We start from the raw sequence: 255,045 nt of genomic DNA, 5'->3' as shown, positions 1-255,045 counted from the left end.
GGCTTATCAAGTGTGTATAAATACGAGTCATCTGAAATTGGTAAATGGTTACGTAATATACTTGAATTATTATTTATAAATCCGGAAGATGTAAGTGATTGTTTCACCGACGACTTTATGAGCGAGCGTCCGATCGATGAAAGACTACAAAAATTTACTGATTATTTTGTAGAAACATATATTTCTGAAGATTGTATTTATCCCCCAAAACTTTGGGCACTTGTATCTTCAGAACTTACATGCACAACAAAAACGCCTGTTCATTTCATAAACATTTAAAAAATAGCTTTTATCGACATTCATCATCTACTTTACAATGGCTAAATATTTTAATCGATGAAGTCCAAACTGATGTTTATTGCAAAATAAGGAGCGTCAGTGAACTTTTCATCGCGAAATCAAATTTTAAGACTACAAAAAAAAACCAGAATTTAATTGACTTGCAGTATAAAAGGGGAGAAATATGCCGATAATCCATTTGTAAAATCAATAGCGTATAACTATAATAAAAATGTTTGACTGTGATATTGTATTTTATGTCGTAATATTGACTTTTTTTAATATGTTATACAATAGGTATTCTATGTAATTTTAATTTTATGGATCATTTAAATGTGTTTTTGTAAAATCATATATTTAATTAAAAATTGACCACATAATTATTTCTGTTATTTTAAAAATCATTACCAAGGGGTTACCAAAATATAGAAACTGAAATTTGTGGCGGCGGTAAAAGGAATATATATTTTTGTATTGGTGGTAAACGGAAAGGTCGATTTTGGCGGAAAAGTAGATCACCCTAGGTGTGCTATAAGTAAACCTCAAAGATTCGAAGATTTTTTTACAAAATTGGTGGTCCCGGGTCCGCACAACTAAAAAGGTTGGGAACCGCTGGTATAGGTACCTAAGAAATGAGATAAAATAAACATATCATAGAAAGACGAATGCCTGATTTGAACAACAGATCGTTTTTTGTACCTTTAAGATAGCTTACCTTACCTTTATATTATTAGCTGTGTGTGGTTCCAAGAAAAACGTATTAATGATCACAAGACACCAGTGGAATATCTAGAGTGATATTTGGGGCGTCAAATTATACCTATCTATTTATGCAAAAAATATATTATTATATGTTTAAAATGTCTACAATACCTATATATATACTTGCCATCTTCTATAGTATAGCATATTATAGTTATATTTTGTATATTTTAATATTATTATAATGAATATTGATTTTCATGGAAAGTGAAAAACCTTATAAGTTATAGTCGTTATCGAACCGTTGTCGTGTGCACACGTTTATACATAATCTAGTTGTATCGTCGCTTATCTTTGTTCCTAATATTAATAATGGTTTCGTGTGTTGTCTGTGCGATTACTTTAAAACGAGGTGAAATCGGGTCGATTACCTGTTTATCGTGTAATGGTATTTTTCACATGCAGTGCGTTAAAATTAATCAAGATGATATTGACTATTTAAATTCTATAAAAAAAAATTGGTCATGCTCAAACTGCACAAAAAAACCAGGAAAAGATTCTAAATCAGACACCCAATCTGACAATATTTCCTCACCTGATGTTAAGTTGATCTTAAAACAGTTAAACCTCTTAAAATTTGAACAATCTAAACTGATAAATCTCGTTAACAAACAAACTGCGAAATTAGACGCGTTTGAACAAAAATTCACCGAAGTTTTTTCCCAATTAGCCACAATCAAAGATGACAATATTCTTCTCCATAATAATTTAAATAGTTTAACAGCTCGACTTGAGGCCATTGAACTTAACCGCTCCATTCCAGATGAAGACTCATTCTCGGACTTCGTTGACCGCCAAGCCCGCTCTAAAAACGTAATTTTGTTTAATGTTCCTGACGCGCCCGATGATTCCAATAACTCGGACTCCTCAACAGTCGATCTTATTTTTACTAAACTCGCTTTGGACATTAAACCGATCACAATTCAGAGACTCGGAAAATTTGACGGTAAGATTCGCCCTTTGAAAATTTCCCTAGCTTCCGCCTCTGATGTTTTCAAGACCTTGGGTTCTTCGAGAAAACTTAAATCAGATCAAATTTTCAATGCGGTTAGAATAACAAGCGACAAGACTCCCAAACAACGTTTGTATTTTCAAAATCTGCGTAAAGAATTAGATAAGAGACGTTCGGATGGTGAGTCAAATCTAACAATAAAATACGTCAAGGGCATTCCATCAATTGTTAATTCCGCGGTCCAAAAAAACTAATAAGTTTTACCGAATTCCAACTTTACTATCAAAATGTTAGAAGTCTAGTGTCAAAATTAAATACTCTTACTCCACTTTTATGTACTTCTGGTCTGGATATCATCGCTTTCACGGAAACCTGGCTCTATCCATCTATATCTACGTCTGAACTCAACTTCTCTAATTACACAGTTTTTCGCTGTGATAGATCTTCACTCAACAGCTCAAGTGGTCGTGGTGGTGGTGTATTAATTGCAGTTAAATCAACCTTAATTTGTAAAGTCTTAAATGTTTCTGTTAAAAGTGTTGAACATGTATTTGTGTTAATTAATTTAGGTCCTAATATTTTGATTCTAGGTTGCGTTTATATTCCTCCTCTCTCTCCTCTAACATCTTATGAACAATTTTTTAAAGCAGTCAATGAACTTTTTATTTCAAACCCGAGAGCTAAATTTGTCTTGTTAGGTGATTTTAATCTCCCCTCTTTAAATTGGTCTCTTTATTCGTTGCCAATAATATGTAATTCTCCAATTGATTCTCATTTTATTAGTATGTTATCACAGTTTAATTTTAATCAATTTAATTTATTACGAAATAACAATAACGTTACTCTAGATTTAGTCTTATCTAATATCCACCTATCTGTCTCTAATGAACCTGATCCATTGTTACCTATTGATAAACACCACCCAGCACTTAATATCACGTTGAAATATGAACAATTTAATATCTTATCGACTACTTATGATATAATTTACGATTTTAAAAATTGTGATTATGTCAAAATCGTTAAATACATTGGCGACTCACTTAATATCATTAACCCTATCTCCTCCGATGTTAACGGCGTAGTTGATCGTCTCTATATGATCTTGCATGATTCTATAAATATTTTTGTTCCTAAAAGACGTATATATAATAATACTTACCCTATTTGGTATTCAAATTCTTTGAAATCGCTATTAAAAGAGAAAAAAATCTGTCACCTCGTCTATAAACAATACAATAATATCTCTGACTATATTACTTTTTCTAATTTAAGAGCTAAATGTAAAAGGCTCGCTAAGTCTGATTATAAAAATTATATAAATAATGTTCAACACTCTATAAAAAATAATCCAAAATATTTTTGGTCTTTTATTAAAAATGTTACCAATAATAATGCACTTCCTAAATCTTTATCTTTAGATACAACGGTAGTTAATAATGGTACTGATATTGTTAATGTTTTTGCTAAATATTTTTCAGATTCCTATAATTCTAATATACAACAGCCACCTAATTCTTCTTCTCTAAATATTAATAAAATTAATTTGAATTCCGATATAAATCTAAATTCTATCTCCTTCACTGAATTAGATGTCCTTAATTTAATATCTAATATCAAACTTAACTCTAATGTAGGCCCGGATGGTATACCCTCTATATTCCTCTATAACTGTAGATTTATCTTAACTCCAATATTAACAAATATCTTTAAGTTATCTCTCAAAAAAGGTATATTCCCTTCTATTTGGAAAACTTCTTTTATTTCTCCAATTTTAAAAAAAGGTGACCCTTCATTAATTTCGAACTATCGCCCTATCTCTAAGTTATCTATTATCCCGAAATTATTTTCACAGTTAGTCTCCTCAAAATTGTCAAGCTACTGTTCTTCCTTACTATCAAATCATCAATATGGATTTACTCCCAAGCGATCTTCCTGTAATAATTTAGCTGTGGTAAAAAACATAATCCTTAATTCTTTTAAATTAAATGCGCAAACTGATATTATTTATACCGATTTTTCTAAGGCATTTGACCAGGTAAATCATGCTATTCTTATTAAAAAATTACAAATATTTGGTTTTTCAGGTTCTCTACTAAATTGGTTTCAATCATTCTTATCTGGTCGGCACCAAATCGTTAAATATTTAAATTTTACCTCTACACAGTTTAATATACCATCTGGTGTTCCTCAAGGTGACCACTTGTCAACTCTTCTTTTTAATATATTCATAAATGATCTTCCTAATGTCATCACTAATTCTAATATTCTTCTATTTGCCGATGACGCAAAATTAGTAAAAATTATTAAATCAGAACAAGACGCTTTAAATTTGCAATTAGACATTAATAACCTTATTTTATGGTGTGATGAGAATAATCTATTTTTAAATATACAAAAATGTAAATTTATGAAATTTTACCTAACTAATAATCCCGTTAACTCTCAGTACTCAATTTCTGGCACAAATGTCGAGCATGTTAATCAATTTAAAGATTTGGGTATAATTTTTGATAGTAAATTAAATTTTTCTCTACATACTGAAATGATTAAAAATAAAGCTTTTCGTAACTTAGGGTTTATTAAACGTACTTGTGCTGCATTTTCAGATCCTATTCCCCTAAAAATCCTCTACTTCTCTCTTGTCCGTTCTAATTTAGAGTACTGCCCCCTTATCTGGATAAATAGTACGTCGAAACAGGCTCTTACGCTGGAATCTGTCCAAAATAATTTTTTACGTTTTATCTCTTTTAAATTTAACATAAACAGACCTGTCCACGGCTCATATAATAATGTTTTAAATTTTCTTAATATTTCTCTACTCTCTGACCGTCGTACACTCTTACTCTCTAAATTTTTACAAAAACTAATTTTAGGTTTAATAGATTGTCCTGAAATTCTCTCTTTAATCCGTTTTAAAATTAATTACCTTAATACTAGAGATCCAAAACCCTTTTATCCACTTTTTTCAACAAAAAATTATATCTTGAACTCTCCTGCTAACCTTCTTATGACTGCAGGTAATACTTTTGTCTTTGATTATATTTAAATAATAACTTCTATACTTTATTTGTATTCTATTTCTAATTTAGCTTTATTATTATTATTATTTTTTTTTTTTCTCTAATTTTAAGTAGAAACTATTAACTATTGTTTTACGTATTAATGTGTTTTTAACTCACAATGTAATATTATTATGTTTTAGGACTCGCGTCCGTTTATATAAATAAATAAATAAATAAATAAATATTTTAATATAAAATTCCGAGCAAATCTAAACTGGGCCCGCGATAACCTCTTTTGTTGTTAACTCGGCCTGATAATTTTAACTTAAAATAAAGATATATTGGGGAGTGAATATGTTAAACACATTAGGTACTTTTTAATTTTTTTTTTAAAAAAAAAAATGAATTTTACTTAAATGGTTTGCATTGAATACTCAAATGAAATCCAATATTGAAACTTATTATACAATTTTCATTTATAATACGAAGTTCTTTCTATGAAAATGAAAATAAAATAGAATAATTTTTGGATAATAATGAGAAATGCCTCTTCGTGGTATTCTCTGGGTAATACAAAATATTTACCAAAAATATTATAAGAAAATTATGAAAATCTTAGCATAATATTTTTCCACGGGTCGAGTACTCAACTTGTTACAATATCCCAAAATTCCTACATCCCCATACGAAGATAGTGACTTCCTACCGGGGGTATTCCCGCGTTGAAGTCGGTAAATAACGTTCCCCCAAAAAGGTGATAGTCAATAGTCATATACTATGTAAATTGCGGCCCCTGTATTTTTAAAACATACGTAAATTGCGTTCCGGTTATATTTGAAATGTACCTACGTAAATTGCTGCCGGTGATACTCCGATTTAAAGATATAAGTATTAATATTATCTTTAATATTGATCGATGCGATCCTCCGATGTGTTGCACAGTTAAAACGTGTAAGTGTTTGTATTCCCGCTTAACAATAGTGACAGTAGATCCACACCGACCCCACCCATTGTAATCGAAACAGGCTTTGACCGGTCCAAAATGTACGTGTACGAACTACGAGTATAATTGAGAATAGAAGACCCCTCTTCCGTATGGCCGACTAGTCTCATTATGCGATAATTACAATGAAAATGTAATAATACACAGACATCCGTTTCCGTTCGTGCCTTTCGTATCCGTACCATATCCGTATAAAGGGATTTTCAAATTCAGGCGGTCGATAAAGAAAACTGCACACTTCATTGATTCTCGCTGTATCGATGTATCATTGAAAACTTCATATATTTTAGTGTTTTTTCATAGTACAATAATCTAAATATCAAGTATTATTAAAATAAAAATCAACGAAAACGCATTTAATTGTGATTTGTAGTGAACTAGTGAGTAGTGATTAGTTGGTATGCGGAACGACATAAAAATGTAAAACTACACAAAAATGGTGTAAAGGGATGAATATTATAATTTTTTTAGTAACTTAACTGAATCATAGTAAGTATATACAAATCTGTATACGTGTGCCATTCTAACAAAACTAAAAATTAATTTTTCATATTTTTTTATTAATTTATTTTTTATAGGTATTTATATATTAATTTTTAATTTCAATAATATAAATTATAAATTATACTAAAAATATATTTATTTTAACAATTTATAAGGTACCTATGCGATTTTTGGATGTAGGTTTTGGTTTTAGTAAAACGGTTTAGTCTTGTATATTTAAGCCTACCATATTCAGCCGTACCAATGAGACCACTTGTTATTAGGTACCGACTAAAAATTACAAAGGAATACCAAACAATACGATTACAGTATAATATAATCAGATAAACGAGAGAGACCTACCTACCTACTTTTTGACCTTTCTATTTACACGTCCCTTAATGTTTTTGTGTATTGTCACTGCCTCACTAGTGTCAGTTGTCGTATTCTACAACGGTACATTTAGCTCTATTGACATTATATTGTGGACGTTCGGACTTCGGATGTATTCATTTCAGAGCTATTTATTAACCGAGTAATATGAATCACCAAAAAATCGATTAGATTTCACTGTTGCTGCTCACGGTTTCACACGCGGACCCCACTCGTCCGTTACTATACGTATCTTCGCGTTTTAGTATAAAACAGCTGATGTAATATTCATTAAAAACAAATTAACTATATAATTATTATAACTAATAATTGTAATCGTTTTTAATATTTTATGGCGTACCCGTACCTACTACTGAGTTCAGCTTCTCGTCTCTTTCCGTTGCATATATTATTATTATCGTTTTAAATAATAATAGTATACTATTTAAAGTTGTGTAAATACCTACTTGTACTTATATATATTACTATATATCAACGATTTAAGAATTGACAGAATATTAAATTGATTTGTTTGTTTTCATAATAATTTCCGACAAATTTAAATATATTTACAATTTACATAAATCGATATATACATTTCATCGATATGGCTGATCACTCTCATCATCAAACGTCGAACTTGAAGAGACTTCATGTCGAAGACATCAATGGTATGTATGCCTATTTGCATAACGAATAACGATGTTACGAATGTATACAGCTATACAAGTAGTTGCGATTTCAGCAAAAGATTTTTTTTATTGATGCACACGAATAATTTGTGTTGTATATTGACGCGTTTTCGCACAAGCATTAAATATGATATAGGTTTATCAAGGATATACAATTTCTATACATAAAAATCAATTGTTTATTAAAACATAAGGAATTAATTTTTGATGGTTAAAATGTAATAAAAAATCAATATTGATAATTTTGGATCTTTATTAATTTTAAAAGTTTAATTAAGGATCTTTTGGTTCATATAATAAGAATTTCATATGATATTTTTTCTGTATACATTTGACCTTGAATTTTATCACACTATTAATGATAAAAAAAAATAAAACAAAATCATTTTTGTTAGTATCAAAATATAACGAGTTTAATACTTATACAATATGAAGCGTTTTCATTAAAAATATATTTTACACTAATTTAACTGTTTTATGAAAATTATTTTAAGTTAAACAAAATTTTCTACTAAGACCATTTTACATTTTTGTATTGTCCTATAGTTTTTGAAGATTTTTAAATATATCTTGAATATGTTTAAAAGATAATTTACAAATTTCAGATAACATTTGTACACTATTTTTTGAAGTTCTAGGGAAATCTTAAGTATCAACAACATTATTCAAGAGTAAAATTTCACTAAAATCTACAATTGTTTGGTTAGTTGTTGAATATTTATCAAAGTATCAGGCTTTAGAATCAATACTTTTTATGAGTAACGCTGTTATTAGTAACAGTTAATTATTTGTATATTGTATGCATATGATTAATAGTCAATACTTCTTTATTTTTATGCTTGTGTAAAAGAACTGAAACCATACTATGATAGTTAAATTTTTTAGACATGTATAACTGGTTTGATGTTAATCCATACAAATAAATAATAAATAGCTGGCATGATTAATATTTTTGTCTTCGAAGAATGTCTATAAAAATTAAATATTAGGTAAAATTATTTTAGGAATCATACTATACAAATTATATAATCAAAATTATACAGTTATTAACCTTGACTACATATAATTTTTTTTTATACTAACATACGTACATCAGGTGACAGGTATAAAGTTTATTACATAATCACATTCAAAAGAATTTTCTCCATTGAAAAATATTTTTTATCATTAATACTATTGATGCATTAAAGTTTGATGATGATGTTCGAAGTCTAAAACTCAAAAGAATAAAATTGTTTTCCTACAAGAGCAAATTTTCAGTCTTAAAAAATAAACAGATATAAGTAAATTTTTTTCTATAGTATTTTTTAATACATTTAAAGTATCCGAAAGGGTTGGAAGCTAGGGGATTAGCGCTTAGGAAACAAATCACCTTCTCAGTAAATCTATATGGCTTTATGAAATAAATATTAATAGTATAAGTGATATTATTAAAATTTATCTACCTTCTAGATAATTTCTCAAATACATTACCATGTAATCATGGCATATATTTCTATAGTGTTATAATAAAGGTTGTAAGTTGTATATATTCTCCTTAACTTCTTTAGCGAGTTTTATTGATATTAACTAATATAAATATTTTGTTACCTATTTTGTTATAGAAAACTTAAATAATGAAGAATTTGACGTTACGTGGGGTGGAAAAAAGTCACGGTATTTATATACCTATAAGTTACTATCACCACTGCCGCAAACGTCTACAAGTGAGTCAGAGACTGATAGTGTAGGAAGCACTCAGACAAAATCAACAGGTACTTAATTAAAAATATATATATATAATTTATGGATTATAGTTTTGTTAATTTTAAATTTAAATTTGATATAACAATTAGTTAATACAATATAATTATTATACCAAAGTTAAATAGCGTTTTCAATATTTTAAAAATATATAAAACAATTATAAAAAATTGGTAAAATAAATTAATACTAATAAGGTAATAAATATAATGAATATAACTCCATTTAATATTCTGATGAGCAATGCGATGAATATAAAAAAATACATACAGCATTGTAAAATCAGTAAATGCTGTATGTGTCTGTATACACAATAATTAGTCAATAAAATGCTTTAAATAGATAATTGTATCTTTTTTAATTTAGAAAGTCAAAATTAATTCTTATGAACAAATAAAATATTAAGGAAAAGCTGGAATTTTTATACTAAACTAGGTTTTGATTAAATTATTTTTAAATTTTTTTATAGGTTAAAAATTAATATCTGCATAAATTTAAAATTTGACCGGATATCTTTGATTGATGTAACTATTTTCTATAAATGGTATAGTTTTCAAAATATTTTGAGCTGTTTATACACAATTGAAATTTTGAAGTTTAAATATTCTTTAATACAAAATTGTTTGAAAATGTAAAGTCATAATATTATTTTATAAGCAATTAAATTTGACAAAATTTTGAAAATTTAAAATTAATTTGTATTTAAAAATTCAATTTTGAGTTATATAAGATTATATTATTTGGTATAAATATGTACTATTATAATAATTAAATACTAATAATATAGTAATTTATATAATAAATACAATATTTTTGAGAAAAAATACAATTACCTACCACAGTACTAAAAATAAAAATAAGTAAAAATATTTAAAAATATATCATTAAATACCTACTTCTTGATATAGGCTGACAAACTACCTCTACTCAGAATCATTTTTCATGTACAATAATAAATCATTGAATTCAATTTAACATGTTCATAATAGTGACTTACTTGACACCTAAAGTACAGAAGAGCAGCAACTTTTTAATCTTATTTTTTTATTTATTTTTTATGTTATTGTTTTAAATAATCAATAAATTATTAAAATAAATATGAAAAAAAATTAGAAATTTTGTTTAATTTTTTTTTTTCTAGGATAAATTATTAAAAGTTCTATTCAAATTCAGATAATTACTTAAAACTACAGTTGTTATATTGTTGATAAATGTATAACCAACAATATTAATTGTCTGATTAACATTGACTGATATTAATTCAATGAATTTCAAGATTGTATTTAAGTACAGTTAATAATTAAAAATTAACATTTAAATGTTAAATTTTAACTTAACAATAACGTATTTATTTACATTTTATTAAACATAATTTGTATTTAATAAAAAAAAAAAATATATTTATAGTAACTATCACATGAAATACCAAAAAATTTCATATAGATTGATAATCAAACATATTACTTTTAAAATTTGTTTTATTTTATTTACTACGGTATTTTAATCTAATTAAGCACCCATTTAAATAAAAATCTTGGTTAATTTGATAAGTAAACTCTATTAAGTATAAATTTAGAATTTAAAAATTTGTTATAAAAGCCCAAAGATATATTAAAATTTGTAAGCTGTATCTCATTTATTTTTAGTTGAAGTTTTCAGTCAAAACGATTCATCTAATGAAAGTTGTGCAAGCGACTGTTTGTGTCATGTTTCTAAAATAACTAATGAAACTGAAGAGTTTGAAATCAGAAGTTCATCATCATTACATAACATTAATTCTGAGTCATCAGATTCTTCAATAATACTAACTAAAGAGGTAAAATTTAAACTTAGTTAAAATGCAGCATTAAATTAATTTTTATAAACTTACTAGTATTTACATGGTAAAACTGTATGTTAACTTAAATTAAACTAAACTTGGGTAAAATAAAATTTTACAATTTTAACAATTCATTAATCAATTAAATAACTTGTAGTTAATATTAACAAAACATAGAAGCTGCTTATTAGAAACTGAATTGGATTATAGTAAAATAATTTAATCAACTAATTGTTTTTAATGGATGATTAGTTACTGTTTTTATTCAATTATTATTTATACAATGTTATGTATATATTCTAAATTCTTTTAAATTAACAAAATTATTTAATTTTAAGATTTCTCATAACGATGAAATTTTCAATGACACATTACCTGATATTGACAATGGACACAATGAGGATACGGATTACCAATCAACCACACCAAATAAAAATTTGCCACCACCAGCTTGTTTTCAAAAATGTCTTCAGTGTTTAAAAGAAAATGAAAATCCTTATTTTCAATTTTGTTATAAATGTTTTAGAGTAAGTGATATTTTTATCGAGTGAATATTTTATTTTATTCATACAAAATTAAAATTATATTTTAAGCTACTTTTTAACAAAAAGCTTATGATTAATATATATAGATAGGTATTATTTTTAAATTATTAAGTTAAGTAAATAACAGAAGTTTTGTGTATCCTAATGAAATAATAGTTTGTTAATAATACCTAATATTACAATTAAATATTTTTTCTCATTATATAAGTTAGTATACTATTTATTTAATAATAAGTAATACTTAAAACTTAAATACTTTAATACATTAAGAATCAACAAATATTTATTTCATTACAATTTAATGTTGACAAAATTATTATCTTTAAGAGATTAATTTATAGTTAATTATATGATAATAATATCAATATTGAATATTGGCTATTTTTAAAATTGTTACGGAGATAGCTCAATCAAAGAGTTCTTGTTTTTATTAGCAGTGTCATACCTAGAAGGACTAAGAGGGCCTCTATTAGATGTTTTGTGGTATAAGTATAATAAAACTAATAAAATAAGTATATTTATTGCATCAAATTTGTATTTTAAAACAGTATCTATCATTAACATGTGCCTATATCATATGTATCTTTAAAAAGTATACAATAACAGAATATTACAGTAACCATATACATTTAAATTGAAATTAGTTTGTTAAGATATCACATTATGATACTGGTACTCTGGTTGGTACTCTTATTTATCCCAATCCCCATTAAAAAAATGTTGTACACTACTGTGTATACTAAGCAGAGAACGTTATAACTTTATAAGCTATAGAAACATAAGTATATGATAATATTTTAATTGTTAAAAAATTTTTTTGTATTTTTTTTAGCATCGTATGGAGTTTTTTGAAAAAAAACCAGAGCCAAAAAGAATTAAGAAATTGAATTTATTTTTGAAAAAAAAAGTAAACAGTAATATTAAAGATATAAATTCTGAGAAATCGGATTCAGAAGAAAATAAATCAAATAAAGATAATGGAAAAAATAAAGATAACTTATGCATTATTTGTTTTTTTAATACAAGAAATGGTATTATAAACCATGGAAAAATTGGACACATTGTAACTTGTTATTCTTGTGCAAAACATTTGTGGAGTACAACAAACAAATGTCCAGTTTGTAATGTAAAAATTAAATGTGTAACTAAAATGATTGTCGATTAATTTTAAATGTCTAAAACTATAATATTTAAATATTATGCTTAATGTTCATAGTGTTCATACATATAGTTTAGGTGAAATTTCTATGAAAATAGTTTTGGTATTCATTGTATTTAATATTATTTACTAGTTTAATGTTTTTTGATTAAAGCTATTTTATTTTTACCTTTTTATAAATTAGAACAACAATTGTGTAGATGGGTTTATAATATGCATTTGTTTTATGATTATGATTAAATATTTGCTTAACAATGTGTTATAATAATTATTTGAACTACCTTATAGATTATATCTTTTATTGCTTCTAATATATATTAATGAACTATTAACGTTAACATTTAGATATACCTAGTAAAATTATTTGTTTTGCTGATGAATTTATTATTTTGTTATTTAATGATAATTCCATAAATAAATTATATGATCTAGCAAACATAGGTTTAGCAGTTGATCACATAGGTACTAAAAAATCACTAAAATATTATAGTTGAACATTAATTTATTGCTAAATAATAATTCTTAGAATTAAATATTAAAATATCCTAATACTTACATTTTAGTACTACCACTTTATTTAAAATTGTTATAGGAAATGGTATATTAATTTACAAATAATAATATATTTGTTTTTAATATAAAATATATGATATCTAGATGTTTATACAGATTATCAGCTTAATGGAATATTTATATTTATTAAATAAATAATGTAATTCAGATTTTTTTTTATACCTATTTTAAGTAAACTAGAAAGTATTTTATCTTTAAAATTAAGTCATAACTTTTATTAACCTAGTTTAATCGATTATTATTATGTATTATTGATTGTTACTAGTCTATCCTTTAAGAAAAGTACTTATAATATATATAAACACAGGCACTCATAAATTAAATTTAATGTAACAGTCCTCTTTTAACATTTTTATTTTTTATTTTTTTTTAGGTAAGATAATTCTTTAGTAACAACATCTATAAAGATAATGGTCTAAAAAATTTAAATGTATTATATCAAAAATTTGTATGTTTATTTAAGTTTAAGTACTGAAGTTTATAGATACTAAAGTGAATAGACTAATGTGAAATAATATTTTATAGTTTAAATTGTATAAATCATTGTTATTGTTATTGAATAGATAAATAAGTTTTATAATAATGAACTGAATACTGAGATTAAGTTTTAAGGATTTGTAGTAACTTATAACTTTATATATTTTGTTAATTAATAATATGACATGTACTGAACTATTAGTAAATCATTTAGTTAGCATACTAGTTGGTTATCAATTACTATGTATAAAATTAAATTTTAAATTACCAGACTTAAATTAATAATATTAATTTAGAAATGTTATTTATTTAAAACTGATTATTAAAAATTATAGAATAAAATTATAAAGGGACCCTATAAATTTTTTTCTTGATTTTTTAGATCGCAAAATGTATTTCTAAGTAAATCATATTTATGTTATTCTTATAAATTTATAGCTTAAAATTTTCTTTTACCCAATTATATTTTTAATACCATATTGTACCCATATATTATTGTGTTCCTTCAGTTTTATTAATATAGGTACATAGCAATATCATAGAAAATGTTATGTTTAAAATAATCCGTTTTATTTTTTAATATTAACCGATTATAAAATTGTATGTAAACACACATATAAACTGAGCATCTGAGCCTCACGAGCTTGGAAAACAGTTAGGTACTTAGTGATTATCAATATATATTGAAATTTAGAATTAATTATACAATTTTATAGTTATTATATAATAACCACAAAGACTATGAGTCTATAATATTCTAATCTTCATGATAATAACCATTTAGACTAAACATTGATCTATTTATCTGGATACATCATAATTATTCTGGATAATTGATAATAAATAATAATATTACAAAGTAGTTATTCTCATTATTGTGCAATAATATAATATAAATGGAGTTTTAAGGTTTTGTTATAATATACACATAATGAATAATAATAATAGTAATTTGTAGGACGTAGGTAGGTAAAGAAAAATATAATTGTTTAAAACAAAATTAAATTTAAATGTTGAAGAAATTTTATTTATTGATGATTGAATGGCTACATACAGAGTCATGTAAAACTAAAAGTATAATACTAATTGAGTCCATTTTTAAATACTCGATTCAGTTAAATATTGAAAAAAAAAACATATTTTTCCCTATTTTTACAAACCTAGGATGGTGAGAAAGAAAAACTGTAAAGGAGTAGTTATTTGAATCTTGATATATATATATATTTTTATAATAGTTTGATATTTTCCACTATATATTTTTTTAGTAAGAATAAATATTTATATTCCTATCAAAACTTTCTAAGTACCTACACAATGTGACATGCACAAAATAAAAAAAAATCTATATCATAATAAATTGATATATTTTATTCCCAGTTGCAAATATATTTTGTTTCTCAATCGCACACTCTATTAGTATACTATATATTTCTTTTAAGCTGGTACTCAATTAGCATTCAAATATACTAGAACTCAGTACGCACTAAGCTGAACAGTTGATCCTTATTACCAAACATATGCGTAGACTCGTATAGTATAATACTATAATGTAGATAACATATCATTTTATACATCACCAATTATAACGAGTCGTGTAGTCGGATGCTAAAAGTTATTGATTTATACAATTTATAAGTAGTATTTGTTGTGGTATAGATTCTAGAAGTCCATGTATCCAATGTCAGTCATAATTCATAACCGCTAATGAATAATAAACAGAGAATAAATTATTTATTAACTGTAACAATTACGGCTGTTGAAGATAGAAAGTACACATATCACACGGCATAAATGGTCGTAACTTTTTAAATGATCTAACCAGTGTGGTAAGTGTAGTACTTTACAGGTGTAAAAATAAAAAGCACAAGAGCCATACCTAATCAAGAAATTCGATAATAGGTAATAATCTAAACCGTGGGTGTGCTTGAGCATCGATGCTGAGTACCGCTCCATCAAAACAATGCACCAATATCAATGATTTTAATAATAATATATGATTATAAACATTTTAACGGTACACTTCTTCTCGCCGGTTTCATCGAATAAATATTTCTAGATCGAACACCGGCACAGATAATATTATCGTATTATAAATATATATATATATTTAGCCATGATCGTATTATACTGTTTCCCGGAATGGATAACTGAGCAAATAACAGTTGTCTTAGATCATATTATAAAATATATTTAACCAAAGAACAAACTTACTCATCTAAGATAGTAAGTTGTACGCACGTTTATTGCGGAGGTACGGTCGGCTCACAGATATACTTGGGTATGTATTTTTATATAACTGTGGGCCGGCTACAATTTACTGTGATAAGAGAAATCAATCGTGTTATCAACAAGTTTGCGCCACTTTATCACTACTTTCACAACACAACGTGATATCAATAAGTAATTGTCGGCTTAAACCTCAATAGCGTGCGACTTTGAATTTTAATAATCTTAAGAGTTGTGCTAGTGGTTTGAGTTTAATGATCAAACGTTCAAAGCTCGAAATTTTAAGCAGCAAGCAGTATTTTTTGCTCACTCATCAAACATAATTATTGGTATTTGTCGTTGTGAGTTTAATTTTGTTTTCGTTATAGAGCCGGTAGTCTATTATTCAAGCTAATTTATTTATTAATTTAAAGTTAAATTTGAGAACAAATAAAAGAATTCTTGGAATTCTTTCTCTCCAATATAGGTAGTATACCTGAATTATTTAAATTTAAAATCCACGGCTAATCAATCATTGATGTTTTGTCGTTTAATAAAGTTAATATTTTTGTCTATTAGGTTTCAAAACTATAACATAAATTATTATTACCTATGTAATAATTCTACAACTCATCGCTTGTTAATGTTGATTATTGAATTTCTGTTTTGATTTACTCAGCTAAGTTATAATTTTTGAAGATTTATGTAATATTACGCCTTAAAAATGATAAAATATGCTCTATAAGAGCATTTACAAGGCATTTATACTAACACTTAAATATCAAGATAGCCATCTAACACAACTTAAATATTAAGAGATTCTCTAAAAGGAATTGTGCTACCCTAAAACATGTTATAGTTACATAAAAATGATTATAATAAAAATAACAAGGTAGATCTTTGAAATAAATAAAATTGTAATAATCTAATACTATAGTTCATGAATACCTAATGAAAACTAATAAATTGAATTATTTTAAACATTCAATTTAACAGGAATGTATTATAATTGTTATAATTGTTTGTTTATTTATAGTTGCAGATTAATAATTCAAGTTGGATAACCATTCAAAAATATTTAACGATGCTTCACAAAGTTATGCATTTTAATTTGAACAAAATGTGTTTTGTACAAAATATTTATCAAACATGTTGTTATTGTGCAACATCTAACATAAACAATGATGTAATACAATTTTTTCAACATAATTTAGGTATTTATTATTTTGTATTATAATATGTAGTGACAACGTAAACTTATTTTCTAACCTCTAATAAAAAAATTATGATAATAAATAAATAAATAAATAATTCAAATTTTATTACGAACTTATTTGCATAATATGCTTAACAAGGGTATCCTTAACTTAAAAATAAACCATGTTATGATTTTTAAGAAAGTGTGTTGTCATTGTTTTATTTAAAACTATGATTTCTTGATTAACGTTTTAATTATTATTATTATTACTTTTAGGTTTACCTGAAAATGAAGTACAGAGAATCGTTAAAAAGTATCCATCATTTCAAAATGATTCATATTCTACTCTGTCTGATAACTTATCTTTATTAATGGTATTTTAATTTGTAATAGAAAATATTATACAAGATATAACTCATCTATTTGACAAACGCAATTATAGTGCAAATGCAATAATTGAATAATGTCAAATAGACGAGTTACACCCTGTATATTTAAATCAATTTTTTTAAGAGATTTGTACTAATTTAAGATATCTATTAATTAGTCAACTTATCTATTTGACATTATTTTTATAATTATATCAAATAAATAAATACAATAATTCATAACAATTGTTTTAAGAAGTTAATTCAAAATATTTAATTTTAATTAAAGATTGAAGTACTTAAAAAATGTGTTATCGAATTGAACTATTATTGGTAACTTAATTATATTAAATCTGTGAATGTTTGTTAATTAAATTGTTATTGTTATGGTCCATGAGCTATTTTGTTTTTATTTATTTGTTTTAGGGTTTTGGATTTTCCAAAGACGATATTATCAAAAAAATTCAAATATTAACACTTCATTCAATTACTATTAAAAATTATGCTATGCTTTTAGAAGAAGGAGGTTTTACAAAACATAAAATTGATTCAAAAGCAATATTAAGGTACATAGCTTACTATATATATGTATTTTTAATTATAGCTATTTTATTATTTATCTCTTACATATCATTATTTTTTTGTCATCTATTAGAAATTTTTGTTATTTTGATGCTTATATTTTTAGACTTCTGTTATCATATTTTTGTTTTGTGTTCATCTTATTTTTTAAATACTCTTTGTACACAATGCTTTTTTTTATTGTTACACATAGGATTTTCGCAATTTAAATGTTGAATTTTCATATTTTTTTCTTGTAGCGTATTATTAAGAAAAGAGAAAAAATAGTTATTGGTTCAATGTTAAATATTATTTATTTTTATTATTTTTATTATTCATAGCTAACCTATTTTTTTTTTTTATCATAGATTTAAATTTATATCAAAAAAGTCTATTCAGTCATTAAAAAATGAAAACTTCATTCATAAACATATTGATGTTGGCCATCATATATTGTCATTTATTCAATTTCCAATTGAATTATATCCAGGAAATTGTGATGAGTCTCTTTCATGGATTCAAGTTCAGAAAAATATATTTAAATTATATGTTGGATGGAAAATAAAAATGAACATGGAAAACATAAAATATGCACAAACTATTTATCACAGACTATGTAATAAAAGTTACAGACTTATGGATAGAAGTATTGATATTTTACTTAATGAATTAAATTTTACTGAAGAAAAGGTAGGTTCTAAGTGATTTTAAAGCATATGCATCTTTTTTTTTTTGTATATGAGATAAAAATTTAATTTGTGTACATACGTTTTGTTTTATGTTATTCTGATTCTAAATAAGCCAATATATTTTTGCTTTTTTTATGTAAGTGTCTTTGTTGCTTTTTTCAGTTATTCCAGTTATAGAATTTTTATATGTTAATTATGCTATAGTAATAAAAAAAATTGAATTAATAAAAAATGTAAAATCTGGAATACGAACTAAATAATTATTATTTTCACTGTATGCTTGATGATAATTAAATGTATTAAATGTATAGATAATCCATCTACAGACAGCCTACAGGTTGATAGCTTCTATCGGATAATGTAGTCAGTTTCACTACTCTAAATCTAGGAAAATATATGGTAGATAATTCGTTTTTTTTTAATTTAAATTAATTTTTCAATTTTTTTTATTCAATTTTGTAACTAGTTCATGTTCATTTTTGGTTATGCTTAGTTTTGCTTTTTTTAAAAATAAATATACTTTTTTTTAAATTTAAAACTTGTGCTTTTTTGTTATTTATTATACTTTAAAATCCGATATCTACTAATAAGTTTATTTATTTTGTACAGATTAGAAGACATTCTTATTTAATACATAGTGATCCTGATAATACGCGGGCAATTTTAGATAACTTTAAAAATCTTTGTGGTATAGATACAAAATTAATTTTAAGCAAGCATCCCAAAATAATTATTACTCCGTGGAATACAATTGGACAGATTAGAAAACATTTTGAGGTACTTGAAACTTGTATATTTTAGAATAATATTTTAGTGCTTAAATATTTTATTACTTATGTCTACAATTGAATTAATAATTAACATAAAATATCATTGAATAAATAAATTAGTATGTTATTATGAATATACCTTGAATTATTAAGATGTGCTGTCTAGGATTAAAAAAATAAATTATTAATTCAATTCATTTGTATGATGAATAATGAACACTTACCAAACCAGAAAACTAACATAATATTTAATAACAAAAATAGTATAATCTCAATAAATAACTTACTATTTTTTTTTCAGTTATGAATTCAGAATCATTATATTAAGCATGTAGAACGCCACACCTACATTTTTTGTTTTTCTTGAATTAAGTATGAATTGTTTAGCTTAAATTTGATATATTATGCAATTGTAAGTCGGAGACAACAAATGTGGGTGTATCGTGCTCTTAATATACAATATGTATATCTGTTTAAAATATTATAAATGTAATATTTTTGTATTACAGGATTTTGGAATTCCCGAGTCTTCAATACTTAAAGCACCTGAAATTTATACATTAGGAAGTAATACTGTTTATGAAAGATTATGTAAATTAAAAGAAACACCAGAGTTGGCATCATTTATAAACAATCCACAAGTTGCTAGACTTATTTACTACCATACAAAAGTAAATTCACGTTTGAAGTACTTACAAAGCAAAAATTGTGTATCATTAAATTTATTAGTTACAAACAATTATTCATTTAACAGGTTCTTACATAAATCTTTATTTTTGTATGATTTTATTGTATTATATTTAATAATATACAGTTATTTAATTTTATTGTGTCTAATAGATTTAATTGCAATGGCAATGACAAAGGGAAGACTAACGATATAATGATATATTTGACAAAAGAATTGGGAGAAAGTAAAAACAAGTTACGTTCATTATTAGAACGTCATCCATATTGGCAATATATTTCTTTGTTAACAATACGAAAATCTTTTGAGTTTCTTAAAAAGAATAATTTCACTAAGGACCAATTATGCCATTGCTCACAGATTTTATTATACCCAGTGTAATATAACTATTTGAAAAGTTAAATATTTTTTTTATACATATTTATTTAATTTTTAGACATAAAATTAAAGATGCATTGGTAATCACTGAAAAAATGAAGAACGTCTCCTATTTACGAAATACGTCCGGATCTATTAAATCTGAATATTTATTACCATTAGTACTGTATAATTTAGAAAAGGATTATCATTTTTCTGGCGACGGTGTTTGGAATACCAACGAGAAAACTAAAAAAATACGGTTGTCAGATTCTCCTAAAGCCATATTTGAGGATACAGAAGAATTAGATCATGAACCATCAACTAAATTACTTTGATAGATTGTATGTTTATAGTAATCATGTTAAGTGTTAATAAATACGTATAAATAGGATTACACAAAAAATTGGCAATATAAAATGTGTTAATTTATTCTTTAAATTGTTGTAGTGTTAATTAATTGAAAACACTTAATGATGATTTGACTTAAAGTTTGACTAATTTTTATCATTTTACTCAATTGTTAACTGTTACAAGGTCAAGTATGAAATTGAAGTGCACCTAATTTCATATTATATTTAATTCGGAATTTATTAATTTCTTATAAACCATACTTTTTAAAATGAACTTTTGAACTAATTTTTTTTTTTAATTAAAAAATTTGACTAGAGAACATTGATAATGTTTTATTTTTTAAGTTTGATCATATTTAATCTGAATACATAAAATTGAAACTGCTGAACATTTATAATGGTATGGTTTTTAAGACAGAGATAACATGACATATTTTAATTTCTTAAATTTTTTATGGCTCAAAATAGCAATTTGTAGTATATTAATTTATCCTGTAAAATTTTTTAATTTTTATGATTTTCTGTTGTCAATCCCACTGAACAATATTTTAATTTACTCTGATAAAATTTAATCAATTGATTAAATTTTAGTTGAAAACATTTATCGTTTGTATACATATCTATCTAATCACCAATCTTAGTATTGTATATTTGCATTTATATATATAATATTATATATAAATTGGTATTTGATAATGTTCATGTATATTATAAACCATTTAGCTTATTGCCTTGTGGCAAGTTACCATAAATAATACATTTTTGCTTCTGGTGTTTATTTAATACCTATTAAACATTTGTGTCTTATTATCTTATTTACTAGTAATTCGTTTAAAATTATTTTTTGAGATATAAAAATTTAATAAAATGTTTACAAGTTCAGTATGAATGGTTAACTATATCAAATACTACTATTGATATAATACAGTCTTTCTTATATATTGTGCAGTTGTGGGACCTAGGATTTTGTTTTGGAAGCTTTAAATTTTCTTAAATTTGTTTCTTGTTCTATGCAAAATATAATAATAACTTAATATAATATATAATAATAGAAATTTAAACATAATTTTATATTAAAAAAGATTTATGTTAATTGTTGTTCTTTTAGTTTAAACAGTATTTTATATGTTCAAAATTATTCATCACAATACTTAAAACTTAGAGTTTTAATATATAATATGGTAAATTTCAGCCTTAAACCAATGAATGTATAGTTATTATATATTACCTACATGGTTTTAACCCAAATCAGTTTTAACGACTAAAAATAAACATCGACATCAATAAAATATCTACATAGTATAGCAAGTTAGATAATAATTAATATTTTTCTATTTTAATTTATACATAAATATAATAAATAGTTTTAAATTTAACTAAAATTGAATTTAAATTAATGAAATATTTTGATGTAGTTATCAACATTTTAAATTTTAATTGAATTAGTTGGAATTAATAAAATATAATAAATTTTATTTCAAATAGCAAATCTTTTGTTTAAATCAAGTACCTATTTTCTATAATGAAAAGTGAGTATACAAATAATTGTTTTTAAGTATTATTATAATGTTTTGAAAATAAGAAGAGGTTGTAAATGTATGATAAATAATATTGTAGATGTTGCTCAAGCTCTTCAAGTTCAAATGCACCTAGTTATGCATATTATGGGCTTTGTTAATGAAGTTAATAGCAAATTATAAATATATTATAGAATTATATATGTAGGTACTTGGAGAAATATATTTCATTCAATTGTACAAAGCAAATAAAGTTAACATATTATACTCACAATAATAATACTACTCTTATAAGTAATTAAATTTATTCATTACTTACCTATATAATACTAAAAGTTAAAATAGTTTTTATTAACCAGCTTTTATGTTTTAAACATGGTTTGAAAAAAAAAATATTCAATGTAATTTAATAGAATAGTTAAGTTATAAATTGTTAAATTTGTATACTGCCACAATACATATATGGTGTATACTGTATGTATTGTATTCTAAAATTATAACATACGAGTAGTAAGTACCTATGTTGGAAGTACAATGAAACATCATATGATTACATTGTAGGTAACAACAATATTATATTTTAAAGCAAAGGTGGAGTCGGAAATATTTTTCAGGATATTAATTGCCCCTCTCATCCCCTCATTTACCACGAGTAATAGGTACATATAATATATCATATGATAAGTACCATTATAGTCTATAGGCATTTATATTGTTTCTGCTGCAACCTATGAATAACAAAATAAAAAAAGTGGGCAAGTGGGTACCGTTCTGCTGTACATTAGGGGTTGGAGTTGACCTCGGACTAGGGTAGGTTAAATTTGAATGCAATGATAAGTATCATTGTATACGAAAAACGATTCTGAACGAAGATGATTTGTCAGCCTAGGATATAATTTCCAGTGGTTGGTGAAAAAGGTGGTTTATGTTTTAATGGCCTGAATACACCAAAATGTAAGTTCTTTTATAATTATTGTAAGCTAAACTTATGAAAAATCTTGTATTAAATTTTCAACTCTTAGCTACCTATACAAACATTTTTATGAATTATACCTACAAAATAATTTGCAAATATTCATAATTTTGACGAATTTTCGTCAAAATTTGAACTTCAAATACTTATAAAAAAAAATTATGCCTATGTATTCTTATAATTTTTTAATCACTATAAGAATAACATATGAGGAACTTTGTATAAAATTTTCAAGTATTTTGATAGGGCCAAAAAAATTTAATCGACATTTAAAAAAAAAATTTTCAGAAAAATTGAAAATTTCAGTTGTCTATAAATAGCTCAAAAAAACTCAAAATATTTTGAAAATTAAACCATGTAAGGAAAATGTCAATCTTAATAACTGGTAAAATTTTCAAGTATCTACGACTTATACTTTTTGAGTAATAACAAATATTTAAAATCGTTTGAGGATAAATCGTTATCGTTACGCGATTTCGTAAAAATTTAAAATTCAAACGCACTTAAAATTTTTCTTATAATGATGCTTCGAGTTTTCTCTATAGATACTTGAAGGAAAACTTATGGAAAACTTAGTGTTGTACTTTCAATTCTTAGTTATTAACAAAAAAATTTTTAAGATTTTTCAACTTCAAAATTACTTGCAAATTTTCGCGTTTTCGACAGATTTTGTAAAAATTTGAACTATAAACGCTTATAAAAAAAAATTGTGACCAACGATTTTTAATTTTTTTTAGCTACAATAAAAACAACTCATAAGGAACCTTGTATTACATTTTCAAGGTTTTTGGTCTTTCAACATTTTTTTACCGACACTTCAAAAAAAAAATTTGCATAAAAATCGAAAATTTCAGTGGTCTATAAATAACTCAAAAAAAGTCAAAATTTTTTGAAAATTTAACTGTATATAGATAACACTAACATAAACATTTGGTGAAAATTTCAAGTATTTACAGTGATTATTTTTTGAATTACAACCATATAAAAAAATCTATTCGGTCGAAAACTGGTTTTGCGTAAAAATTCCCGTTTTTCCGTCATTTTTTTTTGTTTTTCTCGATTTTTTTGAAAACTGTTGGAAAATGTTTACTTTTTACCTCTATAATGCACCAAGGATATTCACTTTTCCATCGAAAACCACCCCCGAAGTAATGAAATTATCTATTACTGCATCAGCAGTAACATTGACTGCCATTTCTTGTTTAATCTGTTTTGCTTCATTGTAGATCTCAATTTAGATTTAACTAAGCCAACTTGAGACAATTTAGAAAAAGACCTCACACAAGTACAGTTTGTTAGTGGGATCACTACAAACTTTTGAATACCTACCTAACATTAAAAAATTGGTTAAACTATTTATAATTAATTATTATTATTATTTTTGAGTTAATTTAACCATATTTTAGATTCTGAACGGAGTGATGAATGTATTGATTCTACAATGATGTGTATTTTTGTTTTTTTTGTTTTTTGTATCTGTGTACAGCATAAATAGTCGAAATAATGCTTAAATTTCAAACTTTGGGGTTGGTTTCCGATGACAAAGTGAATATCCTTGGTTCATTACAGAGGTCTAAACTAAACATTTTCCAATAGTTTTCAAAAAAATTGAGAAAAACCAAAAAAAAAAGACGGAAAAACGGGAATTTTTACGCAAATCGACCAAATCGATTTTATGGTTATAACTCAAAAACTGATCATTGTAAATACTTGAAATTTTCACTTTATGTTTATATTACTGTTATCAATACATGGCTAAATTTTTAAAATATTTTGACTTTTTTTGAGTTATTTATAGACAACTGAAATTTTCGATTTTTCTGAGCATTTTTTTATCAGCATTTAAAAAAAAAATTTAATACAAGGTTCCTTATGAGTTTTTCTTACTGTAGTTAAGAAAAATCAAAAATCGTTAGTCACAGTTTTTTTTATATGCGTTTATAGTTCAAATTTTTACGAAATATATCAAAATCGCGAAAATTCACAAGTAATGTTGTAGTTGAAAAATCATAAAAATTTTTATATTTATATTCAAGGTCAAAAAATTCAACACTAAGTTTTCAATAAGTTTTCCTTCAAATAGCTATAGAGAAAACTCGAAACATCATAATAGGAAAAATGTTATGTGCGTTTGAATTTTAAATGCTTACGAAATTGCGTAACGGTAACGAATTATCTTCAAACGAAATGAAATATTTGTTATAATTCAAAAAGTATAAGTCGTAGATGCTTAAAAATTTTTTAGATTAGCATTTTCTTTACACGATTTAATTTTCAAAATTAATTGTATGTATTTAATCATATCAATTTTATAAGCGATTATAGTTTAAATTTTTATGAAACATGTCAAAATCACAAAAATTTACAAGTAATTTTGTATTTGAAAAATCATAGCATTTTCCGTATTTATAACTAAGGTTAAAAAATTCAACACTAAATTGATCATAGGTTTCCCTTCAAATAGATATAGAGAAAATTCAAAGTATTAGTACAGGAAAAATTTTATGTAGGTACTATTATATGAGCATTTGAATTTTAAATTTTTACGAAATTGCGTAGCGATAATGATTTTAAATATTTGTTATTATTTAAAAAGTACGTCGTAGATACTTGAAAAATTAACCAGTTATTTAGATTGACATTTTCTTAACACAATTTAATTTTCAAAATATTTGCTTATTTTAATGCTATTTATAGGCATTTAAAATATTTGTGTTTGTTTAGTTTTTTTTTTATAAATATCGATAAAATTTTTTTGGCACAGTCAAAATACTTGAAAATGTAATAAAAAGTTCCTCATAAGTTAGTCTTATAGCGATTCAAAAATTATAAGAATATAATGGCACAATTTTTTTTATTAGCATTTGAAGTTCAAATATTGACAACACTTCGTCAAAATCATGAATATTTGTAAATTATTTTGTAGGTATAATTCATAAAAATTTTTGGATAAATAGCTTAGAGTTGAAAATTGAATACCAGATTTTCCATAAGTTTAGCTTACAATAATTATAAAAGAACTTAAATTTTGGTGTATTTAGGCCATTAAAACATAAACCACCTTTTTCACCAATCACTGGAAATTATATCCTAGGCTGACAAATCATCTTCGTTCAGAATCGTTTTATACCTACTTATCATTGGATTCAATTTTAACACTGCTATAGTAGGTATATAATAGTGATCCATACGGTATCTAATGTATAGCAAAGCGGTACCCACTTACCCACTTTTTGTTTGTTTGTTTGTACATTCTCTCATCTAATCACTCGTGCTAGTAGGAGAAATTATACAGCAGTCGGATCATTTCATTAAGTGACCGTTCACTTTAACTACGTATCCCGGCCTGTTGGTCTAGGGGTATGATTCTCGCTTTGGGTGCGAGAGGTCCCGGGTTCAAATCCCGGACAGGCCCAATAATAAATTTTTTCGAAATTTTTTTGTCATTTTCGAGTGTGGTTATATCGTCACAATGTAATACAAATAAATAAATTTTAGTTTTACATAATAATATCATTGCTCTATTCACTCTTTTTTGTTATTTAAACTGTCTTTATTAAGAATCTTAGTATTATTTTTTAATAGATTTTCTACTATTTTGAATAATATTAATAATATCTGCATGGTCCAAAAATCATTTTTCTTTCGAGAAAATTTAACATTATTTTTTTGTTTCCTTGAGAATTGAGATGCCACGTTTCTGAGCCATATAGTACCACAGTACCACCGGATTGTATTAATGTCATTTTATCTATACTTTTAAGTTTTTTATGTAGTTTTTGAACTTATTCTTAGAACATAATTATTTATTTAAGTAGTAGCAAATACCTAAGTTTAAGCCTGATAATAATCTCTACTTGTACTATTATGACATTATAGCCATGAGTTAATAATAACTCAGAATAATCAAAGTGTAATGATATTCTCTTAAAGCTGTGGGTTTTTACTTTCACTATTTCCCCTTGTTGGCAATTGACCTCTCTTTCAATATTATACACATTATACACATTTAAATTATAATGTAATAATACCTAACATATACCTAATAATAAATTGTTTATTTGTAGATCAACTGTCTTTTCACTCAATGTTTATGAGTTTCTGGCACTATGTAAGTTGTTGCCTCAACTTCTTCATTATTCCTTACTTCCTACAATCCTACATGTTGTTAGGTAGGTACCTACCTGATTGTTGTGTTTATAATAAACGTATAAGGTACTTTGTGAAATATGTATACTTACGTTGTATGTTGGTTATATAAAATAGTTAGGTACCTAGGCATGTGATTATCTTATGTGAAACTGAAATAGTTTGTGTATTATGGAGACAGATAGGCATAGGTACCGATCATCATTTATTAGTGTTAAGTCACTAAGTACTAAAGTAATGTATGGCTATTACACAGACTTGTAGCGAGGAGCTTTACCATTACTACTCACATACTTGCACTATTTCCACATACGCTTATTTAATTTAAAACATAATATGTTATGAATCGAGAGAAAGTTTATGTGTATTGTTGAAGAAATTTTTATTGTAATCAGTTAGTATACCGACTATAACCTACCTACTTGAAAAATGGAAGGTACATTAATTTAAACCCTGAAGACGTTTGGGTTTGAATTTTCATTTAAGTTTTTTTCTAATGTTAAAATGCATGCCTTATTGGCTGGTAAACTATTCTCCTGAGCACAATTACAAATTATTATGATTCATAAAACGTTCATTCGTTTATAAGAAAAAATCTGTTATATTTTGGACTATTTATACGAAGAAAACATTCAAATAGGTAAATATGTTTTATGTTGGTATTTTGAAAGCGAGTAAATATAAATGCCAAAATCTATTTTTAAGCAAAGATTTGTAATAATTTAATAATTTATAACTCAAACAACAATATACAATTTTTGAAGTTATAAATTATTTGGGTTAGCCGAGAGTGCTTATTTAAAACTCGAAGCCCCCAGTACCGGTCTATATGTGCTTATATTTAGATAGGTTCTTCATATTTTTTTTACTATTCATTTAAAATATTGATTTTATTAATTTGTATAATGCACGTTATTGCATTATATATAAGCATACAGAATTACAGCTGAGTAGATGAATACCTTTTAAAAACCTTGGCAGGAAGTAATATATGAATAATAACTGCCGAAATAGAATTTTCAGGGTTGATACGAATATTTTGCATAATAATGTAATGTGTATTTTCTAATGAAATGAAAATTAGGTCATCATTTCCGTTACAAAGTCTTTATAGGGATAATTTTATTACAAATTATTAGTTATTATATAATTTATAGTCATAATTATGAAGTACGGAAACCGGAAACCAGTAAGTCAGGAGTATCGGTGACGGGTGAATATATAACTGGAATATCTACCTTATTAGTAAGTTGCGCTCCGTAAAATATGTGTACACCGATTGCGTCTCATTATATTATTATTAGTCTGGTAATACAATTTTTTTTTCGTTTTTAGGTGTTCTCCATAGTGTATTTATAGTGGGGGTCTTGGGTTCTGATAAAATGTTGCGAAATATATTAGGTAATAACTTATGTTATAAATAACGATAAACACGGATGGATTTTTTTTCTTGAATAATTAATTATATTCAACTTGAAGTGAATAACTACCAAAATTGCCAACGAAATCGGATTAAAAAATTATAAATAAATGAAAATAAAATAACAATATAATATAAACCTAACTTTCGACAGACATGTTTGATTGATTTACGATTAAATATTTTATTATATTATAGGGCACATTGACTGTTGATTAGATTCAACACGTATATTTGCTTTTTCGTTACATTATAAAAATATATTATACATTCAACAAATGATCGTTATTTATTTAACTGTTATTGGTTGTTTTAAAACTCCCGATTAAAATCCACGGATTGCGTTTTTCGATGATAAGTATAGGTAGGTACTAAACTTTTTTACGGGATGCAACTCATGTACGCTCCCAATATAACAGAGATTGAATGGTATAATGTATATACGAACGCATCATACGTGCGTGACAACGCCACACGTTCTTATAGTTGTATGATGAGTTTTCTGTTATATACAACTATTATATTTGTAGATATTTTCACTTGGTCACGCTCGTAGTTTTAAAGCATCAATACACAATATACATTGGGTGGGAGTGTTGAGGTGATAAATAGTCAATAGTGCGCGTGAGGTCCTATTCGTAAGAAATTTCTATTAACGATCTCCCCGAAAGTCGCATAGGCGCACGACTATTTTTATTGTCCAAACTTTGGCCATTTGAGAACCATTTCTACAGTGAAAATCTGACGGGCAACTTTTCGAATTTCCATTTGGGATTCCCCTCGAGAGACATTTGCGAACCCCGTGCACACTTCCGCATTCTCGTTTGCAGTTAAATATCGTTTTAAATATTATTATCTGACCAGTGACCGGCCCCACAACAGTATAATATATTGTTATTGTTCACGTACAAGCCGTCGACCAGTTGTGTGCTTATTTTTTTGTTTATTTCTTCACTTAAATAAAATGGTTTTATTTGTTCCATCAATTTGACTTTGAGTGGACAGATAAAATAGTATTTTCATAATATTATATTTCACTATATTGTTGTGTCATACATTAATATGATCATTATTTAATATTTAGATAAGGGCCATACATAAAATAATAATAATAATATACATTTGTTCAGTGTTTATTAAAAAAGTAAAAAAACGAACCAAAAAAATCATTTGAGTATTCCATACTACTTACCTTGAATAGTGTTTTTTGGCCCACAAACAATCTCAACGTCAATAGAAAAAATAATAAATAAACATTAATAAGTAGTATAGTTGGTGTAATTAACACTAAATTTTAAAAACATATTTATCATACCTATCTACCGAATATTTTTATTATGTGGTTTTATTCATTTCAATCTCCAATTTATATGATTAGAAACAAATACATAATTTTTTATTTAAATATATATTTTTATTGTTAATTGCAATTGTAAAATTAATTGATTGATAATTTAGATTTTAGTGATTTGAAAATATGTATTAAATACCAATGCAGAGTTAGTTTTTTATGATTAATAGTATAATGGAAATTTCCAAACCAACTAAAAAAGGTACTAAATAAAATATTTTAAAGATAAAATCGTGTTAGGAATTTAAAAAAATAATATGTAATCAAACATGTTGATAAAAATATAATTAATAAATAAGCCAGTTTAAATATTCAAGGTGAGTCATATATTTTTCTTAATATAAATTCAAAAATTTTTTTTGATTTATTTACATCAAGATACAAATATTTTTTTTAAAAATTATTAACAATAATTATTTCTAAAATAATTTAAATTCAACATAGTCTAAAGTACTTATAATATATTATATTGTATTAAAAAGAAAATACATTCAATATTATAATGTTAAACTAGATAATAAGCTAAACCATAAAGATATTTTATAGAAAAGTACTCAAGGAAACTACTTACTTAAAAAATGTTTTTCAAACTTGTTGTATGTCAAAAATGTGTTAATATTTAGTATCTTACAAGTTACAATTTTTTAATATTTTCAATAGATAATAATGTTTATTAAAAAAAAAAAAAAACGTCCATTTATTACATGATAATTGCATAGGTATCATTATTAAATTATCATATTTACATATTATATTTTTGGTGTGTGTTTAAACAGTAAGCAGAATAAATCTTTTATTCAGATAAAAATCACAAATACACATTATTATGATTTCTGCAACACAAAAATTGTTGTAATCTGAAATTCGGAATTACAAAGACAGAAAGATATATTATTTGAATATGTTTAGATTACAATTGTTTTAAATGTTTAAAGTTAAGTTGTAAGTTCCTAGGTTTTGAGAACCATTAACTATATTTTGTCTTTGTCTATTTCCAAGAAAATACGTGTCACGTCATTATTATACTGTAATAATGAAAAAATGAAAATTTTTGAGTGTAAACATTTTTAGAATCTGTGTGTAATTAAATAAATTACATTTCATAAATTAATAGGTTATGACGCTATGTAGGGAGGTACCTAATTTATTATGGGTAGTAAAATTATTATTTTACTTGATTTTTTTTCTTTTACAATATTAGGTATAATATTATTATCATCATCGAAAGTTAATATATTTTTTTATACCAATAAAGTGGTTATAAATAAATTTGGTTAAATAATTAATGAATGAATAAGTTATATTCAAAAAACGCATTACCATTCACCATGTTAATAATATAATTATTCCAAGTTATTGAACATGTACTTTTTACAATTTTCTTTGTTTTAAAACAATTTAAATTAAATTCACACACTTTGTTTTATAAATATCTTTTATATTATAATATATAAATTAATTTTCTGTTTTCAGAAAATAAGTGGGTATACATTTCAATTTTGAAACTGAACTTTGATTGGAGAACTAAATAATAGGTATGTAACTCACGTATTAAAATAACACAATTTTTACGCTAATTTATGACTTAAACATTAAAAGTGGTTTGACTTAAAATTATATAAATTCAAATATTTACGTATACTATCTAATACCATAATAATTTATAACTTATACATTTTATGAAATAGAAATTACATGAAAACATGTGTTTTATAAATATCTTATCTTCAAGTTAAACTATATTATATGGGTATAGTAAAAATGTAAGTAGGTACTTACACAACATTTTTTAAAAATAATACTTTAATTGTTTACGAAAGTTATGTTATTCATACGAGTTTAATTTGACAGTTATTTAATAATAAATTAATATACATTTAATAGTTAATATGAAATTATATTTATCATTTTCATAGTTGTTGATTTCTACGATCGTCATTATTTTATGCAGCTCGCAGAAACGCAGTAATAGTTTTTGGGTCTGTTACAGCATCAATGAGGTCTAAATTATCCCTCTTTGAAAATAAGCTAAATTTATGTCAAAAGATATTAAATTAGTTTTCTCAGTGGTATTATTAATTTATAGTTTTTAGACATGTAATATAATTTTAATATTATTAGGTTAGAGTGACCCAACTATAATATCCAATTTTGATATCATAATTTGTCTAATATAATATTAGTAGAGTATCAAACGTTAATTATTATGAATTAATCAATACATATAATAATTTCTACTTTAGACGAATATAATGTATAATAAGTATTCAAAAATAATAAATATGGAGGTAAGTATTAAGTAACGTTTTTATCAAAATTGTATGATGTTTCTTAATGAATTGTTTTATTTTTTTTTTAGTAGGTGTAGAATGTAGATATCTATTTTACTTAAGTTATAAGTGCAGCGTCACAGTATAAACATAATTTGAATTTAATAAAATGTATAAAAAATGTCATGTGTTAATATAGTAGGAAGTTAAAATGTTTTAAAATCAAAAAAACGTAATTATACCACAATGTTGAAGAAATAACGAACGTGTTTTGAATTTATTTATACTACGAGTATGTTGATTATCATCTCTTAGCTAAATTAATGGGTTTTTTTTTCAAATGTTTTAAACGTCTAGTTATCATATTTAGTTTAAGATGGTTTAGATATGTAATATTTTTTAATATTATGTTATCTTTAATATTGTGAATTCTCCTAAAAATATGTATGAAGTATTTGATTTAAACAATTGACATGGAAACATTTGGAACACACTCAAAAACATTTAAAACTAATTTTACTAAATGCTCGACCTTTTATTATATGACGCAGAATTACTAATGTGAACAAATTATTCTTGTATGACAGTAAGGTCTTAGGTGGGGATCGGGGTAAGGGCTTACCCGAGGGACGTTTTCAAAGAGCTGGTGAAACAAAAATACTATTGTATTAAAATGTCGACACAAACAATAGTCACGTAATAACGTGGTAAACGATTGAAACCATTTCAGATGTCTGCCTTTATGAGAAGATTTATTTTGCAATATTACTTCTACAATAACATAAAATACACGTCTTATTATTCATTTCAATTTCTAATTGAATCGTTATGTTTTTAATTATTAGCTCACTCATACTGTCCATTATTGGCTTAAAGTTCGTCGCGCTCACTGTTTTATTATGTTCTAAAGTGTTTTATCATCATTAAGCACCTTTTAAATTTATTTCAAAGTTTTTAAGAAAACAGATATAGACATATTGTATTATAGCAATATAACTTATGGTTCAGCGTCTAAGAGAACATTATGTCTTCCAAAATGAGATTACAAACGTGGGTTGACGTATATATTATATATTTAATATTTATGTATCATTATGTACGTGAATGTGAGAGTTGTCATTGATCATATTATATACCATTAAATTCAAAAATTATTCTGTAGATAGTTCATCTGTCATTTCACAAAGTAGTACATGTCTGTAACTGACTTCACGTAGATTATAAAATAAACAAATAAACTGTAATTAAGATATATCTCAGTGTTTAGGAAAAAGGTAAAACAAAAAGAAAAATATTATTTTAATTGGTGTACTCAATTTTTATTTGTTAACCAAGGTTTAGGTTATTAGATAGTGTGTGTGATTTTTCAATTATATGATAAATCGTTAGGGTCAAATAAGTTCATTCTCTAAGTGAAAGTTTTTTGTGTTATTGCTGAGTAAAGAAATGACAATAGACTAGATTCATGTTAAAGCTACTGCGCTGGTAAAATGATACACAAAAAAATGTAGGACAAAATTTAGATCATGTATGATCATTGATTTTACAGACAAACTTCAAAGTTTAAAATTGATATATTTAGTTAATTTTTGGGAAAAGACATTCTCACCTTGGTATTATCTGAATGCCATCAAAACTTTAAATCTGGAAAATTTATTTCTTAATCTTAATGTGAATATCCTGATATTTCCACAATTTTTCTTATAGTAATAAGTATACAACGCTTTTTCTTAGTACTAAAAAGAGTCGAAAATTGTTTACGTGCGACTATGTGTCAAGAGTCAAGACAGACTATTAAGCTTAGGAATGTTAGCGGGGGAACAAGAGTTAGCCAATATACCACCAACTTGAACGGTGTCAGCAATGAATTTGATGAATTTGCTGTGGAAAAAGCCAAAAAGGAAAACACTCTAACCAAACCTAATCTTTTTTTAATGTTTGTTGTTGAATAATTAGTATTCTATTTATTTTTTTCTTCAATAAAAAAAAAAAATATATATATTTAAATATTTTAAATTAAATATTAAGTATGTTTTTGTTTTAAACATAGATATTATTAAACTTAAATATCTAACCAAATAAGTGTAAATAAAGCGGGCCCGGAATCGATCGGCCCTGGGGCATGAAAAAGTTCTCACCGACCTTTCTCTAAAAACTGTTGATGTTGCGTACTTCAAAAGTAGTCTTACAAAACTGTTATGTAGTTTGAGTAAATGTGAACAAAAAAATAAACCTCTCCCGTTACAGTTGTCCAGAGGAAATGTTATTATATATGTCTTGTGCGTTATGTAAATTCTCCGAGCCTACTTTTTGCATCACTGAATAATTATTACAACCCGTAGTTTTGTTATGTTGAATAATTCATGTGTATAAAAAATCTGGTGTTTAATATAGACCATAGTATATAATGTATATTATGTGATAGGCGTCTTTAATTTATATTAAACCACTCGACAAGTCTGACCAGACATAGTATTGTTAAGCTGTTGTACGGAATCATACGGTTAAACAAATATATCGTTTAAATTGCATTGTGCACAACGGTCAGACTACACAATTAAATATCCAAAATTTCAAAATTTAAGTAGATTCACAGTATTTTTATTGCACTATGACCAATGAGATGCTTCAAAATTAAATTAATTAGTAAATTTAGATAACTATCTACAATAATTTTCATAATTTGTTTGTGAAGTAAAGGTAAAATATTTTATATCAACAATGTTATTTTTAACACTTCTTTATTTAATAAAATTGTATATTATGTGTAATTGTTTTGATTAAAAACATGGGTTGTATGTTTTTTTTTAAATTGGCATATTATTTATAAGAATATGTACATTTAGACATTTAGTGTAATGGAACAACTTTTATTTATTAATCATGCAATGTAATTTTAAATGTAATAATATAGACAATACAATGAAATAATATATTTTATTAGTATCAACTGGCTACTTAACTAAATATTATGTTATATAATTATGACAAATAATATACTTGTTTAATAATGAACTATAAATATAACAATTAATTACTTAAAAATTGTTTTTGTAGTACTTATATACTTATCATGGTAATATACTAATATCAAATACTTTTTACTAATAGATGTAGTTAAAATAATTTTAACATTATACCTACTTAAATGTTGAATTTGTTTGGATATTTTCTCAGCTTGAATAATTTTTTATGATAGAATATATTTTCTTACTAAATATATCTTTATATTTAATATATGTGTTAGTGTAAATATTTCATTTTAAACCCATTTCGTTAAAAAAGTTGTTAATTACCATTTCAAATGACTAAAAACGTATTAAAAATAATACCCATTCATTTATAGAAAATCAATTAATATGTTATATGATTGATATTTGTTATGTACATTATTTTACAAAATTATCCAAACATATATTAGGTATATCATATTTTTACATAAAAAAAAAAGTATTTATAGTATGGACATAAAATAGTAAGTATGTTTTTTTATATTAAAATATTATCTTTGATTTTTTTTTTATTTCTACAAATGTGTATTTGACTAGGGTGATGAAATTTGAATTAAAATTGTTCAGCTTAAAAAAAAAAACTTTTAGGAGTGAATTTATGATCAAGAAATGGTTTCAGTTAAAATAAAATATTTTTTATGGCGTATTACAAAAAGTTGAAGATATGTTCTTATATGCTGTAATAAAGATAGTTTTTTGGTTCTAACATTTTTCAGACAAAAACAACTTCGATAAAAGCTAAAATAATAAAAAAGAGTATGAATTTAAGTTTAGAGGAAAATTCTCAAAAAATATAACATAGGTAATTCAACCAGTTTATATTACATACATACAAGTAGGAACACACATATTTTTTCTGAACTTATTTTAATATAGCAAATTTTTAAAATATTTCTTTTGTTATTTATTAGGAATATATATATCTGTATTTTTTTTTTTTTAATAAATACAGTACAGTTTTTATTTTAATGTAAATAAAAAATTTAGATACCTATTTACTATGATAAATCTCATTCTATTTTTTAAAAATGTTTGTTAGGTATACAATTATTTAACGTGCCTATAATTGATTTTTATGTCAAATTAATATTAATTAATCTAATTTAAATTATATTTTGCAATTAAAATAAATAATCGAATCATTAGATGTAATTTGAAACAACAAATCTATATAATATATATAACGATAAATTTATTGTTTGTTAGTTGAATTTCGGAATTTATGTAAGTGAGATTGTTAATTGTAAATACATATTTCTTTACATTTCTATACTTAATTAACGTTATTAGGTATTTTTAAAATGAGTATTTTATTATAGTGTAATTAAATATTTCAGCGATTGAGTATGCAAATATATTGTAATTTATACCCTTTTGGCCACACAATTGATTTATATAATTGAAAAGTAATCTAAAATATTCTATTTTTATATTGATATTATTGTTTGTAAAATAAAAAAATTACCAATGTACACTACCTGAATAAAATACTAGTAGTTGAGTAGGCAATTCTATATTTAGGAAGAAATACTTAAATATTTAGTATAATGTTTGTTATTTAGTTTGTATACGGCTATATTATTTTATTCTTAATATGTGTGTTATGATTTAGAATTTTAGATGCTTTAAATATAATGAGTAATTACATTACATACAAGATACTTTATGGTGTTTCTTGACCAGTAAATAAATTTAGTTAAATGGTGCATTTATATATACAAATCACAAATAATTAAATTAGAAGTGATTGAAAAAGATTATAGAAACCCAATCAAAATATTCTATGTACCAGGATTGATTAGTTTTTAAAATAATGTAAAACAGCACAATAATAGAACAAGTAAACGATGAACATAATATTATTAACCTAAACACCATTATTATAAGTAATACAATTTTTTTAAATCAATAATAATCCATAAAAATGTATCCACAGATATGTGGAAATTATAACTATGATAAAATGATAGTACATTTGTGTTTAGTAAAGTGTAGATTGAGTTAAATATTTTATTATAATATGGTTAAAGCCATTACTATTTACCATTCTCTTTTTCACATCAATCCTTTTTACCGAATGAATAAAAATCTTTGATTTTGTTTAATCAAATATTACGCTTTCCTAGGTATTTCATTAATAATATATTGTTATTCGTGTTATTGATAGATAAAAATCACCCTTATCCTGTGATGGCTAAACATTTGTTAAAATAAATAGTATTTATTTAAAGTAAATTTGAATGTGTACAGTAAACTTTGTAAATTTAATTAACTTTAATATTACAATATCAAACAATTGTATTTGATTTAAAGTGGTTAAAAATGTTTTTCAGTAAACATATTAATATGAGATAGGTATACCTAGAAATCTATATTATGTTCTAGCAAAAAAAAAAAAAAAAAACAAAAAAAAAAGAAGTAATAATAAATAAATAATGCTGTTTGACATAAATTGATTGCTTTAAGGAAAATTAATTGCACGTAATAATCCCTTCATCTGTTCTCGCTTCGAACAACAACAAAAATAAAAAAATCGAATGACAAATAACTTACATTGTGCCAATTGTTAATATCCCATAAAGATAATTAAAAAAAAAAAACATTTTATATGAAAAGGGTCTGTACAACAATTTATCTTACTAGAAAAAAAAATAATAATCAACGATTTTTCACGGTGTTTGATTATTTTTAATTTATTTAATATTGTGAATTTGTGATATAATAAAATTTAATTTAACACATTGCTATTCAAATAAAACAAAATAAACGTAGTCATTGCATTATCAGCTTAAAAATTAAATTGATTACATAAGTAGGTACTCGTTTAAAAAGTTAATGAACTGAAATCAAATTTAAAATTAATTTAAATATTAAAAAGTATTTTTATAGGTGCAGTTTTCGAAGTGATCAACCTAATTTAGGAAAAACTTTAATACAAAATAAAACACATGATTAAAAAGACTGAATAAAAAATGTACGCATCTTGTAGTGCAATGGTCGTTTAAACGTTATCAACATTTAATTTCTATCTATAGTGCTGTGAATGAAAGTTTTTTGAACGTTCTAAAAGGTTGGTTACAAGGTTTGTGAGTAGGTATTAACTATTTGATTTTGAAAACTTTTATTATTATGAATTGTGCGGATAAATTACTTTTGTCTTCTCCCCATTTTCTTCTACATCAATGGTATAATATAGGTAATATGTACAATTGTAAGTGGGTATTTGGTGGCTTTTTGGTTTTTTTTATGGATACGTACGTATATTGGCTGGTTATCGTTATAAGTACCTATTAATTGTCCGACGAGAGGTTGTGAAATTTCATTATGCGTATGCGCACGATAACAGATTATATAAGCGTTAGTAATGAATTTACAAAAGCGATTCGTTGGTACATGTCCTGGGTCCGTTGACTAATGAGTAACGGGAGCTGCCGCCGGCCCCATGTTTACGGTTTATCTGCACCGAGCCTCTGATGAATAGCTCTTTGAACGTTTCCCGGAACTGCCTGGACATTCCGCAATAAATGGCGAAGTTGATCGGATAGCTGACGATTATGAAGAAATTGGTGAACAACACCAACAGATTGGCTACCGAATAGTCAAGTATTTCTTTGATACTGCTTGATATTATGTGAAGCACCTATAGAACACAAAATTAAACGATATCATATTATATTATAAAATATATTATAAACCCTAGCTATAATATTACGGTATAGTCATAATGTTATTTTAATATTGATTTAAATGGTGGAACATGTATTGGAAATTTCGACAGATTGCGAAAATCCATTTTCACTCTCACCAATCTTGAAAACACTATGTATTGTATTCGGGAAATAATATTATTAAGACTTGTTATATATATCTGATGGCACGTATTTATGTTTAAATCAATTCTATCAGTGTAGAATTTAGATTGCGGTTTTAGTCATATTTAGAATCTATAGATTATCATTGAATCTCATGGGATTTTGGTCAATTATAATTGTAAGAACGAAATAGTTTTAATATATTAAAAAAATACCCTTAGGTATAATAAATAAAACAAGAACCATGATTGAGTTCTCACTAAGTATGAAACTTTAAAAAATACGATTTATGAAGAATCAGAAAAGGGTTTAGTCAGAAAAATAACTAACGGAAGGAATATATATATATTGATATAGGTATATGATTGAATATATGATATAGGTGTATATGATTGAAAAGTATACTTAATAGGCTGGTACTTGAAAGTTGACTAGAATTATTATTGTATTTGAAACAAATATGAATTTATATTCAAATAAATATAGTAATAAGATGTTTTCAAAAACTGTAATTAATAGAGTTATAAGGCATAATATTTAGCATTGTTCATTATTTAGTGTTTAGTATATTCAATAAAATGTTAAATGGTTGTAAAAATAGTTTTACCGTTATTAAGACTCTTAACTTTTAAATTTATGGATTCAATGATAATTTTTTAATAGAAATTTGCGTTATTATTTTATTGATTTTTAATATATAGTTTTTTATTATTTATACTTATTACAACCACTAAAAATTTCTCACGCCAAGATGAGTAAAACGAAATGCCAAACACGCTCAATTTTCATCTCATCCGGTTGTTTTTATTATTATAATATTTAGTTTAAAAACCATTTTCTAGTTTGAATCAATCTTTTGAAAAGACTCTTAGATTAAATTTAAAAAGTTTTGATATAATATGCTAAACTTAACATTTTTGATATTATACTTGGAGAAAGATAGAATATGCATTTATAAACTTTCAGTATTATAAGTGACGTTTACCGGAAGAAGGTACTTTTTTCAGTAGTGCTAATAACAAACCGGAAAGTATTCGATTACAAAAACGAAAAATACTTTGAAAAAATTGTAATAATATGTTTAGTTTCATTTTATTTTTACTCAATAAATTTTTAAAGATTGAACAAAAATTTGATTTACATAATGATTATGACGAGAAATGTATACAGTTAAATTATTTAATATTAAGAGATGGTATGATATTTTTTTCATGTAATTTCAATAAGTTTACTTGTTATATGAATAATAAATTGTAATTTATATTTATTGTATTTTAATAGATGCTGTCTGAACAATATTATTCTCTTTATAATTTTAAATTCAAATCCACGCAATATGTAATTTTATAAAAATCTCAAATACTCCGTATATAATTATACGATTAATTATGTACTCGATAAACAACTGTTCGAGAAGTTTTCAGTATTTATTTTGACTATTCTACCTTGATTTTCGTACTTTAATTTTTGTTCTCGTTTAATATATGACACACAAAAAAAAGACAAGAGTATTTATCAAAAAAATAAAAATACCATGTTTAAAATGCGGTCTGTAATATAATTATTTAGTTCTTATATAACACAAATATAAATATATTGTTAAGTAGATAAATACATCTCTGTTTGTAATAAATACTAATTACCAATAATCATGATCCGTGATAACATTTTACATGCGGCTATCAGTTTTAATAACAATGTTTTAGTCAGTTTCTCTTTGACATAGTTATTATTCGAGCATATTGTACTATCGCCTACCTATACATCACCTCTAGATAAAATACTTTTGTCAAATTAAAATAAAATACAGTCCACTTTTAACTATCAAATATAGATATTAATTATAAAGATATATGCACAGTACCTATCATAATATCTAGCGATATGAATGAAAATACATTTTTTTTTTTTTTTAAAACAAATAAATTTTAAAAAGTTTCTTTGTACCTATTTAATCACAATTATACACATTCTGTTTTTTAAATTCAAGCAAATAAAATACTAAAAAAAATCAAAATCAAAATATAAAACAAAATAAATTCAATCATTATTGATTTAAATATATGTTCTTCTATTATTTTAATAAAATTTATTAATTTAACTAATATTCATTTTAATTCAGTTTGCAGCTAATAATATATTATTTGAATTCACGTGTTTTTATACATTTGTAGTTTACAAATAATGCAATAAAAATATCGGTCTAAACTAGAGTTCAATATGAAATTGTATTGGCAGAAGATTAAGATCATCAAAAAATAAGTTTTTACATCCATGGAATATTATTAAATCAGAACACTAACTATTTTAAAAGTTTAAAATTGTCTATAGAAATATCGAGTTATACGTAGATTTTCTAAAAGTTTATAATAATTTTAGCCTGATATAGCTATAATCGATGGTATGTATTTTTTCCTCTTTTTATACCTTTAATAACAGTATTATTGTGTTAGGACGTCTCAAACGTGCCCAAGTACACAATTTCTAAAAGAACATAGGTAGAAGAACAATATTGATTTCAAATGATATAATATTGTATTATTTTTGATAATATAATAATATAATATATTTGATTTAATACAGATGTTTATTTTATGGCTAAATTGCTTTAGTAAAATATCTGTAGATATCTATAATTTATTTTGAGTTGGTTTATTGATTATTAATTGATGATAATTGCAAAATATGTTTAAACATATTTGATTATACTTATTATGAATTTATTGTATTATTTTGTCTTCAGATAGTAATAATTGTACAACTTAATTGATAAATAATTATAAATGGGTAATAAACAGTATTGGTCGGCCAATACAATTTAAATAAATATATATATAACGTATTTTTGTTTTGCTTACAAAATGAATTGTTTTTTAAATTAAAATTAAAACTTCAAATTTTGATGACTGATAAATATATATTTATATGACGTTATCATTATTATTTTTAACATATACTCGTATATTATTATTATTATCTTAGAATGATGTGGTTTAAAATTTCTACTAAAATGGTACACCTAATATACGTAAAATTAATAGTAAGGATCATACAATAATAATATTATATTAAAAAAAAAAAAATTGTTATTATTGCCATAGGTGAACGAAATTGTATCGAATTATGAAATAATATGATGTATTAAACGTTATTGAAACCAGATTAAACCGAATAATTTGACTATGGTACTTGGAGAATAAATAAATCAATGATAGTTATACAAAATAAAATAAAAATATGTTGCGTAAAGGCGAATGTAGTAGGTATTTACTTAGATATTTGATACCTATTTGATACTTGATACCCATATCATTATAAAATAGTAAATTGATTCCTATTTATAGTTGATACATTGTATATTGTCTTGTAACAAGGACAATATGATGCATTAGTAAGTACATAAAATAATATGAGATTTTATAATAAATTATTAAATTATTTTTCGAGTGTAAATAATACAAAATTTTATTTTGAAAATTAACGAACTTTATATAAGGTATAAATACATAATATTTAAGGTAATCAATTAACTTGTATCGTAAAAATTGACAAGTTCAAATTATAAATAAATCTGGTGTACGATAACATATTATATGAAAGCTTACATTTATATAAATAATAAAAAAATTAAATATATATATATACCTACATATATATTTTTGTGTTTCAGAAAGAATTTTTTCTTTTCATTTATGTTACAATTTGGTCAATTTTTCTATAAATATATATATTTTATTCCATAAGATTAACTTTTACATTATAATAATACAAATAAACTGTGGTGGGTTCTTTTTTTAATGTTTGTGTTTAGTTAAAATATGACATAGCCACATAGGTACAAAAATGTAATTTATGTGATTAAGAATAATTATTTTAGATGAAATAAGTATTTTTTATGTATTTACCTATATCAAATCATATTCTTAAACGTTATTTAAATAAAAAAAAAATACATTACTTTGTTAATATATGTTAACTAGTTGTTGAATTATATAATAGCTAGATAATTTGTGTATTTTAATTTAATTTGTAGGTACTTATTTGGTTTTTTTTTTAAGATAAATCAATAATTTTGAATATTATTTGGTTAATATATAGAATAAAATACAATAAATTCATGTCAATATGTAAAAATTATTATAGCTTTTTATGTAAAATTTTGTAACCATATAGGTAACCTATTCGACTAATGGATTATTTATGTATTTTAGTGATGAGTAAACTATATTTGTAACTTCCAAAAATGAATATAGGTAGGTTGATAAGTATTATATTACCAACAAGCCAATGAAAAGAAAGATCAATATATTTTTATAATACAATTTGCATTACTTGCAAATGGAAAATAATAGTAAAATTTTTTCTTGTGTTTTCACGAATTTATTTTTATCGCTATTTGTAATTGAATTGTCTATATACTATTTTTAGTTCAATTGGTCGAACTATTTTTTGCAAAAATATCGTATATTATATTATTATATTTTATTGTTAACTTATGTGAATGACAACTTACTATAGCATGGTGTACATAAGTTAGTAGTTTAAAATTAGTTTAAATATTTTGAAAATATAATTGTCTAAATAATAATTATATGTAGGTATTGGTAAAAAGTTACAAGTCTCTATGATTAATGCTTGTGAATTGCAACAAAATAGTTTAACTCAATAAATGGAAAAAAGATAATTATTTGTCTTTTTAATATCCGATTTTTTCAAAGTTTAAACTTTGAAGGTCAAAAACTATGCAATTATTGTATTTTTAATTGTGATATTAACTTATAATTTATGAGGAACCTCGTTAGTATATATTTTTTAAATTTAACTATAAAATTCGAAAATTGGATCAATTAAAACAAACTCATTTGTAAAATATCTTCACCTCTTAGTAAAAATTTGAATTTAAAACGGTTTTAAAAATGTCAAAAACTGATTTTTAGTTTAAAATATTCCCGTAATTGTTTGTTTTTGTTTCAATTATTTTGAAAAATACTGTGAAGGTTTTCTTAAGTATTGAATTTGATACCAGAAACGGCAGAAACAACCACTCAAGTTGAATGTAGAAGCATTTGCACTCATCCAAATCGCATTCAAATTACACACACATATCGATGTAAAACCAATACATTCATATCTTAGCTCAAAATATAAAACGGAACTCACTAATATTAATTACCCTACACACTAGACTGATGATTTTAGAAGTACCTATTACAAGTTATGGTAACACTAGAACACAGTCATAAATAAATAAATTAGAAATTAAAATAAATGTAATTAATTCATTTTTATTTTTAAGTGATAATACTAATTGGGGTCTTAATACGTAATTGTACCTACTGTAAATATGATTGTCTAGAGGGCTTAAGTTTTAAAACTTGGCTTAGTGGTTTTTTAAAGATTAATGTGTTTTAATATAATGCAATGTTTGGCATTTTATTGACACAAAAATATTAAGAATATTACAGTTATTAATTCAAAAACACTTTTAAAAGATCCTTTCAAAAATTACTATAATTAATTTGAAAATTTACAATTCTATAATAATATGTACTTTTATATAACTGTAGAAATCAACATAATTTTATGACTTGTTGTTGGAAGTAAATTTAAAGTACATGTACCTATTTACCCATAATTTTTAAAGTTATTAGTATATTTAAAATATAAGTGTAGTGTATACATATTGTATAAGTGTATTTATGTGGATAATTAATTAATTATGGATTGTCTATATGTTTTTGATATTCTGTCTGCTTTAGATGCTGATAAATAAGAGCGATGAAACTAATGTATAGTTTTAAAATTTAAATAGGAGAATTTCTATTTAAATATCATCGAGGCAGACAACTCAAATATAGAAATACACATCTAGGCAATGTTTAAGATTTAACTTAAAACGATAAAGTCTGTAATAATGTTTTGACAGCGAAAAATAATATATTTTTAACATTATCATAGATTAAGTACCTAGTAATTAAACATAAGCAGGACATTTTTTTATTTTAAATTAATAATAATAGTAAGACAAATAATAATAATATAAATCTATATAAATTCGAAAATAATAATAAAATGTTGTGAAAATATTTAAGAAATAAAATAATAAAGATCTCTGCAAATTTCTGTTTGCATATATATTTTTTTCATATAATTGAAACAGTACTCGACTCTAGTCCTTATTATTTGATTCGAAAATTGAACATGTTGAATTTTGGATAGCTTTTACCTTTGATTTCAGTTTATTTTTTACCTCAGAACATTGAATATATCAAAAAATGTTATGATTATGAAACTCAAGTGTATCCAATTATTATTGTAAAAATAAAATCAATGTTGAATGTCAAAATAAAATCACTATAAACTCAAATACATTTTGTTGAGCGATGGATCGTGAAAAAAGAAACAGTTTTGGAAAATATTATTCAAATAAATTATATTTAAAATATATCATACAATTTAAATTAGTTATAATAAAATTGTAATTATATTTATATTCAATTTTTTCAATAAGTTATCTATTATATTAACTATATATTTATATTTAATTTATTCTAATGAACTTATTCCTTTTACAAACCACTAAACCTACATTTATTAATAATATTATGTTTGAAAAAAATAGTATGTGTGATGGGTTAGGATATAATATACATATTATTATACATTTCAAATGTGAAATCAAATCAGTAAAACCTTTTTGTTTAATGTTGAAATTATTATTTTAATACATTACCGTCAATTTTCAATAAAATGTGTCTGACAAATAATTAAAAATGTTTGAACCTTAAAAGTCATTATGTAAATTTACTCACCGTCACTACAGCCAATGGAATTTCAGTCATTAAGAAAACCGTCACAACGACAATGAGCATCAATGTTGTGCAATTAGAATCTCTTAGACGTTTGCATTCGTTCTTTCTGTTCTCTTTGAATAATTTGTCTCTTTTTAATTGCGCATCTCTCATAGCTCTGAAACAGTAATGATAAACAGCATTATTGCGTGATAGATTATTACAGAAGATGTACCTTATCGTTATTACTTATTACTTATATTAGAATATTTTAAAATTAAAATAGCATAAAGGTTGATTGATAATTATTATTTTTCATAAATACATTTTATGAGTTTTAAAAAAATAGGAAAACAATATAACAACAAGGTTACTTAACAGGTAAATTAACTTTACTAACTACTACTTTCTATGAAAAAATAATTAATATTAAATTAAAATGTTTGACTTAATTAACAACTTATTATTCAAATTATAAAAATAATGAAAATTTATATGTATATTTATAGAAACCAAGAGAACATTTAAAGAAATAAAAGCGTTTTTTTTTTTTTACTTTTTGTTGAGTGTTAAATTATAAAATTAATTATTGTTTTAAAATATAAATAAAAAAATAAAATGTATTCTAAATTGAGAGACTACTATTAAAGGTTTACCACAGGTGGTTTGGTATTATAGATGTGTGTTATTACATTAAATTAGAAAGAGATTATAATCGTATTAAAAACAAAATTCTATGTACGGTTTATAATCAGTTAGTATAGTGTTTATGTATATTTCTAATTTATATTGCCTGTATAATATATCTGCAGTTTATGTTTATTGACAAATGAAAAATAACATCCATAACTCATAAAATATACTATTTATATTGACAGAAGTATTATATAAAGTTACAATCATATTAAAAATGATAATTATAAATGTCAATTTAAAGAGAAGTGTAAGGAATTCATTAAATATATTGTTTTTAATTTTTTTTTATAATAATTATCTTTTTCTATGAAAATATTTTTGGATAGAAAAAAGTACTGTTTTATGTAATGTGTTAAAAAATTACAAAGTGGAATATTCTACAAAAAGATAATTTATTATTATTGGTTTTTTTAAAATAATAATGAAAAATCACTGATGATCAAAATTTTTTTTTATGAAATAAGAACAAATTACCTACAAGTATAGTTTAAAAAAAATGTTATTCAAGTTCTATCGAATAAATATTTTAATGCAAACTTTTTTATTGTTTTTAAATTTAATAATACTATAAGTTACAAGAACATTAATCAAGATAATCAAAATTAAATGAGTTTACTTCTTTTATTTTAACGTTCAATTTTATATAATAATATTTTTGGTAAAAATATTATAGGAATATTATGTATTATATATTATGATATTCAACAATGAAATGTTTTTGTTTATTATCATATTGTTTTAATAATCATAATCATTTTAGATTTATAATATTATTAATTTATTAAATATATTTAATTATATTTTTACTTTTCACTATTACGAACAGTTCTTGTTAGTAGTTTCTGTAAAAGAGAATTACGTTTAAAATTATATAAATAATAATTGGAAAATCTCTGATTTTATTTTAATGTAAATATCTACGTAATTTTGACGTAGAGTTATTTGTGTCAGACGTCAGTTGTACATAGTTAAGTAGGTACCTAATTGAATTTTGTTTCAAAGTTAGTATGTTCTCATATGTATTAAAATTGTTTTCAATTCTTTTCAACAAAATGAATATAACTTAAAAAAAAATCTATATTGACTTAACTTTTTTTCTATAAAAACTTTAAACCATGTCAAAATCAATCATATTCCACTGAAAGTCTTTATGTTTATATAAATAAAATATATTATAGTGAATAATTTATAATACTTTTGCAACTGTTTATAATTTTAATTCAATAAAAATATAAAAAACAGACTCTCAACACAACTATTACTTATAAAATTGTTATTGTTGGAGGGTATTGGGATGTTTTTATTTTATTTAACTCAATAGGTATTATTATATCATGATTTTCTAAAATATAATTATTCAGAATTATGATCGAATAAATTTCAGTAGTAGATTTATTATTATTTTTGGCATATTTAAGCGTACTTTATTGAAGAATGATTTTCAGTTTGAATCTTTTTTTTTTAGAAAGGGTTGAAATAAGTGTTCTTAACATAAGAAAAAAACCTTTAACCATAGGTATTGTTCATAATCTTTTTGGTACAAAATAACATTAAATAAATTCTATTATATTTTGTGAACTTTTTTTGAAAAAAAAAATTATAGTCATAATCATAGTTTCGTAATTACGAGTAATAAACATATCACAATAAAAGTTCAAATTATGATGACGGCAGGTAAGTATAATTAATATTTTATTAATGAATAAAATTGTTACAATGTAATAATTATTGATATAGATAGATTATTATCTATACTGCCATGGTGAAAAACAAGTGTTTGGTACTTAGTAATTAGCATACACAATAATATGATTAAAGTTAGAGAAGCGATTGTCCCATCACCCTTTTAAAAATGTACCATTAGCTATGGGTTGTTATTAATGTATATAATATATATATATATATGATATATGACTAGTCCCGATAGTATTAACTATTCTGTAAGGCAGTGGTTTTCAATCTTTTTTCTTCACGGCACCCTAGGGTGTTTTATAAAATCCTGAAACACCTTACATATTGTAATATGTATGAATAATGACTTATATTATCAATAATTTTGCGGCATATTTAAGATCAGTTACGGGCATACAGTTAAAACTATTGCCTTGGTATTTTTTTTTTAATTGATACAATAATTTGATAAAATAACACATAAATTATGTCACAAAAAATTTTTAATTTAAGATTGTATAACTTACTGCATTTTTTAAATCTGAACTATTCAAAAATACGATTCTCAAACAAATCTGTATAATAATATAGTATTGTAGTATACATAACAATTTCAAAGTCAGAATAAATAACTATTATTTACTAAATGTATACTGGTAAAATAATATTAAATATTTAAATACCTAAGTATTTAGTGTTTAGATTTTAGATAAATAAAAATAAAAATGTCTCAAATCCTATTTAAACAATTACGAATAACGATAAAACTATAAATATTTACTATATCTACTGTTCCACTTAATAAGCTTATTTTTCGTACAAAAAAATATATGTACCTAATATTTAAATGTACTCATCCAATTATTTTCATTATATGATGATCTAGGCATAAAATATTGTAGTGAATTGTTGATTTTTTAAAACAATAATATTTATCATATTCTATTCATACCTAAACGAGACACTTGAAAAATCCATAAGAAAATGTTCATAACTTAAATTAATACATCTAAAATTCTAAATAAAATAAAAGTTTAAAAAGTACTTAACTAAACCATTTGATCGTGTTCAATCTTCCAATCTTCCTTAGTATTTTATTTACCAGTATTTGACTCAATATAAGATTATACATAAATTTTAAGACTTCATCTTGAATATATGTTAAATATCTTTAAAAATGTATTAAGAATGTATATTAAAAGAATAACTAATTGCTGTTTTACAACATGTCCAAATTTATAACTTGCTTACATAAAAAACTTTGGTCTCACCTACTTATTTTATAAAAATAATTAGGTACTTGATATTTCTTTCACATATTTAAAAATGTTAACATGTTAACATATTGAATGTGAAGCTAAAATATATATTTTTATTTATCTTTAAGTATAAGTTTTAGTTCTAGAATAGTGAAAATATTTTAAACGTATGCATGTATAAATATAATTTTGATTTAAAATATAGTTTGAGAGCTATACATATTTGATAATAAAACTATAGAAAAAATAAACATACGCAAAATATATTATAGAAGTTCTAGATTACATCCTGCTTAGTAGATATAATGAATAAATATATAGATTAAGTTAAAAAAATTGGTTGGTTAATTATACCTACATAACAAAAATACATCAAACAACACACAACAAAGTATGACATTTTAATGCAGAATGAAATATTTTTTATCACGTTGATAAAACATAATTCTAGAAATTAGAAATATTATTTTATTGGGTTAATGTAATTTAATTTACCTAAAATGGGGAAATGCATATACAAATAGTATTTCTATCACCTCTAGTCTGTGCAAAATAACTTATAAGTAATTTTTAAAAATGGATTTGATGAATAACCACTCCTGTTTGTAATCTTCTTGATTTGTTATTGAATTTATTAGTATTTATATATATATGTTTACTGATAGTTTTTTTTAAATACCTAACGCTATACATATATCTATACAATTATTTTTTAAATGCATTATACAGGATTCAGTCAGTGGTCAGTGTGAAGAGGAAATATTATCAATGAGAAAATTAAAATTATTATGAAGTCTATTAAAATTATTGTATTAGGTTTATAGTGTTTTATTTTTAATGTACTTGAAAGCTGGGTTTGTATATTCATGAAGGAGAAGTAAATACGTTTTTTTATTTTAGTAGATTAATGATATTTTAAATTTATTTGAACATTAACTTTACCCGATTTCGTTTTTATGAATCTACCTAGACATAACTTGTAAACAAAAGAACTAAGTTTTCATATAATATAAAAATGTGTTAGTTGTTGTACTTCAACAATTTAAAAATATTTAAATGTGTGGAAAAAATATATTAGGTAGGTATTGACTATTGACGTTCAAAGGTTTTTTCTATGATGAATAAATAGAAATCAAATCTACATTAAATTCTAATTTAAATTACAAAGGTAAATTAAATTTTATTATGTAGATGAATGGAAGAAAATTAATTCGTAATGACGTAAAAATATTAAATGTGCTAGATAATCTATTTATAGTACATAGAGTTCATAGGTTGTATATTTTATTACTTACTCATCATTATGAATTTACAAAATTATATATTATTTTTACTTAAAAAAAAAAATGTAATTACCAATTTTTGTAGGTACCTACTTAATTATTAAGATAACAGACTAAATTCCGTTTAAAGTATTTACATTTTATGTTAAAAAACATTATCATTATTCATTAGTCATTACAGCTATAAAAACAAACAAACAAAAACAAATTAAAAATTAATGCAATTTAATCACCTATTTGGTTTCTGAAATTTTTATATTTACACTATCTAAGCTAAATTATTATTTAAGTCTTTTAGAAAATTAATAATTAAAAACGAGATCCTTTTAATGACTAAAAATCGTTTCTTTGAAATTTTAAAACGTACATAGGTCACGGTTCTGTTTTTTTTACTTTTGGTTTTATTACGAGCTAATGCTCTCGGGTAACATAGGTATAGCGTTAATCGTCTGGTATATATTGTTATATTAAAAATATAATAATAATGCAAGGTTAGGTTTAGGATAAACCCATTACAAACACTTGGATTGATTGTTATATTAATATATTTTAAATCACTTACCTGAACAGTAGAAGATTTAATACGACGAGAGATATGCATGGGCCAGTGTGTACGAAGATTACACGGAACGCATAGTACAGCGTGAAATATACGTCTAGTGTGACCCAATGTTCAACCCAATATGCGTGCTTCATCTTGAATTAAAAAAAAAAAAAAATATATATATATATTATTGAGCTTAGTTAATTTGTAATAATATATACAACATGACGATGTACAGTGTACACATTATTTTTTGAAATATACAAAAATAATCTTTCTTTTTTTTAAATTTTCAGTTGTAGTTAACGTGAAATATTGTAATAGACAGGGATAACCGATGGGTGGTGATACTAATACAATCTACTTAATAAATCAAGATGTAACTGCCTATTTACCTCAACATTTAACAAATAATAACAATTAATACTAGTTTTGATGAAATAAAAAAGTCAAATTTATGTATAAAAAAATAGCCAAATAATTTTTATTAGTGATCACACGTTTAATAAAATGAAATTAAAACTATTAATTTTAGTTAAAAATGCTGTCAACAGTATTTATTTCTAATAAAAATTTTTATATTTAAACGAAAAATAATATTAATTATTATAATAAATATAATTAAAGTTTTATATGATACAAACATTAGGAAATATTTACAATATAAGTCAATAAATTATACTGAATGATTAAAAAAGTAATAAACATTTAAATGTCAAAATATTATTTTTCATAAATTTTTCATAAGGATAAACGTAAAAAAAAAAACAGTAACAGGTTTTAAATTCTATAAATATAAATTTTAGCTTCTATATAATACTATTTCCACACTTCAAAGATTGAATGCCTTATTGATAAAATTGAATCAGTTGTCTGGTCTGTAAGTACAATATTGCGTTTACGGTAAATAGCGGAAACGATAGAACGTATATGTGGTTTTTTTTTTAGGTAACTCTTTTATAAAACGTTTTTATTTGGTAGCTAAAGCTATTTAACACTTTTTTAGAAGATGGGTTTTTTTAAAAACTTTAAATACACAGTACTTGATATCATTACTGTTATTATATTGTTTACACTCAATCTGACGTAATTAAATATCAGCTAAACCTCTGCAGTTTTATATTATTATGTATTTGTTAAGCTGCAACATTTCCCAAACTCAGTGAAGTATCGTCCATCAGATGGATATTATTATGGTTATTATCGTATAATTAGGTTAAGTTATTTCAGATGAATATTGTTAACCAAATAACAAACATAACACACACGATGGAAACTAATATTTGTGTGTATAATATTCATGATCTGAACATCGAAAAAATGACGCAAGATATTTCCAACAAAATATGGGTTGGTATCAACTAAACCCGTTTTGGTTCAATAGCACGAACAGTCTAAAGATCACTAAAATATAATACTCTTCGTGACGTTGTGGAAAATTTATAAGTCACGTCTGGTTTTTATCGTTACTAGGGCAAAATATTTGATAGGTGTTTTGATGAAGTTATCAAACTATTATATACTAAGAATATCTGAAAAATGATCCGTGAAAAAATGTCTGTTGTATTTGGAGAGTATGAATAGTCATTGTGATGGAGACTAGTGTTCATAAAATTATGAAATTTCAAGTTAAGATTTTTAACATAAAATAATTATAGTTATCTACCTAATTAAATACCGTTTGAAATTGAGTAAAATTACTTTATAGTTCTTATCATATTTTTTGTCAATATTAATAATAAATATACTAAATTGCGTTTGTTTATACATAGAAACAATTAGAGTTGATAAATTGTAATCAGCCTATATTCACCATTATGAATATAGACACGTTAAACTTTTGAGAATCACACATGGCTTAAAAATTCAATAATTACATTAAATAGGTAACTATATAATTATATGTTTATTTGTTATTTGTGTACACAGGAAATGAATCTACATTTTAGGACATTAAAATATACATAATTGCAGGATCTATATATTTATAGATTATTTTAATAAAATTTAATTGTATTTACTAACATAATTTCGTTTTAAACTTTTTGAATTTTGTTAAAGAGTTAATAATTGTTTATGGAAAATCTTCTATCTGTATAATATTACTTAATATTTACACTGTACTCTAGCATCCAGTAATAATGGCGTTTTACTTATTATTAATAATGTATTAAACTCAAGAAAAATGTACAAAAACCGTGTGTGTCGTTGAAAAAGAAAACATTTTAAGTGTTTGAACAGTTTTGACATCGAGTTTATAGTTTATGATAATGTGTTACAAGTTTATGCACAAGTACTTTTTTCCGAGAGTAGGTCGATGGCAACCGAATTTAATCAAACAAAGTTTACAATAAACTTGATAAACATTCCAGAGTAAAATTGGTGAGATAGTTGCTTTACATGACTACGATATATTATTATAATGCCTCCATAACTCAACCATCGAGTAACTCTCTGCTGAATTAAAATTAAAGTACACCACCCCTTCCTCATATACATAGAGTGTGTACATTCATACAATTTACTACGAAAATTAAATATTACAAGAAGATCATAGGATTTATCGAAAATATTTTTCAATGAATAATTAAGGTTTAAAATATAAATTAATTATAAATATTTTGTTGTAACAATTATTTTACAGTACTATCTGTACCTACTTTTTATTAAAATTTTTTACCAAGAAATGACTGTAACTAAGATTTTTAATGTATTACAAAAGCTCTTACGTGATGTATAATCATCAATATAATATTTTTTTACAACAATAATAAAAAAAATTATATCATTTTAAAATACATATAGTGTTTATTATTATCTGAAAAATAAGTTACATGAGTAAGAGTTTCAAAAAATATTTTGTTATAATACAATATTTTAGAATCTTCATACACAGTGACAGCATTTGTAGAATATTTAAGTAAGATTGATATTAATATAAAATGACATCCTATCTAATAAAATGGTACATTTCAGAAATTACGAGAGGTTATAATCTAACTTATACATTTATTAATAATTTAAAATTTAATTAATAAAAGTTCGAGCATTCAAGAAATAAATAAGTTCCCGGAGTAAGTTAATTAATAAAAAATAAAATTTTTTAAATTCAACTAAAAATATGTTTAAATCGGTATATAAATATAAATATAGTGGACTGCTCACCCTGTGAGTTGCCTTACGACACAATTTAATGTTCAATACAATTGTACACAGCTTATAGGGTTTAAAATGTATATGGATATAAATAATAAAAAAAAAGTTTGAGTAATCTTTTATATAATTTATAGATTCTTAAAATTTTAAATTTTAAAATAAATATATCGAATTTTATTTCATCTGTAGACAATTGATTTCACATACGTTTTTTTATACACATTAACGCCTTAAAAAATTCACACGCTATATCACCAAAAAAGAAAGTTTCTATGTTTTTGTGATAAACTAGGGTGTCGAAATAAATACGTGAGAAAATGCTGTCGAGAAAACTGGATGGTTATAACTTGTGGTTGACTTAAACATACTCAAAACTCTTGCTTTAAAACAAAACTTTTTCGATTACTTTTAAAATAGCTTTCAACATTGAAGAAATCCCATCAGTGAGTGATTTAAAATATGTTAAATACCTAGTGTTAATTTATTATTATTTATGTCATTTTGCTGTTTGTTTTTAGGAAATCTCGTCTTTAAACGTCTGACAGTTATTTACAGCCAATGCTGGTTATTAGAACTAATATACTACATTCTCCATTTAATTGTTTAATGAAATAAATATTTGAGTTAATCATACGTGTTTAATGATTATTTAAATTTAAAAGAATAGTGAATATGAATTTGTTAGAAGCAAACTGAATAGATGCTGATAATCTGTTATTTAAACACTTTTAAAAACTTGTATCCTTTTGTTAAGCTTATAGTTTTTATTGGATATTTCTTCAAGTTCTACTTAGAATTTAATATAATTTTCTCAAGACTTTCTATACTAAATCCTCGCTAAATAACGGATATTAAAAGTTTCAAAAACTTGGATATTGGGACTTAAAAACTATGGTAAAATATATTTCAAGTCGTCGCCTACCGCACGAGCTGCCCATAAAAATGATTATATAATATTGTTTAATATATTTTTAGCATAATAATTCCATTTTTAAAACTTTTATACACTCAACGAAAGGATGGTTGCATTTATACTCTACAAACTCTGTTTTAATCTGATACCATGTACCTTCTGGCAAAAAAAGGTTAGCAAAAAACTGTAATTATTTATAGTAAACATTCAACTGGACTCACGTACACTCATTTCAATTGATTATGCCATATACATGGTATTTTTTTTATACAAAAGTAGAATTTTTGAATGCATTAATAGTGGAAAGATTCACACAATGGTCATAAATAAAAGGACAAATTATGCGTAAGGGTGTACCTCACAAGCAGACCATTTCAGTATCTGTTCAAACAACGATGAATGCATATAAATAGTATTGTTTTTTCTCCACAAAATTGTAGGGGAATAATATAATAATAATAATATATTCTGGTTCACGCGCGAGTTATGTAGTGAACATTTTTTGTTTTTAGATTTTCAAGACAAAAGATTTTATTTTTTGAATTAAAAATTATCATGTTACTAAATTGCAATGGGATCGCTTTTTTTTTTTTTGAAAAGTTTATTGGTAGTTGGTTAATAGTTTAATAGGTACTACAGACAAATTATAAATCTAGTACTAGTATACTGCATTATATACTTTTATATTTTAAACTATTTTAACTAGAATCTAAAAATAGTTTCTTTTTTTAAAAATTCATTATTGTTTGCTTGTGAAAAATAAAATAGTATAGTAGATAATATCTATATTATAGATTATTAAATTGTTTTTATTACTATTTGTTATTATAAATAATAATAGTTTATTAATTACTTAATTTATTCAAAGCCCAATGTAAATACTATTCCATTTACAAGTAATCGTAATCTTATAACCACGTAGTTCATTCCGAAACAAATATACTCGTATATATATTGTACATTCATTTTATTTTATAAATTATTTCTGATTATTAAAATAAGATTTTAAGTAAAAATAAAACAGATTAAATTGTTTTAAAAAGTTTTCTCTTGACTATAATGTAATATAGGTAACTTAAATAATATAAAACACTACTTTACGTACTTATTAACACGTACTTAAAGTTATTTACAACGTTCATTATTTGAGTTTTATTTTTGAGTTTAATATTTTTATAGATGAAAACAAATAGAGAAATAGCAAATAAACTTGCGTAAAAATATTATTAATTAAATATAAATTTATGTAATAATTTTTTTTAGATAAATTTGTAGGTACAATTTAAGAGAATTTATATGAGATTTTAAGTATTTTTGTTTTTAATTATAACACAAAAAGTAATAAAGATGACAACTTACATTTTTTTTTTGTTTATTTTGCAATAAGAAATACTCAAACATTGTAATGTCGAGATTAATAACTTACTGTAAAACTACATTTTTCGACACCAATAGCATGAGTGCAACTAACTTTTCTTGAGTATTGTTTGTGTTGTACTTATTATTTATACTTCAAAGTTTTGAAAAAGGTTTTTGACAGAATAAATTTGTGCTTTGAATAGTTGAATTATATATATCTTCAGAGAAATGTGTACTTAAAAAGAACATCGATTAATAAATATATTTTTTTTGAAACATTAAAACGTATAGTAATGTTGATTATCTGTTCGTAATAATTATGTAACAAAACAATAAAAAAAATTTCGAAACCGAGCCATTTTATAACTCAGAGATCCATACAAGCAGTAACAAACATAATTTAAATATCAAAGAATAATATTAAGAATACTTAGATTAATATTTGATTTATAGCCCATATTAGCTGTGTCATTGAGTGTGTCCACAATCATTGAAATAAGTTATCTAGTAAATATACGAGTATATACCAGAAGTACAGTTTTCAATTTGCTTTTCTCGTTTTCTGTGGTTCAATAAAGTTCTATCAATTACAGTGGAGGTTTCAATTTTCAACGTGTCGTTATCCATCTATAAAGTATGATTGTGAATTTATGACCAAATTGAACTTATTCTTTTGTTTTCTTATTTATTATACAATATAGATACTTATAAGATAGTTTTATTTCCATAAGAATCGTAATACCTAAATAAAATAATGCCAAATAGAATACAGAGACCTGGAGTGGAAATTCTTCTCATTCCAACCACATCGCCTCAGAACAGTGGTGTGTTGCATGAAATTGAATTGTAGTAGGTACAATAATAAAGTATCGTATTCGAAAAAGTATTCTGATCAGACCAGTTTAAAACCAAGCTTGAAGACATTTCTTCAAAAACTGTCAATGGTTATTGGTAGTTTGTTTATGCATGGTTAAATTATTGAGAAAATCGGAAATGACCGTCTCTTGTGTTGTAACACACGATACCTAATGTTTTTGTTTTCTAAAAACTACATGAAAGTCTCAAAGTTTTTTTTATTCTTAAATTATGTCAACAGAAAATAATATGATCATCGAATAAATAGGTACGTTTTGATATATTTACATAAAATCTGAAATAACTAGAATGAAAATATTTTTATAAATATCACTTCAACTTTCATATTATATAATTATAAAAGCTATTATGAATAATATTATGTGAAACCACGTGATAAAAAATATAATGGTGCATTAATATAAAACAAAATGATAATATACATACATTTTTTTAAAATTATTAGGTAAAATGTTAAATTTGCATTAATTATTACAGATGTATTGTATTATAGATAACTGAGTTAAAAAATAAAAACACGACACAACTACCTATACCATGTGACATAAGTTCACATTTTATTAAAAACTAGATATTCTAAATTAGGATATTGTTAGGTGCATAAATAACATATTTGTGATTAAATCATATGCTAAATAGGTTATGCATTTTATTATTATAATATAATGATAATTTGATTTCAAACCACACATATTATTTAATATTAATGAAAAGTTTATAATAAAAGCATAAACTCATACTATTATTATCATTAACTGTTGACATTTTATAAATCAAAAACTAAATTCAAATGTAAATTATTCCTTTAGTTATTGATTCATAAACGTAAACGACCAGTTTGAATTCATAAAAATATAGTTTCTTATTTGAACTTTAAAAGCGACCTCGTAAAATCATCCATTTTTAATTAATAAAAAGTGTATTCATTTAAATTTAATCTAGATTATGTTATTAGAAATCGTTTTGATATTATTGTTTTTGATTTTGAAAAACTTCGGTTATAATTTATTTTAGTTTATCTATAATTCCGATATTGAAGATTTGGCATATAATATTTATATAATAAAAAGTAAATACTTAGTTATTTTTGAAATAAATAAGTTTAAAAACCATTAAAATCTACTACTACATTTAGCCTTTATAAAATTATATTAGGTATAACAGTAGCATTTTTCGATTTTATAGAGAAAGCATTTTTTAATTTTAATAAGCAGAAGACCGTAGTGTTGCAACTTTTTTTATTGAGAATAATCGAAGAAACTTTTAGCTGTATAATATTTATATGTTTGTCTCTGTTTCTTTTGTGAAATTATTGTACATAAACTTTTTTTTATCATAGTTTTTCTATCGATTGTAAACTAAAAACATATGATACTTCGTCATTGTCAGAATGGCAACGATTTTTATTCTGCTCAGAAAAACTGTGAAAACTGAGAAAAAACAATGTAAGCACATTTGAACATTGCAGTAAGTTGTCCACAATAGCTGTATCATTTTTGAGATTAAAAATATTTTTTATGATGATATTATATTTTTGATGTGTGATATATTATGATTGAATATTGAAAGAAAATAGAATTATTGAATTCAGGTTATGTGACTATTAATATTAATATTAAAGGTTTTCAAAAGGAAGGTAATGGGTTTTACTGTAAAGATAAATAAATAAAATATATTATAAAAATTATTAAAACTTTATAAGTTATATAATAAACTCGGTCTTAAATAGGAACTAAGACGATTTTCGTAAATAGGTCACTAGTTCAAGTGATTAACAATTAGCAAGCCTCATATTTATGGTCTTATGGAGTAACGGTGAAATTAATGTTTAATAAAATATTAATTGAATTATGATATACAAGAAGATTATTAAATCAAATAAAACTCATTATTTCAAACTGTAATAATATTTTTGGAAAACGTTATTTACATTATTTTCAATCAAAATAAAACAAATATTTTTTAACGTTACAATAAAATTATTTAAGTTATTGTTTATTCTATCTAACCTAACTTAATCTACATTTTTTAATTCATATTCATTTGAAAAATATTTTTAGAGTATTTTGGTACATAAAAATAGAATTTTGGACGAGTGGTTAATGAGTTATAAGTATTTAATATTTAGGTGGATGGAGTGGAGAAGTACAAAATATATACCTCGCAAAATGTTGTTCTACTGCTCCGTTTACCTAAACTTTAAATACTTATAACTTATAAATAATATAAACTAATCATCTAAATTTCATGTATCGAAATACTTCAAAATAAATTCTCTTTAAGAATATTAATTTTAAAATGTATTTTTCATTTAAAAAGTAAAAAATTGAAAAAATTAAAACTATAAAAAATATTTAAAAATATGTGTATATTTTAAAATAATTTTTTATTACAACTGGAAACTATATAAAATATATGGATAGATTTAGGATTACAAAAATAAATATATTTTGAAATAATGAGTATTTTGCGATAAAAGAATCATTCTGTATCATCCAGCTATTTAGTTAAAATGTAATTAATATACACAAAATATTAATCATCAGTAACTGAAAAATTAAGTGGTTCTAATATACTTCTAATTTTGGTATACCACTAGAAAACATACAAGTATATTATGTGAAATATAATTAAACAATAATATATTGTCATAATAATATAATATGAGCTAATATTTAAGCTGTCAATGAAGGTGAATAATAACAATAAGAAAATAAGAAAAATACTAGTTTAAATGTTATCAAGTTTTTAGATGCTTAATATCTATTTTCTTCATCCTATTTCACTTCTTGGCTATTAAATATAAAAATATAATAATAAAAAAAATATATATAACTTTAATGATAATATTATGGAATACGTATTTTATATTTGTAGTAGTTTTTTATACTTAATTCGTAGTAAAATGCTTTTAATATAGTTAATAAATTAAATCTACTTGAAAGTTTAAAGTAATTTTACAATCTAAAAATGAAATGAGAGATCTAATTAATAAATTATGAATCATTGTAATATCAAATACCATTAAGAATTCAGTGTTCAAAATATAAAATACTAAATTAAAGAATTTATTATTAATAAAACTTGTATTATAATTTTTTAAATTTATTCTTCACGCTATAAAAGTAATAAATTTTAACATTAAATCGCATAAAAAATAATTAATTGAAGAAAACCATGTACCTGTTTAGTCTTCTCGTGTTTATTTATCAAAAATACTTAAACATTGTTGATTTTGTGTTTTTAAAATTATATTGAAAATGTATCTTATTTTTCTTCTTTATTAATATAGGTACCTATATTTTAATTAAGAATTTTAAATATTTAGTCATTCATTATTTTACTTAGTATAACACCTTCAAAAAATTAATTATTGGGGTGTGGTTTTGTAAAATTATAGAATAAAAAACTTATAATTTTTAATTAAAACGAATTCTGATTTAGGTAAAATTGAAACTAAAATAATTATGTACAATATAATTTATATTTTATTGAGACCATACATTTCAAAACTTTTAAAGTTTTATGCAAATGTGATGAATAATGAAAAAAGGTTGAAATAAATATCTGTCTTAATATTTAACAGTTACACTTTTAAAATTAATAGAACTCAAAAAAAAAAAACTACGAGTATGCTTTTGAATTAAATTAATAATTTATTTTAATCATTTAAAACTTTAAACTTTTGAATATTATTTGTTAAATAATTTGTAAATTTCAATTTGAAAACTTAAATCTCATTAGAATATATTTTAATTACGAAAAATATACAACTATAAAAACTTTTTTCAGTATTGGCCATACCATATTTATCATTTAATAATAAATTAATAATTTATAAATATAATAAGTTACTATTATATTAATATTATGTACTTAAGTTTATTTAAATATTTTATGGTAATAATTGAAGAATGTTTATTTGGGAATTTGAGATGTATCTAATCAGAAATATTTTTAAAAATGCTATAATTATTAATTATTATTTATTGTTGGAACTATAATATTAATACTTTATCACATTTGGATTAGAAATAAACATTTATCAAATATTCATTGTTTAACCTATTTTGTTATATTTTTGTATTATGAATAACATAGGTAAAATAATTTTTTAAATAACTAACTTTTTGTTTTTTATTTTTTTTTATATTTATAGATATACTACGTATATCAATAATTAAATAGTAAAATATGTACCTACGTCCTACACATATGGTGCTATTTTTCAAATGTATTATGCTTTATTCTAAAATATTTTCTAACAATATTATTAATAAGATTTATTTCATAGTATATTTGAAAGACGTTTATTTTGTTAGTTTTGAAATATATTAAATAAAATACAGTATTAGGTACATAAAGTACTATTTAATTAATATGGAAAATGAATTATTAACAATATTATTAGCCTATATATTATATTTTATGAAAATGAGTTGCTACAGTACAATCATTAAAATGATTGAATTTATAGTTAATGAAAAACAAAACGTTCTGGAATGAAAAAAATATAAATTCAAAAGATTATTATCTGATATTATCTGTATTTAAATAAAAAATAAAATATATAGAAGTATAATAAATATTATTCGTTTTAGATGATTGACAGATAAAGGTATCAAACGATTCAAGCAGCATTATTAAATTATACATCGAATTGTCAAGAAAAACAGTCTACGTTTCAATTTGACATCTTTAAAAGATTATTCATACTTAAAATTTATAATACTGCGTGTAGAATTGTGTGTATATACTATATATATATATATATTATATCGTAATATTTTTGACATTTTTACTTAAATATGAAAAATTATATGACAGATAATTTTGTGTGAAAATTATACACCAAATAATAATAATAGTTTATCCAAGTCGTTATATTCCCGAATAAAATTTAAATACTCAACATTTTTTTAGATATTTAAGATTAAAAGTTTTTTCCATGTATTTGAATGAGATATGTATTTTTTAAATGTTTTATTATGTATATTTATTAAATTTTCACACAAATTATAATTTATTGTGTAACACCTTTTTTTTTATTTATTTAAAAATCAAAATTAATTTATATTGGGTATGGGAAAAGTTCATATTAATATTTTTTTTTTCATATTGAAAAATGTATATAATATTCTATAGTTTTCGACGATTGAAATATTCTAAATATTGCAAGACAAGCATATAAATAATGGAAAAATAATACTTTTCGTCAAATGTGAAGAAAATACTTAATTTTATAATGCACCAATTAAAACTAAACTATAGACCTTTTATAAAAAAAGTTGATTTTTATTCTCAAGTATTTATGTATTCCTATATCATATTACGGCAAATTTACTCTGTATAACTATACAACTCTTAAATGTATTCTTACTTACAAACGAAACTCGTTTTTTTGTTTTACTAACTGTAGGTAGGTATTCCAATACGTAAAATGTACAGATTATTGCATGATATTTCAAACAAACTATTAAAACTATTGGGATTTAAAGAGGATTGAAATTATTTTTACTTTTACTCATTAATATTTCTTTACCCTAAGATCTAGAGTATTATAAAAAATGAGAATTAACTTAAGAGGGTACTTCATAAGAACACTTGCAATTATTGTGTCCTTCTTGCAAACATACAATGGAAATAATATAGGATGGATTGAATAAAAGTTCGACTGAATCGATTTTTTGTTATTGTAATATTTATTTAAGAGTGAATAGTGAATTGACTTATAATCAAAAGTCAAATTGAAGAGAATTTACTGTGTTGTTGAGTTGGTTTTTTTTAACATTTTTAAATTTTAAAGCAAGTTATGATTCTATAAAAATTTAAATATCATGATAAACTAACGTACAATATAGTTAGGTATAGTAAAGTTCTTACTTTTAAATTTGAAAATAATGTAATTCACTTTTATATTAAAGGAAAGTTGAAAAATTGGATCTTCTGAACAAAATTTGCTATTTTGTATTTGTGTAAATTGGAGAATTATGTCTCAGTACAAGTTATGATTAGATTTAAATTTCAGAACATTTTTAAATCTAAAAAAAATTTTATAATCAATTTTAATATAATATTTACTGTATAAAAAATGAAAATAGAATCTATTTACGTTGTATTATATTATAGATCAAACGTAAAGGAAAGTACTAGGTACTGACTCTAAAATTGAGTTTAAAACTAAGACTAAAAAATTTAAGTATTGATTTTTATACAGTTCTATGGTCTTCATTGTGAATAATTTTTATATAAATGAACTTGAAAAATGATAAAAAAAACCTAATTTTTCCATAATATACAACCAAAATAATATTATTTCATTAATGTGCCTATAACAATCATTAGGCAGTAGGCACTGTGTCTTTAGCAAAAAAAAAAAAAAAAATGAAAAACAATCGTAAGATCGGATAATAATACTAATTCTCGTGGTTTTGATTCTTGACTGATTAAACAGCGTTACGTTAAAACACTCTACCTATAATAATACTGATCAGTTGGAAATAGTTTAATTATCAAAATGGTACGGATTTAGGTCGACCGTACGAATACTAACCTATACTACCCACAATGCCCGTTTTCCGTGCAGGTTGTCCAGAGCTACATATCTATACAACATTATACTTAAAATATTATATGTATATTTTTTCCCGAGAAAACGTTCGAAAAAAAGTTCTCCCGTAAGTGTTGAAGTATTGATCGGACACTTTGCTGAATTGGAATGAGCCGACTGTCTACCGTATAGTTGTGTACCGGGTATGTGTCACTATATTAAGTTGGGGTGTTAACAGGCGTTATTCTGGTTAAACTTGAATAAAACTTCATGAAAGTCCAGTACAATCATAGACTTATAGATAAAGATTACGATAACGTAGTTCACCTACATCGTTTTCGAACATGTGCATATTTTTTTCCGTGATATTCATGTTGTTTTCATTTCATGCTACAAAAAGTCAAGACTTTGGTTTACGATAACATTGCTCATTGTTTGAGTTATTTGTTCAACTCTATCCGTTATATTTCATAACTTGGGGTGATATGCACAACAATAAATCTTATTTGTTAGATATTTACATAGTACTGTGTTTATATATGAATAACACCCCATGTGAATTAGGTTTAGTGACTTTATTGCTATTCTGGATAGAATGTATTATAAATGATAACTAGAAAAATGAATTGTAGGATTTATCAGATGTGGTACAATGTGTCTTGCGGGAATTCTTCGACAATTTCATCAGTTTTCATGTATATAATATGATTAAAAATAAAGTAAAAAAAAATTGTTCTTGTTTAATATTTGAAAATGTTTAAAATATGGCTCAACAACTTTATACGCACTTGTTTGAAAAATATAGATTTAAATAGCTTGATTTTTATTTAGTTTTGGAGTTGAATAATACAATAAAATGCCTATACTTTTGATTTTAATTTTTACCATAAAAAATTATTAAGTACAATTAATTTTAAATAATTTCATACTTTAATTTTTTATTTACGTTTACGATGTATTATGTTAATTTTAAACATTTTATTTATTTCTCGAGACTGTTAAACCAATGAATAATTTATTGCAAAAACCGTATAAATGAAATGAGATTTTCTCAATGTGATTTTAAACCAACAATTATTTTATTTCTTTTTGAAAAATTACATAATATTTATTTATTTACAATTTTAATAAAAAATAAAAACGTGATATGTTTTTGAAACTTAAAATTTGCAGTGTATTAAATAAGAATAGACATTTTAATAAAATTAACAATAAACATATTAATTATTTTTACTTATAGAAACATAACATTTTTATTTTGAAGTTAAACGAGTGATAAAGTATATTATTGTATTACATCATTTTTTATATGTTATACAAATATAGTGTTTCGCAATGAGTAATATTGATTTGTATAGCATACTTATTTTATAATTTTTTAAACATTGATTTTTTTATAATGAATATAATAGAAGTTATTGAATTCAAGCATATTAAAACTTTTATTTAGTTATAAAAATATAATTTATAACAAAAAATAATAAAAAATCCATATTTACCTAATAAATCTTATAATAATAAATATTAGAGTTCAGATTTTGTAGGTATTTATTTTACATTAGCTTTTAGATTTTGAGGCGAGCTATAAATGTTTGATTTTACATTGATCTGTATTTTTTTTGTGTCTACCATTATCTTTCGGAATAATACAACAATTTTCAATTTTTTAACTTTGTAGATAGTTTTCGGTAAAAATTGATTTAATTGGTACTTGAGGGCAGTGGTCGACAATCGACGACCCGCTACAAAATGGCAATTAAATTTAATATTTTTTTTTAGCTATTTCTTCAAATTTATACATTTTATATCTATTAATGATAGTTAAATGATATGATTGTATTTTATTTATTATGTCTTGGTTTTGTGTTACTATAAAAGTACAAGATTTTTTGGATGAAAACTGAAAAGGAAGAAGATGACTTTACACTTAAAAATTAAGTTTGGATTCTTGAACTGGCGTTTTTTTGTTAATATATTAAAGTATATGAATAAATTTGAGATAAAACTATAAGGTAAAAATTAACTTATTTCTAATATGTGATTTCATATTAAATCTTTTGAATTTAAGTTGAAACTTTTAAGCTATAATTTTAAAATAATGGAATAACATAATACTTCCCTGATTGTTAAAATCTTTTTGAATTGTCAAAATTATTATTTTCATCAGTTAAATTTGTTGAATCTACCTATTTCGATATATCAATATTAATGCAGTAATTGCTTTCAAAATTTTACACGATTCTCACAAGTGTTTAAAATTTACAAATTTAATTTTAATAGAAAAAAAATCATTTTTCTATTATATAACATCTGTCTCAATTGGTCATATTTCACAATATTCAACTTAATATATTTATTTGTCGATGTAACCGGGAAAACAAATTATGTATGGTAAATTGTATAGTTCAGTGCATGTTTTATAAAAGTACTTATTTTGTGAAATTCTGTCAACCTTTCGTCTTGTGTCACTTATGCCACTGTCACTAGTATTGGTATTAGTATGAAATAGTATATTTCAAATTGGCGACCACGTTTTCTGATTATATTGAAAGAAGTTTTTCAATTTATAAAAATATTTTACCAGATTACCAAGGAAGATTATTATTTGAAAATAATAATAATAATAATAATAATAATAATAAAAAAATCGTTCAATGGAACTGGATATTACAGATGAAAAACACCTATTTTATAAAAATAGTTTGGCGAAAAAGAAAACCTTGAGTAAAATCTTAGATTATTTTTTAGATTAATATCCATGAACTGCTAAATGCTAACATCACATTTTTTATGTATTATTTTGTGTATTAAATTATAACTATAATAATTATTTTTGGTATTTTTATGCCATTTAAAATTGAGTTTTCATTAAAAAAACAATAATGAAATACAAGTAAATAATATGTTAAAATAACAAGTTTTGAATTGTTAAGATAATTATTTTAAATTTATCAAAAATTATATCTTAATTCATTATTGACAAGTAGTATTAAACGGTATAGAAAACGATTATAAAGGTAGTTAATGGCAGAGAAAGGAACGAAAAAGAGAATAAGGTTTCTAAGTTGACAAGTAGATCGATTAAATTATAAGAAAAAAACAAAATTAACACTAAAGAATAACATTTCTATATTTTGTTATGTTTTTAAAATTAATTATAAGAGCTTGTTTTAGAAAATCACATTATCTTCTATACAATTGTTATAAGGTAAAACTTGAATTTCGATATTTTAATAATTTATCTCTTTGTCGAAGTATATAACACTCTTCTTGTTTGATATGTTAGTAATGTAAATCATAAATGTTAGTAATGAAAATATATTAATGAATATTTAAATTTTACTTATTAAAATATTTTTATTAGATTTGCCATAGGTAATGAATACATAATACATTTGTATTCGCATTTATTACATTTAACTCTTCGAAATACAGAATTCATATTATACTTATTTTATAGTTCATTTTTAAGTATATATTTTAAAATAACTATTTCAATTCAGTTTAAATTTGTAATTTATTCAATAAAAGATTCTCGTATTATTACGTTTTCTATGAAACATTGATAAGGACAACCGTTATTTCTGTAATATTATGCTTTAGAGTGGGAACGTGTACGAACTACAAGTGTGGCAGGTGAACCGTTTTAAAGTTACTGGGTAAACACGAAATACATGAATTGGGAAATTTGTTTCATACAAACGTACTCAGTACCTATATTAGACTTATTGCTTTTTTCCTCAGCGTGTGTACCACACGGGGACTCAACCAGTATTATACATTGTGTGAGTATCTACTACGTTTTAAAGAAACGGCTTAACTATTCGTTTTTATTGCTTTCCATCTATGTATACAAAAAAAAAAAAAAAAACAACGTAGGTATAATTTGATGTTATTAACTTGCTGATGGAATATGGACAAGTCGGACTTTTAATATAATAATATTATGGACTTATATATGTAGATGGTAAATAATATAGTTTTTATACGATTCATTTGTTGCTGAGTAATATTTATAATACTATAAGTATGATGATGTTTTTACATTCTATATTAATATTATAAGTTAAATATGATCTACCAAATAAAATTAATTCGAAGAATCCTCCCGGGATAAAGGAACTTTCATTTCATTGTGCTCTTCTTGAGTACAAAACAGTAAAATATATTTTTGTAACCATATCATAAATTTGAAAACTACGATGGATTGAAAAACAATTTTGAACGGTACTCGTTTTTTTTAAAACTACACATGTTAAAAATGCTTTTACAGATTTGTCAGTTTTATCTTTCGATAAGGAAACTACTGTTAAAAAATTAAACATTTACACTGTTTAGATGTCATTTTTTTTCAACATTCGAAAAACAAACAAATTGATAATTAAAACTAATTAAAGACCAATTTTTACCTATCATGGATTTAAAACAATAATTAAAGCTGAAATCGTACAAGAGTTGGACCACGTTTAATAATCTCGGTTTTATCTGTGGATATTACTATGCATATATTTTAATATCCAAACTACTCGTATTTACAAATTCGCATAAGATCAGCGATGATATTCGTATCGTTGACTGTATATCTGTTGAATGGAATTGATTTATTAAACATTTGACTATTGTATTGTTGTTGATGAGAGATGTTGACGTGCTACGTGTAATTATTTATACGAAGTTTGAAATTATATTGAATCAATCGCAATATAAAACACAGATTTCATTTTTGCATTTAATAATTTTGAGTTTTATTTTTCCAAGTGATTTTAACGACTCTTATTTATGTTATTTTAATTTTAAGACGTGATGTGATTTTATATTGTGTTGAATATTTGCGTTTGCTGGTCTCGTAACATAACAAGTTTCATTATTCTGGATCATATATAAATTTTTCTGATGTCTTAGGATAAGAAGGATTGAGAGGACATTTTCATTGGAAAAATCGTTTAGCGTATATTTTTTTTTACAAAAATCAAAGCTTTTATTACATGAAAGAAATTTCTAGGAAATAATTTTTAAAACTTGTATATTATTTATTTATTTTTTTTAATATTTACCTTTGTTTTTATCTAAACTACAATAATGAAAATACATTTTTGTTTTTATTATTATATATTCCTGGAAGTTCTGCGTATTTAAAATACATATGTAATGGTCAAGAGAATTAAGTTATTTAATTTAATTTCAGATTGTAAGCAAACCTTCTATTAGGTAATTGTGTTTTATTGACGAGTTATAAAATATTTGAGAGTGTGTAACCCACTTGTAAATTTTAATTTTTTTTGAAGTGAAAATAATCATAGATATCAGAATTTTATTACTGTTTGAAATTTTATATGTAAAAAATATTTTTAAATCTGAATACATTTTTCTTTTATAACTATATCAACTATATATTTATTTATACAAAAAAAGGTTTTTCGTTTAGTTAAATGAAAAACCTACTGTTGGTTATAATTGAATTGAATTTTATGCTTTTTTTAGTAATTTAGAACTTGTGTTAATGATGTTATGGTATTTAATAAGTATTTGTAATTAGATTTTTATCTTATAATAAACAAAATAGGTATATGAGTACATCACATATTGTTCTAATAAACTTTCATCAGCATATTCATAACTATCTTGATGATTATCATTATTCAACGTATTAAGAATAAAGGTTGTTTCTGTCCAAATGTTACAATGAATTTTTGTATAATATTAAAGTCAAGCAAAACACTCGTCGATACAATAAGTACCATGTTACATTATAACTATGTCATACTATGAAAAATGTTTAATTTAGAAATGTTATATTTATATACTCGTATATTTATATAATATTATCAAGTATTAATTAAAACAATTCTAACTGTATTTAAAAATGTATAAAACATTTTTATTGATAATAGGTAATTTAATTTAGTTATAAGCAATAATTATAATTCTCGATAATTCCATTTTCTTAGTTTTACTTGTTATTTTTTTTTTGATTTTGGATGCTTATCGAGAATTGAAATTTTAAAGTATAAAAAAGTATTTGTGCCATTTTTATTCAAATATTTAAATACAATTTTAATTAGTTTTTGATTTTGTTGTTCATGTACTTTTTTCGTTGCTTATTACGTGGTTTAAAAATAAAAAGTAGCAACACTAAAATTAGCGAATATTGTTAAATCTGTTAAGAATTATATTTATTATAATTTATTTATAATACAATACGTATTGAAGTGAATGAAAATTAATAATATAATATAAGTATATATTGATATTTTAATTCATATTATTCTTATAATTAATATTTCAAAATATTTTGAATATAAACCTGCGATGTTGATTTTTCTTGAGAGGTATTTTTCTTATGCATATTATACAGGAGTAACAAAACAATATCAAACATTTTAAAACCTATAACTGCTGCTTTTTTTCAAATTGAAACTAGTAAATATATGGAAATTGAATATTGAAGTTGATATATTGAAATTAAAAGGCAAGAACACATATGGATGTTTTCAGGAAACATAATTTAAAACATATTTAACATCTGTTTAATCTCATAAAAAGTTAAATCCAAAACGATCAAATTTAAAATATGAAACATAGTTTTTCAATATATAGGTACAGAAATTACATTATTGATGTGACTTGTATAGAATCTAAGATTACATTATTCATTTATACTTTAGAATTGTGTTTTAAGAACTGAAAACCATATCTATTGGCTATTTTAGAAAAAGAAACTTAAAATGTCTATACCTTCTTGGGTTAGTAAAATGTAAGTCTAGTTCAATAATTTATCAAGTATTGACATAATTCTTATTCCTAGTTAGTAGCAGAGAATATTGTTTGAATGTAATAAAATTGAAGTTTTAAATGTGAAATACGACCATAATGACATACCGAAGAATAGATTTCGATAAAACTATTGTCGACGTTTGATTTATCGCGATTTGGTAAGCGAACTTTGTATGTACAACGGGATAAATAAACGTTCAGCAAAACTATTGTCAAAGGTTTGCGATATTTTAGTCAGTATCGTTACTTTGTTTATACCAAAATATAAGTTCAAAGTCTGTAATTGAGTTCTAAAATAAACAATGGTAGGTATTTATAATACCCCTGTTGGATAGGTAGATACCGTGTTTGAAACTGACTTTTGAATAATGTATAATAATTATTTCAGAAACACTTTGAACAAAAAGTGATTTAAATAAGAAATGAAAGCAAAAAGGTTTGATAATTGATGTCACCACAGTACCACACGATGGTGCTTTTTCCTTATCCAAGAAAGACCGTCTAATTTGTCGATAGCATTTAATAGCTTTGACATAAATGCTTGCTTATAATTTGTTTGGTGAATTTATTATAAGTGCCTACGGATGCGTATCAAATAAGATTACCTATTGCGATGATTTAAAACAAATTCACCAAGATGTGCATAATGAAATATTATGCTTTCGTCGGGTGTTCGTTATTATAATATTATTAATGCTCTCATTTTTAAAGACGTAACGCTATAGTGACAAGTGAATGGAACGTAATCAAATGCCGTATTTGTGGCTTCGATAACTACTGTTTAACACGTTCTGTGTATAAATATGCATTATTGCGAAGGAGTATGTAAATTTGTGAAAATTATCTGCAGGTAATATTATTATATCATAACGTATACCGACTACACAGTTAGATTTCGTTCATCGTCCCACTAAAATACGCGTAATAAGCGTGCTTCTAAATCATTTCATAAATAGATTATATTATGTTGTTGGTAGATAACAACTTTGAACTCGGTGGGAGCTTTTGAACTGAAAGCCGATCATGATAAATTTATAATAGCTGCATACGTTAAATTTCACTGTGAATTTACACATCCGTTTCGTCGGTTTGTCTGTAATGACAGTAAAGTTGGCCTGTAATTATATTCTGTAAGGTATATTTTTATCATCGGAATTTCATTTTAACAAGGTTCGATTGATTAGTCATAATTCGAATGCATTTCCCATTTTAGTAGGCTGTGTAACAATACTTTTCACATAAATAGGTAAGACTTATTACTTATGAGATTTTAATACGTCATTATTGTATTAATGAAATACAACGTTGGCATAAAACAATATTCGTTTGTGTTAATTATAATTCCTTTTTTTAACTAATATTTTTAGAAATCATATTTATTGTTTAGTTAAACGACATCGGTTTTTATAGATTTATTAAAATAAAATAACTATAGAAAATTAATAAAGTAAGAATTATTTAAATCTAGAAAAACGATATTATTGGTACGAATTCTAAGAACCCAGTGGGGCTATAGTAATTAATCGAATTTAGGTACTATAAATTTATTATAACAGTTGAGCACAATTATAAAAGAACTATTTTATAATATTTCATATTTTATTTTATGAAACCAAAACTGTCTTTTTAAATAACTAAGTTATTTTTATATTAAATATATATATTTTTTTACTTCTCGAAAATGTTTTATTGTATCTTTAATCGAAGCGAATCATAATAATAAAATAATAATTGGCTTGTAGACTTTAATATAAAATCTTTACACATTTTTAAATAACATAGCATATTTTAATTAAAATGTCCCTTCGAGTATAAATATTTTTTTCTTTCAATTTATTATAATTTTATTTTATTACAGAATGTGTTACGTAACTATATCTAAGTTGAAAACATCTTTTACGCTGTTAAAATAAATTTAACTAAAAACGATTATTTTAGATTATCCTGAATAGTGTGGAAGTATAGTGAAGCAGAGGACAAAATGTTTTTCTATAAGTTCACATCCCTCAGTGTTCATCTAAAATTAAACGAAAATGTTATATTTTTTTCTGAAATGAATAATTCTGAAAAAACATAAGTAATCAAATTGAAAAATAATATACATATTTCGAAAAACTTGTAATTTTATTATAAATATCTGTTTTTCCAAATTGATCCGCTACAAAGCGTATAATTTAATACATTTTTTTTCGAAGGAATATATTATTAAGAAGAAAAAAATCAATAATCAATTTAGCAAACATTGACGATGTAAAACAGCCATGTATGTTTATCCACAACTAAACGAGATTCATAAATTTTTAATTATACACGAGTGTAGTTGTTATACAAAATGTGAAACAATATTGAATACGTGAATAACCTACAATTGTTGTTATAATTTTCGCATGGTTTTGTTTACATGAAATACAGTGCATGGCGATGGTTCTATATTGTATTAATGTCAATTAAAGCTATGTGACGTCGTGTGTTAATTATAATCTATATCAATAAGAAATGAAAAGCAATTTATTTGCGCGTAATAAATAGTATAAACCAGTTGTAATATGATAATAATTAATAGGCGCAAGCTCTACAAAAAATAAAAAATTTAAGACCTAAAAATTGGAGGTCGATTGTTAATTTTATAAATATCCAATGATTGGTGTGGTATAATATTTTTCACGATACGCCAGTCGGACTATTGCCATTATTCTCCAACCAACGATGGTGAAAATGCATGCCTAGGTATTTTAAGCCATTATATTCTCTAAGTGGGTAGGTAAGTGTTTTTACTACCTATGTAAAAGCTCAAAAAACAAGGAAAATAATAAATGTATGAACAAAAATTACAAAAACCAAAACAAATTAATAATAAGTGCTCACAGTATGGTTTTCAATTAATATTTGAACAACGGCATGACTACAAAGAAAACTATAGGTAAACAAAATCATGCGATGCAAGGTTATTTATGATTGTAACAATGATGTTTGTTCAATCACTACTTTCAGTGAACTAGTATTGCAAATGATAGAGGTAAGCAAAGGGACATAATCGAAGTTCTTCAACGCACTTATAAAAAGATATACATACATTTTATTCAATTTTTATATGTACATAAGACATGAGTACTATGAATTATTTCTGATATGAAAGAGATATTTCACCACACCGAACGACTAATAATTCGTGTATTGTATATTTTTCAATTTTGCGATATGTACACTGGACTTGATATAAATATTATGTATTATTATTTTTATACTCAGAAGCAGTGTATTTTTCAGTACTTTTGGGTCCCGCAGTTAACGTTTTCTGTTGTTGACACAATTTTTCAATACTCTATTACAGGTAGTTCTGGCGGGTAATATTTGTTTACTATGCTATTGTTATATTAGTGGTGGATTATCAGTAATTACGTATACGGCTTATAACAAGTATTTGCATACTCTGCAAGGTATCAAAACGGTACTCACTCTACACACGACAACCGAGTCTTGTCCTCTCCATGATATTTTGATTGGTTCGTATGTTCTGTCAACAAATCTGGTCGATTGATGTAATGATGCCATTACTGATATCCAGGCAACGCACTTAAGAACTCGCGGCATTGTACACCATGTCCTTGCCACTGGTGCATGACACACGTATATATACCTGCGTGCAACAAACAATATTTCGGTTTCATTAAATGTATTTGATTTTCGCTAACTACAATAAAATATAGAATGTAATGCGTGTTTCGTACTACACTGCACGTGCAATAAATAGTTTTCGTTATTGAACGAATTCAGTTTAATTAATTAATATTACATTTTGTGTAAACGCGTTGGATACAACTCGGTTAATCATTCGGGTGATTCGAAATTGTGCTCGACACTTATCGGATGTACCTTTTTTTATTCATTTTTTTTTTGTACTATTGCATATTACGTTACTCGTTTAACAAAACAAAAAAAAAATATGCATGCAATTTATCTTTCCATTATTAAGTTAATTAATTAAATCACAGTATTTAAAATTGTTGACAAAAAAATAAAATTATTCTAGAAAGTTTTTTCCACCATGGTAAATATTTTACACTGAATATATTATTATGAATTATCTGAACGATTTCGTTTACTATAAAACAAGTTTACACATAACTGTATATAATTGAAACAAAATGATGAGTAGAATGGTAGATGATGTAAAATATCATGTACATAAATAATATATTTATAAATCAAGTTATTCAATGATATCTTTAGCGTTGATTTAGAACTTCTTATTCATTATCTATAATGCATATTTCAATAGTTACTAGTTAGTAGTATTTGGGTAGTTTTAAGTAGTTTTTTAAACTAATATTATATGAAATAGTAAGTTATAAAAAAATGATGTTCTTAGAAAATATTTACAAGTTATGCTTATCTATACACAAATAAGTAGGTTATAGAACTTTCAAAATGTAAACGATTTATTCGTTGATAGAAAATTATAATATTTTAAAGATTCATTTTATATATTTCTTATAAATTTTCTAAAATAAACGTTAATAATTTATATGCTAATCGAAATATAGCAGATATAGTTTTAACGTTAAAAAAATCGAATTTCATAAAGCTCGTGTAAACTAACAAATGTGGATAAAAATGTTTCAGCGGGAGAGTTTGAATCACAAGCGAGTCACACTAATCGCTCTAGAGTTTAATCACCAAATTACGTGACTTGTAATTTGTGCAAAATGAGGTCAAATTACGGAATCAATTAAGTACACTTGCTTTTGAATACACTATAATAATCAGATTGAAGAAATAATTGTAGCACTCCGTACTACAAAGACATAAGAACCATAACTTTTGAATAGTGTGTACAAAAAAAATTACATGACTTGATAAATGAATTTAAAAAAAAACACATCGTTCACGATGTGCAAACGTCATTTTTTTAACCAAAATATTAAAATACTATAGTAATTAGTAATTACTTTAAGAAACTAGCCATGTACAGTGATAAACACTGGTTTTGATTTTTAGAATATAAATAGATAGTTCTTATATGTAAAATGTAAATATATATTATTTTTCGTTATTTAACTTTATAGTAAATTATAATATTTTTAATAATTTTAAATTTCTTAAGAAAAATTAGTTGTTATTTAATCGTTTAAAAAATATATTCAATATTATAAAAATAATTTTATTTAAATGTATACACTGTATACCATAAAACTTAACCATAAATTGATGAACTCAACTTTTGAAAGAACTTTTATTCTTAAATAAAATATTCATATTAAAAAAATTACTAATTTGTAACTTAGGTAACTACCTAAATTACCTAACTAATTTAAAAACAATTATTTCGATTTTTTTTCAAATTTTCCACATATTTATATTTTTTTGTTAAAGCACCTAATATTGTTTTCTAGATAAAATTATTATGTTGAATTAATTTTTATTTTACATACGATTTATTATTTATTATTTTATATACTAAACTGAAATAAATTATTTTTAGATTATACCCTTACACGCTCTTCTGTAGACCAATTCAATATACAAGTATCTACGTTTGAACTTTTTTCATTTTAAAATCAAAACGTGAATGTACCTATCACGTGAAAAAAATGTCCGTTTGCCTTTTACGTTTAAATATTTTACACAATCATACTAAAAATATGAATAATAGCGTTTTTGTTGCAATATAAAATAAATCAATATCGTGATATTTATATTATAATTTAGAAAATATAAAATAAATCAACAGTTTATTTGGTAGTTTTTTTTTACATTATTATAAAAATGATATATACTTATACTATGTTGTGTATATTTATGCTCTGTTAAAAATACTAAAATTTTATTTGACCTATAAATTTCTATGATGTAGTTACATTTATCTACATTAACACAATTATTATTATGTTATGTAAAAACTGAGTTTATAGGTTAGTGAATAACACTTTATAATATTCATTGTTGTATTATATAGTAAAACAAATTTTATTTCAGTTTGAGTATAAATACAAAGAATACTTGGAAAGAAATGGACACAGGTATTATTAGCAAATTTAATGCATAATAATTTGTAAGTGTATACTTTTCTAAAATTCTATAAAAAAAAAAAAAATTTTGAAATGTTTTGATAAATATTCTATAAAATTGCAAGTGGCGTCCGTCAATAGCACTTTAATCTTTTAGTGTAATCACAAACATTCAATCGAAAACCCGATTGACATGTGAAAAGATCCAAAAGATATTTCAGTCTTTCAGTCTTGTAACTTATAAAATCAAATTTACATAGTTGTAGTTTTCAATGAGAACTTTATCCACGTTTTAGCATTGTTAACCGCTGTTTCCAAAACAAACAAATAATAGCAAAAGTAGAATAAAATAAGTTAATAAACACGAATATCTCTAATGCTATTATAAAGTACAGAAATAACATTCATCAATCTCAAGTAAAAGTGAAATTTAATACTATTTATTTATAATAAAGATACGAGGTTTTTGTATGGTAAATATAAAAAGCTCATTATGCTGCCTTGATGATATTTGCTTTATAAGAAAAAAAATTATATCAACAATAACTGTCATATTATAATATGACTGTAACTATTTTACTTATTAGTTATCTATTATGTATTCTTATTGTTACACGATTTAAGCGTTATGTCAATTCTCATAGTTTTAGAAATAATAATAAATATAATATTATAATAAATCTCATGGTATTAATATTATGGCACGGTTAGAATGCGGTTATGCATTGCTCACTTTTTAATTCAATAAATGCATTGTATGACTTAAGTTTTTTTATAAATATTTAATTCATTATTAATAATATCTTAAATAAACCCTAATTAAATCTTTTAAATTTACCCTAAAAAATCATCATTATTACAGTGTGATGCGTTATAGGACTTGTAATGCATATTAGCTAATGTGACTTTAATGCTGAGATTTATTTGTTTGAAAATAAAAAAAAATTATCTAAATATGTTTAGCGTTTTGGTCTATTTCTGACTGGTAGATCCAATTTAAATCTAATGGAATTATGTACGATTGAAATACAGCAGTGTTGCCTTTAGCCAGAATTGCGATTTGGAAGTAACAAGATTATGAACGCGTTTCATGGTAGCTTATTATGATTGATTTTCAGGAAAGTCGTAAGATATTTCTGACGACTTGTTGGTTTTAAACTTATCAGAGTTAGTCACTGATGTTAAATTGCGATAGAGACTATAATAGACTAAACTACAATACCACTGAGCTACTATTGGAATAGAAAACAATCGACTTTATTGATAGAATGAATAGAGGACTAAAAGTTTAAGTACTAATGTGTAACTTATTACACCATTAAATGTACCAATTGAAAACATTTTTCATTGAAAAGTATGTTATTAATGATCGTAATGATCGTATTGATTCTGAAATGATATGTTAACTACTTAGATTTTTGTGTTATTTATAATGTTTAAATCATAATTAATATTCTTTGCCTTTTACTAAAAATTCTATCCATAAAACATTTATTTTATTTTTATTTATTATTTTTTTTTTTTTTACAGCCAACTATAACAAATCTGAAATTTCTTAGAAGACATAAGTTTAAATAAATGTAAGTAATTAATTACAAAATATTGTGTTGTGAAAAAATACTCAAAAATATTTTATTATTATCATTATACTGGGTCGCCAATATTTTTATTAATATGATATGTTGTATATTATGTAAAAATAAAAAACTATGAGCCAATAAGCCAATGACTCAAAGCTACCTAGAATCATCTTAATATAAGAAAATTATTACGGTAAAATTGATGTCTACTAGCTATACTAATACCAATATGTCTAAATACAAGAAAAAAAAATGAGAAAAGGGTTTGTGTTTAAATTATAAAAAAAGATTAAAAAAATATATTCATGTACTTTACTTAAGATTCTCTGTATATTCTAATGACAGTTTTGACTTTTTAATTTAACCAACTGTTACAAGTCCACAATAAAATATATAAGCATAAAGTACTGATAGTGCTCTTGTTTAACTGGTTATAATATAATATAGTTTCATTAGTTTTTACAACTTTACAAAGTTTTTACAAACCTTAGATCATTTTTTTTTTTTTTTTATTTTTAAGTTGAATTTCAAACATTTTTTTTTATGTACCTACTTAAATCTTATAAAGTTAAATTTCAGACATTTTTGTATGTGTATTGTTTAACGTCAGCACTATTATAATACAATATAATGATAATCACCGGGATAATCGTATATAACGCAACGTTTATATAATTTGAAAATTTGGAAATGTTTACACTTCTCAACATAATATGATTATGGACCAGCACATATTGCAGCACGATTAAAAAGTGGCTTACTCGACGAATAAATGATAATACGTTTTTGTGTTAAAAAGATAATTAAAAATAATTATCGAACGCACAGTGCTCTGCAGGGTTTTGACATCGTTCCAGCCAATGTTACTGAATGCGAATCACTGCGAAATGGATGGCTTTATAAAACCATCGTTCGCATTAAATAACACGGTGAAATACGACGTGAATTCGCGTAAATTCATGATTTGCGAATCTTGGCGAGACGCAATAATTCTTGAATATCATACGAACATTCAACAGTTAGTAGTAACTATTCAGTGTATTATCGGTGTACACGTTAATCGAATTTGTTGTTCTTTCATAGAGTAATTACTTTGTGTTTCCTTCGTCGTCGTCTAGCGATCTATATCCGTATTCGTGTTGAAAATATTATAAATTGCAAAAACTTGACGTCCGTTATAGATTTTCCGTCTACTACAGACGGCCGCCTCAGCTCGCCTTTGACTATTTTAGTTTCTCGCAGTGCTCGATATAATAATAATATTTTAGCGAACGTCGCCAGCGATAAACCGCATTGTCCATAATATTGTGTATTCGTGCGCCACCACGTGGCGTGTGTTGCCGAACAAACAGCCACGTGCATAAATTAATAACAATAATTATTATAATAGCATTCGGTGATTAGACGCGTTCGCGTCGTCTGGCGGCGCCACTGTCCCGAGCGTTTTCATACGTTGCACAGGGTATTAAACGACAGCTCTAGGTAAGATTTGATGCACGTTGTTTACATAATCTCAGTCGGTTATAATATTATTGCTCGCTGTCCCTCAACTGTTACTATTACTGTTTACAATTATGCTCGTCGCGCGATCATATCGTAGAATAGATATCCTTACTCGCGGTGTTCGTGTCATACTGCAGCTGGTTAAGCTCGTACGACGTGCATAGATTATAAGGTACCCCAGGTAGGTATAGGTACTTGCAATCTTCTCGACCGCACGTATAAAATTAATGTTAAAATCGAGTATTTTGTTTAGAGGATTTAGACGTTTTTCATTTGGTTCATTGTAGTTTTGTTGTTACGATCATAGATTTTTTCTTTTCTTTTTTGTTTTTTTTTTTACGAAAAAGAAAACAATTCGAATAGTTTATTTGTTTAAGAAACTACAGCTTTTTATGCTATAAGTTATAATGTAAATATTAAACGATAGTATTTCAAAAATAAATATAAAATACATTTTTTTTTATGAAATTGCTAAATGCTTATTTTATAGAGAACTTTGTTAATTTTATTAATTTAGAAAATTGTGTTAAATATTAAATCACACTAACATACATTATAATGCAAATGATTGTAATTATCAAATACAATTAATTAGTAAGTAAATTAAAAATATAAGTAACTGTATTTAACAGAAACATTATTTCTAATAGACAGTATTGATTACTAATTATTCTAGTAATACCATCTAAAAATGTATTTTACAGCTATTATCTGATGTACATAATATTATAATGATCACTATTATAAATTATTACGATAGTAATATTATGATTTATGAATATTGGTCATTTTTTTCAGAATAAGATAATTCATAATACCTAGTATGAAATGAAACAAAACCACATAGGTTGTTGTTAACGAAAACATCTTAACTAAAAATCTACATAGAATTCGGAAGTTCAGGATTGACAGTTAAATTAATCATAAATAACTATGTAGTATTCAAAAATTCGTTAATGACATGAATTATTCATGAAATATAAAAGCAGATAAAAAACTATGTTATTTAATCAAGTACTGTGTTTGTAAAGTTTTAATATCATATCGTGGATAGTTATTGTAAGATCTTAATTTTTTTTCTAACTGAATAAGGATTATGACCTAAAAGTTTTTCTCAATCTTTCAGAATATGACAATTGTTTTGCGTACATTTATGCTATCAAAAGTCAACGTAGATGAATAGTTCTTCCGGAAATCCAGTAACGTCTTCTGTTGAAGTTTTGGGTCCAAAGAATAATAACACACAATTCTCATGGCACATAGTTCTCTACGAACATATTTTGTGATTTTTGAGTGGCAGTAAATAATGATTTCACTGGGCTACAGCGTATGTTTTAAAATTATTATATTGTATTATGTTTATCTTCAAAATCTTTTGATTTAATCAAGTATCTAAAACGAACGAATTTTTGTTTTAAATTGAATATGATAGATACTGTAATAATAATTTAGTTGTATTTATGTTGATATAAATCAAGGTGTTTGTGCAATAATAATAAAGTATTTCTCTATAATATTATCTAGGAAAGACTTCATCGGAGTTTAAACTAGGGATTTTCGTGTATAAGTGATTGGAAATATAAAAATTAAAATTAAAGGAAATTGTATTATATTAAAGGAATTAAAAAAAATTGGATTACAATAATATAACACCTACTGATGTACACGTATATAGCTACACTATGTATACACTCTGTATTAGTTTAGTGTATTATTCAAAATACATACCTTACGTAAATTTATGTTTAAAAAATTCAATCGTAAAAAAACAAACAAAATATTATGATTCGACTTTTAAAGAACAACCATAATTTTTAATATACTAGTCTGATAATTTATCGCACAGGCATAGATAGTGAAATTACTTCCGTGTGATTTATTTAACGTAATTAAACGTCAAAGTTTTTATATGTGATGACTCTCATTTTTTCCGCTAGACATATTATGTTTGAACTGTCAACAGTTATGCACGTATAGGTATTGTGTCCCTGTGAATTATGAACCATTCGTGCTACTGACATTTGCACATCGACAAAAATCGACATTTATAGTCACACTTAGAATATAGTAGTTGTATTTTAAAATTGATTTTTTAAATGACAAATTAGTGGGTTAAAAAATATTTCAAGAACATTAAAATTAAAAAAAATAAACCAATAACAGTATATGTATTTTATGTGGCAATAAAATACATCTTTTAGTACCTATCCTAATGGATTGAAATACGCGCACTTTTTACGACCATTAATTGTTATAATCAGGTAAATACTATATTTTAGGAAATCATGGCATACATAAAAAAAAATTAATTACAATTTTAGAATGTTTCTAACTTTATTGGTTGGTTTGATACTTCTTTTTAGGTATTAAAAGTAAAAATTAAAAAGCCAAATAATTCATGAGGCAGAGACATGTTATAGTTTGAAAAACATAACACCATAGAAGGGTTAATAATTGATATTGATTTCATTTGTTCAGACAATTCTATGGTACAGTAGTATTGATTATAAGTTAATAACAATTATATATGATATTATAGTATGGAAAAAAGTTCATCTTGACGTATTAGTGTATTTAAACATTAGGGCGTTGTTTTAAAATATTTTTTATGGTCAACTCAGATCACACTTAGCAGCTGTCTACTGTCTACTACATTATAGTTATTTGACTAGGCCATCCAAGACACGATTTTATATAAATAAAAAGTAAAATTTTTTAAAGATCTTGTTCTCCTTGATAATTAATACTATTTAGTTAATTATTCACAACCATAAGAATTTATTTATTTAGATTTAGGTACATCCAACAAGGAAGATATAGTTTTGAAAATAAATTCTGTGAACTATTACATTAATTAGACGTAAGAGAAGTGTTTTAAAAATATTTTACGGAAATTAGTTTAATATAAAAATTCTCTATTAAATGTAATAATGTATTTAACATTATTATTAAATTTACTTAAGTATATTAATATAATATAATATAATAGAAATTATTAATTTAAACATAGGTACAAATGTCCATAAATAAATTGATTTACTCTGTCATAATTTGCTCCAATCACATCATTAAGTAAGTAAACTTCTTTTTAAAAAAAAATGAAAAATTGGATATAATATTTCAAATATAACTCAGGAATACGTATTATGTATACAACAATTTAAAAAATAATATTTGCAAATGTACGAAACTTAAATATTACCCGAGGCGTCTTTTAAATGTATCTATTTCCGTTTATATTTGTTTCTAACAAATATTGTAATTTTCTTGGAAAACTTTTTGTTATTATTATTAATCTTGTTATTAAATGCACCAATCGTGTATCGATGAACTGAAAAGTACTGTGCCTCAAGGGTTGTAATTATAATAAAAATGTGTTCATTTTCTTTTGTTATATTTTTCCTTATTTAGTTATGTCATCTTTACAATTACTTTTTGTTATCGAAAAATTTACATTTAAAAGAACTAAGGAAATGGAAGGAATGGGTTGATATTTAAATATATACACTAAAGACTTCCAATATGTTCTGTTCTCAAAAATTATTAAAAAAAATTATATTCTTTAAAATAAAGAAGCGTGTTTATTTTTCTTGAATAATTTTAATACTTAACAAAAAAAAAATAGTGATTAATTAATATCAAGAATTAAACTCAAAACTAATTTGCATACTTAAATCTTAATCGCTTTGTGTTATAATCATCTTAACTATATATAAAAAAATCATAGGTCGATTATTTGTAGTTGAAAATGTTCATTCTACATTTACATAAGTAATAGTCACAATTTTACAAATGCTATATAAATTGAAAACAAGCATCCGTTGCATTTAATTGGATTTGTTTTCCACCCTTAAAATATTTGATATTTTATTATTGTATTGTAGCTTTTATTTTTTGTAGTATTTTACAATTTTTTTTTAAATAAATTTTTTATTTTATCTGTGACATTTTCAAAGAAATTCTTTTGATTTTTTAATTAAAGTTATGGCATCATTCAAATTCATGATTGTTCAAATATTTGATTTATTATTTTTTTGCGGGAAAAAAAAACGTTATATATGCTTAATACACATTCAAAGATAAATTAAATAAAACATCATTTTCAGCCATTTGTATAGAAATTGTATCCTCCGAATTGAAATGATTAAGAATGCTTTAAATTTGTTTTATAATTTTAAAATAATAGATAGCTGCAATTAGCCATATTCACTAATAAATGACAATCCTGTTCTGAAGATTTATGTGATATCTAGCGATCTAGATTTTATAGATAATTGATGAGCAATGATATTATAATAAAAAAAGTTTTTTTATGTTTATTATAAGTTAATCTATACGGGGAAAAAATGTTCTTAGTTTTTGAGTTATAAGATGTAGTTTATGAACTAAACGAGTAATATAAAGTGTTTTAAAGTAAAACGCCTTTAGTGAATTTGCTGCTTGCAATATTGCACGTTTCAGTATCGTTCAATTAAGAGACATGGGCATAGTAAATTTAGTGATTTTTCGAATAATTTTGAAATAGTGCAGTACTTATGTTAGTTTTTAACGTTGTACCGATAATTAAATAGGTACTACTAAAATCAAACATATATTAAACGTGAGACTTATCTAGGATATTTGTATTTATCTAACTATATAAATTAATTTTAATACAGAACAAAAATTCTAATAATATTTTGTTTTATGTTCAAACATTTTTAGAAACTATCTTAATTATTAGCACTTAATAATAATTGTCGGATAATATGCAATCAAATTCGTAAAATAAGTTTTTAACACATCAAAAGGTCGAAATGTGTATTAACATTTTAAAAAATCCGGGATCTAAGTTAATTAATTATTAAGTATTATTAATAAGTACCTAACCTTGGAGTGTGTAGCAAGCTTTCTCTTAAAACTTTGGCCCATTTGGCAAATTACTATGCATTAATCCATGCGCCTAGTGGATACGCCGACATCGCACCAAAACGTTTTGTCGGCAGAATATTATCTAAAATGCAGTAAAGCGTAAGAAGAATGACTAGTCCACGCATCGGTGGCAACTCTGGTGGCGACGGCAGTTGCCGTTTTGCTCTCATCGAACTGTCCCGTCGTAGTTAATTTGTACAAAGACGCACAGTCCAGTAGACGCTAGCTAGACGTGTCAACTTGAATTTTGCTCCTACCAAGAACAATTTTTTTTCTAATGCATCTTTCGACGGTTTTATACTTAAATATTACGGATCTCATACTATGCCATAATTATGATACCCGTCAATAGAGTGTGTGGAAATTTTTATCGTGAAAACTGATAATGTGGATTATTGTCAATTGTTCGTTTTATTTCAAATATTATTAAGCACATTATTAAAACTAAAATCAAAAAATGCGAAAACGTAGTATTAAAGTTGGTAAAATTGCTATTTTTCATATAAAAATATTTTATAAATCTATACAATTAAAATAAATGGTCTAAAAACATTATTAGGTATGTTAATGTTGGTACTTATCTACTTATTATATCCAATCGAAAAAAGAAAAAAACTAGTATTTAAATTTAAAATATAAACAGGAAAAATAAAAATCTATTTTCAAAGTAAAACTGAAACTAAAATCCATAAAACTAGAATAAAAAATAATAATGAAAATTAAAAAAATATATTATCGCTATTTAAAATTCAATGTTAAACTTGTATTTAGAACTGATAAAACTCCAAACCAAGAAATAAAAATCGAAACTGTTACAGTAGTTTATTTTTACTTATTTATTTATTTAGTTAGTTAGTTGGTTCATGGTTGTAACTATGTTATGTTTATCAAACATATTTATTTAATTTTAATAGTTCTGATCAATGATTAGTGATTATATCAAGTGCAATGAAGTATTTATTTGTATTTTTTTATAGTCTAACGTCTTAAAATTAATTGTATACATCATGCATTTTGTATAAACTGTTAGACTTTATTTTTACCTGCTTTAGTTACAAAATTGTGAATTCATTCAATGCATGTGAGTTATGTATAATTAACAATGTATTTTTTAATTATTTAGTTTATAATTCAGGTTTCCTAATTTCAAAATTATTTATGCAATCTTGGTTTTATGAATTCGTAAAAAAAACACTAAGGTATGAAATTTAATTTGGTGTAATGTAGAAAGTTTTTATATCACAATTTCCAATTTTAGAAACCATTCAAGATATTGTTTTAAAAAATAATATTTCAAAACAAATGTCTACAACTCTTGGGAAATGTAAAGAATGTTGATCGATCTTAAATCCCTTTCTTTATAAGTATCAGTTTAAAAATATCGGTATATGTATGCATCGTAAAGCTACAGAGATGAATGATAAACCAATAGCAATTTATCAAAACAATATTGCAAGTGTAAATAGTGTTCTTGTTGAAATTGATTCACAGCTATCGAACATTTTTGTCATGCTCAAAAATATAAAAAGGCACTTTACATTTACCAATAAGAAAATGGTTTATCTGATTATTCCAGAAAATTACCTTTAACTCTAAGATTTATTACAATTAGTATCAACAATAATAACAGCAAAATAACAGTTTTTAAAGAGTATTACTTTTGGGTTATAAACTATTTGGAGTTTAAGATGTATAAATAGAATAATTTTTATTACCATGTGTCATATATGCTTTTAATTGATTTGGTTAAAATTACTCACTTGTAAAGTGAGGTATTATTGTGCATATTTATAAGAACTTTAGGTATTTTAAATATTCAAGAAACCAGAGTTTTTAATTGTCATCTTATTCATTTTTAAATTGTTATACCAATCTATTTAATTAAACTATATAATTTATTATTCATATTTTGTACTTCAGTTGTAATTTACAACCCCCGACGTGTCAGTTTGTTTACACCAAAAAAGTTTCTGCGGACACCTACAGTTTCATTTTTGATTCATATAATATTATAAAGATTTGTTTAAACTACCGCAAAACCGGCTCAAGTGTTTAAACACACCTAGGCAAAGTTGAGTTTTACCACCTTTATATATAAATACTTCATAAAATATTTTTATGTTAAATGCCGTCCCAGGCGTTGGCTTATTTCTCCTACCCCTTAAAACGGTGTAACAAATGATTTTTACCCCCGGATATTTTTACCTACCCCCCGGTAAAAATAATCTAGTATATTTTTACGGGGAGTAAAATAAACCTAGAATATTTATACCCCTGGTAATATTTTAAGGGGGAAAAATTTTCCTAAGTTAATTTTACAACTAGTAAGAATATACTAGGTTAATTTTACCCCCGGTAAAGTTATCCTATGATAATATTACCCGGGGGTAAAAGTATTGGAAGGTAATAGAAACCTGTGACACCGTGCCTAAACTACCGTACACCTACATCAGTACATATCACTCTAAAACTATACAATAACAAAATAAATACGTTTTCTTTGTGAAACCATTGGTAAAAATATAATACTGAAATTCTTTATTCAATTGTAATCTAGTATCTTTAATCAAACCGTAGTCGTCTTTTATGTTGGGATTAATCTAAATACAGCAAGTAAAGTAAAATCGACAATTTCTATCGGTCACCGGTGAACGATAAAAGTTAACCGTCGTTGTAGTCGATATCTTTCAGTACTCAGTAGGTATATAATTTGTGTGCTATAATATTTTAAACGCATACACACACCTTTCCGTGGACAGTTTATTACAAGACATTAGGTACAGTGTACAGCCGACACACGTATTATTTTATGTAGACATGTAATGTACCTGCATATAAAATATATTACAATACAGGCATGACCGTATAAAATGGACGATAAAATAACATAATAACCGATGAACAGCGTAATTTATACCGAAAAAATATTATAATCAGTAGTTTATTGTTTTTCTGTCAAATGTTTTGAACGGTTGTCCTCGCCCTATATATATAATATGGATGGTGTTATAGGTACGTACAAAGTTTTTTTCTACGTATATGTATATATAATAGTATATTATGTACACGACCTCGTAATTTTTGAGGAAAACACATAGTGATCCGATAGCAACGTATATGAAAAACTATAGGCTTAAATTATCTTACGAAAACGCGTTTACTATTTATTTTTATTTTTATTAAAAATAATGTTCTGCGAGAATAACGAACAACTTATTCGGTTTTACTGCTAAGGATATTAGTTTTCACCAGTATTATATTTGAAATGTACGTTATTATCGTTATTTAATATTGAAATATTTTTATTTCTGTTTTTATGATCTTAAAATGTTATGTATTGACATTTTAAATCGTCACTTTAGAATCTCCGTGAAGGAAGAAAGATATTGGGTTTAAATATATATATATTTGTAAATGAATACAACATATACAGACAACCAATAGCTTAGATGTATTTGGAAAGCTTATAATATAACGTAATGCAATTGATTATCAAATGTTATTTATTCATTTTACTTTAATCGTGTTTTGTACTCCATTTGAAAATACATCTCTAAATAACGTTGTCTAACTTTTAACTTGGGAGAATTTTTTTTAAAATGATAAGACAAATAAGATTACTTGTGTAAAAATTATTGTAAAGAAAAAAATATCATGTGAATAAAGTAGAGACGATTTTTCACCCGAGAACAAAAAAAATATTTTATATTTTCCTTACAAAATATAGCACATTTATTTATGTTCATCGGAACCGTTTCAACCGTAATCAAATATTGACATAGATATACATAAAATTCCATAGTGATCTATGTAAAGTAATCATAATTTTGATTGTTGTGTTGTTTTTTTATGAAATAGCTGAGCGTTTTTGTAACAAACATCATGTTAATGGATACTAATTAAATACAAAGACAAATGCATTTCACCAATCAACGATGTTTATTTGTACTCGAAATAGCACCATATATTATTATGTGTGTGACCAATTGTCGAAATTTTAATTCAAATGAATAAATAAACATTTATGTTTATGTAATTTATTAAGTCATGAATCTGTTATACCTATATTAACACAGAAAACAACTTAAATATATAAGACTGTGCTACTATTACGCGAATTACAACGTTAAGCACAATATTTAGTTTATAGTTGACATAAAAACTGATATAACAATAGATGCCGAAAAACTTATAGATAAGACTTAAATTTAGACCATATGGATGTATAATATTTTCTGTAAATTAATATATAAATAATTATATTTCGGAAAAAATTGTATAGAATTGGTAAGATTATAATAAATTTGCAATTATTGATTATAAATAACATGGTTTGTAGTTATATAGTAAATAAATAATAATAGTATTAACGTATTTTTAATCACTGTAAATGTATACATAGTATTTTATAACTTTCAGCAGTCCTTTAACACCTTCCGTTAATCACTTTCATAGTTACTACAGTTAGCAGATGTTATAGATTATAGTAATTTTTTTAATATTTTAATTTTCAATAAAACTGCTATTATTCAAAGTTGTATAGATAGAAAATAATGAATTTAAAAATCATTAAGAAGGAAGAATAATTTTAATTTATTGCAGTTATCATACGATCTCAAAAATATTAATTCATTATACATAATTTAAATTAAATTTGTCTGTAAGGTATACGAGTTTTATTATTCATCACAATTATATTTTCATAATATTCAAGTTCAAATTCCTTAATTTATATAAAAATACCATACAATATTTTAGTGCAATTAGTTTGATAAAATATACATTTTTTTTTAAAAGTTATTTTATGAAACAGACACGTAACTAAGATTAGATAATTAGGGTCACCTAATTATGGTCAACATTTTTCTTGAGTGGCCAACATTTCTACCCCCCCCCCCCCCCCCCCCAAGCACGAATAGAATTATGTTTATATTGTTTATAATATAATAATACATTCTAAATATAATAATTAGTACAACATGTAGGATTCTAAATTTGAATAAGCAAACAAATTAGATCATATTCATTTGTAATCTATATATTATATAAACCTTATTTATAATATATATGAGTTATAAATATATTCATTAAATTTATGTTAAAATAAATACAATTTAAAAATAACCTATACTAAAATAATTTTACGATTATTACGATTAACAGCAAATTTATCTACTACTTCTTCCATGTCCAAAGATTTTGCTATCATTGCAATGAAAAATATGCATAGCATTATTTGTTATATAACTAAATGATTATAGTAGGAAATCGGCGATCGGTTTTATATTTATAAAATATAGATTATAATTAGATATCACTATAATATTATTATGCATAATAATTATCGTGGACCCACATTAATCAATGATGCCGTGGTGGGAAATACTGAATTATTATTGAAATAGGAAAACGAGTTCATGTGAGTATGTGACTTAATAATAATTAATTTAGATGCATTGTATCCTACGTTAATACGACGAGTATCTGTGAACGAATTATATTTCGAGTTCTGATAATCTTAGAATGCTGTTCAAAAATCGAATTGTTTCTGATGCTATAAATTAAAGGCTGTTATGTTCATATTTGCAATCATCGTGAGAACATAACGTAATTATTTAATAATAAGTAAACACAAATATAATAGAAATTGTAAAGTGTGTTATAATTTTTTTCACTCAATTATTTAAGCCTTTGGTATTTCAGCAATATAATGGGGTGTCCATCAGGGTGGCCTGTAAATATTTTGGGTGGCCGGGCCACTCCAGGCCATCCCTTAGCTACGTGCCTGTTATGAAAACATTGATAGTTTAGTGAATTTTTATTTAGACAAATTTTTTATCTATTTGAAAATATTGGTATTTTTATTTATTACCTTTGATCAAAGACAATTTTATTTTTCGATGGTTTCTAAATTGCTATGTTTAATTTTAAAATAAATCTATGATTATAAAACTAACTGTCGTGTAATAACATAATTTACTATAATAGATAAACAAAATTCATACCATTCAAGTGTTATCTGTGTACCTATCTGTTGTGTAATAAGTTATTCGATTGAAGATCGTATTCTGTATACTCTGATCATTGAATATAATTGTATCATACTCGGAGATTATAAAAATAGTTGCTTTTTTACATATTACATTAAAGGAATACTGTTTTGTATCCATAAACGTATTATTATTGCAGATATTATTTTGAAATATTCGATAAAAATTCATGAAATTCATGTTTTTCTGTTACAACCTATTTCAATAATCGTTTAGTTTTATTTCGAGACGCAAAAATGAATTTGAACCATGTGAGACATAAATAGTTACAAAAGAAATTTTCAGAGCAGATTATATTTAATTAAAAATACTTACGTGGATCAAATTTTGTTGGCAAAAAATGTGTTTGGCCGTAATGAACGTTCAATACCTATTGTTTTTTTCCGACGATTTATTTACTTTTAAGTATAGTGGTACAGTGAAAAGGCTAGAGAGTATCCCATTTTGATAATTAAAACTTATCTCAAGCTTTTAATAGTGCTACCGACTTCGGTCGATAAACAAATAACTTCCAATATAATTAACTGAGTATTCCAAATCAAATACACGAGTTACGTCATCAACATTTTCGCTCTAATACTGTAAACTTCTACTATCTCAAATTAAGAATAATTTATTGGCTGTCTAATTTTGATTATAAATAAAACTTTTTTTAATAATCAAAAATACATTTGTATAAAGTAAATTTAGGTAACATGTGATTAAAAATTTATTTTAGAGTTTATTAATTTAAAATCTTACCGACAAAAGAATTTTTCATGTTTATTTATTTAAATTAGCATACAATATTTTTGTAATTTAGATTTGTAATAAAAATTAACTACCCAAAATCTAATAAAACACACTACTTTGTATTTTATCCTTTTTAAATTAGATTAGGTATTGTATCTTTACTGCTATAATAGAATATGTAAGTATACAAAACATCATTATTTTTTTGTGTTGTAAAATCGTATAATCGTATATTTAAAATAAAATAGGTATATATTTTTCAGTACTGTTTAATGTCATAAAAAGTATTGATAAATATTACAATAACTTGCACAATAATTGTTTTATTACAAATACCAAAAATTCAAGTTTTTTTTTTTTTAAATAAATAGATATTTGAATAAATCAATTCGATATTATTTGTAGTTTATAACATGGAAAAATTTTCATCTGATATTTGGAGAGTTTATTGTCTTTAAATTTAAACGAAATAATGAACAAAATTTTATCTATTTAAAAAATTTATTTTCGACGGAATATTTGAATTTTTTACAAAATCTTTGTTTTTATAAATTAATAAATGTATTATATTAATATATAATATAAACTACAATTTTATCGAAAATTACAAAAAAATGGTAGTATGAAACTTATTTAAATTAATAATTTTAATAATTAAGTTTTGTGCAATATGTGTGATGTGTATAATGTCCAATCTACTGAGACGATGTATATAATTTTGGTTTTAAAAATCTTAAACACATTGTTACAATTTTGTTTTAAATTCATGTGTATACCTAATGTAATATGACAAGGTTATTAATGTCTAAGAAGATTTATTAAAACAAATCAACATAATATTATTTACTGTATCGTAGTTGTATTATAGTTTTCAATATAATATATTTTAAGTTTTACATCGTATTTGTTATTTAGGCCATCTGTTACAGAAACTGAACAATAAGATTATTAGATAAAGTGAAATAACGTGGATATAAAATAATATTGAATAAAAAAAGACTCCCAGTGGAGGTTCTTCGACACGAAATAGTAGTTATTCTTACTAAATTTACATTATAATGATCTAAATTTTGGATATATTTATTTTTACTCGTACTTTTAGATTAACAAGTCACGATTTGTTTTTTCCCCTTATTTTGGGTTGCCAGTAGCTAACCTTAAAACAACTATGAAGCCATAAAAGGGTTTGAGGTACACAATTTATTTATAATTTTTGTATTTAACATATTAGCTCTATTGTTTTATACTGTAATCAGTTCATTTTCTGTAAATCAAAATCCATGTTAGATAAATTAGTTCATTATATTATAAATAAATAGTATTTCTTATATATTATATCTGTAAATAATATTATTTACGTGTAATAATTATTATTTAGATTAAAACCTTAAAACGTGTTTGAAATTTTGTTTTAATAAGTAGATTAAACATTTATTTTTATGATGATAAATACACATTAGTTGTACGTCGTCGAGCATTATTCAATATTATGTTTAATGACTATCCATTACACATAATGTGAACTTAGCAGCTCAATCGAGGTTGACACCTGAGCTTAAAAGATTTCGATTTAATGATCGAACTAAAATAAGGATGAGCAATTTTAGCCAATCAATTAGAGGCTGTAATATAAGAATACCTATCAAGTTATTACGAAATGAAATACAATCGTCTTTTACTTCTTTAATAGTTTCTTAGAATTGTTGAACATGCTTATAAACGCTGAGTGATTTATTTTAAAATATAATAAGGAACCTAATATTTTTTGATTTTTTTCCTGTAACTTATTTAGTTATTCTTTAAAATAACTTTACTGTTGTAAATCATATTATAGTATAAATGATTTTAGTTTATGTTACATAAATACCAAAATTGAATATATTATAAATAAAATTTTGGAGCATTACCTGAATTTAATATCCTATAATATAGAATACCTAAATATACAAAAATTGAAATAAATTTCCTATAAAATATTAAAATAATATATATTTTTATCATTGATAATTGAGCATATTATATTATTGTTTATGTATAGCTGCAGGATGGAAATAACTATTGAAAAACCACCTATAAAATTTACAAATGTACATTGTTGAAAAATTCACTGGTATAATGATGTTTCCACCTCTTTTTCCAGCGAATAGTTCTACAATTATAAAGAAAAATTTCACAACATAGCGTGTTTGCGAATTTAAATCATGGATTTTGAAATCTAATGTTTTTATTTTGTCAATAGATTTTTTGAGTACTTGTAAGAATAAGTCAACGATTGTTGACTAAACGATGTTGAATGAATAGAAGAAAACTACATTACGCCTACTATACATGTTTAATCAAGGTTCAGTCGAAATATTTTTTTAATTTGATACGTTATCAATTCATTTGAATCTAATAAGGATACAATTTAACGGGCTTTTGTGAATGAAGTAAGACAAGTGACTAACATACAAGTAAGTTGTCTGTCTTATATATTCATTTATCACATATCTGTACAATATACTTTGATATCATTTAGATGTTTTCGTAACTTGAATAATTTTTAGTAAAAAAAATGTATTATAATTATTGATTATTAGTGATTTTAGTAAATACTCGTATAATTGTTTCACCATAAATTCAATATCTTTAAATAAATTGAATAATTGTTATTATATACTGTTAAAAAATATATTGTAATTTTTATTTTTAATAATGCACTCATTTTTTAATTTTTCACAATGACTAACAAATTTACTTGTTAATAATTACTTGTTTATGCGACAATTTTTTTTTTTTTTTTAATAAATTTAAAAGTATTTTTTCACAAATCTATGATTCATATTTCTAAATAATATCGTAATTCCCATTAAGATAGCGTTATAAATGTTAACATTATAGAAGTAAGCAAAGTCTAGTTGAAGTGAATATAAAATGTGAATTAATTTTAATTTTTAAGTCAATCCGAATAAAAAATATAAGAACACATTTTTTACAATATGAAAAATGCAACAACTTAAATGCCACACATTTACAAAATTACGTATTATGCAGCTTAACTTAATGTTTTAAATATGATAATATTTTTAAGGTCACGCATTATCAAAAAATAAATGGCATCGTGGATATTAACCACGTATTAACATCATAACTGGCAAACTGCATATATTTATACATGCATTTATTGTACACGTGGTCTAAACTTATTTATTTCATTATTAATTTAGAAAAAAAATCGTCAACTTTTATGAATGACTGAAAAATTAAAAATATTTATATGCAAACAATATTTAGCTTAAAGAATATTATTATAGTATTTATTTAGTTATATTGAGATATCTTTACGATATGTACATTTACCATGAAAATCTTTATAGTTATAACTAACTAATTTTGTCCGTTATTTGAATAAAAAATGTATTTTTTTCAACCTAACCATAAAAACGAAAAAATTTTATTAGATAAGCATTATTATAGGTACCTATATACTACAATTTATAGGTCTGGAAAAGAGAAATGTTTTATGAGTTTTTGACTATAACGGTCTATCAGTGTATATTATCTTATAAAAAAAATGCTGAAAACTATTTTAAACTCTGAAATTTTCCACTTTATAATATTATGTTGGTAATATTTCTGAAAATAACTAAATAATTCACACATAGCTTACATAATTTAGTTCATTATTCGAATTGATTGAAGTGTGTGCATTACACCGATGAAAATTTTCGAAACATGAAAATTATATTCTCTAATATGGTTGACTGAAAGCAGTTAACATTTGATAACTACAACTTCATTATGTTTTCATAGAAACATTTAATTTTGTCAGGTGCACAATTAAAATAAATATATCAATTTAATTTTGTTGTGTAGCTATATGAACATTTTGGAGTTGTTGTTTTGTAAAAACGTGTTCATCGGCAAAATAAATGAACGGAAAAAAAAATTTAATATCATAGTCGCACAAAATTAAGTATTAAGACTAAAATCTTTAAAAACGTGTAAAATAAATCAAAATTAAGTAATTCCAGTTCCATTTTGTCTTTGAGATGAAGTAATTTAGTATCCCAAGAAAAATACTATAATATAATAATTAGGTAATTGCTACTTAAAAAATGCATACGGACTTGTAGCACTCAATGCTCAACTAACGAACAAATAGTGTAAATTTTCTTACCTTTTTTATTTTATTTTTATGACGATAATAAGAATCGTTATGTTTTCTTTTCTTATACTTAGAGATGGTATTTATTACGCACTAGTAAAGTTCCATGTACTTTGTGGCTCGATAGAAAATTCAGTTTGCTATTGGTTCTTTTAAGGAACGCAATGTTGTATAAAACCTAATCCGAAGAATGTAGCTGAATCATTTGGTAGGAGTCCCATCAAAAACGGTCGAGTAGATTTAATGTGATGGGTGGCCGAACATACAAACTATACACTTTGCCTTTTATAGGTATAGATTATTAAAGCCGCACACTATATATATATGTATTAAATTACTCGCAAAATGGAGAGAATTTTTCACAGACAGTTAAATCTGGGTGTTTTAAAAAAGCTTTATATTTCTCTGAGTATGCAAATTATATTATAGAATGGAATACTATTTTCACTCACTATATTGTTCTGTAGTAATTGTTTCTGATGTTTAACCTGTTTTTCATTCATACCTTGTTGAAAACGTGTTGAATTTGAATAATTTCAAATTATTTATATTTTCACTTACATTTATTTTATTTATTTATCATAATATTACAAGTCTCTAATTGTATTTGAATAAGTATGTATTGAATAATTACTAACGTTAAGCGGTTTTTTTGTTATATTTTATACTAATTATTCGCATGAGACTCACAATTTAATAATATGTATACATTTTCAAACACAGAACCCACATATATCGTTAAAATTTCCCATCGGATGGTTTCGGACTATAGTTTAGCACAAGTATCACAGATTTCACATGATATTCATAATTAAATTGTTAGCCACCATTTTTTATGGTATTTTATCATAAATATAAATGTTAAATTTTGTTATTTAATATTATTTTGCATATTTACAGTGATACTTTAAATGTCAAGTGATATAATTAAAAAAAAACCCTGTTTCTATATGATATTGTAAAATTATTTCGAAAAGTTATCTTTTTCTTTTCCTGCGACAATTACGTCATGTTGTTCGTAACTCCATAACCTAGTAAAACGAAATTGATTACCGTTGAAGAATTCTGATGTTCTCGATATCTTATTTCCAAGAATGGTACAAGAAAAACACATTTGCAGTACATATACTGTATATATTTTTTTTTATATATTGTACAACTTGATATACACATAGAGTGTCTTACGGTGTTTAGACATTTGCAGGTGAACTGGACGATGGATTATCTTTTACATTACATTAGAATATAAAAAAAAAAAACTCTGTCCACTTTTAGAACATCATATATTATATAGAATAATATACTCTATTCGTATATTTTTTTGTAACAAGTACTTTGCGTGAAATCATGTGTATCCAAACTTCACAGTGCGTAAAATATTGACCCTTTAAAGTTTTATAACAGCAGAATGAATATTTTTGGAAATAATTTTTATTTTAATCAAAATGGGTTGAAAATACATAAATGTAGTAAATCAGTTATTGAAACTGCCTTTAAAAAATGTAAATTTTTTTGTTATTTTGAAGTTTTGAAGATATATTGAATGAAACATTTTTCTAGGGAAAAACCCCGGCAATTCGATATATTTTACATTTTTATATAACCATAAAAATGTCAGTATAAACTGACTATAGGGGAGCCAAAACATATTAGGGTGTGCTCCGGTTCTCTCAACCCCATCTTAGGCTTCACTTTTGAATAAATAATGTATTATTATATTATGGACTTATGGACACCAAATTTAACTAATATTATTTTTAATTGTAACAAAGCAATGAACATAATAATTGTAATATAATTCATTAATTTAAATTATTTATACCTGTAAAAACAAATAAAAACAATACTGATTTCATTCATGTAGTTAAAGTTTTTTTTATAACTTATGTTATGTACTATTTTGTAGTGTATAAGATTAAGGTACCTAAGTAAAACAATACTTTTATTTATTTAACAGAAGTGAACATTTTGTGTTATCAGAAAGACAAAGTATAGTAATATCGTTTTTGATGTTGTTTGTTATATTTGTAAAGCAATTAAATTATAATATACACAATAAATATTATAGTCATATCTATACTCACAATCAAGACAATTCCTTCAAATATAAATTAGTAGATAAGAATTATTTTCAATGAAATAGAAATAAGTTTCTAATGTCAATGAATTATTATTTTTATAGCTGTAGTTTAAGATTGTTGCAATATCAAAAATATTAATTCATTCAAATTTAAAATGTTTTAAACTTTAAAGGCATAGATAATCACAAAAAAGTAAATATAAGATACATTTTTACGTTTATTTTACAAAATTAAAAAAATCAGTTTATTTTTATATTGTACAGATTTATTTCATAGAAGTTTCTCATTCAAAAAAAAAGTACCTTTTAAAAGTTTGAATCACTATTTTAAAAATTGATTAAGGAAATAAGTACCTCATTCATACTACAGTGCATAAGGATCATTACATTTTTAAAATATAAATTAAATTTATTTTAAGTAAGTATTAAAATTGTAGTTAACCGACGTCGCTGCTATATAACATATATATGTATATACACAATATACATATATGTTATATATATTAGATGTACATAAATGATTGTCACCGAATATTGAGAATAAATAGGTCGATCCTTTTATCATTGATAATGCCAATCAAAACTATCAATCAATAAAGAAACTATACTTTATAATTTAATATAGCAATCATTGCATTGACTTATTCACCTTTTGTAAATAGTAAACGCAACTATTAATCATTAGAAAACATCTAAATACTATAATTTTAAATAGTTATTGTTTCATGGACCCATTTTTATTAGTGAAGGTTCAATATTGACATTTTCCGATTTAATTTATTCTACTACTTATAAGCATATCTACCGTGTATTTTCTAGCTAGGATTTCGTATAAATATGAGTCCATAGACGTTGTAAAATTAGAATTAGTCTGATCACTCAAACTGTAGGACTTAGAATTGTCGTTGGGCCGTGCCATAACATCGCCATTTCCAGTATTATTTTAGGACTTAGTAATAGTATTTTATTAAACTAATATTTCTCGGGTAGAGTTGTGTAGATTTAACTTTATCCTCAAATTTTTATAAGCATTAACTTTTATATTATTTTAATAAGCTAACTTTTATTCTATCACTGTGTTCTACTCTATTCACCTTCAACGAATACTCCTCAGATCCAAAAGTAAAACGAATCGGCGCTGCCAGATTAGATTTTAAATATTCGTTGTCGCGTGACATTGGGACACCAAGAGGTCATTTATAAAATACACAATATATTAAGTCACCGAAGAAGCTTAAGAAAACTAATAATTGGTCAATAATAACAGTTTAAACTTTTATTTATCTGTGCGAACTACATGTTACTAATTATTATAAATATATAAAGATCATAGTATAGTAGGCATGTAAAAAATCATTAAAAATAAAATATAAAATGTTGAGGTGATTTTGATTTTTTGTGATTATATAATATACAGATTATGTAGGATATCGAGTTCTTGATTGCTTTTTTTTTTTCAAACAGTAAAAAAGTTTTAAAAGTATTACCTATTAAACTGATTTAGCACCAACGTCAAAATAAGTGGAAATGAGTGAAAAATAAATGGCCAATTTTGGTAGATTTTGTGTGTTGTTGAGTGACTGAATATAGCTGGGTTAAAAATCTCAAAAACTGCAGCGAGAGCGCGTGGTGCAATATGTATAAAATAAAGTTCACGTCGGTAAAAGTCTCTAGAGGTCTGGCAAACGGGTAAAAGACGGGAAACTTGAAAAATGTAACGGCAGTACGCAATAAGACGATCTTCATCTGTGACATTTCTTTTTACCGATAAACCATACACCGCCCACGTACCGTTTTTCCCGACGATTGCTCCGCGCTATCATTCCCCCCAACGGTTTGGTTAAACGTACGGTTTCACTTTAATCCGTCCGCCGTGTTGGAAAATAAAACGAAAACGGGAGGACGAACGGTGTAGTACATTGTGCGAACTAAACATAAATAATGAACTCAGTCGGCTTTTTAAAGGAAACTTAGTTTTCTGAATCACAGTGCCATAGTGTTTTTCGCCGTTCAGCTGTAATTTACAGTATCTACGCCGTATATCAAAGTTATTGATTTTGTCGATTCACCAAAACGATTTTATCTCTATTGTAATCATAGACCGGCCTTGTGTATTCAAATAAGATCCGAGATGGAGGGAGCTTGTAAGTATAACTATAATATGACATTTATTGCTTTTAAAAAAATATATCTTTTTACCGTACGACGATGGTTGTTTCATCTGATCACTAATTACAAGCTCTGTCTATCTCGACTTACGGTTACGATGTATAACAATGCTATTAGCTTTATAGGCACGGCTAAATATGTTAAATTAGGTAACGTGTTGCTAAAGGAAGAAATGTGACACTTATCTGACAAGGAACAACGCTCCATCTAGTTGTTTAAATTAACACAGTTATGGAACAAAACACCGTGGTGGAACAAACACGGGTATATTATTATAGGTACATCGGAAGTTAAAATAACGTTTTAATTTGAAATAGGTTTAAAAGAAATGCATCCTTTAACAGATGAGACAAACAGATGTCGCCATTTTTCAGGCTATACAAGTACGAAAATCAGAAAAGAAATAGTGAAATATCCACATCAAAAAACTATTATTAAGCTTATTATAAAAGCGATTATTTTACGCTTCACTTTTCTAATATGTTCTCACTAATTTTTTGTTAATTTAATAATATGAAATAGTTGCATTGGTAAAAAAAAAAACATATCTATAATTAATTCACGAACAATAAAATAAATTGATGATAATTCATTTAATTATTCACAAATATCTGTAAAAGATATTCGATCACAATATTATTTTTCATGTGTTAGCGGCTTTGTTTGGCAAATGAACTTAATAGTATAATATCTATAATGTATATAGTTTAAAAAACATCAGTTTGAACTGTTTATAAATTAAACCATTCATCAGGTATATTGTATATTATATGTATGTGACATGTGTTACATATTTTCGTGGTTATTTTCCATGATTCTACTTAATATTCTACCACACGCTGTTCTACGATATTATTATGAAACCTTATAAATAACAACTTAAAATGTACCAACCCATATAAAATTGATGACTCACAAGTCCATCCTAAAATTATCCGCCTTGATTATGTTTTGAACCCTATGGCAATAAATATATTTTCCTATAACTAATAACAATAAGCGTATAACTTTATATCTTTAATCGTGTCACTCTAATAGAGTTGTTGTTGAACATTGTTGGTGCCTGGTACGAACGTAATTTTAGCGTTTCCTTTTTTCTCTTCTTGTTTAGAAAGCGACCAATTAACAACTATGAGTAACCGATACATTATATCTAAGAAAATTAATCCAATTCATTACAAAATGGAGGTGATGGAAATACATTCGATGCTCATTGTTCATCCTTGGAAAAGTGTAACAATACTTTTTATACTTTTAATAAAATAAAGAATGATCAAATGATTGTTTGCTTTAAGTAAATTATCATCAATCACAATTAAGCTTGAGCACCTCAACATTTTTACTAACTAAACTAGTTAGCATTCAATATAATTAATATTTTAACATTTTAACATAATACTATTATATTATAAACGTATCATTTATTTAATTTACTGAGATCCTTAACAAGTGTGTATCAGAATCTGAAGGAAAATTATAAGAGAATCATAAGCCACTATAATTTATGAACAATAATACCAAATACAAACTTTAATTTCGTTACACGTCATTATAATGGATTAAACTTTAATAATTATAATTTATAAATCTAAAACTTATTGTTGTATTAAATTATCTATACCATTTTATATTTCAAATTTTATTTATGAGCTTAAAATATTTAAGAGTTCGTAATATAAGAAAGTTCATATATATATATTTTAAACATTTCAGAAAATGTATTTACAAGTTAAATAACATATTATAATAAATATAAATCTATACATACATAAATATATATAAAATACAATTATTACACTAATATTAATAGAGTGATTTAAATATACTACACATTATTCCAAGAAAATTAAATACCTACAGATAATGAGATTTTTAATGAAATTTGTGAATAAGAGATTTTATATTGAAAATGGTGACTATTATGGGTTGTTTGTTGTAAATTTATTTAAAAGGCGACCAGTAAAGAGATTAGAGGGCTTAATGTTTTGAATTCATTTAGAGTTCTAGAAATTGAATAGGAAGATAGGAAGTATTGGATGTTGGCTGAGCGGCTGTTATTTTGGCAAACGATGGACTGGGAGTGGATGTATTGAATACGTGATAACGTGTTTGGTTTAAAGTTCTACTTTTTTTGTAATTTTTCAATAGATTTTTCTAGATTTTTGTACTTTGTACACTCTTTTTATGATTTTGTATATGCAGTATGCACTAAAGCATAATCTAACCGAAAGGCTACGACTTTTGGTGAACTCTTCAACACATTTGACGCGCCTTAGACTGCAATATTTACGTTATTGCCATATTATGCTTGACATAAGTGATATTAGGGTAAGCTATTTTGTTTTATGTGTGGTTTCTTGATAACTACAGCAGAGCGAAACAGTGTATATTGATCTTGGAAATTTCTCGATTATCTCCATTCAGAGACAGAATTATAGTAGAAGGCAATGATTCTTTCTGATATTCACCACATACATAACTAAGTGTCCTAACTCGTCTGAAATATCGGTTAAGATTATAGAATTATGAAAATTTTTAATCACAATCTTGAACTTGTGTTTTCAGTACGGCTGAAAGGAGTGAATCTTTGCATCGGTGTTGGACGAGTACCTAATCAATTATTATATTATACGTTAGCATGTTTTTGGGTGGCGAATTATTAACAATGAATATAGGCTAGAATATAGGCTTATATGAAAAATTATCAATACCCGTAAGTGACATTAGTTTTTTTTTTATGAAAAATTGAGAAATTTGTGATGTTCTTAACATAAATTTCCAGTATACGAATGGTTTTTTGGAGCTATTTTAATTTGAGGTAGTTTTTCACTATAGCAGGTAGTACTGTACTGTTGAAATTTAAAAAAAAACCGAATATTCAAGTTGTTTAATTTTTTATGGTGTTATTTCTTATAATTTCTAACATTCATCATTAAAATCATCATAATTAAATTAATCATTAAAATAATTATTTAATGGTGATAAATTCACTAAACCAAATGTTCAAATGTTATCAATAAAAACTAAACAAAGCGTAATAAAGTTTAGTATTTTATTTGCAGAATTTCATTCTGGTCGTATAATTTCCCCATCTCGTACAAAGCATATTCCTTTCCAAGCATTATTATTCAACTCGGAATATAGGAAAGTAACGAGGAACAGTGTTATTTGTTAACGTTTAAATGCAAATATTCTTAAAAAAATCCTATAAGAATAAAATGTAATCTCAGTTTATATTTGAATTTAAACTGATTATTTTAGGGAGGGAAAGAATACCTTAAAATAATGAGAGTAGTTATATGAATGTTATTATATTGATTTAATTGCCGTCATAAATATTATTTTACAGTTATTATGTGTATTTTTCAAGTTCATGATACATTACATGCATATGCTGTATACAGGTCTCAGAAAATGTACAACAAAAGTAATATAGAATAGTCATGTATAAATAATATGTATTCAATGATTTTTATGGAATAATACTTTTCCGCTATGTTTAACTAATTTTGATTCTTAGTGTTTTTATTTTTTAGAACTTTTGCCTGTCATTTATTATGGAATTTAGAATGCAGTAAATGGTATTTAAGAAACATAAAAACTTGATAGTTTTATGAAGTTCAAACTTTTATTAGTATTATTGAACTTTATAAAAACTTTTCGCTAACGTGGTAACAATAATTGAAAATATTTGGTTAAAAATGTTTTATTTATTTGACGTACAAAAACACAATTTGTTTACATAACTTTTTTCATTTTTCATGTAAAATTATAATTTAGCAACAATATTACTTTCTATATAGTATTGGTATTATATATTTAATATTTATATTAGTTTATTTTTCTTGCGTTTACTCAAGTTTTAGATGTTTTCATAATACGTACAAAATCAAGTTAAAGCAATCATATTTGAATACCTAGCTAACCTACATAAGATTTTAATAAACTTATTCATTTTTTTTTTTTGTAAATTTCAACTCACAAGAAACTTGTTTTTGTTAAACATCTCGGTAAAATATTATGACTTATGGTTGACACACATTGTTATTTTTATGCTTTAGGAATTCATATTATAATAGTGTGTATTTAAAGTGTATATACATTTAAGTAAGTTCACTTTAACCGTTTATTTTGTTTTATGTCATATAAACATTAGATTTATTAAATTTTTTATCGTTTTAACAGAAATGTGTACATCAGTTTTATTGGTTCTGAGATGAAAGCGCGAGAAAAAATTCGAAAGGGTCAAACAGAAAGATGCCAGGGGTTTATCAACAATTTGAACCCTTCACTCTTTATTATTTACATTTACTTACATATTCAGGTCACAATAATATTATAGTTTATATTTTGCATTGGTTGAGTTGTTTGAATAATACGCTCGTGAATATACGTATTACGTTTTACATGGTGATTACATGAATATGCCACATATAGGTAGTACACGGGGTGGTCTTTAAAATCATCATAATATCATGCGTAAGATGTAATACTTATTAAGAATGACACTCGGGGTTTAAATTACTTTTGTTATTATAAGAATAAGTTCTAACTTTGAATTAGATTTGATTTGGTTGATTAATAATTATTGATAATATTATGATGAATTATATCATAATCAAGAAATTTTTGTAATCATTTTTTCAATAAAAATATTTTTAAGCAAAATAAAGTGTCAAATTTAACCATTACTTAGATGTACGTGATAATATTAAATTTAGTGTATTTTCATTATTAACTTTTACGATTATCCAATAAATAAAATATTTAAAATCGACCCATTCAATGACCAAAAATAAAATTATAAAACCATATTATTCCATTAAAAAATGTTGTAAATTGTCAAATTTAAGTGTGTAGACTGTAATTTAATCTAATTTTAATAAAATGTCGACGCAGTAAATTTTATCAAGATAACGATTAATTTATATTTTGTGACAAGTTTTATTCTATTTATTAATAATGAATCAAATAGTGAAGTTTGTTAGAATCCCCACTAAAAAATTCATTTTGTGTTGTATAGAGTTTTACATGATGATTATACATATATAACTATATAAGTATTTAAAAGTGATAAATATATCCAGTTATATTATATTAAAAACTTTTTGATATAATTAGTATCTGTAATTAAGACCATAGCGGTTTGTCATGTACCTACGTATTTTGAAAAAAAATGGTAAATCTTCGTGTATAAAACAATACATTTTTTTTTTTTATTGAGTGTTTGAAAAAAAAATAGTTGCAGATACCGATTAAGGCACTCTTTATGCTTCACTAATATCAGGGTGAGACTAGTCTTTGATGTTATGGCAAAGATAATGATAATTTGATAATTGAAAATTATGGACCAATCATTATATTAAAAAAAAAAAAGATGAAGCACTATGGAGCTTGGTTAAGAACTGCCCGCTGACATTTATATATTACTACACAAACATGATGCTTAAAATATTATATGTATAATATGTCTTTATTTGAATAATAATAATAACAGTCGTTGGCCTAATTAACAGTAAATTGTAAACAGAAAAAAAATATAGTCGTAATATAATAATAGTATACAAATATGATAATAAGTCATTATACATGTTTTTTTACCGAATACATTATATTATTACACTACTGGTACTTTATTTAAAATCCAAACTTAAACTGTCATATGATCGTATTTTATGATCTTAATTTTGTAGTTTTTAGAAAAGAATTATGACATTGTTCTAAAAAGTATGGTATATGGTTAACTATATGGTCGAATATTGTAGGTTATATTTTGTATATTATAAATTATACTGTAAAATATTCAAGATGTTTATTTAATTTTACGGCAAATAACGTACCTATCGTAATTTATAATTTAAATTTTAGAACATAGCTCATAAAGCGAATTCCTCAATCTATTGAACAGTTTTGTATTGAATGTAAGTGTTATTAAATGGCTTAATTTCTTCTAGAAAAGTATTAATTATTGGTTAATTTTTCAAATAATTATTGTATATTAACAATCAATAAATATAGGTTCACATTATCTGGCAATATAATTTTAATATTTTGAATTTTTTTTATAAAAAAAATTTTGATTAATATTCTTTACAATAGTATATTATACTAGGTACATTCAGTATAATATTGATTAGTCAAACCAAACAGCACGTGCTATACAAATAATGAATAACATAAGATAATTTTTAAAGAAACTTTTTATAATATTATTAAATATATTTACTGTATAATAATTGTGAAAATAAGTTAATATTTTGTCAGTTATTTTTAAATTTAATTTTAATCATCTATATTTTGTAGGTTGCATTATTTTAAATTTAATGATTAGTAATTTGATAAAGGTGTTGTACGACTATTTATTTTTAAAGGATATTTTGTTGATATTATTTTATGTCGAAATTTAATATTTAATTATGATTTATGATGCAGCGCAATAATACTATTTTATGGAATACAATTTTCAAATAATTACGTTATTGATGTTAAATAAGTATAGGTAGTTAGTATTCTTACAACTGTCCGATTGACATATATTATAGTGAAACTTTTCTTAGCTTCACATATTCCCTAGTGAATTCTTATCATATTAAAAGTTTTTTATTACATACAACAGTTTTACTAGTATTAAACAATACGATTATGATAATTTTGGAGATAAATCTATTTAAATTTCTTGAGTGTAGGATAAAGTGTTTATGTAAGTTTATATAATTTAAGAGAATTGCATACAAAAGAATCATATTATTACCTATTAAATAATATCGAAAAAAAATTATTACTTGCATTTATCTATTAATACATAGGTCAAAACATCCAGTTAAATATTATGCCCACATTCATATAAAAAATATGTTAAGTTATGTAAAACAAAAATTGTTTTATAACAAATAAGTTATTATACCATACCTAATAATATATTACGTATTAGAAAATAAAAACTGGAAGAAAATATTAAGTGGGACCAAGCTTATAACTTTATTTAAAAATTATATAAAAACAACTTTATAAAAATAGTTTGATGAGATTTATATGACAAATTATTTTATAATATTTCAGTAAATTCAAATTGTAAAGAACTTGAAATTTAAGTATACAGTTATATTTATGAAGTTTGTATTGTATCAAATTATTCAGTAGTATAGAAAAGAGTTGTAATATTTGAAAAGATTATTTTAAGAGTAATATTTTTCGTAACATATTGGAATTTTACAGATTTTGTGGCATAGTTTATTAATATAATTTAAGTGTTTTTTTTTCACAAAAATTCAGTAAGACCATGCCATTGTTTATAATAAGCTTTTAACGTTTTTTTATACCTACTGAAAATGACTCAAATATGTAATTCAAAACTCAAGGAAGGACCATAATCCATTTATTTTGTATGATATGAATTTTTCAAGTATGTTTGTGAGCATTTTTTATGATGTTAAGGTTGATTTAAAAGTTTCATTTAACATTTTAATTAATTAGCAATAAGATTCCGGATGCAGGAGTGTATTAATTTAAAATTAAATTTTTAGCTAAATAAGAAAATAAAAATTGATTTTTATATAAAAAAAAATAACCAGAAAGATTTTCCTAAAAAATCCTTTATTCTGTAATACATATTAACTATTTATGATATTCTAAATTAAAATTTAATGCTTATTATAAATAATAATATTTGATTAATGTTTAAAATTTATAATGAAAAATACACTTCACACTTAATTTTGTTTTATTAATGTGATTTATAATTACTTTTGAATATATATCGAATAATATTTCAACGATAGAAATTATAGTGTAAAGCCTAATATATGTTTTTGTTTCTACTTTTGTCAATCATTATGTGATGCATTTTTTATTTTTATTTTATTAAGTAGTTACAATTATTTAACTCATTTAACAATAATTTATGCTAATATTTGCTAATAAATAGTATGTTGGTAATTTAAAATATCATAAAAATTGTTTCCAATTTCTATATTTACGATAAAGGGTTGAAAACAGAGACAGTCTAGATTAGACTATATTACTAAGTATATTTCATAATATAATATTTATATTGCTTTTATTATAGTAGGTAATATACTTGACTGGTTGTAATACGGTAGGATGAAAAGTTTTAATAACTTAAGTGGAACCTTTTATTAAATTTTCAACCTTTTTAAACCAAGACAATTTTTTTATTAATAATATTTACAGAAAAAAAAAACATTTAAAAAACGAAAAATAATACTTAATAGAACTAAATAGAACTTTTAAATTACAATAAAATAAGACATTAAAAAAAAAAAAAAAAAAAAAAATGGCTTGAAAATTTCAATAATTTTTTTTCACTATTATTTTAAAAAGTATTGGAAATTTTTAATTTTGATTTTTCAAAAATAATTTACTTTTCTACCAGAAAAGATATTAAAGTTAAAAATCAAAATATTTTTTCAACTATAAATCATATGTATACATTACACATAAATACAAACATTATATTGATAAACCGGCTTAGAATCTCATATAAATAAATATAAATTGGTAATGAACAAAATCAAATATTTTTATTTTTAATTAATGTACCTATGTATTATTTTGAACTATACATTATCCATTGAATATTTATAAACGTTGAACTTTAAAATATGATTGACATTTATTGTGTTAATCTAACTTTAAATCTAATTATACAGCAACTTAAATTGTACTATATGTGGGTTTTAATAAAACTTTCACAATTTATTGATGACAGATGAAATAAAATATTAGTCATAACATTTATATATATATATAAAGAAAATCGAAATATAAACAAATGTAAAATATGCATTACTTTTTTCTAACAGAAGATAGGTAATAAAGAAAGATCAATAAATAATAAACACTGGAAGAAGAAAAGTTTGACAATGTTGAAACTTAAAATAGGTTAATATTTGTAATAATTGTAAACTAGACTAGGGTAGAACAATTTCACGTACAATTTGCAAGTTTGTGTAAAAGATCGGGAATAAATGCAATGATCAGGAATATCACGAAATGATAATATAAATATTTGATGAAAACTCCAAGAATTTATTAGTATTTTATTTTGAAATACCGCCTATAGGTAATGAAGTGTCAAAAATTGTTTGAGAAGAAATAATTATTTTACCGGTGAATATCGAATGTCGTAAATATTTAAACTTAATATTCTGACAAAAAAATTAATTTGGCCATCCGATAAAATTTTTTTTCGAACAACTAATTAAGCATAATAAAGCATCTTGTATTAAGTTATTAAATCTAGGGTATAAAAGAAAAATTTCCATACAATTTTAATTAGGAAATAATTTACTGATTTTCGCGATGTTAACAAATGTTGTAAAGATTCTAACTTTAAATGCTTATAAAAAAAATATCATGACAATAAATTTTCAATATTTTTTGATTGAGAAATTTACAATATATGAAAAGCTTTGTGTTTCTTTGATATGCATTTTTACCTATTAATCAATTTTAATCGAAATTTATAAAAAGAAAACTAAATAAAATTGAAATCAGTCTTAATTTTTTTTTTATTTTAGAATAAAAATACGATACCGTTCTTGTAACCCTTTGGGAATATTCGGGAGTACCAAATCTAAGCCGGATATAGGATTTACTCTTATTAAGAACATTTACGAATCGATGTATTAATAGAATTTTTGAAATATAATATCTTTATAAAATCACGTATGGTTGGTAATTATTAGTAAACGATACATTATTATGTACCTACTTGTAATGTGTATCCATTAATCACTATCAGTTAATACCATGCAAAAAATACACAAATACTTTAAAGCCATGCTGTAAATTATTTTGTCAAATTGAATTTAATCTCTTTGACCACTTTAGGTAAAGTTTTATGAGTTTGTGATACATATAGAATCCCCTTACATGCGTGTATACACTCGTTAAACGAACGTAAACGATATATTTTTAGTTAAGCAACTGTTTTAAAATATTTTTTATTCTTCTTATTTTAAATTAGTGTTATGGTTTAAAATATATGCACGAAGAAAAATAAGTGTTTTGGTTGGTCTTTCTACACTTGTATGTGTTTTGTATATAAAACACAACATCGTCCTTTTCATTTTTATGGCCGAAATAGTTAAAAAATATATAAATTAATTCTTAACTATTAATAACTATTCTTTAACCAATTTACTATGACAAACTACGATGTAATATGTTATATTTATATTTTATGTCACAATAAATAATAATATTAATATTTCTAATATAACAATACTTGAATGTGGAAAAATAATCCAATTAAGAAATATTACGATTATGTAACCTTAATTTCTTATCTTGCATATATCATCATCACTCATCATAACCACAAACGGAAAAAAAAGATGCAATATTACGTAATACAGATTACTATACACAACAAATCTGTTTCATGTATCACATATGAACTATAAAACATCATATACATAACAAGTCAATCGTATACACCGCATAACACACATAAACTTACAAATTTACCAACGTACAGGACGTGTATAATACACGCACCTTACATATAACTAATACACACATGTCACATGGCAAATATCATATACACTGCTAAAACGCATATGAAACATAATTTATTTATACGTTCAATGCTTTAAAAACAACACCACAGGGAAGCATAATTTTATAAAAAAAATACTCCTTCCGTGTAAATTATGTAAAATAAATAACGATATTCGCGACAAGGTTTATGATGAGTCGCAAGGCAAGTGTACGAGAATCCACGAATCACGAGACATGAATGGTTCAAACACCGTGCAACAAAAATACAGTGGGAATAATATTTTCATAACGGTATATAAAGACGATGTAAAAACAACAATGTACCTAGTTCATTCGTAATCGGACAGCTTATCGAATGTTTCTCTTAATCGGGTGCCGAGCTTGGACACGGGTTCAACACGGCGCCATTGAAGTTGAACCGCCGTTTTTTTTCCCAATACACCGGGTATGAACTTATATAAATTGGTTATGTATGCTAGCTATTCTCTAAACTTTAAACGTTATCTTATGTGTTATAAGTACTACCAAATATAGTTACATACCAACCCGAGTACTATAGATCTACGAGTATTTTGCAAATAACTATTCTACAATTCGTATACGTGTAATATGAACTTACGAAGCACGGTTAGATTACTTAGTTAGGGATATCGCCTCTAAATAGGAGAAACTCTTAGCCGGCTTCTCGAGGATTCTGATATTGAAGTTCATTGGTAAAGAGTCACTTTTCTCATTAAAATAGTGATAGTCCTATCTTTTATTATCCATTCAATTACAGAAGCAGAAATCGTTTTAAAACTAATAGTAACTCACTCCTCCTTTAACTTAAATTATCTTTAATTTTAAACAAGTATCAAAAAGTACTATTAGTACTAACAAATTATCTTAAATACTTATTATTGTCTTAAATTTTGTTTGATCATTATTATAAAGTTACATTGGAAATTCAGCAAACAGAAAATTGTGTATGATTTTTTAAACTGTTACAGAGGCGGTTCGCAAATTCCGCAAAGACAATATTACCAAAACTAATGATAAGGAAATCAATAATTACACAATGGATGTTTAACTAACAATAGAAGGAACTCCTTTGGCGACTGTTAGAGGTAGTATAATATACCAACCACAGGTAAAGTATATTAAGTTTGGCAAGGATAAATCGAGAGATGTTCGTTTAATATTGATTTTATGTCAAATTCTTAACGTAAATATTTTTAAATTTCAAAAACGAATAATGCATTATATTATAAATAAATATGTATTATGTATATGGTATTGAGTGAAAAATAGTAAAAATAGTAATATCTATTTTAGTTTCTAGAAAATTACTTAAGAATGTTAAAAAAAAAATCACGAGTCAATGAAGATTATTTTAAGGGCAAAATGTCATTGCTTCCACCATTGACATTGGCTAAGTAAATATAATCTAAACAATAACATTTTTTGGTAGAATAACGTGGTATTAATACAAAATTTGTGAATCCCAATTTGATTTTGTCAGCTATATTATTCATGTTTAAATTATAGTTTTTTTTGGCCATTTCTATATTATAATAGCTATACAAGTCGCGTTGCTGGTATAATAATTATGACAATGGTTTTTAATAGGAAAATATTTTTAGAACATTTTATTTTTAATTTTTAATAAATATTTAACACATTTAAGTAATAATTTTAAAAAGTGTAAATGAAATATAATAATGTTTAATTAATTACACTATTATGAAATATAATATATTATATATATTTATACTGTATCGTTGTGTTACGGTACTTTTAATATCGTTTTAATTGTATTTTTACATTCCAAGGTAAGTGAATTGAGATGAGTTCTTATTAAATAACTAATTTAACACTTTCTAAGCTAAATAAATACTGTTCAGTGCACACAGTTAAAATCTATTTTATCAATTAATATTATATAAATTATTAACACATACTTGAATCAGATTTAATAAAACAATTTAATTTTCGGTAAAGTATTATGTTTATCTTTTATAATACAATTAATATTTTTATAAAACATAATTCAATTTTAGTTAACTAAACATAAAAAGTACCTATAATATATTTATTTTAAAATAAAGCAAAAGTTGTCATTTATTAGAAAAAAAAAAATTATTTCAAAATAAATAATTATTAATTTAAATAATATATTTTTATTTACTACTTATGAAGAATTTATGGTAAAAACTACGAAGGTTTGTTTTTTAATATTGAATATTCATTGAACAAATTGTATAATGTACATGATATTATCTTAATTTTAACCAAATATTTGAATATTTGAAATGTAGTTTTTTAAATATGTGTATAATATTTAGTTTTTTCATTAACCAATAATAGATCGCTGTTTTGGTTAGTATCAAAAATACACAATGCACATTGTTTAGATTTCAGTATTTTACTGTTTTGCATTTCATGTTTGAATTTACATTTTTAAGGAGAAAAAATCCAAAACATTATTGTGTTTTTGTAGGCTACATATTTTACGATTTATCACGATCTAGTGAATATTCAAAGGTATTTTTTATTTATATTTTAGAATGGTATTGATTCCGTACAAACCATATGTAACTGAAAAGCTTTATTATAGTTAGACTGTCACAAAATAACATTTTGACAAACCAGATACATTCATATATATATTTATTATGTAAGAAACAGGTACACAATTTACGACCTCAGTATTTCACTTTTAATTATATACATATTACATATAAAATATGTCATTAAAAATAAGCCATCACATAAGTACGAATATAACTATCTATATAATATTATTATAATCTGTACTTTAGAACATAATGTTGCAACTGTCATTATTTTTTTGTAGTTAAATAGGTATGTGAAACATATTTTTTATTGTTTAACTTTAATTTTTTTGAATTAAGATATTTTAATCATTTCTAATTACAATAATAGAAAATATTATTTACTAATTTGTGTGTATTTAAGAACTTTTTGCCTGTTTTAAATAATTATTTCAGTTATTTGCATTTAAATATTTATTATTAACCTTAGTAATTAAAATATACTTTAAGACGATTTTGTCGATTTGTTCAATTAATTTACAAAAATCGTATCTATTATTCTTTAACACAAGAGTCATTACCTACTTATTCGTTATTATATATTTATTATTTCACATTAAACTTAAACATATTCAAACTATGGTTTAATATTATGCTATTGATTTCTCCAAAGTTATCATTTGTATAAAGTTTTTGGGCGATTGTAAACTCTACCAAAATATCGGTCAAAATAAAAAGGTATTAAGAGGTCTAATGTAAACTCCGCCAGGTTTTTTTTCTTACCTGTAATGTGTATATGTAAACTCCGTCAGTTTCGAAATTCGAAATCAAAAAAAAATGACAGTGTTACAGGATGCTATAACAAATGGAGTAATACAAGACTTAAAATATTTACAAACTATATCACATCATTTTAGTTTACATGTATAACATAGGTACCTAACTATATTATATTTTTGGATTTTTTAGTATAACGATTATTTAAGTATTATGATTTTTTTACTATGATTTAAATATTTAATGTAGAGGATTATTAATTGTTATTATGAATTTATGAAACATATGATTTTATATTATTAGATATAACGATTATTTAGGTATTTTGATTTTTTACTATGATTTAAATATTTAATTTGAACGATATGATATTATATTATATTGTAAATTTTTTTTAATAATATATCATATTAATTTTTTACTACTACTTTTCTACTTTTCTTCACTGGCGAAGTTTACATGAGTCTAATTTTATCTGTTTTTTTTTCTGGTGGAGTTCACAGAAAAAAAAGGTTCTTGTGGCGGAGTTTACATGCGCCTTTATTTTTAACCGTTCTTACAATTTATGTTGGACTATAACCTTCCTCGATTGATCATACATTATGTTCTTATAATATAAATCGTAACAAAGTGTATCAAAATTGAAGTAATATAAATTGTGTGCGCCCTGGAGAGTACTGTTAACCACCGTCCACTAATAACACGACGATGACAGCAACGCAGAGGGTACGAATACAGAACTGGACAATAAACTTGTCACGGAAAATTACAATAATCTTTGTGTTTGCAAGGGTGGGAAATGATTATCGTTACAACAGCATCTGGGAAGGATGAAACACTGCGTAGTATAAATCATGACATAAACAAGAAAAACTACATCAGACAAGCTGACAGAAAAGGGGGTGCGCCAAGTGAGCGATCTCATGGTAGGTAACGTAACACTGAAAATAACAGTAAATGATAACAAAATGGATGACCCACCTGCCATCAATGTTTTCGTTGGTTTTACGATTATATTTATAAATTAAATCTATAATTTAAAATAAAGAATACAACGTAACATTGCAGATTGTCTATTCGTGCTCCTTACTTTGTTAAACGTTTTTCTTATTATATAATACTATAAAGATAATACCATGTTAATTAATAATAAATATATATTTTTGTATTTGTTATATTATTATTGGTGATTGTGTGCGATTAACCTCGTTATTATAATGTAGTTTAGTATAACTAATATACTTAATTACATATTTCGTTCGACAATTTATTAGAAAATAGAAATCTATAAAATAATATTTCAATGCGATATTTTCCAGTTTCATTACAATGCATTACATTCGGGATTTATCCTCATACTTCTCCTCTCACCTACACACAAAATAAGTACGCCACTGCAGCTGTGATGGTTTTTTTTTTTTTTTTAACAGTATAGCTCAGTGGTTTTCAAACTTTTATTATACACGGCACACCGTATACTTCAAAAAATTTTCACGGCACACTAACCTTTTTTAAATGAACAAAATTGTTTTGAATTTATCATTAATTTATTTTCTTATATCACAATTCAATGTAATTGGTAATTTATAGAAAAACCGCGGCACACTAAGCCGATATTCGTGGCACACCAGTGAGCCGTGTCACCCAATTTGAAAACCACTAGTATAGCTCAAGTATTCGATAAAATTGGAGTATGTTTTATAAGTTAAAAAAAAAACGTCATAATATATTACATTAATCTAGTATTTCTAAATAATTAAAATAATACTTCTAGTGCGAGACGCTATTTCTCCTCAATACATCATACATTTAAGTAAAGGTTCATTAAAGTATCGATTTAGCATTTGATCTATATAATATATTCAAAACTGATTAAGTGATATATTTCAAACACATAAAGTAATATTAGCCATGTTTGCTAATGACTATACTATCAGATAAAGATATAAATTTAGCTGTTCAATATTTACAATATCACGCAAACGTTGTATTATAGTAACTTGATCGAAAAACTGGATGACTAAAATCAACGAAAACAAGTCAACTCAAGTTACCTTTTCCCTCTATCGAGCCAAACGCCTTTTAATAAAATTTAAAAATGTAATCGTTCCAGTTTTTAATAAAATTAAATATCATTATATTATATTAGATGTCTAACTTGAGACAAACACCCTTAAATCCCTTTTTAAAATTCTCACTCAATCTTAAAACCAAACTACTCATTTATAGTCCCATTATTGGACCCCTCTGCTCATACGGCATACACTTCTGGTTGCCGACTAAGCCTTAAAACATTCTTTTCATATAATCATATTAAAATATCTCTAAAGACTTCATTATAAATGGTTCTCACAAAACTTAACGCAAACCCTCTCTTTTAAACCATGTGTTTTAAATTTATTTTTGATAAGGATTTGAGAATTGGTCCTAATAATGACACTAAAATAAAAACAAAATTAAAAATGTATTAGGTGCTTATTTTATCACGTGATTTATGTTATGCTCGTAAATCGTTTGTTATCTCAGTGACTTTATTGTGCACATTTTTGTACAGATGGTTTTCATTCATTTTATTTTTTTTTGAAAAAAAAGAAAGAAAAAAGAAAAAAATATATACATTTATAAAAAAAAATGTCCATTTATATGTTATATATATATATATATATATATAGAAGTATTTGTAAGGAAATAAAAACATGCGATAACCATAGAGTAATTTAATTTTAGAGTTGGTCTGCCAAAACTAGGTTTATTATTACAAAATAAAGTTGAATTATATTTAAAAATAGGTACGTATAATATTATATATTTGTTTAAAACTAAAATATATGTCTTAAAAAAATTTCAAATTTTGTCAGTAGACGGTGAACTATCATCTACTACTATTCCTTTGATTATAAAACGGAAACACATATAACAACTGTTATGTGGACATCATTAAATTTGAACGAATCCATGAATGCACGGCTTCAAAAGAAGATTAAAAACGAATCCTTAACAATATTACGAACATAGATTTTTCTAAAGTGTGTAATGCGTATACAATACGTATATTATTCCTAAAATAAAGTTAAATCCATTATACAATTAAGTTCGTGAAATATAATGATATTAAATAATTTACGTTCAAATAAATCAATTTTGAGAAGGATTTTTGACATATCTCAGTCCACATTCATATTTATTTATGACATCAATTCGATATACTTAAATATCGTTATGCTACATTTTTACATTATTTTTATTTTATATCAAAATAAAATATTATGTAAATATATTTTTATAAAATTATAATACTTTATACTTAACATTTAACAAAGATACATTTTATTAATAAATTATTTTATCGTAAAATTGGGTCTTGTGCGAGATATTAGTAAAAATGATAAATCATAATGTTATCCAACACTAAAATAATATATAATATATTTATAAATAAATTTGTTGATGCTTAAAATAGTTAAAAACTGTCAAAATCTTAAATCTTATTATATCAGAATAAAATTATTCAAGTTTTCCAAAATAACTTTTGATTTTAAATTAAATAAAACCCAATATAATATTTAACTATTATATCAAAAAACTTAATTAATGAATAAGTTGTTCAGATAATATTATAATAAAATTTATTAAATGACCAATTTATAAAATTATAAATAAATGTTGAATATTATATAATATATACAGACAAGATTATGTTTGGAATTATTTTTCAACAGTATTTAGAAATCAAAAGTAATTTACTCCTTATTAATAAATATATAAATGAATAAGGTTAAAGCAGTAGATAAATTAATAGATATTATTCAAACTATGCCTACAGATAATTTATAAGTTTTAAGTGGAAAATGACGTATATTTACTATATTACTTATAGTTTAGTATATACTCGTATTAATACGAATGATATTATAAATTTAAGCTTTATAGCTGAATTGGCATACAACAACCAAACTTAAAATTAAAATTAAGTCTTTCTTAAAAATAGAATAAAATCAATTTCAATGGCTGGTAGTTAAGTAGAAACTAAGGAGATTCATTTTATTAATAACCTTTTTAGAATACGATTCAAACAAAAACAAAAAATAATAATAACTTTGAACTGATTACACAGTTTCGACACCTCTTTTATTGTAAACAGTGTACTGTCTTTATCATAAATTCTCAAGATTTTTATACAACTTTATGAATACAAATATTATTTTATTTATATGCATTACAATTTTGTTTCTAAAAATAAACCGTCACACTGAATTAAATATAATATAAAATTTTTCATGCGTAGAAATTTTAATTATGTAAAGAATATACACACATTAACATCCTGATTATTGAATCATATTGTTTTATTGAAAATAGGTGAGTATTTAATGTTTTTTTTTAGTGCATTCAGAATATTATTGAAATTTATGTGAAATCCGCACGGAAACTTTAATATACATTCACCTGTATACGCGTATTTGTCAAACAGTACAGTATTTATCAGTCCGTAAACCACCAAACATTCATCGTATCTTTTTTTTATAATTATAACCAAAAACGCTTGTAAAAAAAAAAAAAAATGGCACAGTGATTCCATTGCTGAGCGTTCGTCTCGTTTTTCTCGACTCGCAGTCGGGATTAGTAGCGCCTGTGGGAATTGCGTTTTTGCTGGGTCACTTTGGTAGGATTATTATTGGGACAATTTGAAATCGATTAATCATCACGTTCTAAAACGATTTTGTGTGAAATTCAATGTGTTGTGGATTTTATCGTAAATTTAACCATTTGTTATAATATATTTTAAAAACAACGATAAAAAAAAAAAAAATTAAATGTCACCACTTTTACACAGCCCAGGCAAACGGTACGTAATGAAAATATTTGCATTTTTCAATTGATTGCCTATAGGCTATAGTTGTTTGTAACCACTATAATGGCTTGTATTTGACACTTTATATTATTAGATACTTATTAACGGACGATTAAAAGTTATCTATAACACTTAATCTTTTAAAATGATGTGGACACAGAAGTTACTAACAGGTTTATACATTATCGTTACATAGATTTACTACCTATATAAAACTGTAAAAACTAAAAAGTATCAAGTCTGAATATTCTCTGATATCAATTATTTACTTTCTATAATATTTCTTAAATTTTTAGCCATCAAACCATGTATAATACCATCTACCCTTGTTCTTTCTATATTTTAGAAATCGCGTGACTTAAAAATATTTATAACACTTCAATATCGTTCTTAAACTTATATTGTACTATGTATGCTCTTAGTGTTATAAAGTATTAAAAAATCAGAAAGTTTTGGTCAACTTTTATGAAAATTGATATTTTACCTATATTATGTCTATAATAGGTATCCAACATAGGTTACCCAACATTTGACTAGCATTGTAAACTTTACTAATACGGTATTTAAATATTTTTTTCTGTAAAGCGTTGTTATAATTACATTGCAAATATTTTATATATGTTTCTTCGATATATAATTGTCAAAATAATTATATGATGACTCTGCGTGTCCATTTTCCAATTATCAAAATATTCATAACTGTTTGATATAGGTTTTATAGATAAAGATCTTTACTTAAAACTTAAAAATTTTAAAGATCTTATTTTTAATGTATTATAATATTATTACACCCACAGTTTTTATTTGTAAAAAGCAAGACTGCAAATTATTAATTTTTTTTAACTCTCTAATTTAGTGAATATACAAAAATTTAAGTAGGTTTAAAGTAAAAAATTACTTTTCCTTATTTTAGATTGATTAAAAAAGGTAACAAGTTAAGTTAAAAAAAAAAAAAAAAACAAAAAAGCGGCTAAGTAGGTACCACTCTGCTGTACATTAGGTGCCATGTGGATCACTATTATATACCTACTATAGCAGTGTTAAATTTTGAATCCAATGACAAGTATAAAACGATTCTGAACGAAGATGATTTGTCAGCCTAGGATATAATTTCCAGTGGTAAGTGAAAAAGGCGATTTATGTTTTAATGGCCTGAATACACTAAAATGTATGTTCTTTTATAATTATTGTAAGCTAAACTTACGGAAAATCTTGTATTAAATTTTCCACTCTTAGCTACTTATACAAACAATTTTATGAATTATACCTACAAAATAATTTGCAAATACGTATTCATGATTTTGACGAATTTTTGTCAATATTTAAACTTCAAACGTTAATAAAAAAAAATTGTGCCTATGCTATATTATAATTTTTAAATCGCTATAAGAGTAATTTATGAGAAACATTGTATTAAATTTTCAAGTATTTTTATTGGGCCCAAAAAATTTTGTCGACACTTCAAAAACAATTTTTCAGAAAAATTGAAAATTTCAGTTGTGTATAAATACTCGTAGCTCAAAAAAAGTCAACATTTTTTGAAAATTTAACTGTATATAGATGACACTAACATAAATATTTGTTAAAAATTTTAAGTATTTATAGTGATGTGATTAGTTTTTGAGTTACAACCATATAAAAAATCGATTTGGTCGAAAACTGGTTTTGCGTAAAAAAATTCCCGTTTTTCTGTCATTTTTTTTTTTTGTTTTTCTTGATTTTTTTGAAAACTGTTGGAAAATGTTTTTACTGCTATAATGCACCTAGGATATTCATTTTTCCAATGAAAACTACCCTTGAACTTTGAAATTAAAGTATTATTTCGACTAGTTATGCTGTACACAGACACAAAATAAAAAACAAAAAAAAAAAAAACACACATCTTTGTAAAATCAATACATTCATTACTCCGTTTAGAATCTAAAATAACCTAACTAAGTAAAAATATTAGTTTAATTTTTTCGAATCCATGTTATATGCTAATTTGGGAAATTATAAGTGCAAAAACCAAAATATATATTACAATTAATACATGTAAGAATAATTATTAACAGAAAAAAAAATAGAAGGGAGGTCATCAAAATATTACAGAACATACTAACAGTAGTTATTAATTATAAGGTTAATTTTTAGTAATTTAATTTTTAAGACATTATGTTGGTACGTATTTTTAAACTCTAGCTTAAGTTATTTGGTAGTGTTGAAAGATAACACGTTAATGTATTTGGGCGAGAATTTAATTTTTAATGAAAATGTATACAGAGTGATTCAGATTTCATAACTTATTAAATACGATGGTTTTGGTAAAGTATATGAACCAAGTTGTATTGATAATTTATTATTTCATCAGTTTCACCTATAAGTTTTAGTCACTTTATCGTTTGGTGACATACATTTCGATACCTATATTTTATTGCAAGAATTATTTAGGTTATACCGTTACGGGAGCGTCAAACTTTAAAATTATATTATTATCCCGCAATATGAACAGGTAACATAAATATTATATACAATTGAATATTATATTATTGTAGGTACCTAAGATGTGATTTATAATCAATGCATTTTCCTTTGTTCCTTGAAGCCAATCAAAATGTACTATTGTTAAGTAAGTATATTTTAAATCTTTATAAATATACGATTATAATATTTATTTATTCACCCAGCGTTTCCCGGTAAATTTAATACACTTTGGGTGGGTATTGTACGTGTTCCAGAGATTCATTTGAATAAGTTATTACTTATTACTTTTTGTTTATATTATTCGATATTTGGGTTAAATTATAAATCCCGATTTTGTTTCAAAAATGAATGTTATAATTAATATTGTCTAGTAATCTCAAAAATTGGTTTTTAACGATTTTCAAATGTTAATAAAACGAAACAAATCATATTCTGATATTTTAAATTTATATGAAAATGATAAAATTTAGCGTTCGGTCAACATATGACTTAACACCTGTTCAACCTATGTATAAAACTGAATCACCCAGTTTAAACTGTGAAAGTTTTCAAGTGCGTGTGTGTCTGTACGCGCATTTCACGCATTTAGGTGGCAAGGAAATATTAGGTGAACACGAACAAGCCATTAAAATAAATATTATTAAAAAAAAAGAAATAGAATAATGGATTTTTTTGGTTAGATTTTTGTTGTTATAGTTGTTGTAGTTTTCGCCATGATAATATTATATTATACAGGCAGGTATTATACACAAATATATATATATATATATATATATATTTATAGTATAATATAAGTGTTAATATAGTTTTTTTTTTCGAGGAAAAATTCTCCTTTTATGTTTAGGTACTTTCACTTGTTATTTTAGACTACTATCGTAAGTTGGCAGTGCACAGCCAAAGCAGATGGTTCGAATAATATTATGTGCATATTATATTTAATAGAGTTGATATATACTTTACGACCGTTAAGGCTACACATGAGTCGCCTACCTAACGGCAGTGACAAAAAGTCCTTTTTGATAATAGTATTAATAAAGCGAGTGAATGTAGTAGGTAACCTGGTGCGGAGGAAGATGACGCCGTTTCGTTGTCAGAACTCGAGATAGGTGTACTAAACGAGATTTCCCGTTGGTCTCATTTTGTGTTCAACCATCCATTTTAAAAGGTAGATTTGAATTTAATTAATTACATCGTACAGAACCCAAATTTCCTCGATTGTGCTTGGTACCTATATGCGTATTCTTCGAAACATGTTATACCTTCCTCCTATTTTATCAATACCTTATTGTATACTATAGTCTCTGTCCATAAAATTTGAATCGATTATAGTAATGATATCCAATAATACATTTTTGTATGTATTGAACTAAAATATAATCTTATATTATTATATTAAAATTTTTATTTTGAAGTTTATAAAATATTTCAATATTTTGTAGGTATTACTATATTATTTTAATTGAAGTACAGACATTTTACAATATTATCAGGATTTAATTTTTAAACTTACTATCACTAAGCTATGTATTTATTTTATAGATTTAATTTGTTTTTGATTATAAACAAAACAAAATATTATTTAAATTAAAAAATAAATAAATAACTATAAAAACTATGTGAATTAAATAATACATACTTACAGTATTTATAAATACTAAAATATTAATAATCAAAAAAACCGTGTAGGTACCTTTGAACTTCCTCGTTTCATATTTTTTTTCTAACAATTTGAGTATATATATATATTATCACCTTTTTAGTTTATTTTAATTTCACAAGAATATATTTATGAATATATTTTTTGATTTTTCGAGGTTAAAGGATTTAATTAAATTATTTAAAAAAAAAAAAATCAAATAGGAGTGAAATTAAATATTACTTACTAACAAACAATACTTTATCGAACTAACAACAATAAATAAGTACTTATCTAATAATAAATTGCTTTATAGGTACTATATTAATGAAATAATACACTTTACTAGGAAATTGTTAACCATCACTAATAATTTGATTGTTATTTACAATATTATCATGGCTTATTATGATACACATGATTGATTTTAATACATGTTTAATTATACTATAGTTTAGAATTTTAGTATTTATCCAATATTAATTTATCTTTAATTAAGCATATAATATTTATAATTATTTAGATAAAACAAATCATAATATCATCCAATATCGACAGGGTTATCTCAGAAACAAATCCTTTGATATATTATTCATAACAATGTCTATTTTATAAACAGCAATACAGCAATGTACCTAATGTACTCGTATTTTGTTGGAAAATTACTTATTAATTATTACCATAGGAAATTGAATTTCAATTGAATTCAATATGTTTCAATATATAGTTAGAACATAAACTTTATCTCATAATATTAAATTAATATGTGTAAAATTAAAAAATTTTCAAAACAATCAAAAATTACTTATAGGCAATTTATTTGTTGTTTAAACAATTGAAAAGTAAAATCACGTGAAATAATTTGTTTTAAAATGCGAAATTTTTATTTTAAGTTAAATATAAACTAAATCATAAAAAAAACACATATTATATTTTAAAAAGTTAATTAATTAATTAAATTTTTTATTTTTCAACTTTGAAACAACAGATTCGCAGAATTGAAAGAAATTCTAAAATTAATGTTTATGTACGGTTATATATAGAGACTAACAATAAAGTAATATACGTCGTATATTGATGCAAAAAAATCATTAATTATTCATTTGAGAGTGTAACGATTTAAATACCCTGTACAGTATCTATTTCAAAAAAAAACTGCAACAAGAATGAAATATTTTTAAATCTATAAAATAAATTTGTATGGTATTATTAACTGTAAAGTATAAGTTTATTTTCATTAAAACAATAATATTTTAATATTAAACTGTTAAGTATATTAAAATTTGGGATTTTTTTACTATAAATATAACAATAAATGTACCTATCTCTGTAAAAGACAGCAAGAGAATATAAAGTTTATAATTTATTGAAAAATGATTAAGTATCCAATATATTCTATAGGAATTATATTTCATATATTACGATTTCATTTATGAAACCATAATATTTCTGTATATAAAACCAAGGTTTCTATGAAATCAAATCAAACTTAAATTTAGTATGGTGTCAAAATAATAATATATAATTATAGATTACATTGTTTCCTTATGAACAATTTATTTAGAACGGCATTTGATGAAACTCAAATAGTGAATATTCCTGAATTCAATATAAAATAAATTTAATAGCAATTTACTAATTCAGTATACATATAAATATATATTATATTTTTACTAAAATATAATGGCCATTATATTGAAAATGATATGATATTGTGTGCTTAAACTATAGGCATTGGTAGCTACTCAAATGGAGTTCTAAAACAATTTAATACAGCTCCAGCTTAAAATTAAAGCAATTACAGTATAACTTAAATAAAAATTAATTTTTAAAAATATTTGATTTGACGATTATAAATAATACACAGTATTGTCAGTATAATATCTCTATAATATTACGAGAAACAAATGTTTGATTATATAAAAGATCCATAAAATATGGAAACACTTTCTGGTGCTTACAAAATGTATAACGGATATGGTCCGTAAAAAAACTTTAAAATGAATAATTAAGCAATAAAATGCTCCAAAATTGTATTGAAAATAGTGATAAAATGTATATATTATGATTGAAGTTTCTAAATGATTTAAATAATTTTTAATCATTGTGATGGGTAGTATACCTAATCGTTGTTATGTAATAGTATATAATGTTGACTAAAGATGTATTATTTTGAAACAAATCAAAAAAGTTTAGAAATTAACAGAAATGCATTTCAACAATTGTATAAAATTAACATTTATATCAGATTCTTGCCAAAACAAACAATATACAAATATATTTTGCTACAAAAGTATTTATTTAAAAATGTATTAATCAGATATCTTGACTATTTTGTAGATAATTTAAATTAGTTTTAATTATTTCAAAAGTTTCCCCAAGTAGGCAAATTCAATGGAAAACTGTAGAAAAGTGAGTTGAAAATACAAACACACTTTTACCTAATTCTTTCAGCCGAAATCTGATCATAAACATTTTTTGAAGATAATGGTTTTTAATGAATTGGATTTTATTTAGCCAAATTAAACCAATAACTAATTTAGTAACAACATCGATTTTTAAATTTAAAATCAGAATGTAACACAAATTCTATAAATACTATAAAATTATGCAATAAACAAATTTTTTGGATTTAAATGTACGAGTATGTATAGTTTGCAGTGATTTGTTGTGTGTATATTTTATAACAAAAAATTAACCTAACATTGCTTCGTGCTCAAGTCGAGTAAAACGAAACGAGTGGCCAATATATTTTGTCCTTTTTATTGCGTTAAGTTTTGTTTCCATTCGTTTGATAAATTTATGCACACGTGAGATAAGATTATTAACTAGAGTCCCGCCTAAGGTTTTTATGACATTTTAATTTTGAAACTCCAAAAAAAAAAAAAAAATGAATATTATTATTAGATAATCATCATATTTTATACTATACTTCTTTACACTTAAATTTGATCATATATGTTGATTAACTTGAATAATAAAAATTACAGGTTAAAATGATGGGTTATTCTGAACATAAGATTTGTTATGTAAAACATTTATCTTTAATATATACGTAAAATTCGATAAATTGTTAACATTTTAAAAATCATTTATTTTTGTGTCATTCTACTTATCTAACCTACTCAGGGTAAAAACTACACAATTACTAAATTTATTTTCAACTTTAAAATTTACCAAGTTTAAATTTCTAAATTAGACAAAGATATCTCATGTGTGTAAGCTGTTCTCTTTTTCTTAACATTTCTACTTTAACGCTTGAATTGAGTATTTTTAAACAAAAAAGGAAAAACGCAACATAGCATATATTATACCAATAAAGAATCATTTGTTAGTTTATCCAAAATGGTTTTGGTAAAAGTGTAACTGCAGATTGAACAGGTAGTGAAGCACTCGATCTAAATAATTTATAATATTATTTTACTATTATAGGTATTCAAATTTATGTTATGGCCAAAGATTCCTAGTGCCTCTATGAGTTCTTAACGATTATTATACTACGGGGGTTCGATTTATGATGTGCGTCACCTCCAATTTCGATCGTTATCCTTACAAATTAATATTTTATACATTTTAATTCATGACGATCGCTCCTGTGTAATGATAATAACATTTCATAACAACTGAGGGGATGTGCGTGCGTGGTGGCATCTGTGGCGTGTAAACACTACTGCTCATGTAGTTTTTATGGGCTTATGTGAGACGTATAAATTATGCACGGTTTACGCGAACCCGACGGAAAAGTAATTCGTAAATATGATTTGCGAGCAGTTTTCGAGGCGGAGAACGTCCTACTTGGCCACGGAGTACCTATACACATATTTGCTGCGCATTTTCTATTGCGTTATGCATTTCGCCGTTAATTTAATACCCAAGAGTTTGGAAACGGTCATAGACTTATGGTATATGTTGGTATGTAAACATTTATATTTGTTCTTCCTTTTCACACACGTCGTTTGAATAATTTATTTAGACGTTTCTATACGAGGTTACTATCCAATCCACTACCGCCGTTGCAAAAGTCAGATGTGCCGTGACTCGAACTGCATTCGTTATTATGGTGACTCATACTTTGTACACCGCTGACCGAATGATAAAATAAAGACTTATTTTCTAAACACACCAATAATGGCTACTTCAACGTAATAATTATGATTATTTAAATTCTCTAAAAATCATGTATATTTTTTTATTAGTTGTTTTATTATTAGGTAATGTAAGTTTAATGATTTTATCATATTCATCTTAATATATTTTAAAACGAATCTAAACAAATAACACATATAAATGTAATTTTTATTTTCTTACAGTAATTATCTAAGTACATCAACAATTATTAGTTATTTTATTTGTTTTGAATTACTTATTAAATTATAAAAGTATACGGTAGTTAGATATTTATACATCAATCATAAAAAACAAAACATTCCATAAAATATCGATTGGTCATTTATTTCACAAGAGAGTAATAACCAATAAGTAACTACTTAATGAAAGCAATTCACTGATTGTTATCGTTTATTTAAAGTTATAAATTATTTTAATTGTTCAATAATAAGCACTTAAGTGATTTTTATTTTATACATATTATAAATGAGAAAAATCAAATAACTACTTAGGTATAAAGTATAATTGCATTTAATATAATAAAATAAATCCCCAAAATAAAATACAAACAAATAAAGTTGTTCAACTATAAAAAATAAAAAGTGTCATGCGAGTAGATGATTTTGTATGTTATGAATATTTCAGAAAGTGATATGAATTATTACAATTTTAAGAACATATAACGGGTGAAGTTTAGTTTTTTAAACAATATCAATAAAAGTTTAGGTTTTGAAAATTTAAGTCACAGTCATAATACGTTTTTAAATTATATCAAAAAGTACGGAAAATTATGCGCAGTCATAAATATTTTATAGTAAATTTAGTATTTTTTGTATACTTGAGTGAAAATAATGAATGTTTTACAATCTCATTGCACTTGAATACTAGTAAAATAAAATTTTTGAAGAATTTAATTATATACACTGATATAATATTTGAACCAAATTATCTTACTTACCAAATATGAGATGGCTTATATAAAAATACATTGATTAAAAACCAATAGGTAACTTTCCTTCTTTGGTGAAAAATAATTTTTTATGGTATGTATCACCAATATTTATCATGTTAAAATTTTAATAAAACCAATTTATGATATGGGAATAATTTTATCAATGGATTTAAATAATTTTTCAAAAATAAACAATGAATTAAACTAACTATCTATATAATGAAAATAAATGTATTTACTATTTAATTCTTGGAACAAATTAAAATAAATTTTGTTCTGTCTTACGTTATGTATACAACAGATGATATGATTGTAAACAGTCTACTTAAACGTTTTAAACTTCCTAAGTGGGTAACAAAATAATTTTGTTTGTTAACTAAAAATACATTTATGGTTCACATGTACATGTATTTTTAGCTATCCACTAAGTAAAATATAAAATATCAGGGACGTCGATAAAATAAGATAAAACATTTGATATTTCGACAGATGAAATTTAGTTTAAACGGAGGGGAGTTGGCTATTGAATAATCGTCTAAAAAAGGTTTCATTCATAAATTATTAACGACTTTTATCGATGTGAATGTGTGTGACATTATGGAATATGAATGCAATGGCCATGTGACGACGATTATTATATTATAAAATATTAATACTATAATATATACCACCGTCGAACCAATACGAGAACAAAAAATAAACAATTTGCCATTGTTTTACTCGAAACATTTTTCTGAATTTGCGGTAATATCATTTTTCTTGTTGATGTCATCGTGATGGCTGATAGTAATTATTTAAAATCTAATTGGATGATGCTTGAAGAACTATTGGTTGTTCAATATTATAGGTGCTTTAAAAAACTACAGAACATTTTTTCACTTATAGTTCGACCTAGAACGGAATTTGATAAAAAATAAATAAAAATACTATCTCAACATTTTAATTCAGTAATATTCTATTCGTTTTCTAATCTCTTGTAAAAAATGCAACTTAGTATACGATAAATAATTTATTGCTTAATATTTCAAATTACAATAATCTGCAACTGTGGCTGGTATGGTACAGTACTACTAAAAAATAATTTGTGTTTCTATATCTCATAAATTTTTCTTGAAAAAAGATACATTTTTTACAATATCGAACTTCAATATGGTTGTACTAGTATGCCGCTGACACAGTTATACCGACACGGGATACAAGCGTTTTGATATAATAAAATACCAATTCACGATATGTTACGCAACATTTATTGTGATCTTATCATTTTAGTCGGTTACATCAGATGTTAAAGTATTAATAAACATGAACTTTTTGGAGTTTGCTAGGAGTATTTTACTTCCGGTTAGTGGTTAAAAAAGTAATAACAAAACACTGTACATTTGTGTACACAGATAGTCTCGTATATTGACATAAACACATTCTTTCGCGTATTACTGTTATACATGGATATATGTCATAGATTTATAACAACGTGTTAGTATTATAAGTGCACTATTATATTTAATAAACTAGCTGTTCCCGCATACTTTGTTGCCAGTAAAGGTTTTATTTAGTAGAGAAAGATAAAATAGATTCGTAAATCGCTAAAAATCTTAAACTTAAACAACTTTATATTAAATGAAGATATTGTAATATTTTTTAGATAAAATATCTACAGACAATTTATCAAAATCTGCCCAGTAGTTTTTGTGTGATGTGCGCACAACGGCAGATATTAATAATTTTATTTGTATAGATATTATTCCTAGGCTGGATTTTTCTCTTAATAATATTTTGTTATTATTTTTATATTTTATCACAAATATTTTTCTGTTCCGTTTGATTTTTTTTTAATATTTCCCATCACTAACTAGGTACCAAAGAAAATGTTCTTACTCATTAAATAATTATTATAATTAGAAATTAAATTAATTAATTAAAATAAAAAACAGATGTGGATTTGAAAAATTATAAATTTTAATATTTTATTTCATATAAAATTCAAGTCTTATTTATTTATGTATTTAACTGAAATTCTGTGTTAAACACTGTAAGTTTACATTTAATAAGCCCATAAATCTAACATTAACAAAGTATTATTTATAAATTTGGCAACATTTGTTCATAAAAACGTCGTTTCGGTGGGTTATTGTTATCCTGTATCGCCCACAATCATGTATCACTGACTATTACATGTTTAATTTTTATTAAAGTAATTAAAAATGTATCATTTAAATTTTTAATGGTCAATATAGCTGGGTGGCTTTGAATAATTATAACAGTAATAGTGATTTTGGCAAGCTTAAGACACAAAAAAATTACACCTAAAATAAATCCCAATTCCAGCTAAATAATTTGTTAGGTAATGTTATTTTAAACACAAATAATATAATATTAGAAAAAAACTATATAAAAATGAGTCTGAATAATAAAATAATTGTTTTAAGTCGATGATGAAAAAATTTCAAAAATATATAATTTGATGTATATGCATATTTATACAGCTTTATTATAAATTGAAATTAAAATTAAATATCATTAATCTTGTAAAATAAGATAAAGATTTTAAATTATGAAATGAAAAAATATCTTAAGTTGTTTTTCCAGTATATTTTATATTATATAAAAAATATATAAAGTATAATTTTAGTAAATATAATATAGTAGGTTAGGTAATCAAATATATACGTGTAGATATTTGATATGCTATATTTATTTTGTAACCAATCATTTTAAAAAAATGTAACGGCTTTTTCAAAATTGAAATTGGAAATGTGTATGTAAATAATTTTTAGCGGTAACTTTGTACATGATATTTTTTTTTATCTAAAATGAAAAATAACATTCATATTACATGCACGAATCCCAAGCAAAATTTATTTCCTTGAAATACTACTAAACATTTTTAAATTCAATTACTTGACATCATGGTTAAGGTAAAATGTAAGAGAGTTCTATTATTTACACCAATTATGTAAATTATATAATTTAAATATTACTAACAAAACTAAATACATCCATACTTGCATAATATACATTACTCTCAACATTTAGTATATAGAAATTAAAAAAAATGTTATCTGAGAATACTATAATATAGTCAACTGGAAGAGTAAACAAGAAAATTGGCCACTAAATGTAATCACTATGAATTTTTTATTTTGAAATGTATTAATTTAAAAAGAAAAAAGGTAATTGTAATTTATCTTGAAATATTTTCTCTAATTTAGTTTTAAAATGCATAATAAAAGCAAATAATAATCTAAAATTTAATGAAATAATATTATTAATGATACAGCTATAAATTATTTTTTCGTATTTTAAAAATAACCCCTAATAGTCACTACTTTAAAAATTACTGTTAAAATAAACATATTTTTCATCTGGAACAAACACTTTTCACGTATAACTAATGTAACATTGTCACCAGGGATATATTACATATTTTAAATTTAAATACATTATAACTGTGAATCGATTTTTATTATTATTATTTTTTTAGGTAAATAATATGTTTAAGACTTACAAACGACCAAACACAAATTCTATTATAGTTGCGTGCTTGTCATTTTTACGAAATATTTGAATGTTTTCAGTGTCATGTTGCATACTTAAAAGTTAAAAGCGAAATAGTGCAGTGACGCACGCAGTATACAACAGGTAAACTTATCTTATTTCTCCGTGGGCCATATTTTTTTTTATGTTATCCTTTGTGTAATTTTGACATTTTTTTTTTCTATTATTTTTAAAACATTTTCTATTAATAAACTCACAGTGGTGGTCCGTTTTTATATACTCGTACCTATCTTATACTTATATTTATTCAATTTTTCAAATATTTTATAATAAATTTTACGTGGAAATTATCTTCGATTTGACACATTTATGTGTTTCTAATGTATATTAGTATATCATCAAAAATCACACATCAGTTTTGTAACTTACAAAAGTTTGGAATAATACAAATTATTTAATCATATTATTGAAATCTTCTAGGTCATATATCGAAGGTGATTTTATTTATAATGCTATTTGTGATTTTATTTGTAATAATTTTACTGATAAATTGAATATTTTTTACTAAAAATCTATTGTGAGTAGAAACAATAAAAATCAAATAATATTTGGAATGACAGCAATACATTTCAACATTTGGCTAAATTTAGGGTAAATATAATCAAATTGAATCAATCGATTATAATATGAAACGCATTAACAACTAAAATACAAGTATAACATTTGAAATCCAATTACAAAAATAAATAAATAATATTATGTTGAATAAGTTTAATGGAATATATAATCTACTCTCTGCATAATAACATTGACTAGACGTTGCAGTAGAATTCATACCATAATAGTTTAGTAGTTTAGCTATGACAATAAATATACTAAATTTAATTTAATTTAAATATTACACAAATAAAACAACTTTTAATGTTGTTGTAACTTGAGCAAAACCTATTCGAGTAAGAAAGTATAGGTATTGATGAATTTATTGATCATTTTTGAAAATAGCTGGTGTGAGAGAGTAGCATTCAGAACTTACTATACTTTGCTATGTATCCTAAAGACACTTGTTTATAAAAGGAAAAATTTGAATTGCACAAAATGTAAATAAGTTTCAATAGTTAAGGAAATATGCAAATTCTAAAAATCATTGGTACAAAAATAAAGCAAATCAATAAAGTTTTAATTTTATGTGGGTCTATTTTGGCGTCAATACACTGCACAATAGAACTTTTTTCTTTTCTTTTCTTTTTTTTTTTTTTTTTTTATAAAATACAAGTTCACCGTGGCAAGTTGGGATATTACACTATACAGGTATATAATATATTCTTTATGAACATTATCAATAGTAATAAAATGCAAACTTCGAAAAATGTATTCAACAATGGTGTCGTAAAACGTTACCTTTGCTACGCCTTTTCCGTGTATTTTTATACAGGGGAGTAAAATATAATATTCGTAACGCTTATAAAAGTACCTAATGCCACTTTCGGGTGGGGGTGTTGGTGTCCGTTAAAGATAGACGTTTGACGGTATCGCGGTAAAATCATTTTAAAAAGATTTACATACTTTTTGAATGGATTTCTGTACCCGTATGTTCAACTTATGAAACGAATATTATAATAATAGGTACGACACTAAACATAATTAAGCAAAAATATGATAATTTTCAGACCTAATCCTCAGACTTACTCGTTGGTCCCACAAACCGGACCGGGTGATTATATTTTATCGGGTATTATAATATTATCTTACACGCAGTCTTGAGTGTTCGACGTTGTCTATGATCAGTAACGATAATGCGGGGTAAAGGTAGGTATAATAATATAATATGCCAATGCACTATAATATACGTAATATACGGGATTGTAGTTTAATGTACAGAATGGGGCCATTTATTTTCTCCCGTAGCAACCTTTTTAATAATGGAAAACCACTATAGTTTACCATGCTTGATCAAAAATATTTTATAAACAGATAAATAATCATAGAAATTCGATTCATATTATTAAAAATGACTATGATATAATGCAATTCATAAATATTATTTGACATATTATCAGTGTGCACCAATCAGGTATATTTATCGAATTTTGGTATGTCCACTCTAATTTTTTTTTTCATTCAACCTTAACACAATTAAGAATGTCTTGTTGAATACTTGCGACCTAAAGTCATTCTTAAAGTGTTTTAGCTCTGACAGGACGTCCGATTGATGTATGTTTCTAAAAAAAGAAAATCTAAGGACACTTACGGAGCTCACGAAGAAAGGCAAATTTATCGCTAGTATTCTATCGGGATAACTGTTAACAAACATTTTTATGATTATGTACTAAACTTAATTATTAATCATCAATATCAGAGTAAAAATTAAAGAAACTATTAAAAAAATTTTTTTTTTTTTTTAACATTCGAACAGTTGTACTATATTAATTATAATAAATAATCATGATATATTACAATATAATGATACTATTAGAGAACCACAAAATAAGGTTCTTTTCGATTGAATTATGACAAAATAAATGAATACCCGTTAAATTCAATTTTTTCTTAGTTTATTTTCGTTGCTTTTTCAAAAGATTTTCTTTACAATAAAAAAAATACCTATCTTCTAAATTCCTACCATGTTTTATATTTGGTATGAAAAACTAGTTCTTTGATTATTGATAATGACCATTTTTGTCTATTAAATCTGTGTCAATAAAATCTATTTCAATTTGATATGAATTAGTACTTTTTAACATTAATTATATATATTTTTTATTCACGGAAAATTTGACAGAAAAACGTTAGAAATCGCTCGTATCAAATAAAAAATATTTCGTATGCAATACTTTTCTGATTTTTGTGTAATAATCTTAAATATTTTTAATTCCAGTGTAATATTTTCCTGAGAAATAAATTTCCGATTTTTAATTAAGTTTATACATACATAGTAATAATTATTTAATAATTTCCGTATATTTAATTCGTAAGCCATATGGAAAATTAGTCTTCTTGCAAAATAGCTCAAGTATTTTCGTTTGCAGACTACTTATTATTTTCCAAACGGTCGGCTGTTTTTCAGGACTGTTTCGGATAGGCTAACAGCAATAATTATAGGATTTTAAAAATTGTAATTATTATTGTATATAGAGTTTTTATTGTAATTTATAACTCCTACAAAAAAACAGAAGAGCAAAATAATATTATAATGTGTAAACTATTTAAGTAGGTATATATTATATTTATTAAATAAAGTTGTATATCCTGGTATAATTGTTGACAATTTTTTTTACTGATTTCACTTATATATTTTTAAACCATTTTATTGATGCCACTAAATAAATGACAAAAAGGAAATATATTAAATAACAAACTCATCTATTTGTCTTGCACGATGTAAAACATTTTTGATCGCCCTGCTCTCCGAATTACAAATGTATCTTGGTAACCGTTACAAGTCTATTTGCGATAAGCCTAAACAACAGACTACCTTTTTGGAAAATAACAATTATTGGTTTTCAAACAGGCTATACTCCACGAAAACACAGAAGAGCCTATATATAGTCTTTTTTTCGATAGTACTAATTTTCCAAGCGGCCCCTATTGCGTTTACATTAACGTGCCCGCGTATTCCCACGGACGCAACGATTTGTTTCCCCAAAAAGTTTTTCCAAAACAAATAGTGTGTGGCACTTACCTCTGAACGGCCAGAGCAAGGGTGAGCCAGATGGACGCGGTGTGAAACAGAGTGGGTATGACCTCATTCATGGCGTACCACGCGTAGCACGACTCGACCGGCGACAGCGGCTTGTAATGATTTCCCAGCGTGTACATGTAGAACAGCCACGGGGCCGGGAACAGGAGCGTGAACATGTCGGACAGGGCCATGGACATGAGCACCACGTTGGTGGGCGTGCGCATGTGCCGCTTGGACAACACGACTACGATCAGCGTGTTGGCCACGATGGTTACCAGCAACAGGAACGGCATGACGAACCCGTACATGGGTCGCGCGTACCGGACAGGCATTTCTGTGGTCACATTCAGGTAGCCTCCGTTGTCGGTGTCGTTTCCACCGTCCGCCGTGCCGTTGAAATCGAACAGGCCGGACAGATAAGTGGGCACTATGGCCGTGTAGTTTTCCTCGTCCATCGGTCCTTAACGATTCGTCGTCTCGCTTTTCTCCCGGCGCTTCCGGTTTGCCGCACCACTTCCGCTTCCGCCGCCGCCGCCGCCGCCGCCGCCGTCGATACTAACCGTAAAGGATCCTCTACGACCGGACGTTGGCGGCTGCTGCTGCTGCTGCGGTGACGGTTGTGGTGTTGGCGGCCATCGTCATCGCGGTGGTATGTATCGCGGCAGTTCGGTAATCGTGGTGGTGTCCAGACACCGTCGGACGCGAGGAGGTGCTGGCGGCGAGTGTTAGGGTAACGACGGTGTGTCGAGTCCCGCGGCGGCGGTGGTGTTGGCGCGTCAGCCGCAGCAACGACGGCGTTCGACTTTGCGCGATCTTCTCCGAGGAGTGTGGGTGGTCGAAAAACCGACGTCCGGCGTGTTAGCGTCGGGTCGCGTTCAAATGCGATTGATTCGGTCGGCTAGGCCTGAAAAATAAAACCACGAGCAAATAAATAAACAAAAGTGATGTTATTGCGGAGGGACAACTGCGAATAAATCACGTTTTCGCGTCTGGCCGACGTTCGTACGGTCTCGCGTTCGTTAACAGGGTAGAGTTTATACACCCGAATGTGACTCGGGGAGGAAATCTCTGAAATCGTTTTAATTTCTATAAGGGACCTATAATCATCCGTACAATCCGGTCTTGGGGCAGTCAATGCCGTTGTGATGAGTCTACTATTATAATAGTTGTAGGGGTGGTTAAACCACTTTTAATTATATGTTACTACTCAACAGATAAAATATTAGTATGTTAGCGCGTTTTATAGATATGTATTAATGCGTATATAACTTTACTGATTAACTCAACGAATTATTTTTCTCGTCAACGTCATAAACCTATGTAACATCTATCAATCTTAAAATGAAAATAATTATTTTCCTCATTGTAACAATTTTTTAGGGGTACATAATACATATATTACTATATAACTTCTTCCCTGAATATACTACCTATATTTAACTAGTCATCCCTGACCACTTTACACCATCATAAGTTATATTTAAATAAAATTAGATTTCTCTTAGGTATCTGATATTATTATTTTATTGTTGTTAATTTGACTATCAGACTACACGAATATTTTTAGTTACGTAGGTACGTTGCATACTTAAAACATTTTTATGTTTTCTGATGCATATATAGTATAAGAAGGTATTTACGTATTTATACAAAACTAAGCTTAAAGCCTTAAACTAAATAAAGATAATGTTAACTTGGTCGGTCTCAAAAATGTTGTGTACAATCGTGTATAATACAAAACTATAATATTAGATACCTAAACAGAATTATATTTAGCGGTGCACATTGATTACATTGATTTATGTTTTCTGCATAATGCATCACGTCATATCCACAATTAGTCGATATTGTATAATTGTATAGTATAGTTTTTCACTTATAATAATATAAACAATTTATATATTGCTATTTTATTCGTATTATACTGCTATTGTATCCAACGATAGACGCCACTGAAAAATGCATAAAATATAATGCGAACGTAAATATTATACTTTATACGTTGCTATTAAATTGCATGCGATTAATGAGCCACACGCGTTTGTTAAAATAAAATTGATTTTCTTTCTCCGTGTGGGTATAGGATGCTATAATATTATGCATGACATGCTCATACTCAACCTACTCGCCTCAACTCACAAACTTTACCCCTAATAAAATAAATAATAATTGGTCATATTGTATCTTGTGTGATATCTAATATCTATGATATTTCTGTTTGTATTATAAAGTGCTAAGTTTATGTGTATAACATTCAATTATTGTAGTTAGTTTATTTTGATAAATTTATTAAATTTCTATAGTTTTTCTTTGAATTTTAAAATTAAAATACGTAAGTACTCTAAAATAATAGAAACTGTAATGAAATAACACATTATTATTATATTTATATACAAGAGCAACATGGTTCTAGAATCTAAAGAGCTGATGTAAAATTTAAATATGTTTTTGTAACATAACACGTAGTATGGTAAAAATATAAAATTAAAAAATAATTTGTATATTATAATAATATAACAAGTGCTTCACAGTTGAAGTTGAAACATAAAACAGACAGCTTCAATTGTGTGTTAAAAGAGGTTATGTGTGAGTACCAACTACATTTATTCAAAAATTAACTATGTAATATCATCGTTCAGGGTTATTTATTTTGAACAAAAGACATAATTGCATTGTTTCAGAATAATTACGTTTCATTTTTATTAAGAAGAAACGAGAAAAATAATTAGTTTTATTCAACATTTAAAATCAATACATCTTAAAAAACATATTAAATATTTTAATATTTGTAAAACAATAAAGAGAAATAGCAAATACTAATTACTTAGCAAATTCGTTGAAAATTTAAATATCGTTCATTGCTGAAACATTAAAATGTACAATCATCAATTCATTTTATTGTATTCTATTTATTAATCGTGTTCTTTTAAAGAAGAGTGCAATATTATTCCAATAGCTGTTAATTATAATTTATGAAGTGTAATAATTGTGTTACTAGTTAAAGTACAGATAATTAACTAGTTCAGATTTCCATCATTCAATCATTATTTTTAAGTGTTCGATAAAAATAGATAGTCATTTAGATTAAGACATTTACATGTAATAAAAAAATGTACATATTTTAAATCCATTACTATAAAATATTATTTTAATATCAATTTAAAAAAGGCCTCCCTAATAGCAACATGATGACTCAGTACTGAGTTATTATATTATATTTTTTTCTTATTGGTATTTAATAGATTCAGACTAAACCAATATATTGCTTTTACTGCTTACGATGTTTTGATAGACATATCATATGCCATGCAAATAAAGTTTTCTACTTTTATGAAATAATGTTTAAAGTCGTTGTAGAATTTTTATTTTTATTTTTTAGACATTTGGCACAATTAAAATGAAAGACTTTTTATGGCTCTTTTAAAATCAATTTATTTATTTATTATACTTTTAATACGTTATAATCCAAATTGGGGACTTACAGCATTTACATGTTTTTTTTTTAATACATTATTATATATTTACTTATAATATTTGAAAATACTCAAGTAACAATTGTAATAATTGTGGGTATTAATTTAAATTAAAAAATACAAGTCAACAATTAACATTATTCAACAATCTTTTTTTAACTTAGTCTCTCTTCAATATGCATTTTATGTAGAAAACACGGACTCAGTATATTATTTTCCATTTTATATACTTAAGTTAAAAAATGTAAATCACTTAAAATAATTTTATTTTGTTTTATAAATATCGTCGATAAAATCTTAACACAGTAGAATAATAATAAAAAAATAATAATTTTGTACTTTTTTTTTGTTTTTTGACTTAGCATAATTTGGTTAGATTAGATTAGTAAAAAATAATTGGTGTAATCTTGCCCATAAAGTATTAGTGGTATTGATATTTTAAACTGAGTCTAAAGTAAAATGTTATAATTAAAATTTCAAACCTAAGAATTGTATTTATTTTTTATTTTTGTATCCACGATTATGTGTTATACAATCTAGATAAGTTTTATATAGTTTAAATTTTGGATTGTGTTTATTTCTGTTTAAAACAATGATAAGACCTTGCCAAAAACACGAACAAAAAATTGAACTTTACTTGATATTAATATAATCCTTTTAATAATTGTCCTAAAATTAGTTTAAATCATTTATTATTCAGTTCAGATTTTATTTAAACTTGCAATTGCAATAGTATTAAGGCTACTTTGTACAATATTGTTTAGAATAAAACATGAAAACCGCTGTTATAATATTATGTACTTAAAAGTTATTTAAATAATCAAGTGAAAATTATTCGGGCAACCTTATAGCCGAATAATTATTAATTCAAAAACAAAAATATAAATATATAAATATAATAGTGCACTCCGAATGTTTATAAATTATAGTGTATGTGTATGTGTTCTGTGTAATACTATACTTCGTGGTGTGTAAATATTGTCTTGGTAATAATAATGCATAAATATTTAAACGTGTTCAAAAGCTCTCACCACTGCGGGTATCAGAGTAAAAATTATCACCTGCATAGAACGCGTCATCATTCGTCACGCGTTATAAGAAGCCCGGCTGGCTGTAATATGACATTTCGCGTGACAATATCCCGTGCCCACCAAACCGATAAATATTTCTGACAGCCGACATCCCACTTTGATATTATGACGTATTACCATAGACCTTATACTCTGAGTATAGTATAAGGTCTATGCGTATTACTAACAATTATAATATATTTTATATAATTACGCATTATAAAAAGGATAAAAATATGTAATTTATTATTATTATTATTTTTTTAATTTAAAATTCAAAACTATTGTAATATAATATATATAAGCTAAACGTGTGATATTTAACTAATAGTTGTTTTAGCGCAACATAATAATTATTTCAATAACTCGATATACATTACTCAGTACTTTCCGTTACCATTGATCCGCAACGAATAATAATAACTAAAAATAAACTCCTTAAGTTGCTCTAATATATATATATATATATATATATATATATATATTATATATATATAGACAGGAGAAAATTTAAAAAATTTAAAAACGTACAAATAATCATATCGCATATTATTATTCAATGTCCATTTCTTTTTTACACATAAATAATTTATTTATTATCATATGTGTATAAAAACAATTGATAAGCTTTTCAATTATTGAATTAATACGAGTTCGTTTGAAATATATGGTGAAGTGTGTTCGTGTTTTTGCGAATGAGTAAGCTCTCTGGGTTCTGCCCTTGTACGCCATTTATTGCGTGGAGGCTAGAATTTTCACGGTGAATTCTAATTCATTACATCAAACCTTATTCGACGTATATGCGCACGTGCGTATATTATGGAATATCTACACCAGTATACCATAATATTATTATATATATAATATTGTATTCACGTGTATAGGACGAGGGGAGAAAATGTCACCTTCGCGAATACATTTCACTGAAAACAGAGGTTGACGCTTGTTGATGAGTTTTTGCCAGATAATCTAAAAACAAACTTACGAAAGGGCTAAAATTCGAACAAAAAAATTAAAAGATTAGTTATTTTAATTATTTTAAATTTTTTAAAAATGTATAATATATATAATATAATATAATATATTATATGAAAATAAAATCCTACATTAATCTAACCCATCACCAGATAAGTCAAAACAAATATTATATATACAAATAAATTTTAGTCTTAGCATATATTATATATAACAGTTAATGCATTATAATTTAATAATAAAATATAAACTTTAATTAACAATGAAAATAAATTTTACTTGTCTGGTATTATGTATTTTTGTGAGATATACAATATACATTATACATATGTGAGATAATTTATACATTTATGTAAATTGCTTGATATGGCGTGACTTAAATGGGCACATTATTATACTTTGACATAGGTATTATAGTGTTTTGTGTTAATTAATTGCTATTAGTCGGTTCATACTGCATTTTGAAAAATAATGACACATACATTTTTAAAACTTGAATAAACTTATTTAATTTAATTCGAAATTCATAAAATAATCAATTAACCTACTCGATTGATTGGTTTGATATTGATTTCTAGATATTATAAATAAAATTTAAAATAATAGTAATAATAATAATTAATAAGTTAAATGTATGTGTCACTGACTTATTACTATGTTAAAGTCAGCTTAACAGTGAAATGGTTAATATAATATGGATATTGGTTTTATCTATTAAATATGTAAATACATTTGATATAAAATTAATAATTCTTAATTGTTCTGAAAGGGGTTAATATTTTTAAGTAAATGATTAATATATATATTTTTTTTAGTTAATACTTCTCGTTTTATATTAATCATTTTAATGTTATGATAAAAATGTTAACCTGGTAAAAGCGATGAATTTGAGGAGTTATTTTATAATTTTTTTGGTAAAAAAATCTAAACATTATTGCCACGCTTTTTAAATCTCTATATTTTGATAGTTTTATAAATAAAAGAACAAGAAATGACTAATGGACGCAAAAATAGGTGTGTTCAGTAATATTTTTAAATATCATTTATAGGTTTTAAGTAGGTTATCAGTTTTAAAACTCATTATTTTATAAATAATTAATACTGTTTATTATTAGATTATCATTACGCTATTTCTAATCTTTGGTTGAATTAAAAATACATATCATAATTTATATATACATGATATTACGCTTACTGCTCAAATGAATGGTGTTTTGAAAATAAAGAGACTACCATTTCCACTATAAATTTGTTATTATTTTTAAAACTATTTGATTGTATTGGTTCGGTCAACCAATGCACATAAAAACAGCTATCCTTTGCTTATCGTGTCATACATGTTATTCTATAAATGTTACTTTATTTGTCTTATACCTCCTTACCACTAAAATAAATAGGTTCCTTATCATTACACTCGATCTTGATTGTTAATTTGGTTTTTAACAGTTAATATAACACTTCTAAACGTTTCCAAACATAGTAAATCTTTTCTTTCATATATCTTTACTTTGTACCATCTCGTTACGTATATCTGGAAACATTTATATTTTGTATTATATGAATATTCTATAACTTTACTTATAGATCGTTTTATTATTTCTGTGCATTGTGAAATTATGATGATTTGGTATTTTTCTTTAATAAAATGTACTTTAAATAATATATTATAATCGTCTTTTACATTAAATATTAATCTATTTTAAACTTTTTTATAGTAATGGAAATTCTTATATGAAAAATAATTATACTTTTTTTTTCAACGAATGAATTTTATTTAATGCATACGGAATTTAATTTTGTTTTGTTTTATAATAATTTTATGGATAAGTGTTTATTTTTAATTAAATAACTGTATGATTAACTAGAGTTGTAGGAAAAAAAGTAATTTCCATAATATCAAAAGTAATACAATATTTAAATCACCTATATATATAATACTAAATACATATATAATTATATAGATAGAAAGTAAATAAATTTAAAACATACTATGAGGTTTGTATATAATATTTATGTTTCAAAACCATTATAATTATTATTATTGTTCAATGTTCATTTTGTTTTAAAATCAAAAATAATAGGTTATATAAATTATAAGGTACAATTATTTATTATTAATTGATATCAAATTATACTTAATTACCCTTTATGCGTTGTTTCTAATTTATCAGTGTTCACGAATTTACGATGTGCTCTTAAAGTCTTGATTATTAGAAACAAAGATGTAACAAGAATACCAATCGCTTAGATTCAAGACCCCGAAATAAACTGGCTTATTGCGTATATTTTATACTGAGCTATGGAAATATTATGGTCAAGCTCTGGTTGGTGGTGGGCGATCATAGAGAATAATGAATTATATAAATATTTGTTTTATTTATAGTTCATCGATACGCAGTAAAATGTAATAATATGCAACGATATCAACCATTTTTAATTTTATTTCATTTAAAATGTTATGCTTGTAATGCTTAGAAATTAATAATAATTAATTATTACATTATTTTCAAAAATATGGTATTCCTTATTAGCAATTATTTTAAAATGAACTATCATAACTCTATTCAATTTTAAAATGTAAAGTATTAAAAAATTAAAATAATTATTTCTATGAGGCCACTATTTTTTCAATAACTATGTTTGAAAGCATAAGTACCTAGTGATTTGAGTTGTTTATGATCTAATATGATAGTGAAAAAAATTATCACTATTATATCATAATAATAATTTATGAATTATGGTACTATAATCACGTACTTTATTAAAATATTTTTAAATAAAGTTAAGTAATAAGTTTCAAATTATCATTTTTTTTCGATGAAACTAATTAAAAATTAAATAATTTATTACATTTAGATACAATTAAAATTTAGTACACTATATACTGTTAAATATTGTGATTGTTATGATTATTTTTTATGTCTTTTAAAAATTATTTTTAATTCAAGATCTTGAAATCCACAATAAGTTCTTAATATTATTGTTTAAAAGTAATAGATAATTAGTTATTAGTTATTATTAAAAATATACGTATTACTTTATTGGTTATTGATTACCATTGATATTAAGTTTAAATAATAATGAAGCCGACGGGTTAGGAGTGAGCTAAACAGTTCACCCAACGACGCTTGCCGGTGATACGAATAACTACTGTCAGTCATTTTATGCGCCCAGTATACGCACCCGCGTGCGCTATACCTATATGTACAAGAAAAATGTCCGTAAAGCGCGTCTGCACGTTACACCACTGCAGTACCCAAGTGCAGGGGATAGGACATGATACTGTGTAAAAATTGCCCCGAAACGATTAAACAAATCTCCCGTAAGACACATTCCCGATCAGTGACATGACGTGTAAAAGAAAAACACCGACGGTAAGAGAATACCTAACGCGACGATGACTTGTCTCTCGGGATAGTGACTAGTAAGCGCGAGTACGGGTCGATCGTCGTCACGTGGAGTGGAGAAAAAGGGTCCGGTCAGCTGGAATATAATCGACCTTATCGATAATCGCACCAAAGTGGGTGTAGGTACCGAACAGGTAGACTAATATAATATAAGAGGTGTCCAGCGAGAAGAGATTCGCGAGCCATCCAATAAATGAATAAATATGGAAGAGCCGAAATGGAAAAAAGGTCATAATATTATTATATAATCATTATTATTATTATTTTTATACAACAAATAAGAAAATAATTAAAAATTTAAAAATATATATTCAAATATAATATCAAAAACACTATATTTTTTTATAATTTTTTCCTATAAATTGTAATTTAATAAAATATTATGCTTTTTTAAATACATAAATCCATATAAAAAAAATTTTTGTAAAATGTTACGATAGGATGCGAGCCGCAAAAGTCTATGACGCGAGCAGCAGTTTGGCCATCCCTGTAATATATTATAAAATATAAAACAGCCGAACAATGTTTTAAGTCGATACTATCATAATAATATGTTTAAATTGAAAATGTTCACATTTTTATGTGATTATATGTATATATAAATTCAAGTATTTTCTCAGTTAATCTCGTTTTTAAATGTCAATGAAAATAATTATTGCATAATATGTATAATTTTAGCTAAGAAAAATTATTTTTTTTAATAATAATTTATGACAATTTTATTTAAAAAATGATTTCTTTTTGGGTTTTTTTTCTTTTAATCAATTGAAACAGCATTTATTTACTTGGTTATAAATAAACAAAATTGTATACATGTTATAACCTACCTACTCGTTAAAAGCTACTTACTTACCTACGTGTAAGAAAACTATAAATATATAATAGCGGAACTGGCATACTAGATGTCTTGAACTGCTGTCAACTCCGTGGGTCTGATAGAAAAGGAATTCGTTGACAGCAACTCAAAATATGAGCTATTGTGCTTTACAAAATACGTTTATGAAAATGTTGGGGCCCGATGGCATCTCAGTATTCATTCATCCTTGCCAATCCGATAATGCAATTGCAGTACATAAGACTCATTCTTGAGATCTGTTTGCATTTTATTCATTTATCATTTTAATATAGTGGATTACTAAAGTACCTATTTTTGAAATAAAAAATGCATTTTGATTTCAAGTACCAAGAAATCGTAAATTTTTACGTAGATCTAAAACGGTCGGCAACAGAATATTATATCAGGATTTGTAAATTTTAAAATCGTATTTATAGGTACTTACTACTTACAAAATGTATATTTCATCTAAGATAATGCAATTTGAATTACGTATTTACAAAAACTTTCATTTCAGTATGTATTGATATTTCTCTTACATATGAAATATAATTATTAAGTTGAATACACCGTTTAATTTTAGTTTAATTGATTGTGTATGAATACTGTCAGTTGGAAACTTACTTAAATTATATACGAAATATATAATAATATATATATGAGTAGTTTCCAAAAAAAAAAAAAAATGTTTTTAGTTCATATACCATATACGTATTAGAACATACGTAGAGAGTAGATGAAATGAGAAAGTTGAGACGGATACGACGTCTAACGAGATTAGAAAGAATTAGTGATGGATAAATAAGAAGTAATACGAGAATGATTTATTTTGTTGAAAACATAAAAGACAACAGGGTCTGATGGTTTGTCTAATTTTTATAATTCTTATACAACATGACAAAGCTGTAATCGGCTAAAAGATGCTTAGCGTAATGTGCTCGAGAAAAAATAAATACAACCACATTATGTTATTCATTTGAAACGAGAGTTTATAATACCCAAATCCAAAAGCACATCGTCAGATATAAACAAAATATGACGGAAAAGATGAATCTTAAGCAATGTATTATGTATAATAATAATATATTATTATAATTATTAAAGTAATACGTTCTTTAAATATGCATGTATAATGTATATGAAGTATATATATATATATAAATGTCAACACAGTTAATATGAATTATTTAAAAACGGACATAGTATATTAAATACTTTGGACACTAGCAGTATCAAAACCATAAAAACGTCCGTTATTTTTTAGGAAAGTCAGGCCAAAAAAACATGCGATAAAAACGGATTATGCATAATATTAGTGATAGCTAATATTATATATTATACAACTACATCACTATTTTACAGTAATTAATCGTAAATATTATTATATTTGTGTTTAGGAGTTTAAAATACACTATTTTAATAGATATAACATTTTATCCTTTAAAATGTTGTTCCTGTGGAAATTTAATTAATTAAACTGATATGTTGGTGCAACGCGATCTACATAGTTACATATACCTTTGACTTTATAATATTATAATGTACAAAAATAAAATAAAATACTAATTAGAAATAAAATATTTTTGATTCATCATTAAATCTATTCGTACATTGGAAATAAGCATATAATGTAAAGCAATTAAATATGTTTTAAACGCATTAATATTCTATGTAATTATAATTCATATACTATATGTTGTTAATTAGAATGAAAAGTAACTAGTCAGTTTCTGGAACATTATGTTTACTTAATTAATTAAAAACTTTACCAGAGGCTTTATATAGTCCTTTTTAAAGTAGTGCACAGTCTGCAGACCATTCACACTTGATAATACCATATTGCAATAAAAAAACCTTTAATTTAAGCGTTAGGCGAAATAAGTGGTAAATGATCATTGTATAATGACCACTGGTCATACTATTAAAATTGTTTTTTTTTTTTTTTAATTAGAATGCATTTTATTTTTGTACATTATGTCTATAATGTATTTGTGATATAATATGACATGTGATCAGTAATAACACTAATAATATAGATTAAAACAATTATTTTATTATCAAAGTATGGACTTTTGATAAACAATAAATAGTATAATTAGAAATTTTACAATTCTATTACAGAAATTAATATATTACCACTTAGGCGCTTCAAAATAAACTGTTTCAAAAAGAAAAATTAAATAGCTTACATTTTAATTGTCACAATATTTCGTAAAAAAAAAATATTTTGATTAGATAGTTTAAAGTTTAAATTAAACACATTAAAATTATTGATGATGACTACTCACAACCACAATGTTGTAATCTATTAGGTATTTCTAGTAGAAATAAGATATATTTTAATTTTGTAAAGTATAATAATACTTTCAACCTTACAAAAATCAATAAAATTAGAAAAAACTGATAAATACATATAACATTAAAAAAAAAAAAAAAAAAAATACATTCAGAATGGAATTTAAAATATTATGATGAAAATGCTTAGACAAAATTGTTACTATTTCGCATAAGATCCTAAGCAAGATGAATGTATAGTTTTACAAAGATGTGAGTGGTTATCAAATTAATTAATTTTTGTGTTAGCTTTCACCTTTAGTAATAGTAGAGAAATTTCAGTCATCATGAAAGTTGGTTTTAGTTGAAAAATTTCTAGTAATTTTTCTTCTTATTTAGAAGAATTTATAACCAATTTTCGAAAAATGGGAAATTTCAGCGAAAATAGTTCAAAAACAATTTTTCAAATTTTTGTTGTTTTCATTTATCGCAAGTATTTAAAATTTCCAACAAATATTTAAAATAATACACAATCTTGGTATAATGTAACTTACAAAGTACTTTTGTTCTTTTTTCAACTATTTATGAACATTTAAAATATTTTAGTTAAGTTTTTTTATTATTCAATGTTAATAAATTGATATAATATTTTCTTCTAAGTTTTGAAAATGTTATACAAGATGCGGTTCCTCATAACTCATACTTTTTTCATTAAAAATTTAAATAAAAACTAATAGAAAAGCATAAATATAATACAATGTTTCAATTAAGTTGAACACAGTGAAAAACAAAGTATTGTAAGTTCATTTGCATACATTTTTTTTAACGACATTTAAGTTTATATTTTATCGAAATTGTATATTAAAACAAAAAATAATGATTTAAGTTAAAATTTAATAGTTGAAAAAAAAGGTATTAACTATGAGGAATTAAAACTCTTTTTCAATTAGGTTTCAATATAATATTATTATTTTCTTTAGGTGCAGCACGTAGTCATCTAGAAGACTAAAACCCGCTTCCAACAAGTATTCCAATGTAAATGAAAGACAAATGGATGTATCAATTAATAAATTACGGAGTACATATTTTATTAAAAGTAAATAGAAGGTTATGTAAAGCATAACATGATACATTGTGATAAAATTGAATCAACATGTTTTTTCTTTAACTTTTATTTTTTAGTAGCTTTTTACTTTTCTAAATTGATTGTGTAATATATTTATATTTATTTTATTTAAATATTATTTAATACATACATTATTATAACAGTATTAAATTTAATTACACTCACAAAAAATATATGACGAATAAAAAATTGTAATTATTTGTCGACATATTTTTAGTATTTCTCTACTTATTGATATTATTCAAGACCCTGAACGAAGCGATGAATGTATTGATTTTACAATAATATGTGTTTTTTATTGTTTTGTTTATTTTTATGTTTGAAATCACACATTTGAGCAGTAAAAATGCTTCGATTTTTAAATGTGGTAGAAGTTGAAAATCCATTAATATTTAATACAAAATTCTACATAAGTTGCCCTTATTAAATTTGCAAATTATTTTGTAGTAAAAAAAAATTACAAAATGTTGAATTTGTATAGCTCAAGTCTGAAAATGTAATAAGTGCATACTACAAGGTTTCTCATAAAGTCAGAAGTATCTTATACTGAAACCTACAAATCCAAGAATAATGCATAAGCCAAAGTTTTTTTTTTATATATATATATAGGTATACATGTAAAATTAAAATTTGATAAAATTAAATACTAAACAAAAAATAACGATTTTCAGTAATTTGTAGTAATTCAAGAATATTATTTACAGGGACTTAACATTTTTTAGTATGTACCTATATTCCGTACTTTATATACACAATGACATTTTAAAATTTTATGTTTTTAATAAACATAAATTTGATCTATGGTCTTACTAATTATAAAATAAATTACTTTGGTAATATATCATATAATTAAGTAAGTAATATAGGCAGACGACGATCATCTTTGCTCTAAATAATTGTTTTTCAATATGTAATTAATTATCAATGAATTAAAATTTAACATATCCATTACAGAAATGTACTCAATAATGAGGGACACTCGATACATAATCTATATCAAACCATATACCTACCTACTTTCACTCTTTATTTTATTTTATAAATTTAATAATTTTCTTTTCCTTAGTTTTTTTTTGTACAGTTATTATGTTAAACTATTTTCTACTTTTTTTTTCATATTTTAAGATTTCTGGTGTTCATATATACTATTAAAAAATACATAAATATATGTATACATATTTAGTTTATACATTTTTATACTGCCAATTTATTACATTTTTATAAATTATAATATATTTATGAGTTGATAGCTATAAAAAAAGGAAAATGTCGACTCTATAATTTAAATTTTAAAATATAAACTTTTGTTTTCTGAAATATTACTGAAAACGAGAGGAATTTATTTAGCATTGTTTCACTCAATGAATGAACTAAATTTCAGAAATATTTGAAATTATATTTGTGTACGAATCATAGTTAAGTTTAACTTCTGTTTCAATCCATTTTGTACTTATTCTAATGATTGAATGGGATTCAGATAAAATTTATTATATTGCTTTAACAGATTATTTATATTTATGAGATATATTAATTAACCATTACCTAGGTACTTAAGAATAACTTTTTGATAAATAATTTATATCTTCTATAAATATTTATATTTTATTTGAAAATCTATATAATAATAATTAAAATTAATGACCAATTAAACTTGTTATAATTATTTTTTAAAAAAAAACATGCATTTTAATGTTATCCGCAATACGACAAATTTTAACATGACAATTTTCATGTGAAATTTTTGAACCCTACGTTGTATTTATATTTGACAGATTTAAATAAATTTGTTTATTAAAATATTATACTCTTAGTTTATTTTACATATCACATAGGTAGTTAAATTTGTAATAAATATATACCACAGATCTATAGTATAGAGTGTATATATTATTATTTTTGATTTATGACCTTAAAAAAAAGTCGTTAGTTCTTTCCTTTCTTATTTTTTTTATTTTTACTCTCTTTTTTTCGTTAATAATCTATTTTGTGATTGAACACTACTGATAATGACGCCTGTTTGTATAAGAGTTCTCAAGGGGAACCGCGGAAAACAATAATAATAATGTGGGCCAGTTAACATGGAAGACGTACATTTATTTTTGTGATATTATAAATTCTGCGTTGGTCAATATTGTGTCATGCCGTAATAGCAGTTAGCATTTTTAGACGAAGCGGCGGGCAGTCATTGTTTTGACATGAGATCCTCGTGGGTGGGTGTATTTTTGTGCCTAATTGGTTCTTAATGTAAGTTGTGTATTAATAATGTGTTTGACGTAGGTACTTTAACATATAAGTATATATTTTTTCTAGTAGAGGTTCAATTATGGGTGTGGCTGAAAATCGGTCATTGTTTTAATTTTGATAAGTTCAATGTTTTGGTTGTACATGTAGTCATATATTATATAGGTATTATAACAAGATATTTTGAAATGTTTATTTATCAATTATTATTTATTATTATTATTTTGGTAATTGTATTTGAAATGGTTGTTATTATTAAAATTGCTATTATTTCAATCTACCTACTACTGTATAGTTGTAATGTTGTAATATTGTCATTATTAATAACACTGAATTCATAATTGAATCCTTAATCAAGCAAATTTGAGTGTGTGTGATGTATTTATTATGTATTTTAATTTTAATTTAAAAATGTACTAACTTTGCTGATTTTTTTAAATTTAGGTTAAGTTCATATAAAATATAAAATATAAAGTAATGTGTAATAATATATAGGTAGATATATACATTGTGTGCATGTTTTTATAGATTAACTTAAAATACATATATTGGTATCAAACATAATATTTACAACATATTATTCAAATAGTAAAGGTTTGGGTAAAATAAAGTTATAAATTTACACGGTTTTTAATGGTAGATTATATAGCTAAGTGTTTCTTTCATTTTTTTATCATACATATGAATAAAAGTTCATGTGTTTTATGAATATTGGCCATTTAAATACAATTTTGACTTATATTTAAACTTTTTAGATGGTTTTGATAATATAGTAATTTTAAATATTTGTAAATTTCGTCAAATCCGTAAACTTCCAGTATTTATTTTATTTAATTCTAGCACACGAGTACAATATTTGTTTTTATATTTTTATTTCTTCTATAATAAATATTTGTTGGTTGTATTGGCCTTAAAATATAATATCATATTGTATGAATTAATCAAATAAATAAAATATTCTTTAAAGTTCATTCACTGTTCATCATCTCGATTTAACAGAATAAAGAAACATCGAAGTAAACTCAATAATAATGTTTTAATTTTATATTTATATGTATGTCATCAATCTATAACTACAACAACAGGGTAGGTATCTACATTTTTATTTGAAAAAAAAAAAACGAATTTGTAGAGACTAGAGATCGCTAAAATGATCGATCTTTTGAATCCTCTTAGTTAAACAACTGTATATAATTTTTATTATACGTCATGAACTAAAGGTATTTAAGATCACACTGTTTTATATAATAGGAATCCCAAAAAGTCCATTACCTAAATAAAAATAAATAAATAATCCAGAAATCACAGGATAATAATTCGTTTAGTATAGTATATTATATATTATACTCAGCGGGTGTTAAACAGTATTATATATGTTACCGTAATTTAATTAGTTTTTATTACCTGTACAGTTTTTTTTTTTCAAAATGTTCATAGTAGGGTAGTTTATTACTTAAAATTGTTCAACCATCTTCTAAAAAAAATAAACTATGTGTAATGAGAATATAAAAGTACCAAGCGTAATAATATAAGCCATAACAATATAATATACTCTAACCATGTTTCACCAAGTTTGCTTATAACATTTTCTATTTATTTATTAGCAGATAAATTATACCTGTAAAACTCTAACTAACTATTATTGTATTTAATGATACAATTAAAATGGTTTTATTATATTTCACTATAATACATTACAAAATATGAACTATATCATTTGAAAGTTAAAAAATAAGTTATTTTAACTATAAAACAAATTAGAGAATACAATTAAGGCTGAGTTCATATATCTTTATTACACAAAAACAAATTAATTTTATTGGTCACGTGACTGGTTACTGGTCACCGACACTGGTTATGGTTGACATTTAACATAAAACAGCTCACGTTTCTAGAGAATTATATGCTTAATACATCATTTTTTTTTATTATACTGCATTTTTTTTAAGTAGGTTTATAAAGTTATATTTCTTTTACGTTTTTTTTTTTTTTTATTTGCATTAAATTTTATTGTTTAAACAATTAACATAAAACAATAATAAAGATACAGATCTATATAATAGTAAGTATAGTGTAGTATAGTAATTTATTAATCTAATTTGATATTTTTTTAAAAATAATCATAGTAACTACTGGATTTTGATACATACTACAATGATACTATTTTCAATGTTAATGTAAAATGTATTCCTTTTTTTAACCCAGGTACACTCTAGGTTGCTTTAATGATTGCTCTAAACTACTGTAGAAGTTAAGTCAAATGAAAAGAACCACTTATAATCAGTAAGTACAGTTTGATTTTTTTTTTTATGAATGTAAAAAACGCTCATGACCGTATTATTAGAATTTTTTTAACAATGAATACAATCAACTGAAAATATTTCAAATGGTTTTAGGCTTAAGTTCCGTCTGGTTTTATACAAGGGAAGTAAAATTATCAACACTACCGCGAGTTTTAGTCTAATAGTGGCTAGATAAGGAGTAAAGTAAATGTTGCCAAATTATAATGGTTAGTTGTCTTATCTTGTTGGTGTTCTGCCCAATGGTCTGTTTCTTTGACCATACAACATAATATAGGATTAAACAAAAGTATTAATCTAATGACATAGTATTATTACAGAACAGTATAGACTATAAGTAATGAATGGATTGTTGTATTCATAACAGGAAAACAAGGAATAGAAATAAGATTGAAGTCTATTTTTTTCATATATCATATGGATATACTTCAATGTTTTGTCCTTGGTTAATTGGTTCTGTAATCATTTAAATTTAAAAAACGTTCTATTATAACTTAATACATAATAACATAAAATATCTACCCAAGGTTAGGTTAGGATTTAATCAAACATGTACAAAATATAAATGTGTGGATGACAAAGATTTTAATTAAAAAAAAAAAATAATATAGATTTGCTTATTAAATGTATACTATTAATAATATATAGACATTTAATGTAAACTTTGCATATTATACTGTGCGTATTTGATTTGGTGTAATTTATTATATTTCAGGATATGTTTAAGTAATCTTTTTAATATTTAAGAATAAAATAAAGCCACTTACTTAATCTTAGTAGAATACCAGAAAAAATGTTGTCAATTACGTAAAAGTTAATTGATTAAATAATGAAAATTTAATTCCTGATACTATTGTGTGATTTTTAAGTTACCACGGCAATTATTTTATTCTAACAACAATGTAATGATTGTGTTTAGATAAAAAATTCATTAAAGTGGATTGAAAAAAAAATTTTTAATTGAAAAAGATCATTTAATGAAAACTTTAAGTTAGAAAATGTTTATTAAATACAACTAAAAACCATTAGTGAGTATTTGACAATAACTATGAAAATAATACATTTTTAATATACAAATACTAATAATTGAATAATTATATGTCAAAAATATTTATTTTAAGTTGCTAAGTAAGTCATATAACAACTATCTTAATCTGACTAAATTAATTAATAAAATAGTGTTAGTTTGATAATCATATAGTGTGTTTAAATGGTACTATTGATAACACAAATATGGATCTACCACAAGTAATTTCATCTGAAATTATTAAAAAATCATATTTGAAACATGAATGTTCGAAAGATGTCGCTCTCATACTATCGTTGGAACAAGAATTTGACTGGCAAATTATAAAAAAATTAAATTTGAGTCTTTTAAATATAGTGCACATTGTTGGATTAAGATTAATTACAAATTTAGAATGTTTAACACTGTCACACAACAAAATAAAAAAAATCGAAAACCTCGATTGTCTTACAAAACTGGAAGAACTGAACCTTTCATATAATAGAATAACAACAATTGAAAATCTTGATCATTTAACAAAGTTAAATATTTTAAGCTTAAGTGGCAACAAAATTTCTGAATTAAAAAATTTGGATAACAGTTTACAGTTACAGGCATTTTACATAAGCAATAATGAGATAACCGATATTAATCAAATATACTATTTGAAACGTTTCAAATATTTACAGTGCATGGACTTGTCAAATAATCCTGCTACCAATAATAATAGACAACTAATTGTTGATCAATTTCCAAAGTTAATATACCTTGATAATGTACATATAACAGCCGAGGAACGCTCATCAACTGTTGAAATTAACGACGAATACAGTTTAGCAGGTTCAGAGATATTGGGAGATTCAAACCTTATACACAAAGCTTTTTTAAACGAGACAGATGGTTTACAGTTTTTCAATTATTTATACCATGAAGATCTTGATGGTGAATTGTTGAGTAAATGGAACTCAACTGTTCGGGGGGCCTTTGCAACATATAAGAAACAAATTACTGATAGTGCAATGGAATTATACAATACAAGTCTACAAAAGTACTATAATGTGGTATATAAAATTGAAATATTTTCATTTAAATGGTTTTTTTTTAGATTGACGGTAAGAGATGAGATGTTTTCCAAGTTCAAAATGAGTCATAACAGATTTGAAAGAAAATTAACTTATGAGAGCCGTGATATTATAAAAGAATTTGAAGAAATAAGAAGACTAAGGATGGAACCTACTGAACAACAATTAATGGATATTGAAACAAATGGAATGGGCATTAGTCAGGATTCATTTGGAGTTGGAGTTGAAAATGATCATTTTTCAATTGAATCCTTTGTTTCTGTTTCCGAAGGCGATATAATTATAATGAAAAGGAAATTGCACAAAAAAAACATTTATATGAATAAAACTATCATGGATCTGATAAGCAAATATACAAAGCTTGTAGAAGAAGAACTGAAATTATTTTTGGAATTGTTAGTTCCAATATTTTTTAATATGCGTGCAATTATAAGTACTTATTCTGAAATATTGAGTGAAAATGTTAGGTTGGCGGTAAATAATCCCATAAAAATAATACCAAAGGAGTTTATAAATCACTTTGGGAATAGGTGAGTATACATGAATAGAATCAATTCAATTTGAATATAACATATCTTATTTTGTATAATTATACTAAAACAATGTACCTATATATATAATAATAACCGATGTATTATAAAAATTTGTTATTGTAATTTGTATAAAAATTAATCACAAAAAATGCACAACATTTATAATTTTAATTTGTATTTCAATTATATATATTGTAAATATATTTTAACCTTTAAAAATTATTTAAAAAAAAAATGAGAATAATTTAATTGATAAAACAACAAACTTACCTACCTATATTTAAAAGATCTTATGACTTTTAGATTTGCAATAAATGATGCTGTAGTAAAAATGTCTGATAAACATATGGAAATGATATATAAGCGTGAAGAACTACTTAATTCTAATGCAAAAAAATGGGCTGCAAAATCAATTGAAGATTTGAAAAATTCTGAAAAGCAAAGATTTTGGATGGTATTTGAAGAAATAACTAAATATTGTGATAATGTAACGATTTGGCTTAAATCTTTAAAAAAACTATAATATCCTGGAAAAATGTTTAACTAGATAATATTAGTTATCTACAAAGAGTATGTTTTAGTTTAATTAATACAGATAATTATATAAAAATCATAAAAAAGTATGTTTTAGTTTAAAAATATCAATAAAAAAAACATTATTATGATTAATTATTAGTAAAACCACTTTCATTTTATCATTTGTTTAGTAATTGACAAGTTTTTACACAATTAAACTATACTATATTGTATTACATATTCAGTAAGTAAGTTAATAAACCACAGTTTACAGTAGTAAATATAACTATTTATGACCTCCGAAAAATGCTGTAGGTAATATTATAAATTATAAATATTTTAAACCATTCTTATGAATATTTCTCTTGAAAAAATTGTAAATTCAGAGAACATTTTTTTTTTAAAAAAAGCTTTAAGTTTATTTAAATTTATTTGTCGTTTATTTCAATGATATTATGTTATGGTATACTGTTTTTGAGAAAATCGGCTAGTTTAAACAACAATAAACAGCATTAAACGATTAAAAGGGTTTCTAGTTGTTACTGTTTGTTTTACCTACATTGTAATATGGTTAATGTATTCATGTTTTTCTCATGAGCTAAATATACAATACAAAATGGAAATAATTTAATATAAGTTATGAATAATGCTAGTGAAAGTGGACATGTCATATTCAAGAATAGATATAAAAAATAAAAGCAATACCTTTGGAGGTATTATACCTGAAATTAAATTAACGTAGGTAATTTAAAAATAAATACTTATTTATTAGTTAATCTCAGATAATTAAAAAAAAATATTGTTCAATTAATTGCATAATTTGGTTTTGGTTTTTAGGATGTTTTTTGTTTTACTATATTAATTTAAACGAAATAAAAATATATTGTTAAGTTAATCGTGTTATTATTTTAGAATCTATGAAAGGTGATAAAAATAATGGTTTTACAAAAATGTGTTTTATTTTATTTTTTTTATTTTACTGACTTCAGATTTAGGAGCAATTTAATTGCACTTTTTTTGTAGTAGGTTGAAAATAGATAACTTTAGATAATTGACATTTAAGAAAAAGTAATACATAATTACAGTAAAACCTCTTTATAACGGAATTGCTTGTGATCAACAATTTTTTCGTTATAAAGAGTTTTCCGTTATGGGGAAGTAGAATTATATTATATTTTTTGATCAGGGACTATTGATATTTTCCGTTATAAGGAGGAATCAGTTTAATAGAGGATTCGTTATGGAGAGGTTTTACTGTATTACCATTTTCTAGACATGATATGACTTTATTTTAAAAATATTTTAGACATTTAAGAGCTATTTATGACATTTAATGTTTTTAACTTAAAAAGATTTTTTCGATTTATGGCAGTAACATTTTTTTTTTAACAAAAAAAAATAAATTGAAAATATAGTATACGATTTTTAATAATATGTTTTTTTTAGTAGCAATTTAAAGTAAAGAGTAAAGATATTAAGTCTTAATTTTGAAAGTAAACAGTTGCAAGTTATTTTGTAGTTAAAAATGTATAAAACTCGTTGTATTAATAGCTAAAGCTTTAAAATTGAACACAAGATTTCTTATTAGTTGTTCTTTTAAGAATTCAAAATAAAAAGTTAGTCAAAAAACCTCCTTCGTTTTTTAGAGCGTTTTAAAATAAAATATTATTGATTTCATCGAATATAACTAGTACAAAAGTAGAAATTTATCATAAATAATTAATAAATGTTGGTTATTATAATTTGAATAATATTGAGAATAAGCATTTGAAAAATTCTAGTATTCTACCATAATAATTTAAACACCTTAAACTAATATAAATAATACATCATGGCGACTTAACCAGTTTTATTTTTATTTTTATTTGATTGCAATTTATTTTGAAATCTGTAAATATTATTTTTAATTTTAAAATATTATAATACGATACTGAAATATTACTATTTATGGATTCTGATAATATTATGTTAAATAATATAATAATATAATTAGATAATATTATATTATGTATTTATTTTGGTAATTTTTTTTTTTTTTTTATTGAAAAATATTCATAATAGTGTACAGAACTAGAATACAAATATATATATATGTAGTAGAATTAATTTACCCCTTTAAGCGATGCTTGTGATGGGGTAAATGAGTTATTTGACAAAATTGTATGATACTTTACAAAATACAAAGACTAAATTTCTAAAACTTAAAATTAAAGCTCACTAAACAGCCAGTTTACCTATAATAGATTTCTTATTTATTATAACGTTAGATTTTTTATTTACATTATTAAATATACTTTGTTTAAGATACAAAGGCATTGCATTGAAGTTTGTAGGACCTAAATAATCCAAAAAATGTTTATCAATATTTTTTTTTGTATACTTAACTTGTAGATCATATGCTCTACATTCACGTTTATTTAAATTTTTATGATCGATATTTCTAGAAGCACTTAAAATGGAAAATTGTGCATACAGAGACCTGACTGGCAATACCTCCAACTCTTTGTAGTTAGAAACTGTAGAGCCTTTTAAATCATACTTATTTAAACAGATTCTTACCGCTTGGTTTTGTTGGGTTTTTAATGGCCTTATTGCATTGTCAGCACAACCTCCCCACATTAATAACCCATATTGTAAAATTGATTTATATAAAGCATTGTATATGATACACATAATACTTTTGCACAATATTTTATTTAGAGTGTATAATTTAAAAATAATAGATCTTAAACGCATAGTTAAGTCCGTTATATGTATATTCCATCGTAAGAAACAGTCAATGATTAAACCTAAATATTTTACTCTGGTTACGCGAATTATTTTTTGACAGATACAGGAAGTTAAGAAGACATTTGTAATGTATTACAATTTAATAATTAATTACAAATTGCATGATTTTTTCCTTACAGTACATGCTATAAAATATTTTATTTACATATTTTATTGACTTCTTAAAAATGTATTTGATTTCTACCAAGTATAATACAATATGTGTACAATATTATATTTTTATATCACGTTCATACAGTTTATAATTTAAATTTTTAACTGAATAAATAATTTAGAGTTTAAAATACCATACACATCTTTTTTTTTTTTTTATCTATTTCAACTCTTCAACACTAGTTCCAAGTATGGAATATAAAACGAAATTTCAATCACCTATAACGTTAGGGTGTAAATTAAACTGATATACACAATGCATTCGTCGGACTAACAAACTGCTAGCAACCATCCCTATAATAAATCGAAATACCATTACAAGATAAAGCGCATAGGAAAACGTATCCTTAAACAGAGAGAATGTTGATGAAATAGATTGGATAACAATTTAATCCCCGGAAATGTAAAATAAAGAATTTTTTAATATCTGGCTTAAAACCAAACTATTAAATTGGTACAATATAAAATCAGATAAAGCCGATTGATGGGTTATATATGTAAATATGCAAATAACAACAAAACAATACCGCATGCATGACGTGTTAATTAAATCATGAATGTGAATGTTACATTTTTTTCTGTGTCATAATTGATTCTCAGTCATGGTTTTGCATGGTTTCTAACATTTTTTCAAAATATTTATTGCTCCTATGAAATTACCAACAAATTTAAAATATCACCAATCAAAAATTACTATTTTGGTTAGATTTCCAACTTGTAAATTATAAATTTAGTAAATTAATTGTTCGTGTTTATTATTTTTATTTTTTTTTTTTGAAAAATATAATAATTATTATTATAATGTAATTTAATTTTCATTATGAAAATTAAGCAATAAAATATTACTTTTGCTAAAATTAAAGAATTTTTTATTTTTATAAATTAATATAAATATTTTGGTAATGTATTTTTTGTGACGTGTAACAATTATTTAAAAACAATGAAATTACGAAAGATAAAAAGCCTAACATTACAATTTTACATGATAATATAAAACAAATAATATAACATCAGAATGATTATATTTAATGATTAAATTATATTTTAAATCTAGTTACAATGCTTATTCTATGAAGAACTAGAACTGTTATTACATGAATTTATTGTAACTGTGTAACTGATACCTAACATACTCAAAGCAAAATGATTTTGTTTTTATATTCCTAAATTTCGAACCAGATAGGAATAACTCAAATATTCAATATCAGTTCAATTTTCTACACCAAATTGAAAACAGCTTGATATGGAAATTCAAATAATGTAAAAAATCACACATGACTGTAATATGAATCTAAAAAAAATATTTATAATACTTCAAAGCACTTTCTTAAAACGCTAATGGAATGATAAAATTATATATATATATATAAAAAAAATACATATATTACAAACTAAACAAACATATTGTATTAATCATATTAGATATAAACTATACAAGATGTGTACATAACAAATATTCTTTAATAATAGAGATATTGGATATTAAGTACAAAAAATAAACGATTGAAACTTTCCTGGTACAATTATACTAATTTGTTCTATTTTAGCTAAATTATCATTTCGAGGTTTTTACACAAGACGTCATTTTGCAATAAAAAAAAAATATGTACTAATTACAGTTGCGTTAATACGTTTACTGATTCGTCCATTTCTAGCAAAAAACCGCAATGTTATAGTCATCGATGCTTTACATATTTACTGCTGATTATTATGTTAAAAAAACCCATACATTTACAAAACTTGCAGAACATGAAGTATTGAGAATTAGTGTTAAGGAACTAAAGACAAAACATTTTTATTGATTATAAATAGTTTCGAATATTTTCAGACAACGAATAGTGCTAATATGTTAATATATTATGCATTTATATTATATTTACGTAGTTTTTAATCATAATAGATGAAATTAATATCCAACGCTTAATTGATACTATATTTCGATCATCAAGCTATTTGATCTGTTCATCTGCCATATTGATGGATGATAATGAATCAATATTCTCTAGAGCGTCTTTAATGAAATAAACAATACCTATATTATAATAGCAGATTAATTAACAATGTACGCATTATTAAAATGGCCATTATTTTGTTAAATATCGAATATCAAACATTACAATTGAATCTATTGATAACATTATAAATACATAATTATGTTATAAGGAAATGTTTTATTTGTGGTTTACATATTATCATTATATTATACTTTTTTTAAATTTGTTATAAACTAAAAACAAAATATCAGGCAGGCTTAAACTGTTTTTAATTAAACCACTCGTAAGTATTCTATAGGTTTTTATAAATCACAAGCGCCTAAATTTTGAATTGTTTAAGAATATATGTATATTTTCTCAGTGTTTTAATTAATGTAGTTAATAAGAAAAGAAATTAAAATAAATAAAAATAATCTATATTTCAATCAACATTTTGGTTCAAAGTGTGTTAATGCTCAAAAAGTGTGATAATGACATTGGCTATTTTCATAAAATAAAATATTGTAGAACAAAGTCATACTCTTTATTTTATTATACTTAGCTTAAAGTATATAAAATAGGTATAATCTATATTTGTCATAAGTCGTTTATAAATATTATTTTAAATTATCTACACAAAAATCTACAATTGAAAAAATAAGTTATCATAAATATAGTTATAAATTATCATTTTCATCAACCAGTATAACAAACAATAAATTACATCTTTGTAGATCTAACACATCGCATGTTTTAAAGTCATAGACAATGTATGTGCACTCTAATACTTTTCTAAATTAAATATATTAATGAAAAAGGGTATGTAAAAATTATTTTTTTTTCACAAAGTAAGTAAAATAAAATTTAGTTTAATTAATATACTTTTTTAAACTATAATAACGTTATAGATTTGTGTTTTGTATATTTAAACTATAATTTAAAATATATTTATATATATATATATACAACGATAGTATACTTATTTGTAAATAATGATATTTTTTGTAAAATACCTTTATGTTTCTTCCCGGTCTGAATAAAAAATATGTAAAACTTTTTTGATAAAAACATTGATTAAACAATTTGATAGGCTTTAGATGAGAGTGATATTAAGTTTTAGTTTTTGCATATAACATAATATATCATATAATTTTTGTTTTTCATTATATAGTTCCAGTAGTACTTTATAGTATCTACTTATGTAGTTAAAGCGATATTATCTCATATGTTTAGTATATATTGTAGGTTAATATGTACCATGCCAGTATAATGTTTGTTGGAATTTGTTTTATTTCCTCGGAGATTTGTATCGTTGAAATACTAAATTAAACTTTTTGCCTGGACATAGAAGAAAATAACATGCGTTATTAGTGTTATTACACGCTCAAGCGTCACCTGGCTCCATATTGCGTAGTTTGATCGCAGCCAAATGCGTCTGGGGATATCGATATACGTAGGTATAACAATATAATAATATATAAAATTCGCACACACGTATAGAACAAGACAATAGTAATATGTCAACAAAGTTACTTAGGTCCCGATGGTGCCAAGTATATGTGAGATGCAATAAGGATTTTTCCGAAAATCGACATTATTTGTGTTATAACACTTCGATGTTTCCTAGAAGCTGAAAATGCTCCCAAGATTTCAAATAAGTGAACTGTATTTCAGGTATCTAACCGTATTTTGGATAGTTTAATATCCCCACACAAAATGAACACTGTAGTAAATTGACATTCGAAACACGTCAGATATAATACATACATATACACGTAGTGCGTGAATCCAATTATAATTACTAAATAGATACTTCGGTTATTATGTTAAATCATTTCGACTGTATAGAGGTATTACTTTTCTTATTCGTTACATGAAGTTAAAAGTTCTAATGAAATAATAAATGCGTAATGCTTTACACGATCCGTGTTTTAACAACGTGTTTGAAATTGTGTTTAGAACTTGTATTTACTACGAACTAAACTCATTTAAAACTCCTTAAAGTTATTATAATGTGAAATACATTTTATGCATGCTATTAAAAACTATACCTATAATGGTAAAATAAATACTAACAAATATCACATTAAAACCACGAAAAAATGAGAACTTGTTTATTTTATTATTATAATAAATTATATAATTTTCCATATTATAATTATTTAATAGTAAAATAATAAACCTTAAACGAAAAATATAAAATATAATAATGTAATAACAATATTTTTTCACAAATATATATTTTAAGACTGATAATGTATAATAATTAAAATGACTTAATAAGTTGCAAAATGATAAAAAATGGGTAATACTTACAGATAGATAATTTAATTAATACATTTAAGATACTTAATGAATGCAAATACTGGACAATAATGTACCTATTTCAATAAAGTACGTACTTAGATGCTTATAATAATAATAATAATATTTAAAATTAAATGTATTCATTATGTTTATGTTATCTGAATAATAATATATACTATACTTGTATTTAGTTTGATCATAAAAAGTATCAAATTATTATATAACGAATATTTTCAATTTAAATTATTATTGGTCTTAACGATGTAGAACAACTGGTTGCATATTATTATTTAAAAATCCAAATTAAAGATTTATTTTTTTCAAAGATTCGTTATTTATAAATTTTACATATACGTATTATGTATATTTTATAGCTATATAAATAAAATGTAAGGCGATTTAGAGAAAATTGTAAATAAGTGTTTTGAAAAATGGTATACTTTTCTGTGAATTATTATCATTTTTTTTTTTTTTTTTTTGACATCATTTTTGTGTGTTAAAGTGTTCTAAGAGCTTGCTAAAAATAGTATTTGAATAGGTATATTGTAATCACGTATTTTTTTTTTTTTTTTAATAAGACAATTGTAAAATTCTCATTTTATTTCAATAAATAACAAAATATCGATAAAATTTAAATAAGTACGATGTATAAGTATTGTAAATTCATTATACTAGATAGTGTTCATTTTTACTGAAGGATAAACATATAAAATAATATGAATAGTAAATAATTTTTTTTTTTTTATATTTTATTAATTGATTTATACTTATAGGTATAAATATTTAAATTTTGAAAAACTAATAAACGTTTTATATTATTAATTAAAAGTTATTCATCATATAAATCTTCGTTTCTGAAATAAATATGATAAAGAATTAGTTTGGATTAAATTAATAAAAAAAATATAAATTAAATATTAAGAACAATCATATTTGAAAATGATATCATGTGGTTTTATTTATTTTCATTAAATTTAAATTTATTATTTACTATTTAATAAAATATTTCAATATTCTCTGTGTATTCAACAATTTGATTTATTTATTTTATCAGAGTTTATTTACCAAATAAGGAAAGAATGATCTTTGTTGTTATTTTTTTTAACAATATTATTGTGTGAGTCATTGATCCGACTAATAATTGAAATGAAATGTAAAAATAACATTATGTATTATAAGTGTATTTAGTTATTCAGTCATAAACAAGAAAATAAATAATAATAAAATATCTTACACACACAAGTGACTGTATTAGTAGTAATAAATAACTTAAATTCTTTTTATACAACTGTATATTTGAATATATATATATACCTTAATATAAAATTAAGGTTTTATAAATATTTATACATGTACATGCCACAATAATAAATAAATAAATAAAATTATTTTTATCACAAAAAATGTAAACATTGCAGATATGAAACTATTTTTTTTTTTTTTATTATTAAATCTTGGTAATTAGGCAACGTTCATTATTATAATATTTTTAGTCATTTAGTATTTTGATCGAATAATGAAATAAAATGAAAAGAAATGATGAAACTTAAGAAATAAAAATAAAAACCCTCATCTCTTATAATCTACTGTAACCGTAGAATCAAAAAATATTCATCTTAAAGACACATGACCGCCGAACATTAGCCAAATTTAAGAAATAAATTGATTATTCCAGGAGACTAGATTTAAACATATATATATTAAATACATTGTAACATAGTATAGTTTCTACTAAATTTATTAAATATAAATTGAAAAATTTTAATTATTTTCTATCAATTTATTGATACAGTGTTCGATGGACAACGTACGTGTTCAAATTGATGTAATTAATTAAAGTTTAAATTGAAATGTTTTACTACTTATGCTTATATTTATTTATCATTCGTAAAACTTGTGACTATGCCAATGAGGTATATAAATCCATTATAATACAACTGTAAATAAAATTAAACTACATAAAAATAATGATAGATTGAATAATTTTCAATTGTATTTATTTTGACAAACATTTTAGGAACCACAAAACAAGAATTATAAGATAATTAATAATTTTGTACGTTTTGACAAAATGTTTTTCAATGTGTATAAGTTCAATGTATATAGTTCATCAAAATAATATGATTTCATTGGTTTATTAAAATTGTTTAACACAGAGTGCTTAAGTTCTTTTTAGTTTTTTGATCTTCAGTGAAAGGGTAAAAATGAAATTCAAAAATGTTATCAGATATAATTATGTATATTTTAGATTTTTCGGTTATATTGAGAAGTTACGTGCTTGGCCTAAATTTCTTAGAAGAAAATGTAATAAAAGTATAAAAAGTATTACATTTTTCTGCTTTTGTACAATCGCATTTATTATTACAGCGCACAAAAAATTGTGTAACAAGAAAATGGACGTATGTTCTTAGAGTTTTCATAGCTATCCTTATGTAGGGTAACTGGAGCATGAATTGAAATCCTGTTTCGTATTGCTCTGCATTTTATTACTTTCATAGCTTCATAGAATCACGACATTTGTATAAAATAACATAATCGAAATTTCGTAAGTATTTATTCGTTATTATTTTCTTGTTGGGTGATTATTTATACTTTCTATTAACAGTGTAACAGTGGGGCGTAATTTCCATAGCATCGTAAAAATCTTATGAAATAATTTCGACATATTCTTGGTCTATATTCGTTTTTATTTTCACAGTGTGTAATTATTTCTTATTTCGGTTATACATATTGTATACGACAAACTAAAACAATAATTCACAAATAACATTTAAGTATATTATCTTTACATTAAAAAATATTGTTTTATTAATTCACTATGTTATCAATAATTTATAATCATAAGATTTAATGTTTTAGATAGTAAAATGCAATATAATACATTGTAAGAAATATATGTAAAATGGAACTTTAAACGTATTTTACATTTATTTCTCAAATATAATTTATCACGTTATGGATTATTACAATATACACCAACTCACTACAGTATAAAATATGTAACTTCAGATTGATTGAGTAGGTACAGGTACATAATAATAATTATTAATTTAAATACATTCAAGTGCTTGTTGTTATACCGTGACAGTTAACACGTCATATAGAGTCAACATAAAAATTAACAAGCGTAAAGCAATTTTTGTCGGTGTACCACAAAATATAGTTATTAAATCGAACATTCAATAGTATTTTGGATTTATTTAAAAGCAAAAACCTGGCGATAATAAAATAAAAACACATTATCAAGCGTATTTCCATTTTAGGATCCACTAATAAAATGCCGGTTTTTTCATCGACAAACATATATTTACTATTTCAAGTAGCCATAAACTTGTTCGTAGACAATACTTTCCTAAATAACAATAAAAATTCTACAACATGCGAGATATCCTGACTATAAATACGAAGGGGACGTTTGATATCACGTGTTTACATCATTACAACAATAATAATATTATATAGATTGGATGAGCAGATACATTTAAACCTAAACTGGACTTCAGTTCTGAAAAAGGTTTGTTCTTTTAAATATTTATAGAGTATTATGGATATACGATAAAATATTAGATTTTCTTCATGAATTTGTTATAAGTCATACAAAAAAAATTCGATACGATTCACCAAACACGAGTTGTATTATGCATTTTCGATTTTGCGGAAGTAAATTTATATAATGCGAATTTATTATACAAACTAAAATTACGACTGATTGTTTTCACTTTTAGTTTTAATTACATATCTATTGTTATTTAAAAACGCTGATGATTTTTTTTTTTTTTTGAAATATTTCTGTTTCATTTTTCAAATTGTCAAATATTGGTAATTATTCTATAGAAAACAGACAATGCAACGAAAAGTTAAATATAAATATTACACTTATGATTATATGATATATTCCATTATTTGTATTACATTTTGAGTTCAATACTGTTTTTTAAAAATAACTCAAATATAGCAATATTATATATAGTTATATTATATCATATAGGTATTGGATATAGGAAAAATAGAAAAGACATCGTTCGTGTGGAGTTCTTTGATTTATTGATAAGTTTGTTCATTTTCAATAAGCCCTGTCAAACTTCTCAGACGAACAATACCAAAGGGCGTTCATTCATCTTGTAATACAGAAAAAACAATAAATTAGTTTTGTCGTGTAATAGGATCGAGTTTATCAAAAAGACATAACATTTTATTTTGACCGGTAAAATAGTTGGGTCCTGTCGCCCTGGTATGGGTCATTTTCTGCTCCTAATATTTTACACTCGATCGTAAACTATATAAAAATCTTCATAGCAAATATTTGGCTCATCTAGTTCTGATTACCCACTCTATTGTTACGGTAGATACATCTATTTATATATGATCAAATTGTGATAATATTTGATGATCAATTTTATAAAATCTAAAATTTTTAATTTAATAAAATTTAAATGATAGTTATGCGTATAACATAATTATTAAAAGCTTAATAAGTATACAGCTTAATAATAATGCTGATAATGATAACGAACAATTCCAAAAATATATAATGGGAAAACATTCACAATACAAATTAAATTTATAAATGGTTTCGATGTTATTTTAATCATATTTATCATCGTATTCCATACAAAGAACTCACTCGAATCACTTGAAGTCCATCATCGCGAGAATTAGTATACCACATATTATATTATCTACCTACATACTATGAACAACAATAATATTTTTTCTGAATTAAATTAAGACTATACAACCGATTAAGTTAAGTACTTACGTGTAGATTACGTAGTCAGTACTTATATGTAAGGAAATGTTATACAGGAGAAATGTATTCAAGGCATGACATACAAAATACTGTATCTTACTATATAATATAAAAGAATATTTTGCGCAAGCACGAAATCAACACATGGAAGGCTAAATAATTATTTCTATGTGACGATGCCGATTCTAAGCAATTTAATTTATTGATAAATACATGTGTATTTTCAAACGTATAATTAATATATATAGTATTAAGATAATTGGTTTTAAATAATCTGAAGGGTTAACAAATAAAAATGTGTACTTAGTGATATTATAGCTATTTCATGTACTACAAAAGAATATCATTAAACTATAGTTATTGGTTAAACTTGATAGTTTTTTTTTTTTATTTGCGATAGTTTATAGTATAATAATATAAATAGATCAAATATAGGACTTTGAATACAATTTTAAAATACATGATTTACAATATACGTAAGTTTGTAAAATTCCACGGTGCCTTCTTACCTTAGGCTGGTGGACTTATATAATGAATGTAATAACTAAATAACATAATATTAAAAACTATTATTTAATAAAGTATAAAAATATATTTGATATAAATACTATATTCATATTAAATTCAGATGAAAGAACTTATTATTGTTTGTGAGCTAACAAGAAAAATATGTTTACATTTTCAGTCATACCATTGAAATGAATTCATTTTAAATTCAAAGAATGTGTTATATAATGTCATATGTATAAAAATATTTACTCGTATTATTTAAATAATAAAGTTCACCTAAATAAGTCTCTATTAGACAACAGTACTAAAAATATATTTGTATAATATTATACTTGAAATTTTGAAATTAGAAATAAATGTATTAGTTTTACAATTATGCGTCTGTTGAAGATCAAATCTTTAGAAACTCTAAGAAAGCTTCAAACTTAAACTTTATTTGGTTATTCGTCAACTATAAAAATATTCTATATTTTCAAAACTACAGAAAATATGTATTTACCTATATAGAAAAATATGAATATTTTTAAAATTTTGGTGCACTTAAAAAAAAAATCAGTAGTACAAACTTTAAAATTTTCTAATTGTCTATATTTTGCATATTATTTTATATAAACAATGAATTTATAAAAATAATATTATTTATACTCATGTTAAACTATATGACCATGCATATACTATCATCGGCATAAAGTACCGTCATTATTGGCGTATAAGTTAATAATCGTAATGTATAATACGTATTATATATGTTAATTTAAATTATTATATTTGTATGCAATGCATAAGTAAAAATTAATTCTACCAAATGTAATAATAATATAAAAATGAATGAAAAATAGTTATATTAATAAATTATCATATAATTTTATAAATGAAGTATGACACATCACCTCTTCTCAGAATTTTTATTTTTGTATACAATGATTAACACGGAGTCCAAATTTAAAACATCCATTACTAAGATTTACTAAATGACAATGACATGTACTTGAAATATATTAAAGCGCCTTTTCTAGTTCTTTTTTATGAATGAATATTTTTAAACTCTAGAAAATTTGAAAATCATTTGTTATAACAATGTTTAATAATTTTCTCATAAACAAAATAAATAAAATAGTATAATCTTAATATATTTATTATGTTTTTCTGGTGATTTTCAGAATTCTTAGTATTCTTTTATATTTAAATAACTGTTTATATACATATATATATGTAATATGTTTATCGATTTAAGTATTAAACATAATAAACAATTAGATTAATTAAAATGTATAAAAAATAATTGATATTATGTAGTATTGAGTATTGACCCTTTGAATTAATAATTTTAATATGATTTAATCAATTAGATATTTAGTAAAAGTAATATTAAATAAACAATTTATTGTGATTACTTAAAATGTTAAAGTTATTTAATAAATTCTATATTTAAAAAAACAAATATAACTTTTACGAGTATAAGTTAAAACTGGAAATATGAATTTATTATAATATACTAATTATTAGACCATAAGATGAAAACGACATGTGGATTATAATAATTTTATCTATTATCAAGTTATTTAAATTTTAAAATATTGACATAATAATTAATAAAATATATTAATACAGATACGCAAATTACAACCTAACCTAATAGACTTAAGTCATTTCATAAAGATATAACAGAATTACTTCAAAACCAATTTTGAAAATGCAATTTTTCTTTATTTTTATTTGAGTGTTTGTTTCATCACTATAAGAACCATTTTTATGATATTTTTAAAAAAATTAGGTATTTTATTCGCCATGCATTTTAAAAATGAAATACATCATGATGTTATAACACTAACTACAATATTATATTTATTTACCTACAATATTTGAATAATACAATTATGGTAACACGGCGCATTGGATATGCAATTTAACAACATCACTGTCCTTTTGAGTCTAATATTCGAAATGTATGTAATATATAAATATCATACATTGCGATGTATTTTTGATAGCTATCTAAATGATAAAACTATCAGATTGTTATGTTTTTGAGATAGATTCTTTCCAATACATCAAACTACTCAAACGAAATAAGTGGTTAATTTATTAGGTACGTATTATAATATTTATAGTTCATTAAAAGTTAGTAAATACTAAACAGCATTTATGAGTACTTATAATATCTGAAAACAATTTGAGTGCAAAATTAGGTATTTTAATACAAAATAACTGATTTTCATATTTTTCGTGCAAATAATTTTGAATTATATGAATAAATAATTTTTTATTTAACAATTTTATGAAAATGTACGCAGTAATCGAATTATTTGATTGTGCTGAATTAGATAGTTAAGACGTATAATGTTAATGGCTACTACTAACTTTAATTTTCTCGAGTTTCATTTTGTATAGTCATCGAGTATTTATAGTCTTCATTGCATATAAATGTCATTTCATTCACAATGTTACCACCATAAAATATTATAGAATGTAAAATTTTCAACATGCAAACATACAGGTCGATTTGTTTGTGGAAATTTTTACAACATAATTTAAAGTATTAAAAATTATCAGTAGATGCAAACAATGGAATTGAAGCGAAACGGGTCGATCGGAGTTAAATGTATAAAATATTGCTGTACAACTTATTCGTAAGAAGACACCGCGAACAGCCATAATGTCATTCCGACAGTTTCTCCCCTAGTCAAACACATAAACATACAATATTATCTAAGACGAGAACCATCAAAACGAATACGGACACTTTACATGAAAAAACGGAATAACGTGAAAGTATACCGTACTATCGTTATCGTTTATGTAGTGGTTGGAGTCGCATATTATCGGTATGCGTATTATTACTGTTACTACCTACCATGTATACGATTGTTGCACTTTTTAGTAGTGTTCAACCCTTCCATTGAACACGATGACAACGGTCCGTTCGTTCTCTGACGATTAACAAAAAAAAAAAAAAAACTTTTTCGTTCTCGTGTCGATTCGAATGAAATGCGTAGGTATGTAGCATAATATATATAGCGTATTTGAAGTTAGAGTAGACGAGGGTGAACCTAACCTAACGTTCAGGATCATCGGCACGGATGGCAATTGACATTTTCAAGATCTCCGTTTCACTAGACTTTTCTTTTTTAATTTTCATATCCGTTTTCCATCGAATTTACAGCGTTAACTTATGTACATAATATAACATAAACAATTTCATATCTCATGTTGTATGTAAGTCTATAACTACGGCGGCCATTAAATGCTTACGGGCCGAGTTGAGTACAATGGACAGATCACTATTATTGTACGCAGTCGTCGATAGTTTATGATATAATATTATAATTTATAGCCTGTAACACGTAATGGTGGACATCATAGTGGATATTTCCAACAATATCACTGTAATATCGAATTTGACTATTATTACTTGATATTTATTTATTTTTACTTTATTTTTCACTTAATCTGAGATAAAAATTTGTTCGAAAAATACTTATACCTATACGAGTACACTGAAATGTACGAATGGTTTTTCTGTTTTATTTTACATACATTATAAAAATTTGGTCGGATTTTAGTATTCGTGTGCTTTTCTTACAGGATATTCAATATTATTTTATTACATAATAATATTAGAAACATTATCTTATGCTGAAGAAAACAAATCGTTATCTACTTTACACTTTCAATAATTTTAAAATAAATAATCTAAAACGTTAATATCCTCTTGTGTGATTATCTTGTTATTCAATATCTTACTTTTATATCGGGAAAATATTTGCAATAGAAACATGTTGTATTTGACTGTTTATGAATACACTTTTATCCTAAAGACATGTACTTGTATATTGAAGTGTATAATATAAAGTAAATCTTCTCTCGTGCATATTTTTTTTTTTGGAAATCTATCTGTTATTTGGGTAGATTGTATATATAATAGACATTTTTTTATCGAATTATATACTTTTATCTATTCAATGTACATAAATAAACAAAATTAATATTAAATTTATATATTTATTAAATGTATTTGTTCGATTTACTTATAGTTTTCTTCATATATGTAGTCATATACTATTTGAAAAAATATTTACCATTATAGAAATCATCTACTCATTACAAACTAAAAAAAAAATAAGTAAATGTTCAAATTATACCCGGTTAATATAACAAATTTTTATAATCTAATTATCATAAAAATAAATAAATAAAAATGTCATACTAATAAATAATTAAATTCATTATGAAGAAAGTTAAAAAATATAAATGTGAAAATCAATTTTATAACATTTATCATTGTTATAAAACCATTTCCTGAAAGAAACAATGTTTTTTAGTAGGTAAAAAGGTCATGGAAATGTCATGTGGCATTTTAATATATGTATTTTTTTCATTTAATCGAAATTGTATTTTTTCATTTGATACACCGATAGTATAATAGTTGACAAAATATTTATAAATGTATCTTTGAGAATAAATTGTAAATATATATTTAATAAAATTACAGCTTCTTGAATTTGAAAACAAAATATAATAATACGTATGCTGCTCATTTCTCTTTGACACAAATACACAGTAATTATATGTGATAATCAACATATTGTATTATGTTAAATGATTTTTGAACTATGTTTTTTTTTATAGTGAATGCATAACTGAATTCTGAAAGACTCAAATGATTTATAAATATAACATATTATTATTAAGTAACTCTCAAAACATCGTAAAATAACTTTTATTTTTTAAAGACTTTTTTTCCAGATTAAAAAACAAACATAAAAATTAATTATGAAATACAATCTATTTTGATAAAAAATAATGACTATATATTATATTTTGTGACATCATAAGTGAAAGAGTAGTATTAGTCTAAATTACTAATTCTATATCAATATTTTAACTGATTACCTCTTTAATACAGTTCAATTGACTTAATGAATTCCAAATATATTTTTTACCGAATAAAAAAACAGTTTAAATTTTTTTAAATGTTCACCAAGTGAATGCACACCAAGAAAATCTCACCTAGGATTACTTTGTAATTTATTTTTAATAACATCGTAAAAAGATAATTATACATAAAAGATCTGTAGATTTCCACAGGTTTTTTTCCCATTTACCCGTACTAATTACACTGAAAATATACGGATAGAGTTTTTGTTTTTATGTTTTTATATGCATAATTTTCAGTAGTGGCATACTATTTCATTTGGATCTGAAATGGTTTAAATTACAGAAATGATAATAATTAAAAACTGATTCAGATTACTATAGAGTGTAATAAAAAATATTTAATCATATACATATATCCCGTTGGTTTTTTTTTTAAAAAAGCTACGAATAATTCTATTCAAAGTGTTGTTAGTAACAAATTAGATCATGAAAGTTTTTCATACTGGATATGTATTTTGTATAAATACATGTTAAATTAAGAACTCTAAAAGCATAGGTATATATTCGAAATTCACTTTCGAAATCACAAAATCAAGACATCTTAATACCATTACTGACAGAAAAATTTTTTAAGATATGTGGATAGGGAGTCTTTATTGAAGAAATCGAAAGAGATTATAAATGCTACTAGTACCACTACGGAATTATCTTAAGTATATTACTAAAATTCCGTTGAAAAATGTCATAATGGATTTTTATCAATTTTGAATATATCTCATTCAATTATATAGGTATGTATAGACTAATTTAAAAAAGAAGATAGTCTTTATTCGGTTGTATATATAACGTACAATTGTGATAAACACAATTTAGGTTTGAAACCCTAATGCGAAAACCACGCAGACAATTTTTTTGAAATACAAGACGACTATGATAATTTTACTTGAGATGTATTATATTTGAATACAAATTGAAATTATACTTAATATTGTTAAAATGATTACAAAATAGGTATTATAAAATAAATAGAAACATAATAAATATATTTTTATTTTTTAAATTTAGTAATTGGAAATAAATTTACGAGAAACAAACTTAAGTATATAAAAATCAACAAATAATAATATAATGCACTTGTTACCACGTGCTTACTATCGATTTTAATTATTTTGATTTAAATAATGCATAATTTATAAAAATATGAATCAGATAACATATTTATTTTGTAGTCAACGTTACGACTTACTAAAATTTAAGCTATAACTTAATGATAACTTAACCACTATATTACCTGTGTGGCTGTGTAATTAAAAATACATAAATACATGATTTTTGTAATTATATATTTTATTTTGTAGTACGGTTCGAGACATTAGATTTTTAAATATCACATTTGTTGTGATACGATCAGTTTGTATGATATATTAATTTTGTAAAAAATAGTAATCATCCTTCGAAAATATCTAAAAGTTCACCAAACATAACAAATATTTTATAGTTAACCACATTTACTCATATTATATTATTATGACTGGTTTGGATTGGATGAGTCATTAGTATTGTGTTGTAATTTATTAGTTTTTTTTTTTTTTTATCGTCTAGGTATTACTTCTGCTCGAGCATATTACGTTAAATTTAAATATAATCTTTGTATGTTTACAGTAAAAAAAAAATATATATCACGTGCCATATTAAAAGTAAGGGAGTATATAAATATTTTACGAAATTTGCTATACGTGCAGTTTGGAAACAAAATGTCTCACTTTTTATTTGTCAGACAGTAATATATTGTTAGTTTTAGTAGTTTGGAGTCACGATCTACAATTGTGTTACCGTAGATTGTCAAAATGTATAATATTTTTAGTTTGAATCGTAATTATTATCTATTATTGTTTAAAAGTTGTATAGAATGAGACACATCAGCAACAGATAAAAATAAAGTTTGAAACGATAGTTGAATGGTCCACTAACCTGGTTATTTTTAAATTATATAAAGTCACAATAAATATTATTACACTAAAAAATAAATAAACTATTCTGAGCTGAATAGAATTTGTATAAAACAAACATTTCATTTAAAATATATTAAATGTTTGTAACTCTTCATAGTTTTTTCTTTCTTTTCTTTTGTAATTTTAATGGTTATATTGAAGACTACTTGAAAATTCGGACAAATGAATTATTATTAATCTTGTGTAGGTGTACTGTGTGCAGCATAATACGTATGCAAATATTTTCCAATAGGTTATAGAAATGCCAAATTAAATGTTTGAGATTTTTATTGTCCCAAAAAGTGTTAACTGATATAAAAAAGTACACACCTTTGTAAAACAAATAGCTCCCTAGTGCCACCCAAAATCTAAAATTGCAAACTATCGATAACATATAAATGTAACACACAGTTTTTTTTTTCACTTAAAATATACATCATTTTTATCGTTACGTGTAAGAACATAGATACACAAATAATCTGCAAAATATTGTTTTCAATTCCGAATCTTTTTCTACAATAGTTATGAAATAATAATTTATGATGATTAAACGTTCACAATGTATTCTATTATTTTAGCTTATTACGATATTGATTAACAATTTTTTTATTATTATTATTATTATTTTATGTCATATAGAATGTATTTTAAAAAGCTATACATGGACTATTTATTTATAATATATAATGATATTTATATTAATAGTCTACCATAGGTACATGAATTTATAAACATTGTATTTTAATTTGCATTTTGTTAAACATTTGTTGCTGCTGATTTTCACTTGTAAACGGTCGTCGATACGGAATCCGGCGCAACTCATCAATCAATTACGATGTCTACTCTAAACAATGAATTTACCACTAAATGGCCCACGTGCAACAATACAACACAAACACAAAATGGAATCTTAATTTATTTGCTTTAGATATTAACGGCAATTTATGTAAACAAATACATATTATGATGATCATTATTTTATTTAATGATATAGCTATGTTTTGTGTTTACAATTCACAAAATGTGTCCTAAGGAAACAGCGCTATTATAATAGTGGTTTTGAGCTTTTGAAATTGCCCATTATGGCCATAACAGCTTCACATTATATACTGCCCAAGCAATAATAATTCTGAAGTAACATTGATCACAATATATATTATTATTATTATATTGTATCGTTGTTCAAATAACTTTTTAATAATAATTTATTTATTTGGACAAATTGTATTAATTCTTATACGGGGGGAAATACTCTCATTTAGGGCTCTCATGTGTAAAAAAACATGTCCCTGTAAAAATATCCAGTTACATTAAATGTATTGAGTACTATTTATCCGAAAATTTTCAAGAATGTAGTTATTATTATTTATTATTTATTGTGTGATAATTAGTTGCGTTTTGCATTGTATTTGAAACAAGTTGATAAGAGAAACAATTATAGTGGTAATAAAAATGTATGATGTTATGTAGAGTAAAATAATATAAATGATGAACAATATATTTTGTTATTAGAGATTAATTTTGGAAATTGTAAATATAAATATATGTAATAATGTTCAATTGAATACATTTATTGTTGTTAGTTTTGTTTTATGCCTCTTCTTATGGTTGAACAATTAAAAATCATTTAGTTTCTTTTGTACAAGGCATAAAAGTCTAAAAACAAAAGTATGTGAACTTAAAATATAGAGAATATTCTGAAGATTTTGGAAATCATTAAAAATACATTCAGTTTATAAATACCTTAATAAAAAATATTATTTATATTCTGGGTAAATAATGTGTTGACATTTATGAAGTGAAGTAAAGTTTAATTTACACTGAAAATCTGTGGTTTTGTTATTTAAAATATTTTATATTTTTATCACATTATATAATGTATTGAATTATTTGAATTTTTTTCTTGAACTGAGTAATGTTATATTTTATTGCTAGTGTAAATACTTCATATTGTATGGCTGTATGACAAAAGGGTAAATATAATGAAACATTTAACATATAAATCTAACTGAGATTAAATAGTATGACAAATAAACTTATATGAAAACTCATAAAAAAATGCTGAAAACATTATTAATATCTACCACCGAAATAATATGAATAATTTCGATTTGTTATGTATTTTGAAGCCAACATTATATATAATTGTTTAGTTTTGCAAAAAAAAAAAAATAATAATAATAATTTAAAATATCATCTACAATAGTTTGAAATATAAATAAATGATCTGATTGATAAATAGTGAACATTTATTTTTAAACATTCAACTGTCAAATTTTTATTTGTTTTAGAAATCTATAAAATTATACTTAAATATTTTTACAGATACCTCAAAAAGTTTCTACAACCAAACTATTGATGATATTCGAGTAAGATAAAAGTCTTGAAGCCAATTCTGTAACAACGTTCAATTTAAATTGAAATCACCCATAAACAGTAATACAAGTCCAAAAAGTTTAAGAAAGAAGATTTCAATTTTCGATAATAGTTTTGACGATGATATCAGATTCGTATTTGAAATACCGTAGAACAATGTTACATTGTTATTTTTTTGTAAATTTTCATCCTCAGTAGAACATTGTATGATTGGTATACCTGTATTATTAATTGTTATTTAATAGGTAATACTAGTGGAATAATATATGTTTGTATCAATGTATCAATTGTTTTTTTTTTTTTTTTATAGTATAAAATAATATTATAGTTATATGTTTAGGCACATTATATAATATAACATCTTACGTTACAACATACAATGACTAATTTATAATTTTACACAAAATGTGAGAGAGTAATCTATACTCAGTTCTGAGATCTGAGTGTAGGTATTATTAGAGTGTGTATAATTTAACTCAATTATATTATGTGGACAAGTAAATTGATTAAGATAGTGTTGGGTGTGCAATATTCTTTGAAGTAAATTCACTAGTCTTTGAGTTAGGTGGTCGGTTTTGAGACACGCCTTGTACCCAACTATGAAATCTACAAAAGGGACTGTCGTAGCGACATGGCATAATATAATATGGAAATAGCTGTAATTAAAACAAACTTTAATTTCCTAGATGAATTAACGCTGGCAGCTAGATGCTTTTAATATACCGAAATAACTCAGTCGATCATCGTCCTTTGAGCGGTAGCTTATTATAATGAACTTGACCTTGCCAGGAAACCATAGGATTATCTGTTTGAAACGATCTCCGATCACGCCATCCTACAATGAACGTAATAATACGATGCCGTAATATAAAGTTGCCTACCAAACACCGGAAGTCGTCGAGTAAGGAAGTATAGGGTTGGAATAGATTTCAAACCATTTTAGTTATTTTCTCTTTCTTTTTTTTCATCATTAATAGTTTGTCGACTCGCAAACAGTCATATAGTTGTTGTAGTATAGAAAATTCGAATATGGATATTTTCAAAACGATTTTAGCAATACATGTTTTGTATTTATTAATTACTTTATACATGTTACATATTACTACTTTAAACATAATCTCATTAGATATTTTTTAATTTTTAATTAAAGGAAATGTTATAAATATTTAGAATATTGAAGTTTAATTTTATTCATAACTAAAAAAAATATTTAAAATCGTCTATAGTTTTGAGTTAACGATATAAATTATAATGTTTGAAAAAGAAATTTTTCCAGGATATCAATCTAATATATGTAATCTAAAATATTAATAGTCGATGACGAGTCTTCTGTAACTGATAAATTACTATATACACTGAATTAAAGTATCAATAACCATACCATATATTACCAGATTATATAATAATGTATTTGGAATAGGTATTTAAAGCAATACATTAAATGCATTCAGTGAAAATTATAAATTTACGACCGTTTAACACTTTTACAATAAATTTCGCAAATTAATAAACGTTTCCACTTTTGTAAATTACAGTTTACGTTACTGCCAATTTTCGGTAAAATTATATGTTATCTGCATTAGAATTTTTAACAATTAAACTCTTCTAATAGTACCTATGTTGTGTAGAATAAAATAAAATATAACATGATATTAAAATCAATAACTTGACTGAAAATCAGTAAACATTAGAAACCTTATCATTATATATTTATATATTATATAGGTATATTATAATATAATATGAAACATTCGTTTGTGTTGTACATTATAATTATTATCTACCTAGATAATATAATACTGTAATTTATCAATATTTTTAGGTATAATATTCTAATAAAAAAAAAAAAAATGGTTTGTTACACACTCAAGTAGAAAACATAAAATCATAATAATAGTATATTGTTTGAATGTGCTCCACAATTATTCTAACAACCAGCTCACCGTAAAGAAAATTAAAAATGATCTAGTTATGGTGTCTGGCGTTATCGGTCGGCTGAACTGTGACAATATAAATGTATTTTTATTAAGGCAATTATAAAGATAACGACGTGTACCCACCCATCTCTATAACAGTGTAGCGCAGTAACTATGCGATGTTAATTCTGAGGAGAAGACATTTGGATGATACGTCGGGTTAAACAAACAGAACTCTGGTTTGTTAAGTATAGGTATGTGCCTACGGGAATATATTTTATACCCGAGATGATTTCCGTCCGCTGTTTATTATTCACATTAATTTAATTAGATTTGACTTGAAAGAACGATAGCGTTTCATTATTCCGACCGAAATGTAAAGATTTAAAATGGAAATATGTAAGCACACAGATTGAAAACATATTATTTTATAAATACCTGGAGAGTTAACTATACAGTAAATATTCTAGCAACGTTACACACAAAATTAATTAAACCAGCCAGGAACAAGTTAACCACATCACTGCATTAACCATAGATAACATTTGGTATAGTAAGATATTGTACCACACTGGTAACAGGCTAAACAAATGCACATAAAAGTAAAGAAAAAAACTGTTGTCTATATTAGTTGTTATAATACAATTCACCGTACGATGATGTGTAACCTACAAAATGAATAATTGGTGTTCTACCAATGGATTTATTCATGTTTAATGTTTATTTATTTTTATGTATTTTTATTATTCATTTTAATTTACAATCAGTTTTTATTTATTTTTTTATCCGATCAAAACAGTCATTGCTATGTTGGCGAACGCAATACATTTGCATATCTGTCGTTAATAATTTAATACTATTAAATCTGCCTTGTGCGTAGTACTCGTGTCAGTAACAGCCAACATGCTGTCGAATTATCTTTTGACCAGGCTAGAAACTGTCCATTTTCAGTGGCAAAGTGGTAGAGGAAATCTCCCACCCCACGGAGCTGGTTTAAATTATGAAATTTGTGGTTTGACATCTACTGATGGAATATTTTATAATTATTTTAATTTTAATGTATAGATTTTCATCTTAAATAATATTCAGTTGTTTTGATTTTCATTGGGAGTAAATTTTAAATGAATCAAAATAATAAGGTAAATAATATAATGTATAGTTTCATACAGCATGATCCATGTAGAATACTTACCTTTAAAATATTTAATATTTTTTATCATTTGAGATGTTCTATCCATGAAAATCAACTTTTTCAATGCAAATAGTGAAACAAATTATTTATTGGAAAACGTTATCTATATAAAAAATCTAACAAGCAGTTTTTAATTAATAATATAATATATTAAGCTAATGATAATCCTTACAAATAGTTTTTTTGAAAAATATAAATTGTAATAATATATTGAATCTAATCCATGATGTATTATTCTCTAATTATTAAAAAATATATATATTAATTGTTATAAATTATGGTAAATTTTCAAATCATCACTTTTCTTATCTTTTGAACCTATTATTTATTTATATTTAGTACCTACAAAGTTTAATAATTCAATAATTAATTGAAAATTAAAAATAAATACATGAATATATTCTTTTTTAAAGTCGTTAGATCAACAATTTTTATGGAAAAAGAATGATATTAATTGTTATCATTGATTAATAATCATATTTTGTTATTATTCATTTTATTTGTTGAACAACGTTTAAAATTGGGTATCATTAATAATAAGAAAATTATAACTATGTAACAGAAAATTCTAAATAATGTTTGAATTTTAAAATAATGATGATTTAAATTATATCATCGATTTTAATTTCAACGTCGAATTGATTGTGTTCATATTGTTTTCAACGAAAGTTTTATAAGACATTAAGATCACATATCGGACAGGTATTAAATTAAAAAAAATCAGCTTGTCATTGGTCAGTATACAAAGCACGTCAGGCGTGATGTTGAGCCATCTAGTTCAGTTTCACAGCGGATATTCATTCCCCGAATCCATAACGTGCCGGTGAGTTTGCTTATTGGAAAGGGTACCCACCCACATAAATACATATTACTGTGAACGGGCTAGTCATAATCTAAAGGTACATAAAATATTTTTACTGACAGGGTTAAAATTGCAAGAGCAACGGGACGACCTCTTTAAACGCTTCTAAAGGTGTTTAGTATAATATAATGTCATTATATATGACATCATATGTGCTTTTAATAATGCACAGGTAGGTACATTAATAGCCTATAAAATGCGTTTAATAAAGGCGACTCAGTGATGCCATCCAGCAACCCCGAGTGTCTAGTGTGTACCGCCTTTGTCTGTGAAGATTTACATTATTTTCACGATCTAAGCTATAACAGGATATTATATAGGCACGTATGAAATATTTATATTTATATTTGTATATTTTTTTTTCGTGTATACAAGTATAAAAAATATACGAATTTACGAATTTACGAAGTATGTTTCATATTTAATATCAAAGCAAAAACACAATAGCTTTTGATAATTATTTATTACGACTTCATTTGATTCCATAAACGATTTCAATTGTTTTTTTGATATCGAGTTCACGTTCATATTTTATAACTATAAATAGAAAATTGCACAGAGATCATATTATAAATAATTCAATTTTTTCATTATTATCTAAAATTACAAATACATAATAATAAGAATAAAAATGAGAGAGTTATTTTAGTGGATTATTTTTCTCGTTATATTTATATTATTATATGCGCTCGGTCGTTATTATATTTTCAATGAAAGATACAACAACAAAAATAAAAATATTCTAATATTACTAAAGTAAATTATAATGTCCATTTAATTTAAATTTAATTAATAATAAATTATTAATCAACCAACAAATTCTGAAAAAACCGTTGCAATTTATAACATTTTTCATCAGTATTAATTTAAAAATTAATACTATTTTATGAAATATGTATCAACAATAATTATTGTTTGTTTAAAATAACGTAATTTTATATATTATTATTCAAAGGAAACTAATAAATTGTAGGTATTATAACTATCATAATTAACTAAATAAAATAAAATTGTTGTTTTTATAACGTATAACTCATGTTTTCGTTGCGAAAACAAATATCATCCGTTAAGAATTAACATCTATGAAAGATGTCTTATTCGTTTTAACCTAAAATATAAATTTGTTAGTACATTATATTATGAATGAATTATGTGATATAGAACCAAGTCGTACATGCGCTTCTCCTTTGATCAGTATTAATATTATATGCACTTAATTCTTATTTTAATATTTAATTACTGATATTATTTAGGTTTGTTCTATTTTGATCATGTTCATATTACGCGTTATTATAAAACTTGTAATTTTTTATTTAGTATAGAACAGCACTTAATATTGCAGATAATGTTGAATGCCAAAGGTATATATTTTAAGTTTCCGGTGAATTTCATTATTTAAAATAAATATTTTGATATACAAAAGTGTTGCAATTAAGGGTTGTTGCAACCATCATATATCTTAGTAAAAAACTACTCATTCTGATTGAAACATACGTCGCAACGCGTATCCCGATTTTCATTATGATAAAATATCCAACTTCCCGTAACATAATATGAATGTATGAACCACATTATTTTTTACTTTCGTCTTTTGAATTGCAATAAACGTGGTTTAAATTGAATAAATATAATTTCAAAAAATGTAGCTACAAACAATATTTAATCAACTAAATATAATTTTAAAAATGTGCTTCCGTCGTCCAATTGGAAAATTTGAGGATTTTTGAGTATAACAGAGTGAACATTGTGACGCACATTCTATTAGAATTAGAATCGTCCGTTCGAGTGAAAAAAATAAATATTTTTTAGTAGTGGCATTATAAATGTTGGATTGTACATGAGCGTGCGTAAAATAGTCTACTGGACTTTTACTAGGAACGTATAACTCACACTTACGATAATTTACGAGTGACCCAACGACATGGCCGTTGGTCAAATGCATAAGAAGTTGCCAATAAAATGTTCTTTAGAATGTCGAAAATTAGATGTCGAAGCCTTTTTAATAGTGTTACGCTCAATAATTATTTTAGGTATATTATTAGGTATGTAATTTAATGACGATAATACGTATGGTCTTTGTAATACCATTACAATATTTCTCATTCGTTTTATCATTAATAATAATATTATTATCGTCATTATTGATTTTATCGTGTTTTATATTTTCATACTCTCTATGCAAAAATATGCCAACGACGCATTTATGTCTTGAAAAATAAATTTAAATTTTAGTTTATCTTATAATTTTTAATAATGAGTTTGATGATAATTAATGACGAATATTTTTTTTTTTTTTTGAATTCTATTACCAAAGTTTTTATGTCACCCTTACAATATTTATGTTGCATGATACTTAGTTAATTTTAATTTTGTTTGTAGGTTTATATATTTTATTGAATGAAATTGTTCCAATAAAGTTTGTAAATTATGTTTTAACTTTTCAAAATCTGTAATTGTTTTTTAATGAGTACACAGCTCCGAAAATGTGGCACGTTTATTTATTTGAAACATATATATTTCAAGTCTTAAAAAATTAAAACAATACAATATAATATACTACGTATAATCACAGAAAAATACAATAGTAGCTTTATTTTTACGAACACCCGTTTTAATTAATTGTTTTATTTAACTTTCAATTATTTATAAATTGTTAATTATTATACACTGCGCATATTATTATCTTACGTTCGATTACCTATCGATCAAAATCATTGTAGTGTTATGACAGTCTGTTACTATTCACTATTATTTATTATTTAGACAAAACAATAATTGTGCTGACGAGGTGAAGAAAACTCGCATTTATCTACAGTTGGATAGGTACATATACCTATTATACTAGCTATATACTTGCGAATGGGCGTGGTGTAGCACAACATACACCGTCGAATAGGAACGCCTTTATTTAGTGAACACTGAAACATATATATAATATATATATATAGAATTCAGCCTCAACCGAATCGCATAATAATATAATAATTTATTGTGATGAAAATATCTTGCAAACACGATGTGTTTAATATACGAGTATAATATAATACCCGCCAACTCCCGCTTTAAGTGCCTACTGTACTGCTGCAATGCCGGGTACATTAATTAAGTAATTTTTTTTTTTAAACATCAGGTATAATGTATTATACGATTATGCGAAATATGATAACCACACTATGTAGTATGGCGTGTGTCTACCGTCTACACAATGATATACGCGTGCGATTCAATTTTTACCAGAAGGGTTTTCCGAGTTATTATGTAGTCGCTGTATTGTTCTGATGGATTAGAAACGACTGGACCGTGTCGTTTCGCGGAATTATACTAGCGTATGTGTCCGTGATCAGCATTGTACAATGCGGTAATCCGATGAAATTTTTATGCGTATTAAGTTTATAATAGGTACCCGTCAAAAACACGCCTGCAGACTGGCGTAACCAAAGGTCGACGACCAAAGGGGGCGGATAAACTTTTTTTAACATCCGTTCAATTTTTATTTTATTCGACGTATTTTGTTATTATTATTATTATAACATTAACAACTATTATAAATATTCCGAGAGGCCCGACTCCCCGGAGGCCGGCACCGCATCAAACACACTGCACCGCGCTCGATGTCTCGCGATTAAGGGTTTATTTTAAAAACAAAAACGCGCCGTTTCACTTGATGTTTCATTAACACGGCGACCAGTCTCCATGTTTATCATATATAAACGTACATTGTATCTCGTTTTAGGTGCACCGCAGCATCCGGCTAATCGGCTTTGCCATTATCTGCGTATAACCCTGTACAGCCCGAGAACGGCATTTAGACCGATTTACGGTTGTCGGGACGACCATTATACAGATTGCCGCCGATACATATACTCTCGCGTAATTATCATCGAGCACTTTACAAACGTCGTGTTTTATACTCGACGTTTCGGGGAATTTACTTATTATACACGACCGCCGTGCCGTGTACAGTAATAACAGTACATCATAGGTAGGTATATAAAAATAATAATAATATACAAATCAATACACGACTGCTACGACGTTATAATAATGTTGTTATTATCGTTATTATGATATTATTGTATTACGACTGTATTGTGTGACACACGTAGTGAGTTTACCCACATCGGATAAAATTGTCACATTGATTTCGCGCGCGGATAAAACGCAGTGATCAGATATACCGCGTATTTGTATTATGTTATTTTATAATATTATTGCGTACACTGCACACTGTTTATGGTTTGACAGTTGAGTTTGTTGGCGCTTATAAGTTGTAATAATTTATTATCGATCGTTATTCGCGTGCGTCGGTATTATTGCAATACGTTTAAAGTGTATTATTCGTATATAGCATTAAAATCGTACGCATTAAATTAATCATTGTGGTGTGCATTAACGGTGTATTTGACGATATATTCCGTAACAGAAAGAGGAAGTCCTAACCGTTATTATATTAATAATTTACTAACGATACAGCTACGCGCATACGAATATAATATATAGCTCGTTAGTCATTGCCGTATCTAGCGCATAAGTTTTTGGCGAGGAGGGGTTTTACGACCGCGGAGAAACGTTATGGGTATATTATACTAAAAACACGTATTCGAGGTACTTTTTTTATGTATGTATATATATATATATATATATATATATATATATATATATATGTATATATATATAAATAATGTCGCTGGGCTGATTTAAACACGAAAAACTAACTATAAATTGTCAATGTCGTTAGTACTACTTTATAGTTATTTTTATTAATTACAATTCTACATAGTAAAATGTTATCTGCCGGAGCCTATGTTTTTCCGTTTCCTTATTTATAAACAATTGTGTTCAATATTCTTTTTATTTTTATTTTCGATAAAAGTATACACATAAAATTTAATATATATATATATATAAATACATAATATACTTATATAAACAAAAAATACTGCCAAAACCGACTGCGAAGTAAAGGAAGTAAAAGTTTGTTTAAAACGAAATTTGTTTCTAATCCAATAAAAACTGTATAATATGTTTACATTCATTTCTTTGTTGACAATGCTATATAAAATTTATCATATCTACTTAACGAAAGGAAACAAAAAATGTGTTAAAAAAAAAATTAATTTTTTTCATTTCAAAGTATATGAAAAATTACGGAATAATGATAACAACAAACTATTTTAAAAATCATTTAATCGTTAAAGCTACATTTTGAGTTAAATAAAAAGTTTCAGATCATATAATCTATATATTTTAGAACATTGTTAGTTCACAATCATGCATAGTTTATATAAACGTATATGTTTAGTTATTGAATAATGGATTCAAATTTATATTTAAAAAAGAAGAGTAACGATTTAGAAAACTGACAAGTTAGGATCTCACCTTGGTGGAGGATGACGATGTGGATTTTATTAGAAGTTTAATAAAAACTTAAGAGTATAGTTTTAGGCTCGGTAAAATTGATTTCAATTTAGAAAATTAAATAATAACCTCTTAAAAGTTACGCAATACTTATAAGTTCTACATGAGTTATGCTTCACCTGTCAAATGTTAAAACAACACTGTAAAATCAATATATTCGTACATCACTTAGACCCATGAAATACAATTTAAATAATATATATGTATAAAATTATTTGTGAAAATGTAACTTTAGTTTCTAAGTTATTGGATACATTATGTATGAATTTTTTTATTTATTTTAATTGTTTTAACTTAACATCATTCGTTATCTATACTGATTTAAATATTTTGAAAATAAATTTATCTATGGATAGTAATGCAATCTAACTAAGATATTTCTCTTAAAATACTCAGAACTGTTACTGATCAATTCGTACAGACTAGGTCAACTATTTAAGATTATAAAGATTTGTATGTATTTAAATTATTTAGAATCTTAGAGAACTGAGTAATTAAGGTATTTAATTTTTAACTGCCAAAACATATAATGTAAAAGTAAATATTATAAGGAATGTCTATTTCAAAATTAAATATTACAATTAGTTAGCGGTAAACATTAAAATGATCATACTAGTAAAATTTAAATCTGCTAAACAAAAACAAAAATTCAATTGTATTTGATCATGGACGTGTCTAAAAATTCATTATAAGACAATCGATAAGAGCATTAAGAAGCTAAGGAGAAACCATAAATCTAGTTTAGTGTGGGCACACGATGTTTTGAACTTAATAACTTTTAACGTGTGGTTACGTGAGCTGCGCCCTATTAATATTACAAACATAATGCACACATCATGAACAGTTTTTGTTGTGAGCGGCTTTTCGTCAACTATTGAGCAAACCAAAATCCTCAAACAAAAACCAATAATAGTCTAAAGTTTGATACCATATGAACATGTAAAGACGTAAAGTATAAAATCAAAAAAGGTGTACAATTTTAAAAGTTTTAGCAAAAAAAAATATTCTTTAAGATCTCAAGTAGACTTAAATAACCATGTATTTATATAAGGTTCCCATGAAGAATTGTCAATAAGATTACATCTTCATATCCACGTTAATAAACTGCGGAAATTACGCTCAGTACCTAGTTATATTTTTCAGGCATAACAACATTTTAATATTCTTATTACGGTTCAAGGAAATTACAAAAATTAGCATAAAAACGGCAAAAGTTCAGTTTAATTATTTTAATGTGCATTAATAATAATCAATATTATTTATATTTCGAATATTTTAAGGAATTTTAGATTTCACGCGATGAAAGGAAGTTAATAGTACCCACTATAATACTGATGTGCATTTTAAAATACTTCTCTTTCTTTGGTTATTGAATTGAATGTTTATAAATATTTGTTCATATATCATTATAAATAAATGTTAAATCAAATTGATATTGTTTTTAGAAAACCGATAAAAATGTTTAATAATTATAATTTTTATATTGTTTGTATTTTATTAGTAATTATAGATATTTTAAAACAGTGATTTAATAATATGCAAAATATGCAAAATCATCAATAGATATTTTATTATTAATTGTATTCAAGTATATAATTACAATTAATATGCAGCAAAAAATGAAACATTATCTATATAAATATTTCACGAAAAATCTTTCGAAGGAGAGAGTTATAACACATAATATAAACAGTATAATATTGTGCGATTTGCGCTTGACAAAAAGTCGAATGGTAGATGATATAATACAGCGGGCTGACATATTATATTAGGTTTATTATACCTATTACTTACAAAGTAACAATAATTGGAACTATGGTAAAACCAAATGCATTAATTCTGCGTAACACACATTAAAAGCTTAACAATTTGTGCCAGTATATAATATCATTTGTCTATAAAACTTATGATCATCATAATGATGTATATTAAAATACATAATATTATATTCATGTCGCTATTATATACCCAGGTAGCTGTCATTTAAAATAAAAAAAAAACAAATAATTCTCGTTAGAAACTACATTTGAACAATTTCTGTTTGTGATATGGTCTACTTTGCATAGGTTAAATTCATAAATCATTCTGAGGTCAACTTTCATCTTCCATTCTCTCTCAAATGCACAGTATTCTAACTCATGGGAATTGTATACCACCTTTTAAATGCCCTTCAGATGAAAACAAAAAGGAAATGCAGATCACTTTTCCTCCGAGCTCATTGAGTTGTAAAAGTGTAAGTAAATATCGTGAAACTAGATACCTGCATCATAACTCAGTGTAATCTGTGGGCGTTAAAAATTGTTAGTTGTGTGGACTTCATCTAGAATACAATTGTTCGTAATTTTGTTACTTGGAATATATCGAGACTTAATAATATATAAACGCCGATAGTCAAATGAGAAAATAATTTGTAGTTTTCTCGTGGATATTACAGGTTAACTAAAGAAAACTTGTTGTTTAACGATTCTAAATAATTTAGTGACTATAATACACAGTGCTAGGCGTAGTTGTATAATCACCACCAAACTCATTTACGGAAGACATCGAAATGTGTAAATATAAGTATTTTATATGAATTATATATTATATAGAAAATCAATACTGTTGGTCTTGTATGCACTTAAAAATATTAGTAAACGTTTTAATCAAATTTAATTCACATGAAACACTAGTAAGGTATGGTATTACATTATTTTAAAACGTATAATTTTTTAATGTGATAATATTACCTATATAATGAAGCAAAAAAAAAATATATAACATTTATAATCAATAGTTATTTTGAATATCAAAATAGACTCTAGTAAAGAAAATTATTGGTTTTACAGAAATGTTTGCTTTATTTTTTGAGACAGTTAAAGTGTTTCATTCAGTTTTATATTATATCTCTTGTATGCACTATAATGTATTAATGTAAATTGACATAGGTGGCTTTAGGACACTAAGGAGTAAGAGTAATGTTTTTAATTCTAAAAAAGAAACAATACAATATAAAAAGTTAACATTTAACATTTTATAAATAAATAATACTTTCAAACTATATTGACCATTTGTTTACATTATAACATTTTTTACGTTAAAATTATGACATTTATTGACTTTATTTATATTGAAATAATTTGTATTTTTTGATTATATCTATATTAAGAGTTATTCCTATGAGATTGGTCTACTGAATGTAACATGTAACTTCGTAGTATTGTATTTCAAATACAAATAAAGTATGATATAATATTCCATTTTTGATAGAAATATTATGTTTTTATACATGTTTAATAGGAAGTAAAATTTTATAGTACCTAATTTATATATATTGTATTTTGATTTAAAATAAATACACCATTACAACTAGATTTATACTTACAATTCTTAATCATTCATTGACTTCACTCAGACCTGAAATCAAATAAATTTGAATTAGATATTTGCATTAATCAGTGCAAGTAGATACAACTCTTCGTATTAAAAAATTATTTATAAACTGTTTTTTGAGTATATTTTATACTTGTATCATAAACTACAATCCAGCATATGTTTAACAATCAAATTAATAGATTTATAGATTTTCATTTTAACTCAGTTTAATGTTAAATTATGTAATTTTTTATCATAAATGATTCTAAAACATGCTGTTTTTTTTTTTTATTAAAATTATATATGTATATAATTCATACTGATATCTAAATTAACGATAATTAAGAAATGTTATTGGCAAAAATAATGTATTTTAAATGTTACTATGCAGGTTATTCTATAAAACCAATCATGTTTTTTAACTCTTCATACTAGGTTTTCATGTAACGAAAAAAAAGGTATATTGTTTAATTATAAATCTATACTGAGTCCAATTGGTTTAATACTTCATATGTAATATGTTATGTTATGTACTAATAAAAAACTAGGTATTTATTTTAAGTTAAAAATAGAGTGAGAAATATATTAAAAACGAATGTACCAAAATATGCATGAACAAATTTCACAAATCTTGGTAATATTTAAAAAAAAATGGTGTTTCTGGGTAATTACTGATTTTACATGAAATAAACATCTGCTTTTTTAATTCTGAATTTGTAAACATTAAAATATAGCCACTCTGAAGAACTTTTTTTAAATGCTGTAAAAATGTGATTAATGTATAAAAAAAATGTCATTAGAGATGTGCAGTTGAGTTATGCATTTTAATTTATAAAATCAATTTCAAAATGTTAATTTTATTATTTTGTGGAATATTTACAATAGTTATTCAAATAAAATATATTCCAATAATTTTGCTGTCAATTACACAAACTACTGATGACTTTCAACAACAATTGTATTTAATTGAATACCCATGATAACAAAAGGAATAGGTGTATGTATACGAGGAGCTGTAGATTTGATTAACATTATAGTTAATAATTTAAACATGAAAAATATAATTTAATTTAATTTATTATCAGGTTTCTTTTGATAATACATTTAGGTAAGCATGAAAACTTAGATACGAATATAAGGTCACCTCCAAATATATTTAAACTCTACAGAAAATAGTTTTCTACGGTTTGTTTTATGAACACTTAAAATTTGAAATACGGCATAAACACTTTTATAAACTGAACTGAGCTCAAAAACGTTTCTCGAACGTAATGATTTATAGTTGCTTTTGAGTTAAAAATAATAAAACAACACTGGGCCAAAGTATGTGTGACTAGTGATGCGAATGTCCACCAGCTTTTATAGGTTATCTATTATGATTCCTCTTTTAAATTTCATTCATAGTGTACTTAATGAGTTCATATTTGTTTACAGATACCATACCAAAAAAAAAAAAAAAAAATGTTAAAATAGTTTCAGTGAATAATAAAACTTACTTAAATATTTTTTTAAGTGTTTATATTTATATTCAAAGTTAAAAAATTATTCAAATTTTAGTATTGATAATTAAGAGGTACCTATATGTAGAGTATTACTCATCTCGTAAAAACACTTAGTTGGTAGTTAATGATAAAAAAAAATTCTAAATATATTCATTCATTTTATTTTGATATTAAATAAATGTAAGTATTTGATACAAGAATTCAAAATGTGATACCACTATTTAAATTTTAAGAGTTGATACAGTTGTTTCATAGAAAATATTGTATATTTGATGTAAATAATGGCTATTGAAAATAGTTGAACTATAAAAATTATTTTTACTTTAAGTTTCAAAATAATTAGAATTCTCTATTTAAAAAATTACCATGTATACACGATTGTACTATAAATTTAGGTATTAAAAAAATCAAAGCATATTTGACTATCAAATTGTTTAAACTAGGTACCTATCGAATTATATAATATTAAATGCTTTGTTATACATTTTAAAATCAATCTGTCTTGAACAGTGTACAATATACATATTATGCAATATCAGACTAACAGACATCTGTCACTGTTACTCGTTGCCATAATGTTTGGGTTAACATAACATAAGACATCTTGAGCTTTATCTGATTTTGGTTTATTTGAAACTATCAATGTCAAGACAATTTTAGTTGGTAAAAACGTCCAATAAGTTTCTTTTATGTATGTTTTCATACAAATCAAATACAGAAATAACAAGAATCAAATTCCTAAAATATTTTTATGATAAAAATTATAATAATATACGAATAGTTATAATATACACAAATTAAAAGTTTACAATATCAGAAGGTGCGTAAACTTAGTATACCAAATTTAAATTATTTAAATTGTACGAAACTATTCATAAACTTTTAAATTCTTTAATAAATATTTTAAAATGCTTCTAATTAATTAAATGTACCTAATATATAAACCATTTAAGAATTCGTTTGGTTTCATTTGAAGAATAAGCTTTGTAACTATTATACTGAAATTTATGATTTTTCGATGTGAAACATCTTTTGCACGGGTGTAAGGCCGACTGAGTGCCATCATGACCTCACGCGTTTATGATGGAAATTTTAGTAATTTGATCTTTTAATTTGGTTGCTATTAGTTACAATAACCATTTTCATGGCGATCGATGAATCGATTTTAAAATAAAAAAATATTTTTTTTTTATGATTTAACAATATCATACTGTAACTAAGACGAACAAATCTTTCACGACAAAGCCGTAATACAACTAGGATTCGAAACATTGCGAATGAAAGAACTGAAGAAAAACGAGAGATTGCACGTGAGCGTTGCGTTTGACTCGACTTTGTGCTTCTCAATCACAAGAACATAGCGTGCGTTCTACTGATGCTCTTGGTCGAATGTACCTATACAGTTCATCCAAAGAATGAAGAATCATTACCGAATATTAGAGATAGGAGAAAATGGCAGTTTTAAACGAAAAATGAGTTTCGATTGTCATTAAAAATAATTAATTTTTTATGATTGTATATGAACATTATACACATTTATAACTTTTGCCGACCTAAAGGATATCTTTGTGTAAAAATTACATTTACTGACTTGTCGTTAATATAGATTTCGAGAATATCCAGGCATGAAACGTTATTCGGCAACTGGCTTTTAGTGTTGGTAGTCAAGTTGGAATTATAAGGGTTTGAGTGTAACATAATGTGACATTTTCATAGCCAGTAGTCATCTAAAACTTGTTATAAATAAAACTGATGTTTTTAGAAACAGCATCCCGAATATTGTAATTATATGATACAATTTGAAAGCCTTGAGTGTAACTACGTGATTTTTGACATGATCAAAATGTGTCTAGAGTTGTTGCGCTTCAAATCGATTTACGACGATATGCGCTGTAACTCATAGTAGAATTGCACGTACTTCTCTCATTTTAAGACCTACGCATCATCCTATTTCCCGAATGGAAAATTATATTTTGTATAGTATTTCATGCCACATTTCGATACAAACCCGATATTATCGAACAAAAATATATGTGTGGTTATTTGTAGGGCCATGTGTCAAGGAGTGGGTGAATTTAGATAACTCAAAACGATTTGTATTGAATTGAACGTTGAACGAGTGACCAACACAACAATTAACGCTTGATTAGGGACTAAAATGAGGGTGCGCTAGCCTGTGATTTTTGAATGGTACGGATAAAGAGGGTAGTTTCTTAATTACAGAACATTTTATAAATTAACAGAACATCGCATCCACGGCAAGACAATTCCTTAGTTAATATATAATATAATTAAAATATATATATATCATTATATTATTATGTACAATCTCTTAAGCTACATAATATTCAATTCATTAGGAATCCTATTATTGAATGTTTTCACGCAAAACGTATAACTAGAATAAATAATAATGATAATACACTTGTCATTAAATAAAGATATGACAATATTTTTTTCAAAACACTAAATAGTAAAATGATAATATAGTATATTAATTGTATTTACTATAGTAAATTATTAACTAATATAGGTGGGTTTATTTTCTTTTTTATTTAGAAATAAAACAAGGAAATATTTCTTAACAACTCATTACATGATTATTTAATAATATAAATACTTATAGTTATGATGAGTAGATTTTAAGCTGTTGATGTGGTATTGAAAACAGGATTAAAAAAATAGCCAGATAAGATAAAAAAAACTGACTCAATACATTTATATTAATAATACAATTATACATCTAACTTGAAATTCTTTATCAATACTTCAATTTGAAATTTAACATGAATAATATTTTTTAATATTTGTCTTGGTTCGAGTTCAATATTTAATTATTTCTAAATTTACATAAAATGTCTTACTCTTACATTTAATTGACTTTCTGAAATTATAATAGTATGCTTTATTAATGGTCAATGAAAATGCAATTAATAATAGGGAATTATTATCAATCATTTACATAGTTGAAAAGTCATTGTTGGATCTGATGTAGTCTTTACTCTTTTAGGTATAATTGCATATTCACACAAAGCCAATTTATTTGGAAACTACTAAAAAGTAATTTTAACGTTAATGATAATTTCATATCCATTGATTAACCATTGAATTGAAATTAATATTTCAAACTAATATAACGATTGTATTACTGTTAACTTGGTACAAACTTTTGATACCACGACAGTTGTAATGGTTTGCTTTATTACAAGATTCGATGAGATGTAATGCAATGATTCTTAATATTAAATTTGTATTATTATGATTGTTACTCATAAGCATAATATTTGATTTAATATAATATATGTTATATTGAGTTAAAAGAATATTTTAAGGTTGATAAATTATTTCACTTTACAACAAATTCATATTTCGATGCTGAGAAAAAAATTATACTAATACTTTTTGATATAATTTCGATGGATATATTATGATTAATTCGTTATATTATTTCAAAATAATATAAATTAAATAATATATTTTTTAATCAATCTATGATTAATATTAAACTATTTATAAAATGGGATATTTATTTTGTTAATTGTTGAATTTTTTTGGAATAATTTTACGCCTGTATTGTACTTAAATGAATAATAAGTAATAATTTCAAATATATAAGGACTTTAATAAGCTTTAATTATTATTTGTTAATTAATTAAAATAATATACCTTAATAAAATCGGTTTCACTAAAAACTAATATGCTGTATATTCTAATGTTTGCTAGTTATTTCTTAAGTAAAAAAAAAGTGATACGTAGGTAGTTAAAAACAATCGCATTTCTTAATTATCTGCAAACTCGTTAACATTCGTAACAGTATCAACTAAAAACTGAAGTGCTGAATGCTTGTACACAATATTATTGATATTTTTATTTTTTATAATTTTCAAAATAATTTTTACTTCCTATTTATTGATATTATTATCTTTGTACAAATTTGATTTACTTTAAACTATTAATTCTATATGTCTAACGGACAATTTATTTCAAATAACAAGAAATACTAGATTTTAATTTGATTCAAAAAATATTTGTACACTTATCACATATAACAGTTAAAGTTTAAAACAACAAATTATTTATATTTCAGATAATGCTAAATTATTATATTTAACATAAAATTATTATAATTGCATATCCTTATTGAATCTGTAGGTAGGTATATAAATATTAGATCATTAACTTCAGTGGAAATTCAGTGTAGTACACCTGTAACATAATACCTAATTTATACGATTTGAAATCTTTTTATTATTTAAAATGTCTGTATTTATTTAATAGTTCAAAGCTCTTAGCAAATTGTGTATAAAATAAAGTGAACAACGTATTATTAAATCTACGCGTTTATTCTATATTATTCTCGCAGTGATGCACAGAAAATACGCATACATCAATATTTTTTAATGCTATCCAAATAAAAAAAGTATTTTATGTGAGGACATTTGAAGAGTTAAAAAAAAAACTACAAACATATATTGTTCAACATAAATTTATTATTATTATTATTTTCATTTTCATTTTTCATTTAAATTTAATACTAAAACAAAATACATGATATGAAAGCTTTTTAAAAGTAAATGTCAAATTCAAATTGGATCTATAGTAAACATATGAATTGTATTGAATTATTAAAAATTGTATTAGAAGAACAGATTGTAAGTAAAAAGATTTAGTATAGTTAAGTATAGAATGAGAAATCAAAATAGAATAGTTAACTATTTTTTGTTTACAAAACATGGTATGCATCAAGGATAACTGCTTTTAATGGATACCTAAGTAGTTCTTTTGTTTTGAAAATTTCACGAAAGAAATAGGTTAACAATTTTAAATTATTTTTTTTTAAACCTTGTGGTACTAAATAATGATTTTTATTCAATTAGGTACCTTCTAGTTACTTTAATACTAGTAATACATTTTACTTTTGTATATGCTTTATAAATATATTATCACTGATAATACATAAGTGTATAAATCTTAAAAAGAAATCAAATACCTGGAAATAGTGATGGATGGAAATAAACTAAATTACTATAATAATTATCATTTTAAAGTCCAAATTTAATTATTAAAAATGTAATGTGATATACTTACTTGTTCTCCGAGATAATATATATTTGTGAAATTTTAACACAAACTATAAAATGCAAAATATTAAATATTAGAATATACAATGTATCGTTATTAATATCAATAAAATAAAAGATACCCGATTAACATTTAAATATTCAATATTACAAATTTCAAACATCAATAGTGACTAGACTGAATAGACTGGAAGTTTTGATTTCAAATAATTGTTATTTTTAACTGTAGACATATGAAAATTAAAAGTTCAAATTAGAGTAATATTAAAATATTTATAAAAAAACTTTCCTGTTTTCTATTCCTCTAATACATATGCTTGTGATATAAAGTCAGATATTATCAGATATATTTGTAAGGAAGTTACAAAAGTAGGTTGTTTATTTAATATTTTCAATTTATAGCGTTGGAATTTCTTACTATTTGAAATTTTATTTCACATGGAAACTGATAAAAAGAAAAAAGTAAAACCATAAACAGCCCATACCTCATTAACGTTTAGTCTAAAAATTATTTAACACTGTTATTAATCAAATGTATGTAAAAAAAAACCTATTTAAATAAATTATTGGTTTCCTAGGTAATTTCAAAACATATTATAATCGAATAATATTATTTTACTCAATTACACAATATCGACAACATGATAAATGTGTGGTTCTTAATTTATTTATTTCAGAAAAAAAAGCAACAACAACAACAACAACAAACGAACAATTGGTTAAGCGATAAAACATATTGATTAACGATTAGTAATAAATATATATATACAAACAATAGATTATTTCACAGAAATTGTTTATATTGTCAATTTTACACATAAACTCTAATTATCTCCCACAGAGTTTACCAATGGTAATAAAAATATCTTACGAATTACAGAAGTTAATGTAAAATAATTAAACAATAATCAGTGTACAACGAATATTTAATTATTTTCAATTGAGCACATTATCCGAAATGATCATATCGTTGAATAAATAACTTAAATAAATAGCTTTATTGTATTAAATTGTATTAAGTTCAGCTAAAGATAATGCGATGAATAATGAAATTAATATTTTCATCACTCTGATTTTTTAAGCTTTGAATATTCATTCAAATACGGATAATATATATTGATAAATTATTATTTAAAGAAAAATATACAGTTATGATTATATAATATTCAACGAAAATCTACGATTAAAAATAATTAAAGGCTTATTTAAGTTTTCATTGTGGTTATAAGATCACGAACGATACATAATGCGATTCAATATTTTTATAATGAACTTTTTTTCACCACTGTACAGTTTGTGGCTGATTTCGTTATCTAAATTAAAAAATGTTCCAAAAAAAAATGTATAATTATTGAAATAAATTCTTAATCTTGATTAACGTCGAATACTCGTAATATTCAAAACGATTTTGTATATCTTATACAGTATTCACGTAATAATATGTGTATTTATATTACGCATTTTATATTAATACATTAACCAAAATATTAAACAGACGTGATGTATCATAAGGTGAATGATATTAAAAACATTATTTAATTTCTAAAATACATTTAGTTTTTGTTTTAGTATAAAGATGTGTAGGCAGTCTGTTTTAAATTGTTATTGTTTACTGATCCATATTTTGAACATAAAATGTTAGGATATTCACATACTATTTTTTTTTATGAACTATAATATTAAATTTTAACATTTTTTAACACAAAACCCATAACTTAAATGCCGTCATAAAAGAATCCATATTAATAAACTCACTATCGAGGATGATGCAACTCTGATTACAAGAATTTCTTTAGCACATTGTACAAAATTAAAATTTTAATATCAATACAAAATTTGAAAGATGTAATTAATGCAAGCAATTGTATTGAATGTAGTGCAATTTAATGAGACAGGTATTATTATGAGTAAATATTGATTTTAAAATATGTAATTCAAAATGTACTTGATTGATATATTCAATTTGAATATTTTAATTTGATGGCAATGCTACTGAAAAATACTGATTGAAAAAGGTTTTATGAACAGAATACATCAGTTTTCCTCAAATTTGTATGAAATGATAATTAACGGTAAAGAATATATAATTGTTTTATTAATATTATTCATATTCAATGAATTTTATAGACTTCTATATGAATATTATTCGTATCTATAACAATATTCACAGTTAAATTTTAATAGTTCCGTCAAATCGATAGGTATAAAAACACCGAATAGTATTATTTTAGTTTATTCAGCTCGAATAATTGACTTTCATACTGTACAACTACTATATAATTCTAATAAGTATAAAACTGTTGTTATGAAATGTGTTTGCATGAAATCTAATTGCAAAATGTTTTTAATATATGTTATGATAGTATGAGTCAAACGTTTAAAATAAGTAGGTAAATGTACAATAAAGAATACGTATATATATTAAAAATTCAAACTATACCTACATAACATGTTATAATATGCATAATATAATACAAATTCAAGAGATTTATCATAATTAACTGTTAAAATTCTAAGATCTAAATTTTCCTGGATGTCGATCACCAGGTATTTAAAATTTGAAATATAGCTCACTAGTATTATAATTTGTTCAAGTGTATCCATTTTATATTTTCAGTTGGTGAAAGCAAATTTGTTGTTGCGATTGTTTAGACAAATTTTTTTACGTAAAATAATTCTAATTGAAAAACAATGTTATGTAATGGTTAATTGGTATAATAATTTATAGTATTGTATTTTTTTTTTAATTCTTAACACTCATAAAATATAATAAACATTGTTTGGAAAAATATATATTTTAAAATAAAATAAATACTTTAAATATTTCTAGATGTGACTAAAATTGATGAGAAAAATTCTTTTGAATAAATTCTATAGGTATACAAGTCATATCAAAAACAGTTATACCGAAAAACTAAAGCTGTATTAAGTGAAATTATTGTACGTTTTTTATTAACATTACTGAACATTTTTAAAAATGATATTCAGTTTGTGTTCATTTTTTAATCAATATGAATTAACTCTTTGATCATATTTTCAACATTTCATCAATATTTTATAATTTGGAAAATAAAAAATATAACATCTCTGTATAAAAAATAACTCAAAATCTAAAACTATATTAATATTTTACAATTACTAAAATGTACACTTATCTTTCATTATACTTTAGTAATACTAACATGTATGAGTTTATGACATCGAATAAATTAATAAAATATTATTTGAACATTGCTGATTGTTGTTTTTTTACACTAAACTTATTCATTTAATATTATTATTATTTATTTTACGAAAACTCGTAAGAGTACTATAAAATATTAATTCATATTTAGAAACATAATATAAATAAGTAAATTAAGATTAATGATTAATTATATTATTGAATACTAGTTTTTACCCAACAATAATTTTATCGCTACTAATGGGAATATTGTAACATACAACGTATATATTCTAATTTTATGTCACAAAGTATATAGTATAAATATAGTATATTAAGTCATAAATATTTATTGTAGATGAATCAATGACATTTGATAAGTAATAGTATAGTAAGAATCTTACCTTCACAAAAAAATAAATAAATTATAAAACTAAAATAATAATAAACAATATTTAAAATATAAAAACGAATAGAACAACAATAATAATTAATAATTAGTTAACACAATTTATAATAAAGTATTGAATTATTCTCTAGGTAAACTATTTTGAGCGTATTTATTAGTTGTATAAATACCAATTCATAACATAAAAAAAAAACATTCACTAAAGATTAACTCTAATGCTTTAAACCAAATTGATTTATAGAATTAAAATAACTATTGCAGAAAGTTCTATAAGAACACGTGGCGCAATTTCAAAGGAAAATAAGTGCGCTGAAACGAGTGAACAATATTTGTCTTATATTATAGTTATATATAGATAATAATATACTATGAGAAGTGTCCTAGATGTGAACGCGAACACACACTAGCACGTCCTCCAAATATTGTACACAACGAGTGTACTGTAAGAAATATCTATAGTAGTAGCTTAACGTTCACGAGGTGTTACAAAAAATTACAAGAGTTATTTGAGAAATACACTTTAAGTATTATTACACACAACCTTATTTAAACCCGAAATTCACATAAAAATGTAGAGAAACGCGTTATTTAGTGTTGTATGTAAGATGTCCCTATAGGTACCAACACTGAACATTTAGCAGTGTATTATAAAATAATTAATGTTTAAGGAAAACCTGAAAGGAAAAAAATATAATGAATATAGGTACTATATGAGTACGAATGTTTTGGTGTTTACAATATTTAAAATGATACTCTTCAAATAAATACAATTATTCATGGGGTCCAAGTAACTAATAATGGTTTATTTTAAATTTGTTTTGTATAAATACGCATTTAAAATTTAATACAAATATTGTACTTTAACTTTTTGTATATTCAAGCAATACCAATTATAACGATATTATTTACTATTTAGATATAATTTTCAATATTTCATATTTACCATAACTATAATACTTGTGTTATATTTAATATTGTCAAGCGTTACGGATTTAATAAAATATATACCGTTATTTTTAAATAAAAATGGTCTTGGATTTTTATTTTATATACAATTTATTTTTATTTGTTATTCAAGAAGATAATGGGTCCCACTGAACACATTCGTGTGGGGATCCATGATTTCACAATTTGAAATATAAAACCATTAAATAGTTCATATAAATTAAATAATTACAATTTGTAATATACAATTCTCACATACTTAACTATAATATTAACATATATTTTCTTTTCATTGTTTATATAATATAATATAGGGTAAAAAATTGTGTAGTTAAATAATACAATATAATATGGTATTATAAAACTAAAATTAACAATAATTACCAAAGTTATACTACTAACATAATAAATAATGAAGTAATCATATACGTTCGTCATGTTGTCATGAGTGATGTGTCTGTCTATATTTTGTTCTTGTAATAGCCAAAGTGTATTTTTTTTTTTTTAAGAATCCTAAAAGAGTTGCTGTCTAAATATATAATGCAAGTGAGTAATCTATAACCTAGCATTGAGTTAGTACGAGTATTTATAAATATGATAAATTCTTTGTTTTAGATAATTTTAATGTATCATCAATTTTATGATTTAAATTTATTGGTAGTTAAATTTAACACCCGTTTGAATGAGAAAACCAACTCCAAGGTACCTATATACACTGAAGATAGGTACCAATAGGTGATTTTGATCAACTGCACGTACAGTAGTATACCTAATGATCATTATAACGCTGATTTGATATTTCTATATATAATTTAAAACGTATAAAAAACAAAAATATGTAATTACATTATAATGTTGGCGCCGTCTATGGATTTTCACAGAAATGTACTATATACATATTATATTATTAATCCAATTTATCCCATTTATTTGCTACATCCTACAGTATAATTTGGACATACATATTATTATGTTAAAGTTATATTAATAAATATCCCAGTTCAGAAATGTCAATATTAGAATATTAAAAATGACAGTGCAATAATAATATTATTATTATTTAAATATTTTAGCATCTAGTGTTTACTATTTATATCAAAACAAAAAACCTTAAACTCTATACATATTTATACGACACATTATTGGCATTTGTTATGAATTACATATTCCAGCTAAGGACAGGATTCGATTTCACTAGAGTACACCAAAAGAAAAGCAGGTGTCCTTCGTGGATCTTTCCTAGGAAAAATGTTTGCTTAATATTTTTTATCGACATTAAACAACTACCAACAAAAAACTATTGAAAACCTCCGTAATTATATTAAACAAAATTCCCTTGATGAATTATTTCTCTGGTTTTCAAGATAAAAACTCAATCTAAACTTACCCTCAAATTCTACCAAAAGTGAATCAAATTTTTTTTAAAATTGGAAAATATAAAATTATAACCTTAGCACGAAAAACCAAGGAATAAATCCAATGAAACAGAGATATAACTTGATGCAAAATAACAACTAAACGAAAAATGAACTTGGAAAATACTCATTTATTATTAAATCAAGCCCGCATAATAATTAAAATCCTATACTGTGTTTTAAATTACAGCTCAATCTTGCAGATGAAATATTATTTACTTCTATATACGGAGATAATAAGACCGCTTCTAACCCATATACATACGGGTATATACCTAGGATGGACTGACACATCTCCTAAAAAAATAAAACTCTCCAAAATAAACACATCCGAGATTAACAATAAAAGGCACTTGATTTAAGTAAAATAAACAGTTACATTTTAACATGGAATCACTCTACCTATCTACACAATATATGCTTAATCAAATCAAAAACGTACACAATAATCTGAATAATACTAAAGGGGCTTTCGATTTCGAAATCGATGAAAAAATAATCACCAATAGGTATTTACTCACATTTATATTGAATTATTTATTAGTTTTTAGCATATTTACTTACATTAAAAATACAGTTCAAATAATCTAAAAATAACTAACATTTTTATTTTGTACAGTTAACGATTAATATAATGTGAAATAAATTTCTTATCTGGATACAAGTTAACAGAACGTATTTTACTATGTTGTATGTGTGTTACAGTAAATAAAAATTAAATAGAAATTATGAGTTCTATACTTAGTTAAAATAGAGCAAGTTATCTTTATAGTTGTAGTAAAAATCTACTTGAGTTGACTTGTGAAACATTCATATATATATGATATACCAGTATTAGTAGTTTAATTTTATTGAGAAAAGTACTATGTTAAAAACTACAACTGGAATAGTTAATACTTTCAAGTTTTGACTGTGGTGGTTATTGAGAGAGGCGCGATATTTATGGACCCAAAATATTTCACTCGCGGTTTGGAACAAAATATACCTGGAATAGATTAAATATTCCATTTTTTTTGGAAGGTTAGATTGTATTCAACAACGAATATTCCGCTGTCATTTTTTTTTTTTGTACCTTTAGGACAAAAGCGCTGAAAAATTAATTATGAACACAACTTAAATTAATGTATTTTTTTTTTATAATTGTAATATTAATCGTCGAATTTGACCTATATTTAGTGATTTTTTATTTGTTTTGTAATTATAAAAATACATGGCATGATAAGTTCATAATTTTGACATAGTGCATACGTAAATTATCATTGTCACATATTTTTATACCTGTATGAATAAAATATAATAAATAATACATAATTATAATACGTGACAATTAACGTGACAATTAAATCAAATGTTACAATAAACATTTCGTTTTTATAATTTTATTATTCATTTTTTTTTTTTAATCAAATATACTGTATCACAATACATTAAAGTACTTCCTATATAGTAGACATGCATCATACATAGTATTAATTACTGAATTTAATTGAAACAAATATTTGTACTATGCTAAATGTTTTGTATAATGTTTAATCGAACAGCCGATTGAACTGAATCGAATGATTTATAATAATATAATACATATCATGTGAATAAAAAAAATGCGTTTGTTAACATAAAACATATATAATGAATTGAAAAAAAAAGGAACTTTAATAATTTTATTTATGATTGATTATTATTTATAATTATTAAATGGTAAAAAAATAACTATATGCCTATGTACGCAAACGAATAAAAATAATTTCGATAAAATGCAAACGTAATTCATATTATAGGTATTGTATAATACTATGCTGAGCGTTTCAAAAAGCCGAGTCGTATATAGAATGCATTGGTATTTCATATACGAGTATATTTAGTAAATATAGGTTTACCAAATACCGAAATCGTATAGCAAATATTTTCGTCGCCACATGATCAATATCAAAGTTAATTGAGCTACGCAATCCAGATACGTATTAAGAGTTTTGACGTCATAGGTAAAGTTTTGATACCACCCCTATAACACCCACGCCATTAAATCGAGTAACTGGCAACTATTTTGATGCATTGTATGTTAACAAAAACTAACAAACACTGTAAATTTGATATAAAAACCTATATAATATCGTTATATTTTTTTTTTATAAAATAACAAAAATTTTAATGCTATGTTTAGAAACTCAAGAAAAATAAATTTCTCTGTGGTTTATTTTCTAAAAGATAAATAATTAAGATTTTTTTTTTTCATAAGTCATTTAAATATCATTTATTCTTATAATATTAAAAGAAAACAGATTTTATCAAACAAATTTAAAAATAACTATTCAAATAATAAACAAAACTTGAGTAAAAAATTGTTCAGTGAATCTTACATTATGTAGAAAGAATAAATGTTGAAGAGAAGCTTCAGTTGATAATATAAGATAATCAACGCTATCAAATGATATCTTCTTAAACTATAATATAAAAAGTAATAAGTAGTTGAAACATTAGATTATACTTATTGATGGTAATACAGTATATACAATTAAAAAAATTTGAAAATAGGTACATTCATGAATTGAATATATTCACAAGTATACACTGTTGTATAAAAGTATATATAATCACAAGATAATCACGAAAAAATAATATGATCAAAGAAAAGAGACATTTGATAAACATTCTCTCTACCGTTTTTGCCAATGCCACTAATACCAATCCTGTGTCCATATCAATAATATTTTATCAAGCATAATAATAATATTTCAATTTGATGTGATGAATAAAATTATTGATTTTTGTATAGAATTTGATATGAAAAAAAATATTCATATCTCTTGATGGACAATATAGACGATGGTTATGTTAAGTTGTTCCTTAAATCCTGCAAAAAAAAATCCACAAAGCAGACTACACTGCTCTTTCTCATAGAAAAATATGAAGCTATAATTTACGCAGGTAAGTATAATTATAATAATATTTACGACAGTTCTGATATATAATATATTTTAACTGTTTATACATACTACCTAATTGTATTAAAACAATATTAATTGAATAATTTATACCATTTTTTTCCTATTAGTGACTAACCTAACCTAAGTTAGTTATAATTATGTCTAATAATATATAAAATGTACTATTTAGTATAATGTATAAATACGATATTATTTTAAATTTAAAAAATCTTATCATAAATTTGAATTTTTAAGTTTTGATTATTCGAATTAAATTTAGAAAATAGTGAAGCATCTACGTTTTGGTGATGTAGATATGGTTAAATAATATTATCTTCTAATTTATTTCATATATTTCGACAACGATATAATATATTCTATTTTTAAACAGTAAAACGTGCACTTGCGGGCTTGTACGACAAACGGATAAAGCAAGTCGATGTATCGTGTCCCTAAATTGAATGCTCTAAAAATTACTGTCACACGTATTTCTAAAAGTTTCAAGTGAAATTTTGGGCGTTTTACCTTAGTAATCATTGTTATCGCAACGTGTATCATCACTATGTGGGTTATACTACGCCTCTACAGGTGTTTTGGACTCGGCGATGAGGTTAATGTATAACGAGCGAATACAAAGTGTCTATATATAACATTATAATTATGTGTGAATAGCCTATATTATTATTGTTTGTACCTCTAGAAACAGGACACGATATCTAACAGTTACATTAGGTAAACATTATTATTCGGTTCGGCGTCTGATTTGCATTTAGCGGAATTGAATATTCCGTCAGCAGTAATTTATTTGTGTTTTGAATATATTACATGTCGTACCTAATATAGGTAAATAGTATAGATAATATGAGTTTTGAAGTCAGGTAAACCGCACGAAATTTTTACCGTTGTCGGTTATCATAATAATTACTTAAACATAATTATTGCGATTTGAATTTCTTAGTATCAAAATACAGAACGTTGTATTGCTGATTATGGCGTATATTTTGTTAACAGTCGGAAACTATCTGTTCGTCGGCTCCGAGTGTCTCGCAGGTAACAATATTACGGATCTATAGGTCCGAACGGAATTTGTGGGAAAGTAATATTTTGGATTTATGTTATTTTGATGTAACGATTATTAAAATAGATTATTCATGTTTTTGATATAATTTCGTATGCCGTCTTGACGTTTCGAAATGAATTACTTTTGTTTCCTTACAGTTATGCACAAACAAAACTTACCTCGTGATATTTCTATAATATGAATATCATAATATATTTTAGAAAATTTAATATTTTACGAACGACTTTTTCTCTTTAGCAAATTTATTAGACAGAAAGATACTCTCTAAATACGGTGAAATGTATATAATATATATATATATATAATTGATAACAGTGGATTCCGGGGTGTTGGAGCGATGATTGGTTTCTTTAAATGAGAGTAATGGAAGTTTGCCAACTGGCTTGACATTGATTATTTTGTTGAAATAATAATGAATATAAACCGACTTTGCCGGTGATGCTGTAATAAATGCCTGGTGGCCGGACTAGTCTGATGTATATACGACACACATGCGATCAATCAAACCGAATCAATTACCCCGAGGCGCGATATAATTCGGGCCGAACGGTACACTCGACTGGCACCGTCGGGGTTGTGCGGCACCATTCGCCGCACCGCAAAGGGTGGCGATGAGAGGTGCGCGCACAAAAGTCGGGATCCGTATCGGACTGATCTGACTAATACTTTTTGAAATCGGCAGAAAAAATAAACAAATATAAAATCAGCAACAAATACCCAAACTTCGTCGCCGACGTATTGGAGCCGAGAGAATTTAGAATTTTCGCTCTGCGGCACATAGTGGGGTATTTTAAAACGATATCAAATTGTGATTTATACGCGCCCAGTCGACGGCCGTATGGGACGTCATTTGGAACACACGATTCGTGCGCCCACGTCCAACGCGATGAGTTAAAACGCCATTCATATTATAACATCATCACAACCATCGGAAACCAATCAAATATTATTAATTACACGTTTTGCAGATAAACAATAATTTTAATTATTTAATATTGGTTTGGTATGAATATCATATAAATGAACATGACCAATCTGATCTGAAGCGATTTTCTGGACGTAGTTATCAATAATTGTAAATCACGACGTCACATCCCACCCGCTTACGAGTATAGTGTTATTATACAGGTAACGTTATACATTTTATAGCATAATATAATTATTTTTATAACATTATATTATATTAAACATATTTCACCGTAAAAAATCTATTATTAAAGACACTCTTCGTGTTATTGCAGCCCTACGACGTAGCATGATATCATAATCCGTTATTTATTGAGCCCCCATATCACATCAATATTACCGTCAAATATTATTCAAGTATGTTTCCAAAAATTGTTTTTCGTCTTCTTATAAGAACTCATGAAAAAAAAAACATATGGTGTTAGAAAACAATTCTATTAAGTTAAATTTTAAATAATGCTCAAGAGTTTTTGCTGATTTATTTAAATCAAATCGTATTGCCGATAATTTACTATGTATGTCCTCAAATTTAAACGACTTTAAAGTAATTTTTGATCTTAAAAAATGTCAATTTTAGTAACTGATAAAGATTGTATGCTGATGCCTTATAATAAAGTAGTTAACATTTTCAAATTCGCAACGAGTAACCCATTGATTTTACAACGATTTCAACGATTTGTTTTTTTTTTTTATGTTTGTACGTGATCACTTTTTCGGGTAACAAATTTTATATATTATCGATATACTTTGACATGGATGGTAGTTTAGAAAGATTATTTCTAGTATTTCTCAGTAGTTACAGAAAAATTGTACTAAATCCAACAAAATTTACTACAAATAAATTTTAGTGTTCTTTGTTATCTTAGATTGTATAGAATAATGTAATTGTACTATTTTAGACTTACTTATAAGAAATTGCTTAAAAATTCTATTTATTTTCAGATAAGAAAATAAATAATGAAAAAAAAAATAATAATATATTATAGGTATACTTATATATGAAAGTATAAGATTTTCAATATTAAATTCTTAAATTTGGATAGACATCTAAAATATAGATCACAAAGTATTATTTATAATTTAAAAACACTGAAAATCAGTAGTTACGGTTTGTTCAGAAGTATTATTTTGAAATATGACATAAACAAATTAACTTAAGCTACGCTTATAAATGATTTTTTTGAATGTTGTATTTTATCATCACATTCAAATTAAAAAGTACCGTAAAAAACTACCTTATACCGAGAAAAGCTAAGTAAATTAACTACACCTCACCCAGTCTCTCTATATTATATTGAACCATTTGTCAATAACGTGACATTATGGGGAAACTGCAAAATTCTTATACACACACTATACACGCGCGTATATATAATATATATATTATATTAATTTTTAAAAATGTATTATTTCAATTGAAATTGTGCACTGAAGGTGGAAGTTAAATATGTGTTATTATTTTTAAAAATTAGTCGAAATCTCTTTTGTTGGATAACTGATTTCTAATGTATTTTGTCATTAAGTAGGTTACTATAAAAAATTGCTAAGTTTGATCGAAATAATAAAAAAGATGGATAATTTAGTGCTGCTCTACTATAATAATATGATGGGTGTTAAATAGGTTACTGTGTTGATAGATGTGTTTAATTTGAATTCAATGTTATATCATACATACGAAAAAAAATTCTGAACTGATACGGCCATTTGACTATATTGACCTGACTATGAATAATATTTTTGAACAATAAATAAATAATGAATATCATTATTCATAAATTAAACAGGTTATTATATTTCACCTACATTTTAACTAAAAAATTCAAAAAGAAAATATAATTAATTATATTTTTTGGTTTCAGAATGAAAAATATTAAATGAAGAACTTAGTATTAATTAATTTTCAAGCAGTTGCTATAATAATTGAATATTTTATACATTTTAAAATGCAAAACAATTTTAAAATTTTTCTCAAAATTAAAAATTAAAATGCTTATGAAAATAAATTGTATCTATGAATTTTTAATATTTTTGCTTATCTATAAGAATAGTAAATAGTTTACGGGGAATCTTATATTAAATTCTCAAGGTTTCTAACGGGGTGAAAAAATTATTTTCATGATTTTTAGAAATAAAACTAACTAATATAAATTTCAAATTTTAAATGTCTATAATTAACTCAGAGAACCGGAATGTTTTAAGAGTATTATCATAAATATAAAATGTCAATATAAATATTTGGTGAACATTTCAATAGCTACGGTTAATCGTTTTCAAGTTATATTAAAAAAAACAAAATCGATTTTATTGAAAATTGGGTTTGTGCAAAATTCCCCAATTTCTTTTCTTGTTTTCGCTGTTATTTTAAAAAATACTAAGAGTTTTTAATTTTTACTCATCTCTGATGTACGAACAAGATTCCATTTACCATAAGTAATTTCTCAATTTGGTAGATTGCATCAATTTTTGTGAAAATACTGTGACATGATAAACTTAAATTTATATTAATTATCGTTAAATGGATTTAAAGGTTCTAAAATTTACTTATTTTAGTAACAATCAAATAACTATAGAATATATTGAGAAGAACTCAACATTTTATGTTCAAATAACAAATTTTGACAAAACTTCAAATGCTTTTATATAAAAAAAAAAAAAAAAAAAAAAAAACTATAATACTTATGGTTTTTGATAGTTTTGTGAGTACTGTAAAAAAAATTCACAAACATAAATCAAATAAAACTTAGGAATAAAAAATTTTAAAACTTAGTGTTGTTTAAAAATATTAAAAACATCTGGAATTATTTAATATTATTTTTTTTTAATAATTATCGAGTTTTTCATTCCTATATTTTCATGTCCCTAAAAAAGTAAAATATATGTTTTGTCAAAAATACGATTTGAGATGTTGAAGGTTAAATCAAATTATATTTGACAAAAAAAAAAAAAAAAAAATATTAAACAAGTAATTTATTCTTTCCGTTTAAATGAACAAATTAATCTACTTTGATATTTTAAAATCGTTAATAACACAGAAAATCGTTCTTCTAATATAAATTCAACTACTTTGATAATAATTTTTTTTTCAGAAGAGCAAAACATAGAATTGAATGTAAATCGAGATAGATTTATGAGATTCTAAGTAAAAAAATAATAACCTACATAATTTTATTTTTCTTATCTGCGTTCTCTTTACTATAATTTCAATAACCTATTAATTTTGTTTATTGATTTAAATACCAGTTTTTCATGTTAAGTTTGTAAGAACAAAAAATAATGTAAATACCATTGACACATATTTCGTTGATGATAAAAAAGAGCGTATTTATGGTTATTAATTATTATACATTTGGATTTTAGTTTTATAAACTAATATGCGGTGTTACCGTATTAACAGTGTTAGTCTGTAACTATATAATTGTATTACATGTTCTAACTTCCAATTAAAAAAAAAAAAAACTTTACTCCCTTCAAAATATCAAGTAGTTGTTTGAGTTTGCCTGTCTGTTTGTAGGTAGCTATTATGTTGTTATATTTTATTGTTATACCCTTGCTTTCGAAAATCCCGATTCACACTCCTAATTATACTTGTTAATTATATAGTTTCGTTACATCAATTCACTACCCCGTCATATTATATACTACCACAATATAGTTTTATTCATATATATCTATATATTTATTGTTCGAATGTTATATTTTGACAGCGGTTAAATGAAAAAGAAACTGGCATTTATGTCAACTAAAGCTTTAACTGTTTGTGTACCCGTCGGTTAAACTTTAATTAGCCGTTGAGATAATTGTGTCCCAATTACTCAGTTGTTTATTTGACCTGTGTATTATCTACCGTGTTTTAATATATCATTGTCATAATAAAAATAAATAAAACAAGAGAGAATATTAATTATTCAGTGGTTTGAATAGTGAATGAATGTAGAAAACGGAAAAAAAACAAATATTGAGAAGGGTGGAGAGAAAATAGCGACACTCGTCGTCTTCACACTTATCCGTGCTGAAAGTATAGTGAACAGTGGTATAGACTGCGGTTATACAATTCGAAAACATCAACCAACGAAATATATCCGCGATCGCAAATCGATTCTGTTGGGGTTTCGTTTTGGTTCACAGCTGACATTTGCTGACATTTTATTTTTTGACATTTGTATGTAGTTCCCTTAACGCACATAGAAACTAACGAGAATGTTTAAAAATGCCAACACGATATCATTGCTTAACGCCATGCAGAATATATTTTATAATAAAAAAGATAATCGATGGCTGTTGTCGAATGGCAATGTGTATGCGCGATAATCTATATTATACTCCAATGTTGTATTGTATAGAGTCTGTTATTATTGTTGTAACGGATTATGACGACTTAGAATACACAATCTTCTATCTTAATTATTGTATAAAGTAATTATTTGTGTCATCAAGACGGTCTTATAACATCTGATAAACAATCCCAGCTGGGTCCTTTAATTCCATGTTTAGCTATCCATGTGTCCAAGGACATCACAACTCACGAGAAATGGAAATTTCATTACAACCCTACAGTAAAGTACACTCTGGATAATCGGATAACTGATTTATTGAACAAGCCGCAGCCTTTAGGCAATAAATACAGTACTAAAATGTCGAAACAAATAACGTATAATGTATATAATATGCATATAGTACCTATATTAATTGTTTCGAATTTGTGAATAGATATTCTATAAATTAAGCACTCATTAAAATTTTGTAATATTTATTAATTAATTTAACTATAGGCGTTTTGTTCAGTTAAAATGTTAATCGATTCAGTGTTAAAATTTCTATTGATAAATAATACTATAAATTGACATAATATTAACTTCTATTTAATTGTTATATAAGTTTCCAAAATTAAAACTATTATGATTTAATTTTAAGAAAGATACATAATATATTATATTTAATATAAAATATATGCAAGATACTTAAGTGGTCTAAAACCTCATTTGATTTATAACCAATTTCAATTGTTATAATCAATTATTTATTATCAATGAGTGACAAACCCACATATTTCAAAAAAAAAAGCTGAATTTATAATTCTGTTTCATGTGTGTAAAACAAGACTAACTTTTAATTAGTTTAATATTTTTATCATATTAATATTATTTACTTTGTACAATTGAATAAAATATATTTTACTATACAATTTTTTTATATTTATTGAAATTATACTGCTATTGAATTTTAAAACTCGTGACCTAAATTTGATTGCCTTCTGTGGAACCCACTAGTTATTTTATTAAAAATTCAACTAAAAGGTATTTTTATACTAAGAACTAAACATTGATACTCTAATTGTTCATTTGTTTATTTATTATCATTTTTTTGTGTTAGTAAATAAAGTGATCTTATCTAAATATTTCTAGGTATATACCAGTGTATAATTTTGTTTTTTAAGATATAACTTGAAACAATTTTATAAATACAATATTTTCATACTACATTTTTAAATTTATGATATAAATAAATAATTTATTTTAAAAATTCAATAGGTAGTTTTTTTAAATACATAGATTTTTCGCGGTATGTTAATAACAGTACTTTTTGAAATTACATATATAATTTATTTATTATGTTATAATGTTTTAAATTTTCCGTCAACTAAAAATTTATTTTTGTTAGATTAACGGTATGATATTTTTATTTTACTTTTTCATACCTATCTATATATTATCATGATCTATAACATTACTAGAATTTAAGTTATTTAAAATTTGACTTCTTTGTAATGTAATTTATTTTTCAACGTATGATATCGGTGCTACATTTTCTTTGAAAATCTCTCCCTTATTTTTCGTCCAATGCAGAAGGCAAATGTGTTTTTTAAATCTCAATCCCAACGGGAAGTCACGGACCTCCGACCGTGCGATGTTTTCATTATATTGTCGATTTTTCAATAGGGGTAATCCCCTTGGAGGGAAATCTTTATCTTGAACTTTTATTTTAGAGGTATTTTTTTTTTTTTTAATTTTACTCGTGTTCATTGACATGCAATGATACAAGCCTAATCATTTCAAGAATATTAATAAAAATGTATTGTACAATTTTTGTTGTCAAAAAAAAGATGGCGTTAATGAACTTTGTTTGTAACTTTCATCAATATAGCTAAATATTGACCAAAATATTGTTTGTTATAAGTCGATTCGAATATGAATTTAGTTTTGACTTCTATCGTTACTATACAATAAAACAGTTTTACATACCTAGTAAAAACTATAAAATATTGATTACTTTTTGAGGTCTAATCATTTGATCTGTTCAACAAATCAATCAAATTATACTTTTATTTATACTGGTATTGCCAAAATATACTGTACTATTGTAACCATGTTTCTGGTTTGAAATTGACAACATTTTACTATAAACTTTGCATTTACTTATTGGTTACCGTTGTTAAATCCAAACATTTCACAAAAAATTCTACATTTAACCTTATAAGAATAAAATTGTATTGCCAAATATGTTAAAAGTCATACGTGTTTATAAATTAATTTAATTTGTTTATCTTCCAATCACAAAGTTAACCTTTGCTATTCGTCGCATTCGGTTCTATACCACGAGTCTCAATCAATCATATGCTGCGTCAGTCATGTCATAATAATAATATGACAGACGCTAGACAAAGTCATCTGAACCAAAGGTTTCGTATTATATTCTAACATAACGGCCTTAACACCGGAGAGAAGGGTCGTTAAGAGTTGATGTGCTGTTTTGTGATAAATTACTAATTTACCCTCATTCCACGAGAGATCTGTCGACAACGATAATGTAATGATGACGCTGATAACGTTATGATACGCACAATAGTTTATCTCGACAAAGGAAACATTCTACATGACACCGGGACGTAAACTAGGGTCAGACAAAAACTGAATTACACGCTGTGGCAAACCTGGACGTGTGTACGGCGAAAAATTAAACACAAATATTATAATATAATAATATATATATAGGTACAACTCTAAATCATACACATAATATTTTACACTGTTGGGATTACAATATGGATCGTAATAATGTAGTGGCTGAACCATTTAGGCGCCAAAAAACAATAACAATGATGATGATGATGATGATAATAATTATTGTTATTATAATAACATAAATTGTATTTTCGGGTGCATACCTACCTACTGAGCGTGGAAATTATGTTTTTCGTTTAATCCGTGCAACCATAGGAAGCACCAGAAATTTGGTAACAATTGTTTTAATAACGCCCGAGTTAAAACGCGTTTATCTACCTATTATGATAACCGGAAAGTATGTACTGCAATATGTGACTATGCACACGTGTATGATATTTACTTGAATATTATTTTTATTTTCTTCAGTCACTCGCAAATAAACTAAAGAGGAAATAACGAAAGTAAATTATTTTGTTTTGATAAAATACAAAACCGGAATAATACATTTCCTTAAATTGTGCATACAATTACAAAACGCTTTTTTTATAAATATTGCATCGATTCTGATTGATTTATTTAAAGATAATTTTACTGAGTTATTTCTTCATGATGTTTTTAATTGTTCTATGCAATGTTTAAAAAAGTGAGACTGAGTACAATTTATTCTAGACTTTCTACAGTTTATTATTGTTTATTATAACAATTTTAATAACAGGGCACATTTTATTTGTTCGAAAATATAATAAAACACAAATTGGCTCATAAAAAAGTATAGAATAGTACATTTATAAATCTTAAAATCATAAACTTTGCCGAGTAAAAATAGAGTAGTTGTCACTTAGCGTAAAAAGGCAGAACCTTTCATGGTTGCTTTATTGGATTTGTAGAATCAGATTATTTTCTGCCTTATATATATATATATCCTTTTTATAGTAAAAATAAAGTTTTACACTTAACATTTAGGTATTGTTAAACTTTTATTTTTTATTTTGTTTTGCCATTGAGTGTCATATATTTATTTTGAATGTAATGTTTTAAATGAAGCTGGTCATATATTATATACTTATATTTAAGTACCTATATCAATTATGTATAACCAAAGAATAATGATTAAACTATAGCAGTCATAACATACATAACAAGGTATCATAGTACATAATTATAAATGTTTTAACATTTCATAGGTTGAACTGTTGAAGGGGACCTATAAAAGTTAGGTTTTGTTAGATCAAGGTATCTATTTTTTAATTTAAGATTGATATATTAATATGATTATTACGTACTTACAGTCACTAATATTGTAATGTATTGATACAACTCTATTATTGTAAAACAAACTGTATTTCCAAACTTCAGTGTACGATACTAAAGTTTTAAATCAAATTATTAGAGTGTGTACAAATCATTCTAATCGTTACTAATGGTTGTGTGAACTCAAAAATAGAATCTCAGCCCCTAAAATGTATCACAATTTTGTATTGCACTAAGATCACTGTTAATAAAATTATTTATTATGTATTACAATTAGAATTTATGGTAGAAGTATAATATTTGAATATTAAACTGAGTGCGTACACGTTTTAAAAGCTAGTAGAAAAAAAAATTTAAATTAAAAAGACAACTGAGTTTATTTTGAAAGACAAATAATTTTGATGAAAAATAAACATATTGCAATTTTAGATAGTTATAATTATACAGCAAGAACAAACAAAATACTTTCAATTAAATTCACTACGAAACAGAGGTTATTTTTGATTTGTTCAAATGATTACTTTTTTAATTCTGTACAAATCTGTTTAACAGTAAATTATAACTAAACAACTATTTAAGTAAAAAATAAATAAACTAACATTAATAAATAAATGCGTATCTATTTCAATGATATGTAAGGACTTACGTTGTTTAGTTTAGATAGAAAAAAAAAAACATGAAATGAAAATCTCTTCAAGACTCAGTGTTAATTAATTGAAGATAAAAGTAATTATCTTGATAATTTAAATTATATGTTTGGAGAACATTTTTGAAAACTTATGTTTGGAAACTTGTTCTGTATTTTCTTGAATTTCTTAATTTTATTTTGAGACTTTGATATTAAAATAAATAATAAAACTTTTCACGTTTTATGCTCCTAAATGATGAAAAATGTTAAATCATTAAAGGTTTGTAATTTAAATAAGATAGACGAGATTCGAGTGTAATATTGCAATACAACTATCTTCAACGTTGATGTAACCAATATTGATTTGTCACATCCTTATAGACAACTCAGCATTTTAAGCAATTCAAACACATTATAAAGATTGAATACGTTTTTTGGTGTGAACAGATAATACACATTTTATAAAATTGGAAAATAAAATAGATACGTGTGATTTTAAAATGGTACATAATATTATGTGGCTCATATTTTTCTCATCTTTATAATACTATTATAAGTGTTATCAACAAATTTTAAATGCAAAATTATTTTAAAATGTTTACGATCGAGCAGATTACTTCAATAAATAAAAATAAATATAATTTTTTATATAATTATAAAATAATAATATCAATAAATATAAAATAACCTGAACAATATTTGGCGTACCTACGTTTTCACTTATTTAAGTTTAAAAAACTGAAATGTTTATTAATTAAACCTATAGATTACATTTTTTTTTATGTTTATCTATATAAAAATATTTATAAAAGTCATAATTAAAAAAAATTTAAATAAGAAGTTGCCATTTAAAAATAGAAATTTAATACTGATTCCATAATGCTAAATCTTAGTTGATTACACTACTTACATTTTAAAGTATGAGGATGAAACAAATAAGGTTTTCACATAATGTAAGAATTATATATTTAATATATTTAGAATAATAGTAATAATTACATTTTCTTATACTCTTGCATTACAAATTTTGACTAATTTTACGACGATTACAAAATTAATAAAATGACACCATAGCTCAATTATATTTTATTATATTTTATTTAACGAATTGTATATTTCATAATTGATCGTTTCCAAGTAGTAATAGTATATATACAAATTTTCAGATTGTTGAAATTATGGTTGGTTTATTGTTCAAAGCCTTAAGTTAATATTTTCTTTTTGTTAAAAAATAGTGTTTTTTTATCATATCGAATCATTTTACTACATCATTTATGCAAATAATTACGATTTTCTGTGGATGACATCGTTGATAAAATGTTGAATTGAAAATTCAGATTTGAAATCATGAGATAAGCTTATGAACTGTTGTTTCTTTTTGAATGTCAGGAGTGATTGACACTGATGTCGAAACGATTTTATTTTTTTATAATCTTATTAAGTAAAATATATATATATATATACAAGAACCTTATATGTGTTGTATGCTTGTGATTTTCTATTCCTATTCTAAACTAATGTGTGCATCTAGTGAAAATTGGAAAATGTCAGAAAAACGAACGGGCTATAATATACACTGATTGAGTGATTTCTCGTGAAAATGAGAACTGCTAAAAAATATATATATTTTATTAGATTCTATAATATAACGAGATGTATTTAATGGGTTTATTATATTTTGTAAATATTTAATATTTACTTCAAACGCTGGCCTGATCTTACTACTGTATTTGTATAATTTGTATTCATTCGTTTTACAAAATCCTACTTCAAAATATAATAAGGGATAAGAACATAGATACTGGCTATTATACCTATATTAAGCTTTTTAATCAATTAATCTATATTAAATTTAAAATTAGAAATGCTTTGGAGTTCAAAATCATTGCAAACATTTAAAATAACCTATTTCGATCTTAGCTACTTAAGAATAAATAACGCACAAATAATATATACTAAGCTTTATACATTTTTATAACAATACATATTATGTAAATAAGTAACTCCCTATATAATTATAATATTATACATACAATAAAAGAAAATGAAATTTCATATCACTTAAAAATGTCTAATAGCTACCTTATTTATGATTTAAACTTAGTATAATTTCCCATCAAGTATATATATATATATACAAGTAGTTTTATCCATTATAGGTTATAGAGTAATTATCAGAAAAACAATAGGTTTATTTATTCGGCTATTTATAAAATTAATTGTAGTATTAATGCAAGCATACGTAAACAGAGAAACACTTTAAATAGCCGACATAGGCACCCTGTAAATATTGATGTTAAATTCTAATATTTGCTATTTTTTTTCTATTTTTTTCGCAAATATTAACTAACCACTAATTGAACTTTCGATCTACTAATATAAATATTAATTCTACGCTGTATCGAACCGTTTCCTGACAGTTGAACAATTTGAAATAAGCAATTATGACACGTTGTATATAGTGATGCTGTATGATTTGGATTTCGACAGCTAATATAAGTATGTTTTCAAGTATAATATAGTGTATTCAAAGAAATCGAAAACAGCACTATATGTTATACCTACAAATATCCTATGTAAAAAATATTCAGAATATAGCAGCTATAATGTATACCAATAAGCATCGATTGGAATAGAGATTTATATCGAAATGTGTTGGGTGGAGTGGAAATATAAATAAATAACGATTACGATTATTATTATTATTATTATTGGTATACTGATTGTGATGTGGCGGTAGACGGACGCACACAAACGCGATTGGTAAGTAAGGGTCGTTAGTACACAACCATCGGTCACGACTTAGAGGTCCAAGCCGTCAAGGTAAATATGTTGATATATATATACATTATACACGTGTGTATGCGGTGCGTCCGTGAGGGTCAGATAGGAAATCGGTCAACATGAGTAATGTCCGGTCCACGTGCACAATACTCATCACATCGAATAAGAAAATATCGGTTATTTTTTAACGGTGTTCGCTGTCTGTGTGCGAAAAAATGTGACGATGATGATAATAATGATAGTAATACGAAAACTGTGTGAGATATTATACGTACGACAGCCAACAATAATAATTGTAAAATACAGAAACACAGTGATTTTAATTAAAATGTAATTTTACAGACAAACTATTGGATTCTTTTTCATCAATATGGAAATTTAAATTGTATAAGACGTATTACCAAAAACAAAATTTGTGCAACTATTCTCAATCGTATCCGTGCGTATTTGCAGTTTGCACCTAACGATTATTTATGCATCCGATATTATAATATTATAATTGCAATTCGTTATGCCTACTACCACGTTTAATGTAGTATACTAGAAACACAAACATTATTCTGATTTTTTTAATCGTTTTCTTACTCTTTGGTATCAATAACATAAAAATTAACTGATCAACTAGTAAATATTCAAATCATACCACTCATCTAATTCGGGGTAACAATTTTTATTTATAAAAATACATATTATGTGCATTTGTAACATATCGTGTCGAATAAAAATCCAAATATTTTCAACAAATGTTTTAGAACTTTAATATACATTTTAAGTGTAAATAACTTAACTAACAAGTAATAAATAATGATAGTGTTTTAGTTGTTACTTTATAAAATAATAATCTATCTGAAAAATTAAATTTATTCAATGAATAATATTATAATAATCTACAATTCTATGACCTTCAATTTAAATATAATGTTTCTTATTCACCTTGAAAATTTTACTTATTTTGTAATCAAAAATGCATAACAACCAATCAATTCACGCAAAAATATATACGATAACAGCAAGAGTGTCAACCTTCATTCTGATTAGATTGATATCATCTTTCATAATTCAAACCGAATAAAAAAAAAGGTTTTATAACTCTTATTATTATATTTCTTTTTTTGTAATAATAGTATATAGTGGGTACTATTATAAAGAACATAAAATTGTACACTTTTTCGTTAGAAAAAATAAAATAAATTTAAGTATGTTTAAATTTTTTCGTAAAATAAGTGAATCTTTACTCGATGAAGACTACCTACAACAGTTCACATTACACCATCTGACGATAAAATATAAATATAACATTATTTTTCTCTGTAATAGTTTCTTGTTACCAATGTTATTTGTTATTTATTTTCATTTAATCATAAATGTATATATATTTTTCTTTTCATCATTATTATATTGCTGAGAATATTCTATTTTTTATCCATATTTTCCCATATATTTCGATATTATTATAATGTTGAAATAATGTTTATGTGATTTAATATAAGAATATATTTCCAAAACAAAAATTTAAGTTTTAAAAATACTATAATTTTCTAAACCGTGTGTCATTTTTTCTATGACAAAAATAGTTATAATTATTATTTTACTCTATATCATATTATAATTCTAGTGCAAGAGCGATTCATTTAATCAAATATATTTATTTTAATATATCATGTTAGATTAAGTAAATAATATAGCATGCTATAATATAATGATATCGATTTAAGTTATTTAAAATAATCTTAATTTGATGTTTTATAATGTAAATATTTAAAAAAAAATTATCATTTTATTTTCTAAGAAATTCACATAAAACTAGAAATTTCATCTGATAAAATTACATCCAAATATTTTGTATAATGCATAAAAATTATGTTGATGATTTATCTAGTACTTGTAAATGCAGATCAGATACAAATCTTGGAAATAAATAATTAAAACAAACTATATATTGTTGTACCTAATATTATTTATTATGTAGCATATTTATTTGGTATTTTTTTTTAATCCTCCACACATTCGGGCATTCCATATCATTTTTTATAGTTTTACATATTTTTTAAGTGTTTCTATTTATTTTTATCTACTTTTTAATTTCTAAGATTGTTAGATAATGCTCTGCGTTTTCTAATTCAATATTATGCATTTTTTTCTTGTTGATATTATCTAGTACTCGGTTTATAAATATATATAATAATAATAGAAAAGTCGAATAATTTACAAAGATTTTTAGTTCAGCGTGTTATGCATAATAATTAAGTAGATTTTTTTTTTTTTTATATAACAATTCATAATATTGAATAGTCTGTTTCAACTAGTTATATTTGTTTATAATATTTAGTCAAAAGTTTTTTAATTCATTATTTTCCATTAAATACAATTTGTACGTTTTTCACATCATCCATGACATAATAATAATAATAATAATAATAAATGCGTAAAATGTGTTTTGTTTTAATATATTATAATATATCTACAAACTTAGTAACCAATTTTTTAGCACTTAAACATAAAATAAAAAAAAACTTATATAAAAACAAAACATTTCCAAACATAACGATACGATGTAAAATACATAATTTGTCACTACCTAATATTATATGCCAGAAAAGTAGTAAAAAAAATATTTTTGAAAAATAGTTATCATTAATTAGAATCGTTAGAGAAAATAAATAACAATATTATATTTTTGGAAATGTTTGTTGTTGTTATTTTTGTTATAATACAATTTTAGAGGCTTATTTTAAGTATTAGTTAGGGTTGTAAACAAAGTGTATTAAATTAGTATACTAATTTAAAATTCATTTAAGAAGTTTATAATATACTATTAGTTATAATTGGATAAACCCTTGTATAAAGTTAATACCTAGGTGATCTTTATCAGTTAAACTGTTCACAATTTTCTTGAGAAATATTTGTAATAAAAATAATAAAAATACATAATATTACAAAAGCGATTCGCTTAAATTAATGAGAGTTATTTGAAAACCGTCCACTGTTGAGTAAATGTGAACGATTTTTCACAAAGTGGTCATCCTCGGAAACATGTATAATTATCGTAGTCATATATAAAGCTTCGTATGTACGAATTCATTGTGTTTCGTAGTGTAAACCGTTTGTTTCTATAGTGGAACATAATATATAATTGTTATTGTAATTTCCAGCGAACAATGTTCTGTGAGGTACAACGCGATAATTTATAGTGGTCGTTTCATCATCTGTGTCAAAGGTGCTTAGCTTTATTGTGCAGGGTACGTGCTTTGCTCAGTATATAAACTATATACCGAACTGATTTTTTTCTACTCCAACTTCTTTATTCACATTGTTAAATATTATAAATAATGTTATATTTTATTTTATTCATTCGTGAATGATGATTATTTTAAATAATTCAGTGATGTGAATATAACAAGAATAACAATATATATATTTTTTAACTACACGAAATTAATACGTTTAATGATCAACAAGTTTTTATGATACAACTTTGTCAAATAAAATATTATAAGTTAGGTATAATAATTGTTTTACAGTAATGTACGCATGAATTGTAATAGATAAATAGTAAAAGTACATATTATAAAATTTGCTATTTTTACATGATTGTTAAGATTGTTATTTTTTTATTTAAATCCTAAGTTCTTAATATAAATGAACATTGAACGCATGCAATTAATTATTTGTGTGAGCTTTAATTAATATTGAATCTTTATTAATGTAATTAAATATTAAAAATATTAATAAGCTACTCCATTAAATATTTGCCAAATAAAAATGTTATTACAAATTATTAAATCCAATAAAAATAATTATTTCCTGGCACTATAAGAACATAATTTGAAAGTAATCTATTAATTAAATGGGTTTTTAGCATTTTTACCCAAATCTGAAATTATTAATTAATTACATTAAAAAAAAAGTAAAAAAGTAAAAGTGAATCGACTTTTATAAGCTTAATTTATTGTTTACATATAATACGTGCCAAATAAACCAAATATTACATTAGATGAAATAAATTCAAAAATAATATATTCTAATATTTTGCTATGAAAGTTGAAAGTAAAAATTTAAGTAACTTAGAATCCATCCAGGTAATTGCTATGAGATATCTATTTAACTTCTACAGTTGTATTTCTTTATTGAGCTTAATGTATTACAAATGTAATTTAAAATGTTAAAGTTCATTAATAATAATTATTTTTAAGATTACAATTGGTAAAGTCGTGGAAAAAAAAACAAGATACCTACCTATTAAACATTTATGAAACTTAAATTATTTGTAGGAATCAAATTAATTTTCACTAACAGATAAGTACGCGTTTAAGATACGATTAATAATAAGTGAAACTGTTTTATAACGAAGGAATAAAAATTCTATTTGACATTACATAACCTATATGATGACTTTTTAAACATATCGTGATCCCTTTATAACGTCGGTAATTTAAATTATGAAACATAACGACTTATTATATAATGTTGTTTAAGAGTAAGAAAATCTAAGATAAAGTTAATATATCATTTAAAAAATAATTTTTAATAGTACTAAACTAACAAAAAAAAAAATCTCTTGTAAATAAATATTATAAGGTGGATTGGTCAAAGTAAAAAAAAAAAAAAAAATCAGTAAAAATTAAATTCATTACTGATTTATTTAAAAATATTTATTTTAGTGCAAGAACAATAAGTTTTAATTTTAAATATTTTTCATACAAATTATTATAAAATTAAATAAATATGATATCCTTGGTGAATTAATTTTAGGTAGGTACCTATGTGTTTTCGGACGAGTTTCTTAAGCAACATAATAAAATAATGATAACAATTAACTACTGTTTTAATATAAAAAAGTTTTGGTTTTTAATAGGTCGAAAACGCAGCTATGTATATTATAAATATTATATAGATATAACTTTATAGTATTCCCTAGTTAAATTTAAATTAATCTATCCCAGTTCTCTACCCAACTAGTCGACTGAAAAATGATACAATTTTGGTCTTGATTAAAAAGTTTCGGTCAGGCTTAAGTAAATGTGATGCTGTGTCTTTATTTAAAATCAATAGCCCGGTTGGTTAAGCTAGGGATTTTAGGTTTTATTTTGGAGTTTTGACCTAAACTAAAAACATAAATACGAAATAAGTATTTCTAGATCCAAGCAACACATAAGATTGTAGTAGCTATAATATTTTCACTAAATAATATTACTTAAAATACGTTTCAGTTGGAATAACTTAACACGTCCATAAAATAATCGATAAAAAATTAATATAAACACGTAAAATATTTATTTATACATCAAAGTAAGTATTTGCATAAACATACTATTAAACAATATCATACTATATGAGACAAAAACCTAAAACAACTATTCCATGAATTTTTCTTCTTGTAGGTATTCGTTAAATTTAATGAAGAATTACTTTTATAAAACGTATATCCTTGCGATATTTTGTTTCATTTGTTATAACCTATAATCCTTGAGTACTTGAAATTGTGTTTATAAAATATATACCATATCCATATGAATATAACCATCGAGAAGAACAACTTAGAATAAGAGTTTATAGCTTTTCATTTTGTATTATATTTTTGCAAGATAAAGTCATAAATTAATACTTATAACTTAAATAGACTCCGTGTTTAATAGATCGAGTATGTTTGTGCGATTTTAATAAGTACTGACTTTGACACGCTACAGTGGTGTTCGTTAATTGCTCTTTTCGAAAGCACCACGACTAAACGAAATAAACTTTCATTACTAGTGCACCTATTGAGTTCATATTATAATCGATTTGTTTTCCATGCGTTTCTTTTAGACAACCAAAATGCACGTTTTGCAAAACACATTCATAATTATGCAATAGTGGTACACGTAAATTGCGTATTCAAAGCTATTTTTGTTGTGTTTATTTAATTTTAAATTTAAATCTTGAAAACTGATGGTAAATATATGAGAGTATTGCAAAATTATATTATAAGATTACTTAATTATTGAATACGTGTGTCTAATATATTGCAATGTATGTAAGTTAACGTTATACGAGAGTGATATTAATTCTTGTGAAAAAATCGAACACAATATTATACCAATTATATGTTTTCTAATGATTATTTGTTGAATTGTATTTCGAGTGTTTACCATATCACAGTATAATATTATTCACAACTTTATATATAATGAGCGTAACAAATACGAGACTTTGAAACTTTTACTTTAATGGAAACTTTGTAATTTAATAACAATAATTTTCTTTAACACAGTTAAAGTGTAATTTATAAATTATACAACTAGGATACCTTAAATTAATTATTTATTACAATAGACGTTTTAATGTTATTATAATAGAGACCGTTCATTATTGTGTTTACATTAATAGTATTTATTATATATCTGTTCACTTAAAAAAACTTTGGTTGGAAGCCAAATTGAACAAATGTATTTTAGCTATGTGTATATAAAAAAAACAACATCAACAACAACTTGGAGTTTTCGAGCAGTGTTTAACAGTTCAACACAATTTAAACATCATTGAGTATACTGGTCTATTGAATGGAAAATCAAAGTACCTACAATATTAAATTAAATCGTTTTACGTAAATATTTATGTTATTTTCAAATAGTGTCCTTTATTCAATGTTCTTTCAATATAAATTTATAAGGCTTTCTAAAAACTTGTTTTTTTTTTTCAAATAATACGTGAAAGGCGATTGCCGAATAAAAAACACTAGAAAAGTTTATAATTAATTATAACTTGTTACTCAGTCAATAACCGAGAATAACATAAAAAATATAAAAATAAACGGTATAAAAAATTATTGTATATTTATTGGTTTTATTGGTTTTAACAAATACGTTAAATTTATTTGTTAAATAAAAATAGTATTATTATTTGCTTACTTATACAATTTATTTGTTCATGCTTTTGTTAGAATGAGTCAAATTATTCTGGAGTGTCAATTAAAATTTGTTAAGTTCTTAAATTTTAACTTAAAGTGTTTAAAGTTATAAACATTTAGCCAAAATTAAGTATAAAGTACAATTTTAGATATGTATAGAAAACCATAAAAATATGTTTTATTTTAAACAATAGTTAATAAATTAAATTCCTATATTAATTATCAGAATAGTCTTTTAATAGCTAGAGATATTTTGATAAGCGAGTTTTCATTTTTATAATATTAATAAAAATATATATAATAATATAATTGTGAGTATTAATTTATTATAAGTTTTTTAAGTCAACAAAAATAACTGTAGACAACTGAAAGAATTATGCTGTTTTTTTCAATTGATAAAATAGACGAGCTAATATTTTTTTTATTTAGTTAATTGTCTAACGACTATCAAAATGGTCATAAGAACAATACATAAGTATTAATTTTATTGTTTTTGATATTTTCTAAGGAGACAATATATCAAGTTAATATTAACAATTTAATTATGTTTTTAAACTAAAAATATTTTGAAGTGTGAGAATCAATGTGAGAAAATAGAAAGTTATAACAAAAATAAATTTTAATATTTTGTCAGAAGCTTTTCTAGTATACTCTACAAAATTTCGAGGAATACTTGAGAACTTTGAAGCTTAAATGTGTTTTAGTGTCCTTCAATAGTGTTTGTTAATTTAATGAAATTTATAATATATTGAATGTTCACTAGACAATAAATGTAGCACAAACAAAATCGTTTTTAAAGAAAAAAATATCAATTATACAATTACAAAGAGAAACTGTATTTTTATATTACATTATATGTATATAGATCGTTTAACTCTTAGAATCTAACACAATATACTGATACATAATTTGTTTGAAGGTAGGTTAGTATAGTATGTTTGATGTAAACAGTTTATATTTTTAAATAAAGGCTGATCAATTACTCAGGTATCAGTTACTAATAACTTGTTATTATTATAGAATCAGGCATTGCGGTTCTGAAATAAAGTTAAACAATGTTATAATGTCTTATAAGGCGAAATCAATATGGAAAAATATTATACTCATTTACTCACACACAACATACAAATTAAACATATAAATCTATGTTTCCTAATTATACTTCTGGTATTCGTAACCATTATGTCTATTGTAAATAAATCAAATTATAAAATTAAAAGAAAATAACGTGTAATATTATATAGCCAAAATTAATCAAAATAATGCAAATGGTAACGTCACGAAAATGCATTAAAATGAACAAGACATAATAAATAATCATATATGCATCTATATCACCGAATAATACCTATATTGCATAGTATCATTTTAATTTGTTTTAAAAGTGATGTTGAGCACATACACACAATTTATAATATTTATGGTTGATTTTAAATGTCCCACATTAAACTTTACCGTGTAAAGCCATAAAATAATCTATGAAAATAAGACATCAATGACTGAAAAATCACATAATAAATGTTATGCAAAAATAAAGAAAATTATAATGATAAACGTATGCGTGTGAATGGTGATAAAACTGAAAATAGTGGCTACCCACTTATGTAAAGGTAGCTCACTATTTAAATAAATACCTCAAAGACTTCAAACACTGAAAGTACATTTCATCAGGTCTGTGTTAATCATTTGAATACAATATTATATTTCATAAAATGTTTTCGATACTGATTGTGTCTGATACATGTATCGTGTGTTCGACACAATGTTTCGGAATGTCTCATATTAAAAACTGTGAGTACTATTTCAGTGAACAAAAACAGCAATTATAATGAACATTATTTTGTAATGGTACATGTTAATATACTAACATAACAAATGTCATATTACAATATTGTTCAGTATAATACTGCACCTTTTAGGTAATGTATTTTTTTTTAGCAGAAAATATGATACTCTCACTGTACTGGTGGAAAATATCATCGTGGTTGTTTTTTTTTATTCTCCCAGTTTAATTTCAATAGTAAATAGACGAACTTAAATGTGAATAAAAACATGTATCTGATTAAATTTCAATGCCATGACTTGTGGAACGAACTTAGAGTGAATAATAAAATATAAAATAAGTTTGAACCTATCAAACCTATCAAACCTATCACCTATCAATGATCTAAATAAACTTGCACCAAACTACAGTAAATATACTAAATTTCCTAAATAATCATTTAAAAAACCAATAAAAAAACTATTTTTCAAGAATAATTCATTTAAATGAAACTAATTTAATTTTCTAAATGTCTTTATCAAATTAACCATTCATAATCTTATCTCGAATTTTAAAAAAGTTCATACAATTAACAATATTATACTTACCGTATTAACTTATTAAAAATTCTTGATCTAATAAATTCTTCATTGATACATATTATAAATTAATAACACCGTAATATTGTATATTATATTTTACGTCTTATACATCAATTATTTTATTTTTATTGTGTATCGTAGGAACAATGCAATTGAACAAATAAAATAATTAGGTATTAATTTGAAACTAGGTAATTATTGGAAAATTAACAAGCAGTCCGTTCGAGTAAACGAGTTGTTTAATAATAATTTGAATCAAAGTTCTTGGTATTATAGTTATCCGAGTGTAATTGCAACGATTCTTCAGCGTTTATAATAATTCATGTTCGTATACGACAGAGCATGATATACGGCAACTAACGTGAGAAAGTTCATAGGAATCAAAAATCACTGTTCTCTTCAAAAGTTTTGTTGGTGAAAATTGTACAAAAGAAATATGAAACAACCAAATATAGAAAGAAATAATTTACACGATATATATATTATATATAATATATAGTATATATATACATGTATATAATATGTGTGCGTAGAACACAAGGATATCTCATAGGAGTATTAGATATTTTCAACAAAAATCTTTTAACGAGTTTAACAAAAATAATCCATTATATTTTTGATAATTTTTTTCTAATATAACTTTTATAATAATATATGATATTATTATTACAACAATTTTCTATTAAATTTCAATAAATAAATAACTGAAAAAAATCAAAACTCGAAATAACATTATAGTCAAATCTATTGTTGTTCTATATAAAAAGAAAAATAATTTATAATATTTAAATTTATTTCGATTATAATTAAATTTAGAATAAATATTAATTAAACGTAGTAGTTTAAAATGTTAATTAATATAATATAGAACGCCATTAAATATAATACATACGTATAATAATTTTATTTAAATATTAGATTTATTATTTTCTAACAATATATGTTTATAATATTATTATATACAATATTATTAATCGAAATCGTAGAATCGTTTTCCATTTATAAATTTCCATTTTTATTTAATTTTTAAAACAATCAATACCGATGCATTTATAATAATACAATTTTTATTTTTGAAAAAAGTTATGCTTGTACATATCTAACATTTTCATATCACATAAAATATGTGTACATATTTTTGAAACATTAAAATATTTAATACTTATAGAAATAATTAATAAATATTTTAATGTTTATATTATTGTAATTTTCATTTTTTTTTTAATTACAGCAAAATATTTAAATAAAAAAAAATAGAGAATCATAAATTTGTATATGTTTACAAGCCACCAGTAGTATTTTTTTAGGCTTAAAATATAACCACGCAAATAGGTCAAGTTTTCTATCTAAAAAGTTGCTATACGTATAGAAACTTTTAGGAATTTCTTCTGTACCCAATAAAGTGGTGACATACACACAACCATCTACCCAAAAAGAAAAACTACATAAATGAAATACCTACACATTCCTTTACTACTTACATCTTTAAATATTACAAAACAATAAATACCACAAACGATTATTTGTAATTTTACCGCAGTATGATTGTTAGAAATCTTCCATTTTTATATATCATACAATTATAATTTCATTATCTTAATTAGCTGCTCATGGTATAGATATATTTAACGTAAAAATCAGAAACTTAATAGGTATATAATAAGATTTAAACATATCAAATATTGAATATAACGGATAGTATGTTGGATTTGATTTCAATGATATATCGCTGTTCATAAATATGTGGATAATGTATTATTATATTATATTTAATAAGTATAATTTTCTAAGCAAAAAAAAAAAACGATGAATATTAGTATATTAGTTTCTATTTCTAAGAATAGTTCAATTATTGTGCTGTTTTATATTATAATAATTCGATAGATTTAACTCTTTAATAAAATTTATATATTATATCTTTACAAGGTAATAAATAAATGATTGATTTTTTACTAAATATTGCTACCAGAATGAAACACACTGTAAGATGCTGTAAATTACTTTAATTTAGTCCTGATATTTTTAAAATTGTATTGTGCATGTTAACATTTTAAAATAAACATATTTTGAACAACAATACAAAAAAAATGAATACCTTTGAGAAAAAATGTGTTAAAAAAAAAAAAATATATTTGCAATTTCCTCAAAATTTGGCATCAAACTTGTAAAATTAAAATACTAAAAAAATACAATATTAACGTGAATAGTGCAAAAAGAACCGATATATTTTTGTAATAATTATATTTCGCCTAGAAATTACAAAAGTATCTAAATTAATTATAGTAATTCTGAATTGCTATTAAAAAACAAAATTGATTTAGTTCTAAGACCAGTGTCTTGTAAATATCTTGCTTATTTTTACTAAATTTGCAACCGATACAAAATATATATTTTTATTAATGGATCGTTTATTGACCATGAAGAATGAAGCGTTAAATATTATTATCTCAAATGTTTTATTAATAAAAAAATTCTGAAATAATTGTGTGGAAAATACATAATTTTTCCAAATGTAAAAATTGTACAATCGTTATAATTTACATAATAAAAATAACATAAAATGTATACTATTATTATGTAGATTAAAAAATAATACCATTGAAACTATGTATTTTCAGTAATGTTTACCATACAAATCTGAAACATTACATTTTATGATTTTTTCCTGCCAACATGATTGCTAAACACGCATTTTATAAATAAATTCAAATCGAATCACTACATTATTATTATAATTAAGTATCATAATTTAAAAGTACTATACAGGGTGAGGGATCTATATATTGGTTATCCAATTATGTGGATCTACCTATTTTTATTATTATCATTATTTTTTTTTTACTTAAAATTTTCAAGAGATTAAAAATAAGCTCACAAATTAATGTACACGCCGCTTACACTATCGAATATAGTTAAATGTGCATTGTTTTAAAAAACTAATTAAAATTATTTAAAAAAATAAAAAGTAAACGTGAGTCTATTTTTAATATCTAGACTGATTACAGATTACTCGTGTTTGGAACCATTATTTTTTTAGCTGCTTAAATACGTATTGTTTTTTTCGACTTCACACACGTGGCGTGTTATTTTTATAAAAAGTATATTAGTATAATATACACACCATAATAATATATAATATAATTAAAATCTATTCGACGAGGTAACAGGTCTTTCGTTAGAATACGTAATTGTCTAATAATAGGCACTTACCTCGTGTGCACGACGTGGGACAGAGGAACTGTATGGTCTTCCGATCTCTGCTGATTTGTAGAGACGGACAGTCCTGTGCTCGGCCACTACTCTTCGGAGTAAGGGGAGGGGATGAATATGGCGAAATAATCAAGAAACGTACAAGGGACGTGAATATTACGATGAAATTATTAATGACTGCGTACAACAGTCATCCGATCGACTGCGTGGGAGAGTGGCCGAAAAATCGGATAAGTCGGGATAAAAGTTGAAAAAAGCGGAGAAATTTTCGAAAGTGCGGAAAATAAACGACGACTTTTCTTTGATTATTTTTCCTGATAAAAACGTGTTCGATAAAACGAGAAAAAATGTTATGTTCTTGGGGGGGGTTTATTTTTTTCAAGAATCGTACGGCGGAGACGCGAGAGAAGGACCGTTCGTTGCGACTTGTGCAGCGGACGGGCGCGAAGGGATGTCGCCGGCACGGGGCAAGACACTGAGGTTTTGTGATCGCCGTGGCTTTCGGGTTTTCCCGTTTTATACTCTCGCGGCGATTATTTAACGGTCTGTAACGCGAGAGCGCGCGACTCCGACGCGTTGTTGTTGCCGGCAATCAATACACGGCGCATGTGTGTGCCCGCCACCGCACCGCTGGCCAATTTACCCACACGCGAATAATAATAATATATCGTCTTATCACCACAACAATAATAATATCAACAACGATGCCTACAAACAAAGTGTGATATCAGCTAACCGTAGTCGTCCAGCGGTAGGCAGACGACGGCAATATGAGGTGTCCGAGCAGCGTTTTATTTTTAAAAACGAATTTTAATCACACGACACGTCTTGTACGCGTAATTGTAATAAAACATCACTGTGCGGGATACCCGTGACTCGCCGTCGAATTTTATCCGTTGACCACTACCGTACACGATATCGACAATAATATTGTATTTTATATTTTTCATCATTAAATCACTAAACAGTGTGATTAGATTATAATACATAATATATTTTTCCAACTGACGTTTTCCAAAATAGCACATAATTGTCGTCTGTACGAAACCTTGTTGTATTTTTGACGATTAAAAATCCCGAATTCTCAAAGTGTATGACAGATGCGATATCATTATGTACCGACGTCATATTGATTAGAGAAAAGTAACAAAAAAAAAAGAACGAAAAAAAATTAAAAGAATATTCAATATTTAACATTTTTTAATTGGAAATAATTTTTATAATGTCGTTGATTTTCAACTCGCGTAAATTATAAGTAGGTATATTACTTACCTATAATAACGAATATTTACCTTTTATTATTGGTAAGTAGGTTTATTTATTTATAATAAATCGTATTAATATTGATATATATTTAAAGATTCGTCCACATTCAACAAGAACAATGTAAGTGCAATTTAACGCATAATAACTTATAATATCACAGTATTATAGTATTATATATTCTGTAATATATATTTTCAGAAGTGTGGTGAACTTAAATATTGTTAAAGGCAAATATTTTTTTCAATTGCCACCTTACCCTCGATTCGCCCACATATTGGCTTCCTTTGTACCTTCACCTCTCCCTTAAAAATAATCTTATAAGTGGTTACAGTTCCAAGTGCGTAAAAGGGATGAAAATTGTCACTAACAGAGAATTTGTAAACGCGTAGTTAAATAATTAATTACGAAGCAAATTAAAGTAATACCACGTCATAACATAATTATATTTTATTTTTGTTTTATTATTCATAAAGTCATAAGATTAGATACTTTTACTAAATATTAATTTGACATTTTACACATGCGATAACATTTTCAAAATAGTTTTGGGTTATTTTTTATAGTGTATTTCAATGTAAATTGTATTTTTTGTTCAATAAGCTTGATAATTTATTAAAAGTATCTTTATTCGTGGATTTTACATCCATGAAATTATATTAAAATGACATACAAACAATTATTTTTGTAAGCATTTTAAGTTATAAGGATGAGACAATTTGTCAAAATTATGAAAAGTTACATAATATTATTTTTTTTATTTATAGGTAAGCATATTATAATTTTAATAACTGAAGTATTAACTGAAGCTTGAAATTGGAGACTGGGTTTTTTAAAGTTTTTCTTATAGCGATTAAAAAATATCAAAAGTTTTGGTTAATAGTTATTTTATAAACATTTTTAGTTCAAATTTTCAATAATTGATAGCAGAGCAAAAAATAACAATATTTTACGACATCATTCATATTATATAGTAGCTATCTACATTGTATTAAATTTTTCTGTTCAAATTTTCATTAAACGGATATATTGAATCATATAAAATAACTAATTGTAATCTTTATCCTTTAGTCCTTAGTTTTACACAACTCGAATACGAAAAGCATAAATTGTATTTTTTTTCGTAGCACTTTTAACAATTGATAACGACATATTATAATTTATAATAAAAGCTTTCTAAACAACTTCACGACTTCAATGTGATTGATGTAATTATAGACTTACCTTACACTTTTTCTTTAATTAGAATTGATTTTACTTAATACCTGTACCACATAACAGTGTTCTGGAGCTGTAAAATGAAAATACCCTCACGATTTAACCATAAAATATAATATACAAACGATAAAATATTAAATTATTAAATACTCGGCAGTAAATAATAATTATGAAAACGATGGAAAAAAAATCTCGAAATAATAGAATTTATATATTTTAAATTATAAAAAGTAAATAAAATTTCTAAAACTAGTTTTAAATTATGTACGTTTTATAAATAGATGTATAATATTACAGTAAAAAAAAAACACTTAGATAGTCTTTAAGGACTGGAGATAAATACGTGGAAATATATCATTATAATATGTTGCTTGTTTTGCTATATGCCTACTGTATAAAATTACTGGTTATGTATAATAATATTTACTAAGAAAACATTCCGGGAAACCCGAACTCTGAATTTCCTAAACTCTCATTACCCACTGAAAGTTGTTTGTTGTACACTTTTTTTGAACAGATAGTTGAAACTGAATATCGGCTTAACTGCGCATTCAAAAATCGAATTAGAATCCGAGTAACAACAGCCAGACATTAATAGATGCGTGTACGCTGTACTTTTGTGAAAAAAATTCCGGTAAATCTTCAAACGAACAAAGTTTTAACTCACACGCTCGGCGGTCGTATTACACGGCAGTGGAATCAGTCGTAGCGATAGAATCTTTCGAACAAAATGTTTCAGCGGTGTAACGTATATAAAGACGAAATAAAAACATTTCCAGCTCACGCACACACAAACACACAATAATATAGGATCGCATATAGTCCTCCCACGCGCGAGTATATTCGTACCTCAGTCGTACACAGCCACTCCGGTAAACTCTAAACCCGAATGATTCCCACCGACCCCATTATATGACGTTATATCGCCGCGTATTACGACGTACATCATATAGCCACCTTAGGTATAGAACGCGGGCACGTGTATCTATCTATATCATTTATATATATATATATATATTACAAAATACGCGTACAGTATAACAAAATAATATTCATTTCAATCGCCCGTCCGGTATTATATAATATTATTTTATATTTTTCGATGATAACGATTAACGCACGTACGACCACAGCATGATCGTGACGAGTATATTATTATTATCTACTCTGAAATCTGACACTTAAATATTCCAAAACTTCGAAATACCGTCACCATGTCTTTCATATATTTTTTTCAACTTGGTATACAATCATATTTTTTATGGTAGATCTATACCTTAGTCGTGCGATTAGTATAAGTATATATTATTATTTATATCTATAGCTATGGTTTTATAGTTTTATAGTGGCAACATACAATTTTAGCAACTGTCCGTTTCCGCCGAAGCAATTATCGTGCAACGTAGTATTTTTCAGTTATTTAACCATTGCAGAAATAAAATTATATTACATCGGTATATGTGTACAGCTTAAATAAACTTTATTAATATTTCAAGATTTTGCGACTGCACTTATCGACGCCGCCCTAGGCAAGTTCCTCGTCATGTCTGACAATCATTGATCTTAAGAAGGAGGGAGATAATAATCGGTGGACGGATTATGTACAGTGACACGGTGAGGAGTACACTTTGAAACCCCAAGGGCAACGTGTTCAAACGACGCATACCACATTCACCAGACCGTCAAGTGTGCGGTAAATGGAACTTGTCTTTGGTTGGAGAAGAGACAACAACTTTATGCTTTTTAACTAAAACCGAAATATTATATAATTGGTGGACCAATTATTATAAAACATAAAATAAATTTCCATAACACGTGAAAATTCGTTCACCACACGCGCCAATGATTTAATATTATTAACACTAAGTGCCTTTTAGGTACGCATTATAATAATGTATCTAATGTTTAAGTATAGTAATATAGTATAAAAAGGTTCAATCAATAATTTAATGAAGCAATATGGCCAGCAAACAATGCCAATACAATAGAGAAAACGATTCCTCAAAGCGTTCTACCGATTCAACAGACTACAAACTTATTCTTTTTTGATCTTTATTTTACCATTTTTTATTTTTCAATTTCTATTATGTTCGTATGAAAACGGTTCTCGAATTACTTGCGGGAATACTATAAAACTTTTTTTTACCTAACCTTAATCACAATGGAGTATTTTTTTTTTTTTTATCAATTACATTCATAAATCACAATGTTATAAATTGTACAATTTAAAACAAAATATAGATACTTAAATATGTTTCAATGTTTCAATGAATAGTATTTGAAGCTATTATTAAAAAGACCTGTAAAATATGAAATCATTTTATATTTAATGTTAATACTCATACAATGGTTTTACAAAACTTACCTAATTTTTAAAATATAAATTTAAATGAGATAAAGTAAAATTATACAGTTTAGGTGATAAGTAAATGAATTTAAAGTTGAAACAAATGCAAATGATTAACAATTTCTGTATTTGAAAATTACGATAAAATTAGTTGACTTGTTCATAATTATTTCTTTACAATTTTTTTTTTTTTTAATTTTCATGATATTCTTGATAATTCTATAAAAAAATAAAATAAAAATATCAACACTTAAAGAATACAACAGTTTTTAAGTAATGCGCCTAAAATTGTATTTTTTAATACTCAAAATTTAAATAAAATATAATTACTACCTACCATATTATAGCTGTCACTAAATATTAATTTTAAATATATATGTGTATATTTTTTTATGATGTAGGTTTTCAAAGTATTGAATGTACGAGTGCATTTAGTTTTCATAAATCATGAATATTGTATAGGGTTATTTACAAAATAACATTATTTATATTAATGTTTTCTTCGCACTATAAAATATTAACAATTTCTAGATAAGTTTGTAATTTAACAAACCTTTTCTCATTGTTCTACGTGGTGTATCTGGGTATTAAGTATTGACTAAAAAATTAATAACTTTAATAATAATAATATTATGTGATTTGTTTTGGGCTAAAATTAGTAGGAAAAAATTCATTCATAGAAATAAAGATACTTATTACCTATTTTCCTTGGAATAGTGGCTGGAATACCATCTCCGCTAAAAAATATTATTCTTATAACTTTATTTTCATATTAGAGTTTACATTTAACGAATTTATTACTGTGTTTTACTAACACTGTGTTGTGAAATATCCAGTTTTAACTAGGAACACTTGAAATTTTTTATATGTCTTGATTGATTTTTAAATTGGTATTCTAAAACTGTACAATTTTACTTTTGTAAAGGATCTAAATAGAGTTTACCTTGGATTTCTTCAATTTAACGTCAAGTTATATGTATTTTTTTAATTTTATAGATCATATTCATTTTAAATATTTAAGCTAATTTTGTCAACGACACAAAATCTTTATACGCCGTTGTTATAATCCCCTCCAAATTGTTCTTTATTTTTTAAAACATAATACTATACATGGTTAAATTGATATTTGTTTATTACCACCCTGTTTATTATAAATAAAATATAATATTTAATAAAATAAACAATAGAAATGAAAAAAAAATATAATGTACTTATAGTTTTAAAAAAAAATTATGTATAAAATTTGAATTTAAAAGAATGGTTAAGTGAGTAATGATCTGCTGTATAGTAGGTCACTATAATGGATGTATTAAGTTTGAATCCAATGATATGTATTATTGTATATGAAAAACGATTCTCAATGGAGATGATTTGTCAGCTTAGGATATAATTTCTAGTGGTTGGTGAAAAAGATGGTTTATGTTTTAATGGCCTGTATACACTAAAATTGAAGTTAAGTATTTTATAATTATTGTAAGCCAAATTTATGGAAAATCTTGTATTAAATTTTCAACTCTTATACAAACATTTTTATGAATTATACCTACAAAATAATTTGCAAATATTCATAACCATTACAACCATAATATCAAAAAATCAATTTTAAAACTGTTGGAAAATGTTTACTTTTGACCTCTATAATGCACCAAGGATATTCACTTTTTCATCGGAAACCACTTCCAGTTTTTGATATTGAAGCATTATTCCGACAAGTTATGCTGTACACAGACACAAAAAAAAAACACACATCATTGTAAAATCAATATATTCATCACTTCGTTCAGAATCTAAAATAAAACACCATAATTTATAAAATAAGATCCAATTTTCTGGGTTTTTAGCTAACTCATTATTTATTTCCTCTGTGTCAATGAGTACGTTTTTGTTATAATAAGGCTTTATGACAATAATTGTTATTAATTAATTATTATGAAGATTTAATAAGTCAAAATAAATATAATTTGAGAGCCAAGATAAGGATCTGATTGGTTATATTCGAGATTATAATTTATTTATAACATAATATGGATAGTTTTATAATCAAATAATTGTATAAAGTTATATCAAGTATAAGACAATGCATTGAACATTAAAAAAAATGCCCTGGGGGGATCTATCCCCATGTCACCCCTCCCCGATGACTACGCCACTGGAGTTGTATTATCGATTTTTGACAGCTGCTAATAAAATTATAAAAGGTCATAATAAAATTGTAAAAAGTTATATAAATTTAAAAAAAATGGTTTCAATATTATTGTTAATTACGATTCATTAAGATATTCCTGTATAACTTATGCGTGGTAGTCTCTTCAAGCGTAAAATATTGTAATTTTATTCAAGTATAACCACTCTATATTAATTGTAGTTTTAAATTGGCATTTAATAATAATAAAAGTAAATAAATGGAAATTTATACTTTTCAATCTTACCTTAGGTTAATTAAATAAATTATTTTATATGAAAATTGCAGCAGAACCTTTTCAAGATTTTAATTTGAATATATTATATAAAAATGAATAGAATCTATCAATCTTTCATGAAGTTAATTATTTCCCGCAAATATTACAGTAATAAATTCAATTAATACATTTAATTAAGCTATTAATATACAATATACAAATATAAAATTCTATATTATGTTCGTATGATATAGGTACCTAATATTACATTATTTATAAAAAATATGAAATTGAAATTTTATTAGCACAATAATATATATTCACAAAAAAAGATTTAGTTTAGTCAAAAAAATTAGATAAATAAAGGTGCATTGGTACATGGATAAATATTTATAGAAGAAAACAGTTGAATTATTAGCAACATAAATATTATAGGTATTTACATAATGACACAACGAAGTAATGTACTTCAAGTACAATAGTCAATTAAAACTATTAAACAATTACTAGGCTACTATTACTATAGTACTTCAATAGCTATCTTGTAAATACTTTGAAGCACATTAATTCATGTTGCACAAAAATAAATACTTTAGTATTAAAGGTAATTTTAATATTTTAAATAATTGTTTAATAAAAACTTATGAAATTTGAAAAAATCACTTCTTCATACGTACATCAAATCGATTTTTAGAATAATGTACATTTTATGGTACTTTGATAGGATGGTAAAAATTTTTTTGTTAAAATATAGACAAATAACCAAATAACTATTAAGTTAATACGATAAATGCTCATAACAGTTTAATAATATGTTTGATAAATTAATATTCAGTGTAATAATTGATAACATTGAAAACGAAATCATTACGATCATAAAATTAAAATTATGATAATAGAATATTAAATAAACTATAAAACTTAAAATTTAAGCATAATATTATAGTTAGTATTTATCTTTATGAATGCCAAATACATAACAATTTTTAATAAAATATAACAGTGTTCCAAGTAAATGAAGAATTTTAACAATATATTTTTAACAGAATGAAATCGTAATTTAATAGAGAATTATTCATAATGGTCCATAGATAAACTTTTAAGATGGTCCCACTTTTGTTTTATTGATTATTTTCAATACATGCTATGATTAAATATTGTGATCGTGATTATACTATGAACCCTACCATGTATGCGTTGTTATTAAGTAAAATTCAATCATTTTTCACTTAAAACTAAACCTACATTAAAACTTTTAATAATTTCGAGGGATTTTGAGCAAGATTTTAACAATACATGACAGACAATTTTTATACAATCAGAATAGCAAGAATATATTTAATTTCTTGTTATATATTTAGAGGTAAAATCTAAAAACTTATCTTCCAGAAATATTTATATATTGACTTCAGAGTAAACTTAACACATATTAATGATACATTACATTTAATTGAGTGATCAAATTCTATGAAACACATCTAGATACGCAATTAAATAGGAATATCAAAAGTGGATGATACTATTTTTATGTTATTTTAGTGATATGTAAAATGAATATCAGACTGAGAGGAAAAACATCGCCAAAAATCATCATTTTCCTATTTAAATATGAAACTAAATATATCTGCTAACCAAAAACTTCCGAACACAAATAACTACATTAAAGGTTGCGGTAGAAGCTTTGTGAATCATCTGATTGGTTTGGTGAATACACACAGCATTTATATTTTTATTACAAAATGTAATATAAAAATAACTATACTTAATTTAATAAAAAATAACTTATACAATGGTGAGAAATCATTTAAATGTATTTGCTCTATTACATTTTTTGTTAAATATACTTCATTCAACACTTTGTGAGTTCGTCGAGGGATTTCAAAATACACACAATTTGGTATAACAAAACAAGGACAATATTTGCTTGGTGAGAAGCCACAAAAAAGGAATACAGATTGCCCAAAGAGAATTAAAATATTTCTCGATAAAAACTATAACTCTGATGACAATATAAATTGTCTTAAAGGAATACCTTACAACTTAGGTATAAATATCATAAATATATTTTATTGTAATACCTAACTATATTATAATTTAGTACTTATTAAAATACTAAATGTTTAAAATTATTATTATAGTATAAAAACAATAATTACAATAATAATAATAATAATAATAACAATAATAATAATATTACTATAATAAATGTCATTTTTTTTTTTTTTTTAAATGTAAATATAAAAATAATTCAATGTGCATTTATTATAAAAATACGATTTTTTGGGAGGGATTTTGCAATTATTAATTTTGCTATTTTAGTATTTATGTATAAAAATAGTTTATTTAATTTTTAAAATGATGCAAATATATAATATATAATATAATTATCATATTCTTATATTAAAATATAATTTTTTTTCTGAAATTACAGTTAAAAAATCTATTTTGTCTTTCATTTTTATAGATCATTATTTTATGTGCATTAAACCTTTATAGTTTATATACTATTTTTACTATATAATATATTATAAAAAGGACTGAGATTAATATGTTATGAAAAAAAAAAAAAAACATATAATAATATACTATTTAAAATGACCAAATCATATAATAAACAATTTGAAATCTGCAATACAATATAAAATTAAAATTCATTGTTTTTAAAATATTTTAACGAAATATAAAATTTTTTTAATATAATATTGAACTAAAATTAAAACATATTATTTTAAATTGTCAACATTTAAATTACGATGATTTAATCCTAACATTTTATACTAATTGATTATTTCATTAATAATCAAATAATCGAACTCTTTTCTACATTTGACTAGGATAAATGCAGATTGAATATTATAAATCTACGAAAGATATAATTTATATTTGAAATGAATATGTTCAAATCCAATATGGATACAATATTGTATTTTTAATTTATTCAAAATGTAAGCAATAATAAATAGCGACTTTTAACCAAGTTCAATGTTCCTGTCTTGTTATTATTGGAACTGGAAGGAACTGGATGTTTGGTTAATTTATTGTAAATATTTCAATTTGTTATAATTACAGCTTTTAGAAATACTCGTTTTGTTGTTAATTAAGATTAATAAATCATTTTCATGTTTGATAGTTTCATATACACGGTGTAAGGTATGAGTCAAACAAGTAAGGTGTATCGTGTTTAGATACAAAACTTGCTAAACATTTGCTACCATAATCATACATGGAGCTTTATATCTTTTAAAGAGTAAAACTTGTTTATGTTGTACATTATTTGACCAAACTAAACTAATCGAATCTTTGAATAATTATAATATCATTTTATGATTATATTTTTATAAATTTTAACATTTTAAAATAATACTTACTTAAAAGGTAAGGAAGTACAGAAATTTAATTGATCTAGAATAACATTTGCATTATAACAAACCTTCTATATCTTTAAATTCATCAATAAAAACAAAAATTGATTATCTCGAATAAAATCATAAACTTTGAATTAGGTTCTACCATTTCAAATAGTTGAAACAATTTTTTCTCAAGGTACTACCATCTAAAATTGATTAACCTATGTATTTTTCAAACAATTCTTTGAAATCAGTATAGGTACTTGCACATTTAATTGTATATTACATTAAACTTCATTGATGTAAAAAAAAATTTGGGCTATAATTTAATCGTTTTTTCTAAAAGTTTTTCGTTTGGTTTATTTTGATAATGTTGAGATATTTTGAGTTGCTTATAAGAAATTAACTGAAGGTGTTATACATCATATTTAATTAAAATAGTGAAATAGTTACCTGCCATTTTTTAAAAGTAGAAACAATGTACGTTGTATTATAATTTATATGCATTATAGTAAAGTTTTGATAAAAAATTCACAGATAACAAATACAATTTTCAATTTAAATTATTGTTTTATTTTTATAATAGTCAATTTGGCAAAATAGTTGATCTGACACAGCAAGTATTGACAACGTTGTAATAAATTCAATATTTTTCGCATTAGTTTCTCTGTTAATTTTGATAATAAATTTTCAAACAGAAACTAATCATCTAAAATAATTATTCATTAATATAAATGAATAATACACGTGCGTACCTGTACGTTTACAATATTTTTACGAGTTATAGTATTAAAGAATCATAGTTTATAAAATAGATAAACAAAAAAGGATATATTTTTTTACAGTAATAACTGCTAAGTCTGTTCAACTTACATAGTTAGAAACAATAAGAGTATAAAAATCGCGTTTTCTGAAATTGGAACCAATATTATATAGTATTAAATGATAACTATAACTATTGTTTGTTCAATTGTGTGATCGTGTAAGATAGCTTTTGTCAATATTTACAAGAAAATACATAGCTTGTAATTAATACAGTGGCGTATTTTTAGCTTTCAATAGATGGGTTCAAAGTTTTGACCGATCCAAATAGATAACTTTAGAAATCGGCTTACAACTACATTTCCACTTACATATTTATCGATTTTCTTTTGCAATCCTCCGTCCTTTATAATTTAAATATTTTTTTTTCATTTCTTTACAATGAAATATTTTTTTTATTTTCTTATAACATAATTTACAAACATAAATTATCACATATTTTATATTGTACTTTAATTATTTGACTTACGATTAAATAACAAAAATAATTTTAAGATATCAATGAATATCTTTTTGTTTTCATTTTTAAAAATATATTCACTGCACAGAAATAAAACCACTGAATAAATTGCACAAATTTTTCGAGATTCAAGATGACCAATGAAAATGTTTAAGTTTTAAACACCATTACGCCGAATATTAAATAACAAATTGAATAAAGTTTTAATCGTATTATAATTTATAGAGTTGGCATTTTTAACGGTCAAAAAAGTACACGAGGTCACCTAGTTATATATAAATGCAATTCATTATTTCAGTTATTAATTATTTATAAGTCATAACCAATTTATCGTTCATTTCCATTACACAATATTTAAAAAAAAATATTGGTACGTATTTTCATAAATAATTTTTAAACTGCAACAGTCGGACAGCGATCCATTGGGTTGTTTTTAAAATCAAAAGGCTCGTTATGTCATCTTTCTTCCCAAATGAAATAATCGAACACATCCTTTAATGTGGACCTGTAACCGGTCCAAAGCTACTTTAAAATCTAGGGTTAAGCAAATGCATATTCCTTGCCCTCCCCCCGCCAAATGCACCCCTGGATCAATACGTATTTGAAAGACGGCGTTGTAATGTAAGTTAAGCTATTTAGTTTGTGATTTAAATTTAGTAGCAAATTCTTCCATGAACAATTTACCATTATCTTATAATATCAATTAAATCATTACTCTTAATATTTTGGTAATATCAATAAAAGACTAATTTAAAATTACATTTTTTACAAATTAATTATGATTTCATCTCTTCGTTAAATGAATAGTTAATTCTTCTTTGGTATTTTCGAAAATTAATTTAATTTTCCACTTTGGTGGCTTTTATAAATGAACAACAAGACTTAAAAGTATTAAAGACTTAAAATAATTTAAAATTGATTTTCCAACTAGGAATTTTGAGATTATTTCCATCAAATGTAATTAAGAAGTCAAGAAAAATTTAAAAATATGTATTTTTGTTGCATCAAAGCGTATTCCAACATTTAATTTAATAATATTAAAATGTAAAAAAATATATATATACTGTAAAATCTTTTAAAAAGCTACACAATATATAATTAATATTTACGTACAATATTAAAATGTAAATTTATTGTATTTCCATAGATATAAAATCATATAATATATATATATTTTTTTTTTTGTTATTCATAATAATTTTTATTGTATTTCATCGTGTTATTTATAATATCTATTCTGTAGAAAACAATAAATACAAGTTAGAAGATTAAAAAATAATCAAGTTAAATTTTGATGAAAAAAACTTCATATTGGGAACATTACCTATTTTTTAATAGTTATTTAATGTATTTGTTATGTATTATAGGTTATAGTGTTATAATTGCAAAATTATTTTAAATATTTGATGACATCAATTCTGTCTATGTAAGCGTCCTGGAGGATATCGTGAAATAGAAATGGACAATTATTATTTTTAATAATAGTTAAGATTTCGGTTAGTTTATCTTATTTTACTATTTTGACTTTATTTTAATAATTTAGTATATTAATGATAAAAATAAAAAGTCGGCAAGTGGGAACCACTCGCGCTCTGCTGTATATTAGGAGTTGGGGTGAACCTCGGACTAGGGTAGGTTAAATTTGAATGCAATGATAGGTATAATTGTATACGAAAAACGATTCTGAACGGAGATGATTTGTCAGTCTAGAATATTTAACGTTAGATATAAATATAAAAATTTTTATGAATTTTGAAGTACAAAATAATTTGCAAATATACATGATTTTGTCGAGTTTTTGTCAAAATTTGAACTTCAAATGCTAATAAAAAAAAATCGTGCCTATGTATTCTTATAATTTTTTTATCGCTATAAGAATAACTTATGAGGAACTTTTTATTAATTTTTCAAATATTTTGACTCCACCAAAAAAATTTTATCGACACTTCAAAACAAAATTCTTAGGAAAATTTAAAATTTCATTTGTCTATAAATAGCTCAAAAAAAGTCAAAATATTTTGAAAATCAAATCACGTAAAGAAAATGACAATCTAAATAACTGGTAAAATTTTTAAGTATTTATGACTTATACTATTTGAATAACAACAAATATCAAAAATCGTTTGAGGCTAAACTGTTATTTAACGCGGTTTTGTAAAAATTTAAATTTCAAACACTCATAAAAACTTTTTGTCTGAATCCGGTAGAGTTTTTTTTACAAATATTTGAAGAAAAATGTATGGAGAAACTTGTACCATATTTTCAAAACTTAGTTATAAAAGAAAAAAATTTTACGATTTTCCAACCACAAAATTACTTGCAAATTTTCGCAATTTTGACATATTTCGTATAAATTCGAACTTAAGCACTTATAAAAAAAAATTGTGACTAACGATTTCGGATTTTTTTTTGTCACTTTAAGAACAACTTATAAAAAACCTTGTATTAAATTTTCAAGATTTTCTGGTCAGCCAAAAAATTTTTATCGTTATTTAAAAAAAAAATACTTAGAAAAATTGAAAATTTCAATTGTCTATAAATAGTTCAAAAAAAGTCAAAATTTAACTGAGTATGGATAACGCTAATATAAACACTTAGTGAAAATTTCAAGTATTTACATTGATTAGTTTTTGAGTTATAGCAAAATAAAAAATTCGATTTTGACAAAAACTGGTTTTGCGTAAAAAATCCCGTTTTTCCCTCATTTTTTTAGGGGTTTTCCCGATTCATTTAAAAAATATTGAAAATTTTTAACTTTTGACTCCCCAAAGTACCAACTAAATTCAAGGTACGAATTTACCGTGTGAATTGCAAGCCTACATCTATCATTGTTCAGGCTTTACGTTTGTTAGCCAGTGAGTTAGTCAGGTTATATTATAGCCATTCCGCTTGCCGTTTCCGGTGAGACTCTCTTATAATTATGCGATCAGTATATTATCAAGTATATTTTTAGATATTATTAGGTATTAATTTTCTACAATATAGTTACTTAATTGTTCATTGAATGACATAAGTTGATATTTAGGTAATTAAATACGTTAAAAAATATTAATTGTATAAATGTATTATTTTTATAAAATTTGCTGTTTTTACTAGTTATATATATAAAATAAAACTAATCTATAATAATATGGTGTTTTAATTGTAATTCAAATATATCAAAATGTTAATTATTTTATTATTGAGCTTAATTAATTATAGTGCAAACAATTATTGGCATATAATTATAATATACTTTTTGGAGTTTTGGATTTTAAGAACAACAATTTCCACTCAAAGTTATGAATTATAATCGTAATTATATTATTCCACCTAACTTCGTTCATTTTTTTTTTTTTTTTTATGTAACTTTAAACTCTAAGAAACATTTTAGAAGCTATACATATAGAAACTTATAAACTGTATTATCAAACTATTATTAACTAATATTTAATAAATACATGTGGTATATTTTATATAAGATAATTTATTTTGTATATTCTGTGATTAATTATCTCTTTATAATTAGAAAACGTATAATATCATTATATCGCAATAAACCACATCGATGTAAGTATTGAATCCATCAAAATTACATACTTAAATAATATTTTAAACTTACATCATCCAACATAATTAATAGTAATATGTATAAACTAAAGATAATAGACAAGCCAGCTAATGTGAGACACAAGAAGGATGTTTCAAAGTAAAGCTTAACTAGCTCCTGTGACTGAAAATTGGATAATACATACATTACTTAGATAATGTTGGCATAAACCAATGCTATCATTTTCCCCGTTATATATTTTAAAACAATACAATTTATATTGATATCTCTCCTGACTATAAGAAAACTTAATCTCAACTTATTGTGTTTAATAGATGGTATTTTTATCACTTAATAGATACTAAATTACATGCGTATAATATTTTTTTTTAAATGCCAAAAAAATGTATTTTAATTATTTTTTATAAGTATTTTTAATTTTAACTGCAATTTCTTTTGTAAATAAATTAAAACAGGAAATTTATTTTAAAAATAAATATATATATAAAATATTTTATCATCCAATATTAAAACTATAACGAAGTTAAACGAAAACTAACTTTTGAACGTAAATTTGATATATTACACATATTATTTATACATAGACAGCAAGAGTCACTAAATCTTAAAATTCATTATTAAAACGGTAGGTAAGTAAGTATACATTAGGAACAACTTGATTGAATGATAATATTATTAAAAAACGAATCTGAGTGGAGACTGTCTATCAGTTTATATCACTAAGTGTATTTCATGATATGTCTTTTTTTGATACCTATTAGTCATTTATTTTACTTTTAGTATTATAGCAGATTGATAAAAATGTGTCCGTAAATTTCAGAAAAATTTTGAATTTATTAAACTATTAGAATTTAATTATAATATATTTAAACCATACTTTATCAACATTTTGACTCAAAATTATTTCATAATAATATCTTTTTGTAAATACAGTAAACAATAAAAATATATTTGTATTATAAATAATTAATATTGTCTTAAAAGTTTAAATAAATAAAAATTGCATTTTATAGGTACCTATCGTACATTTTAAAATAGTATATAAATAAATATATAATAGTATAGTAAATAGTATATTTTACATAACAGTATTAAGTTCTCTCAAAAAATGTTTTTAAATTATAACAAAGTGATTGACATAGTTATATTATTGTATCATCTAAACAAGTAATTTCGTCCTAATTTGAACTTAAAATATATTAAAAAATGATATTAATTAATTATAATAAACGCAATAAATTGTTAAGATTATACATTATTTGTTTGATATCAAGATAGCCGATAGGTAAAATGTTGATAACAAAAAATAACTTAAGACACAACAATTAAGTGTTACCTACCAATTAAAAAATTTAAAAAATTAAACAAATCATGCACGAATGACAAAAGTTTAAAATTATATAAACCGTTAAACATCTAATAAATAATAATAACTTGTAAATAATTTTCATTTAATTATTAATGTATTTGTTTTTATACTAAGGTAACTCGGTAAATTAAAAGAATTCACTTTATTTACATGAGAATATTGTAAGGCTCACAAACATCACCTCTACTTTTTCAAATGTATTGATAGTTCTCTCAAAAATAATAGCATTATAATAAAATTATTGTGATCTTAATATCTATTTTGCATTTTTGGTGATAAATATTTCATATAGGTATTCATAATGATGAATTCGAAAATTATCATAATAGTATTACCTATGTAATTTTACAGAAACAGAAACAAAATAAGTTCAAAAAAAAATTACATTCATTTTTTTTTTTCAATAATTTATTTTACAATTAGTTTTTATTAATAACTACTTTTTAAATACCTGCCTATTTTAATGTAAAACTTTGATTTTATATATAATTTTATAAAGTTTAAAACACCAATTTTTTGGGTAGAATTGGTATTGTCATTAATATTATTATATAAATTAATATGTTTTACCAATACGATGCGGAAAAAGACAATAAATTAAATATAATAAACGATAGTTCCCAAAGAATATAGTAAATTGTATTTCTCATCTACAGGTTAAATACAAGTATTTTAACGTTATTACCAGATAATCACGATATCGATTTTCGCAAATAGTTAATGTAGTAAATATATAATTGTTGGTATGATATCACCTATTTTCAATTACGAAATACTGTTGTTAAATGATAAAACTCATAGGTTAACTATTTTTTTTGGGGAGAATAACAATGATATTTATTGTGCATATATGTAATACAAAAAAAAAAAAAACATTTCAAGTTAAATGATAATGATTATTATTATTATTATTATTATTAGTTTTTTAGGAGGTGGGGGTTCATGTGTAATAAAATCAATATTTTGTATATTGAGTTTGTCAATTTTTGAATTGTTCAATAATTTTAAATTGACTCTAACTATTTTGACTACCTACTATTCTATAAATAAAGTATATATGTGTATCATAGACCTTATAATTAATTGCATGTACAGTATTAAATTAATTTAATTTTAAATTTGAAAATTAATTGATCTGCAATCATGCAATTTAAACACAATTTTTCTATATATATATATATATATATATAGATAAATTTAGTCAGTATTTATTTTAATATTAAAATTAAATAATTAAAAATATCTTAGTCTAACAAACGGCCATTTTATTTTAAAAATGTTGATTTTTTTTTTGGTTGAATTAATATATAATTTGATATTAACTGAAAAACACGTTATTAGTAGTTATTTTTGTATGAATTGAACTCATATATAATTACCATTCATTTAATAAAAAATAAATAAAATAGTATAACAACAAAACACACACAACCAATACTTATATGCATAATATTTTTATTTTATAGCAATATGATTATTAGCGTTTATTTCAAATAATAATGGACCCCACTGAGCATGCTCGTGTAGGAAAAATCTTATAACATTTTACATTTTTTCTTTTACTCGCAATAAGTTAATTACAGGCCTAATGCTAAATAGTACTATTATTAAAGAACATAAAAAAAATCATACTAAAAGAAAAACATAAGCAAAACTGAAAATAACTATATTAGCTAGTATTAAATATACTTCAATAAGAGCTTTTATAAAATACATATCAGTGCAGCTTATTATTTTTTGTTTTTTTAAAAGAATGTTTTCGACATCATATTGATACTTAGCTTAAAGCTAAAAAATAACTATAATTTTTTTCATTCTCTATTAATTAAATTCTACTTTAATTGTATTAAATATGAAAACTTATACTATAATAGAATAATTTTTTTTTTTTAACCAAAAGATAATACCTATTGATACTAAAAGATATATCAAGAATAATTAAGTTACATAATAAAACGTAAAGTGACCAGATTTTTATTTCGTATAAAACCAGAATAATTTATTTTTATCATCTAGATTTTTAGTTGATTCAGTTTGTAGTAAATAAATAGAATTTTCATTGATAATTTTAAATACAGCGTCTAATAAAATGAAATTGAATTATTAAATTAAAATTGCTTTACTTCAATTTAAAGAAAAATATACAAATACAAGCATCGATTTAATTTGGTGCATACAACTTTTCAATATAAGTTAAGTTATATTATATTAGGTTACGATAAGTATAATATTATATAATTATACGTTTCCTGGTTAAATGAGGTTAAATGCTAAAATTAAATAAGAATAAATCATATAATCGTATTTAATTACTGTTAAATGTATTTACTGTTGAACATTTTATTCGGAAATATTTAAATTTAAAATATAATTAGCTACCTATAATGAAATACGAACAAGAAGTATACTGTGCATTATATAATTTTTCAAAATCTTTTATTACATGTTTCATTTCAATTTTATAGACATTTTTTTGAAGTAATGAAATACATAATATAAATGATTAGTTCATATTATTGTATAGGTATTACATATTATAAATATCTAGATTATGTGATTATACTAACTTAACCTACCTAAAAAAAATTATATATTTACATACTCATAATATGTACAGTAGGTACTCGAATACGCAAAGTAACAGAGAGAGAGAGAGAAAGAGAACACAAAGTGAGTGTTTTCACCTTAATCTAAAAGTTACCTGTGGATTTCAATAGAAAAAAAAATATTTACACAGAACTTATGTTAAGACCATACACTCTTTTCAGAAAATTTAAATCCAAATCGTTTCTTCGTAAATATATCTTAAACTTCAGCAAGGTACTACTAAATCTGTTGATTTTAAAATGTTTTTATGTTTAAACTCTATTTTAGTTTAACCAACATAATATTTTGAAAAATAATTGTAGGTTATTTTCAATAATTTTGTTTTTAATGTATAATAAATCTGAAATGAACATCGAAATAATATTATTACCAAGTATTTAAAAATAAATTTGATCGTAAATACTTAAAATAAACAACAATTAAGTGTTGACTTTAATGCATTGCATGCATGTACATTGTACACTTATACTACCTTCTTGATTAAGAGCTAAAAAAATGTTGATAGGGTTTTTACCATAATTATTTATTTATTTTTTTTTTATACAGTTTTTATTATTTTAAGTACTAGTGATTCCCAACCACGTATGGCTTGAAGGTCTTGAATATGGCTTGAAAAATATTGCTAAAAATAACAATACCACTTGAACTTAGGCGTTTTTGTTGAATCAGTGTATCAGTGTAAATACATCATATAGGTTCAAGATATTAGTAATCTTTTTATAGGTTTACTATTTTGTTAGCTTCATGATATTTATAAATATATACTATATATTGTCAGAAAATTTACTTATTGTACATATATTACAGAATATTGTATTATTTTATTTTCAACTTTAGATTGCGGTACACTTCCAATATTATTCTTGATTAAAAAGTAGAAAAAAAAATTATTATTCACTCATTTTATTTTAATATTACACAATTTAAAACTTTGTACTTCTAGTATTAATGTGTTCTATAAAAATACAAAGAAATACAATTATCTATGTTCAATTATTTGTTTTCATTAAATATTAGTAGTATTTTATTATTTACACTAGCTGTTACATGATTTAAGCATGTACATTAAAAATAGTCTTAATTTATAAAAGAATAATAATTTTTTTTTATTTTTTAATCAATATACGATGTAATGAATTATCTATAGGAGTATTAATTATTGAAGTCATCCAAAATTTAAGAACAAAACAATCCGTAGATTTTTTTCTTATCAGTTGTAACCAAGATTCATTATAGATAATAGATTTTAATTTTGATTGATTATTTTTACATAATTGTTAGGTATTTAACTATTACTTATATGAATGCCTTGTACCAAATTCACAGGCATAAAAAAAAAAATAAATAAACAAACAAACCAACAATGAATAATGTATTAAACTAAAAATTTAAGAAATAAATATTATATTTTATACCTATTTATTTGTACAAGATTTAGTAAAATACCACTTAGAAATGCATAGTCAGCTGTCTTATTTTCTACACATTCATTCACGTTTTTTGCAAATCTGAGTACAAGTACAGCAATCACATTCTTGTGCTTCTAAATAAGAAAAAAAGCGGGATAGTTCTTGTAGTTTCATAGAATTACTTAGTACATTTTTGTTTGTAAACATTTTTCTTTTAATTTCTTTCTGCTTTGTAGTTGTTGCAGTTTTCCTTTATAGTCGTATTAATTTCATAATGGTTATCTTTCACTGAAATATAGGGTTTTTAATATTTTAATAGCTTAGATAATTAATAAGTTAAAATAAAATAAATAAATTATGTACAATATAGTATCATCACTTGAGATAACCAAGAACACAAACGAGATCACTCCATGCTATAATATGTACATTTAGAATTTCAAGTTATAAAATGTATAATAAAAACAAAACAATAATAATTTTTTATATTTTACTTTTTTGATATTTTATTTTAAATAGAAAAATAATAAATTTGTGTTATTTGAACATAACATATAGTACTCAAGTATAAACAAGTTTCTTACAACGAATTGTTATGATATACATTATTAAATCATATTTGTCTAGCGTTTTGCGTAAATTAAATAGGTATAAGGTATATTATGTTAAAATAAGATAAATTAAAAAAATAAAGGTTTAATGTGAAAACGAAACACGGAAATTTAATATCAATTTAATTGCATTATTTTAATTATTTGCTATTATAAATAGTAGTATTGTATTTAACTAAAGAATATATAGATATTATGTTTGAATTCTAAGCAATAAAGCCATAAATACAAATCAAGCTATGTCGTATTGCAGTTTTTTTATACGATTTATATATTCGTACACATACATAAATGTCAGAAGTAACATAAATTAAAAGTAAGTTGGCGGGGTATGCGGTGCGTGGATATCAAGACAATAGTACAGCATCATTAACGTGTGTATAGAAGAACGTTCATACAACAATAATCATTAAACAGTGATCCTGAACGAGCAACCGTCAACGGGCCGCCGACTGTGAGTAGCAGGCGTGACTTAGATGTCACGTGCTTACGAATCACATTTTCTCGGCCGTTGTATACGTTTCGCTCTGGGTGACACGTCCTCTTAATTTTGGACACAGAACAATCGTCAAGAATTTTATCTTTATAGTATAAAGTTTCATACCATAGTTTATAACATGAATACATGATTCGTATTCACACATTAACAGTGTTCGTAATAACGATTAACGAGATTCCATCAATCATTTACAATACTAGCTAGGACGAGATAAAATTAACAGGCATTAATCGTCCACATTAAATAAACTTTGAATACACTTGTATAACAGTTAACGCTGATAGTTTGTTATCAAAGTATTTCTGATTTTGAAATTACGTAGATTTTTTTTTTTTATATATATATAACTTTTCACTGCACGGTAGCGGTAAATTCTTATAGGCTTTCCCGGTCAAAGGGTAGGTATAGAATCGTGTTTGTATTTTTTAACACATTTTTAAAAGATGATTTTTTTCTGCAAATATATATAAAGAAATACCACCTCGTCTACCGTGCCGAAACATCTATGGAGTTCGGAATACAGTTTATTTCACTTTCCAGATTTACGTTGCCGTAATTAAAGTTTAATTACGTCTAAATATCATGAGGTATAAATACAAATATTATAAAACGCATTTTCAGAATTATGCTTAAAAAAAAAATTCATCGTTATTTGTATG

At 24.5% G+C, this 255,045-nt stretch overlaps 4 protein-coding genes and 1 non-coding gene across 9 annotated transcripts; 4 read left to right on the top strand and 1 right to left on the bottom strand.

The window, feature by feature from the left end:
* The first annotated feature begins 6,644 nt into the window (after positions 1–6,644).
* Positions 6,645–13,250, top strand: LOC126552857 (E3 ubiquitin-protein ligase Mdm2-like). The gene is made up of 5 exons (XM_050207934.1): positions 6,645–7,527; positions 9,153–9,302; positions 10,938–11,107; positions 11,449–11,637; positions 12,488–13,250. Exons 1-5 carry the CDS (start codon positions 7,464–7,466, stop codon positions 12,818–12,820), a joined length of 906 nt encoding a protein of 301 aa, XP_050063891.1. The 5' UTR covers positions 6,645–7,463; the 3' UTR covers positions 12,821–13,250.
* Positions 13,251–16,254: 3,004 nt separating this feature from the next.
* Positions 16,255–21,141, top strand: LOC114126215 (transcription termination factor 5, mitochondrial). 3 transcript variants are annotated; one of them, XM_027990111.2, is made up of 9 exons: positions 16,255–16,419; positions 17,106–17,283; positions 17,544–17,641; positions 18,062–18,201; positions 18,565–18,886; positions 19,495–19,662; positions 20,165–20,409; positions 20,496–20,720; positions 20,780–21,141. In XM_027990111.2, the coding sequence occupies exons 2-9, from the start codon at positions 17,154–17,156 to the stop codon at positions 21,036–21,038; spliced, it is 1,587 nt and encodes a 528-aa protein (XP_027845912.1). In that variant the 5' UTR covers positions 16,255–16,419; positions 17,106–17,153; the 3' UTR covers positions 21,039–21,141. The 3 variants fall into 3 exon arrangements, with proteins under 3 accessions (XP_027845912.1, XP_027845911.1, XP_050062851.1); XM_027990110.2 differs by having other exon boundaries at positions 16,255–16,431; XM_050206894.1 differs by lacking the exon at positions 16,255–16,419 and adding an exon at positions 16,542–16,556.
* Positions 21,142–26,886: 5,745 nt separating this feature from the next.
* On the top strand, positions 26,887–26,958 carry Trnap-ugg (transfer RNA proline (anticodon UGG)). The gene has a single exon. It is a non-coding gene; the product is annotated as a tRNA-Pro (tRNA).
* Positions 26,959–36,787: 9,829 nt separating this feature from the next.
* On the bottom strand, positions 36,788–232,980 carry LOC114126213 (sex peptide receptor). Of its 2 annotated transcripts, XM_050206344.1 has the most exons (9): positions 154,096–154,167; positions 152,433–152,502; positions 145,452–145,644; positions 142,528–142,676; positions 135,628–136,531; positions 74,885–75,065; positions 51,819–51,952; positions 46,369–46,525; positions 36,788–39,384 (listed from the first exon to the last, which is right to left on the bottom strand). In XM_050206344.1, exons 5-9 carry the CDS (start codon positions 136,080–136,082, stop codon positions 39,115–39,117), a joined length of 1,197 nt encoding a protein of 398 aa, XP_050062301.1. In that variant the 5' UTR covers positions 136,083–136,531; positions 142,528–142,676; positions 145,452–145,644; positions 152,433–152,502; positions 154,096–154,167; the 3' UTR covers positions 36,788–39,114. The 2 variants fall into 2 exon arrangements, with proteins under 2 accessions (XP_050062301.1, XP_027845906.1); XM_027990105.2 differs by lacking the exons at positions 142,528–142,676; positions 145,452–145,644; positions 152,433–152,502; positions 154,096–154,167 and adding exons at positions 190,946–190,977; positions 232,486–232,980.
* Positions 154,363–156,558, top strand: LOC114126212 (dynein regulatory complex subunit 3). Of its 2 annotated transcripts, none has more exons than XM_027990104.2 (4): positions 154,363–154,456; positions 154,514–155,382; positions 155,440–155,946; positions 156,253–156,558. In XM_027990104.2, the coding sequence occupies exons 2-4, from the start codon at positions 154,562–154,564 to the stop codon at positions 156,470–156,472; spliced, it is 1,548 nt and encodes a 515-aa protein (XP_027845905.2). In that variant the 5' UTR covers positions 154,363–154,456; positions 154,514–154,561; the 3' UTR covers positions 156,473–156,558. The 2 variants fall into 2 exon arrangements, with proteins under 2 accessions (XP_027845905.2, XP_050062300.1); XM_050206343.1 differs by having other exon boundaries at positions 154,508–155,382.
* Positions 232,981–255,045: the final 22,065 nt, after the last annotated feature.

This window comes from Aphis gossypii, chromosome X (genome assembly GCF_020184175.1).
Source record: "Aphis gossypii isolate Hap1 chromosome X, ASM2018417v2, whole genome shotgun sequence".
NCBI classification, from domain to species: Eukaryota; Metazoa; Arthropoda; class Insecta; order Hemiptera; family Aphididae; genus Aphis; species Aphis gossypii.
This window is presented reverse-complemented; position numbering and strand designations above follow the sequence as displayed.

What these genes read in the sequence shown, in the direction of transcription:
- LOC126552857 (XM_050207934.1), top strand. Translation starts at nt 7,464, where the DNA reads ATGGCTGATCACTCTCATCATCAAACGTCGAACTTGAAGAGACTTCAT. An exon ending in CACTCAGACAAAATCAACAG is followed by an intron (nt 9,303 to 10,937) that starts GTACTTAATTAA and finishes ATTTATTTTTAG; the next exon opens with TTGAAGTTTTCAGTCAAAAC. An exon ending in CAATAATACTAACTAAAGAG is followed by an intron (nt 11,108 to 11,448) that starts GTAAAATTTAAA and finishes TTTAATTTTAAG; the next exon opens with ATTTCTCATAACGATGAAAT.
- LOC114126215 (XM_027990111.2), top strand. Translation starts at nt 17,154, where the DNA reads ATGCTTCACAAAGTTATGCATTTTAATTTGAACAAAATGTGTTTTGTA. An exon ending in ATAACTTATCTTTATTAATG is followed by an intron (nt 17,642 to 18,061) that starts GTATTTTAATTT and finishes TATTTGTTTTAG; the next exon opens with GGTTTTGGATTTTCCAAAGA. An exon ending in AACAATTATTCATTTAACAG is followed by an intron (nt 20,410 to 20,495) that starts GTTCTTACATAA and finishes TGTGTCTAATAG; the next exon opens with ATTTAATTGCAATGGCAATG.
- LOC114126213 (XM_027990105.2), bottom strand. Translation starts at nt 136,082, where the DNA reads ATGGACGAGGAAAACTACACGGCCATAGTGCCCACTTATCTGTCCGGC. An exon ending in CTTGCTCTGGCCGTTCAGAG is followed by an intron (nt 75,066 to 135,627) that starts GTAAGTGCCACA and finishes TGTTGCACGCAG; the next exon opens with GTATATATACGTGTGTCATG. An exon ending in ACTCGGTTGTCGTGTGTAGA is followed by an intron (nt 51,953 to 74,884) that starts GTGAGTACCGTT and finishes TTTTAATTCAAG; the next exon opens with ATGAAGCACGCATATTGGGT.
- LOC114126212 (XM_027990104.2), top strand. Translation starts at nt 154,562, where the DNA reads ATGGATCTACCACAAGTAATTTCATCTGAAATTATTAAAAAATCATAT. An exon ending in TACAATACAAGTCTACAAAA is followed by an intron (nt 155,383 to 155,439) that starts GTACTATAATGT and finishes GTTTTTTTTTAG; the next exon opens with ATTGACGGTAAGAGATGAGA. An exon ending in ATAAATCACTTTGGGAATAG is followed by an intron (nt 155,947 to 156,252) that starts GTGAGTATACAT and finishes TATGACTTTTAG; the next exon opens with ATTTGCAATAAATGATGCTG.